At 38.1% G+C, this 243793-nt stretch overlaps 10 protein-coding genes, 3 long non-coding RNA genes and 1 other non-coding gene across 16 annotated transcripts; 10 read left to right on the top strand and 4 right to left on the bottom strand.

The window, feature by feature from the left end:
- The first annotated feature begins 9793 nt into the window (after window positions 1–9793).
- Window positions 9794–21208, top strand: ccnf (cyclin F). Its single transcript, XM_028043102.1, has 17 exons — window positions 9794–10043; window positions 11377–11531; window positions 11610–11716; window positions 11802–11869; window positions 12009–12205; window positions 12314–12367; window positions 12693–12797; window positions 13111–13188; window positions 13554–13708; window positions 14430–14594; window positions 14715–14838; window positions 14930–15110; window positions 15192–15279; window positions 16892–16991; window positions 17073–17209; window positions 18209–18387; window positions 19458–21208. Exons 1-17 carry the CDS (start codon window positions 10031–10033, stop codon window positions 19907–19909), a joined length of 2358 nt encoding a protein of 785 aa, XP_027898903.1. The 5' UTR covers window positions 9794–10030; the 3' UTR covers window positions 19910–21208.
- A 1200-nt stretch (window positions 21209–22408) lies between these two features.
- Window positions 22409–46833, top strand: abca3b (ATP-binding cassette, sub-family A (ABC1), member 3b). 2 transcript variants are annotated; one of them, XM_028041490.1, is made up of 31 exons: window positions 22409–22709; window positions 24078–24176; window positions 25656–25902; window positions 27776–27903; window positions 30129–30294; window positions 30450–30709; window positions 30807–30923; window positions 31832–31952; window positions 33243–33416; window positions 33504–33685; window positions 35358–35504; window positions 35613–35742; window positions 35838–35992; window positions 36278–36433; window positions 36523–36733; window positions 37438–37588; window positions 38045–38143; window positions 39458–39656; window positions 39739–40045; window positions 40459–40732; window positions 40836–41040; window positions 41164–41383; window positions 42011–42169; window positions 42255–42427; window positions 42789–42923; window positions 43014–43208; window positions 43296–43483; window positions 43560–43730; window positions 44041–44237; window positions 44324–44397; window positions 45166–45297. In XM_028041490.1, exons 2-31 carry the CDS (start codon window positions 24123–24125, stop codon window positions 45295–45297), a joined length of 5127 nt encoding a protein of 1708 aa, XP_027897291.1. In that variant the 5' UTR covers window positions 22409–22709; window positions 24078–24122. The 2 variants fall into 2 exon arrangements, with proteins under 2 accessions (XP_027897291.1, XP_027897292.1); XM_028041491.1 differs by lacking the exon at window positions 22409–22709 and having other exon boundaries at window positions 24123–24176; window positions 45166–46833.
- Window positions 46834–48095: 1262 nt separating this feature from the next.
- LOC114159529 (cytochrome P450 2K4-like) lies at window positions 48096–55332 on the top strand. The gene is made up of 9 exons (XM_028041493.1): window positions 48096–48552; window positions 48638–48800; window positions 49188–49334; window positions 49491–49651; window positions 54001–54180; window positions 54270–54411; window positions 54611–54795; window positions 54874–55015; window positions 55102–55332. The coding sequence occupies exons 1-9, from the start codon at window positions 48346–48348 to the stop codon at window positions 55287–55289; spliced, it is 1515 nt and encodes a 504-aa protein (XP_027897294.1). The 5' UTR covers window positions 48096–48345; the 3' UTR covers window positions 55290–55332.
- On the bottom strand, window positions 51426–52093 carry LOC114159534 (uncharacterized). The gene is made up of 2 exons (XR_003598606.1): window positions 51698–52093; window positions 51426–51486 (listed from the first exon to the last, which is right to left on the bottom strand). It is a non-coding gene; the product is annotated as an uncharacterized LOC114159534 (long non-coding RNA).
- A 4883-nt stretch (window positions 55333–60215) lies between the features above and the next one.
- LOC114159532 (uncharacterized) lies at window positions 60216–62765 on the bottom strand. The gene is made up of 3 exons (XR_003598604.1): window positions 62051–62765; window positions 60457–60526; window positions 60216–60342 (listed from the first exon to the last, which is right to left on the bottom strand). It is a non-coding gene; the product is annotated as an uncharacterized LOC114159532 (long non-coding RNA).
- A 1789-nt stretch (window positions 62766–64554) lies between these two features.
- LOC114159533 (uncharacterized) lies at window positions 64555–73623 on the top strand. The gene is made up of 2 exons (XR_003598605.1): window positions 64555–64700; window positions 73213–73623. It is a non-coding gene; the product is annotated as an uncharacterized LOC114159533 (long non-coding RNA).
- LOC114159528 (cytochrome P450 2K4-like) lies at window positions 68670–72988 on the top strand. The gene is made up of 9 exons (XM_028041492.1): window positions 68670–68910; window positions 68996–69158; window positions 69665–69814; window positions 69971–70131; window positions 70685–70864; window positions 70954–71095; window positions 71625–71809; window positions 71888–72029; window positions 72120–72988. Exons 1-9 carry the CDS (start codon window positions 68704–68706, stop codon window positions 72305–72307), a joined length of 1518 nt encoding a protein of 505 aa, XP_027897293.1. The 5' UTR covers window positions 68670–68703; the 3' UTR covers window positions 72308–72988.
- A 1489-nt stretch (window positions 73624–75112) lies between the features above and the next one.
- Window positions 75113–80602, top strand: LOC114159530 (cytochrome P450 2K1-like). Its single transcript, XM_028041494.1, has 9 exons — window positions 75113–75322; window positions 75411–75573; window positions 77400–77549; window positions 77668–77828; window positions 78591–78770; window positions 78894–79035; window positions 79813–79997; window positions 80081–80222; window positions 80324–80602. The coding sequence occupies exons 1-9, from the start codon at window positions 75113–75115 to the stop codon at window positions 80509–80511; spliced, it is 1521 nt and encodes a 506-aa protein (XP_027897295.1). The 3' UTR covers window positions 80512–80602.
- A 1554-nt stretch (window positions 80603–82156) lies between these two features.
- LOC114160198 (uncharacterized) lies at window positions 82157–87946 on the bottom strand. 2 transcript variants are annotated; one of them, XM_028042666.1, is made up of 4 exons: window positions 87741–87946; window positions 83879–84565; window positions 83666–83779; window positions 82157–83428 (listed from the first exon to the last, which is right to left on the bottom strand). In XM_028042666.1, exons 2-4 carry the CDS (start codon window positions 84521–84523, stop codon window positions 82499–82501), a joined length of 1689 nt encoding a protein of 562 aa, XP_027898467.1. In that variant the 5' UTR covers window positions 84524–84565; window positions 87741–87946; the 3' UTR covers window positions 82157–82498. The 2 variants fall into 2 exon arrangements, with proteins under 2 accessions (XP_027898467.1, XP_027898468.1); XM_028042667.1 differs by having other exon boundaries at window positions 87795–87946.
- A 23-nt stretch (window positions 87947–87969) lies between these two features.
- rnps1 (RNA binding protein S1, serine-rich domain) lies at window positions 87970–91525 on the top strand. Its single transcript, XM_028042668.1, has 7 exons — window positions 87970–88083; window positions 88925–89074; window positions 89179–89358; window positions 89444–89549; window positions 90611–90764; window positions 90860–91001; window positions 91093–91525. Coding segments are annotated over exons 1-7 (840 nt in total). The 5' UTR covers window positions 87970–88081; the 3' UTR covers window positions 91199–91525.
- An 897-nt stretch (window positions 91526–92422) lies between these two features.
- On the top strand, window positions 92423–109735 carry LOC114160138 (arf-GAP with dual PH domain-containing protein 1-like). Its single transcript, XM_028042585.1, has 11 exons — window positions 92423–92722; window positions 96087–96217; window positions 98849–98940; window positions 100357–100439; window positions 105334–105446; window positions 105647–105793; window positions 105946–106029; window positions 107664–107726; window positions 107838–107909; window positions 108151–108379; window positions 108470–109735. The coding sequence occupies exons 1-11, from the start codon at window positions 92632–92634 to the stop codon at window positions 108496–108498; spliced, it is 1134 nt and encodes a 377-aa protein (XP_027898386.1). The 5' UTR covers window positions 92423–92631; the 3' UTR covers window positions 108499–109735.
- On the top strand, window positions 103105–103176 carry trnad-guc (transfer RNA aspartic acid (anticodon GUC)). Its single transcript has one exon. It is a non-coding gene; the product is annotated as a tRNA-Asp (tRNA).
- Window positions 109736–110507: 772 nt separating the features above from the next.
- LOC114160139 (ras-related protein Rab-26-like) lies at window positions 110508–155819 on the bottom strand. Its single transcript, XM_028042586.1, has 9 exons — window positions 155251–155819; window positions 153662–153772; window positions 137715–137756; window positions 136373–136439; window positions 128866–128918; window positions 113206–113271; window positions 112246–112302; window positions 112023–112099; window positions 110508–111498 (listed from the first exon to the last, which is right to left on the bottom strand). The coding sequence occupies exons 1-9, from the start codon at window positions 155434–155436 to the stop codon at window positions 111399–111401; spliced, it is 759 nt and encodes a 252-aa protein (XP_027898387.1). The 5' UTR covers window positions 155437–155819; the 3' UTR covers window positions 110508–111398.
- A 53313-nt stretch (window positions 155820–209132) lies between these two features.
- On the top strand, window positions 209133–210929 carry LOC114160230 (transcription factor Sox-8). The gene is made up of 3 exons (XM_028042710.1): window positions 209133–209548; window positions 209846–210081; window positions 210184–210929. The coding sequence occupies exons 1-3, from the start codon at window positions 209133–209135 to the stop codon at window positions 210927–210929; spliced, it is 1398 nt and encodes a 465-aa protein (XP_027898511.1).
- Window positions 210930–243793: the final 32864 nt, after the last annotated feature.

Raw genomic sequence — 243793 nt, 5'->3', positions numbered from 1 at the left:
GACTTTATTGGCCTGCGTGGCAAAAAACTAATACCACACATAAGCCCCAACACTCCATAGCAAGAATGAAACATGATGGTGGCCGCATTATACTGTGGGATGCTGGTGCCTCCAGGAAGTTTTCAAAGGGGTGGCTAGTTGAGGGCCATCTTTGTATTAGAGTTGTCCACCAAAAGCCATTAAAGAATTTCATGAGTTTTATAGGATGGGTGTGTGTGATAAGTGGACATTGAAATGTTTTTGTAAAGGACAAAATAATATGTATTAATATATAAAATATTGATTAGTAGGTTGTCATCTCCTTTAGACTTGTAATAAATGATTGATTTTGCATATAAAAATGTCCTTTTGGCCACTAGGGGCTGCATCATGCTGTGGGGAGACTTTTCTTCAGAAAGATTGATGCAACACATGGCAGCCATGGAATAAGCCTATTAGAGGCTGCAAAAACCTTGAAGTCAGGCTGGAGGTTCACCGTCCAAAAGAAACCCTAAATACACAGGAATGATTGAGATCACAGCCTATTCATGTGTTATATTGGCTTAGTCAAAGTTTGGACCTTATTTTAATTGAGAAATGTGTTATGACTTGAAAATTGATGCTCACACATTCTCTCTGCCTAGTCTGACCTGAGTTTAAGCTTTTTTTTGCTACATAAATCTGGGAGAGAGATTTTCAAATGCCTTGCAGCTGTGGCTGCTGCAAAAAGTAATTTTATAAGGTATTGACTGCAGTGAATAAAAATACGTTACAATTTTCGGTTTGTAAAGCCACGTACAAATTTAATTCCACTTAGCTATTATATACTGCTTGGTATTCTATAATTAAATCCCAAAAAATACATTGAACATTTGTAGCATTACAAAAAAAAAGTTTGCCATGGAAAAATATTTTCTATGGCATGGTATGTTCTCATAGGCTCCTATGTTCTTTTTTGTATACATAAACTCTAAACCTTTACTTGTTTTCCTGGTCCATAATTATTTCCATAAATCACTGTGAGACATAAAAAAAATGCTTCGCCTCCATCTTCAAGCCCATAGTGCCTCCAGATAAAGACAGAAATCCAGATGTGTACTCCACATTTACTCTTTCCGTGCATTTCAGCCATGGAAAAGGAAGCTGTCTAGGCTGATGTTGTTTTCACAGAAAAGTGACCCGGGCATACTGAGAGATTAACTACAACCAGGTTGCCTTTCATTCAGAAAGAGCTGACTGAAAGAGCTGGCGTTTACTGTGTGTGTGGGTGGGAAATTACAGGGGGCTGCCTGTTTTTAATCACGACCATGACCATGCATTGAATTTTGCCTATTTTGATGCTGTTTATCTTTTTTTGTTGTTTAAATGCATGTAATGAAGTGTGGATGGTTGTTGAAGTTGGAATTTCTCAATTTTTCCACTTCCCCCCTTGGAGATTAAATGTGGTGCATATGTGCAGTACTAGTTCTTCTAAGTGAAAATGAGAATTTCCCTCTCTACTTCCAATCTTTTTCTGCAGGAGGCATTTTAATTCCCTATGGGAGGGTTGTATTCTCTGAAGAAAGAAAACCAGAAAAATACTGTTATAGAGGTGCAATGATGAGAAATTGAGTAAAGGAGGGAGATGTAAAGTCTTCTCCCCTCCCCCTTCCTATGCTTCCCCGTTGTCCTCCCTTCTTCAGGGTTTGATGTCACTCAAAATAAGCCAATCGTACCTCGTGGATTCCTATTCCAGTCTTTGCTCCTCCTATTTCCTCAGTCGTTTAAATATATTCTGTGGCACTACTATGTGCAGAGTGTACAATGTGCTGTCGAAGAACCAGCAGCCTGTGTAGAGCGTTACCGCCAGAGAGGAAAGAAGAGAGGAGGGAACGCGTGAGTGGATTTCATTGCTCAATAGAAGCCTTTATTTGACATGCTCCAGCGATTGCAGCTCAAGTAATTTCCTCCGTCTCGCACAGACCTTCTCTTTGCTGATTTTTTGTTTTTCTTTATGTCCTGTTTTTCCAGGCTTGTGCCTAGGATCAGCACTTCTGATTCAGTTGGAATTGCCCCCACAGTTAAGATGGGCTGCACAACAGGACAATTTGCTTGCCAACCACAACCCCAGATAAACTCTGGTCAGGAGAGTTTGTCTATGGAGGCTGGTGGCGCTAAAGTACCCGAAGTTCTCTCCTCCCTGGAGCGTCTATCTCAAGCTACTGGAGGCATGGAGAAGTCGTGGTACCGCTGCATCTTTCCCTTTGGCATCATCTCGTTGGTCATAGGGATTGCAGGAACAGGGGTGACCTACACTTACAATGACCTGCCACAAACTAAAGTTGTATCAGTGGTGCTACTTGTCATGGGTGTTGTGCTACTGCTGATGGCCAGTGCTTGCTGGACTCTCCACAAAAAGAAGAGAAGAAAAAAGAAAGAGGGAGAGTCTCTGACATCTGAGCAGTGTCCCCTATGAAGCAGATAACGGAAAGCAATTAGAAGAACCTAAAAACAAAGACTGGCCAAGAGTTTGTCTGTGCTCAAGGTATAGCTGAAAACCCCCTCACCTTACCTTCAACCAATGCCAAATCCCCTCTTTTATTTATCACAGAGTTAAGAGACAGCTCAGGTAAAGAAATTAGAGTCAAAGGACAGACGTTGTTGTCTATAGAAGGTTTTGGGATCACAATTTCTGAAACTCTCTTTGGTCATCAGGCATCAGGTACCTCTTGTCAAAACAACTATGGCGGAGACACACAAAAGCACACACTTTGTGTGTTTACAAGCACAGAGAGACCCTTTGAGCTTTAATGTGTTGACACCCAACACGCTCTGTAGGACTGCTGCTGGTGTCACTGCTGCCATCACGGGGAACGTCAGTCGCAGCATTCCTCTCATAGGGACAGGTGACTCTCCAAGAGGTTAGAAGTGGGCCAAAGACTGCAACCTGATACCGAGCTGAAAGAGCAGCATGCCCGTGTCACCCGCCAACGTCATTCGCTCGTCCTGTGACACTGCAGCAATGTGCGAGGGGCTTTTTATACGCAACAGAAGAGTGGAACTTGAGTCCGCCAGTATCTTTGCTGGCATATGTGCCGATGATGACCTGGGGAGGACAGAGGACTGGTGAACTGGTCTCAGATCAATATTTGGTTGAGAGATTTCTTTAGAAAGTCCTGAGGAAATGAAAATTTGCACACATGCCCATCTCCAAGTCCATGCTTTCAGCGGCCTTTAGTAGCTTTGGGTGGGGGCTGACATTGACTTTCTGACTGACTGATTGCCTTTCTGTCAAGTGCGGGTATTTATGCCCAGCTTTGTGTCTATGAGGGATATTTATTGAAGGACACTGCCTGGGGGAGGCATACTACTGCAGGGGCACTTTGACTCATCCTGCTCCTCCATCGCCCCTCCCGCTTGGTGCCTTGAGGATGCACTAATGGAAAAAATCTCTGTCACATTCCCCCATTTCTGTTTGAACTTCAAAAAAAAAAATCTATTTCTTCTTTCACCCAGCAAATATCTCTCCCATAGTTGAAGGGCAGTAACTTCGTCAGAGTAGAGTACAAAGCTGCTCACTATTGAGCAGAGTAATGTTCTGGTTCTGATAATCTCTGGGGTTTTCCTTTCCCACATGCTTTCCTTCAGAGACAGACTGCTTGTGAATAGGGGCATTCGGTGAATGCGTGTAATGCACAAGGCTATTTTATTGGTGTCTTAAACACTTCTTTTCGTGACTGATTGTTGTGTGGGCTAAAATAAAACATGAAATCAAAGAAGGAATGTGTAATGTACACATAGATTAAGTGAAAGGAATATGCTCTGCTTGTCTCCACGTGAGTGACTCAACTAGCCCTGCAGGAGCTCTAAGAACTTTTATTGATCAAAACCACATTGATCCTGGCTTGGAGTTCAGTGATGTTCGCCGGGGAGAGCGTGGCTATACATGCACGTTGAGCAGTTAGCTTACAAAGCCACAGACCATCTTAAGCTTCAGCTTGTAAACTGGCTTTTGCCTTCCTGTCTGCTTTCGAGAACCGCCTGTTCTAATGGTTTGGAGCTCATTTGTGCATTTACTGCTCATGTTCCTTTTTGTATTGATGTTAGCCACACTCTGGTCGTTTAAACAGCAGCAACTGAGGATTGAACAATAGTGGTAATGAGCAGCAGGATCTTGGAAGTCGCTGCTTTTGAGATTTATGTGAGAACAGAGAGGAATGCCTGCAGCTAGATTAGGATCAGTCATCCTGAAGAGAATGTAATTATTTAAGAGGAAATATGTTGCATCACTGGAGGTTACAGAGATGATTTCTGCTGTACTGCAGCGTAGCAGCTCACCTCTGAATCTACTCTCACTGCCGCGAGATGAGATTTAACAATTTCCAAAAATATTCTTACAGTAACCATTAATTTCTTTCACTTCATATGCCAGTTTGTTGTTTTTTTTTTACATTTGTGCTCAGAGCAGTGGTGTCCTTTAAACTCAGAGACAAAGCAGAAGCTCTGAAATGACATTACATTGGACAACATAACAAGCTGCCTGCCTCTGCATTTTGTGTGTGAACTACTTTTACATCTGCTCACTTTATGGAATCCCCTAAGAAAAACATAATTTTGTGATCCTTTGTTGTCTTTTATACATAACTACTCAGTGTTTAAATTAAAGTAAATACTAAACATATGATCTGGAAACCTCCTGCCTTATGCAATGTTGATTTTTTTTTTAAAGCTGTTGACTTAAAGGAGCCGAAAGAAAGACTGAAATCTTTGATGGGTAATTGTCTTGGGGGATGTAGTGCTTGCAAAAAATATAAATAAATGAGGTACACAGTCTTATATTTCTGCCTTGGCTTGTATATCATTGCAGTTTTTACATGTACAACACACACTGACTATATTTTGTTTGGATAGATATACCTAAATTTACATTTTTAAGCTGTATTGTGCCAGTATAAGTTGATGGGTGTTGACCAGATTTTCTTTTTGTCTGAAACATAAAGTGATTTCTTCTCTGCCTTCTGAATTTTTAAAGGGAAAGTCTACCTCTTTCTGCTGCAGGGACTAATGTCCCTCTCCTAGTAGACAGCTAAGCTGTCAGTCTGTTTGCTGTTTACTTCACTAGATATGTTGCTTACTGTGCCCTCCAATTTTTGGTGCTGTCTATAGATTGTTTTTTTTAATGTGTATTCTGTATTTCTATCTTTATGTTAATGTTCTCTTTCTGTTTCTATTGCATTAAATAAATGTTTATGCTTTGTGTCTTGAAGAAAACATGTTTTGTATTTTTTGAATGATAAAGTGGTTTCTTTGTGAACTAACTGGGTGGGGCTAAAAACAGTGAAGACTTGTTGGTTGTGGACATATTACAAATTACAGTTGTTTTCTAAAGTATAAAAACGTTTTTGCAGAACCCACCTCAACTTCACATATAGCTGTAATATCTGTGTTAAGCAGACCTTTTGTCATGTACTGCCTTTGTCTGACTGGAGTAATGGCAGAGATATGCAGTCACTTGGTAGGAAATCAGACTGGCCAGTGTCAGGCAGAATAAATAACTCCCCCTACTGGCAGGCCACCCTCAGATATATTGTAACTGCTGCTAATATAAATGAACAGCAATCATACACAGTCAGAAGTTAACATCACCATGGCTGTGAGTGTTATAGCATAGCATGGTGCATGTAAACCATACTATCTTCAGGATGAAACTGCAAGGATTTTTAAAACCGGTCTCTTTTTGCAAAGGTTTGGATTTTTTAGGAAATTTCAGGATCTGATTCATGGACACAAACTCAATACACGTACACCCACACTAATACTTAGTCAGAGGTCTCTTATTGAGTTGACCTTACACTTTTTGTAGCCTTTGACTACATTCTTCAATTCTGAATGGGTAGCGTTAATTTAATTTGTTTTGTGCCTTTTAAGGATGGCCAGCAAAATTTAATATTGCAGTTGTGGAAAGGACCCAATGTTTAGATCGCTCTACTGGGTGGAGCGGCCAAACAGGTCAAAGTGCAGACGCGGGTGGAAGTGGTCATTTGGATTTTGACTGTCAGCACAGATCACAGGAAACCAGTTGGGAGCAACTCATCCGCCTCCATATCTACAGGACTTGGCCTCCAACCAGAACATTCAACACTATTTGACCTCTCAAATTTTGAATTATACAAAACTGACATCACCTTATAGAGAGAGGCATAGAGATGCAACAGGGAGCTCAGTATGACATTATTAAATCTGGATTAGAGCCATCTGGAGCCTGATGGCTTTATTTATGCTTTATTCAAATTCCAAATCAACAGCATCTGTGGAAAAGACAAATCTGTATCTAATTAGTCACTGCCTGAAGCTGGCTCCAAACGATACCTTCGTAGAGGGGATAGAGTTACTTTTCAATTGTGACTTGGCTCAGATATGATGACAGCTGTTTTGGTGCCAGGTGTAGACAGAGATTATACACACAAGACCAGACAGTCAAACTGAATCAGAGGGAAATTATGTTAAAATGCCATCTCAACCTAGCTATTGTTAGCCAAATGTGATGAGACATATTAGATTTAATGAGACTGGGTAATAACAAGCACTGTCAGGCAAACTCAATTTGGATCTTTGATTATTTTTAATGTCCAAGAAGAAAATTTCACTCTTTAACAAATATATTTCTTCATCTATTTCAAATATAATGAATCAGAATGATGAAGGTCAGAGTATCATTCCTTTTTTTATAACACATCTTTGTGTGTGGTGCTTTACAAATTATGTGGTTTATTTCTTTAAAAATTTGATTTAAATGCCATTATTACCATTCAACCTACTATGATTTTTCTGAGGAAGTGCTTGAGATGGGTTGGTGTTTCTACAAAAACAGTGCATTCAGCTGATGATATCAGAGCCCTTAGCCTGACTGAGGTCACTCCTGCAATCTCGTCAGATAATTTGATCACTCACCTCCAGTGTGAAGTCAACGAAAAGTTAAGTTCCCCAGTGAGCTAAGGATAAATGGGAAATGTGCTGCCCCTATTTTCCATTGGCATACACTTGGATAATTGTTTCTAACTTTCCAAGAACTTGTTTTTACCATTCTGTTGAGTTAAACTCATAATCCTAAACCAGGGATCTCAAACTCCAGTCCTCGAGGGCCGCAGTCCTGCAACTTTTACATGTGCCTCTGCTGCACCACACCTGAACAGAATAATTAGTTCATTAAGGCTCTGGAAAACTGATTTACACAAGGAGGAGGTCATTAAGTCATTTCATTCCAGTGTTTTGTACCTGTGGCACATCTAAAAACTGCAGGACTGCGGCCCTCGAGGCCTGGAGTTTGAGACCCCTGTCCTAAACTCTTGGTCTTGTTTGTGATGATGATGATGATGATGGGATTAGTTGCGCAGGTGATATGCAGCTCAATATAGAGCCTGAGAGGGACAAATGATTATTATAGGGGCACTCTGCATCTCCATCACCCTTTTTAAAAGACCAGTAATCAGCAGGACACTACTCAGCTGAGAGAGTAGGGATGCAACACAAAGGTCTTAATTATGTCAGTCCCTCAATAACAGCTGCTTCAAAGGCCTAATCGGTCAAAAGATTACACACTCATCATGAACATGAATGTCATATTAATTTGGGGTTAAAGGAGATGCATTTGAACCATTCTTCTTTCAGGGCAGACTGATAAGACATCATGCAATCATAGAGATTTTTATCAACAAGAATTGGGTATATAAGTAATCCACCCGAAGAAATCGAAGTGAAATATTCCACAAATGTGGTATGAGTAAAAATGTTGAATTACACCAGTATTACGCATTGAACAAGTGTACATAAATGCATTAAATGCTTGCAGAACAGCCTTTTTTTTGGAAATGACAACTACTAGAAAGAAGGTACATGAATTGTTCAAATTTTAAATTGGATACAAGTCAGGTGATCTTTCTATCTAATAGAATAGAATAGAAGTACTTTATTCATCCCAGCAGGGAAATTACTTTGCAGTTACAGCATAGAGACAAGACACAATAACAACTACCACTGAGTAGTAGTAGTAGATAAAATAAAAAAAATAAAAAATAAAATATAAAATGCTATGGATTGTGAAAATATAAAATGCTGTTAATATAAAAAGCAACTTAGAGCAGTCTTTGCAAAGATTAAAAAAAAATGCAGATATGTATATTTAAATATATGTACAGCAAGTGTGCCACAGTGCAGTTGTGCAAAATTGGATTGATTAGTGCAGAACAATGATTTAGCTTTTATTGTACAGTGAGATGGCATGTGGCAGGAAGGATTTCCTGTATCTGTCCCTACGACAGCGGAGCTGGGGCAGCCTATGTGAGAAGGTGCTCCGCTGTCTGTCCACTATGTGGTGGAGACGGTGCTGTTTATTGTCCATAATAGACAGAACCTTCTTCAGTGTCCTCCTCTCCACCACAGTTTCCAGGGACTCCAGCCTTAGTCCCAGTACAGAGCCAGCTTTCCTGATGATTTTGTCCAGTCTATTAGAGTCGCTGGCACTGATGCTGCTTCCCCAACACACAGCAGCAAAGAAGATGGCACCGGCAACAACACTGTGATAGAAGGTCTCCAACATCTTGCTGCACACATTGAAGGATCTCAGCTTCCTTAAAAAATAGTCTGCTTATCCCCTTCTTGCACACAGCGTCAGTGTTAGATGCCCAGTCCAGTCTGTTGCTGATTACAACTCCCAGGTATTTGTAATCCTCCACCTCCTCCACCACTTCCCCTTTGATCTTCAGTGGCCGTGAAGATGTCTTCTTCCTTCTGAAGTCAATCACCATCTCTCTGGTCTTACTAATGTTGAGCCTCAGGTGATTCTGCTCAGACCACTCCACAAAGCCGTTCTAAACATTCCTCCTATTACTGTGTTTTTGTCTGATTGTAAAACTTTTTTTTTCAGATGTCATTTAGCTTGTCAGCTTGGGAAGCTGTAGATTGTAGCTTTGGCACATTATAAATTACAACACAAGATTAAGGTTTTGGAGTAAACTTGTTAAAGTCTGTGCTTAAATTTGATTGAGATGTGGTTATTGTAGCTACTCATAAGAAAAGCCCTCCAATGTGCCTGATTTAATTAAAACCCATTTGCAAAGAGGAGTGGGTCAAAATTCTGGAGTTCAAAAATAATTATTTGGTTTAAGTGGCAGTTACTTTTCACAATAAGCATATTGTTTTTGAGACTTTTCTGGTAATAAACAGAATCATTAACCCCACAAAAGACTTAATCTGTTAACGGGCAAATATGTTTTTACAGTTTTGTCTGTATTGTCCAATTTTAGCTGTACATAAAAAAGTTTTTAGTGACCAAAAAGCACAGGATACATAGCAATCCCAAGTCTTTTGTATTTACACTCTGATATTATTTGTCTTTTTCTTATGAAAGTCAATAAAAACTGTCAAATTAAACTACAAATGAGGTACAAGAACAGGTTCAATGAGATTTCCTCCGATACTGACGAAGAGTAAGATGTAGGTACGTGTCCCTTTAATTACGGTACCTTTAAACGCTGTTATTCAATTCAACTACATTTCCCAAAGTACTCCACAAGAACGTGGAAGTTTGTCATATTCAGGTCAACCAATCAGATGTTCACACACGTGAGCGCGTACTTCGAAATGGCGTTCTCTTGTCCAATGACTTTCTAGAATTTTACAATTTATATGATATAACCAATCAATGCTATCGTTCTTCAAAGTGACCAATCAGCATGTCGCGTCGTTGCGTAGAGGCGTCATCATTCTTCTCCAATCAAACAGACCGCAGCGTTTAAACCGTGTGCGCGGGCGGTCCTAGGGCGCTTTAGGGGCGGGTCCAAAGCAGGACGCGTGCTTAAATTTGAATTCAGGAAAGGTGCTAGTAACTTGTTTAAATATTAGTCAGCTACAGCAGCTCAACATTAGCTGCAACCTTTTATAAGTATTAATCTATGTAGAAATAATTGTATCCCTGGTTTACGTCTAAATAATATTAGCTTCTACAATCGTAACGTTTAAACATCTGCTTAGTCTTGTATCTACATCCTGCTAAGAAGAGACCAGTCCACTTGCAATGAAAGCGGGCGGTAAGTAACTATTCTTATTTTCAGTTGTCTTACTTAACAACAATAGATAATAACTCACAAAATAACTGTTTAAAGATAGTATTTAATCGTCTTAGCTTCCGAGAATTCACTGGTTGCATGCTCATATCTTACCTGAATTAGTGATCGATTCCTTCTGGACTTCAGGACAAAATAGAAATGTTTAAAAGAAGCAAACCCAAGCCCCTTTTAGAAATGTTGTTTTCTCACTGTAGCAGCTGCTGCAAACTAGATTCGAAGTTTAAACTTTGTGAAACTAAGTAATAATTGAACCCAACTTTACTGGACGATAGGAGGGAAATTTGGGCGCTTACTTGATTTGCCTCCTCCCTTACAGCAGCATTAGTTCGCCGTCGTTAGATTGGTCCTAAATGCAGCAAATAAATTTAAGAAAAACGTTTTGTTTCAGGTAATAATTAAGTCATTACTTGTACTTTTTATTTTAAAAAGTTTTAGTAGTTTTGCATGTGTTGTAGATTACCTTAAAGGTCCCCCTAGGGGTGTCTTATTCGGGAACAATTTAGTAGGGTGACTTTCACTGTAAAGTTACAGGAAAGTAATAATTTTATTATACTGCAAAAGTAGGATTAATTGCTATATTTAGAAAATGACCTTCAACCATATATTTTATTTATAATTTCAACTGAAGACACTTTGTTCCCCTTATGTTTGTCCTTATGTTTATGTTTTTCAGTATAATTTTACCCAATTTTGAATATCCTTATTAAATACAGCTGTCATGTCAAGTGAGAAGTGTGCTTTTTCTCTTAGATGTTCAAAACTTCATAGTAGGTATGAACTACTGTATAGTTCATACCTACTATGAACTATCTAGTTCATAGTAGGTGCTACTAATTGGTATTAGCACCAATTTGTATTTATTTTGTTCATTGAATAAGATGAGAGTTCAAGCTACAAAAGGAAAAGCAGTATAAATTGTAATATGTTGCCCATGTTTTTTTTTTATTTTTATTAATTCAGTTTACTTGTACATCACCAAATGACAAGAAATTTAATTTTGGACTACTCTACGGATAAATCCAGATTTATTTCAGACCAGTTGTCATTAGATTTGTAAGGAACGCTTGTTGCACTGTTCATTTTGAATGTCTGTTTACAGTTTGCTAGTAGGCTGCACAAAAGCTTTAAATCATGTGTAAATATTGGTTTGTCATTAGAGTGAGAATTGGTGTGCCAAATTTGCACTAAGATGTGAAGTGCTTGTTCACATTGTGAAGTAAATGGATCTGTTTGCCTGATATTGGATGGAAAAAACAGTTATTAAAAGTTTTTTGCATAACTTTCTTCCTTCTAGTCGTCCACTGCCGTTGTTCAAAATGCTACTCGGTTCCGGCTCGGAAGCGGGTTCGTAAGCGATCATCCACCCTAACTCTTCTGTTGCTACCGGAGGAAATTCTTCTCTATGTGCTCCAGTGTCTCTCTGCAGAGGACCTCCTGTCTGTCAGAGCGGTAAGTTAAACAACTCGTGACCCATATTTGACATCTCTTGTTGTTGATGGGTCTAAAATCCTTTGGTATCTGCTGTAGGTTCATTCACAGCTACGGGATATTGTTGACAGCCACAACAGTGTATGGGCCAGAGTCAGTTTCAGAGACACGTGGCCATCTCCTAACGTTTTATGGCTGTTTGAAAGGTACAGATTCTTCTTCTGGGTAAAAAAGAATAAATATAATTGCTCTCCAAAAAGATTTTTAGCTAAAATTATTCACTGATTTCAGGGCTGCTGAGAAAGGGAACTTTGAAGCTGCTGTGAAACTTGGGATTGCCTATTTGTACAATGAAGGACGTAAGTACAGCAGTTTTTCCTCCTACACTGTAAATGTCTGCTTAAAACATCATGTTAGTTGAATGGACGTCAACGATGGGCGCAAATCGTCTTGATGAAATGATTGCAGCTCTTCACTCTTGCCATCTCTCCCCTCCAGCTTTGTTGAGTGATGAAGGGCGAGCGGATGTGTGTGGTCGAAAAGCCTCCCACTTCTTCAGCTTGGCGGAGAGCCTGCTCTCTCCCAAAGCGGATCCCTTCACTTGGGTTTTCATCCGTCCTCCGTGGTCGCCCACTGGCAGCTGCTGCAAGGCCGTGGTGTTCGATCACCTAAAGGCTGAGTGTGAAAGCAACATGGTAAGTTCCGCTGCTGGCAGTTCAGAGGAAACGAGTGTGAAAGCTGGTGATTGGATGATGCAGTAAATGCACACAGATTGATATATTTTTTACCCCATTTCTCTGCAGGACAAGAGGGGCCCTTTGTTGCACTGTTTGGCCCGAGTTTTGCTCCTGTTTGAAGTGAGTAAGCGTCTCATATATTTCTGGGTGGGGTTCGTTTGGTTTTTGTTTTTGTTATCCTCTTAACAAAATGTAAATGCGTTTTCCCTTGTCACCAGAAACGCAGGCCAAGCGGCTGGCTTTCTTCTCTTTATGCAACTGTTACTCAAAGCCCCCCAGTGGGCTCCGTTGTTTGACAGCATGACACATCAGGAGACTTTGTGTTAGCCAGAAACAATATGTGTCAGGCGCTGTTATTCAGCCGCTCTCTCAGAAGTGTGAGAACAAAACGCTCCTCTCCAAATACGTGCCGTGAACATCTGGATTTGTGCTGCCTGTTTTTCAGGAGGAAGAGAAGCGATCGGATGCTGTAGCCATGCTGGAGGAGTCGTCGCAGGCTGGCTGTCTGCAGAGTTCATACTTGCTGTGGGAGCACAGCAGGAAAGCAGCTGTGAGTTTGGTTCCGTCTTCAGTAGAACCTGGAGCGACTGCTAGATTTACACTGCCTTGCAAAAGTATTCAGACCTCTGTAGCGTAGCTCTGGAGGGGCTGCAGAGGTCCACTGCTCATGAACTGAGCTGGAAGAAAAACCTATGAACTGTATGTTTCATAAACTCATACTAAGGTTTTTCACTAAATACCAGTGAAATATATTTAAATTTGAATATGACAAAATGTGCAAAAGTATAGTAATGCTTTCAAGGAAGCTTTTTAAACTACGTAAGGGGATAAATGAGGCTAAACTTGTTTTTTTTGCAATTCAGATGTCCGACCCTGGAAGGTATCTTCAGTGTGTGCGAACCCTCAGGGACTATGCCAGCAAAGGATGCTGGGAAGCACAGGTGATCAAAGGCCTTTAAATGCATGGTTTGTTATATCACTGTGTGTTTTGTTTTCTCTTTGCTCCTCAAAAGTTTCCTTTGATACCATTCAGTTTCTCTTTTTGTTTTGACTCCTCCATTTTGAAAATTCTTGTTGAAACATTTATCACACTGTGTCAAAGAGGGCCTGACAGATTCTGACAGGATTTAGTTTTTTTTCCCCCCTTCTCATCCCAATGAATCATAATAATATGACTAATCTAAATCACTCTTAGTAAACTCAAGCCAGATTGTCATTAGGGTGCAGCACCGTTCAACAAGCTGTCAAGATGTCTAAAGCTATTCTAAAGCACGTTTTAACATTTGGTCTCTTTTGTTCTTCTCAGTTGTCTCTGGCTAAAGTGTGCAGCAGTGGGAATCCACTGGGTTTGGAGTCCAAGGCCTGCTCGGAGATTGTGGCACAGATCTTCAATCCCTCCAACTCGGTGCATCAGCACAGCACTCAGGGTATCCTCAGACGAGGCATTAAGGACACAATGAGGTACGAGGAGACAAGAATTTCACTTGACCTAGTATATTAGAGGTTAAAATTCTTGTTTACATTTTTGTCAATAGCAGATTCTCAGTGGTACCTGTACAATTTGCCAGAAATGCACACAGCTACTAAAAGATTTGTCATGTTTTATTAGTCACGTCATAACTGGCAGCTTTAATGTGTTTGCTGGATTTTATGTGATGGAACCACACTAAGCAGTGCATAATTATGAAGTCTGGTCTGAAGGTTTGACACCAGAGATGAAGAGACTGATTTCTTGCCCATTTCCCTGGACATAATACCACAACCTCTCTCTGATTGGATGGAGGCCTTCAGTGAACATCAGTTTCAGTTTGGCCATGAATTCATGACTTTCTTTAGGTCAGGACTTCGACTAGGCCATGTTCGCACATGAATTTGGTTTGATCTTAACCATTCTATCACTGCAGTTCCTCCAGAGACATTATGTGCATCTTGTTGGTTATTTTAGGGGATGTTGTGGCACATAAAGGTGAAGGGGATGCACTAATTTGTGTTGATCTGTAGCACTAAATCATAGAAAAATAAAGTGAAATTTGTGATTGACAAAATGTGGTAATTGAAGGAACGCAAATGCTTTTGTGAGACTTTGTAGTGTTTGTGTTCTTTCTATACAGCTGAAATAAAAAAAATGAACAGATTTGTCATCATGAGAAATAATTACGTCCTTGTTTTCCTGCGGCTGCAGGTACATTCTGGTGGACTGGCTCGTGGAGGTGGCCACTATGAAGGACTTCTCCAGCCAGACGCTGCATGTGACTGTGGGTTGCGTTGACCGATACCTGGCCCTGCGTTCTGTCCCAAAGGCCCGCCTTCAGCTGTTAGGAATTGCCTGCATGGTGGTTTGTACACGGTGAGGGTCTTCACACTTTGAAGTGTTCTGTTTTTTTTTTCTCTCCAAAATTACAAGGGACATTGTAGTTTGGCTCATACTCATGCCAAACTGAAAATGTTTTTATTTATTTATTTTTAGATATATCAGCAAAGAAATCCTGACTATACGCGAGGCCGTTTGGCTGACAGACAACACCTACAAATATGAAGACCTGGTGCGAATGATGGGGGAGGTTGTGTCTGTGTTGGAGGGAAAGATAAGGGTGAGTGTAGCTGACTATCTAACTGCTGCTGTTCTTTAGTTTTGTATTCTATTGTAGCGGTAGTAATTAAATGTTCTTCTCTCCCCATCAGAGCCCCACGCTGCTGGACTACGGGGAGGTGCTGCTGTTCCTGCTCCCCCTGGAGAGGCGCTCCTCTCATCTCTTCAGCTATGTCTGTGAGCTGTCGCTGCTCTACTCTGCTCTCGCCACGCTGCCTCCTGCCAAGCTGGCCTGCGCTGCACTGCTCCTCACAAGGGCACTGCATCACTATGGTAATAACACCCTTCTTTAACACAAGCATATAATGCAAGAGTGACGTTTCTGCTTAACTTGACTTGCCTGCTGCTCTGCAGGTCCCGTCTGGCCCGCCCTGCTGAAGGACTACACAGGGTTTACCGAGGAGGACCTCGTTCCTCTCACTGTGCTGCTTTATGTTAAGTGGTGAGTGCATCAGTGTGTGGGCATGTGTGTTTTGATTGGATTAGCTAATCCAATCAAGTTTAGTCAAAAACCTGGCAAGCAAACTCAGGAGGATTAAAGAAAATTCTTGTTGCAAAGGTTGAGAAATGAATTACATTGAGATGATTACATTCAAAAATATATTGCATCTATGTCTTTATCACTATACCTCTTTATTTTAGCATTTGTCTATTAGTATTTTATTTTTTAACCAACCAACTCGCTCACTCACATTAAAAACAACAATGTAACTTTTTATTGTCTTGAGTACAGGTTGAATTTCAACTACCACAGCAGTTTTATAGTTAATATTTTTCTACTACATTGTTAAATGTCCAGAGTGTTACAAAAATAGTGAACAAAACCCCCCAAAAACTGTAGATTTAAGTCTGGAAACTTTAACAGTTGGAAACAAACACAAAAGAAACCTGGATATGTGCACTGCTGATGAGGTGGCTAAAAGAAAACTTTTAAAACGGACAAAATGTGATTGTTTTAAAATATTTCTGGTTGTGAAAAACAGACTGTCATGATTTGTGAAACTATTGCAGCACAATAGAAAAGTCCAGCTACTGTGAGCTACTTGTTGTTACACTGTGTTAACTTCTAGTGCTGTGTAATTTTATCAATTCTATTATATTTATCGATATTTTTTCCCTCAAAGTATCAGTTTTTCATCTGCGAGTATCATTACATACTACTTTGAGTTTTATGTCAAATTCACGCGAGTTAAATGACGGCTATCACACATGACATTTTTTTTTCTCAGTTGCACATGCACATTAAAAATGACATGTAATGAAACAACTAGTTACAATTAATTAAATAATGAAATATATAAATCACATTATCTAATATAAATAAGACAAAAAAGGTTCATTTTCTGCATAACCAAATACACAAAGCCTCACAATTAACATTTAAACAAGGCAAATGTATAACAAAAACATTTATTACACCATCACTTCAATTAATTCAATCCAAGTCTATGGAACAGTCACAAAATGTCAATAACTCTGTCCCTCTACAATCTTTCAGAAAATCTTAAAAACGTAATGAATCACATCAAATTGTAATTAAGCGTCTTTACTGATTGCAAAACAGTGTGAAAGAAACCCACATTCTGAAGTGGAAACGGCTCTTAAAAACACTGCAGCCCACTTTCTGTTTTATTGCTGTCCCATGACTCGCATGACCATCACCTATCTGTTCTCGTTCTCCATGAAGATAGTTAACAGGAATTGATTAGTCGTGAGTCTAGCTGTTCTCAACTTGCCCACATTGATTAGACAAATAAGATGTCAAACATATCTGTGTAGAAGGGAAATGGATGCCCATTTTGGCTTTAAATCAAACATGAAGCACAGAGCTACAGTGTCCTAAAGATGGTGGGAGGCATCGCTGGTTGAGAAACGTGCCTCGGTGTGAGTCACTTTGATAGGTGTGTGGCCTATCTATGGCCCAATCCTCAAATGGACAACTAATGAGATTTGTCCTGAAGAGTTGATTATACTGTGGAAGCAAGCAAAGTGCTCTCAGCTTAGTTATTTTTTTCTCTTTCTGTATTTTTTCCCTCGCTTCCATCTGCCCTCAGTTTCAGTCAAGATGTGCCCAAAGACTACAGGCACGTGTCTCTGACTGGAGTCAAGCAGCGCTTTGAAGATGAGGCCTATCAGCAGATCAGCAAGGAGAACGTACCCAATTATAATTTCTTTTCTCTATTAGTTTTCTAAACCTGAATGGCTATTGATTTCTGAATTATTCTCTTTCACAAGGTTATGGATTTTAAAGAGCTCTGCCAGATCTTGGAGATCCCTGACGTTGTGCCTCAGATGGAGCCACCTAGTCCAACTAGTGGTCAACCAGCTGACATCCACACCTTCCTGGCTTCTCCATCGAACACTAGCAAGAGGTAAGACAGAGTCCAAACCGGCAAATTTTGGCTTTGAGCTTGCCAATGAGGACAAAATGTGCTGTTCCTTCAGTCTTAAGATCTGCAAAGGTTGTTAATGTCTGGAAAATATTGGGAGATTGATTTATGTTAAAATGATGGTCTTTATTTTGCATTGGACACATCACAACTTACGTTTTTGCCTAACTCTTCAATCGTTTTGTTGTTTAGGTGATAGAAAAGCCTCAGATGAATTCACACTAATTGAAAAAAAGTTAATTGACAAAAAAAAAAGATTTTGGATTCCCAAACATTTTTTTCCCCACATTGTCACCTACCTAAAATTACAGTCCAAGTCAAATTTTGGCAATAAGGAGATGGTGATTTTTATTTATTTTAAATCATATTTAGCAAAAAATGACTGGGGCCATTATATTAGGAAGATGCCTTTATGTCGGGCTAAAGAATCCCAAGCAGCTGTTGTCACACTGTCATGAATTGCTTGGCGGGTTTATATGATGGGAGTTTATATTCAACAAAGGTTATTTCAGTACAGACATAAAAATATACATCTCTTCACCACTCTGGGTGAGCAGAAGAACTGTATTTTTTTTCTGGAACATACAGTTTATAAAACACTAGAAATCTTTTGAAGATGTGTAATTTTAAAACTCAATTTTATTTCCTTTCAAAGTTCAACTGGAAAACCATATGTAATGTTTAAAAAGCTACAGTATTCCAACAAAAAAAAAAAGCTACAGTATATGACCATTGAAGAATCTGTTATTTGTGCAGTGAGAAACCGCAGCAAGGCTTCTGTCATGAGCCTGAACTTATCAGTAGAAAAATGACCACTGTTCCTGTGCCACTTTTCTTGCTCATGTGGCAGTTCTCGTGGGCCCCGTGCCGTGACAAACAGCCTTGGTGAACCGTCCAGACGGTGTTTTTCTTTGTGCCATCTGCGAGAAGCTCCTGTGACTCACTGTAACCCCTCTACTCGTCCACTGTCTCTGTCCACAGGAGACGTGATGATGGCACAGAGGCCCACCGAAGCGGCCTGGTGGCCACGCCCACAGCAGAGCTGTCCAATCAGGAGGAGATGCTGCTGGGAGACATCCTGGACTGGAGTCTGGACTCTTCCTGCTCCGGTTATGAGGGGGATCGCGAGGAAGACAGCGAGGCGGAGAAAGATGGAGATTGTGAGTATAAAATAGAGATGATCTCACTGCAATGCCTCTGTGTAATGCATGTAAATGAAGTACTTTATATGCAAAGGAGCAGAATGATGCATCATCCCTTCTTTTAGTGGAACATTATTCCACTGGAAATGACTCTGCTTTGTTTTATCTTCATACACTTTTTTTGTTAATAAAAGCTAAATTGAGTAATGATTTACACATTGTTTTAAGAAGTTTGAAATTTGCTTCCATCATTCTCCAAATCTAGATTAGTCTGAAAAAAATAAAAAATACATTTTGCCATTATTTTTTTCAGCTGCCATCATTTAGAAAGTAATAAATAACCTTTTGTTTTTGGTTGTTGCAGAACAACTTATTGATCATTTTGATATTACAGTTCAGACTGGTAAACGCTGACTCCTTTGAAAATGCTTTTCTGTTTTGCCCTCAACATTGTTTTACTTATGAAGCTTATGATCAAACGTTCTGATCTGAATTCAGTTCATATGCCAAACAAGCCTCAAAGCCACAGCTGAAGCCAATGTAATGTCCTGATTTGTGGAGATTAGAATTGTATGTTATCTTTAATTATTACACAAGTAAAACATTTTAAGCCTCGTTCTATTTTTATTTTGATAATGTCTTATAGATAATGAAAACCCCAAATTCAAACAAATAAGCTTGAAATATTTCTGTCTTAATAAATCAATATGAGTTTAAAAAAAAAAAATTATATAACTATTTCATAATCCATTTTTTTTGTCACACGTATGTTTGGCTTTACCTGGCCTTTAGGTACAAACAGTTCCTCTACTGTGGCACATTTTTGATTCAACAATGTTTGGATTCATACAAAGGGAACATTTTATGCTCACTTTATTCACCAGTGATTGAGAATAATTTAATAACAGATAATTAAATACAAGTGGGCTGATGTTTTCAGCTCATATGTTCTCAATACAATAAAAATCTGGAGTCTGGAGAAGTATGTAATGAAGAATTTGTTGGAACCATGGCTTGCCACAGCTGTGCGGATTGTTTTGATCATATCTCTCTGGTTTGTTGAACCAATTTCTTACTACTTTCAACAGTTTCCATGATGTATATCAAACTGCACCCCCTGGTTGATGGGGACAATAAACTGGAGCACTGCCGAGCTCTCTCCAGCGACGACGACGACAGCTTCTGTGAAGCGGAGAGTGACGGGAGCAAGGACTGCCCAGGCCGAGAGCCATCTGCCTCATCCGCAGATCTCCACAGCTCAGGATACTCATCTGTCCAGAGTGTTAGCCCATCATCTACATGCTCCTCGTCCTCCCTCGTGACCCACACGTTCAGGACCTTTACCACATCACTTGGCACGCCATCTGCCAAGGCCCAGCCAGGTTTCCGCCTCTTGGTGCCCATGCAGAGGCCCTGGGGGACCTCCACCAGACAGGTGAAGAGGAAGAACGTAGCGGCGCATAGCGTAAGTGAGGTGGAAAGGGAAGATGAGGATTTGGAGGAGGATTTTTCAGCAGGCACAGGCTTCCTAAGCCTGTGAGTCTCCACGACCACATGCTGTTCAGACCACTTGCTCAGTTTCTAACCTGCAGAACTTTTAAATCGTTATCAACGTTCAACTATCCTGCGAGTCTGAGCTGGTCATTCAACTGCTAGAAGATCAAAGACGATAAGCATTTTAAGACTAGGCGAGAAAAAGGAACCGCTTGGCTTTCCTTTTCTATCACATTTCAGTTAGATGTTTACAGAAACAGAGAAGTAGAAATGCCTCCCAGGAAACCATAGTCGGCTCTAAAACCACTGGAATATCAGCTCGACTTTCCTCAGGAACCCAAAGTACTGGCTGCCATTTCTTTGTGCAACAACCTATCTCAGATACCATTTGAAAAGAAACAAAAACCTCAATGATTTATTATTTTCAGGGGTAAAAAGTGTTCTTTGTTATTAAAAAACAAGCATAATTGTCATGTTTGTGGTTGGTTTTGGTTGCCATCACCTCTGTTATGCACTGCCTGTACTGTATTTGAGTTATAACTGAAGGTGACTGCTGTTATTGAAAATATCTGCAACTGAAGTCTAAAAAATAGTTTTCTAATGATTTTTCTTCCTGAGTTTTGTTGTCCTGCAGCTTTTCCAAAGGTACTGTGTTGTAATTAGTTTTCAAAAATAACAGAGCTGTGAAATCAGTCACTTATAGCCTTAAATGGCTTCAGTTCAGTTTTGCGCAAGCTGTACTGTTGATGAATCATTTTGTTTACCTGTGGCACACTAATCCCATCAAGAGCCTCATACAGATGTTATCTTATTCACTAACATGAACTGATGCTTAAGCAAAAGAAAAAAAATCAAGATACTTGCTGGAATTTTACATTTTGAAAAGACCATTGAGGAAATGTAAAGTTAAGTTTCCTCCAAACTGAATCAAGTTTAGCACTTTTATCACGTGTGCATAGGAATGTACCATTTTTCCTAATTTTTCTGTTGACATTCAGTATTGAAGAATATTTTAATGAATGTGTTTCTTTATTTAACACAACACACTAGAAGAAGCCTTAGAGGGTTTTTGTGCCTCATTCAGGATGCAGAAGACATGTTGTCTAAATGACTGTGATTGACTAAATACATTTTAAACTGTTACTCCAGACTGGTTGTATTTTTTTAAGTGTACATATTGTTATGTATAAATGGGAGGAAGACAAAGACCATGTCACTACTACTTGAAATTATATTTGACTTATTCCCAAAAATATTTTCTTATTGTTTTTCTACAGTTCAGTGTATTCTTTGATGTCCACATGTAATTTTTGTACTGTTTGAATAAAAAAAAAAAAAAGAGTAATTAAGCTTTGTTTTTGGGCATCACTTTTATTACTTTGCTATTCACATAGGGATGTGTGATAGTTCCTCCACATCCCATAGTTTTTCACTTTTTTTACTGCTATAACCACATGGTTTCATCAATGTAGACCAACACAGATTTGTTTAGAACTGCTATGGGCAATGAAATATGGATTTTAAATTATTCCTTGTAGAAAGCAAAATGAAAAAATCACACATGAAAACATTCTTATAACTCTTAGCCAGGCAGAGTTATACATACCCCATATACGGTATGTGGTATGTAATACCACATACTGTATATTTGGCATGTTACTAAAAAAGCTTTAACAATTGGAAATCTGAAAAGTTGGACAAAATGGCATCCCCACAGCATGATGCTGCCACTGCTATGGTTCTGTGTCTGGTGGTGCGTGTTCAGAATGGCATAGTATGTGACAGTTTGGAATAGAATCAAATTTGATTGTATTTACATAAAAAAATTCCCAGAGAGGACTGAGAATTCTGTATTTTAAATCTGAAAATGTGTGAAAGTTTAGCATGAAAAATTAGTAGGATCCCTAAAACACAGAAAGACTTGCAGGATTTTTTTGTGGCTAATTTTAGGAAAAACGTAAATAGTACCAAAGAGATAATGTACTTTCATTGCATCATTTATTCTGTCCATGTGAGAGCACCAAAAAGCAATTATGCTCGTAACGGATATGGCATGCAGCCTGCATAATTGGAGGGCAACAATTAAGATGCATTATGGAAATCAACTGGATCTGGCCGTTTGATAATTGGAGCTAATGTTTTAAATGAATGCCTCTACCTCTGATGCAGTGTTCTATTTTTTTATCTTCTGTTTATATTTATATATATATGCAGGGGGAAAAATATTAAAAATCATTTTCATTAGTCTGAATCTTCCTGTTTGCTTGGGGGAATTATTTTTGTCACCAAGTGTTACAACAATTTTACTTGTGCAAAGACAAAAAGACAGGAGGTAAGGCTGAAAATAAAAGGGTCATTGTTAGTGATGATGGAAATGAGTATAACATATATTATTATCGTAGTGGCCTATATTGTAATTTTTTTTAATATACATTTTTGGTTTTTACAATGATTTAAAGAAGATTGAAATATTTAAAACACTAAAAAACCCCAGCTGCTGAAATCACGTGACACTCCAATTGTGGTCACGTGTTCCGTGTTTTGTTGACGTTTGTCGGTCGCTGGCTTTTTGTGGATGATTTTACAGACTTTATCCAGCCGCTGGTGCAATGTCATCGGCCTCTCTGGCAGGCAGCAAACTGGAAGGGAAACAGCCGGCCGAGCTTCGCTGCCAACGCGCTTAGCTCCTCCAGATGCAGCCGCACATCGACAGGGAGGCTCGCTGTGATGTTTTACGGACCCGAGTGAGAAAATAAGGAGGAAATTGTTTTCACCTCGACTGGAGGAGAGCGAGAGATAAAGAGCGAAAGACCACCGTTTATATTCCGAAACTGTTTAATTTTAAGGTAACTTTTCATATTTGCATAATAAGACTTTAAATGGTCAATTCCATCTACAAGCCTGCAGATAAATGTAAATATAAAACGTCAATATTTCCTTTTCCCTTTTTGTCCAACGTTTCTACCTAGCTCCATCGTTTGCATTCGTGAGATCCCTTAGGAATTGACAAGCAGCTGTATTGTCCAATCAGATGAGCGAGAATTCGGCCCCTAGCCAATCAGAGAAGAGAGAGACAGTTTCTATTTTTCAGGAAGGAGTCCATGTCTTTTACGGCATTATTGTTTACTAAAACAGATGTACAAAGAAATCGTTGTCTTGTCGATACATAGCACATGACCTTTTAAACTGAATTAGGCAACGAATACGTAACATAAACCCAGAAGTATCATAATAATAGAATCGTCCGAAAGTCAGACAAATGCTGCCATTGTTAGCGTTATTACGCGTTCAGACTTAATTACGTGATTATGCATAGGCAAAATAAGGCAAAAATGAGTTGTACGGTTGTCCATTTGTGAAAAATAATGTTATTTTAACCCGAGCACTTCTTTTTTCTTTTTTTTTTCTTTTTTTTACTATGCCTGACAAATGGATCTCCGTAGTTACATTTGCATAGGTCATTTTTTAAAAATCTTTATAAATGTATTGATATATGTTGTAAAAACTGACTTTAAAAATACGAAATTGTGGAAAATAATACTTTTTTAGCCATCGTTTTTTTTCACGTTACAATCACAACTTTATTTTCCACATTTCTTTCACAGCTTATGATAAATGTCTAAATAGTTATCAACACAATAAAGACAATTTAAAATCTAAAGCTTCCATCGGTGTAAATATTTTTTATTTTTAACTGTATGGCTGACCAGCATAAAGCAGCACATAACTATGAAGTAGAAAGAAAATGACCCTCCACGCCAATCTCAGGTGTTTTGCAGCCTCTAACATGTTTCGTTCCAGGATCTCCACAGTGTCATTCAACCATCACCATGTTTCACAATAGGGATATCCACAAATAGCATTTTGATATAGGGTCAAGAATAAATAATTGGTTTTACCTGACCAGAGAACATTTTTTCCATGCGTTTGCTGGCTTAACTACATGGCGGGGATTTTCTATCCTTTCTTTTAGCAGTTCAACAAAAAAACACTTTTGTAGCTATTTGAGATGACTAAGATAATTTGGTAATTATAACACTGTCGATTGCTCAATTTCACTTCTCTTTTTTTGTTTTGTTTTCTTCATTTATTTTGAAATGGAAACTGAGAGATCAGAGTCCTTTGCAGGCATTATTTCAAAATTTGCATAGTTTAGTGCCTTTAAAAAACAAGTAAAAACCCCTGTAAAATGTTAATGTCTTCTTTTTTTTCAGCCCCTACAGAAAGCTGCCTGGTTGGTGCCTTGTGTCTGTTCAGCTATGGCTATCGCTAGACAATTTGGACTGCTGGTGTGGAAAAATTATCTTCAGCAAGTGAGTAGGACATTCAACCCTTTTCTGTCCTTATTAGGTCCCATCATGGTTTACAACTGCATATTGTCTGGTTTTGAGTTTGGTTGAACTCAAAGAGCAGCTTGTATAACAGTTTTTAAGTGATGGGCTTTTGGACACGATAAATAAAATAAAGTGACTAACATTTTGCATTAACAATTTCAGATATGTTCCAGCCACCTTAAAATAAATATCTATATTATGCTGCATTATGTCACATGCTTTCTTCTTCCTTATATAGTTTTCATGAACTGTCTCGTCTTCCTTCATTTAAGTTTTTAGAGGTATTGTGAAAGAAATCATGAGACTAAACAAGTCAGATGTTTTCCCAGAACACCATATCATAAGATTCAAAGGCTGACGGTGTACAGATGATAGGAAGTAATTCTTCTATTCAACAATGTTTAATTTTTCCCACCCACAGAGAATACTGGCACAGCTCTGTTTGCCTATTACTGATAGTAGCTGCTTGCATGAAGCAGAACATTATTATCAGACAATGACAACAATAAGTTAGATTATTGGGCAATGGAATGGCCTGTTGGCTATGAATCATACGTGCTTCAAAATATTAAACCCTCTGGAAACGTCTGTGTGAGATTGTGGTTCCTGAAGAATTTCCATCAGAAAGCAAATTAGATAAAATTTAATCTAGAAAAGTTTTTTGGCCTATTTTTTTTTTTTATATTCAGCATTAAACAGAAGTGCTTAGAATCTGTTTTATGTTTTTACTCTCCTTTACGGAATGTGAGCCTCAATGCTTGGGAGTTTTTTTTGTCTATCTGAATTCCATGTCGTGTTTATATGCCGAGATAATGACTGAATATCAAAGCTGCAAAAATATTATAGATGTAATTTTTTGGCCTTAGAGAATTAATTGGTTCCAGAAGAGACTTTGTGTTGCTTAAATCCACCCTTCCCTTCTTTCAAAGTAAAGTCCAATTTTTTATTGATTCTGCGTAAACCTGATCTAATGCTGATGTCATATTCAGTTATGACACAGACTTGGATTTGATAATAAACATCCAATGTCCTGAAACTGTTCATCTCACTTTATGCTTTAACTACTGGTCAATGAAGTCAAGCATTTTTTTCCTGAATAGAAGTAATAATCTGATAAACAAATCTAACGCACTTTAAAATAATTTTGACTTTTTGAAAGTGCCATAAAACTACATTTGACTTTTTTGTATTTGTGTTTCTTGTTTTAACTTTTCCAAATGTCACAAAAACAGATTTTAATGTATTTTAAAGTTTGTTTTTATGCAACAAACCAAGGATTTGAAGAATTTTGCATTCTGCATTCTGAAACTTGCATTCTGGTTCTATGTTCCTGCTGAACCTGAAAGATATGCACACCTTAGCAAGACACTTTATGTATTTTCACGTATTTTTGTTTTAATCTATATTTCAACTTGACTGACTGCTATGGAAAACAAATCTCCGATTTCTCCTCTCCAGAAACGTCAGATTCTGGTGACACTGGTGGAGATCCTCTTGCCGCTGCTTTTCTCTGGCATCCTTATTGTGCTGCGTCAGAAGGTGCCTTTTCAGGATTACCCAAATGCCACAATCTATGAGAGCTTTCCTGTCAACATTTTACCCAGCCGTATTTCACGAGACCTGCAGCTGGGCTACGTGCCCAGTAACTCCAGCGTGGTGCGTCAGGTGGCGGAGGACGTCCGAGGCAGCCTGTCCCTGCACTCAGGTGGGTAATCATCAGATAGGGTAACGGGCATGGGGCCACCGTTGTAACTGGTAAGACAAATACCACAGGCTTCTCAATGTTTGTGGATCAGGACGGAGCTGGGAATACTGGTTCCTCTGGAAACAGCTCTCAGGAGAGAAAACATGCCATACCCTAGTCCTTTCCTTGTAGACAGGGAAAGAAAGGCAGCATGGACAATATAGCATGTCTGTCTGCTCCCTCAAGACACAGGCATAACGTCTCTTTGGTTTCTCCATACGCGTACATACCTTTTCTGCATGACTAGTCTTCCAAACAAACACTCAGGACACCTGACAGCTCTGCAAACATTATGACACATTTGGATTCATTTTGACAGACAGATAGACATACACACAGTGGCTGCTGTGTAAAGCAAAGATGGGTGAATGCACTAGCATTCACAAGTTTTCCTGTGGTCAGACAGGTCAGACATGTGAGATCCCACACTGGATCTCACATGTCATTAATTCTGTTTGAATTAATGAATAATTCAAACAGACGAAAAATACAGAGGGGAAGTTGGAGGGGAATGAACTGAATTACATTTTATTATTGTCGCATGCATGTGATCTCTGAAGTTAAAACTTGGACTGCATGCTTAAAATAGAATGTTTTTTTAACAGTAGGTTCATATTTAACTACTGCTGTAGGTGATCTGCACAATACTAAATAATCTAGTTTTTGTAAACGCTGATAGCAGGGAAAAGGATATATGGTTTTACATCAGTAAACCACTGAAATTTATAGGGCTTGGACAACGAGGACATTAATCAGAGAAGCAGCCAAAGTCCATGTTGATCTGCAGAGACTCACTGCATTACACAGGGCAATACTGGAAAAAAAACCTGTTGGAGGTTGCAAAAGGCTTTAGACTGAGTTGTGGGTTCACTTTCCCATGCGGTGATAACCCTACAAATACTGGCAGAGTTACAGTAAATTGGCTTTTCAAACCATATTCATGTACTAGAATGACCCAGTCAAAGTTCAAATCTAAATTCTACTAATAAACTGTGGCAAGACTTGATTCTAAATGCAGTTCAACTGAGTTCTGGCCACTTTGCAAAGAATTGTAAAATATTTCAATCTCTGCATACGCACAGCTGGTAGAGAATTGGTAATTGTTGCAAAAAGTACAAATTGAATGTATTAAGAAAGGGCAGCAGAACTCTCAGGTTTTTAGTGGAAAGAAATGCATGCTTTTCTTTCCACTTTACAAATGTGCTCTATTCACATAAAATACTCAAAGTGCATTGAAACTTGTGGTTTCAAAGAGAAAATTTGAAAAAACTCAAGGGGTAAAAATAGTATTGCAAGGTGCTGAAAATATGACTCTAATTTTCTTTTCTAATTATACAGTTACATTTGCTTCTTTTATGTTTGCCCACTAGCAAATAAGGCACAATAATCTCTCATTAAGCTGTACTGAAATTGCCAGCAACCTATGTGATTATTGTTTAAGCTTTTGGTTTGGCAGCTGCTTGCATTCCCTTCCATTCCCTCAGATTGTCTTTTACGCAATGTTTGTTTTATGAGGCTAACCCAGATTTAACCCTGGCACTGATACAATACTTACAGTTTATGCAGTACTCACAATATCTTTGTATTTGTTTGATAGAAGAATAGAAAATGACAAGTTCGGGAAAAAAAATGGATTTAATAAACACTGTGGGGGAAACTAAAAATAATTATCTATTGTTGATGTCTGTTTGGGGAAGTCACAGTATTCAGGATGGCAGCCAGATCTTGGCTATTTCCCTGCTCGTGAGAGTTAAACATAGAAACCAAGAGGCAGACATGGGCACAGTTGAACATGAGAGAGAAGTACCACTTTTTGTGTTTGTCTTGGTCGCAGTGCGTGGCTTTGAGACGGAGGAGCAGTTTGAGAAGCACGTTCGAACCGACCCTCAGTCGCACCAGATATTGGCCGCTGTCATCTTTGAGCACTCCTTCGCTCATGACGATGAGCCCCTACCCCTGCAGGTAAAAGGCATCGCATTCTCTGTCACACCCATGCTATGTGCATTTGAATACTCGGTCAACAATCCTGAAGCTGATCTCTATGTAAGGAGAAAAACCAGCATTGCTGGTTTAGCCCCTCTGGTCCACTTCCTTAAAATGTTGTTGATTTACTGGTTCAGAGTTGACAGCTTGGATAGAAGGAAGAATCCAGTCTAATTTCATTGAGTCTGGAGAGTTTAACAGTTGAGATAAAACATTTATTCTTGCGCAGCCAGAAAAACTAGAAGAGCAGAGCTCTGTGCTGTAAAGGAAACACTGATGCTTACCGCAGTGAAAGGAAATGAACCTCGACTAGAGTAAATCACCAACATCACCACTGTATACCCTGTCTCATTACATTTTACACCTTTACTGTTTTCACTTCAGTTCACCTGCAGTCACAGTCATAAAATCTGAGACAACAATTGCATAAAAGTCTAATGTCAAACAGTAAACTGTTCACATACAAGCATTCATTCCTTTCAAGCATTTTTTCTTTTGTTTACAAAGTAGTGCGTTCAGAGGCTCATTTATCAAAGCAACAAAGTAATACATTGAAGAAGAATTAGATAAAACTTGACAGTGGATAATATTTCAGTGTAGTTCCTAATATATGTGGTTACATTTCTCATAAGATATAAATAGTCAAATGCGACAAGCCTCAAGTTGCTGAACTGGCTAATCACCACAAAAAGTATCGCAGCTATACATAGGTATATTTAGATTTGTAGATTTATCTACAAATCTATTGTCGTATTACTGAAGCTTCACAGTTTTCTATTTTTATTGAAATTAGTCGCTCTTTATTTACAGTTGAAACCAGATTTTTAAATACACTGTGTAAAAAAGCAAACAACCATTTTTTTCTTACTGACATTGAATCAGACTAAACTTTTTTTTTTACATCAGTTAAAATTACCAGAATTATTTCTAATTATTATTTACTAAGTAGCAGGAAAAATATCCAAGATATTGTAGATATTTAAAAATAATTTCTTCAAATTCAGAATTTTACATTTGTTTTATTTGTTTTATTGTGTCTGTATGTATTTTATATTTCAGTCTTTTCTATTTTATAATCGCATTGTATTTTATGATTGTGTATAGCACTTTGGTCCTGTTGGTGTAGAAAGTGCTTCATAAATAAAGTTGGTATGGTACATTTATATCCATAGTATCTGTTAGAATGTTTTTTTTTTAACTTTATGACTTGAGTAAAAGGTTTTGGATTTCCTTCTGCAATCTTCTCACAAACATTTTCTGGTATTATGGCCCATTGTTCCTGACAGAAATAGTGTTAATGTGTCCGGTCTCCAGGCTTATACACCTTTTCAACTAAGCCTACTAATCTCATACAGCACTGAAATCTAGGCTTTGCGAATGCCACTCCAAAACATTGACTTTTTCATCCTTAAGCCACTTTGTTGCTAATTTGGCAGTATCTTCTGAGTCATTGACTCACTAGCACCCAAGCTTTAATATTCTACATAATCTCTTGAGATGTTTCTTTAAGATTTCCATCTCATCACCTTCCTAAAGTAATGACCTAAGTCACCTTTTGCCAAAAGTGTTGTTTTTTTTTTTAACCCAAATCTTCTTCTGGCAATAAATAACTTGGGCCATTATTTTAAGAAGGAAACAATATGATGTTCTTTCCTCATGATGTCATCTGTTTTAGGAAGTGCACCAATCCATTCTGCACCAAAACACCCCCACAGCATACACAGCTGGTGCTCTCAGGCTTGGAAAAATTTCCCCTTAGCCACAGATTAGTTTCATCATGTTACAAAACATGAAGTTACTGAGTGCATTTGCAAACTTTAATCTGGCGTTCTGTGGTTCATTTTAGACTATTTAGCTCGTTCCTCTATGATGTTGATGCAGGACTTTTATTTATGCGGATAAACCAGCATCTTTACAAGATCTTTTTCTTTTGTTCTGTGACTGAGATGCACATTTCTCATCAAAACCATTTCACCTCTGGGACATAAAACATGTCTTTGTCCTGAAGGCATATTGAAGGTTACACGTAACCATATTCTGGATTCTTTAATATAACTATTTGAACAGAAGATTGTGACACCTTCAGTTAACAAAACCTTTAAAGGAGCTTTAGACTCTGCCAGAGAGGCTAAGCATTAAGCTTTGCTCTAAAGTTGATTATGATTTTGGTGTTTTTATTTAATTTTCACTCTCTTGACTTACAGGTGAGCTACCACCTGCGCTTCACCTTCACCCCACGCAACGCCCCACCTAGGGAGAAGTCCGAACTGAGCCCAAACAGTGACCTGGACTGGCATACTCTCAGCCTCTTTCCCCTTTTCCAGCTGCCAGGGCCAAGGGAGCAGCATGACAAGGATGGTGGGACACCAGGTGACAACGAATTTTTGTGCATAAATATCTTAAAATCCTCATATGTTATTGCCAAATTCTGTAGATTTCAGTGAATAATTTCTTCAACCCAGATCAATGATGGCAGATTTACATTACTAACTGTGCGTTGTTAAAATGCATTTTTTCATACCAAGGTTATTACCGTGAGGGCTTTCTGGCAGTCCAGCACGCAGTGGACAAAGCCATCATGCGATCCCACAACAGTACTGGAGCAGACCGTCTGCTGAAACAGACCAGGGTGGTTCTGTCACGCTTTCCTTACCCTAGTTTTATCTATGATGTCTTCATCTTGGCCATTCAGAACCAGCTGCCTCTTCTCTTAGTGCTCAGCTTCACTTACACGTCCCTCAACATAGTGCGAGCTGTGGTGCAGGAGAAGGAACGGAAGCTCAAGGTATTGTTACGTGCCCCTGTAGGAAAGTAGCTTAAATGATTAATTCAGCCGTAAAACATATACATTACCTTTGCCTTGTTTATCTTGTCCATTTCAGGAGTACATGAGGATGATGGGCCTCAGTAACTGGCTGCACTGGAGTGCATGGTTCCTGATGTTCTTCCTTTTCCTCTCCATTTCAGTGTTTTTTGTTACTCTGCTCCTCTGTATCCGGGTGAGTTTGTGACCAAAACAATCCCCTTTATTCTGATGTAAAAATAACATGACTTTATGGTTACTGTTGTGTTTACTTACCGCATGTATGGATCCAATGAAACAATGTAAATCTAACTTAAAGCTCAGTGCTTTTAAGTGGTGGTTCAGCAAAAATGACTACAAAGGTTGTGCTCTCAGTGAATCATTTAGAAACATCTAATCGCTTGGAGAAACAGAAGGAATAAAGAAGACAGATTTACCAAAATGCAAAAAAAATATCAAATATCTTTTTACTTCTCCATCTTAATCAGATTATTCATAGATTAATTAAAGTCTACATTTGTTGATTTTAATATTTATTCTGTTGGAAACTTGTGTTGTTTAAGATAATATTACTTATACGTTGTTTTTTTTTCTCAAAAAGATTAAATATGTGTTATGGAAGCTGATAGATTTTTTTTGACCTTACTACATCTCCTGAGTGCTGTTATTGAAGGCTGGTTAAATTGCAAATGCTTGTTTGAAAGTGAATTTTAGCAGCAGAGGTATTTAAGTGAGCTGATAGAAAACAGACAGCTGTCAATCAGATAAAAGAACGATTAAGCAACACGTTCTGTTAGCCAGATAAATAAAACATTGCCTGCCAACATTTTCACAGTAGTGGCATTTTGAAAGCACCAAAAAAACCCATGCAATGGACACCTCCACACACTTCTGTGGGATGGTGCTACATCTGTAGTGTTATTGTGAAATTTTAAAGTTCATTGTGAGCAGAAAATTGCACTTGGTGACATTTTTTCTTGGGTTTTCTGTCCAGAAATTTTCTGTCTCTTTTTCGTAAGCATATTATTTGAAAATCCCTTTCATCACTGTTTAAATTATGCATTAGGCCGGATGCCTCCTTGACAGTCCATGTTATTGATTTAGGTGAGTCCTAACGGTGCAGTGCTGAACAACAGTGACCCCACCCTGGTCTTTGTCTTCCTGCTGGTCTTCACTGTGGCCACCATCAACTACAGCTTCATGATCAGTGCCTTCTTCTCACGAGGTGGGTGGCTTTGTCTGTTTGTAGTGGGTAATTAAGTCTCCTTTTCACTGGGTTTTTTTGTGCTGCACGTGTGGTCAAATGATTTTTTTTCCCCCCAAAAAGTACAAGTTGTACAACAGTTTGCAGTTTATCAGATTCTCCCCCTTAGTTCAAACAATGACTTAACAGAAATATGTACAATCTTTATATGCACAAATCATATGTACCTTTTAATGGTTAAAGGTAATTTAGTGATCAAATTACCTTTAATGTTTAAAGGTAATTTAATGTAACTTAAGTGGTTTTTTCTAGATCACAAATGTTCTGCTTACAGTAAATCTTAGAAAACATGCATAACAGGAGGCTTTAGTGGTCATTTTAAATCTCAGCATCTCATTGATAACCTCAAAGATAAAACAAGCTGCGTAAGCCTCTCCTTTTTCACTTCCCTTTTCTGCTTTCTTTGCTCTTTCACTCAAAGTCCATCCATCAAACCAGAATCCATTTCGTTTAACTTTTCTCCAACAATGCAGCTAAAATTGCGGCGGTTTCAGACCAATTTTTGCTCCATTTTGCTACAACAGTCACACACAAGTTGTTATTCATTACATGAAAAGTATCTTGAGTACATCACTTGGAAATGTTTACAGAAGGAAGGTCTTGGAAAGCTTGAGATCAATTATTTACTCTTTTAAGACTGACATCGGTGCATTGATATGTTGTTTCAAAATGTGACCTCACTGCACTTTTTCACCTGTGACTCATTTTTCTTATCTGTGTCAGAAAATTCACTTGGTAATCTTGACCTGCATTACCTCTATTACTCTTGTTTTCAGCTATCACTTCAGTCTACCATTCCTGACCTTTGCATTGTTGATAAGCTGACTCATTTAAATAATGGCAACTGTTGCTACTCTTATAAAACTTAATTTTAGGAGGAGATAATGGCATTTGACCAATGGATGTTCCAGTTGAGCTCAGAATGTCACATTGACTGCTACAAGTGGTCTTTGATGGGTTCATGTTGTGCTCATTGGAGTTGTAAGCAGAAGCAGCTCCTAGTCTGTCAGTTTTGCTTCCTTTCCCATTTTTCCTCCCTTAATGTTTTATCTGAACCTCCGGGAAGATTCACGTTGCCAAACAAGGAAATGGCTTTTTGAAGAGCTCACAAAATCCTTTGCCTGTCAGCTATTTGCTTTCATTTATGTTATTGAATTGTATCAGCCAGCAGAATATATCTGTAATGTTTCTTTTGCAAGATTGCTCCCATTTTTAAGATGAATTTTCAACATTTTCTCTAATGCTTTTTAGCCAACGTGGCGGCAGCAGCGGGCGGCTTCATCTACTTCCTCAGTTACCTGCCTTATTTGTTCTTGTGGCCTCGCTATGACTTACTGAGCCACGCTCAAAAAGTGTCGGCCTGCCTTATCTCCAACGTGGCCATGGCCATGGGAGCTCAACTTATAGGAATGTTTGAAGGCAAAGGTGAGGTTTGTGATCAAACTCAACCCCTGAAATGCTACAGTTTTCTTTGTTATTTCAAGTATTTATTATCAATTCTTTGCTCCTCAGGTACTGGAATCCAGTGGTCAAACCTGTTTGACTCTGTGACAGTGGACGATGACTTCTCCATGGCCCAGGTTCTGTGCTTGCTGCTCTTTGACTCGGTGCTTTACGGCCTGGTGGCCTGGTACATGGAGGCTGTGTTTCCCGGAGAGTACGGAGTGCCTCTTCCATCTTACTTCTTTCTACTGGTACGCCAGTCATCAAAACACCAAATGCAAAAGAAACTTCTGGGGCTTAGGGATAAGAGTGCAAATTGATATTTTAGTATTTTGTCAATTATGGTTTTAATTGGTGTTTCAAACTGAAAAAGAAGGCCTGAAAATGTGAACTTGATGGTTGATAAAAATCCCTAACGCTTCTTCAGCACAGCTTTTGTAAACTTGGACTCTATGCAATTTTCTTTTATTTAAATACCGTACACTAAACTGCATGTGCTTTATCCAATTTAGGAACCGGTATGTTTACTACTGTTACCTTTAAATGTAAATCAGAAATAATCAAAGGGTTTTTAGAATATAAAATAGACAGGCTAATGAGCAGAAATATTTTCTAATTGTAGTTTGCACCATTAAAGTATCACCTGGGCCAATTTTTAGACTCATCTCTCCAGGACTCAAGCTAACACTGTCAGTAACATCAACATTTTTTAAAATGTAGCAGAAATTTAAGATAATTAAAAAATGTGCATCCCTTCTTCACATTTACAGCAACTCCTCCAAAATCAAACTGTTGTAAATATCTACATTCCAAATGCACACTGTTGAGTCGAACATAACACAAAATATAAAGAAGCAAAAAAGACTGAGGTAGAGGTATGTGGATAATGTTTCAGTGGCTGATAGATATAGTTACTTCACCCACTAAAATAAACATGAAGTAGCAGCAGAGTTTACAGATTTCCCTTCTGACAATATTACGTTATTAATGCTAGTTGTAGCTTCAAGATAGAAAGGAACAGGCCCTGCACTGCAACAGTTTTCATGCAGGCATGTGCTTGGACAGACTATTATTTGGTGTGGCTTCAGTGCATGTCATTAATAGTTAACATAAAAAATTTTCGCAAGGCAACAACTGATATGACGCCAATGTTACTGTTAATAGGTGAGCATCCATGCACACATAGAAACACATAAGATAAGAATACATGGATCTGTTTGCAGCCTCGCTACGGGGAGGGTTTTTTTTTCTTCATTTTAGAGTCAGGCACTCCTTGACAGGTGTAGTTGATAAAGACTTTATACAGAACGGCGGTTGTCATTTTGGTCTGTTTAATGCATTTTTCTTCTTCCAAACACCAGTAAGTGGGGGTGTGTAAGAGCCCAAGAGAGACATCTGCTTTCAGTGAGACTGGTTTTGATACGGAGAGATTGGAAGAGACTTAAAATGGGAGGCTCAAGCATGTCAGCCAGAATGAGACCTTCAGGTTCAGCTGGTTAGAATAACAGGAAGTCCTTACCAGCCAACACAAACACTGTTTATCTTTACAACAACTTTGTGTGATCCCAAAGTGACGTTTCTTTACACAAACACATGTGTTTTTACACAAAAATAAATTCCTGGTAATTCGTTTCCCAGCTGGTCAGGAATTCAAGGGACTGCCAGTAGGGTGTGGTTTAGACGCTGACGCACGTCTGTCAGCATCCATTGTGTGTGTGAGGATGGTGGGCAAAAAATGAGCTTTTATTCTGACTCTTAGGAAGAAACATTCTCTTCTCGTGCACATAAACATCAATCCTGCAGCTCAGCTGTGCTCCTTTGTTTCCTCTGTCTAATCCCTATTATTTGTAAGTGAAAATGTAATGTTTTCAAAAGCATTGATAACAGTTCTTGCGTATTTTGTTTTAATCTTCTGAACCGCAGCCTTCATACTGGTGCAGCAGCCCTCGCATGGCTATGGTAAACGAGAAAGAGGAAGATGAGGATGCAGAAAAAGCTATGAAGGGAGAGTTTATAGAGGAGGAGCCAGCTGGAGTAGTATCTGGAATAAAGATTAAACACCTCACTAAGGTAAGAGGCTGAAGACCGACTATCTCTTGGGTATTAAAGGCTCTGGGTCCCAGGTGTGCACACGTTATGGTAATGGTTGCACTGGTTCTGGGTATCTCCCTCTGCCAGGAGTTCAAAGTAGGGAACAAGACACGGCAGGCGGTGCGAGAGCTGACGCTGAACATGTTCGAGGGGCAGATCACAGTGGTGCTGGGACACAACGGTGCTGGGAAGACCACCACACTGTCCATGCTTACAGGTCACCAGTCACAAACATGACCGGAAGCAAACACTGACCATGCACATCAAATGAGTCACCTAACTGGGATCTGTTCTGTTTCCTTCACATTGCAGGTCTGTTTCCTCCCAGCAGCGGTCGGGCCTACATAAATGGTTACGACATCTGTCAGGACATGGCTTTGATCCGACGCAGTCTGGGCCTCTGTCCTCAGCATGACGTTTTGTTTGACAACCTCACAGTGCGAGAGCATCTGCTCTTCTATGCACAGGTATTGAACGATATAGCAACATGCAAAGTTACTTATAACTGTAAACTGATCTTATGATTTTTCCTCACAGCAAAAGGTAAACATGAAACACTTTATCCAGTGGTGCCACTGTTTTCAAGAACTGCTTTCTAATTAGATGCAAGTTTAAGGTGTAAAGGAGCTTAAAATGACCTCTTAGACTGAAGGTCAAAACTTATTTGTTGCCCGTTGACTTAAATATAAAAATATGAAGCTAGTAAATAGAAATGGATTATTGTTTGTTATGTAAATGTTTATTTTATACAGCTAAAAGGCTTCTCCAAGGAGCAAATTTCAGACGAGGTGGATCGTATCATCTGCATTTTGAACCTGGAGGACAAGCGGCATTCTCGCTCCAAGACCCTCTCTGGCGGCATGAAGAGGAAGCTTTCCATCGGAATCGCCCTCATTGGGGACTCCAAGGTCAGGAACTTTACAAATGCCTTTTATGGTCATTCATTTACTTAATGTCCCCCTCCGTCAGTGAATACCTCCTCTGCTCCTACCTCCAGGTCGTCATGTTGGATGAGCCCACGTCGGGGATGGATCCATCAGCACGACGGGCCACCTGGGACCTTCTCCAGGGAGAGAAACGAGGTCGCACCATCCTGCTCACCACTCACTTCATGGATGAGGCCGACCTGCTTGGTGACCGGATTGCCATCATGGCAGGAGGCGAGCTGCAGTGCTGCGGATCGCCACTATTCCTGAAGAACAAATACGGTAAGAAAAAGGTGGAGGGCGCTGCAGCAGGCCTTTGCCTGAAGAGATTTTTACAGGGTGTACATTTTGTTCTTTTAATATTAAAAACAAGTTCAGTCTCTCTCTTCTGTTCACTTTATATATTGAGACTTAATTTCACCTTTCCTGACCTCTAGGGAAACTAAAATGCAATGATTAGGTAGCAGTTGTAAAGGCTTCAGCTGCTTTGCTTAACCCTCCTGTGGGCTTAAGAGATGGGGTCAATCGGACCCCACAAGCTTTTTACCCTATGCACGATCTGGTACAGTCACTCTGCCTCCGCATGAATTTTTTTTGTTTTGTGGGATTTTGGGAACTGACTGTCTGATGGGGCACCTGCCACCCCTGGCTTCTGCACTGTCTGACTGTGACATCTGCCGCTCTCCTCCTGAGCGTTTCGCTAAAACCACAAGAGAGTTAAATACGATTGTGGAAAAAAAAGAAAAAGACAAGAATCGTGAACAGAAAAAATGCAAATCAAAGCCAAATAAAAAAAGTTATTTAAACAACTTATACATATACTGCATTGACAAAAGTACATTGCACTTCTTACATGGATTTTAAGGATCTGGATCAATGACCTAGTGGCTTTGCCAATATAATATCTTAACATTTCCAATTTTGCATTGCTTAGTAAAGGAAAAATTATTATAAAAATAACATGTATGTTTGCGTTTGTTCGCCAGGTGCTGGCTACCACATGGTGATTGTCAAAGATTCACTTTGTAATGTATCAGAGATCACTCGCCTTGTCCATATGTACGTTCCCAATGCTACAATGGAGAGCAGCGCCGGAGCCGAGCTCTCTTACATCCTGCCTAAAGAAAGCACCAGCAGGTAAGTTATGCTGCCCCAGATCATTCATGCTAAAGCTCTTGTAATCACAGTGTGGGCGGCCTTCCAGGTATTAGATTCACAAAACCCCAAATCAGTGACTAAGTTGTAATTATTCTGAACTGATTTATGAGGAGTACATTTTGTGAGTCAGCAAATGACTCACAATTAAATCTGGAGTCACTTGGTGTGTTAGCAGTTAGCTCAGATTTGTTTCTCATTACATCTAAAATGAACATCATTACTTTTTTATTTTTGTCTCTTTTTACATACATTTTTGTACATTGGGTCAAACAGTAGAAGAGTATATTATTTAACAAGAACATTATTGTGGAAATTTAAGTGGTTTTAGGCTATCACTTTTTCGACCTTGCTATACCTTGACCCCTGTTCCCATTGACAGTTGAAAGTCAGAAGGTGATGTACAGTGTAGCACATCTCTTTTGTTTGTTTATGCAGGTTTGAGCTGCTGTTTGCTGAGCTGGAAATGAACAAAGAGGAACTGGGAATTGCAAGCTATGGAGCCTCAGTGACCACCATGGAAGAAGTTTTCCTCAGGTAGGACACAGGATCTTCCTTATTTTCTCAACCACACCTTTTTTTTGTAGGAGCAATGTTTGTCTTCAGATTCAAACTAAGCTGGAGCTGATGTTTACCTTCCTCCTTTGTTCATATAACTCCAGTTCCTGCTGCTCATTTATCACGTCTTTCTGCTTACTCATGGGTTTGATTCTGTATCTGTGGCAACTTGCGCGCAGTCGCTTCCTCTGCTGTGGACTTAGCTCTGCTTGCTGCTGATACTGGATGTTTAATGATAACTTCGCTGCTTCCAAAGCCTCATTATTTACAAGTCCTGCTGAGATTCTGTTCATACCGAAAACATCAGATATGTACCGAGACTAGCTTTTATTTGAAAACCTTAATAAAAGACTTCATATTTAGTTTTAAAAATGCATCCAAGTGCTTTTTTACCCTTTGTTGTCACTTTGCAGTGAGTAGAATGCTATAAACTAAACAAAAACAGTAAGTGATAATAATATTCCCCTACTTCTGGGTATCTGAACAAACAAGTGGGACAAAACAAGACCTGAAAGGGTTTATTGATTTCTAATTTCCTGAAAACCTGAAGTGTTCTGAGAAAAGATTAAAACTTTGCACAGTGGGAACAAAGATTTTGTTTTCATGCTTTTAAATCAAAATATATTGATTATCTGTCATTCCTTACTTTTTCTGTGAAACATTGATGTGAACGTCTCTAACTGACCTGACCATCGTGCTGGTGACAGTGATATTTATTCACTGCTAAGTGCTGTGGATATGTCTTGGCCACATCCGACATGGACAGTTTCTAGTTGCAAGTCTCCCGTGGGGCTGACTAATTGTTCTGCTCCTTGACCAGACTACCTACAAAAGCATTTCAAGCATATTTCTCTGGATTCCTTGCATTCAAACAGTATGGGGTCAGTAAAGGATGCTCTTTCATAGAGATTGTGCAGCACTCTGTTTCCTACCGGTTTATTGAGAGAAAAACCCTCAAAACTTTCACAATGCATTGTGAAAGCTGCATTGTGTTTTCTTCAAGAATGTGCTTGCAGCAAGCACATTCTTGCTTCAAGAGAGAGCAAGAATGTTTAACTTTTTAAAGTCAAAATCTCATTTTCACTGGGAATTCTGTTTGAAGTCCGAAAATTTTGTTTGCAGGAAGTCTGACCACTGCACTGGTCTTTAAAAAGTAGCAATTTATTTATCCATAGGTTAAAGAAAACAACTTTTCTACTGTGTTTTTTTATTTTTTCTTATGAAAGCTAAATTTAAATCCTGGCGGTAAAAAAAAAACAAAAGACAAAGTCTGTGGTCAATTTATGTCTGCAGAGTTGGAAAGCTGGTGGATTCTAGTTTGGACATTCAGGCGATCCAGCTGCCAGCCCTTCAGTACCAACATGAGAGACGCTCCCATGACTGGACCACCGACGACGCCAGCAGCATCAGTGGGCTGACAGATGTCACTGATTTCACAGACAGTGGAACACTCATCTCTGATGATGGGTCAAACATTAAACTGAACACAGGGGTAAGACTGCAGAAGTTACATGTTATATTCAGGGTATAACATCCACAGCTCTGTTTGAGTTCTGCCGGGTTTGCGTCAACAGGTCAGACTCCACCTGCAGCAGTTTTATGCCATGTTTCTGAAGAGGGCACTATACAGCTGGAGGAACTGGAAGGTGATGGTGGCTCAGTTCTTGGTCCCTTTGATCTTCACTGTTGTGGCCTTAGTGGTGGCGCGCACCCTCCCTAACCACCAGGACGCCCCCCTGCTGAGGCTGGCCCTCAGCCACTACGGTCCCACCAGGGTCCCTGTGGCCCTGCAGCCAGGCGCGGGTTCGCTTTCTTCTTCTTTAGCAGAAATGTATACATCCCAACTCCCGGCCCAACTGGGTGAGCTGAGAAACATCACAGGTGAGACACTGAAAGAAAGAAAATGACTAACTCTTGGTATCTAGCTAACATTGTTACAAAAAGTTCTTTTGAATGGGGGGGTAAGGGATTCTTTCTTAAAATTGGATCAACCCACCAAAAAGTGTCACACAAGAATCTCAAACACTCTATGTGACTCAAAGCAGCAACAGTCAGCACATAATCTGTAAGGTACATGAAGTACAGAGACTTGTGGATTCCAAAACTTTAGAAATTGCTGCAAATATGGTCAGGTAGGTGTAAAATGTCAGAACAAAGATCATCAACCAGACAAGTCAAGGTGTACTTAAAAATGACTTAATACTGTGTAAATGTATATAGGAATTAACAATTTAAAACCAAATTGCATGAAGATGTCAAATCACAATCTGCTTTCTTTCTTTTTGACTATTTAGATTTCACTAATTACGTCCTGACCAATGCAAAAGCAGAAGGCGGGATCTTTAACGAGCGCTGTGTGGTGGGCGCTGCCTTCCTTGGCAGGAGTAGCCACTATTCAGAAGCAACAGCCTACTTCAACAACCAGGGCTACCACACACCTGCCACGGCCCTCATGATGGTGGACAATGCTCTGTTCAAACTCCTAGCTGGGCCCAACGCGTCAATCCTGACAGGCAATTACCCCATGCCCAGAAACCTGTCTGAGACTGCGAGGAGCCAGCTCACAGAGTGAGTACAGGACAGGATGTCCCTGATTAAAAGAAGCAGAAGCATGAAAAATTAATGAGTAACATTTGTAACATTTGCTTTTTGTTATTTCTGTCCTCTGTAGTAGTAAGACCGGGTTTGCCATTGCCATCAACCTGATGTACGGCATGGCCTCACTGTCTAGCACTTTTGCCCTTCTGCTTGTAACTGAGTCTGCTATCAAGTCGAAGCACGTCCAGCAGGTCAGCGGCGTCTACCTGTCCAACTTCTGGTTCTCTGCCCTGCTGTGGGACCTGGTCAACTTCCTGCTGCCATGCCTGCTCATGCTGGTCAGTGGGAAATCCAACCTCTGTTCACAGAAGAAATACTCTGAGAATAAGTATCTGGCTGTGGTTTGGATTGTTTTGGCTACCATAAGAAGAGATTTTGTGTGTTTTCGTGTTTCGTTCCAGGTTGTATTCCAAGCGTTTGGAGTTGAGGCTTTTGTGGCGGATCACCACCTCATCGATGTTCTCCTGATACTCCTCCTGTACGGCTGGGCCATCGTGCCTCTGATGTATCTGCTCAGCTTCTTCTTCTCCACTGCTGCCACCGCCTACACACGCCTGACTATCTTCAATATGATCTCCGGCACGGCCACGTTTCTGACCGTTACCATCATGACCATCCCAGGTGAGAAATGGACACAAAAGTAAAAAAAGCAGGCTGTTTTTGACTGAACCCTGAATGATTGCATTTTTGTGTGAAAATAACTATCATTAAATATAAAGTGAACATAAACCAGCAATAACTGACAAAAAAGTTGTTGTTTTTTCAGAAATACACAAAATCTATTACTGAATTTTGTAAAGCATTTTCTTTCCACCTGTTTTGTGTTGATGCATCACTTAAACTCCCAATAAGATAAACTGAAATTAGTGGTTTTATTAAGACAAAATAAACAGTTTAAAAGGCATAAATACTTCAGGAAATAAGTACCCTTTAGTAAAACTGCACAAATTAATTTGCCTCTTCTTGTCTCTGTTGCCAAATACAATGATCTTTATTATTGTGTGGGAAGGCATTGAGGGCTAATGTTCACAGAGTTGGCGCTTGGTTAGTTAAAGTGGGATGTGTGAAGCTTCTTGTTCTGGAAAGGTAAGAAACTGCAGGTGTGATTTCAACTGTATGAGGGAAGGTGTTTGTGAAAAATCCTTGAGATTATCTTTGGGTAAATAGTTAAAATCAATGACAATCATGCAAAGGCCAATTAAGTGTCCATCATTACTGTTTATAGTCGTTCTTCCTTATTTCTTGCAGAGTTAAACCTGGTGCACCTGTCACACTTATTGGATAAGGTGTTCCTGATCTTCCCTAACTACTGCCTGGGCATGTCATTCAGCCAGTTCTACCAGAACTATGAATTCATAAAGTTTTGCACCTCCAGTGAAATCAGCGAAGTCATTTGCAAAGTCTTAAGTAAGTTCTACTTCAACAGAGCTGAAGTTAATAAAAAAGATTATGAAAATCATGAATTTGACTGAGTGTTGCTATGTTTTTGCAGATATCACATACCAGCCAAACTACTTCTCCATGTCAGAGCCTGGTGTAGGTCGCTTCCTGGTGTCCCTCATGGTGCAGGGCGTCGTCTTCAACGCTCTGCTGTTTGTCATCGAGCTGCAGTGTGTCCGCACCGTCTGCAGGCTCTTAGCCTCTCTGGGCAGAAAACGCAAACAGGTGGAGGCAACAAAAATACTTCAGCTTGACCGTCCTCTTTATTTAGAAACTGCACAAACTGCAGTGAATATTTTCTTCTTCCATTTGTGAATCACAAGGAAAAGAAAGGATGACGTGTCTGTATGTTTTAATCCATAGTGTGAGTTAAAAAAAGTAGCTTAAGCTGAAAAGTAATTCAACACCTTCAAGTTAAGATTATTAAACATGTTATGCATTTTTTAATGGAATTTTGTGGGTTTTTTTAAAATTATTTTTCTAACTATTATTGGTATTAAATGTAAGAAAATGTGATGTAAAATTTATATTTAAGTAGGATAAAATACTGTCATATTTTGATCTAACATATTTGCTTGGACCTCAGGTGACTCTCTTGGATGATGCGGCGTTCCTTCCAGAGGATCGGGATGTGGCTGAAGAGAGGAAGCGGGTCCTGGAGTGCCAGCCAGTGGTGGAGTCTATGGTCGGCAGCCCTCTCATACTGCATGAGCTCAGTAAGGTGAGTTGCACAGTTGCCTCAGTGTAAATATGCGTGCTGCGTCGAGATGTAAAAATGTGGCAGGTAATCACGTCGCTCTGTCCTGCTCAGGTTTACAGCAGCGGGGAGAACCTCTTGGCTGTGGACAGGCTGTCTCTCGCGGTGGGGAAGGGTGAGTGTTTCGGCCTCCTGGGTTTCAACGGAGCAGGAAAGACCACGACGTTTAAGATGCTGACTGGTGACGAGAGCGTCACATCCGGAGACGCCTACATAGACGGCTACAGCATCCTGAGGGACATTAAGAAGGTGAGTCAGAGAAAGGGACACTATTTCAGTGAAGGACGGATTAGATGGTGCTGAAATCTGACACAAATGTTTATTCTGCTGTCGCAGGTGCAGCAGCGCATTGGTTACTGTCCTCAGTTTGATGCCGTGCTGGATCACATGACAGGAAGAGAGACACTGAGCATGTACGCCAGACTCAGAGGAATCCCAGAGAAGTATGTAGCTGGATGTGTGGAGAATGTCCTGAGGTCGCTGCTGCTGGAGCCTCATGCTGATAAAGTGACCCGCAGCTACAGGTGAGTGGAGCTCTGTCCTGTACAGATGAAACAGTTAGTACATACAGTGTTAACTGAGATATCTGAACTCATGCAGCGGCGGTAATAAGAGGAAGCTGAGTGCAGGTATGGCTCTGATTGGTGGGCCTCCGGTCATCTTCCTGGATGAGCCTTCCACAGGGATGGACCCTGTCGCTCGGAGACTGCTGTGGGACGCCGTCACTCGCACCCGGGAGTCTGGGAAGGCCATAATAATCACCTCCCATAGGTGAACTCTTTATTAATTCTTTACTTGTTTGGTAAAAATGAGCAAAAGAGAATTATTAAAAGAGATAGAATTTATCATTTGAGAAGGTAAGAGACAAAAAAACCAAAACAACAAAGTCAGAACTAAACAAACGGATTGTTGTATCTCCGTTAATGGAACAAATCTTTGGAACAAACTGTGTAAAGAAACGAAAGAGAGTAGATTAATTTTTACGTTTACAAAGATAATAACACATACTAATATAAATAATAAAAATATGTATTGACCAATTACATTTTGGTCAATGTAAATGGATGTGTTCTCACATCAGCATGGAGGAGTGTGAGGCCCTCTGCACCAGGCTGGCAGTGATGGTGAACGGTCAGTTCAAGTGCCTCGGGAGTCCCCAACACCTGAAGAGCAAGTTTGGCAGTGGCTACACGCTGCTGGCTAAAGTCCACAAGGAGGATGATCTGGAGGACGGCGACCTGCAGCTTTTTAAAGACTTCATCGAAAGCACCTTCCCAGGTCAGAGGCGTCAGGATAAAAGTGGAGTTGAGACCAAAACTGTGCAAGCAAACCAAATGTCACTTTGGACTTTCTCTCACAAACAGGAAGTCAACTCAAAGATGAGCACCAGGGAATGGTTCACTACCATCTGACAGATAAAGCACTAACCTGGGCACAGGTACAGTCGCTATGTTCATATCGAACGGCTGCTAGTTCAGCTGTATGTCACAGAAAGTAACTGCCTCTCTAAATGGGCTGTGCTAGAGCTCCCTCTAGTGGAGAAGGAATAACTAACTAGTAACTTAGGTAGATATAAGGAGAACAAAGCGAGTTAAGTAATGATTCTAGAAACTAAATTAAGTTCTACAAAATGTTTGATGTGAAAACTTACTTTTTTTTCCTAATAAAGGAACAAACCAAACATTCACATAACAAAGAACCTTTACAGAACTGATTGATCAAAAACAATACATTTTAGAAAATAACATGACAGAAACGTGGCGAAAAAAGAAGAGAAAACATTGAAATAGAAAAGCAATCAATATAATTAAAACATTGGACTATTTTCTCTGAATATTTTGGACTTATATTTTCTTGTTAAAATTAAGTCTTTTGTGGCAAATACAAAATTTTGTAATATTTCTTTGTCAGTTTTGTTGCCAACCAGCACCAATGCTTATATGCTTCAGGATAGACACAAACTGTATGCTTTTACTCATTTAGATTTCATGCATGACATGACATGACATAATATGTCAACATAACAAATATAATAAATGTGCATAAGAAATTTTTAAAAAGTATATTTATATTATAAATACAATATAATAACATTTATATTTGAAATAAATACAGTTTTTAAGTGGTTAAAATGACATTACCTCATCACAAAGACATGCTTCATCTCTTTTGTCTCCCCTCGTCACCTTCTTTCTCCGCTGTTCAGGTGTTTGGCACGTTGGAGGCAGCCAAAGAGAAGTACCGCATTGAAGACTACTGTGTGAGCCAGATATCTCTGGAGCAAGTATTCCTCAGCTTTGCTCAGTTCCAACACTGCACACAAACAGACAGGAAGTAGGTGGAAGGAGCCAGGAATCCGTCCATAGTCAACCTAAAACCTGGTGGAAGCAAAAACATTGTTTGACTCCCATCTCCATTTCTGACTTGAACATCAACACTAACAAAGTCAACGGTCCAGTCTGAAACTTGAGCATCTCTTCTGCTTCATGAGACTTTAATTGCTCAGTCACACTGTTTGTTGTTGCCGTCTGAAGCTGGGAACACTGACTCTTATCGTAGCTTGTGGGGTGTTGATTATACCAAGTGACAAACTCCTAGATCTGCACCTTTTTTAATCGTGTCAAACGCAATGTCAACCCTCAACCACTACGAACTGTGTGTGAGAGGGTTAATGTGTGTATGTGTGTTTGTGTGCGTTTAATATTTGTACAAACTTTGTTTTTCTTATTTATGACTTTTATGACTTCTGTTCCCGTGATTTTGTGCTGATTGTCATCACAGGAGAGTGAACCACTGATGATTGTGAAGCTGCTGTGCACCTTCGAGCCTTATCCAACAAACTAATTCTTTTTATGTCGTCCTGAACAGAAGGACTCCAGACACCGAAGAGTCTCTTAATGTTGCCAGATGTACATAATGTGACACATCTATGGTACTCGTACTCAAATCAAGACTGTTTTCAGTGTAATGCATGCGGGAAATCTAAATGAGCAAAAGCATGAAGTTCAGCGGGAGGAGAGCAGCAGGTAATGAAGAATAATCCTTAAGTTAAATTTAATTATTTCTTATTATAGACTGTACTCCTCCTCTTTCAGTTAATGGGAATCACAGTTTCTGCAGCAACATGCAGCAGCAGCAATGTTAACCATTACAGTTTAGCTTACATGCTCTTACAGGTAATTAAATTGCACTTATGCAAGTGATGCAGTGAAAATCTTAATTTGAATAATAACAGGGCAAATAATAAATCTGCCCTGTTATTATTGTTATTCCTTAACTAACTTCTATCCTAAAAAAACAACAAACCTAATTTAAAATATGACAAAATTAGTTAGGAATTAGGAATACTTCTTCTAAGTAAACCAAAGCTTTTTCTCTGAGAGATAATAATCATCACTGTATTTTACTAACTTTTTCTTCTGCCATTCATGATATATTACACCCTAGATCAAAACTTGTCAACATTATTATATTCCCCATATATTATCTAGAAATACTCAGAGCTACATTTATTAAATAGTAACATTTCCGACTTAGGTAAACCAAGTCTCCTGGTTTCCTGTAATCTCTGTGATACAAACCGGGACAAATAAGATTATCTGCTCATCTCCTCATATTCGAGCGAATCACTTCAGCAGTGTGATGAATGTACGCTTCCCCCATGCCGTCTAACATAAGCAAGATAATACGTTATCTTTTAATTTTCACTTTTATGACTTTTTTTCTTTTGTATTTTTTTGCACAATTCTTTCCCATTAAGCGAATGACTTTGAAAGAGTTACAGCATGAACACTTGAAATGTACGCACGGCAAACTTTTAAAGATCGACTCCTGCTGAAATTACGGTGTCATATTTTAAAAAAGGGAATTTGCATGCGTGGGTTCTCTCCGGGTACTCCGGCTTCCTCCCACAGTCCAAAAAAACATGACTGTTAGGTTAATTGGTCTATCTAAATTCTCCCTAGGTGTGTGTTTGTGTGTGAATGGTTGTTTGTCCTGTATGTCTTTGTGTTGCCCTGCGACAGACTGGCGACCTGTCCAGGGTGTACCCCGCCTCCCGCCTGGAACGTAGCTGGAGATAGGCACCAGCAACCCTCCCGACCCCATTAGGGACAAGGGTGCACGGAAAATGGATGGATGGATGGATGGAATTTGCATCGTTGTAAGTGTGTATTGTACTGTACCATGGAACTGAACCTGTCAAATCTGTATGTATCACTGTCCTTTTTAAATAAAATAATGCTCTCCATGCAAATGGGAGCAAACCTTTAAGTGTGATTATGGGTTTTCTATCGAGAATACTGGAAACTGTTCTTGCATAATCTATTTTGTATTAGTTGCATGCAGATGTGAAACTGGTTACACTGGTAATGATTGTTTAAAAATAACAAATACAGCAGAATATAATTTAGAAATCTTTATTAATACAGTGTATGTCAAAATAAAAAAGAAATGTATACATCTATATTGGAACTGCACAATGTTGGGTAAACATTTTATAATGCTAGTGAATATTTGACGTTCAGAATGGTTGTTCCAAAGGTAAAAGGCCCTCAGTTGAAAAATACCCCACATAGTGTTTTAGTCTGAAATCCCGATAGAATTAAAAAACTGAAAAATAAAAGAAACTTGTTTGGTGTTTCAAATATGAGGCCTGTGTGGCACAAAGGTTGTGTATACATGAGGGAGGATGAGCTGGCAGGAGGTGAAAGGGAAGGTGGGGAAATGCAAACACTTTTACGTCAATACCTGCAAAGTCAACAATTGAGGACAAGGAACCTTTCAAGAATTTACAGAAGAGCATATGTGTAAAAGAAAAAACACATCCATCCATTTTCTGTACACCCTTGTCCCTTAGAGGAGTCAGTAGGGGTGCTGGTGCCTATCTCCAGCTAACGTTCCGGGTGAGAGGCAGGGTACAACCTGGGCAGGTCGCTAGTCTGTCGCAGGGCAACACAGAAACAGACAGCACACACAGAAAGACCCCAGGCCAGGAATCAAACCCAAGACATTCTTGCTGCAAGGCAACAACTCTACCAACTGCACCACTGTGCAACCCAAGAAATATACAAATAAACATAAAATCATTTGCCAGTACAACCATAGAGGAAACATGACAGACTCAGTTCTTTATTAATGGGAAAATGTTCCTGGCATTAAATATTTGTGGTAAAAGTATAAATCCATTTTCTATATATATATTTTTATTCATCAAAGCTTCAGGGATGGAGTGGAGTAAACCAACGCCAGAGTTGAGATCAGTGTCATGCTAATGGACAAAGGTTAAATAGGTGTGGCCAACGGAGAACAACAATCCTACAGGAACATAAAGTCCTCTCTGTCTTAGCTAAATGTTCACACCAGGAGATTGCAAGCAGCTGAGAACATGGAGACTTTGAAGGATTTTGGTTTCTTTCTTTTCTCCAGTCCTACCACTGTACTTGGAGTAGGTCTCCTTTTCATAATCCTTTATTTGGTGACTGTTGGTTCCTCCAGAGAAACGGGTAAAGAGCCTCCAGGACCAAAGCCTCTGCCTCTGCTTGGCAACCTGCTGCAGCTTGATCTCCAGAGACCCTACAAAACACTGTGTGAGGTGAGCTCTGACTTAAACTGTACAGCAACATTTAAATCTATTTAATCTCTGTTTAAATGTTGTTCTCCTGTTTTCATTCACTCAGCTTTCCAAGAAATATGGGTCTGTATTTACAGTTTATTTTGGACCAAAAAAAGTGGTTGTCCTAGCCGGGTACAGGACAGTCAGAGAGGCTCTGGTCAGCAATGCAGACGAGTTTGGAGAAAGAGAAATCACACCTATGTTTGCGGATTTAGCAAAACATCGTGGTATGTCCAGAAGTAAATTATTACAAATCTTTCCAAAAGTGCTAATGAACAACTGTTCTAATCCTCTTCCGTAGAAAAGAGTGACCTCTAATCAGTTTTTCTTTAGATATACTTCTCCCAGTATTGCAGAAGTAACATTTCTGCCCTTTTGTTTTAGGAAAATTGATCAATGTAAGTGAGAATGGATGGAGATTATCTCTATCCATTCTGAGGTATTCCAATGATTTTTAAAATAATTTACTTTTGGGTTTTGTGTTTATTTTAAAGCATCACTACTTATTGTTGGTCTATCACAGTAAACCTGCCAATGAAATGTTTGTTTTTGTAACTTGACAAAAGATTGAGACAAAGTTCAAAATTGATTATGAGTTCTGTTTACTGTATAAGGAATTCTGTTTTCAAATGGAGAAACGTGGAAAGAGATGCGTCGTTTTGCCCTCAGCACCCTGAAAGACTTTGGGATGGGGAAGAGAGTTGCAGAGGAGAAAATCTTGGAGTGTGGACACCTCATTCAAGTGTTTGAGAGTTATAAAGGTATAACATAATGCTGTGTTTCTCTAAGAAACAGACATGAAATTCTTCACTGAAATGGTTTAATCATTGTTGTAGTCTACTAATTCATATTCCTTTTGTAAGTTAAGTACATTTTAATAGTAGACAAGATAAAACAGTAACTCTCTTGCTCCACAGGCAAACCATTTAACACATCCTGTCCAACAAATAATGCAACATCCAACATCATCTCCTCCATTGTGTTTGGAAGCAGATTTGAATACGATGATCCTCAATTCAGAGGCTTGATTAGTCGTATCACTGAGAATATTAAGATAGCTGGCTCGGCAGAAATCCAGGTAAGCTTAATGTTTCACTTAATTAAATTATTTACCAAGTTGCATAAGTTAAACTTGGTATATGGTAGACCACGACAAAGTTAGCTGTATGAAAGGTAGAGACTGTTAAATTATTATCTAAAGTCCATGAAGTCCAAACCCATTAATTTACATGTGTGGCAACCTAGGGTGGATTTTCTTTATTATGAAACCCAAATGTAAGATGTTAAAGTTTAAGATAAGGGAAACCGACAACGCCACCTGGAATAACTCCAGGAAAATAGAATAATAATAATAATAAGGACACAGGTACGTTCTACTGGGAATGAGACAAGATTCAGACAGTTCTACAAAAAAAATTTATTAAACTTTAATAGGTTGTTTAAATTAACAATAACCTGAAATTGAATAGTTAAAACAGTGAATGCCTTTTTAATAAAGTTGATTATAAAATGTTTAAATTTCAAAGGAAACTGAGGCTTACCAGTGGGGGGAGTAGTGAGGAAAGGGGCAACATCCAGTGAAGAAAAGGGATCACCCAGGACACTACAAAGACACGGCAAACACACACACACACAAAAAAAGGGGGTGTTCCAACAAAACACACAAGACAAGACACCGCCACCAGGGGTCACCACCGCCACCACAGAAGCCTCAGTCCCTAAAAGAAAGACAAAAAATGAAACAATATGAGTAAAACAGTGATACAATAGCACTACAATATTGCTCCTCATCCCGGTCGTAGTGCCATCAATGCTCCCGGCAGCGGGGGAAAGTTCATACAAATCTTTTAAAACAATTCATCGTAGGCAAAACAGCAGCGAGTGTACATCCAAATAGAATAGTTGTCAGGGACTCGGCAGGAGACTAAAAAAATAAAGCAGATTATAAGAACTCTTGTGCGCTATTCGGTTCCCCTGCGAAAATCTGTTCCCCCTGTGTCGGGAGCGCGCATTACAGCCGGAGAGGCGGATCTGACCATTTTCACGGCGCTTCTGATCGATTTCTCGGTAAAAACAACTCAGTTAATCATGTCAAGCTTGTAACATTTAGTTTAATCGGCAGCTATTGTTTACAAAATTGTAAAAATAATTAAATAAACGAGGTCTTTTTACGCTGTTTTGTGTTATTTTAAACGCCAAGAGAATCGGTCTTTTTCTAACTTTTGTCACTTACGCCTGACAGAAATAAAAGTCAGTCAACACTTAGTGTGTATTTATAATTTTTCATTGCTGATATAAGACGATTGCTGAAAGCATGGCATAATTATTAAGACTTCCTGAAAAGACGAAAGCGTGGACTTTCTGGTAAATCCCGTTCTAATGTAAAATATGACAGATTACTGTAGTAAGGGCATTTCTAGTATACTGCAGGCTATCACACATAACAATTTTTGAGAATTTGGCAACAGTTGCCCTTTATTCCCAAACGTTATGGGGGGAGGAGAGTAGAGAATGAATATTTCAGCTGCCTGAAATAACCTGTTCCTGTCCATAACATGGGAACAAATTAATTCACCAACAAGGCCTTAACTCTGTTTATTCCTCTTATCATCAACAATAAATCCTGTGAATTTGGTAACATTTGCTCTTTATTTGACAAAGTTATGAGGGGCCTTGGGATTTAAACTTTTTTCCATAGCTGCCTTATATCAAAGTCTTGTAAGTATAAATATCAAACAGTTTTCAAAATGTAATTTATTAACCTTTAAACAACATACATAAACAAGCACACCACAGCAATCTCAGGAACAAAGGCAACTAAGGCAAACACGCAAAGCAGTGATATGTTTTTTCAGTTGGTGGGCTTCCCACACATGCATGATGGAACCACCTCAGACACACGTCACACTGGATCTAGGAAAGAAACCAAAAATATCAGGTTTTTTTTAGAAAAATATGTCTTTACAATTACAATATATAATCAATCATTTTAGATTCCTTTATATTCCAACTGTTGGAGGATCATATCATAGCTTGTTTACGCAAGATAAGATTAGATAAAACTTGTCCTCTTCATTTAGTTTACTAACACTAAGTCTTTGAATAATTCTAAAAACTTTCCTACCCAGTTCACATCCGTGTCACTTTCCATCTCTCCACAGAAGTGACACAAGTCTTTTAGGTCCTCTGTTAACAACAAAAGTATAAAAACACACACACACGATTATACATGTACAATCGTGACCGTATATATGTGTGTTTGTGTGTGTATAAAACTATTACACAGGATGTGCTAAGCACCAACACAGTCATTTATGAAAAAAATATAGAAGATGAAATGATTGTACTTATTAATTTGTAGACAATTTCCTTAAATAAATGTTTTCAGAGTCCATGTTAATGTATTAAGTTTTGCTAAGTACAGATGTTTTAGCCAAACATACAAATAATAGTAATCATGATAACAATTGTCATAAACACTCAAAATAAGAATATTAATGTTATCCTCACCACTGTTAAGGATTAGAAATATATGGTTCCCCCCTCATAACTTTGTCAAATAAAGAGCAAATGTTACCAAATTCACAGGATTTATTGTTGATGATAAGAGGAATAAACAGAGTTAAGGCCTTGTTGGTGAATTAATTTGTTCCCATGTTATGGACAGGAACAGGTTATTTCAGGCAGCTGAAATATTCATTCTCTACTCTCCTCCCCCCATAACGTTTGGGAATAAAGGGCAACTGTTGCCAAATTCTCAAAAATTGTTATGTGTGATAGCCTGCAGTATACTAGAAATGCCCTTACTACAGTAATCTGTCATATTTTACATTAGAACGGGATTTACCAGAAAGTCCACGCTTTCGTCTTTTCAGGAAGTCTTAATAATTATGCCATGCTTTCAGCAATCGTCTTATATCAGCAATGAAAAATTATAAATACACACTAAGTGTTGACTGACTTTTATTTCTGTCAGGCGTAAGTGACAAAAGTTAGAAAAAGACCGATTCTCTTGGCGTTTAAAATAACACAAAACAGCGTAAAAAGACCTCGTTTATTTAATTATTTTTACAATTTTGTAAACAATAGCTGCCGATTAAACTAAATGTTACAAGCTTGACATGATTAACTGAGTTGTTTTTACCGAGAAATCGATCAGAAGCGCCGTGAAAATGGTCAGATCCGCCTCTCCGGCTGTAATGCGCGCTCCCGACACAGGGGGAACAGATTTTCGCAGGGGAACCGAATAGCGCACAAGACCGGCAGCAAACAACCGAACAAATTGGTCCAGGAGTTGGAGGCACAGCAAGGGAGGCTAAACAGATCAGACCAGCTTGCATTAATTGCTATGATAAAAGCTGACAAACAAAGAAACCGCCACGCTTACCCAGCACAGCTCAGCAAACAAACTAAGCAGAATTAGTTGACGTCATGACGCAAGTAGTCTTGTGGCAGGTAGAGACCTGCTTATATGCAGCAGCTGAAATTGATCTTAAAGTGGCAGCGTACCATTTATGCTGCTACACATGTATAAAAATACTCAGAAGTTTAAAATGAAATTCTCATAAAAGACCTATTTAGATTTATGTAATTTTCATAATTTGCTTTTTACAACCACAACCTTTAATGTATTTTGCTTTGCTGATTTTATGTGATAGACCATCAGAATGTGTGCATAAAATGTGAGGTGCAAGGACGAGCACACATATAGCTTTAAAATGTTTTCACATAAATGTTACATCTTTTTCCATTACAACAAATAGGTGTTCTTCCAGGATTGTCCTTCATCTGTCCTTTAAATTATCTACCTGCTTTTGCTGCACATTACTGCTGCCACTAACATTTTGTTATTGTTATTGTTAGCGGTGGTTGTAATATGTGGTACCTGAAGAGCTGGATTTTGAAAGATAAGTTTGTAGGGCTGGAGGAAGTTTTTGTGCCCTAACCAAAGAAATATTCCAGGACATTAATAGGACGGCCTTCACATCAGCAGGATTAAAATGTCCCATGTGACATGGCTCCACCTTAACCCAAAAAGATGTACTATAAGTTAAGAAATTTTAAATATTTGAGTATTGTCTACATTAATAAAATTGTAGCAATATTAAAACAGCACACTTCATATGGATGTGTGAGTTTACAATGTAAAACCTGCAGTCATTACAAAAACATTCAAAATCTTTGCTGCCCCCCAAAATTTGAGCCCCTTTAAGCCATTTCTAAAGCTGGGCTCATGGTGCCAGTTTGTTGTTAATGTTCAACCCAACATCACATTTAGTATACTGCAGAGCTCTGAAAGCTCCTTCCCAACAAGGATTTACTCTGGCCAGTATCTCAAAACAAGCTCAACCTGACTTCTTTCATGCTAAATAAATGAACCACTATTGAATTTCTCTATTCCTAAAATATATTTTTCTTAATTTCAAGCTCTACAATACATTTCCTCGGCTGGTTGGATGGATAAAAAGCCGTCAGGTTATGTTAAAAAATGGTGAAACGACGATGAGAAAAATTAAGGATTTAACCCAGAAACTGAAAGAGACACTCAACCCTCAGATATGCAGAGGACTGATCGACTGTTTTCTGATTCAAAAGCAGAAAGATGAGGCAAGGCAACACAAATCTATTTTTAAAGAATAATGGCAACATTAAACATGTTTGCCACAGGTACAGTATTCACACAGTTTTCTTTTTAGGATTCTTGTGTCAAAGACACTCAGTTCACTGAGGAGAACCTGTTATATACAGTGGCAAACCTGTTTGCTGCTGGAACCGACACCACAGCGGCAACACTGAGGTGGGGTTTGCTGCTCATGGCAAAGTATCCACAAATTCAGGGTATGAAAGACAAGAAAACATTTGGGATATTTTTCCTATGCCCAGAAAACATGATTTTCAGCATGTCCTCTGACGATTAAATGTTAGTTAAAAATAATATATAATCCAAGCATACAGTACATATGTGTACATAAGTCTATGAGGTAACTGTGATCCCTCGAGGGAGAACTGTAGATCATTTCCTTCTTGTTTACTGCAGACCAGGTTCAGGAGGAGCTGACCAGGGTGGTTGGAAGCCGTGAGGTTCATGTGGAAGACCGTAAACATCTGCCGTACACTGATGCTGTCATCCATGAGATACAGCGGCTCTGTAACATTTCTCCTATGGCTGTCCCACACAAAACCAGTCGAGATGTCACCTTTCATGGATATTTTATCAAAAAGGTGAGCAGGATGAAAATATTTCTAAGCTTCCAACAGAGAACATCTTCCAGATGATCATGCTCGTATTATTGTCTTTAGGGAACTACTGTGATTCCCCTCCTTACATCTGTTCTGTATGATGAGAGTGAATGGGAGAGCCCTCACACCTTCAACCCTTCTCATTTCTTGGACAAGGAGGGAAGATTTATCAAGAGAGATGCTTTTCTACCATTTTCTGCAGGTAAAACAACTCTCGCAGTTTGTTAATCAGATAATCTTTACCATTCATGTTCGAATTTAAATGCATTACATGTTTTCTCGTTGCAGGTCGCAGGGTGTGTCTTGGTGAGAGTCTGGCAAGGATGGAGATTTTCCTCTTCTTAACCTCTCTCCTTCAACGATTTCGTTTCATGCCTCCGCCTGGAGTTTCTGAAGATGATCTGGATCTGACTCCAGCGGTGGGATTCACCATCCCTCCTTCTCCTCATGAGCTCTGTGCCATCAGTCGGCAGTGAAGAATGAATCACTAGATTGTAGTTGATCTCTCTACCAGAACCCTGAAGTCACTAATACATATTTTCACTTTAAATATCTGCGTGTCACTTTAATTTGCACACTTTATTTAAAGAGCTTGACAGTTATTTTTCAGCTATGCGCTTTATCTCTTACTTTTTTCTACTCTTCTATTGAGTTAATTTCACTGGCTTATATAGATGATTCAGTTTGTTTCCACATTATTTACTTATGACAAAGTAAATTTACAGAGCGTGTAATAATTTAAGATAGAGGGTAGAGTTATGAACATTGCTGAAACATCTGAGTAATATGTTATATTCATTATGACATATTACTGAAACGACTGGAGAGCTGTCCAGTCGTTTAAACCAACTCCATTGGTTTAAATCTTACATTAAGAACAGGGGTTTCTTTATTTCAATAGGAAGATTCTCATCGTACCCCAAGGTTCAATCCTAGGACCCCTCTTATTCAATACCTATATGCTTCCACTAGCTCATGAAATAACAGAAAATAAGATTAGCTACCATAACTATGCAGACAATATCACGAGGTGACTCCGAAACCATCCTAACACTAAACAGATGCTTAGAACAGATAAATGTGTGGATGTGCCACATCTTTCTCCACCTGAATAGAAACAAAACTTAATAGAAGTTATTATCTATGTACATAAAGAGGAACGATCTAGCAAAACAGCCAAAACACTGAGTTCCTTTAATTCAAAAGTTAAGACCTGCCTGTTTAGAGTTGCTTTTGAACTACAATAAATGAAACACTGACCAACATATTTGACGTGTATGATTTTGATGATGGCTCATCAAACTATCAAAATATCAAAATATTTGTTCAATTCTTGACTGTATGGTGTTTTCTTTATAAATGTATTGTAAAGAAGTGTTCTTATGTAAAGCACTTTGAACTGCCTTGCTGCTGAAATCTGTGATACAAATAAACTTGATTGATTAAAAGGAACAAATATATTTAATTTTGATGAGTTAAAAGGTAAAATGCTTACTGTTACCATGTATGGAAAGAGGTGTGGTGAGAGGACACAACCTAGCTCAGTGAGAGGTACTTTGTTGTTAGTTTTGTTGGAAGATGCCAAAGAGTTGTGCTGCCAAATTTGGTGTGAACATTGAAGAATGGTGTTAATGTACACAAGCCAGTCATTATCTGTCACACCTGATGCCCTAGCAGCACCCCTCCCACCTTGAACGTGACTATTAATATTCTACCATCTGTAATTGCAAAACAAGCAGCTGTCACTTTGAATTTTTTCCAACAACAGGACATCACCTGAAGTGTAAGCTCCTCTAGGAGATGATTTCTCGACCATCTAACGCAAAAACACTACCCAAAAGTTTCAGTTGTATGAAAAAGTGTTTGCTCTCTTCCAGATTCCTTATTTTTTGCATGTTTGTGACACTTCACTGTTAGACCTTTTATTGTAATTTTACAGTAACTTACTGGCAACACTGTTGCCAGCAAGTTACTGTAATTACCATTCTACAGTACCTTTACTGTTATGATATTTCACAGTTAATTTTTACTGTGAGTGTGCTTTACAGTTATAACTGCTTTACTGTAATTGTATTTTATAGGAAAGCTGGTCTACTGTAAACTTGTTTCACAACATAATGTCAGAGTTTTACTGTAAATTAAAGTTTACATTTTTTTAATATAAGAATATTTTACCATAAACCGAAAAATTTCATAAAAGAAATTTTAGTCCAAGTACTGTGAATAACGACAGGTATTTATTTTCAGCAGATTTGTAGAAATAAAATCCATTTACATATTCGCAATGTCATAAAGAACAATGTCACAATACAATATAATGTGCTATAAAACAACAAAACCATAGAACACATTTCCTACATCAGAAGAACTTTTATTCCATTCGTCAAACAAAATCAGTGGGATCCATCTTGTGGAAGCTGAACTGTAAAGAATAAGACAGACAATGTGGGAGGTCATGAGATGGTCAGGAAGTTATCTACATTTTCAAATCGACAGGAAGGTTGACAAATCAAGCTGAAGTGACAATGTTCAAATGCATAAAATCTTTGTCATAAAGCAGCATTAAGTTGATAATTTGTTTAAAAAAAAATCAATTGGACTGAAGTGATAATAGAAGCTGCATAAAGAATGAGCAGGACTGGCTTCACTTCAGGTTTTTGGATTGTTTATGGCAAAAGCAGTTAATCAGTCTTCAGTAATTCAAAAGATTGCGTACTACAAATGTCCCCAAGGGGACGATGAAGTACAACAATCTTTAAGTCATTTTGTTGGTGCTGACGGATTACTGCAAAGGTGTGCCTAATAAACTGAAAACTGCATAGTATAAAAATACACCACACTTAAACGACTACACACTTATACATTTCTGTGATTTATTAAGAGATGCAGCGACATCCACTTTTTACCACGGACACAGAAAAGATGCTGGCTACTCTAAAGGGCTATTGTGTAGGAATCACATGCCATTCATAAATAATCATTAAAATCATATTAAATAAGGCTAAAGTAAACTCAGAGCATGCAAGATAGGAGGAAAAGACAACAAAATAATAAACATTTACATTTGGTAAAATACCTAGTTGGAAGTGTCAGGATCTGTGTTTTTCTGTTTATTTAGAGTTTTCTGTGTCCTTAAGTTTCTTCGTTGTCCTGTCCTCCCCTCCCCTTGATTGTTCCCAGGTGTGTCTCGTCTCTGTGATTACCCTCCCGTCTATTTAACTCCACCTGTGTTCCTTGTTCCTCGTCGGGTCCTTGTCAATGTCTTGTCGTAGTCAATGTGATCTTGTCCATTCGTGTAGCCTGTTGCTACCAGTGCTGAGCCCTAGCCTTCTGTTCAACTGTGCTGCCAGGTTTTTGGATTTTTGACCTTATTTTCATCATTAAAACTTCCATTATTCATCTCATCTGGGTCTACAGCGTCTGCCTCACCACCTCACACCCGCACATCGTGACAGTAGGACCCGAACAAACCGAACGGTGAGGCACGCTATTTTTATTTTACATCATGGACCCAGAAGATATTAAGGAACTCACGGAAACGATCGGAGAATATAAGGAGGCGATGGCCAAACCGTACGCTGCCGGCAGACGGCTCGGTTTCGCCATCCACTTAGGGCTTTTGCTGGACTACTGGGTTCCTCGCTTTCCGCACCCGGGGTTGGTGGAGTTGCAGAGGGAGGCAGAGTGGGAGCGTAAGGCGGCCCTAGCCGTCATGGCTGGCAAACCTCTGCCTCCCAAGCCGCAAAGTTTCTCCGCCAGCCCAGATCCCGCTCCAGTTCCGGGACCAGCACCTCCTGCCAGCGTTCCAGCTGGCGCACCCGAGGCCTAATCAGCCGGCGTTCCAGCCGGCGCACCCGAGGCCGAATCAGCCGGCGTTCCAGCCAGCGCACCCCAGGCCGAATCAGCCGGTGCACCAGAGACCGAGACTTCCAGTGTTCCTACCGAGACTCCGACTCCCGAGACTCTCTGCGCTCCTTCCGAGACCCCGACTCTCTGCGTTCCTTCCGAGACCCCGACTCTCTGCGTTCCTTCCGAGACCCCGACTCTCTGCGTTCCTTCCGAGACCCCGACTCTCTGCGTTCCGACCGAGACCCCGACTCTCTGCGTTCCGACCGAGACTCCCAACGTTCCGACCGAGACTCAGACCCCCAGCGTTCCTCCCGAGATCCTGCCTCTGGGTTCTCGTCGTCGCCGACTGTGGGCGGCCCCCGGGACTCCTCATCGCCGCCTCCAGCGCTGCGGACGACCGCCGGACCGCCTCCGTGGTTCCCGCCTCCAGCGCCGCGGACGGCCGCCGGACCGCCTCAGTGGTTCCCGCCTCCAGCGCCACGGACGGCCGCCGGACCGCCTCAGTGGTTCCCGCCTCCAGCGCCGCGGACGGCCGCCGGACCGCCTCCGTGGTTCCCGCCTCGAGCGCCGCGGACGGCCGCCGGACCGCCTCCGTGGTTCCCGCCTCCAGCGCCGCGGACGACCGCAGGACCGCCTCCGTGGTTCCCGCCTCCTTTGCCTCCGCCCACCCTGTGGGTAGTTTTTTGTTGTTTTTGGACTCTTGGCCCTTCCTGTGTTTCCGCCCACAATGGTGGGTTGTTTTTTGTTTTTTCTGGACTCTGGCCCCCCGTCCAGCGCCCCTCCGCCCACCCTTGTTGTGTTTTTGTTTTGTGGGCGTCTGGTAGCCGCCCTTCAGGGGGGGGGTACTGTCAGGATCTGTGTTTTTCTGTGTTTATTTAGAGTTTTCTGTGTCCTTAAGTTTCTTCGTTGTCCTGTCCTCCCCTTGATTGTTCCCAGGTGTGTCTCGTCTCTGTGATTACCCTCCCGTGTATTTAACTCCACCTGTGTTCCTTGTTCCTCGTCGGGTCCTTGTCAATGTCTTGTCGTAGTCAATGTGATCTTGTCCATTCGTGTAGCCTGTTGCTACCAGTGCTGAGCCCTAGCCTTCTGCTCAACTGTGCTGCCAGGTTTTTGGATTTTTGACCTTATTTTCATCATTAAAACTTCCATTATTCATCTCATCTGGGTCTACAGCGTCTGCCTCACCACCTCACACCCGCACATCGTGACAGGAAGTCCTCCATTCAAATTCAGCAAGTCGTTGGAAGAAGGTGGTGATCTGGGAGTTGACATTGACTACTTTCCTCTTGACAAGACTTCCCGTCTTGCGGCTTGTACCGACTTTGGCTGTGCATTTGGTACCAACATCTGGATTGATCCTCACAAAGAATCTTTTAACAGAAATAAAATATATTAATTGTAATTTTTAATGAAGACATACAATACAGCAATCAGCTATGGTTCTTCATCATCAGTCAAACTGTCATTAAATTTAATTCATAAATGGCTTGGTGTAGAGTACTTGCCATTGTATCATCTCCAGCATGGTGGATGCTGACTCCTGATACTCCAGATTGAAGACATAATATGACCCAAAAACGACAGCAAGGACGCTGGCAAAATCATGTAGTTGCTCAGGCTCGAAAAATACCTTCTCCTCCATACTGACCATCCACCGGGTTGCAGACATCAAGCTATTTCCTAAAATAGACAAACCCTTGTCAGGCTAACGCTAGTGAGTAAAAGTACAGACTACCATAACAATTACATACATTGCTAAAAAAAAATTATAGTGATAGAAAATATTCCTCTTACCAAGCATGATTACCCTTGGTGTAGTGGGTAAGGTCATTTCCATTTCAACAGACATCTTGGTGGAAGATACCTTTAAAACATAAAAGGAAAACTCTCTTAAATATGAATTACTGGTAGTAATTTATATTTAAAGGGCCAGTTCACCCAGATTACAACAGGTTTTTGAGAACCTCATCCCGGAGACTAGACTAGACTTTACCCCTACATCCTGCTACCACTCTGAAACAGTGGATGTGAATGACAGTTTGTGGGGCTAAATGCATTTTTTAAAGCATTACATTCCACAAGTACAGTTCCACAAGTGTTCAGTCTGACTTCTGCAATGGCGGTGACTCCTGTGCATGTGGGACCTGAATGCAGAAAATGTTCTGAAGGAAGCAGGACATTGCTCTATTCCACATGCAAACCGATAATTAGCTGTGTGTTGATGTTTCTTCACATGACTACAAAATTCTGTAAATTCTGAAGTACAAATACTGCAGAATTTACACCTGTACATAGTTGCACCTGTTAGTACTGACTTAACTTTAAATTTACAGGAGCATGGTTTAAACATGTGAACAGTGTCATGTTGGAATCAACTCTTTTTGCCCACATGCAGAACACCACAGAGTAGACAAAAGATCAGTAATAATATTTATTGCAGATTCAGATAAGGGTTGTCTTGAAAGGACACGGCACTCTGGAGGCAGCTCTGGAAAAAGGCGGCTCACTACGGTGGCAGTAGAGAGAGAGATGATGAGTTCAAGGATGTGGGAAAATGGAAACATAGATTCGTAACAGAACTGGTCTTACTTGTGGAGTTGGCGGTTCAGATTGGGGAGGGAAATCTGCCGGGTTGGGTTCCGATCGGACGGGGTTCTTCTTTGACCGTAGCTCGGGTGAGCTGGCGCGGAAGAGGCTGTGGTGGAGGGCGGACAGGTAAGTTCAGGCGGTGGGAGACAGAGGAGCGGTTCGACTGCACGTCAGGATTCCTCAGGAAAATGGCTTGGTCCACTTGAGGAAAACAGGGAAGGAGCTCGGGCAACCAGTGGGTAACTTCCACGGCGTCACGAGAAGGTAGGTACAGGGAAAACCAGGGGAGAAAAAACCTCTCACGGAGGAAACTCAGCGTCTGGCTGAAAACACCATTGTTGGCAAACACTCAGGCGTCGGAGAACTGGCAGTCAGCTCCTCTTGAACTCCCGAGATGATGAGAAGATGTGGTTCAGGTGCGCCTGATACCGGCACGCCCCGCCAGGAGGAGCCACCTCTGGCGCCATCTGGTGGAAAGCTGTAGGAGCACCACCAGAAACCCCACCAGGAACCCATATCCCCAACAAACAGTCCTTATATGTAACCAGGGTTGGAAATTAACTTTTTTTGTCCACCTGCCACTGTGGCTGAACCAACTCAAAAAATAACAGAAACTACTTTAATGTTTATCACCTTTGTCCTCATTTACAGACTCTTATACACTATGTTGGAGATGTAATGGTACTTTAGCAGGCTAACTAGCTGTAGCAAGCTCAAAGTTATAGATTAGGTTAGCTGCTCCTCTACATTTCCAGACTATTTTGTGGCTTCAAATATGTTTGAAGAGCTGTCTTTTTACCTGTTGTCTTGTCTTTTGAAGAGATTAAGCTATGTTAGCAGTCAGCAGGACAGAACTGCACAGCCACTTGGAGGGAAAAAGCTTGGGAGTGAAAAAAAAAGCCATCTGAAGAAAAGAAAAAAAAAGAACAATGTTAGAAATTCATCCTTGCTGACCTACGTAGCTAATCTGCACTTTTAACGTTTGCAAGATCATGGTTTAAACAAATGAACAGTCATTAGATGTAAAAAAAAGAAAAGGGGGGGGGATCACTTATCAGTTAAGGTTATATTGTTCGACAAAGGATGTAACAACAATGCTAACAGACACTCAGCACTGAGCGCATCTCAACCCAAAGCCGCCCGAGGAAGATTAAGCGGCAAAAGTCAAGCTAAAACCTTCAACGGTAAAATTAGCACCTTAGCTAACGTTAATTCCGAACCAGCTCAAAAAATAACAACATCATATTTTCCTATCTTTCACCTCATTTACAGACACGTAACTTATAACGTTGCAATATGCCAGTTATATAATACATCAGAGTTAGTAACGTAAAGGTAACGTTATTTTACCAGGCTAACCAGCACAAACCAGCTCATGCTATAATGCTAAGTTATAGCATTATAGCATGATGCTATAAGCTACGTTAACTCCATCTAAAATGTACATTTCCAGACTAGGTTTTGGCTTCAAACAGTTTTCTAAGAAGTGTTTTTTTACCTGTCTTGAAGAGCTGAAGCATTGTGAGCCCACAGCACGGAGACAGAGCTGCACTTGCACTTGGAGAGAAAAAGCTGGTTGGAAGCGAAGCCACGCTTGATGACGTAGCTAGATAAACTGCATATTAATGTTAGTTAGGATGTGAAAAAAACAAAAGTACATGCTCTCTTTCTGCCTTAAAAATATGTTAACCACTAAAGGAGTAAAAATACAGAAACAGGGAACCACGATGAAGCAGCTATGATGACCATTGGAAATCAAATATAATTCTTACTGTATATTATAAGTACAGTACCACTACTGCAATGTGTAAACAGTAAATTACTGCAAATTCAAAACATACAGTAAGTTACTATAATACTATGTACTATACCCATAATGCAATGCAAATTACAGTAACTACTTGTAAAGATGTCCTATGGTAGTTTTACTGGGCATTTTGTGGTATTTAACTGTAACAAATACAGCAAAGGCTAACAGTGTTGTTTCAGAACATTAAAACAATTTAAATATTAGTCAATGACATCACAATTAAACATGAAATGCATATTTTAAATGAAAGTATTTGTAATTAAGGGAAATCCTGTGTGAACATTAATAATCCCCAGTTAAACCATAACTGTGGTTTATCACACCTTACTTCACTGTCTCTAGCCACACTCAAGCCTGATTAGTCCCACACCTGTTCTCAAATAAGATATCACTGAAATGAAATCTGCCTGTTAAAGTGAAATATACCAAAAATCCTAAAAAGCTAGAAATCATACAGATCCGAAGAAATGGAGGAACACATGAGAAAGACAGTCGGTCTGGAAAGGCTTTCAAGGCCATTTTGCTTTGTGACTCCAACGGACCACAGTGAGAGCCATTATCCACAAATATCAAATTCATGGAACAATGATGTTGTTGGATGAAATAATGTTTGAGGTCACCTAGGTGTTCACTGTCAACACCACCATGAAATGTACACATCAAAACAAAGCACAGCATATCACAAACTATTCACAGAAGAGCAAATATAAAAGACCAAAACACAAATAAACATAAAATCATTTACCAGCACAACTGTAGAGGAAACATGACAGATTTAGTTCCGTCAGATTCAGATGGAGTGACAGATTCACTCACATCTACAGCAGAAACTGAACATAAATTTCTCCAAAGTTACTGTAGTTCAGTCAGACTCTGTGCAGAGCATCAGTAAACAAGATATTTGAAGGTGTGCTAAAGATTCTCAAAGGAAGTCAGTTCTGGACAATGGAAAATTAGATTATAGCTTTCTTTTAACAATGGCTTTTTTTGTGTCCCTCTCGAATATCTTGGTAAACGGATTTTCTCAAATGAGTTGTTAATCTTCTCAGCTCCTCCTGTGTTTAAAGTACATTTATTTAAGGTGAACGGTCATATTTTGTAAGGTTTACAGTTGTTCAAAACATTTTTTACATTATTGGACAGTTTATCTGTGAGATAAGGATATTTTGTACAACCTTCATCACAAATTAATTTCTGCCCTTACATTAATGTTTTTGTGATGCTGTAAAAAGACCAGATACAAATGCAGATATAATTGTTCCCTGTCCTCTGTGCATTATGTGTTTTTTATCTCTACCTCATGCAAAGCCTAAAGCAGATAAATAGACTGAAATTTGTTTCTGTACCTTCCAATGTCTCTAAGAGGTATGAATACTTTTCCAGTGCACACTATTCAAAAATGTTTTACATAACAATCATACGGACATCATACTTGCAAATGCATCATTCACAATCACAAATTGATTTTGATTTCTCTGAACTGTATAAGGAATTCTGTTTTCAAATGGAGAAACGTGGAAAGAGATGTGTCGTTTTGCCCTCAGCACCCTGAAAGACTTTGGGATGGGGAAGAGAGTTGCAGAGGAGAAAATCTTAGAGGAGTGTGGACACCTCATTCAAGTGTTTGAGAGTTATAAAGGTAACATGATGCTAAACTCGTCATTTAAACGATTTAATCATTGTTGCAGTGGACTAATTTACATTCCTTTGTAACTTAAGTGTCCTCAAAAGATAAAACAATGACTCTTGCTCCACAGGGAAACCATTTAATACATCCCATCCAGTAAATTATGCAACATCCAACATCATCTCCTCAATAGTGTTTGGAAGCAGATTTGAATATGATGATCTTTGATTCAGAAACCTGGTTAGTCGGGTCAATGAGTCTATAAGTCTATTTGGCACTACAGGAATTCAGGTAAGCTTAATGTTTCACTTAAGCAACTTTGTAAATAATACACTGGGAGCCAAAGAGAGACTTTAGCAGAGTATGTATTGATGAATGTTATCTGTGTGAAAGGCAGAGACTTAAATGATTGTCTGAAGTCCAAACAATGAGCTTACAGATGCAACACATAGTATTTTACATGCATAAAAGTTTAAAACTAAATTCCCATAAAAGATACATTGTGAATTTTAATAATTTGTTATTTTACAACTATATCCTTGATTTTATTTTGTTTCACTGATTCTGTCATCCGTGAGATACAGCGGCCGGCTTGATAAATTTGTTCCTATGGCGATCCCACACAAAACCTGTCAAGATGCCACCTTCCAGGGCTTTTTTTATCAAAGAGGTGAGAAGGAGGGAAATATTTCTAGTCTTCCAATAAACAATATCTTCCAAATGACCATGCTTGCTTTGGCCTTTAGGGAACTACTGTGATTCTCCAGCAGTTTGTTAAATCAGATAATCTTTGCCATCCATGTTTGGATTAAAATGCATTACATGTTTTCCTGTTGCAGGTCACAGGTCTTATTTTGGCGAGTGTCTAGCAAGGATGTCATTCTTCCTCTTCTTCACCTCACTCCTTCAACATTTTCGTTTCATTCCTCCACCTGGAGTTTCTGAAGATGATCTGGATCTGACTCCAGCGGTGGGATTCACCATCCCTCCTTCTCCTCATGAGCTCTGTGCCATCAGTCAGCAGTGAAGAATGAAGCACTAGATTGTAGATGTTCTTACTATCATATGTTACTTCTGCATATCTTTACTCTTAATTTGCTCTAAATATGCTTCTTTAATTTGAACACTTTACTTAAAGAGTTGGATAGTTTTTACTGTTTTAGTTACTGGCCTTATCCCTGTATCTTTCTACTGAGTTAATTTCACTGACTTATATAGATGATAAAGAGATTCAATTTGTTTCCATTTTATTAGTGATGGTGAGATGAAGCCTCATGAGGCATTGAACCACTTGAGCCAACTGGTTCGAGAAAGGGTTCATTTCTTGATGCTTCATGTGCACACGAAACCACCTACTGGCCAGGTGTATAATCACAGCCAGCTGTATCTTAACACGTGTGATGCATTGAATTTTTGTCTATTATGGCTCTTGGGAATGACTTCACAAAAGGTGTAGGACGAAATCATTTGTCCACATAAATTATGTATACACATATGTGTATAATAAAATATTGTTTGAATGTATTCTCTGTGTGTAATTATTCCCAAAATAGTAGTGTCATGTGATATGGCATGTTGTGTAATAATGTTTTTCTGTGACTGTAGAAAAATGGCCTGGGCTTAATCAGGCAGAGGACAGTGAAAGTGCTTGTGGAACTAGGGAGGGGGTAGTGAATAGGCTAATGATTGTGTAACTTGGATGATTTCATGCATTTTTATTAAGAAACAACAATTTCTCCACAGTTTTTGGTTTCAAACAATTTCTCTTTTTTGACACTACATGGATGAGGTGTCATTATTGTACCCCAACTCCTTGGAGCACAATAAACACCTCACCTTTACAGAAAATAAGAAACAGTGAAAAATACAGTTCCTCATAAGCAAACATAATGCATCTGCAAATGTTCAGTTCACCTTACCTTGTTAGGGCTTATCAAATCAAAATGTTCCCACATAGGGGAAATCCTCCTCTTTCTCGCCGGCTCCATCCTACTCCTATCTATCTATCTATCTATCTATCTATCTCCTAAACTCTCCAAATACCAAACTAACTGTCTCAAACTAAATAACCACTATCCAAACTCTGCCATCCAAACTATCAAAACTCTATCCACTCTCTCAACTGACCGCAACTCACCTACAACAACCCACATTATGAATGGAGCCTGTGGGGTTTCTAAAGCTGTCAAACCCCGCGCCAACATCTGAGCCACTTCCCGAAGCAGTCACGTGGTACAGCCGCGGCTTCGGACGTCATCGTTTTCAGCTCCTCCCCTAAATGGAGCAAGCCTTTACGGAAACGCCCCGTCCATTACTCGACACACGCCTCGAAGCCTCGGCACATCACGTAACATCACTACATTTTATTTACTTAAGACAAAGCAAACTAAATTTACAGAGCATGTAATAAGAATTTAAGAGTGTCATGAAGTGCGGATGTAAGGTGGTGAGGCAGACGCAGATGGAACCAGGTAGATGAATGATGATGATGATTTAATGAACATAAAATCCAAAACAGTCCACAAACACCGGGCAGCACGGCCGAGCGGAAGCCAGGGCTCGACGCCGGTAGCAACCGGTTACACGAAGGGACTAGACGCCACAATGAGACAACAGCTAGACAGTATGAAGCGAACAAACAACAAGGACCCGACAAAGACACAGACACACAGGTGACACTAAATACACAGGAGGTAATTAGGGAACGAGAAACACCTGGGAGTAATCGAGGGGAGAACAGGACAACATGGAGACACAGAGACACAGAAAACTTGAAATAAACACAGAAAAACACGGAACATGACAAAGAGTGGTTACTCTGAACATTACCCCTTACAAGATCTCTTTTTCAGAAGTTGAAAAACATGAAATAGGAGCAAAATAAAATGAACAAATATGTATAATTTTTATGTGATAAAATGGTAAAATGCAACTGTTACTGTATATGGAAAGCAATTATGCAATTAAAAATAACAAATACTGCAGAATAAAATTTAGAAATCTTTAGGAAATTTGATCCATCTTTTAATGCTGTAACACAATCTCAAATCAACATAAAAAATAAATGTATACATGTGTATTAGAGCTACACAATGTTGGGTAAACATTGAATAATGTTAGTGAGTCTTTGTCATACAGAATGGCTGTTCCAAAGGTAAAAGGCTCTCAGAAGAAAAATCCAACACATACTCTTTTGGTCTGAAAGGCTGATAGAATGAAAGAAGAACTGAAAAAATAAAATAAACTAACAATGGACTTTGAAAACCATTGAAAGTATATTAAAACTAATTCTACAATGTAATAAAGTAGAGACTTTAACATGGATATACAGTAATGTGAACAAATAATTTTTTTCTCTTCATTAACTAAATCTCACATATTTAAAGAATTCCTCCACTGAGGATCAGGCAAATTTAGTAGTTTGTGACTTGCTATAATTAAATTGTTTCAAATACGAGGTCTGTGTGGCACAAGGTTGTGTGTGCATGAGGGAGGATGAGCTGGCAGGAGGTGAAAGGGAAGGGGGGGGGGAATGCAAACACTATTATGTCAATACTTGCAAAGTCAGAACAGTTGAGGACAAGGAACCTTTCAAAGATTTACAGAAGAGGATATATGCAAAAGAAAAAGCACAAATAAACATAAAATTGTTTATTGTTAATCGTTGTACTGGCATAGTACAATGTCTATTGTTGTACTGTGCCAGTACAACAATAGAGGAAACATGACAGACTCAGTTCTTTATTAATGATAAAATGTTCCTGGCATTAAATATTTGTGGTAAAAGTATAAATCCATTTTATATATATATATTTTTATTCATCAAAGTGGAGTAAACCAACTCCAGAGTTGAGATCAGCGTCATGTTAATGGACAAAGGTTAAATAGGCGTGGCCAACGGAGAACAACAATCCTACAGGAACATAAAGTCCTCTCTGTCTTAGCTAAACAGACAGAGAGGACTAAACGTTCTTAGCTAAACGTTCACACCAGAAGATTGTAAGCAGCTGAGAACATGGAGACTTTGAAAGATTTAGGTTTCTTTCTTTTCTCCAGTCCTACCACTGTACTTGGAGTAGGTCTCCTTTTCATAATCCTTTATTTGGTGACTGTTGGTTCCTCCAGAGAAACGGGTAAAGAGCCTCCAGGACCAAAGCCTCTGCCTCTGCTTGGCAACCTGCTGCAGCTTGATCTCCAGAGACCCTACAAAACACTGTGTGAGGTGAGCTCTGACTTAAACTGTACAGCAACATTTAAATCTATTTAATCTCTGTTTAAATGTTGTTCTCCTGTTTTCATTCACTCAGCTTTCCAAGAAATATGGGTCTGTATTTACAGTTTATTTTGGACCAAAAAAAGTGGTTGTCCTAGCCGGGTACAGGACAGTCAGAGAGGCTCTGGTCAGCAATGCAGACGAGTTTGGAGAAAGAGAAATCACACCTATGTTTGCGGATTTAGCAAAACATCGTGGTATGTCCAGAAGTAAATTATTACAAATCTTTCCAAAAGTGCTAATGAACCACTGTTAGACATTGTCACTTTTCTCTCATTACACCCACTGACTTCAATGTATTATATGGTTTCTCTGTGACAGATCAACGTAAAGTAGTGCATAAATTGAGAAGTGAAAGGAAAATTATACATATGACTTAAAAAAAAAAAAGAAAATCTGAAAAATGTGACATTTGCTCAGTTTTTTTAGTTATACTTGTACTGGTTTTGCAGAAGTAACATTTTTGCAATTTTGTTCTTGGAAAACAGACCAATCTCAGTCAGAATGGATGGAGCTTGTCTGTGAACATCCATTTACAATGTATTCCAGGGATTTTTTAAAAGAATTTACTTCTGGGCTTTGTGTTTACATAGAGCATAACTACTTATTGTTGGTCTATCACAGTAAAATTGCCAATTAAACAACTTGACAAAAGATTGAGACAAAGTTCAAAATTGATTATGAGTTCTGTTTACTGTATAAGGAATTCTGTTTTCAAATGGAGAAACATGGAAAGAGATGCGTCGTTTTGCCCTCAGCACCCTGAAAGACTTTGGGATGGGGAAGAGAGTTGCAGAGGAGAAAATCTTAGAGGAGTGTGGACACCTCATTCAAGTGTTTGAGAGTTATAAAGGTATAAAAAAATGCTGTGTTTCTCTAAGAAACAGACATAAAATTCTTCACTGAAATGGTTTAATCATTGTTGTAGTCTACTAATTCATATTCCTTTTGTAAGTTAAGTACATTTTAATAGCAGACAAGATAAAACAGTAACTCTCTTGCTCCACAGGCAAACCATTTAACACATCCTGTCCAACAAATAATGCAACATCCAACATCATCGCCTCCATCGTGTTTGGAAGCAGATTTGAATATGATGATCCTCAATTCAGAGGCTTGATTAGTCGAATCACTGAGAATATTAAGATATCTGGCTTGGCAGAAATCCAGGTAAGCTTAATGTCTCTCTTAAACAACTTGGTAAATAATTTACCAACTTGGTAAAAAATATACCACGTTGCTTAAGTTGAACTTGGTATATGGTAGACCACGACAAAGTTAGCTATATGAAAGGTAGAAACTGTTAAATTATTGTCTGAAGTCCAAACACTAAGCTGACTTATGCCACCCAATATTTTAAATGTATTAAAAGACCCCAAAGTTTAAAACTAAATTCCCATAAAAGACCTATTTAGATTTATGTAATGTTCGTAATTTGTGATTTTACAACCACATTCTTGATTGAATTTTGTTTCTTGGGGTTTTATGTGATAGACCATCAGAATGTGGTCCACAAAATGTGAGGTGAAAGGATAAGCACACATATAGTTTTAAAATGTGTTTTCATATAAATGTTACATCTATTTTTATTTATCACTGAATGGTATTCTACAAGTCCTTTAGCTCTCTTTAATGTTAAATACTTAAATAAACTGTAAATTTTAAATAATTGTAGTAGTAATACATTTTTATATTTCAAAAATATATTGTGCTTAATTTGAAGCTCTACAATACATTTCCTCGGCTGGTTGGATGGATAAAAAGCCGTCATGTTATTTTAAAAAATGCTGAAACGACGATGAGAAAAATTAAGGATTTAACCCAGAAACTGAAAGAGACACTCAACCCTCAGATATGCAGAGGACTGATCGACTGTTTTCTGATTCAAAAGCAGAAAGATGAGGCAAGGCAACACAAATCTATTTTTAAAGAATAATGGCAACATTAAACATGTTTGCCACAAGTACAGTATTCACACAGTTTTCTTTTTAGGACTCTTGTGTCAAAGACACTCAGTTCACTGAGGAGAACCTGTTATATACAGTGTCAAACCTGTTTGGTGCTGGAACCGACACCACAGCGGCAACACTGAGGTGGGGTTTGCTGCTCATGGCAAAGTATCCACAAATTCAGGGTATGAAAGACAAGAAAACATTTGGGTTATTTTCTCTATATCTAGAAGAAAATTTTTCAGACCTTTGTAGCTCTTTGAGATCAAAATGAATGTAGAGGATATTATTATCATTATAACCATTGTTATATACAGTATATATATTATTATTATTATTATGGTGCTATATTTGAATATTTGGTATGAGCTTTCTGTTCTTCTCTTAAAGTGTGAAATATAAACTTGGCTCTTTGGAAATAAAGTAATCTCTGTACAAAAGTTTGTATTCAACCTGTCGATGCAAAATTCCGTCATATCATTCCCAGTGAAGCATGTAGACTTTAATGGCTAATTTTATGCAGGATGCTTAAGTTTTTTAGTTATTGCAATATTCTTTCTCAATATGTAAAAGTTAGAAGGTTTCAACGTTTTCATCTGGAAATAGAAACTGTAGAATATTACATCTGCTAAACTTCAACAAAAATACAGTATTTGTGGTAACTGTGATCCCTCGAGGGAGAACTGTAGATCATTTCCTTCTTGTTTACTGCAGACCAGGTTCAGGAGGAGCTGACCAGGGTGGTTGGAAGCCGTGAGGTTCATGTGGAAGACCGTAAAAATCTGCCGTACACTGATGCTGTCATCCATGAGATACAGCGGCTCGGTAACATCGCTCCTATGGCGATCCCACACAAAACCAGTCGAGATGTCACCTTTCATGGATATTTTATCAAAAAGGTGAGCAGGATGAAAATATTTCTAGGCTTCCAACAGACAATATCTTCCAGATGATCATGCTCGTATTATTGTCTTCAGGGAACTACTGTGATTCCCCTCCTTACATCTGTTCTGTATGATGAGAGTGAATGGGAGAGCCCTCACACCTTCAACCCTTCTCATTTCTTGGACAAGGAGGGAAGATTTATCAAGAGAGATGCTTTTTTACCATTTTCTGCAGGTAGAACAACTCCAGCAGCTTTTTAATCAATCAGATAATCTTTGCCATTCATGTTTGGATTAAAATGCATTACATGTTTTCTCGTTGCAGGTCGCAGGGTGTGTCTAGGTGAGAGTCTGGCAAGGATGGAGATTTTCCTCTTCTTCACCTCTCTCCTTCAACATTTTCGTTTCATTCCTCCACCTGGAGTTTCTGAAGATGATCTGGATCTGACTCCAGCGGTGGGATTCACCAGCCCTCCTTCTCCTCATGAGCTCTGTGCCATCAGTCGGCAGTGAAGAATGAATCACTAGATTGTAGTTGGTCTCTCTACCAGAACACTGATGTTACTTTTGCATATCTTTACTCTAGATGTCTCTGTGTTACTATAATTTGTGCACTTTATTTTAGGAATTTGATTACTTTTATTTTTTTTAGTTATAGGCTTTATCCCTCCTATTTTCACTGCGTTAATTTCACTGACTTATGTAGATGATGACTCCATTAGTTTCCAAATACTTATGACATAGGAAATTTACAGAGCAAGTAATAATTTATGATAGTTTATTCTGAACCTTGCCCCTTAGAAGATCTTTTTCAGAAATTGAAAAACAAATGGTATAGTAACAAAACAAATGAACAAATATATATAATTTTGATGAGTTAAAATGGTAAATGTTACTGTTACCGTATATGGAAAGCAATTGAGAGGACACACCATGGCCAGTTTGCCACAGGAGCCTCTATTAGCTTCAACAGGGGAAGCACTGGATGTGAGAAAAAGTCTTTGAAGTACAAGTACTCTTTTACACTTACTTAAATCAGACATGAACAGTAAAGCTGCAATTTTCTACCCATTCATTGTGGTAACTTCCTTTGTGATGCTTTGTGGATAGAAAATGTCATATTTTGGGCATGCTGTGGTGGCATAAAGCATCATTACTTATTGTTGGTCTATCACAGTAAAATTGCCAATGAAATGTTTGTTTTTGTAACTTGACAAAACATTGAGACAAAGTTCAAAATTGATTATGAGTTCTGTCGACTGTATAAGGAATTCTGTTTTCAAATGGAGAAACATGGAAAGAGATGCGTCGTTTTGCCCTCAGCACCCTGAAAGACTTTGGGATGGGGAAGAGAGTTGCAGAGAAGAAAATCTTAGAGGAGTGTGGACACCTCATTCAAGTGTTTGAGAGTTATAAAGGTATAACATAATGGTGTGTTTCTCTAATAAACAGACATAAAATTCTTCACTGAAATGGTTTAATCATTGTTGTAGTCTACTAATTCATATTCCTTTTGTAAGTTAAGTACATTTTAATGTCATGATGGGTACCAGTTTTCTAACATGCAGAACACAAGACAGGAGAAGTTGCATATGAATAAGTGAGTTTATTGTGAACACAATAAATGATGAACATAGAGTGACGGGTCTGGTCCAGGGAAGGAATGGGCTCACGGAGCGATCGGCACACTATGTGAAGCAGAGCAGGATGAGATGAGTTCAAAAGCCGTCGGAAACGGGAGTACTAACAGGTAAATGGAACGAGCTTACTTGTGGAGATGAGGTTTGTTGTTTTGGGTGGATTCACAATAAATGAAACACTGACCAACATATTTGACGTGTATGATTTTGGTGATAGCTCATCAAACTCATCAAAATATTTGTTCACTTCTTGACTGTATGGTGTTTTCTTTATAAATGTAATGTAAAGTGTAATGTGTTCTTATGTAAAGCACTTTGAACTGTCTTGCTGCTGAAATCTGTGATACAAATAAACTTGATTGATTGATTAAAAGGAACAAATATATTTAATTTTGATGAGTTATAAGGTAAAATGCTTACTGTTACCATGTATGGAAAGAGGTGTGATGAGAGGACACAACCTAGCTCAGTGAGAGGTACTTTGTTGTTAGTTTTGTTGGAAGGTGCCAAAGAGTTGTGCTGCCAAATTTGGTGTGAACATTGAAGAATGGTGTTAATGTACACAAGCCAGTCATTATCTGTCACACCTGATGCCCTAGCAGCACCCCTCCCACCTTGAACGTGACTATTAATGTTCTACCATCTGTAATTGCAAAACAAGCAGCTGTCACTTTGAATTTTTTCCAACAACAGGACATCACCTGAAGTGTAAGCTCCGCTAGGAGATGATTTATCTACCATCTAACACAAAAACACTACCCAAAAGTTTCAGTTGTATGAAAAAGTGTTTGCTCCTTTAAGATTCTTTATTTTTTGCATGTTTGTGACACTTGTTTCAGAACATTAAAACAATTTAAATATTAGTCAATGACATCACAATTAAACATGAAATGCATATTTTAAATGAAAGTATTTATTAAGGGAACTCCTGTGTGAACATTAATAATCCCCAGTTAAACCATAACTGTGGTTTATCACACCTTACTTCACTGTCTCTAGCCACATTCAAGCCTGATTAGTCCCACACCTGTTCTCAAATAAGATATCACTGAAATGAAATCTGCCTGTTAAAGTGAAATATACCAAAAATCCTAAAAAGCTAGAAATCATGCCCAGATCCGAAGAAATGGAGGAACACATGAGAAAGACAGTCGGTCTGGAAAGGCTTTCAAGGCCATTTTGCTTTGTGACTCCAACGGACCACAGTGAGAGCCATTATCCACAAATAGCAAAACCATGGAACAATGATGTTGTTGGATGAAATAATGTTTGAGGTCACCTACGTGTTCACTGTCAACACCACCATGAAATGTACACATCAAAACAAAGCACAGCATATCACAAACTATTCACAGAAGAGCATATATAAGAGACCAAAACACAAATAAACGTAAAATCATTTGTCAGTACAACTGTAGAGGAAACATGACAGATTTAGTTCCGTCAAATTCAGGTGGAGTGACAGATTCACTCCCTCAAAGCTTCAGGGATGGAGTGGAGTAAAAGAACTCAGGAAGTTGAGGCCACTGCTTAAGCACAATGATGCACATACAGTAGGTAAATTGAGTGTGGCCAATGCAGAGCCAACCTATAGGTGAAGCAACACACCCACAGGTACATAAACTCCTCTCTGCCTGAGCTGTAGACTCAGACCAGGAAACTTTAAGCAGCTGAGACCATGGAGACTTTGAAGGGTTTTAGTTTCTTTCTTTTCTCCAGTCCTACCACTGTACTTGGAGTAGGTCTCCTATTGATTATCCTTTATTTTGTTTCTGTTGATTCTTCCTCCAGAGAAACGGGTAAAGAACCTCCAGGACCAAAGCCTCTGCCTCTGCTTGGCAACCTGCTGCAGCTTGATCTCCAGAGACCCTACAAAACACTGTGTGAGGTTGGCTCTGACTTAAGCTGCAGTGTAATATTTTCTGCAACATGTTTGATCTCTGTTTCATTTTTTTCTCCTGTTTTCATCCATTCAGCTTTCCAAGAAATATGGATCTGTGTTTACTATTTATCTTGGACCAAAAAAAGTGGTTGTTCTCGCCGGGTACAGGACAGTCAGAGAGGCTCTGATCAACTGTGCAGAGGAATTTGGAGAAAGAGAAATTGGACCTATATTTGATGAAATAAACAAAGGACATGGTAAGATAACAAATTAACATATAACAAAGTTTGTAACAGTATGGACAGTACTAAAACCTTTTCTCTCAGCACAACCTCCAACTTCTCGGAATTTCATTGTAATTGTATGAAAAAATAGTGCAGAATTTGGAAGCAGATGAAAAACTTTGTTTTTTCAACAAAGGAAAATCTGCTAAAGTTGTCATCCATTTTTAATCAGGGTTTTTCGGGACGCAGTTACCAGTGCTAAACGTCTACCATAGAAACTGAACTGAAATTTTTGCAAAATAGCTGAAGCTCAGTCAAACTGTGCAGAGTGTCAGTAAACATTGATTTTGAAGTTGTGCTAAAGATTCTCAAAGGAAGTCAATCATTTTCTTTTCACATCCATCCATCCATCCATCCATCTTCTTCCGCTTATCCGAGGTCGGGTCGCGGGGGTAGCAGCTTCAGAAGGGAGGCCCAGACTTCCCTCTCCCCGGCCACTTCTTCTAGCTCTTCCGGGGGAATCCCGAGGCGTTCCCAGGCCAGCCGAGAGACATAGTCTCTCCAGCGTGTCCTGGGTCTTCCTCGGGGCCTCCTCCCGGTGGGACGTGCCTGGAACACCTCACCAGGGAGGCGTCCAGGAGGCATCCTGACCAGATGCCCAAGCCACCTCAACTGGCTCCTCTCGATGTGAAGGAGCAGCGGCTCTACTCTGAGTCCCTCCCGGATGACTGAGCTTCTCACCCTATCTCTAAGGGAGAGCCCAGCCACCCTACGGAGAAAACCCATTTCGGCCGCTTGTATCCGCGATCTCGTTCTTTCGGTCATGACCCAAAGCTCATGACCATAGATGAGGGTGGGAACGTAGATCGACCGGTAAATCGAGAGCTTCGCTTTTTGGCTCAGCTCTCTCTTCACCATGACGGACCGGTACAGCGCCCGCTTGACAGCAGACGCTGCGCCAATCCGCCTGTCGATCTCCCGCTCCCTTCTTCCCCCATTCGTGAACAAGATCCCGAGATACTTAAACTCCTCCACTTGGGGCAGGACACCCCCCCTGACCCGGAGACGGCACTCTACCCTTTTCCGGCTCAAGACCATGGCCTCGGATTTGGAGGCACTGATCCCCATCTTGGCCGCTTCACAATGCTTTCTTTTCACAATGACGGGTTTTTTGTGCCCCTCCTGCATGTCTCTGTAAACTGATTTTCTGAAATGAGTTGTTAATCTTTGCAGCTCCTCCAGTGTTTAAAGTATATTTATTTAAGGTGAGTGGTCATATTTTGTAAGGTTTGCAGTTGTTCCAAACTCCATACATTTCTTAGACGTTTCAACATTTATCTGTGAGATATTAATAGCTTAGGATATTTTGTACAAACTTCATCACAACTTCATCTCTGTTGTCTACTGTGTTATTTTGTCTTAGTGGTGCTGTTTGTCCACAAATGTTCTTTAACCAGTCTCTGAGGAGCTGTAAACTGAGACAGAAATCTACACTATTCTACTAATCTTACTAATTACATAACTTCTGAAGGACATTGGTCTCAGTTGATTTCATTACAGTGTGCCACTGTAAAAACACAGCATACACACACAGATAAAATTGTTCCCATTCCTCTATATATTAAGCTCCACCTCATTTAAAGCCAAAGTAGACTAACAGACTGAAATTTGTTTCTGTGACTTTACAAGACATTGAAAAGGTCTGTAAGAGGTATGAGTATTGTACATTTCTGAGTCCTGCAAAGCACAGTACCCATATATTTTGTTTAATCATTTTCATAACAATCAAATGGACTTTGTACTTGCAAATGCATCATTCACAATCATAAATTGATTTTGATTTCTATGAACTGTATAAGGAATTCTGTTTTCAAATGGAGAAACGTGGAAAGAGATGCGTCGTTTTGCCCTCAGCACCCTGAAAGACTTTGGGATGGGGAAGAGAGTTGCAGAGGAGAAAATCTTAGAGGAGTGTGGACACCTCATTCAAGTGTTTGAGAGTTATAAAGGTAACATGATGCTAAACTAGTCATTTAATCGATTTAATCATTGTTGCAGTGGACTAATTTACATTCCTTTGTAACTTAAGTGTCCTCAAAAAATAAAACAATGACTCTTGCTCCACAGGGAAACCATTTAATACATCCCATCCAGTAAATTATGCAACATCCAACATCATCTCCTCAATAGTGTTTGGAAGCAGATTTGATTATGATAATCTTCGATTCAGAAACCTGGTTAGTCGGGTCAATGAGTCTATAAGTCTATTTGGCACTACAGGAATTCAGGTAAGCTTAATGTTTCACTTAAGCAACTTTGTAAATAATACACTGGGAGCCAAAGAGAGACTTTAGCAGAGTATATATTGATGAATGTTATCTGTGTGAAAGGCAGAGACTTAAATGATTGTCTGAAGTCCAAACAATGAGCTTACAGATGCAACACATAGTATTTTACATGCATAAAAATACCCAAAAGTTTAAAACTAAATTCCCATTAAAAACAAATTTTGGAATTTTATTTTGTGACCCTAAAGTTTTAAACTAAATTCCCATAAAAGACAAATTTTGGATTTGGGATTTTTATTTTGTGATTTTACAATCACATCCTTGATTTTATTTTGTTTCTTAGGGTTTTATGTGAAAAACCAACACAATGTGGTGCACAAACTGTGAGGTGTAAGAATGAGCAGACATATAGTTTTAAAATGTATTAACATGTACAAATTTGACATCTTTTTGTATTTATCTCTAACATGTCTTCCTCAAGGATTGTCCTTTATTTAGCTCCATCCTTCTGTTCTTTAAATCAACTACCTGCCCTTGCTGCGTATCTTTGCAGGGTCTTGCTGCCAATAAGAAGTTGATATTGTTGTTGGTGGTGGTTGCAATATGTGGTATATTTCTGATATTAATGTTCCACCACATTTAGCATATAGACCTCTTAAAGCTGCGTTCCAACAAGACTTTACTCTTTGCTCAAGTTCATTTTGACTCCTTTAAAATTTAATAAGTATGGATTTTTTAAAATGTATCTTTCTTAATTTAAAGCTCTACAGTACATTTCCCCGGCTGGTCAGATGGATAAAAAACCGTCAGGTGATTTTAAAAAACACTGAAAAGACGATCAGAGATGTGGAGGATATAACACAGAAATTGAAGGAGACACTCAACCCTCAGATTTGCAGAGGACTGGTGGATTGTTTTCTGATTCGAAAGCAGAAAGACGAGGCAAGGCAACACAAATCTATTTTTAAAGAATAATGGCATCATAAAACATGTTTGCCACAGGTACAGTATTCACACAGTCTTCTTTTTTCAAACACACCTGTCTCATGTATATTTTCCTTCCAGGACTCTTGTGTCAAAGACATTCAGTTCACTGAGGAGAATCTGATATTTACAGTGATGAACCTGTTTTCTGCTGGAACCGACACCACAGCTGCAACACTGAGGTGGTGTTTGCTGCTCATGGCAAAGTATCCACAAATTCAAGGTAATAAAGAGGAGAACATATCTGGGATATTTTATCTGCATCTAAAAAACATGATTTGCAGCATTGTTTCTACATTTAAATGTTACAGTGTAAGTTCCAGTAGTGCTATAGTGCCTTGCCAAAACATTCACAACCCTTATTTATTTATTTTTTTTTACACTTTATTAAATTTAGGGTAAAAAGATACAATTACATCTTTCATTTTTTTTCTTTCTATTTTCAGCAAATTTTAGCAAGTGTGGATATGTTACATTTTGAAGGCAGGATGGTTCTAGTAAAGCTACGTCCTGTTTCAGATATTGGCAGTGAATGTTTATAACGATTAATGTGATAAAACACCACAAAGTGATATAGTCCTTATTTTAAGATCTATTTTGATTATTTGGATGTTTTGAATCAACATAAGCAGAAATGATCTCTACATGAAAAAAACATTGTATCCTTTAAATCCTGGTCGGAGCAAATAATTTCCTTGCTTACCATTGTAGGGGCCAACGTTCAAATTTGGAAATTTTAACCTTGGCTTTCAGTAAAGTTCACATAGCTTTAATGGTTGATCTGCAAAAAGGAAAAGCAAAGCTTCACATAAACTTTAACATTAGGTTCTTTATTTGGTTTAACATTTTGACTTAAGGCTTAAAGACAAATACAAGGTTTAGAGATTTCCATCAACTCTGGTAAACTGTTAACCATTAGGTTTGCATTTTGCCTATTTTTTGTGGTAACTGTGATCCCTCGAGGGAGAACTGTTGATCATTTCCTTCTTGTTTACTGCAGACCAAGTTCAGGAGGAGCTGACCAGGGTGGTTGGAAGTCATGAGGTTCATGTGGAAGACCGTAAAAATCTGCCGTACACTGATGCTGTCATCCATGAGATACAGCGGCTTGGTAACATCGTTCCTATGGCGATCCCACACAAAACCAGTCAATATGTTACCTTTCAGAAATACTTCATTAAAGCGGTGAGGAAGTGGGAAATATTTCTGGGCTTTCAACAAAAAATATTTCCAAATTTATGATGATCCTGCTCATATTTTGTCTTCAGGGAACTACTGTGATTCCCCTCCTTACATCTGTTCTGTATGATGAAAGTGAATGGGAGAGCCCTCACACCTTCAACCCTTCTCACTTTTTGGACAAGGAGGGAAGATTTATTAAGAGAGATGCCTTTCTGCCATTTTCTGCAGGTAGAACAACTCTGTCTTTTTTTGTTTTACTCAGATACACACTATCAGCCATGACTGGATTAAAATATGTTAAATTTATGTTAAATGTTTTCTTCTTGCAGGTCGCAGGGCGTGTATAGGAGAGAGTCTGGCAAGGATGGAGGTTTTCCTCTTCTTCACCTCACTCCTTCAGCGTTTTCGTTTCATGCCTCCACCTGGAGTTTCTGAAAATGATCTGGATCTGACTCCAGCGGTGGGATTCACCATCCCTCCTTCTCCTCATGAGCTCTGTGCCATCAGTCGGCAGTGAAGAATGAAGGAAAATATTAAGGTTTTTCCAGTCATAATAAATAATTAAAAATAATTAAATATTAATTAATAATAATTTAAAATATCTTAGTTCCTCTGAGGCTTTTTCTTTTAGATTCAAGGTACCTTTTAAAAATAGTCTTTAAGCAGGTATTAACCATATTTTTGATTAAACCCACCTTTCTATTAAAAATGTTTTATGTTGATCTAATGTGGTATTCTAATTTTAAATTATGTGTTCTTATTTGTTCTAAGCAGAAAAATTCTAACAGAAATAAAGGCTTGAACATCTATCTGTGTGGTTAATCTATAATACTAATACAAAAGACAGCTACCAGTATTTATCCTCCTGAGACCCAGCAATACATTTTTGTCCTCTGTGGAGGACATAGGTTTTTTTGTTCATAACTCTGAAACCATACATGCCACTGTGTTAAATCCTGTTGGTCCTTAGAGAGGACATCCTGGGCCTCGAAATGTGTTCATATTTGCCACAAGAGAGTCCCGATGTCCTCTCCAAAGGACATACTGTAATAAATAAATAATAACATGTTTTGAAACTTTTTCAATTGTAGTGATGTTTTTTCACTCCAAAGAGTCATGTAGTGTAAAAAAAAAAAATTCAAAAACTTTTTTTTTTCTGGGTCTCAGTTATAGAAAGCCACAACAGCTGCTGTGTACTCCTGTGTGTCATCGACACAAACAGTCATTTATGTACATAAATCACAACTGACTTAATAGTTTTTTCATACTTATAATTGTTGTTTACTGCATTAAAATTTGAGCCATTTCTGTTGTGCTTTCATTGTATAAACCCTCAGGAGATGTGAACATGTTTATTTCTCGAAGTTTAAGATGGAGTAGTTTGTGTGTTTAATTTGGAAGTTTAGGCGGCACTGTTGCCCTAAGTAGTTGCTAGCAGAAGAAAAGCTAAAGTTTTTGCTAAACAGTCACAAGATAAGAGCAACATATGTTGAACTTCTTTATAGCTACGCACATCTCTCTAATAGTGTGAAGACACAGTTCTCTGACTAAATTTAATTGGACATTTGCTAATCTTTTGCTGAGGTCACTGTAATTGCGTAATTGTGACTGGAAGGATGTGTACGAGCTGCTTTATTGACAACTACTCTGTGCTCTCATGGCAGGGGCCTTTCGACATAATCGCTTTTTAAAAGTTTGTGTCGCAGCCTTTCTGTATTGAAAAGTCTCCGACAGACAATACTGATGAGTTGCATTAACTTTACTCATAAAAGAGAAGTGCGATCGGTGTACATATTTAGACAACAACTGAATTTTCAAACATTTCTTCAATATTATTAAGACCAGTAAAATGGGCAAATTTAGCTGGATTTTCATCTCGATATATAAATTCGCTATGCTTTTGCAACTTACTGTACATGTTCGCTTGGCTTTTGCGTACTCCTGGCTCAGTGGTTGCAGCTACTGGCCTATACGTAGGGGGGGAAAGTTATTTAATGGTTTTGATTCTCCTTCTTCATAATATTAAGTGTTAGAGTTATAAAACTGTAGTCTTGTTCTTGTTAAGTTGCTTTTGGTTTAATTGCTTCTTTGTCTCCCAAGATTTCAGCAGTCAACATTCCATCCCGTTACTGGAAATACCTTACATTATGAAATAATTACTCTTTCTGGATCAAAATCTGAGTTTTATTTGTTAAACAGGTCAAAGTTATGAAAATTAACTGTTTGTGTTGGGTTTCCTGTTGATACAAGAAAAAAAATCACAAAAATATACAGATTCATGATTTGTTTTAAATTGTGGCCAAGTTAAATCAGAGGATTTAAAACTTTCAAATCTGTCAAGCTATTGCTGTACGTATTGCATGATAATGAACCTCAGAAATAAATTGAATAAAAACAGCTACTTTTACATTAGTAGTCCTAAAAACGTACCTTACACAACAATGCTACAGCAAATTAAAAGAAACACAAGTTCAAGTTCTTTCAGAGGACTGAACCTGTGTTATCTAAGGTCCTTCCACCTTGATGCTACTGAGTGGCTGATTATGTGAAGAGGAGTTCATGACCTGCTGGGTAGACCCGCTGCAGTCTGTGAAAGTCCTCGCAGAAAAATCTGCTGTTTTACTCTCTGGCGTTCTGAATGACTGAGTGTGTGTGTGGTCGTACAAGGAGACGTATGACTGTGTGTAGGGTGCCAGGAGGGCTTGACTGTTTTGCTGTTGATACGCAGCTGGATACGTTTGTGACTGAGAGGAAGTGTGAGTAAGAGGAAGACTGTCTGCGTTGCTACATGGTGGAAATCCATTTATGCTTGGTGGGCTCATTCCTGGAACCTTAAAGGCCTCTGCGCTTTCTAATCTCTCTAAAGAGTTGTAGCCCGGCTGAGTCTGGCTGCACTGAGAGAACGTGCCTTGACTAAAAGTGTACGTTTCTTGGCCGAAAGAGGTAGTGGCAGAGGTTGCTGGCAAAGACGATGGCGAGGGAGTTTTGTTGAGCCGTTGCGGGGTTCTGCTACAGAGTCCTGCTTTAGAGGAGAGTGTTTGGAGAGTGCTGAGGATCTGCTTCTGAATCTGCGTCTGCTGTGACTGCTCCCTTTCCAGGCGGCACTGCTGCTCCACCATCATCTTCACTGCCAAGCCCAGGCTGTGAACCTCAGAGCCAAGGGTCTGGATCTGGTCCTGCAAGCTACCTCTTGCTCTGGTGTCCTGGACCGCCGATGGTGGATTTGAATTCGCCTCGCTACTGCCTTGAGTCCTTGGGGACGGCAGACGAAGAACGGTTCCCGGAGATGAGGATGTCAAAGGCGCTGGCGGGCGATTAGGAAGGTGAATCCCGACACGTGGAGGAGGATGAAGGGAGCGGACGCTCATTCCTGGTCTCTGTGCAGCAAAACGCCGAGGGGAACTATTATGCCCAGGCTGCCCCTCCATAACAGTCTGAAAGAATAAAAACACTATATTTAGGAGTGGCTATGGTGGGACCTTCAAAAAGGACTGTTCAGACTTGTATTTATAAATCTATTGCCACTTCTCTCTTGGATTGTGTTGAAGCTATTTGATAATAAACACAAGTTTTAGATAAATACTACACAAATGCTACTCCCAGTAAAACATAATATACAGGAGCAGGCGAAGCATTACTTTTAGACTTTTTAAAGTTTGTCGAGATCACACCTTTTCAGTGGTCAGGTCATAGGTTTCCGGCTGCTGTGGTAGAGCACTGCTTAAATCTGAACTTTGAACACCAGCCTGATCTCTCCTTAACAACGCCGCCATCTGGTGGAATGACTGGTAAATGTGAAAAGTATTTAAAAAAAACTACTTTAGCAATTTATACAGCTTTAAAGCAATTCACCAATTTTATAATTGAGAAAACTCTGTAGTTACCTTTGCCCTATGTGACAGTGCTCTGTCCAAAAGTCTTTTTCGAGCTGCCAAAATTGAACTGGTGGCTGGGGAAGGTGTAACTCTTCTTCTCAGGAATGCTCCAGAAGCCATTAACGTGGAAGACATGTTTGAACTTGTTTCTGGCCTCCTTACAGGTGGCTGGGTCACCCTTTGTTGGCCATGCTGTGCAAGTGAAGTGACACTAACAATCTGAATGTCGTTTTCTTCCTTATTTCCACCGGATTGCTGCTCCGGCCTGCTGCTTCCGCTAGCCTCCCCAGATCCAGAGGAATTTGAGGTGGTCTCTGAATTGGTGGATGCCTGTTTGGAGAAGTTAGATGGAGCTGGATACTCAGTGCGATGAGGCCCGTCCCTCATCAGGTTCTGAAGGTGAATGTTGCTCCACCTCTCCTGCAATGCCCCAGCTTGCGCTTGAGCTGTTTGCGCCAATGTGCCATCTCCAGCCTCCAGAGGTCTAACCCTCCCTGGTGGTCTACCCTGGAACTCCCTCAGGTACAGGTAGATGGCTTGAGCAGACACCTTGATGTTCTCCAACTCCAGCACAGCTTTGATTTTGCGGAAACTGAGACCAGCCTTCCGCAGCTCCACCACTTTGTGTTTGGCAGCATCATCTAGTCGGCCCATGCTTGTTCAGTCTAGATAAATCCCCAGTTCAGATGATAATTGCTATAAGGGTCAGAAAATAAAAGAAGTTAGAAACAGTTTATGTTTTTAAAGCACACTGTTATTTTGCATTGTATTTACTGTAAGTACATGTTAAAAGAACAAAAGTGCTTTTTGAAGAATATCAAGTCCCATCACGTTTTTGAAGAATGCCTGTTGCTTTGGATGTTTTGTACAGTCAGTGTATATTGGGAATAAAGCGTGTAGAATTCAGTGTGTTAAATGAGTCAGAACAGAGTACTTTTGCTCTAATGTCAACAACAACTCTATTTCTTTACTTAGTAATTTTGAGGTAAAGACGTAATGCACCTCACAGTCTATTTTGAGTCATCAAATAATTGCTGAAATGATCAGAAAATGATCAGAGTATGTCAGATGAATGCACTGTGAGCCCTCAGAATGTTGAGGTGAGCTTGACCTTCAATGGTGCTGATTGAGTGTCTGCATAGGGTATCACATATCTTATTAGAACGTAGTCACTGCTGCAACATTATAAGTGTTACATCCCCAAGGCAGTCTAGGGGTTTTGGAAGGGGGCTGTAACAATAGATAAACCACAGAAAAATGAAGAGACAAACCCAGGAGGGTAAAGTTAAAGGATTTATTCTTTAAGTGGGATCGGAAGAAGTCTCAAAATTGAACATGAGAACCTAAAAGAAAAGAAAGGGGAGAATAACAACAAAAACCGGGGTTTCTAGGAGACAAATCCTCCATCACCGCACCACAAAGCTGCAGCACACATGCTGCCCAATTGGCCAAGAGGCCCTGAAAGTCAGTTTCCCAGCTAGCCTTATACTCTGCTAATCAAGAGGCAGAGTGAAACCAGCTGGGCCTGCTTAACCCGCCGGAGCTCAGCAGCAACCTGAATTGGGGGAGAAATCCTACATGCAGCCACCACTGCATGTAACAGTAAGAATTGTGTTGATACTGCAGGACGTATATTCCTGATAATCTGATAATCTATCAGATTCAATTCAGGACTTTGGCTGGGCCACTCAAAGTTACTAATTTTACTTAAAGTTTAAAGACATTTTGGTAAAATTTAAAGTTTACTTGAAATCTAAACCAGTTAGGGGTCTGTTTACTTAACTGCATATACTGGCTGGCTATGGCTAATAATACATTTTTGTTAATGTTAACTACTACTAAAGTATTGTAGGATCTTTTGCAGTATGTGTGGATAATTGTTCTAATTTCATCTACTTCCTCTATTCTTATTTACATGTTTGAAATAAAATAGCTTTCCAGTACCAAAACGTTGTTGTTGGACTTATTTTAGAAGGAGTGTCTGTGGCTAAGTCATCAGTTACCACTAGTCAAAGGCTTAGTGTAACATCCTTAAAGGCCATCTTTTAAGGATGTTTAGTTGTTTCAATAATTTAAGGAAATCTCTGGCACTATTCGAATAGGAGTCAAATAAGATCATTGTTTTGCATCCAGCCCTTCACTGTGTTGTTTATGTGCGTGCTCTGTTTTGCATATTTGATAATTATATTATATTAAACAAAGTAACAGAAAAGTGAAACTGAACAAAAGGTCATGCATGACATTGTACTTCAACTTCTTCCTTTTTTCTAATTTGTAATCTTTACAGTAAATAGAACAGAAGTTCAACATTAATCAGCTTCCCTCAAAAAAAGCACCTTTGAAACTTGTCATGCTTTATGTCTTCAGTTGAGACATCTTAAGAAACTCTTTTCAGTGACACATGTTCAACAAGATTTATTGCTCACAGAGGCAAGAATCAAACAGTGTGGGTTGAGATTTTAGTTCGCTTATGAGGTATGTTCTAATCTCATGCTGGTTATAATTTTTCATGGATAAAGGGCCTTGTAAAGGCCCCTTTCACATTTTATTTAAAAAAAAAACTGTGATGTACTTTATAAAGCTTTCATATGTAAAGAGCAGCACAGACGAGTGCATAATTATAAAGTGGAAGGAAAGTTATAGGTGGGTTCCTATTTTTAGTAAATATAAATCTGAAAAGTATGGCCTCAAAATATACTTAACCCCTTTCAACTGAAGCCCCGCAATAACAAAAAAAATACAGTATAATGATTTGGCTTCAGAAGTAAATAGAAAATTAGAAAATAGAATGCACCTGCATATAGTTTAATCTTAGCATAAATACAGCTGTTCTGTCTTGGCTTCATAGATTTGCTGAGATAATGTTTGGGACTGACCAATGATAAAGCTGTGGAAAAATTTTAAGCAGGGTTAGGTTATTAAACAATACCCTAATCCCTAAGGGCACTGTTCAAAAAACATGTCTGTCCACCTAAAGTGACAAGCTGGGTCAAAGGAAAGCATTAATTAGAGATACGGCCAGGAGGCCTATCAAGAAGCTGCAGGAATCCACAGTTCAGGTGGAATAACCTGTTGAGGCAACTATTAGTCATGCACTGAAAATGTAGTCTTTATGGAATACAGGGAAGAAGGCAGGCATTTCCAGAAAGAGGCCATAAGAAGGTCTGTTTGCAATCTGTTATAGACACAGCAAATATTTGGAGGGAGGTGTCCTGGTCAGATGATATGCACAAAATCCTGTTTGGCTGAAAATGCCTTACCACTTTAACTAGTACTCCCAATTAACATTGCCAACTTATCTTAGTTGTACCAACTAATTTAAGAAAATCTGAATGCCTATATCATTTGTGGACACTAGTGAGGAAGGGAGATGTAAAAGACTAGGGTGGAGCAAAACGACTATAAATATACAGACAATGCTACAGTCAAATGGTTTAAAACAAGCCATTCTCATGTGTTTCTTCAGCTCAGTAAAAGTCTAGATCTAAATTCAATTAAGAAATTGTGGCAAGATTTTAAAACTCATGGTCACATGCTGCCCTGATTGAGTTCTGCAAAGAAAGGCTTGGTGTTGTTGGTCTTAGTAAAAGCCCAGTAAAATACATTTAAATGTGATCTTATAACATGACAATGTATGAAACAGTTCCAATGGTTTTAATAATCTAAATGAAAAAAAACTATTTGATCTTATCTTGTTTATATATCTGAACTCAGAATAAACAATCACATATTCAGAATAATAACTATGTTGCTGGCATTGTAATGACTTGTAATAAACTCCCAACTATACACCCGTTTTATCCAATCAGCTTTACAAGTAAATGCCCACACTGGGCTGCTTGAAAATAACCCGCATGTGCAGGAAACTCACCTGGATTAGCTGAGCTAGCTAACAACAACAGCCAAAATAAAGTGCAGCATTCACCTTGCGGAAGCCAGTCGAAAATAAGGAAGCTCTGCTACGTTTTTACATTTAAAAAAAATGATAAGAATGATTTCATGCACACAAGTGACACGGTTTGGATATATTTCTCTCTTGCGCTCTCTCTCATACGCAAACGCGTAAACCATTCCTCGTCAAATAATGTAAAAATAAACAAATGATCATAAGTGGCGCTCAAGCAACTACGCAACTTCCGCTATCATCATCAGCCAGCGACGTCTTTCCAGGCCGCGAGTGGTTCGACTGTAGCCTCCTGGTCCGAAAAAGAAATGTAGGTTCAAGCTTTTTTTATGGAATAAAAACTATAAATATATACGTGCGTGAGATATATCTACTAAACTTTTAAGTATTTAACGTTTCACATGGTCGTAGTTTCGCTATAAGAGGATCTGTGCGGAAGGTTAACGGAAGCAGCTTGTTTTCTGGAGGGGGTGAATGAAATACAATGGCGGCCTGTTTTGTCCGAGAGTCGAGCTTTTTCATGAATGCCCCAATTTAACTTTGTATTAGTGTTCTGACCGTGTTCCTAACATTATTATTCAAGTATATTTGTTCTGTATAATCAAAGTGTTTAAAATTAATCAACCATTTGTGTTTTTGATTTTGATAGACGGTATATATAGAAGCAAATATATCCGCAGTAATTTGAAGTCAAAAATAAAAACAGCCAAACAAACAAGCAAAAATGAATAAAATCTTTATGAGTATGGTGTTTGTCCAGCAGAATTATTTACTGTGACGTTGGGGTTCTTAATAAAGAATAAAATTGGGAATTTTTAAATTTTATATCATTTTTATCGGTCTGCAGCTTATCTTTTCTGCACAAGCTAATTTCTTTGTATCTTAAAGTTCATATGTTGTTATTATACAAGGCAGCCAAATGTACACGTTATCCTATTAAATGAGCTGTCTCACTTTCACCTTTCCACGACTTAAACTGAAAGATTTATCAACAATATTTACAGTTTTTAAGATTGGTAAAGGCAAAACACGTCAAGAACGTGATGTGATGTGATTAGATCTTGCATGCAGATTTCTTTCTGTTTGTATTTTCAAGAGCATGACACACAAGCATAACAGAACTAATATGATGTGTTTCTTTTTGAATTTAGGGCTCCATCACCCACAAAGCGGAAGGAGGATGAGAAAACTAAAGATAGAGGTAAAGAGAAGACTAGTACCAAGGATGGAGACAAGGAGAGGGGGAGGGAGAAAGTGAGGAAGCGCCGTAGTGCTTCGTCTGGTAGCAGCAGCAGCAGCAGGTTTGTACTCTGATGCATTTTTCTAGAGTATTTTGTTTGTTTTAGATGTCCTGCTCGAGCAAGATATTTTTAGTAATATAATTGTGTTTCTGCTTCTGCTCCAGATCGAGCTCATCGTCCAGCAGCAGCTCGGGTTCCAGCTCAGGTTCCTCAAGTGGCTCCAGCTCTTCTGGCTCCAGCCGCACCGGATCCTCAAGCTCTCGTTCATCCTCCTCCTCCAGCTCCTCAGGCTCCCCGAGCCCTAGTCGCAGGCGCCATGACAACCGTCGCCGCTCCCGCTCACCGTAAGGGTTTCCTTAAAATCTTTTCTACAAATTGATGTTTCATAATTAGGCTTTATTGAAGAGGTTTAACTTAACGTTTTTGTAGCTCTAAAACACAGAAGAGGGGAGATGATAAAGACAGAAGGAAGCGAAGCCCCACCCCAAAACCAACCAAGGTTCACTTAGGAAGGCTGACCAGGAATGTGACCAAGGTTAGTGAAAACAGTCCAAGGTGACCTGGAATGTTTTCCCTGGAATGCTACTTTGCTTTGTTGTATTTTTCACATAAATTATGTCTGAGATGGTCCTTCTATTGCAGGCATGTTGCTGTTTCAGCACCTTTGATTAGGAGATCTAGATCTCTTTTCACTGCAACAGTCCTAAATGTGACTGAAGATGATAATGTCTAACAGTACAGCGTTGATCTCTGATTTAAAGCAAAATCATCTCCTCCGATTTCAACATTCTAGATAGTGTGGGACAGAAGGAAAGCGTTCCATTTCTAAAATAAAAAGCAGTAAGTTTCTATGGCAAAATGTTTTGAGTGGTTTTGTCACTGCAAATATACGTCACTACTTACGGAAAGTCACTCTGAACTTTATGAAAGGTCTGACTGTAACAAACCTTTCTGTCCACAATGACAACAGAGAAGAAAGTTCTGCTTGCGATTACAGTCGAGTGCTCTACAGCCAGAACTTTGTAATTGTTTTCTGTAATTTACTAAGTCAGAGAAAACGTGTAACCTTTACAGATTTTAACATTTACATAACATGAACACTGAGATGTGTTGATGTTAAACTAAAGGAAAACAAATAAAATGCAAGGAACTATGCTGGAACTTTTTTTCGGTAACCAGGGTAGTTTTCTTATTTCGCTGTTTGAAACGCATTCTGTACTCCATTCAACCAGCAACACTCCTGCAGAAGGAATGACCCAGTCAGCCATCAGCGGATCTAATATTTGTACATTAATTGTACATTTTGAGCATCACTTTAGAAACAAACAGAACTGATGACCAGGATAAAATAAAACGTAAAGTTCTGGGGTAACAATACTCTAGGTTTGATGGTCAGATCATGCCTTTTGTTTGTAAAAGAAAGAATGACAGACTGGACCTGATTTTTGCAAAGAATTATATGTGGTACATCAGGACAACTGCATGCATAATCTGTTGGCCTAAAGTAGAGTTATACAAAAATTATAGACATGACATGTTATCCTTCTGCTTATGATCTTGTAAATCCATTGATGATGCTGCTTCTCTGGTTAACAGGACCACATCCAGGAAATCTTTTCTACTTATGGGAAAATAAAGATGATAGACATGCCTGCAGATAGGCTCCATCTACACCTGCCCAAAGGCTACGCTTATGTAGAGTTTGAGACTGCCGAGGAGGCTGCGAAGGCCCTCAAACACATGGACGGAGGTTGGTGTTTGTTTCAGTGCCTGTTAATTACCCTAAGCATACGGCTGTGTCTGTGTTCACTGAATAAATATCTTTGATTGGATTTAAATGTTTAGGTCAGATTGACGGACAGGAAATCAGTGCAGCTGCTGTGCTGACTCAGCGGGTTCGTCTTCCACCTCGCAGACTGTCTCCTCCTCGCCGAATGCCCCCACCACCACCAATGTGGCGTCGCAGCCCCCCACGCATGAGAAGAAGGTACTCATTAGTATTCCATATAATTTGATTCCTTTCTTTTTCACTAGCATCATATTTTCATGGCTGCCCCTGTTTACTTTTGTCCTCTCAGGTCTCGCTCCCCGAGAAGGCGGTCCCCTGTACGCCGCCGCTCTCGCTCCAGATCCCCCGGTCGCAGGCGCCACCGCTCTCGCTCCAGCTCCAACTCCTCCAGATAAATAGTTGTTTTACCTTCAGAGATCACATAGATTCATAGAGTCTGACACCAGATCAGCTGCAACTCTTAACCTTCTTGATGACTTCAACAGGATTTAAATCATCAGTTTTTTTTGTAGCCATCTGTATACATGGTAAGAGCGAAAGTGCTTTTGTCATATTTTGGGCTAAGATTACTCTGAAAAGTTGGCTCTCCTTTTTTTTTTTTTTTTAATGTTGTCTCCACAGACATCTACCAATGTTTTGTTTGAATTGTGACGTATTTTTACCTTGTATTGAATTTGTAGACATTGTGAAAAATAAAATTGCCGAACTGTCAACATCCTGAATGGCTTCTTTTCTTGAATTTTTTTGCTGCACACCCACTTAGTACTTGGGACAGGATTTCAGCTCAGTCTTAAAAACGTAAGGATTGGAAAAATCATGCTCCATTTTCTGCAAATTAACTAACAACTATCAAATGAACACTTCATTGGAAAAAAAAAATCACTTTTTTGCACAAAGCATCCATTTAGTATCTACAGCATCCAGGATTGAAATACAGAGAGCCCAACATGCTCACAAGCTCTTCAGCGGCATTATTCCATGTCAGAAGGACATTCAGAAAGCGTAAATATTTGCTACGTGGCAGCCACAAACTAATATATTAAAAATTATTTGATTGCATAATGGATATGCCTTGAGTTTTTAATTTTTTTTTTTACAGAAATTAGATTGAGTTTGTAATCAACAGAAAACATGTAGAGAAAGTTCATTTTCCAAAGGGAGTTATTTTTCCAAAGTACAGTTGGCTCAAATAGTTCAGATCACAACATATTCATGCATTAAAATTGCTCAATTTATTTTCTTTTTTGTTAAACTGAAAAGCATATCCTCCCTTCAAATGTTATGCTTCATCTTAGTCTATTGTATAAAATCCCAACAGAACACACTGTAGTGTAGTGTAGTGTTTTTGTTATGAAATAAAATATGAAAAACCTCAAAGTGTGTTCTTAATCAATTACTATCTATAATCAAGAATAATAAGAGTGGAAATCAGTGGGATTCTTGCTGTCAAGGAATTTGATCAGTTGGGTGTCAAATGTTGGGTTCTATTTCTGAACCTTGTGGACGCAAAATGAAGGTTTTAGAGAATAAATTCACTTTTTTTTTTATCTTCTCAAGACCCGTTTAGATTTTATTTTTAAAGGATGTTCATCTTAAAGCTGCCACTGGGTGTCTCACTTCATGGGGAGACAAAGTTGAGAGCTTGCCTCTGACAACATGCATTCACCAGAGCATGCCCTAGGTGTCTTCTTCCAGCTGAAATGACAGCCTTTTTTTAAGTTGCTTAGACATCTTCCTGTTCCCGAGAGCTCAACGAGCCTACTTTGGATGACATTTGAGGGGGTTTCAAGCCTCTCAGCAGGAACCGGTCAAGCAGCGAGCGTTTGTGATGTCTTCGGAGCAGGAAAAGATCAGGGAGCGCATTAAAGCGCTCCTGAAGAAACCTGGGAATGGAAACTGTGCCGACTGCGAAGTTGCAGGTGATTTTTTTTGAGGCGATCCGAGTCAAGCTGGTTAACAGTTTTTTAGTTATTGTCAGTATTGTATATTGCACATGGGGATTTCTCAACCGTGCTAGCGGGCTTCTTCTTGAGATGCTCTGGCTCACAACGTAAGAGAAAAGCATAGTGTCACAATTACTATTGAGTTGTTTTTCTTAAGCAGCAACAATGTAGACTCGTTTCTGTCCTCAGTGACACTGCGGTCAGGACATGATGAAACTAAGCGTTGACTCAGTCAACATCCTTTCAGCAGCAACACGCTATTGCGTTTTATTTATTCAGGCGTGTATCTTTCTTCAAAGTTTTCCTATATTTAGGAAGATCCCAAATACATGCAACTACATACAAACATCCTTTTTATCTCATGTGCAACATTATGTCGTTTTAGCCAACTTTGAAGAGGGATTGCTATAATGACAATTCTACAAACATTTTGTTAATAATACAAATGTTACTTGTGAGACATGTGTTTGCATTTTAACGTTAACTGTTCTGATTACAAACAGGTCACATTGTGTTTGACCCCACAGATGCCTGTTTCATTACCCACTTTCCTGTCTGACCTTTCTCAAATAAAAGCCACTAGAGCCAATAAAACCTTTAAAAAAGGGAAGAAAAACAAAGATATTAAATTAAGTTAAGTACATCCACCTATTGTAGCAGCAGAGTCTGCATGGATGACACTCAACATCTATCCTGCCAAATATTGTGTCTATACAGTCATTTGCGTTTGGGATATTGTATGCAATGACACTTCAATAACGAGAGTAGTTCAAGGAATTATGCTGCTCTATGTAATGACATATTTGATATTGTCATTAGCTAGATAATTGTTACATTTTGTTATTTAACAATTATGTTTTTTTTTATTATAAAGGATGGTATGTCTCACAAAACAATTTAGCATTTAAATTCTAAAAGAAAATGCTGTAATTCATACATAAACTTGTAACTTTATTGTTTCAATGAGATGTACCGTAGTTTTCTTTTTCACTGAGCTAGCTGTGAGTTCTGGTTTCCTCTAGCATGTGGTTACACATCCTGATGATCACAACTACACTGTTATGCTTGGTGTATCAAACTTTACCTCATGTGAGACATGAGCAACCAAGCCTAGTTTATAAATTGTAGTTTCTTCATTTGCTGAAAATGATTCCCAAAGATCTAGAATTTAGAGTTTTGTCATAAAATTATTATTTTTTTTATGGAAGAATGCTCTTAAAATTTAGCAGATTTGTTTGCTAAATGGAGACTGATCAATTTACCAGTTATTATTAGCATTTTTAGTAGATCCAGTTAATTGCATCCTCTTTTGTTTTTTTAAATGCATATTTAATGGTCTGCAGGAAGTAAGGCTCGTGTTATTTGCTATCTTTATTCTTTTTCAGTCCATTTCAGTCCATTGCATGGCTTAGCCATGTGTCTGCATCACAGTCTTTATTTGTGATGGTGTAATGGTGCACACCGATTTTTTTCTAGAAGCCTGCCTTTCAATTCAGTTCAAGTTTATTTCACCAAGAACAACCCATTAAACAATGCTACATGTTTGATTTCTACATAGGTTTTCTAGCCAAGGGCTAATTTGCAAACCCAGTCTTTGGTTGAACCTATAAAAAAATACCCTCCTGACAAATTTAATTTCACCTTCAACTAATTATTAGACTCGGTCTGTGAGTGAAGTCACACCTTTGCTGCAAGAATTTCTTGTTCAGTGTGAATGTGGTGATCACAGTTGAGTTGGTTGCTTCTATTTAGCGATCTGCTTCCTGTCTACTTCACATGTGTGGAGTGCAACAAGGCAGTTATTTAGGCATGATGCAGAAGAGTAAAAAAACAACCACAGAAGTAAGTGGATAGATAAACAGTTCTATTTTTAGACATACCTACCCTACACTGCTACACCTTGTATGTAATTTTTGGCTGAAGAATCTCCTCAAAGTGTATATACTAAACTTTTGATTTTCATATTTGTTATGAACATACAGTGCCTTATGAATACTGTGTCTTCATAACTCTAACTTTTTCTTTTACGACTACAAACTATCACTGTCTTTGTGTTAGTTTATCACAAAAAAATCCAGCTAAAAGTTTGTGTTTGCAGCATGAGAAAATGTGAAAATGTTCTTCCTGTCAATCTGTTTTCCCCAAAGTCAATTTTCAGCTTTAAATCTATCACTCATTTAACGTAAACAGTTTCACACAGCATCATGCCCTTTTTAACTGGTAATCATGGATATTAATACACTGAATAACTGATTGAAATAACTTTAATCATCTAGATTTGAACATTTTAATTTCTGAAGACCAGGGTCTTAGGTCTTTGTGCCATAATTACACATAAGGTCACAAAAGACAAAAATGATGCAAATGCAATACTTTAGTTTTGAGAAATTTCAATATCAACATGAAAACTTGACCTATATATAATAAGAATGATTCTTTATTTCATTCTTGATATAAAGAATTTATATTAAGAATACCTTTTTAGCAGGAGTGCCTTGCTAAGAAATAAGCAGTAAAGTGAAGCTATACTTTATTAAAAAGTATATTTAACACTTTTGTTCTAGAAGGACTACCGAATAGAAACATACTTTATATCATCACTACATAAATCACCTTGGCCTTTTATCTTTGCTTTCTTTTGTGTGAAGTGTTTGCGTCAATAGTTTTGGTAAACTTTAGCAATAACCTCACTCCTTCTTGATGCAAATATGAGATAATTACACAATTCTTTAACTTGGGAAGAGGGTTTTGTGAAATCTTCTTTGTTGTAACTCGAAGGCTTCCGCTGAACCCATTACCTCTTAGAGACAGTGAAATAAACATAACTCTTCATTGTTACATTTGTTTGCTGAAATGTTCTGGAAAGGGCTTCAACTTGTGGTTGTTAGTGGGGTTTTCAGTCTGTGTTTGGTGAAAGAAAACATTGTGGTTTGGTTTAAGAAAACCAAATGCTTGGCCAACTTTAAATTCAACCGAAAAGTCACAACAGCAACTCTGTTCTGCTCTAATCTGACTGATGAATCCGCAGCAGTTTTACATAAAACTCTTTGTCATTCTCTACTCAACTATTAGACTCCTATCTCTGCTTACTAATAAGATTATCACATCAGTTGAGATTTCACAACTAATTATCTTTTTATGTTTTAATTAAGACTTAGGAAATCTATAAATGGTAAAATTAGGATTGTTTTTACTTTTTGCAGCTAGTTCAGACACAATCTGGAGAGACAATAGAGACTCCTACTGAGGAAATCAGACAATGCATATGATTTATCCCACATGTAATATTCCTCTGCTCACTTCAACTAATTTCTGATATATGTTTTATATTAAATTGCAGACCCAGAATGGGCATCCTACACGTTGGGGGTGTTTGTGTGTCACAGTTGCTCAGGTCTCCATAGAAACATTGCTCAGATAAGCAAGGTAAAGTCTCTAGTGCTGGATCCCTGGAGCTACTCTGAGTTAGAGGTGAGATTTAGTTATTTTTACTGTTTTACCTTCTGGACAAATCAAAAGACCCAGTATTTCATCTTTGAGCATAAATTATTATTGACTATTCTAATTATTTTTATTGATTCTTTTTTGATTTTCTACTTGCTTAAAAATAGTGTGAACTTGCAATATTTTAATTAAGTAGACTGATGACATCATAGTGCCAAGGCAAAAGATTTTTTAAAAAATGTTTTGAGTTGTTTCCTGTTTTCTTAATCTTGTAAAAAACCACTTTCAATATATTCTCAGCAGCAACAAGAAAAGGACATGTGTCACTCTTCCTTTAAGCAAAAACATTCTTTATTTTGCCAAGTTTTGACGAGTTCAGCTAGTGGACGAGTTCCACTAGCTGGATGTTTTATTTACTTTGCTTTTATTAAAAAGCAAACATACTTTTTGTTGTGCCTTTTTTATTTTTTAAGAAGATTTTATTTAATCAGTTAGAAACATCATCATAAAAGATAAAAAAGCAGCCTTCAATCTGCATCAGCTACTGTATTATTCTTGAATTGACACAAAGTCCCTCTACGGGCCGCAAACCGCCCACAGGGCACTCTTTTGACACCTCTGATTTAAAAGAAAGCTTAGAGTAACAGCTGCTTCCAGAGCCTTTATTCCCTCTCAAACTACTGACACTGTCGCTTTCTGCCTCCTACGTTATCACTGTTGCTAGTCAACAGTATCAATTGAGCTTGGTCTAAAAGGCGTGAGCCAACAGCTGGCCGACACAGCCAGCATCTTTGTTCGAGTTTTCAGGGGCGCTTGTGTGTTTCTAAGATCTTGGAAATGTGCAGACATTTATGTTACAGAAAATGTGCATAAAACAAAATGACTTCTCTGTCTTCATAAAAATGTGAAGCAAAAGGCTGTTCAAAGCAGGAAATTAAATTAACATTTGTGCAATAGTGGTCCTCCTGTTCTTTTATCTGTGTGGACTCTTTCCGTTTGATTTGTTGTTTTGAAAATGTGCAAAATATGTATACGTATTTGAGCTTAAAAAACAACAAAGCAAAGATGGCTATAAAATCTTACAGCTGCTGGGAGAAAGGCCCTACGCTAACACTCCTTTGTGCATTTAGGATGCAGCAGTCTGTCACTGAAGAAACCTGCAAAGTCTGCAACAGCTTCATGTCCATCAGTGATGTTATTTCAGCCAGAGTTCATTTATCTCCCACCACATACACTGGGTTGAGGGTAGGACAGAGCTGTTTTTCCTGATGAGCTTGGCTAATTGCTTCCTCTCAGCTGTAGATAAGCTGCTGCTCCAACTTATAGCACCATAGAAAATGGCGGATTTTACTGCAGAGTCAAAAAAATTGTCCAGGAGGGTCCTCTGCACTCCCAAAAAACTCACCCTCTTCAGCAGGCAGTTTGCTCTGTCCCTTCCTCTTTCTGTTAAAATGCATCAGTGTTGTGAGTCCAGTCCACTTTATTGTCCAGGTGAACACCCAGGTACTTTTAAGAGTCCATGATCTCAATTCCACTCTTAAAAACACAGACTTTTAAGGTAGCAGTGCATTCTGCAAGATATTGGTAACATTATTTATGCCTCATATTGTTCCATACAACCAGTTGTGCAAGTGTGTTGGAAAATTTATAAACTGACTTGCCAAAGAATTCATTATGTCCCTTGAACTTTGTCATATTTTGATACCAAAAAATAAAATCAAATGCAAAGAAATCACCCAATTAGTAGATGGAGTGTGTAATTCACTTCTGGTATAAATACAACTGTTCTGCAAAGGCCTCTTAGGTCTGTTTGAGAATATTGGTGAATGAATCTTGACAAAGAACACAGAAAATGTGGTTTAAATGGAGCACTGTTTATGCCCTCATCCAAAAAAATGTAAATAGAATGGCACAACTGTAAATTTACAAATGGCCATTCTCCTAAAGTAACAGGTTGGGCAAGGAGAGCATTAGTCACACAAATAGCCAAGAGGTCCGTGGTCTCTTTGGAGGAGCTGCAGAGATTAAACAGCTCTAGTGGGAAAGTCTGTCAGCAGGACAACTATTTATCATGTTCGTCATACTTCCATTTTTTTAGGTAATATGACAAAATGTAAAAAAGTTCAAGAGAAATTAATGGTTTTGAAAATCACTGTCATATAAAAGTAACAAATAAGATGAAGGATGTCATAAAGCAGCAATATTGCTCTTTCAGAGGTAAAACTTTCTGTTTCCCCCCTTATTCATAAGGTGAAATATTCTGCTTTTGTTGTTATTTTCTTCTGTATTACTCAATGCAAAGTCTTGCCATTTTGCTCTAAAATTATAGCAGCACTTCACTGAAAACAAACCTTTTATTTCAACAGTATAGCATGTTGAAATACTGCTCAATTTGGAAAAACAAACAAGCAGGGCTCTTGAAGATATAATCCCAATAATGAAGGACAAACGTTTCTCCTCATCCAACCTCAAAATCCAATATGACTTTGTTGTGGTAATATTTATCATACTCTACCATTAAGGGGTTTAATGACAGTGGCCCATTTCAGTATCGCAGCACATATAAACTCATTGTAAGTTAACAAGATCAGCTAGCTAAGTTAATGTTGCTCAGTGTTTGCTATGTGGAAAACAAACTCTCATCTTTCTTCTTTATAGTTTATAGATTCTGTGGGGAATAATGCTGCAAAGGCCAAATATGAACAGATAGTACCTGCCTTCTATTATCGGCCCACGTCTAAAGATTGCATGTAAGTAGTCCTCTTTCTATGACCCTCTTTAATCTTAGGATTTTCTGTCCTGTTTGATATTTGAGTTCAAACTTGTACAAGTAAGACAATTTTTTTTCACTACACTTTAGCATAAAATTGTTGAAAGTTTCATTTTTCTTGGATTAATCCCTGGTCTGAATAGCTTTTTTTTGTAACGCAGCATCACAATGACACACAAAGTAGTGAAATCTGACCATTTTCATTTCAGGTTGCATTACAGTGGTTACAGCTTTTTATTCTAAGCCATTTTTAATCAATAAGCAATTTATTTAAGAGCATAAAGATTTTTAAAATGGTAAACTAGATTTTTTTAAAAGCAGGCTCAATTGAAGTTCTTTTTTTATCTCAATGGCCACAACCATGTTTGACCAAACTAGGACAAGTGGGGTGTATAATGCTGTAGATGTTGTTCTAAATTGTTATGTGATTTTCTGTATGAGTCATTAATGCATTAGTTAAATAGTTTTGGTAGACCGTCACTCTAGAGAAAGTTACCCACTGTTCTGTTTTCTCTACTTGTAGACAATTGCTCTAAATTTGGTTCTCTGGAGTCCAAAGTCCTTAGAAATGACTTAGGAACCTTTCCAAACTGGAAAATGTCAATTACCGGTACTTACTTTTTGTTTGTTTCTTTTTCTATCAGATTGGAACATGTCTTGCATTTTGTGTTTATTATAAATTGTCAGACAGTTTATATTTAAGTTTTACTTGAGTTTGTCATTAATGTAAAGGCCTGGTTGCGGTGAGTGGATCTGAACAAAAGTATTTGGTTTATCACAATTAAGCGGGGCAATTTTTGACACATGGCTTAATTAGTTTAAAGAGCTTTTTGCCATTAAGAATTTTAATTTTAATTTGAAAATTGCTGTGTGGATTTATTCAGTTTGTTAATTGATGATCTGAAACACTGAAGTAGGACAAAAAGGTGACTAGTTTATTTTCACAGCACTCTATTTTAAAGCTTTCTGAATAATAAATGTACTGCTGCAGACAAGTTTGCATTACATTTTGTAGACAAACATCATCTTCTGTATTGGTCAGTGCTTAGGCATAATTGGTGACTTCATATTTAGAGTTCTGCTGAACAAAAAGATGCCATCTGTGGTTTTGGTTTACCAAGAAGACGCATACAAACTTAACAGTTATAAAGTTTGTACTTGTAAAACCATGTGTATTTAGAGCTAATGTGTATTTGAACTTTGCAACCTAAGTGAAGAAAAGGCTTTAATAAGAGGTAGCTGAGTTTAAAAACACATGCAAGACTTTTCATTTAGATTTCTTCTTCTTCAGAAACTAAATTGGAGGAGTGACATCAACCACAAAAGATCACCTCTTCCTCTTCAGACAAATGAGATAAACAACCATTAATCATTTACCATTCACTGTGTTCTGCAGGCTCCTTCGGGACCAGTGGATCCGAGCAAAGTACGAGAGGAAGGAGTTTATGTGCGTAGAGAGGCAGGAGCCCTACTCTGCAGGTCAGACTGAAATGTATCTGTACAATTAAGCATGAGATGCTTGTTGAGTGCGTTGGAACCAAATTGTTTGCATCTTGCACAGCAAAACAGATTCAGTGGTGAATGAAGTCCCAGCATCATCGGCAAATGATTAACAGTGTTCTTGGTTGCAATGGCTGAAACAAAATGAGAAGCTACAGGGAAACCCTCGCATGCCAGTGCTGCATTTACTAAATTAATTTTTAAAATTTACGTTGGAGTTTAATGACTGTGTCTGTCTGTCTATGCTAGATAGCCAGCTAGCTGTTTCAAAATTGCTAAAACCTTTCATACCCATTAGTGTAATGGAGGTAACACTATTCTAAAGGTACAGCCTGTTAAGCAGTTAATTAAACAGGTAATATTAAACTCATTGTGGTACACAACAAACGCAGAATGCCAGTGATGTTACACAGTTTTTAAAATTTATTTAGCTTGTATATTTTTTAAATAAAATAAATCTGTGTTATGGTAAAGTTTTTGTGTTTTTACTGAAAGGTTTTAATCTGTTAGCATCTCGTGGCTTCTATGTATAATAAATATGACAAATGATTATTATTATTAATAATTATTATTTAATTAATTAATTATTATTTTTTTCTTTTTCAAACAGTCAGGTAAAGTATTAAAAGTCATTAACACAGTTTAAGGAGGAAAGAATATGCACATGCACTTTTCTGCCTATTCTGAGCTGTGGTTACTAAGGGTGGTTTTTATCAGCTTTAATTGACCATTTCCCTTGGTTTCATATGTGCAGGAAACAGGAAGCTTGCAAAATAAAGACAGTTGAACCATCCTTAAAACAAGCCTGCCTTCTGGCCATTTTTATCTAACTTTGCAGTAACAATACATAGTTTGTATCTCTGTTTTTCATGTAACAAATGAACACTTAGCACTTCCCAGCTTAAATTACTGGTACTGGAAGTATCAGTAATCAGTGTAGAATGCATTTATTCTTCACACTATAGTCTAAAGCATCTTGGATTAGTATCATGCATAAACGTAAATGTATGCATGTAAGAACTAAATGTCTGATTTCAGTTTCAGGTAGAGGATTAGAAGCTGCTATCAGAGTGTCATGACTGCTAAACACTGTGTCTTGCTGTCTGTGGCTTCTTGTTTTACACTGTGCAGAGGTTTGGGAGCATGTGGCTACGTGCCTTTGCCATTGAGGAAGAATGCCCTCTTTGTCTGCAAGCATTCTGGGTAACTTTGTTCGCAGAATTTAAGCCCAATACAGTAATGGAACCTGCAGGCACAAACTGGCATAAGATTATTATCAATGCATGTGTAAAATGTGTGAAAATACCACTTTTACAATATTAATATTAAATAATTATATAATATTAATATTATAGTATTAATATTAAAATATTAATATTGTAATCTTACTGTGGTGCATGCTGTGGTGGCGCAGGGGGTTAGCACGCCCCACATTTGGAGGCCTTAGACCCGCAGACGTCGCGGGTTTGACTCCCGGTCCCGACGACCCTTGCCCCATGTCCTCCTTCAAAAATGACGCCGGCTCAGCTGGCTGCCTGCAGACGCAGCTCCCGTCGTGTGTGTGTTAATCTGTGTATAAAAAATTCTTGCTGTAACTACGAAATAATTTCCCTGCTGGGATGAATAAAGTAATTCTTCTTCTTCTTCTTAAAAAATATATAACACAATTGAGGAAAAGCAGCAATTATTCCTACTGCTGATAAAATAACATTTGAAATTTGAGAGAGTAACCTAGGCTTTTATTACATCCCGCTTGGATTATTGTAATTCTATTCTGTTTTTCTAATCTAATCTAACATCACACCTAAGCTTACCTTTCCAGTATGGCTTCCTATTTGATCCAGTTCAAAGTTTATTGCTTCTTTTTATTGCTTCTTTTTAAAAGTCATAGTGATTTAGCTCCAGCATGTTTGTTTAATCTTTTGCACTCTCACGCTACACCCAAAGCATTAAGATCCGCAAATCAATTGTTGAATGACATCCGTGGAACCAGACTCAGAGGTAGAGCAGATGGAGCTGTAGAACAACCTTCCTCTGTACCTTAAAACTGCACAGACTGTTAGTGATTTTAAGAACAGCTTAACAACAAATTTCTACTCCATTGCTTTTAGTTCTAGTTGAGTAGAATACATTAGGTTTTATTATGTTATTTTATTTTATTCACTTAAAAAGTTTCAATATCTTATGTTTGGCTGACCGATTTATCGGTGCCGATTTCCTTAATTTTGGGAGATTGGTGATCAGCTGATTTTCACATATGAGCCCGATCTTATCCACCAATCTTATCTAGCTTGGCAAATGTGTAAGAATCAACCACTGTCCTTTTGCTCTCCAATGAGAAAGATTTGACTGACAGATCAGCCCTCCAAGTTATGTCTGCACGTTTATAATTAACAATAGTGACCCCACTGTTTCCTACTCAACAACTTTCTTGCTATGTTGAGCAATATGTCAGACAAAAAAAATTGGTATTGGCCAAAAATCAGAATCGGCAGATTACGGTTTTTAGAAAATCGGTAATAGGCGATCGGCCAGAAAACTGCAATGGGTGCACCCCTACTCATGTTTTAATGTAGTTTTCATTTATTAGTCAAGTTGCTGGTGAGTTTATGCAGCACTTTGGTCAACTATTGTATTAAATATCTCCTCGTTAGTATAGTGGTGAGTATCCCCGCCTGTCACGCGGGAGACCGGGGTTCGATTCCCCGACGGGGAGTGAAGTTTGTTTCAGGTCCCTCTTGAAAATGAGATCTAGATCTCAACGGGGTTTACCTGATTAAATAAAGGAATATAAATATGCTATCAAAGTAAGTCTTTATGTTTAACTTTTTGGCTAATAAATTGATAAATTGTTCGAAACAATTTTTATCTCTAGAAATTTCTTTGGTATTTCTTTGGCATTTTATTTCAAGGACTTCACCCCATTGGAACCATTTGATCTTCGTGGTTTTGAAATTGTAACTTTGTAAAACCTTGATCTAACTTTGCACTAGTACAAAAACCAGTTGGTTTAGTCGTAAATTCACTATTTTATTTTCAACTTCTGCCAGTCTTGAACTTTGTCACTTTTCTGTGTTGATGTAATTATGACTAGAGGGACCACGCCTCTCTCTCTGGAACAATAATAGCAGTCTGTCCCATGAATCATTGATAAAGTCATTGCTCAACAAGGCGTTTACTGCAGCATGTGGATAAAACATGGTTACTTTTTAACTGAACAATGAAATAAGAAACTAATGAGAGAGATCTCGGACAAACTTGCAAAGCAAACATCGATATCTTCCTTCCTGGTGCATTTACCAGAATAGGCTGTTCTTATTATTTATTGCATTCTTCTTTATTCTATCCAAATGCAGCATGGTGATCTCAACTTTATAGGGAAATGCTTCTCTAGTATAGTTTCTAGGTGAGGAAGTGGTTTAGTTCAGTTGTTTCTCATGTTGTCTACTTTCAGAAAATTCCTGTGAAGTATAAAATATAGCTATAGAACTGTAGGTTGGTGTAGCCACAAGTTAACTTTTATAGCGTTAAGCTACTTTTGAATATGTAAATTAAACAAAGTACATTCTAAAATATACAATTAGAATCATAGTAAACCCAAAAAGTAAATATGTAGTATTTATTAGGGAAAAATTGTGCTTGCAATCAGTGCTGCATCCTGCATCGATCAGCACTTTGCCCAGAGAATACGAGATGTACTAATATTATTATAATTTGAATCTGCATGTCTGTATTCTGATGTCACGCATGTAAAAATGCATGCATAACAATGCAATGTGTTCTCTCCGATAATGGCTAAATATGGGCATTGTGGTGATGTGGTGAGTATGAGGAAGAGGCCCAGGACTAGATAGACAGATGAGTCCGATTGTGTGTGTGTCGGCGTTTCTGTGTGTGTGTGAATTTCAAAAAAGGTGATGAATGTTCATTGTCTCTTCAAAAATTTAAAGGCTCAACTCCTTCAGTTTTTCTGAAAATTAAAAGCTTTGCTGAAAACCTACTCTGCTGTGTTTTTTTTTTTTTTTTCTTTTAAATGCCCTAGTGTGTGTGTTTATGTGTGTGTGCTTGCTTTAGTGATGTTCTGGCTGGTTCTGGAAGCAATCAGTTGAAGCTGAATTATTTATATCTTTTAATAGCAGACGCTCTTCCTCCCATTGCTGATTAAGACTGACCACATACGCTAAAAGGGTGAATGTATGACATGCGCAGACACACATACGCCAAAAGCTATTGTTTTTCCGGTTTTTGTTTAAACTTTGAGGGCTTTTTTTAACTCGATGTGCTTTTCACACAATAGTAGCAGACTGAAAACATTTCAGTACCATCATGTACTGCATCTCATTGAAGAAACACTCTCACAGCTGTAAATACAAGCAAGAGCAGCGCAAAAAGCAGAAATTGCTGCTTTCTTTTTTACTTGTTGAGAAGAGAAGATAATGTTCCCATGTGAATATATAGTGTCATAAAATATGTTTATGATCTTATCCACAATACAGACAAGAAAAGGAGCCCAATACAAGGAACATGTTCAGTTGTCACATTTCAATGACAAGAGCATTGGCAACCGACCCACATTTTCCTCAGTGTTTTTTAATCATCACTCCTGACCTCTTTTAATGGACTTTTGTTCTCACCAAAATGCATATAAATTGTTCATAACAATATCAATAAATGCTTAAAAGAACATCACGTTGTAATACTGCATGCTCTGATATTGCACTGCCATTGTGAATAGATATATTGACCTACAGGTTTGTTGAATGAATCATGGATCAGCTAAACAAAAAGAGAGGTTCGGTATGTGTATTGCTCCATTTTTGTGTGTTTTGAATCCTTAATTACAGAGAGATCTTTGTGACTCTGTTTTTGGCAGGCTACAGGGAAGGATGCTTATGGAAAAGAGGAAGAGACAACGGCCAGTACCTCAGTCGAAAATTTATCCTGACGGAACGTGAAGGTGTCCTGAAATACTTCAACAAGCACGATGTGAGTTGGTTTTTTATGTGTTTCTTTGCACAATGCCACATAGGAAATTTTATGAACTAAATGAGCAAATTCAAGTCCTCATAATGTTCAGGATGGGTTCAGCTATTGCATTTTTTTTTTTTAAATTGTTTTACATGAAATTGATAACTTAGGACTTAAAAGCATGATGCCTTACCATACTCCTGTTTTTCTCCCACCAGGCCAGGGAGCCCAAAGCGATCATGAAGATCAGCACAGTGAATGCTACTTTTCAGCCAGCTAAAACTGGCATTGCCCATGGGCTACAGATTACCTATTTGAAGGATAACAGCACCAGGAATATCTTTGTCTATCATGAGGACGGCAAGGTCAGCATGTTTCAGTCAGAATTCCTTCAACTCAAACATTTTAAGCCATAATAAATATCATGTACTGTGTTGGAGTCATCTGTGTCAAATGTGACAGAGGGAGAGCTGGAAGTGACTTGGTTTCTGATGCTTCCTGATGTTTTGTCCTAAAGGAAATGGTTGACTGGTTCAATGCAATCAGAGGTTCAAGATATCACTACCTGCAGGTGGCATTTCCCGGTGCTCCAAACTCTGAGGTGAGTATATGTTTAGTATATGTCTGCAGAATTCATATGACTACATAGGTATTTCTAAAATGATATGTTTTCCTAATAACTTTTACATTTCGAGAGTAACTTTGGTAGCAGTATTTGGACTGGAATATCTGAAAACCTCTGCTTCAAGAGTAAATGTAAAATAATGTCAACTTGACAGATGAGGGAACAAAGACTGAACCTTAAACATATTGTATCCTGTAGAGGTTGCTAAATATTCTATTTTAATTGGACTTTTTCTCAGAGACAGTCTAACAGATTTAAAAACATGATGTTGCCCGGAAAGAAAAGAAAATCAAAAATTGCATGCATTGAACATCACTGCATCAGTTGTCAAATCCACACTTGTTTTGTTTAAACTGTCAGAAGTCTAAAATTTCACGTTAAACATGTTTAATTCAATGCTGTATTTTGAATTGCACCAAAAAGACATATTTATGACATTGTTGCAAAATCTTGAGAAGAGAATATCATGGAAATGGAATTGCATTTTAAATAGTTTCATTAAAAAGACAGCGTGCCTTGAATTCAACAGTAAAATTTTGGTCATGATCATAGTCTCTATAATATATTCTTCAAAGTCTTGTCAGTTTAATCCCTAGAGGACTAAAAATGAATTAAAATGTGACTAAGTGTAGCTTGTGACATTCAGAACTATGAGTATGAATAATGATAGCTTTTGCAAGTAAAATAAAAATGAAGTAGATCATCTCCAATGCCAGAGCCTTAAACTTGGACTGTGAGCAGAAAAAAAAAGGTTTTTATACGATGATTCATTCTTATGTTGCAGTTTATAACTCAGTATATACAGTATATGCCACAGTATTAACAAGGTTGCAGCTGAAACTATTAAAACGAACTATAAAAAGTTTGAGAAGCAGGTGTGAAACCGGGTTGTTACTATGAGAACTGGCGCTCACACTTTCTCTCCTATTGGTTATTAGACAGTGTGAATCCTTGACACTGTGATAATGTTATAGGCTGACAAATCCACTGCTGTGAAGGCCATTTTGAAGTTCTTCTAGAGTTCTGTTGCTGCAGGCAAAAATGTAGAAAGGCCTTTGGGCCTCCTAAGGATTCTTGTAATTCTGACTGCTTTTCACCAAAAGTATCTTTTTTTCTTTTTAAGAGTTTATTTCTTTGCTTTGTTATGTCCCTGGTTAATACCTTTAAACATATACCGTAGTAGATGACAGACATATATGTGGACTTTTTCACATGTTTGTCTCTTTATGACAACAAACTGCACTTTCCTGGAATGGTGTACTATAGAGAACACAAAGTCGTGCACAATTGTGAAATGGAAAGGAAATTATGCATTATTCTCACACTGAAATCTGGAAAATGTGGTGTATTTGTATTGTATTGTATTACAAATAAGGTGACTCCTAAAAAGAATTGGTTAATCAGAATTTTGTATGGGCTTTCATATTATGGAGGACTGAATACAAATGCACTCCACAACTTTCAAAAATCTTTTTTTGTAAAAATGTTGAAAATCCTGTACCAATTTCTTCTTTTTTTTGTACAAATAAGTGCTACTCATTGTTGCTGCTATAACAAAATTTCAGCGAAATACTTTCAAGTTTGCAGTCATGATGTTTTTTTTTTCCTAGTTGTTGCCAAAGCTGACCAGGAACTACATAAACGAGGGTTACATGGAGAAGACTGGGCCAAAGGTGATATGCTTATTCCCAGTCATTAACCCCAATGTAAACTTATAATTGACAATAGTGATGTAAAATTGAATGTATCGATGGTTATGTTGAACCTTTCCTTTTGTCTTATAGCATACTGAAGGTTTCAAGAAGAGGTGGTTTACGATGGATGACAGGAGGCTCATGTACTTCAAGGATCCGCTGGTACATACTCAAAAATTTCAAGAGCAATGCTGTAGTTTACCTCAGTCCCCAGGAGATGCTGCTGTACCTCTTGTTTAGAGTAGAAATGAGTTTTACGTGAAAGTAGCCAAAATAACTAAAAAGACAAATTTACTTGGTTTGTGGTGCCTAACTTATCAGGACAGCCATGTAGCTTTTTACATGTTTGCATGTTACCATGTTTTGCATGGTAATATCTGTGCGACTCTTTCTGTGTTCATAGGATGCCTACGCTCGAGGTGAGGTTTTCATCGGCAGTAAAGAAAACAGCTACACTGTCCATCCTGGCCTTCCTGCCAACGTTCAGGGGACCCACTGGCCATTTGGAATCACTATAGTGACTCCAGACAGGAAGTTTCTTTTCGCCTGTGTGACCGCAGAGGATCAGAAAAGCTGGATGGCAGCATTTCAGATTGTCATAAATCGACCGATGCTGCCACAGGAGTATGCAGGTAAGCTGATTACCGGTAATTAAGTGATATTGGTCACTTTTGACTCACAGAATTATTCTGATGCATTACTTCTGTGATTTCTTTCTGCAGTGGAAGCTTATTTTAAACACAAACCATGATTGTGTTTCTGCTTGAAGTGCATCTCACAGTGGAGGCTTGCACAAAGCCTGGTGTTTGATCCAAAGATGAACATTTGACAGCTACACTTCCACTACACTTCTTGACCCCAGCAACAACAGGAGCCAGACTAATCTTCTCTGAAAAAGTCCATCACTCCACAACTCCCAGATGCCACAACATATATGCTCCTAATATAACAGGCGCAGTTGTTGTGTTACATTAACGTACAAACTTAAAACGGGACAAAACTGCTGGTGCTTGCATGTGAGGAAACATCAGTGTCTAATTTTCTCAGTTACTTTGTAGAATAATCAATACTGCAATTACTGATCTTTGCTGCAAATAAATTATATTTGGACCACTTAACAGGAATATAAAGACTGAAAGTATAATATCGTACAAGACTAATGATATATAGTCTCACATTTGGATGCTATTTAGAATTACTGTACATGTATGAGTGCAATTGTATTTAATAATTTATTTTTAATTGTGGGCTATATGTATTCAATTCTTCAAAGATTGCATTACAAGCACTGATTTGCCATTTTATTTTCAGTTTCTGCATTAAGCAGATTCATGTTAAATCCAAATTTAACATGTAAGTGGGTGACATGTTATTGCATTTACGTCCAGCAGAGGGGGACAAAATAACATTTTTTTTAAAAACAAAACTCAAGTCTTCCCTAAAATCTCCAGTGACTCATTCATTTTGCCTAACTGGTGCCTTCAGGGCTCCATCCGAAATAATTAGCATGAACCCTGAATAATAAGGCAAGATAATGTTTTATGATAATCTATGGTTTCTATTAAGATGTATTAACACACTTTTAATATCAGTAATAATATTATTATGGTGCCAAAAACTATCCGTATGAACATGTAGCACAGAAAGATGTTCAGTATAAGACTTCTGTGATGAGAAGAATACAAACAGAAATGTTTTTTTTTTTTTTAAGAAATACACCTTTTTGTGTTTTCCAAAGAATAGATTTTATTTTAACAGCTACAAACAAGTTCAAATGTTCTTAAGAAAACCATGGCATTGTATATCATACTTCTATTTATTCATATTGTAGCACTGAAAAATAAAATATGAAGCAGTCTACTCAGTTTGCATAAACGACAAATATCACAACAGCGTAAATTTTCTTTTCATTTTTCTTTATAGTAACAGCTGTTTTGGTTCATCTTGACACTTTGTAGGACATTATCAGCATGTACCCTCAACACATTAAAAAAAAAAACCTTCCAACAACATGTGATCTAAGATGTGATTGAATGTATTTCTATTTCTTGTTAAAGACAACTTGTCCTATCTGATGATCTTGTACTGAAGTTGTTTCTAATCTAAAGTCAGCTCGGTTTTGATTTGACTTGTTGATAATTTGGCTTAAATGATATTTCACTTTGAACTCCAAAACTTGTAGAAAATGCTATATGCACTTGGTGCTTTGCTTTTAAAGTCATCAAATTTAATAAGAAGTGTTTCAGCTGATTTCTTTACAAGTCTCTCTTCCTTACACTCAGAGCTGTTTGGGAGTTTCCAAGCATGTCTGACAAAACCACAAGCAGTAGACCAACAACAGGTATTGGAAGTTTAGTTCCTTCAGGGACTTGGATCAGCAGCACATCCCTATTTCTAATACAACATGTAACATAACACCACAGTAAGTGCCTTTAAGGTACTATTAAGCTTTATTATAATTATTTAAATATGGAAAAAATAGGTATGTACAACCAACATTCTTGACATATTTTAACACCTAATACATAATAGTATTTAAACATTAATTGTTTTATCCATTCATTTTCTATCTCTGCTCTACTTCATTGTCACGGCACAGCAGGTGCCTTTCTCAAATGGTCAGCAGGTGACTGATGGGTTACACACTGGACAAGATGTCATCAAATCACAGAGCCAATGCTTATGAAAAGTCAGACAAACAATCGTTCACACACACACTCACTTTCTGGGTGATTTAAGTCAACCTGGCATGCATGATTCTGGACTGTGAGAGGAATACCGTAGTACCTGGAGAGGACCAACGCATGCACAGGGAGAACATGCAAACTCCACACAGAAAGATGTCAGCTAAAATTTGAGTCCAAGATGCTCTTGCTGTGAGGCAACAGGTCTAACCTCTATCCACGGTGCTACCCCAATTAGGCTTAAGATAAAAAAAAAAGTACATTAGATAATGACAAAGAGAAGTTAACAATGCAAGATAAACATTTTTACACATAGGAATTTTCAAACTCTTCTCATCAGTAACTTTGTACCAAAAATAGCAACAACAGTTTGCTTTTACTGTGTGATGAAAGGATGCAAGTCCCCAAATGTTCACCCATGAATCATCAAAATATTCTGAATTAGTGCTGGTAAGTCAATCTGACCCCCTGGAGCCTGCTAAAAGACGTCTATGGTCACTGAAACATGTACAGAAGAAACATCAAAACACAACTAGATTTAATAATCCACAACATTCTAACAAAAGCTGCCAATATAGATAAAAATAATGAGGACATGTGGGAAATAAGCTGCCTTGCAACTAAGCATCTTCGCAAAAGAAAAAAAGAATCATGTTGTGAATAAATTAATTTGAACAAAAATAGTCAAAGACAGTACAGCTGCCTTGAGAAGTAAAAATGTTCATTTTTAACATGGATCTAACTAAGCTGTTCTGTCTTATATGTTCAATCTTAACCTTGGTCTCCATTCATAGCTAAAGAAACAATTAGGTGAGTAGAAGAATATTAAAGGATTTAAACAAGAGAAACTTAATGTCAGGAAGATTTTACAACTGTGGAGACAACTCATCGTCCTTCATAAGTCCAGAAATGATTTCCAACATTAAAATGACGGTTAATCGGCACATGGACACACATTTTCAGCCATTTAGGTCCTGCAGCAGCCAGCGCCCTTCATCTCCTTGTTCACGTACTCATGCAGCTTAAACTTTTCACTGGGATCCTTCATGGACCTATGCTTCAGCTCCCTAAAGTGAAACAAAAACAAAAATGAAAACAGAAAGTAAAACTACTGTTTTACTTTCTGTTATAGAAAGTAAAGCTACTGTTTTACTTTCAATGTAGTAGCTCTTCTATTCAATTTGTCTTATTCCAAACTATTGGAAATATTATGGCAGACGTCTCTACTAGCTTAACACTTTTATAGAAATTTGCCCATTCTTCTTCATAAAATACCCAAAACTCATTTAGATTGGATGAAGAGTATGTCAGAATATCAGTTTCATCTAGTCTTGAAAATGTTTCCCACAATTTATAATCCAGTGAACTGTAGTGAATCAGCATATTCAACTGTGAGGAAACTAAGTATACGGCAAATATCCACAATCTCTTCTGAAAGCAGGTTTGTTAAAGCAACATGTCTGTTGTCTTTCTCTTGTTTTAACAATTGCTAACAAATCTATATGAGTTTGGAAAATTATACAAAAACCGCTGTCTCCTGTCCTCTCAGAGATCATATCTCCAACACCCACGGAAAAAAAAGGATACTCACTTGGCCACAGCAGTGAACGCCAGCTCTACATTCAGTCCTGACCTGGCGCTGGTCTCCATAAAGGGAACCCCAAACTCCTGCAGAGTCAAAGCATTGAATGTTTATCAGTGTTTATCTTTATTTTTCTCAGTGTTGATGTGACAGAGCTTGTCCTAGAGCTTATAATGTCTGCAGCTTTACAACCTAATCTAAACAAAATCCTACACATTTCGCAGGTCTTTACCTTAGCAAGCTTCTCACCATCTTCTCTCTTTACCACCCGGTTATGAGTGGCATCAGCCTAGGGTGACAAAAAGTTTTATATTTACAAATTACCCCTAAAACATGAACCATAATTTTGATATATGATCCTATTTACCCCAAAGGTCATGTACACTATTGTCAACCAAAATGATGGTTGATAAAGATTGTGAAGATTGTAAGGGCGATATTTTTCTCTATGACTTGCTGAATGGATGAAATAATTTTTGGTTCTATAGTAAAGTTGTCTTGAAATATATTTTTCAGTTTTTTCAAACATTCCTTTAAACTTTTCTTTCTGAGGGGCATTTATTTTTATAGTTTAATTCCAGGACCTTTAACATTTTAAGTAATAGTCATTTCTGTATGTTAAGCTAGCTTTCTTGACATCGACAGCTAGCTTTCTTGACATCGACCAAGCCCAAAAGAAACCATCTTTGTGTAAGTAAAGAACAACTTTACATTGAAGCATTTTAATAAGTTCATGTGCTCTAAATATCTGTCAGTCAAATTTAGCACACTATAGATATTTTAGGACAATTTAGATTTTTTCCCCCAGCAAGACTGCTTTACAGACATTTTCTCTGTGCTCAAAGTATCATTGTAAAGCCTAAAAGACCTTCAGTATCATAAACCTGGGTCAGTTTTCATTGCACGTCATGCTCTGTAAGTCTGTAATTTTAAAAAAAGTATTTTTCAACAAACGCTTTGCTCTGCCTTTGGGTCCTTTCCAACAACAAACATGACATTCAAAAAATTGGATGAATCAATCCATTCAAAAGACCAGAAATAATCATGACCGTTGTAAATAAGAAACAAATTCGGAAAACTTGAATTGACTCCCAAATGTGTGGATATATGGACATTAAAATACTTTCATAATTAAACAGGGCATAAAAAATAACTTATTTTTCTTTTTTTTGTAGTTTGTTTGACCACTTGCCTTGTTTCCAAGCAGCATGAGCACCACGTCTTGTTGGGCATATTCATGGATCTCAGTCAGCCATGCCTGGCAAACACAATAGAAACAAGAAACCAGAACACATAATAAATACCTGTTACAAAAAATGCCCCACCTTAAACAAAACATCAAAAAAACAAACAACAACAAAAAAAAACACAATACATGTAAACTTGATCTCATACTCGACAAAAACAGCCTATTAAATTTAATAAAATTGATACAGAAAAAAAAATAATAGAGAGAGACTACTGCTTCTTTGGCAGGATAATGGATCAACAAGTAAAGAAGGTGATACATTGTAGAAAAAAAGAGCAAAAGAAAGTTTTTGAAGAGAGAAACATTCAGTGTTACTGTGACAAACCAAGTTAATCAACACAGTCTGCTACATCCTGTCTGATACACAGGGGAAAGATACAACCTGAAAGAAGAACAAACAGACCAAACAGAACAAACAGACCTGTGACTGTTTGCTCCGAGTGCAACAGAACCATTTTCTGCTATCTGGGTTCCTAAACAACATCATTTTCAGGCCCACATTTCTCTAAGTAATTGTTGAAAGACAACAAAAACAAAAATGTAATTGAAAAAAAAAACAACAAAAAAACAATTTCAGATTTTAAAGCACAAGGCTCTTCACTTTCAAAACCTATACTCTGTTATACTATAGACTTTTTAAATATAGCACCTTTAACGTACCAGAGTCGTTTTAAGTACCATGGGTTTAGATGAAAATCTGGATCTATATGAATTTGATTATTTTACTCATTTAGAATTCTGGTGATGATTCTGTGTTGGTCAAAAAGAAAGTTCCCCCCTCCGCACCTCGGGATCTGCCGTTTCCTCCTCATAATCTCACCCATCCAATAGGAAATCCAGGAAATCTTTATGACTGTCAGTCTGATTTCCCAAACGGCAGATACATTTTAAGGCTGATTACTTAAGCTCCTTCATCTAAGTGTTCAATCTGCTTTCTCAATTTTGGTGTTAATGCTTGAAAGATATGATTCAGGGGCCTCCATTACACTGTGTCAAGAACAATCATGTCTGTTTTATGCTTTCAGTGCTGTGCAAACGAGGTGTAGGGTTTGTATGCTTTGGAATATTTCAGGGGCAAAGGTAATAATTCAAAGGCATTAATGCCTTCACTATAGTTAGAACAGAGATCCATAAAGTATTTAGTGACACACAGTAAATGTAGACAGAGTCAATATTTTAGGCTTTTGATTTGGTTAAGATTTGAATAACTAGTGACTTCTGTTATATTACAAGAGAACAAGAACATATATTCCAGAGACATGTTTTTGTTGTGACTTTTACTCTGGCATCTTAAATATGTGTACAATATCTGTTTTTTAAAATTGTGGGTTAGGGTTAGGGTTAGGGGTTAGGGTAACCCTCATGCAAATATGAGTGTGCAGGTGCCTGTCTCTGATTGGTTCCCAAAAGACGACGGAGACGTACAATTGGTGGCCTTCATGTTATCATCTGGCCACCCCTAGTCGGGTCGTAACAGAAGGTATTTATTATTGTTCAGTAACTTAATGAGATAAAACAAGATGATTTAATGGGGACACAACATTATTGAACGTGCATTACACTTTGACATTTTTATATATGTATACATACAGTACTTCTAAGTTACAACAACATTCTATAAGCAGCATGTTTATTGTAAGCTTTGAAAAATATTTTAAGTCATTGAAAGGATATAGGTACTAATTGACTTTATTGATCAAGAGAGACACAAAGAGATTAAAATTGATTTTGAATTGATGTTTTATATTTGGTCCACTCTGAAGTTGAGTCAAAGGTAAAATGGGGTTTAGATCTAGTCAACAACCTTTGAAACAAATGCTCTTTTGAGAAAACTTATAGTGAATAATATAATAATAGTGAATAATTATTTTTAAAATGAAATTCTCTGATTCAAAATGGGCAACCTGCTTGCAGCTACTTGTTTTGTTTAATTTTTTTTTAGTAAGCTTTTACAAAAATCCTATAATTGCTCTTCACATGTACAGCATTAGCTCTTCGATCGATTCTCTAATTCGCTGTGTTTCCTTTAAATCAATGAAGCATTATAATGGATTTGATGGCTGTTGAAGTAATGTAGTCTTGATGGAGAGTGTGTGGTTTGCATGCAGTGAGCTGCTCCTTTGTGGGCTAAGTGGGAGTGAGTCCAAAGATCACTTGACGGGGCGTAGACCTGAATATAATTCAAATTAACGTAATTAATGCTTCTTCAAAATTCTGTTGGATTTTTTGGAAATATCAAAAAGAAACATTTCACATTTGATTTGGTTTGAAGTGAATCATGGATGATGACATCTGTCACCAAACCCTGCAGTATAATTTTTCCACAACAAGAGCACTTGACCTGTATGAGTAAGGCTGGGCAGCTTGCCTCGGTTATTCTCTTCATATGCTTGGATGCTCTTGATAAATAATAGCTGGTAATTATATCATTTGGCTATTTATAGCATGCTGCCTCATGGGTCATTTCACAGACACAATCAGTGATTCCAGATGATCCCACTTGTCACTTCCATTCAAGAGAATTAACTCTTCTCGCTGCGCTCATTTCACGGAAAAGAGATGCAATCAGATGAGTACATCTGTAAACATTAGTTTCGGTAAATCCTAATGAAAGTCATTTTGTGAAGCTATGCATTACCTGCTTGCTACAAATGTTCTGTCAGAGTTGGTAAAGAGTTAAGTGTTATGGCCTGTCAACAAGTGATTTTCTCCCATCTTTACAGCAAATCAGAAGCTATAAGATGCCAAATGCCTTTTCAAGTAAATATTCTGAGCTACAATGTATGCTATGCACAGTTATTCCTTGGTGGAAGAGTCTTTAATAAATTACAAGCACCTCCTCTTTATAACCACCTGTAACAGCAACACTGGAGGGAAACCTGTTAGGTGTTATAAATCCCTGAGCCCAGTCTAGCTGGAGCTCCACTGGAAGAGTTTAGATTAAAGCAGGTTAAGGTTTTCAATTTGCTCAGTCAAAGTGCAGAAATAAATCTAACTGAACATCTCTGAAACAAGAATTTTAGACTCCAGATTTGTGAAGCTGTAAAATACACCCCCAAAAGACTTATAGCTGCAGGTATAGTGAAAGGCGGTTCAGCAAAACAGCAACAAGGGAGACAGAATACAAAAGCACTTTGTACAATTTCAAAAGACATGAACAAAATGTGTAAATTCTATTTTATAGTTATACCCTACTTTGAGTTGGTCCACCATGTATATAAAAAACAGCAAAATACCTTCATCTATGTGGTTATGACATGACAAAAGGTGAGTGGTTAAGTATGGAAGTAAATATGTGCATCAGGCTTTGAATTAAAAATGTCTCTGAGGGCGTGCCGTGGTGGCGTAGGGGATAGCACGACCCGTATTTGGAGGCCTTGAGTCCTCGATGCGGCCGTCGCGGGTTCGACTCCCGGACCCAACGACATTTGCCGCATGTCTTCCCCCCTCTCCTTCCCTGTTTCCTGTCAGCCTACTATCACATAAGGGACACTAGAGCCCACAGAAAGACCCCCTGGAGGGGTGGGAAAAAAAAAAAAAGTCTCTGAAATTGTATGTTTGTACTTACTTTTTCTGTGTTAAAATGTACTTACAGAAAAAGTAAGAACAAATATACAACATTCAAATTTTAGAGGCATTCTTAATTAAAATCCTGATGGCACACTTCCATATTAAGGGTTACAACAACTTTCCTTGCAAACCATTATGTCTCAAATGCATTTAATTTCTTCCACATAACACATTAAAAGTATTTTTTTAAATAAATAGAGCCATATTGCAATTCAAGATTAATTAACTACGAGCTTTGCAGCAAATGGGCATTCCAGTTTATCAGAACCAGTGTAGTGGCCATTAATGTGGCTAATATCTCTCTTTGGGTTATGCTACATATGAATCATTGTTGATTAGTTCAACCAAATTTATGAACAGGTACAGCAGTGGAAGGTCACTGTCTGTGAGACAGCTGCACAAGCAAGAAGCCGTCACATCCAGGATTCATCAGAGGGAAATTAGATTACACACCAGTGTTGTTCAGGGAGCGATTGCCGGAGACAGTCCAGAATTAAGATGTTTGGTCCTAATCACCTAATCTGTTTTTTTTTTTTTAACACATTAAAATACTCAATACTCAAATATATCGAGACAAATGGATCCCTAAGCTAATGACAATAGGGTGCAGAAATAGAATGAGAAAAGGATTATACCTTTCATCAACCTGTTATTACAGCAAAGTTGAGTTAATGTTGTGAAAATGACTTTGGTTTTGCATTTAAATCACAATGAGCAACAAGAGAACAATCCTAATGGGTACAAATTACACATATTATTCCTTAGAGGGCCTCATAGCCATTAATTACTTGAAGAGTAGGTTTTTGAGGTTGTGTAATGTTAAATTTGTTTACCAAGGTCATAATGGGACTGTATTTTATGCTGCTGGCTGGGTAATCATAAGTAACACTAGATTGGCCTGCTTATTGTTAGTGTATATGTCTACATGCCTAGGCTATTCAGTCTCCCTTTCAAACCATTATGCTAAAACTATTCAACACCTTATATAACTAATCATTATATAGGAAAAAATGGATGTGTCTAATATCCTCTGTGGCCACTGCAAGAAGAAAAGGGCTGTTTGTCCAGTTTCAAGACTAATGCCAAGATCTTTGGCCAAATGCTCAGGGAACCAAATGACTATAAACTGCACAGAGTCAGGAGGTGATAAATTGCTTCCCCTCCTTATTTGACTTGCATTAAGGTTTCAAAAGAGTATTACCATTCAAATTCAGCTCACTATGATTGTAAAAACCAATAAAAATGATCTAACACTCTGAGCTCTGTGAGTCAGGATAACAAGTCAACACAATTTAAAACTTCTCTGAATTTGGTGTTGAGTCTAAAAGAGAGTCAAATAAACTAGGAGATCAAGTTCAAAAGAATACAGACAGAAAGAATACAGACAACAGATGTCAAAACTGTAGCTATAGTTACTTTAAGGTAAAAATAACCCTAAATTTTAATTTGTTAATGAATAGAAATGTTGAAAGAATTCTTTATAATTACCACATTGCAATGTTTTCTAAGAGCCAATACATACTGCTATTGACAATTAGTTCTGCTGTTTGTCTCATTCTATAAATTCTTCTCAACAAAGAAAACTGATGGAGGCCCACTGTTTTTTTTCCAGATATTTTTGCTGAATTCTTTAGATGTTTTCATAATGTCACATAAGGAAGCAGAATGTTTGAGATGTTTCCTTATAAGACTTCCACTCTACACAGGAAAAGTTAAGTCTCTCTACAACCCTGAGGATGAACTGTTACCTGTTTTTATACAGGCTCACCTGTTAACCATATACTTGAGGGATGTGAGAAATAGGCTACACATGACCCAATTAGTCAAGCTTGCACTTCAGCTGAAGTCCAAATCAATTTCTGCTTTCATAAAGTTACAATGCCAAAACAGTGAAACCTGACGAAGAGACTATGACAAAGTCAGGAAGCTTGATGCTACGTGTCAAAAAGGATGTTAAAAAGTAACAAGATGGAGACACCAAGTGAAGACAGAAGAAAAGACCGAAACATTTTAGAGGCGGCTGGCAGCTCTGACATTAACAAGACAAGCTGTCACTTTGTACAGGTTGCAGAGGCTGCTCTGATGTTGATGTTTTGGTTTTTCTTTTGTTGTCACTGAGAAGACAAATGAGTTATTTTCTTCTCTTTCAGCTCACTTGATTTAAAAAGACTTAACTCTTTCAAATTATATACAAGCTCAGATGCAGTTTGAGATGAAAATAATCTAATAATAAAAGAGTTTTTTGTTTCTCCTGTTAAAAAAAAAAATACACACAAACAAGATAAATAAAATTTTCTTAAACTGGGATAGTTTTAACTACAAGACCCGGTTTAACAGTGCTGCTGTCACATTTAAACCATGAGAAGTGAGCGTCTTCAAATGCCTTGAATGCCTTGGCCTTGAATTCCCTGATGTCTTCTGAGCTATAAAAACTAAGAAGCCTAATGCAAGCACACATGATCATTCTCTATGCTGAAAATCTCAGCTCTTGCTTTGACTACATTAACAAACCCTAAATCTTTTCAAGTAGGCTTGGAGTTTTCCCTCACTTTGCAACTTTCCCTCTGTTGCTCTCTTGTCTAAGCAGATTTGCTACGGGTTGACAATGCTATTCTTGCCCAGCTTTGATCAGAGGGTTACACAGAGAGACAGAAGGCAGAAGTCTGCTCCCGACAACAGGCTGAGTCAGCCTGAGCGACCCAGAGGAGCGGAGGATGAAAGTAGGACTTCTCCCCTGAGAGGAGCTTTAAGCAGCTGAGCAAAACACAATGACACCGTGTCACTAACACACAGAGAAACACTGGCACACCGACGGAGAAACAGGCAAACCTGCAGTTATTTAAAAAATACTGAAACTGTTTTAATCAACATCTTTAGGAAGTAACAGAAATAAAGTAAGGGATGCTTCTGTAGTAAAACCTTTGTATAATAATAATAATAATAATAACTGTAAAGAAAGCACTTTATTTCTTTGCGAGAGAGCAGATTTGTTTCAAATGACTATAAAATATTCTTATAGACTGATGAGCTGTGATAAGCTGCAGTCACACTCAATATAAAGAGAACATTGATGAAGACATATCCAGTTGTCAATCATAAAACACCCAAATCAGTGGATAACATGTATATAAATTCAGAATAAAGATAAAAACAATAAACATCAAAATAAATCAATAATAATCAATATAGCTACACAGATGTTTATTAACAAATTGGTGCACAGCCATTTATTTTATACTGACTAAAAACAGCACCTAAAAACCTTTCACAGGTTAGGACATTGAAATGTCATTTTTCAAATCTAAAGTTTTGAATTGTTCATATTAATGTCAAAATAAATTCAAGCATATTGACAAGGCTCACGCTGAACTTACAGAAAGTTTTTGTGTGACATAAACAAGTGAGTGTGGTGCTACTTTATCACATACAAACCAGTAGCTATGTGATAAAATCAGATTCAGCTACCATTTTCCATCTTTTTGTATGTTCCCAGGGCAATATTTTTTTTTCCAAAAACTAGATTCACAAATCCTTAACTTTCATTAAAAAATATAAAGAAAAAACAACAAATTTCAGCTTTTTGTCATGTCACACTATCATTTTCTGTTAATTCAAAATGTTAACTGTAAAACAACTTTTTGCATAGAAAGAAGTCCAGGTAAACAACCTGTTAGCCATTAAGGCAAATAACAAAACAACAGAATTAAGGGAGACTACTGGGCTTCTCAGCTCATTAAGCAAATTAAGGACATTAAGTAAAAGTGCCTTCAAGTTGATCTCAGCACATCTAAAAACACTTAGTGTTTGGATAGAGGGAAATGAGACAGGACTGGGCGACATAAGTCTCTGCTTTATGAAGCACCACATCGATATATGCTCATCATCATTTTGGTCTTTTTGGATCCAGGAGTACTGCTATTTTGACAAGGAGGAAGAATGTAAAACAATGCAGATGCATAATTTAATAATCTATCATTTACCATCACATTTTTAAAAATGACAAAGCCTAAATAACACTATAATCACATGCTTAAAAAGCTTAATGAAAGTCTATTGAAGATATTGTGGAGCCACACGTTTTTGCACAGCAGGACACTAAGATTTAATTTGACAGCTAAGGCCTGCAGTCTGTCGTCCAGCATCGCCCACTGCTACAGTCAGAGACATAAAGATTGCCCACTATTAACACTGGACTTCTAACCATATAAGGCCATCTCTCAAAATTATGAATACATGAAACGAAGCTGAATAATTGAAGGTTTTCAATATAACATGAAGCCTATGATGAAGTGGGTGCTAAGAGTCAAGTGCCAGTAAAGTGGAGACTGGTCACAAAAGGATTGTAAAGTTTCTTCACTGCAATGAAAAAATGACTCAAGTCATTAGGAAAAACCTTAGCATGAATACAGTGTAAAAACAACTTAAAATGTGCAATTACATACAAAATATGCTTATTCAGAAACAATATAATTGTCATATATAAATCTCTGTTGTCGTTTCTTCCGCCGCTTTTTAAAAGGAGTTTTGCCTTGAGTCTATTTTCTGTCAGTCATAATATTGTATTTGAGGTGCTCTGTTGCACTTTTTGTGAACAGAAAATCTCTGTTCACAAGACATCCATTCAGGTGAGGTAGGCAAGATTCTTTTTAAGTTAAATTTGGATCTTTTAAGTTAAGATCCAAATTATATAAATTGATTTTCTTGAGTTATATATATATATACTGTATAAGCTGACAAAGACAGACAACAAAAGGCATTTTTACATGCTACAACTACAAAATTGAATAGATTTCCTAGTTTATAGTTTGAACTTTGAATAGTCCATTTAGCAAATAAATATAGCTTAATCTAAGGTATTGAATTGTAGCTCTGGCTGTATGATTCAGGCAGTATAACAAAAGCAACTTTATGAGGACGTCGTGATGCTATCTTTCCAAGATAAAGAGATTTTTCTAAGCACTTTAGTCTTTTTAAATGGGACACCTTTAACCGATTCATACAATAGAGGAACTGCTGTTATCCTATTTCTGCTGGAATTGACTCCACCGCAACAAACAGCAAGCAGCTGTAAAATCCATCTTGCATTGTTTGTGTGCACATACAGTAATCGCCCCATCTGTTTTGTCACAGTGCTCCCTACATTCAAAATAAATTGGAAAATCCACAGAGAATGGCGGCCTGAGCACTGCAGGTCTCTTTTACCTGCAAGACGTAGGCACAGCAACACTGCACTGGCTGCTGCCTACATGTCTACTCAGACTGGAGCTGTAGCGCCAGTCCATGTTTCATGCAGTGCAGCAACACAGTACTGGAATCATTGCAAAGACTAATGTATATCATGGCTTAATCCACTTTTACTGAACCTGATAGTGTGGAAAAATTCTTAAGTTGCTTTAAAGCACACTTGCAAACCTAGAATGAGTCACTCTTCAAATGCCGGCACATATTCTTATTATAAATAATTGCTATTTGACTTTATATCACTGCATTATTTACAGACAGTTTCTCTCATCACCATCTGGTGTGCTGGTGCCATGACATTTAACTAGCAGCGATGTGGTAGGCAGGCGGCCATTTCATTTGAAGCCAGAACATGCCCTGGGGACAGACAGAGAGATGAATGAAAACAAGCAGCCGAATGTTTCATCTCCCTCAAGGCTTTCATTGTATTTCCACAACACAGACACGTACCCATGAAGCATTGGAACATCGGCACGTGCAATCTCACACCAAGATTTGCAAGCAAGAACAGATCATTTAACAGTCAGTGTAAAGGCTTTAGTGTTCGATATGGAACATTATGATATATTTACAGGCCTACAAAGTGGGCTTTCTAATTTGCGTTGGAGCAAGTCAATATGCAATCAGTGAGGTTTTGTTTTTGGTAGTCTATTTATTTGAACAGATCTGACTGATTTTGAACATAAACAGATAAAAGGTCTACATCTTTTGGTTCAGAATCAGATAGTACAGAAAACAAGCCATTTATAGGCTGGACTTTTTTATTAGATAGGTATGAAAAAAATATGCTGGCACTCATAATGCTTGTTTATATTCTGGTTTCTACAGCTGCATCGATCAGTATTTCTTTATTGTGTGTATTGGTCGGTGCATCAATTATGTGAACGTTATGGACAATATACATGAAATGCACAGAAAACTGCACAGAAAGGCCAATCAGAGTTGTATTTTGTTCTTCTAATTTCTATAAAGTTCTGCTTGCAATAATGGTTGATGCTCTTGACCTGAGAAATGCTGCAGTATCTATGCATTTATTTAGCAAAGAAACCCTTTCCAACACTATTACTGATACTAACAATACATTTTATTTAAAACAATCCTTTCAGGACACACAAGGTCACCTAAATATAATAAAAGCAACATATTTAAAACACAAAACATTAAATAAAACTTAGAGAGTAAAATAATGGGACGTGTTGAACAATCAAAGTGAAAATGCTTGTTTGAACAGTTGGGGTTTTCAGTCAGGATAAAAAAAATTGCCAGAGAGTCCCCGGAATGATTGGGGAAATCAAGTCGTTGTTGAAGCCTATGAAGAAATCATGTGTCAAACCAGGCGAACTTCATTTGATTAAATGCATCACAGATTGCACATTTACTGAATGGAAAAGGTTTATATTCACAAAGCCACATTCACTTAGAGTGATCTTGTAGCTCTGATTATGTTTTAATGTTCTTTTACCCTAAAAGAAAAGGAACTACAACTGATTAATACTTTTTTAGCCACATAGGGAAATAATCATGTATCTATTGAAAAGCATCAAGATGTTGTATGACGTAAGACATCCAATCCAAACTTCACTTCAGAACAGTGGCCACAATAAAATTGTTCTAGGCTAACAAATAAAGTTCCTGGAGCTACATAAAGGATTATAAAAAGTTGTGTCTTGCATTTCATTAAAATCACTCAACTAATGCCATAGTACAGAAATCATTAAATCATTAATTTATGTTTTTTGCTTTGCTCCAGGCAAAAAAATGCCTGTAACATTTAAGCTTTCTTCTGTCAGAAAGCTTATCTGACAGAAGCTTTCAATGGCTTATTTTCTAACTTCCTGTGCCTGCAAGCTGTGCCGTGATGCTAAAACTAATGGTTAATAGTAATCTTCAACAAATGTTTTGTCTTTTATGGTATTTCATAAGGTTTAAAAGTTTTTTCTCAGTTAACTGTGTTTATCTTTTGGCAACCACAATAGCAGCAGCAGAAGCAGCTATAGGCCTCCTCTTAACATGTTAATGAGAACAAAATTACCAAACTTCTAAATCACACCACAAGAGCCAGGCTGATTTTTAGAAGACTAAGAGACAGATTACTTGCAATGGCAGCCTGCATAGACTTTTATGAAGTAAAATAAAATTGCCCCTATATTTTGTTTGAAGGACTGAGCTGCAACCTATAGCTAAAATAAAACAATCTGCAAATTTTATTTTCAAACTTCCTAAAACAGGGCAATGTTATTTAAGGAAAGTGACTGAATATATAGTTAAATTGTTTTGACTGAGCCTTTCATGCCTTATATTTTAAGCCTCTCTCTCCAAAAATGATTAACAGCTTCAGTAATGGTAATGCTATGGTTTTCTAACTCTGTCTCACTAAGAAGACAGTGACAGAGTACAAAAACAAATAGATCTGAGGGTAGAAAATATATTTTTTAATTTCCATCTGATTTATATCTTTCCCTCAGAGCGACATTTATCACCATTAGTGTTCAATAACCTGAGTTAATGCTCGTTAGACAGGAGCATGCCAGCAGGCATCTGGGGCTTGTAGCCAGAATTTCTTATTTCACTAATAGATGCTGAATAAATGTGCAGCAGATGATTGTAGAAGAGGGGAGGAAAGATGTCATTCTGTGCTTCCTAAGAATACTCAGATTCAATGAGAGACTAAAAAACCCTTTAAAATAATGATGTGCAACAATCTCAGTAGGTTCACACATCAGGTTTTGAAGTTTGGGCTTTTAAACCAAACACTTTGGAGACATTCTTAAAGTTGTGAACTAGTGGTATTTTCTCTTCCACTAACAATTCTGCATCAATAATACCACTAGAGGATTTTCAAATAGATGAACTTTTAAAACAATAAAATAATTTATAAAAAATAATAATAAAATCTTGCGACGTTTTCTTTTTGTGTATTTGGGTCAATATTGCCAATCAAGTCAGCAACAATCAACACAAGATTGTTGATTCTGGCTATTTCCAAAATTTGAGGAGATAATTGGCATTAGAAAGCAGATTCTTTTTTTATTTTTTTAAAAGCAATTTCATCTCTTGCGCCAGACTTTTCCTTTAGGGAATACTACTCAGTTTTAGAAGAAAATAATGAGAATCAGACAAAGCTGAGCAAGGACTTCAACTTAACTTCTTTGAGGTAGAGTTTGACAATTTAGAACACATGATGAATACTGCTTGTGGTGACGAGGACAATGGTTGAATCTAAAATTATAATTACTACAGACTGAATGTTTCCACTTGATTAATTTCTATTCTATCTTAAGTGGGGGCTAACGTATAGGACTGGCCTCATCAGCAATTAGCCATCAGTCCTGCCAGGATGCATCGTTGGAACATCATTTTCAGTTCCAGCTTCTTATTTAAATGCACTGAAAAAACCATATAACAAAGTTGTTGCAGGTTGCTTTCAGTTAAATTGGATGTTTTTTTCCAGAACATAGAATGGGCATAATAAGCATAACTCTGACCAAATAACATCTGTTCTATTTGATGTAAATGGAGGCAGGAGCTTACATTCATTTTTAAAATGTTAAATTAATAGAATAAATGATTGTGGCCTGTTGCTGCGTAATGTCTAAATAAATTTTAAATATGTTTTACAGAAAAGTAAGGATAATGCTTACAATTTAGAAAACTTTTAATACAGACAATATTATTAATGGACTCAACCAAATAGGTTGGAGAAAAACTGACTTTTTCTTTACAATGAGGTAAAAAGAGACATAATTACCTGGAGCTACTGTAACTGATACTTACTGTATATCACAATTATATATCAGCACAGTCAGTAGAGGTGTCCCATTGAGAGGAAGGCTTGCAGGAAACATAATAAATTTCACATTTCATAGCTGTGTTGTGAACATCTCTATGTCTCCTCCCCCAAAGGATGAATTGAAAGAAGTAACTATCTGGAAAACCAGGCAATTTGACAATTTGCTTACATGTTTTGTGATGTGACCAGGTTCCAGATATGCAGCAGAAAATGGATCGATAGTAAAATCAACTCTGAATGTTTTACACAACAGAATCTTTAGGATATACGGTTATGATCAGCCAATTGTGCTCACAGGCTTCTCACCTTTTAGGAGGTAATGTGCTGTACCTCAGATGAACAACACAGTTCTGAAGGTTTAAATGAACAACACTAATTGACTAGGGTTAAAGGAGATGAGCTAAGATGGACATTTTGCTGTCATGATAGACATGTTTGAGTACACATTCACAGTTGCCCTACAGTAGAAAATCTGAGGTTTTGTGGATAGATGGGATCCTAGTGGAAAACAAAGCCTGGATTCCTGTGTGTTGTATCCATAAAAAAGTGCATAAGACTTTCTGTAGCTCCACCGCCTCACCATAAAAAGGGTAGGAGACAGTGTGTCAGATTGCTGACAGTTACTCATCCTCCCCTGTGTAACTGCCAAACAAATTCTTTCTTCCCGGCAGTCTGTGCTCAGACTTTTGTTTTGCTCTTTGCTCACATCTGAACTTGAAAAGCATCTTGCCTGCTTCAGGGATCACTCAAAGCATAAAGGAACATCACATTTCTCTACAGTCTAGTACCAAAAAACCTCTTCTTCCATTAGAGCCCGTTGGTCCCCTGAAAGAGCAATTTTTGTGTACAATGTCAAATACAGCAGTTGAAAATTGCCTCTCTTCAAGCTGTAAGATACACTTACTTCACAAACAGAAACTGCAGATATATAGGCTGGAACAACTTGAACCTTTTTGACAGCAGACAGTGCATGGAACAAACATAACATGGGGAATGGTGGCTTAGAAAGGCAACAATTTTAAAAGCTCCAACTGATACTTAATGTTTACAAGTGTTGAACATGCTTTGTTTTCAAAAGATGGTGAAGTGTTTCTGTTCAGCCTGTGTTCCAATGTAATAGCTGTTTTTATTCTCATTATTTTGCTGTAGGGAGGTTGCAATTACTACTTTTTATTGAATATGGTTGGCATTTTTCGCTTTAAACCTTCAGAGGGCATTCAGTCTGACTGCACATGCATCTCCTTAAATCCCCCCAGCATGCAGCTGACATTTCTTGTTTCCTGCCTGGTCCAATCATTTTGTCAATACAAACAGAAAAATCCAAAGCTTAGACTGTGTGGACACAAATGATCAACCAGCTGTGTTACAGTTTTCCAATGGGATGTTAGTCTTTCCAAATATTATCGTGCAACCTCGTTCAGAGCTTTTGTGGTCAGGGCTCAGCCAAAGCGTAAAAGGTAAAGCTGCATTTTATGGATTCACGTATTTTTCAGTTACCTTCAATCAGAGAGGTGTATGTTTTGGGTTAGAACTGCTGTAAATTCATTTATTATTCGAATGCTCCATTTGTCTCTCAATCTAGGTTTTTGTTTTTCAACATTTCAGTTTCAGATCTTATACTTACTTGCTATTTTAGGTTGTTGAACTTTTGGAAACATTTAATACTACTGTGATTACCAGTGTGTTTATGCATTCAGCTTACAAGTTATATTTGTCCTTATTCTTTTGTGTGGATATTGGAGTGAGGAAGACTGCAAGTTGACTATTTGTTATATCTTTAAGTTTTGTTATGTTAACATTGGAAGTACCACCGATATAAATAGATCACTCAGACCACTATTTGCTATTTTCTGAAGAGGTGCAGTGGCTTCCCAAAGTATTCACACCCCTTGATTTTTCTTTTGCATTTTTAGTTATCTATAAGCTTTGTTTGGGCCCACTAAACCAAGAACGAGGAGGCGACCTCCCCTTCCTGCTTCTCCTTAAGATTGCTCTCACTTATGGCTAGTTCACATGGCAAGAATTTTATGCCAAGTTTTGTCAATCTTATTCCTGCCATGTGTGGTGTGTTAAGAATGGTGTGGTCCAATCCAAAGGACGTCTGCACCTCACTGTCCTGAAATTAGGGATATTCAACATGTGGGATTGTGTTGGCCCTATATTGCAGCATGTGTAGTGTTGCCCTATTTTCCCCCCCCTATTAAGTATAGTGTGCAAACAATAATGTTAATGATATGATAAAATAATTCTATGTTGTTAGGAAACTATTATTGTGTTTCAGTCCCACCTGGACTCAGCTGGCAGCTTTATGTGAAGAATTGTCATGCTTGCTCCTGCAACACTAAAACTCAGTATTTGGAGTGGTAGAGCATTTTAGGAGTAGTCATATTTAATACATAAGTGAGAATTTAATATTGCCTTGGAAGTGGGTCAGCTCACTGAACAATAATTCTTAGGTTTAATCAAATTCAGAAGATACATCTCCAGGCAGGGACTCATAGAGTAGAGGTTAACCAAATTGCTTGAAAGGCACACAACTGCAGGAAATATATTAAGAGGTACAGCATAATGTAAAGTCTGGAGGAAAGAGAGGTCAGATTAAAAGTATTAGCTTTCTACAGATTCTTCTTACCTGAAGAGTGATACATGTAGTTGCCTGGGACTGCTGAATGTTCACATTCAGCTTACAAGTTATATTTCTCCTTCAGCAGGCAATGCAGTCCAGCAAGAAAATGTTCAGATGCATGGAGAGACTAAAATCTGAACCAATCTTGCTGGGTCACATTCAGTCTCCATACTCTAAATCTTTCTATCTAATTGTGTCTCTTTCCCCAGAAAACACAACCGGAATTCTGCTTACAGTATTAGATGTGATATCTGGAGTACAATTTGATTGAAAACATGACAGCAAGTGTTCAAGTAATGAGAGAAAAGGGTTTGAGTCAACCAAAAAATATTCGGAGTCAAATAAGAACATTTAAAAAGAAAAGCAAATTACAAACCTGTATATTGTCAAAAGATGATCTGTTGGTGACATCGTACAGCAAGAGCAGAGCTGAAAAACACAAAAACGGATTAGGTTGAAAACACTTTGATAGACAAACTTCTTACCGAATGTTTTCTTTTTTTGCATTACCAATAAGTTCTGGTTAAGCTCACTTTATTATTTAGCAGCTCAGGAGACAGGAAAATTAAATGGATCATAAACCATATAATAATACTCATTTGGGAGAGCTGCTATTTGTTGTCATTCCATAGTTTGGAACCAGATCAGGGAAAATGAAAGGTTGTTTGTTGCATGACTGTGGTAAGTCCTGTGCATCTCTGCTGTCTTAAAATCTTGCCATGCTAGAATGTTTAAATGATAAATAATTTGAGGAAAACAAAAAAAACATTTTGCATTTGTTTTGCAATTTGAGGAGCGAGGCTACATTAATTTAAAACAACAAATATAATATAATATACAAAATGCTGAGAACAAACCAAGGTAAGTAAAATGCTTTATGTCTGTTTTTGAACATATGTCTCCTGTTTGCAGCAAAAATAATCTAATACAATTGGAATATTTACATTAATGATAAATTAAGTTCTTTTCTGCCAAACGTTTGGTGGGAGAGAAAATTAATTTGAATAATAAAATTCAACCATGATAAAAAGTCATCCAGCTGCTTTGGTTTATCATTTGCACAGTATGCTGGAGTTTAGTAATAATTTGAAAATGACTTCTTACAGGCTTATCACAGATATCTGAGAACCACCACTAAGAATTTGCAAAATTATAAAGATAAAACCTGTAAGATGTGTCCAAATATCCAGTCACAGACAAACACTGAGCAGCATGTGATAACTGATTACAGAACATCAAAGAGTCCCTGAATCCTGAATGTGCCGTCCTTCCCTTTTTGAACAGAGTTATAAAACCTCAGTACTTGATAAACACTGCAGAGTGGAAGTAAATACTCACATCTAAACCAACATGTCTTAGAAAAATAACTGGCATAAATTTTTGTTTTGATGGCAAGGGAGCAACCTTTGAAAATTCAATCAAAACACTCACCTACTTTCATGCCCATATAAACCTCTATAAATGTGTAATAATTTAATCATGTTTTGTTTAGAGTGTCACAACACAAATCTTAACTTTAGCAATTAGTCAGAAGTCCAATTTAAATCTAGTTAAACAGAGTCAATGCATACCAATTATATATGGCCTTGATTGAAGGTAAATAAATTTAGTATTTTGAAAATGACAGATTGTAGAAACTAATAGTGTTGTGGTTCGGGGTTCCTTTGGTTCTTTTGTGGGTTTTTCTGTGCATACACTCACCTTTCACGACAGATGGCGCCATACTCACCCGACTGGAGTGTGTGTGTAGACCGCCATCAAGCACACCTGAACCTGATCAACTCATCAGCGGCGTGTACTAAAGGAGGCTCCTGCCAGTCCTTCAGCGCCCGAGTGTTAGCCAGAAACAGTACCTCTGAGCCTCCTAGAACTAGCCTCTGATCTTTCCTCGTTGATCTGAATCCTCGTTGATCTTAATTCCCCAGTGACTTTTTTCCTGTTGTTTTCTGCCTTCAGGTTTTTCCCTCCGGAGAAGCTGTTACGGATCCTGTTTGCTTCTCTGATCGAGATTCCCCTCGTGACGCCGTGGGTCCTACCCACTGGTTGCCCGAGCCCCCAGACTCACCTCCTCTGTCTGATTACAAGTTCCCCCCCCCCCCCGGATTCCACGACTGGCAGTTGCACCGCTCCTTTGTCCCCGCCAAGCCCGAGCCTACCTGTCCGCCCTCCGACGCACTCCCCCGTTTTCTTCCTGCACACCAGCCGTCAGGCACCGGACCACCTGGACCACCTAAAGACAAAGACCCCGAACCTCCCAGTAAACCCTCCTGGATCTCACATCATCGAACCACAAAGAGCCGGTCGCTCCGTGAAACCGTTTCCTCCCTGGACCAGACCAGAGCCTCCACATCCTTTACCTACCGTTTCACAATAAACCAATTACCATACATACCTCTCCTGTATTGTGTTCTGCATGTGGGTCTGAAAATAGTAATCCATCATGACAGAACACTCGGGCCAAACACTCAGTCCAGCAGACGCAATACGGAGAACATTGTCCGACCAACAGTCACTTCTACAAACACACGAAACCGTATTAAGAGAACTAAGCAGACAGCAAGCAGAGACTAATCAACGATTAACCGAATTAGCACATTTTCTCCAGGGTTCCACTCCTCGGGCTCCGACCCCAGCTCCCGCACCCGATCCAGCTCCGGTCCCCGCAATCCAGCCTACGTTTTCCGACATCCGTCCTCCAACTCCGGAGAGATTCTCAGGTGATATAAGTAAATGTAATGGATTTCTGCTTCAATGCTCAATCATCTTTAACCATGCCCCACAAAGTTTCTCCCAAGACGGCGCAAAGATTGCGTACGTTCTGTCTTTGTTGTCTGGACGAGCGTTATTATGGGCAGAGGCCCGTTTTCCGGATCCAGCTCAGTACGGGTGCTCGTTTGAAGATTTTTTAAAGGAGTTCAGACAAGTTTTCAGCCACGATTCTGACAAATCCTTTAATTCCTGTGAATTATGGAACATTAAGCAGGGGCACCGAACCGTCGCTGACTTTGCGGTGGATTTCCGCATTAAAGCTGCAGCGACTGGCTGGAATGCAGCGGCATTAAAGAGTGCATACTTTAATGCCCTGAACGAATCATTAAAAGACGAACTAGCTACACTAGACGAACCAAAAACGTTAGACGAGTTGATAGATTTAACTATTCGTCTTGACATTAGAATCCGGTCTCGCGCTAGAGAAAGGAGCCGGAGAAATCTGCCAGTGAAACAGTTGGGGGGTTTGACTCTCACTCCGGGGGTCTCTCCTCCCCGAGCTCCCCAGGAGCCCGAACCCATGCAGGTGGGGCGGACTCGGCTAACTCCTGAGGAGCGGCAACGACGCATATCAGCCCGCCTATGCATTTATCGTGGTTCCCCTGGTCATTTTCTCGCTCAGTGCCCTGTCCGTTTAAACCCCCAGGTCCGCTTTTAGAAACGAGGAGGTTGGCGGACCATTTGTTAAGCAAAGACTCTCCTCGATTATTATTACCTGCCACAATAATTTATCACAATCATTCCGTCCCGTTGTCTGCCCTTGTTGACTCTGGCTGCGAACAGAACCTCATAGACGAGTCCTTGGTTAAACAAATGGCCATAGAAACCGAACCTTTGTCTGTTCCATTGCGAGTTACTGCCCTAGATGGGAAGACTCTTCCACAGATCTCCCACCAAACCAAACCACTTCACCTCATAATCTCCGGTAATCACAGTGAGTTCATTTCCTTTTTCGTGTTTCCCACATCCAACTCGCCTATAATCCTTGGGTTTCGATGGTTGCAACAACACAACCCACAAATTCACTGGTCAGACAGGCGTGTAGAATCTTGGTCCACGTCATGTCACTCATCATGTCTCCGCTCAGCTGTTCCCCCAGGTCCTCCGCCGGCTGAGCCGCAAGAGGCTGATCCAGTCGACCTGTCCATCATTCCTCCAGAATACCATGATCTCGCTCCCGTTTTCAGTAAGTCTAAGGCTCTCTCTCTACCTCCTTCTCGTCCGTACGATTGCTCCATAGATCTCTTACCCGGTGCCCCATTACCTTCCAGCCGATTGTATAACATCTCCCGTCCTGAAAGAGAAACCATGGAAAAATACATTAAAGAGTCGTTAGCCGCTGGCATAATCCGCCCATCTTCGTCACCCCTGGGAGCAGGGTTTTTCTTTGTGGGGAAAAAAGATGGCTCATTGAGACCATGCATTGACTACAGGGGACTAAATAATATTACAGTTAAAAACAAATATCCCCTTCCGCTGCTGTCATCAGCTTTCGAACCAGTCCATGGAGCAACAGTTTTCTCCAAGCTGGACTTAAGAAATGCTTATCACCTTCTGCGCATTCGTAAGTGAGACGAATGAAAGACGGCATTTAAAACACCCATTGGGCAGTTTGAGTACCTTGTTATGCCGTTTGGATTGTCGAATGCTCCTGCCTTTTTCCAAGCTCTGATAAACGATGTTTTAAGAGACTTCCTAAACATTTTTGTATTCGTTTATCTCGATGACATTCTGATTTACTCTAAATCCTTAGATGAACACAAGCATCACGTCCATCTGGTTTTGCAGAGACTTTTAGAAAACAAGCTATATGTCAAGGCAGAAAAGTGTGAAATCCACAAGTCGTCTGTGTCATTTCTGGGTTTCATTCTTGGGGGCGGACAGGTAAGGCCGACGGAGGAAAAGATTCGGGCGGTCCTGGAGTGGCCAAGACCAGAGACCCGCAAACAGCTACAACGTTTCCTCGGATTTGCCAATTTTTACCGTCGTTTCATCCGCAATTACAGTCAGACAGCCTTACCTCTTACCGCTCTAACCTCTACCAAGATTCCTTTCAGTTGGACCCCGGAGACTGAGGCTGCCTTCTCTCGTCTCAAGAACCTCTTTGCCACCGCACCCATCCTCATTCAACCGGACCCCTCTAGGCAGTTCATCGTAGAAGTGGATGCGTCTGATTCCGGAGTTGGAGCAGTATTGTCTCAGATTTCACCCCAAGACAATAAAACTCACCCCTGTGCCTTTTTTTCACGCAGATTAACACCACCTGAAAGGAACTATGATGTGGGGGACCGGGAACTACTAGCCATAAAATTGGCCCTGGAGGAGTGGAGACACTGGCTGGAGGGGGCAGAGCTTCCAGTCTTGGTTTGGACCGACCACAAGAATTTGTCCTACCTACGTTCCGCGAGACGGCTAAATCCACGACAATCACGCTGGTCGTTATTCTTCTCCCGATTCAACCTCTCTATTTCATATCGCCCAGGATCTCGCAACATAAAACCTGATGCCCTTTCCCGTCTCTACTCACCTGACAACTTTGAGAAGGTTCCAGCCACCATCCTCCCTCCCAGTTGCACAGTTGCAGCAATAACCTGGGAAATAGAAGACATTATAAAACAAGCACAACTGTCCGACCCAGCTCCTGATGCCTGTCCACCCAATAAGACCTTCGTTCCTTCCTCCGCCCGGGCCCGTTTTCTTCAGTGGATCCACGCATCAAAGTTTTCTGGTCATCCTGGCATCAGTCGCACCATCGCCCTAGTCAACCGAAGGTTCTGGTGGCCGTCCGTTCACAAAGATGTCCGGGATTATGTTCGAGCCTGCACCGTCTGTTCCCGTAATAAGACATCCCATCAACCCCCGGCTGGTCTCCTTCAGCCACTTCCTATTCCAAAGCGCCCATGGTCCCACATATCGATAGACTTCGTCACCGGGTTGCCACCCTCCAAAGGCATGACCACCATCCTCTCCATTGTTGACCGCTTCTCCAAAGCTTGCCATTTCGTTCCCCTCCGTAAATTACCCACGGCCTTCCAAACGGCACAACTTCTGGTCAAACACGTTTTCCGGCTTCATGGCATCCCGCAGGACATCCTATCGGATCGAGGACCACAATTCATCTCCCAGGTTTGGAAGAATTTTTGTTCTGCATTACACGCCAATGTTTCACTCACATCTGGTTTTCATCCGCAGTCCAATGGCCAAACAGAACGTCTCAATCAGGATCTTGAAACCACCCTTCGTTGTTTCTCATCCTCCAACCCCTCTGACTGGTCTCAATATCTCCCTTGGGTGGAGTATGCCCATAACAGCCATGTTTCCGCTGCTACAGGTCTGTCCCCATTCGAAGCATCCCTCGGCTATCAACCACCTCTACTCTCAGCTGAGGAAGAGAATATTTCTGTCAGCTCCGTCCGTCACCACATCCGTCGCTGTCAGAGGGTTTGGAAGGCTGCTATAGCCAATCTCAACCGCACTGTCGAACAGATTAAACGCCAGGCTGACCGCAGGAGGATTCCTGCTCCCACCTACACACCCGGTCAACAGGTTTGGTTGTCCTCCCGAGACATTCCCCTCAAATCTATGTCTAGAAAATTAGCTCCCCGTTATATTGGTCCATTTACTATAGAAGCCGTAATCAATCCATCCGCTGTCCGTCTCCGTTTGCCTACTTCCCTCCGCGTCCATCCCACCTTCCATGTGTCCCACATTAAACCCGTCCGGACCAGCCCGCTCTGCCCTCCAGCCGACGCCCCTCCTCCCCCCCGTGACGTTGATGGCCACCCTGCATATTCCGTCCACCGGATCGTGGACTCCCGTCGGCGAGGTCGCGGCTGGCAGTACCTCGTCGACTGGGAGGGCTACGGTCCGGAGGAGCGTTCTTGGGTCCCGGGTTCTTTTATTTTGGATCCATCCCTCATCACCGACTACCGTTCCTCACTGACGTCCGGTTCTTCGAGGCCGCCAGGTGGCGGCCATTGAGGGGGGGGTACTGTTGTGGTTCGGGGTTCCTTTGGTTCTTTTGTGGGTTTTTCTGTGCATACACTCACCTTTCACGACAGATGGCGCCATACTCACCCGACTGGAGTGTGTGTGTAGACCGCCATCAAGCACACCTGAACCTGATCAACTCATCAGCGGCGTGTACTAAAGGAGGCTCCTGCCAGTCCTTCAGCGCCCGAGTGTTAGCCAGAAACGGTACCTCTGAGCCTCCTAGAACTAGCCTCTGATCTTTCCTCGTTGATCTGAATCCTCGTTGATCTTAATTCCCCAGTGACTTTTTTCCTGTTGTTTTCTGCCTTCAGGTTTTTCCCTCCGGAGAAGCTGTTACGGATCCTGTTTGCTTCTCTGATCGAGATTCCCCTCGTGACGCCGTGGGTCCTACCCACTGGTTGCCCGAGCCCCCAGACTCACCTCCTCTGTCTGATTACAAGTTCCCCCCCCCCCGGATTCCACGACTGGCAGTTGCACCGCTCCTTTGTCCCCGCCAAGCCCGAGCCTACCTGTCCGCCCTCCGACGCACTCCCCCGTTTTCTTCCTGCACACCAGCCGTCAGGCACCGGACCACCTGGACCACCTAAAGACAAAGACCCCGAACCTCCCAGTAAACCCTCCTGGATCTCACACCATCGAACCACAAAGAGCCGGTCGCTCCGTGAAACCGTTTCCTCCCTGGACCAGACCAGAGCCTCCACATCCTTTACCTACCGTTTCACAATAAACCAATTACCATACATACCTCTCCTGTATTGTGTTCTGCATGTGGGTCTGAAAATAGTAATCCATCATGACAAATAGGCTGCCTTGGATATTAGTTTTCAGTCTGAGCACATATTAATTGACAAGGAAGAAAGTTATCTTCGTGATTTGTATTTAAAAAAAAAAATCAAGAAGAACCAAACACCCGAAAGTCAGCTCAAACTTGTGAAACTCAAATTATTGTACTTTGTATCAGAATCAATATACCACAACTTGAGAGATATTTATCAAATGGTAAATGCACAAAAACCTTACTGCAGCATAAAAGTTAACCATGGTTTCACACACTATTAATAATCACAAGATGTATTTTTTCCCAGAAACTGTAAATCAGCAAAGGGGTATGAATTTCTCACCATGAGCATCCCGATAGTAGGCATGTGTGACACTGCGGAAGCGCTCCTGTCCAGCTGTATCCCAGATCTGGAGACAAGATAAGAAATAGAAATTAAAGTAAAAAAGATCTTAGTTTTTGCTATGAGTTGATGTTAAAACAATGGCATGATTTACTTTGATGATCCTGTGTGAGGATGAAATTCCTACCTTACTGTTTTTACTAAAAAGTTAACATGATTTTCAACAAGTCATATCAAAACAGAAAGTGCTAGAGTCACCCTACAACTTCAGCAATTGCTCGTAGTAAAATCAGTTGTATTAATCACTTTATTTTATTAAGACTGTAGATATACAGTATGTATGTCTTCAGATGATAAAATCAAGTTAAAAAGCTATATATGCTGTAGGTAATAAGTTGTCACATTATAGACGTTTGTCTGAGTTCACTCAAGCTGAAGAAATTACGCCAAAACATATTTTGCTGTAAAGAAAAATGAATAGGGATGATTGGCTTGATAGTTGCAAATATTGATATATATGGCACAAAAAGTGCAAAATAATTGGGACATCTCTAATAAATTATGATCAGTGTGTCAACAGTAAAGCTACTTTAAATTCAAGTTTTAGTCACAGTTTTGTTTACACTAAAATTATGTTCGGTCTTCAAAGCTTTGTTTTGATCTGTGCCTCCTGAGAAAAATACCAGTCACAGTAATTGCTTATTTATTATATATTTATATTAGTTTTTATTAAAAGGCCACTGTTTGATAATTTTCTGAGTTGCAGCAAGGCCGTCTCTCTGGTTTGAGTCAAATTTATGTTTTGATTTTTTTTTTATACTTTTGCCACAAGTTAAACTCATTAATGGAGAACCTTTAAATCAAAATGTTTGCCAATATTTTCCCATCCATAAAATATTTTGACAAAACCACAAAAATAAAATAACCAAATTAAATATGCTTCCAAAACAGTTCAAGCCACTAAAGATTTCTGCACACTCAAAGAACACTGCTATACCTTTTTATTTTATAATTTACCTCCTTTATATTAAATCAATAGAAATTAATTTAATATGTGGCCAGCTACAATAATAAATGTAGGCCACATAGAACCTAGTAAAGTCTGATATCTCTCAAACATTTTTAACTGGCTGTGTTGTACACCGGTATGGATCATAACATTAAACAGCTACATATCTGTTTGATGCAAACCTGGCGAGCCAGACTCTGCTCACAATTTGGGTCCAATTATGTTTTAACCTTTTTTATATTGCAAGAGCTATGCTGTTTTGATCTTTGGATGCTTTTATCTACATATCTTTTCATTTTCTCTAAACTTACATTTTGATGGTGAATCACTTACCTGCAGCTTCACCTTGACTCCATCAATGGTCAACACTTTGTTCTGAGAATGAAAGCAAAAAAAAAGGAAAACTGTTTCAGAACAAGCAAGATGTCAATGTTTATTTTTGTTTGTGGCTAAAAGTTTTGTCCCGTCATGCTCTCATGCGCCTACGTATAGTGTTTGGAAATTTCCATCAATTCTGCATTTCTCCACCTCACTTGGACTCCTTCAGAAGAAGTCTGCCCTATTATAATTCTGCTGGTGGATTAAGCCCCTCTGCTCTCCTCACCAGTCTCTTTCTAGTCTCTGAAGTTTACTGAAATCTCAGTGACTTGCAAAAGTATGCAAACCACTTCAACTGTTTCACTTTGCAACAACTATTTCCAGTGTAATTTGTCAGAATTAATAAGATAAAAAAAAGACAAAGAAGTGCATAAAACTGTCATCAGCTGCAAAAGGGGGAGGAGTTAGGTAGAAGTGTTGGTAATGGAATGCCAACACATGCCAATGTATGGTATGTATGGACTTTATAACAGAGAGTTATAAACTAACCAAAATGAAACATAAGTGGTGAATAGAGGAATCCCAAGAAGTGAACCCTGAGGGAACCATAATTAACTCTGTCAGAGGTACAGCAGATGTCTAAATTACAATTTGAGATCAATAATTAATTTTCTTTACGATATATTAAATATTCACTTCACTATGCTTTATTCATTTTCTACATACTCATATTTCTCAAAGAATAAGATGTCAATTATTCTTCCATCCAGCATACTAACAAAGTCACAAAGTCGGCCTTCTATCACCTGAAGAACATTTCCAGGATTAAAGGACTAATGTCTCAGCCAGATCTAGAGAAACTCATCCATGCGTTCATCTTCAGTCGTATTGATTATTGCAACAGCGTCTTCACAGGTCTGTCCATCAAATCAATCAAACAGCTGCAGCTGATCCAGAATGCTGCTGCTCGCGTTCTCACTAAAACCAGGAAGATAGAGCACATAACACCAGTTTTAAAGTCCCTCCACTGGCTCCCTGTAGCTCAAAGAATAGACTTTAAAATACTGTTGTTAGTTTATAAATCACTGAACGGCTTAGCACCACAATACATTAAAGATATGCTCTTATTGTATCAACCTTCAAGACCTCTCAGGTCTTCCGGTTCTGGTTTGCTCTGCATCCCCAGAACCAGAACCAAACGAGGAGAAGCAGCTTTCAGCATCTATGCACCACAAATTTGGAACAAACTTCCAGAAAACTGTAAAACAGCTGAAACACTGACTTCTTTTAAATCTCAACTGAAAACCCACCTGTTTAGAATTGTATTTGAAATGTAATCAATTACAAATTTATTGATGTAACTTGACTTAATGATTGATTCTATATTGCATTGTGATTCTGTGTTTCTAATGATGTAAAGCACTTTGAAATGCCTTGCTGCTGAAATGTGCTATACAAATAAAATTTGATTGATTGATTGATAACCCAAATCATATTGGTTGATACCAAGTAAGAACTGAGAAGTTTTCCACTACAATCATCCTACTTCCTATACAATATTCCTAAGTGGTTCTGGCAGTCACCCCCTAATACTCAAAGGTATTTACTGCTGATGAAACTTAGACCTGGATAGTCTTTGTTGACGTGTGGAGCTCATACTTCTTCGAGAGACCCAAAGGTGAACCCATACATATTCATGGAAGAATTTGAGCTGCAAGCTAGACTATAAGTGGAGTCTGAAAGGAATCTCACAAGACAAGTTCCTTGTTGTTGTTGCTAAAAACAACCCAAAATGTGCTCAGAGGCTTCATGAATATTTAGTGACCCAGAAAGGAATGTGGTGATCACAGCACAGTGAGAACTTTAGGGGTTTAGCTCAGCTTGATTGCTTTAGTAATAATGCTGAATTTGTTAAGAGAAAAATGTTCAGGTTAAACCTACCGGGGCCAGAAATGCAGGACTGAAGATGATGAAATGGTGCTTCTTATTATCTAATATAAGCCAGATTACTGTGATATGAGGCACTGTTCAGAAAGACAGCAAATCCCACTTTAACAAGAACTACTTCCACTTTGCCTACACATCTCTCTCAGCAAAGTGTTCACAGAAAGCTTAACTTTAAGGTAAGTTTCACTCCCCAAACTGCTGCAAACACCCTCTAAGACAAGAACATCTTCAAATACAAAATCCTCCACTTAGGAGCAACACACTTGGTGTTAGCCACTTAATGCTTCTTGTCTTCCCCCCCAATGTACACGACTGAGAATATACCCTCAGAATAGATTCACTCAAACAGCACTTCATGCGGATCATAAATTACAGATGTTAGAGAAGCTTTCAGAGGAGCCTGTCAAAAGTGTGAGCCTATGAAACATTAATGGCTGCAGCATGATGCAACTAACAGGAACATGATGTCCACAGAAAGCCTCGATATGTGACAAATTACTAGTGCTGATGAGAATCGTACAGAAAAGTCCATCCAAGGCTGTTCCATGATGTCTTTGCTAGTGACTGACGCTACCTGCACTCTACACACAAGTCATAAATCAACTCACCAGGGCAATAAACTGGAGAACAGATGTGGGATGGAAGTAGTGTGAGACAGGGTGGTAAACCCAGTCCCCAGCTGCCATATCTAACGCACACTGACATACTGTGCAAACACACTGCACCGAAGTAGTCAGTCACATAACAGTCCTGTCTGTGTCAGAGAAACACATTTTACCAGCTGGGGCTTAGAAATTGTGGTTCAACTTTAAATAATACAGTTTAACATCCATAAAAATAAATATTTTAATAAGATCATATTTTGACTGAGCCAGATTGTGTTTTATGGTGCCATGCAAGAAATCTTCTGCTTGTCAAAGATTTTGAGAAGCAAATATATATTTTTTCCCTACTTCCCAACTGATGGATATGAGCACATTTGCAAAAATATGCAGTGAAAATTTTGTAAAATTTTATTGACAAAATGATTAGCTAATTCCTTCAAAATTAGGAACAAAAACACAGGCAGTGTGTTTCTTGACTTTATAACAGCAAAATACATCTACAACTATCATTGCGTCTATTAAACATTTGGGTTTTACACTCAGTGACCTATTGAATATAATTACCAATAAATATTCAAATCACCCTAAAATGACACATTCTTTTGTATAAAACCAAGCAAGTGCTAAGTTAAGATGTTAGTCACACATTTTGTAGGAAAATTAATCACTTAGTTATGGTATGAGAATAACTAATACATTTTCTTTTATCACTTTCCAGTACATTCAGAGCAAAGCTGACTTAGTCTCTTCAAACTACAAGATTAAATACTTTACAAATATTTGAGTTGTAAAGTACCAGACATGTTTAAAGATCATAATAAATCACACTACATCACATTTACGTATAATATAACCTACATTTCTCAAGGAATTCATCTTTTGATGCTGAACTTGAGTGGAGAAAAAAAACAAAATAATTCCAGGAAAAATGATTTGACCAAAATCCTGGAAATTCATTGGAGAGCAGAGCTTAATGTAGCCAAAAAGAACAAATAAGGTTTCATCTGAGAACTTGAACATCCTCTGCAGAGCTCTGAGGTAAAGTTTTTCTTCATTTTTGACTGAAGCCCTGCTTTTCCAAACCACAGCAATACCTGCAGTCAGTGTAATAGAGGCAGCTTTCACTTTTATCGATTTTCTCACTTGGTCTGGCTTCAGCCAGGTGAGGCTGAAACCAGACTAATTGAAAGAGTGAAGAGCCTTTGGGTCATTTTAGAATTGAAACTGCAGCGCTGCAAAAAAATAACCTCTCCTCATTCAATTGCAGAGGATGGCAGCAAGATAATAATAATAATAATAATAATAATAATAATAATAATAATAAAAACATAATGACATTTGAAACAGAGGTTTTTTGCATTAATGCATGGCTGTGTAATATGTTAGGTTTTCATCCCTTACCCCTGTCCAAAAAGAAAAGAGATGATTTGAATTTAACTCAAATATTATATTTCAATATTTTACAAGGTGAGCTAAATTGGCTGGATGACTACTTTCTTACCATCCCTGCATTTTCATATTTCAGGAAAGCCTCTGGTTTGGGTTTGATCTTCCACCTGTAACCTGCAGCAAAATGCTCACACCAACGCAGAGACTCACTGTGATCAAGGCAATCCCTGAGGCAGGTCAGACTCAAGCAGTTTTGGGGAATCTATCATGCAGTCATTACTCATCTGAATGCAGTGAGAGCCAGCCTGGACTCTTTCAATGTTTGTCTTTATGACATTTCACAAGGAGTGCTGATAAAAATGGAAATGGCATTATGGCTCTAAGTATGTGTTTGTGCTGCGGCCAAGTGTGATGGTGAATAATCGTATGAGGCGGAGGGACCATGCTGTGAAATATAGCTGGTTGTTGAAACTCCAACTCTCAAATGCGCTTGCTATTCTGGATAATGAGTGTAAAGAAAACACAAACTAGGGATTGTTACAGGCGTCAAGATTTATCTATTTGTCTCAGTCAACGTACCCTGCTTCCACAAATTAAGGCTCATGAATAGCTAAACTCAAACCATGTTGACAAGCTCCTAAAAACTAAACCTCTTGCACATCTGCATAGTAGAGTAACAGAACTAAAAGCATCATGATATCTTTAAGTAATCACAATTCTTGCATTGTTATTGAAAACCTTTTTCCAATATCACTTTATTTCCCCCCAATATTCAACAATAAAGTATTTAATTCCATCATTAAATATTCACAGCGCTCCTCGGCGCTCACCTCTCTAGATTCCAGTGACATTAGAGCAGCAGGTGGTAAAGCTGCTCATCATTAATAACAGACACCTCTATTGGTAATGCAAACACCCATCTGGTGCCTTCAATTTAGTGAAGGCGGAGACTCATAAAAGCATTGCAAGATAGTTCTTCATAAAGGAACCACTTCTCTTTTGCAGTGGGAAATGGCAGTATATTTTAGCTTAATTCATTGTTCAATAAATTAAGCAACATTTTAAGAGGCAGTGCAACTTAGAATGATTATGCTAATTTTTTTATTCGCACCCACTCAGGAAAGCAGGCAGCAGAGTGGGTAACAGAGAGACCAGTCACCCATCTCTTCATTAAGCACAACAGAAAAAAGTGCAAGATCAGTGAGGCTATGACTGGATGGGCAGTGACATTAACAATGACATAAGATTTCAAAGAAAAATGTTCAAAAGTCAAAATGAAAAGTGAGTTTCATCCTCTTGCTGCATCTCAGTTTGTTTGTCTGTATTCACTCTCCTCATGATACTCTAAAATGGTTATGAAATACAAGTTAACAGTCACTGAACACATGGATAGTGCCAAGTAAATATATTACAAACTCCTTGAACTTTTTCACATTTTTTCCTATAGAGTCCACCTGCATGTAAGGTAATGTCAGTGTAAATACAACAGCGTTGTCAAGGACTCAGAGGTTTAAGAGAGAATATTAGTGAAAAAAACCAGCCTCAAGTCCAATGAGCAAAACAGAGATGTTGGAATGTTGTAGTTACATATTGGGTACTCATGGTGTTACGGTCTAATCAGATATTAATTCAAAACACCTACAAAACTTTCCTGAGCCTCTAAATGGTCTGGGTCAGTAGGTTGCACAGTCTTAGAAGACTGTTGACTTGACAAATGTCCAGACAGGAGGGTAAACCTGAAAAGGTTAATGAAGGAAATTATAGGCCATTTTATGCTTCCTTATACTGAAAAACGTTATGGAGAGGCTGATTTCATTTGCCAGCGGGACTTAGAATTTGTCCATACTGCCAAAGGTACCAAAAGCTGGTTCCATGACCACAATGCTACTAGTACTGGCAGGCAAACTAGCCTGACTTGAACCCCATCAAGAATATATGTTGGACTGTCAAAAGGAGAATGAGAGACACCAGAGACCCAACAATAACATGACATGGAGGCTGATACACTCCATTTCATGCTGCATTGATGCAGTAATACATGCAAAAAGAGACCCAACAAAGTACCAACTGCATAGAAATGAACAAACTTTTTGGAACACTACACTTTATATTTAAATTATATAATATTCACATTTTCTAAGACCTTCACTTTAGAGTTTCCATTATCAGTAAGCCCTAGCCATCACAATTAAAAGAAATAAAGGCTTAACATATTTCACTGTATGTGTAATGAATCAGTCTAATACACAAATTTAATTTTCATGAAAAAAATATATATATTGGACATTTTCATGATATCAATATTTTTAGACAAAGTATTTTACTCAGTCCACAGATTATAAAGTTCTGATAAAGAAAACACTTGTGTATCTTATATTCCCCTTGCAATACAAGGTCCTACATCAGTCTCTGATAAAAGAAGCAAAAATTGGACATTTTTGTTGTAAATATAATTAAGGTCCTCATCACAGCAGAACCTTGCTCTTGTGTTTTTGAACACAAAGGAAACCAAGGACAAGATTCAACAACCCTGAAGCAGAATTACCATTAAAAACACTCGTAAACAAAGAAAATCTAATTTCTACGAGAGTGGCAGCAACCAAGCAATGACTAATATCCACTTGTTGCATGAGTCAGCCTCTCAAAGTCATCTGAAGATGGTGACCTCATATTTCACATAATAAAGCCAATTTGACTAGTCACAGACACTTCAGCATGTAATAATGCACTCAGTGCACCCATTTCAGATGATGTTGATGAACAAAGCAGCCTACAGTCAGTGTTTGAGGGGTGTGTAAGTATGCACACAAACAAAAACTCAAACTGACGAACACAATCTGAGTGCTACAGACCTTGATTGTCTTTATTTATTCCATTTTAGAGTGCCATCACTGAGGATGAACAGTCTTATGAGTCAGCAGCACAAAGAACGAAGGCTCAGTCCTTCAGCTTGAGTATGTTTCCATGTTTTGAATATCTGAATCAGTACCACATATGCTGCAATTAATGATTAGCCCCATCTCTGAATAATACTGTCTTGATTAGCAGACAGATTTAATAAGTCAGAGTAGTAAAATGCAAAAAGAAGTTAGCACCATCATGCACAAATATGATCACACGCAAGGGCAATTTAGTGAGATAATCTTACTTAACATGCATGCTTTTGTGTAATAGCTAATGTATGCAAACTTTGGCATTTGATACATTAATTTGAAACCTTTTTTTCAATTTTCTCATTCTATGTATAGCATAATTGTTCTGATTAAGGTGTGTTCCTTCCCACACTATAAGCATGAACTGGGTAAAAATTAGTCAAGTAATATCAATTTTGGCAGGAAAAAATAAAATGCCAAGCAATTGATCGGAAACCTTTACAATGCAACAGCAGAGCAAAAGTGAGACAATTTGGTGGTAGAATGAGTTAAGGAGATGCTTTGCTGCTTCTCCCTGTAGGTATCAATCAAACAAGAAACAATAGGAAGTCAAATAAAGAAATATAGCATGCCTGATTCTAAACAACAGGTCTATTTGTCTGTGGGTCACTTTTTGTTTAGTTCTTCTGGAAAATCTGAGGTCAAGTTAATAGTTGAATCTCAAAAAACATTACATGGATGGAGCTTCAGGGGAAAGCTAAACAAAAATATAAGTTTGTAATAACTCACTGAAAACAGATCACAAGGGTACTTATGATCCTTGGGGTCTTTGTACGGGACCCTTTGGGTCAGAAAAACAGGAAACAGTCGGCTCCTGCACCATTTCACAAGATCGGAGCATATAGAATAAGGGATCTTTCATTTAAGTCATTGATTATCATAAACTTTAGGACTTTGTTTCATTTCATTCCTTAGAATTAAGATTCCTTGCAGTTTGCTCTAGTATATGATATGTTTTTTTCATGCTACTCTGAGTTGCAGTCATTAGTTACACTTGCTTGGTCATTGTTCCTGATTTATTGCTTCTTTGTTAGCTCTTTGTTCATAGTATTTGGGTTTGTGTGTACCCAGTTTTGTATCTACTGTTGTTTACTTTTATTAGTGTCTGTTTTCCCAGATGAGCTCACAGAACTAGAGTGAGCTTGTTGATAAGGCCATAGATGACCTCATGTACATCACAACAGATCAAAGAAGTTCTGAGGCTTTGAATGTGTGAATCTCCGAACACTCAAGCATTTTGGATCCAGACAGTTAATTGAGATTCTGCTTTGTGCTTCTTATGGATGTTTAATGTTTCCAAGGCACTAGTCCACTTCCTTATCCCGCTTGGCTGGGGGATTGGATATGCAGTGACTACAGGGATGAAGAAGGTGTTTGATCACTACTTTCCTGGAAAGGATTTGACAATACTGATCTAACATACGAAGATATTCCTTGTTTTGGCTTCCATTTATGTTATACACACGCACCCTTTAATCGATCCCAAACATCACTGAACCACTTGTATGAAAATGACATTCAGCTGCACTGCTTCTTCAAATACATTTTTTCCCCCATTCTAAATGAAGGGGTTGTTGAAAATTGTTTTTTAAATGCCAGATACCCAGACAAAATATTTTCTAATAAATATTTTCAACAATAAAATAAAGGTATTTTGTGGTGGTTTATGTTTTTATTTCGCATCTCTTTATAATTTTCATTGATGTGCTCACATTCAATGTCATGAATGTGAGCACACTGCTTCCATCCATTAAACAAAATAACAGCTGTCATGGTGACATTGTCAGTTTTCATAGAGCATATGAGCCAACAGTGATGTAAGAGAGGCTGTGAACAATGCCTGGCTGCAATCAGGGATTGGTATCACTAAAGCTGCCATCCTGAACCTCCCTTGGTTCATTAACAGCTTCCACATCTGCTTAGCTTTGTTGTTAATCTCTGTTTTTGTTTTCTCTGTGTGAATGTGATCATTGCCAGCTGCTAAATGTGCTGAATAATGTGTGACTGATTAACACGAATGGGAAGCACACCGATTGTTCTCTATGAGCTAAAAAAACATGCAAAAAATTTCAGATTTTGTTTAAATGATCAATGTTTGGGAATAGCCTTTAAATACAAAATATTTTTATCAAAACCAGACCTAATCTTGGCAGTGTGTTACCAGGTTGTTATTTACTTATTTATTCTTAACCCTAAACCCAGGTCTTCTGTAAATAACTCTAATTATGAATAAGATAATGCCATTGAACTTTTGGCTGAGGATTATGGGGTCAGAGGCGAGGCACGAAATCAGTATACACAAATCCTGTTTCAACTGAAAGGATAAAAAAAATACAAGTCTTGCACAGTTTTGTCACCTCCTTTTTCAGATACAATCACATGACGAATTTAAAGTATGTATAAAGTATGATTATTAAACAAACAAATAAAAATCACCCCCAGTAACAACAATGACAGATCTCATGCAAATGGATTTGGCTTGGAGTTAAGTGAGTAAGGGTACATTTTGTCTTCTATTTTCCCTTTAATCTAATATATATAAAAAAAATTCAGTTCATCATTCAAATTACAGTTACTTGGAAAAACAGGGTAATCTAACCAGATGCTGTTTTTCCAGACAAATGTTGATTTATAAACAAAAGTGAAAATGCTTCCTATGTATTGCACAGACTGTTTTCAGGCAGGGAGATGGTGCTTGCTATATTGAAATGCAAAAGAGGGAAATTAATTGCACCCTCATTTGAAAATTTTTGAAAACACTGAGGGAAGTTGCCTGATTCATACCCTCCACCCCCGCACACATACTAAGCGAAGGCAGAAATAACATCAGAGAATATATGATTCAAAGGAGATGTGAGTTACATGTCAAACTCTTCTGTTGTGATTGAAACAGAAATATGGCTTCAAACACATCAGCCTTGAAGATAAAGCCAAAGAAGTGGCACGCAGAGTCAGTGTATAATAAACAGGTTTAATGGGAAAAAGGGACTTGATCTTGTATGGAAATTAAAAGTTATTTTATTTTCACCTTTAATGAGCTGATTGTAGATATTTCATGAACCGTGACAGTTTAGCACAACAGCTGCTGACCATGGTTTCCGTTTGCTATCCCTGCTCATTACTCTGTCTGCTGTAAAGGAAAACCATCCAATGAAAGGTTGTTTTGGTACCAGCGGCTACAAACATGATGGCATTAGTTAGTATGCCTGATGGTATCCATCTCTCCTAAACCTGTCAGGGACTTTTATAGGCTACTTCAATGCACAGTGCTCCCAGTAAATCACTAAACATCTGAGGATGAATTGTTATACCACATAAGCATCTTGGTTTCAGGGTGTTCTTTGTGGTAAAAACAGAAACTTTTCTTTGAGTTGGAAATTATTACAACATTTCTACTTTGTCATTTTTGCCCTATTTGGACACTGAGTAAGTCTTAATTTAGTGAATTCACATTTTTTACACACATTTAATCTTCTAAGGTCGTTTCACCTGAATTAGAAACGACTGATCTAGAAACATGGGAATTGGTTGGATCTGGAGGCTTTGAAAAACACAGAATGCAAAACAATTGTGCTATTAAAGTAAATCATGTATTCTGTTTTAAAAGGGTAAGTGGTTCAGAAGAGGCAGAAAAAGATAGTAATTTTAAGTTTGTTATTCTGACATTAAGAGCCAAAGGAACATATATTTAATATATGAATCTTAACAAATAAAATATGACTTGTACCAACTCTGCATCACATTCTGGTCAGCAATGACTTTTTCTACTTCACGTTATGACAAGAAATATTTTTATTTTGATAACAGTGAGAAACGTCTTTTCCAAGTGATACACATTTGCACTGTGGCTTGTATTTCCCTGGCAAGTCAGTCCAGCTCTTGTAACTCTGTCCATCAGGGACACTTTGAAAAGTCAGGATGTTCTTCAAGATTGATTTTCAAGTCCCAGTTTACACGGACAAAAAAAGAAAGGCGGTGAGGATGCAAACAGAAAGAGACTTAAAGTAAAAGGAAACCAAAGGGAGAGAAGAAAGAATGTCAATTTGGAAAGGCTGTTTTCTCAATTACTAGTTTTTACCTTGACATTACACTACATTTGTCAGTTCTGGTCATTAAACATCAAATGTTTATGTAAATCAGTGCTTTTGAGACTCATGTAAACTCATAGATTATTTTAGTGACTTTCACCCTCCATCTCAAGGTTGGAAACCCTTGCAGTTACTTAATGAAGCAGGTCTTTAGTATTTTGATGCAAAATGTAAGACAACATGTGACTACATTGCTACGTATTGCTATATATCATCATCCAGGACAAATGATCACTGAGATGAAAATGTGACATCTGAACCAGACAGTACTTTTTGAAAATTCACATATACTAAATCTTAATGTGTAAATCTTTCTGAAAAAGTTGCATATGAAACATATTATGAAGTAAGGAAAGAAATTACAAATATTATTTTAAACAGTATATCAATGTGGTCAAGCAGTGACATGAAAAAGCTCACAAAATCCAACTGAGACAAAATGTTCTTCATTTTTGACAAGATAATAACTACATATAAATTTTCATTATCAAAACTCTTTATGGCAATAACTGTTCATCAGATTTATCAAAGAAAAATGTCAGAAATTGTCACTAGTGTGGCATATGAGGAGCCACTGATTGTAATGATGGGCAGTTTTAATCTAATGGTTAAAAACAGCACAGTTCAAAATCATAAAAATGAAATAGCTTATGACTGAAACAATACTCTGTTACTATACCACACCAGGTAAGTACAAGCTACTGTGCAAAAAGTATATATCTCAGAAAAATGCATTATTCACTCCACATACAACAATATTAATTAATCTCTCTTACTTTTTTCATCTGTCCTGAAAATGACAACTATGACATTTTCATTTTAAGCAATATTTCTTATTTTTGGTAATTGCCTGGGCTATGCATGTCTTTCAAAGTGATTTGGAAAGTCTGGAACTGGATACGGAAACGGATCCAGGCTCAACTTCAGGTAAAACTTGGCCTGGCTAATGTCCCCATGATTTTCGTCACTCAAAAAAGTAAATGAGGACAGACTCATATATTTGGGCAAGTCTATGACATGGACTCCTCTTTAAATCGTGATATATGGTATAATTTATCATTTTTGGATTTGATCTATAACGTTCTGTATCTGTAATCCTTGTATCAACAAGGATTTCTGTGTTTTCTGAGCACAAAGGTTAGCAGTAAAATAACAAAAAAAGAGAAAAAACCAAACCTTGCTGGTGCTTGCTGTTTATGTAACATGAGTCAGTAGAGGCCCAACTGACCACTGTGTGGGAGAGTCCAAAGCATAGTGCAGCCACATCATTATAACACTGGCCAATAATTGATATTTTATATTTTAAAACCAAATTTTTACAGAAACTTTTTTGGAAGGTTTATCCTAATATGAAACTAAGACAATATAGCAGTAAAAAAAACATAAAAATAAAAGCAACCTAAAGGGAACCTGAACTTTCTTTTTAACGTCTTCTGAATGTAGGCTATTTGCAAATTAAGACTCTTGGATTTTAGGATTATGACAGGAGTTTGTAATAGGAGCAGAGCCATTTTAAGGGTGAGAAAAAAAATTAAGTCTTCTTTCAGATGCAAAAACACTTGTACTGAAATACTAATAAATTCTAATAGCAGAATGACAACTTAAAATAAAAATTATTTTCAAAAATGATATTCTAATTTCTATCATTTAAAAAAAAACCTACTGGTCATTATTATATTACTTCCTTTACAAGGTCATGTTGTGTTGTGGTTTGAAACATAACAGAATGATTAAAAAAATCACTATGAAAACTAAACCTTTATTTATCTACTGGCTCAAATACATGCTCCACATGCAGCAGAGTTGTGCAGAGTTGAAGATACACAAAGGTAATACAATAATCCTCAGCAAGCCAAATATATTATCCAGAATATTAATTTGTGTCATTGTTTGATTTATTAGGCTACTATAGAGGAGAATTTGCATCTAATTAATTTCATACATACCATAAAATTTACATAAATGTGCAAGGCGCTGCATGAAAGAACCTAGTTACCTATCAATAATACATTGCAATAACACGATGCCTCTGCTATAATTAGATTCCAAAGCACATTTTTATCAATACAAATAAAACGTGAAATTGCATCCTGCACTGAAATTTGCTTCAGTTTAAGCCAAACAATGCACTGAAGCATTTCCATAATCCTGATAACATGTTGAGATTTAAACAACATGAAAGTAAAATTCAAAAGGACAGAAACATGGAATGTTGCTGCAGCTTTGAAGTGGGAACTGATTCAAAATCCCAGTGCAAAGCAAATTGTGTTTTGTTCCAAACAACAAAGACAATCAAAACTGTCGTCCCTAAAAATAACAATCACACCCTGTCACACAATCTCTGCAGTCTCTCCATTAGAAGAAACAAAACCCAAATTCTGCTTCTTAAAAAAGTCCTGGTTTCTGAACTCATCAGGCTAACTCACTACTTTTTACATTTTACATATATGCAATTATAATGCATCTGTGTATTTGAACCAATTAAGTTCTATGTGAATGTCGTAAACTAGAACAGCTATATATATATAACATTTCATGAGTTTAATGATTTCTGTTTGACCTGCATGCTGGAGCCTTGAGTGAAGCAGCTCTGTACCACACTGCAATTAAATAATGAGCCAAAAATACAAAAGAACAGAGTAAGCAGTAAGAAACAGCTTTGAAATTTGTCATCCATTAGCAGGAAATGTTACAGAGAGAGAGAAAGAGAGAGAGAGAGAGAACTGATGAAGATCTTTAGTGTCCTTAGATGGACTTAAATGTGCTACTGTTATGCCATGTGTTACATAAGTAAATAAACCAACTGCTCATCCACCCACATACACATCCAGCCCACAAACAGGGCCACACAAGGATCAGATACTTTAGTTCAACAGGAACAGGTGGCAAATGTGCCTTAAGAGAGTAGAAGGACCGTGGATTATAGAAGTTTCTAGATATTAAAACCTAAGTCACTTTCAAAAAGTGGAAAAGTTTTCATGTTGGCAGCTTAGAAAGTCCAATAATTTCGAATAACTTCCAACAAGCCAGTTAGGGTAAGTAGCTTTTTGTAGTCAATATTTTACCTATGAAGATCAATTTGAATGGCATATTTGTCATGCTTCTATTTTGAAGTTTAGCAAGGATAAATGACCTCCTGTGAACACAGTTTCTACATAGTTATCCTTAACATTAAACAATATGATGGTCCAAACTGGTATGTGATGACATTACTCTTTGTTATGTCACAGAAAACATATTTTTTCTTAAAAAGTGGAATGGAAGTTGAGAAACAACTTGGTGCTTTTCTGCCACCTTGTGTCTGTTTTGTTGCTATGTGTCAAAAGCAGCGGGTAAAAAAAATTCATATTTCTGATCCTGAAGATTGTAATACGTAGTTAATAAAAGAATATGTAGCTTAAGAACGATCTTAATACTTACTATTTTTCTGTTTAAAATTATACGCATAAAATGTTCATATGAAACGTTGATAGAGAAACTATTCAAATTTATTTAACAGTAAAATTAAGTGTTGAAACTTATTTTTTGTTTAGAAACAGTAGATCTTGGGTTTGGTTTTATTAGACTTTAAAGAACTTGAGATTTTAATTCCTAATCAGTTTTACAGATGTAAACAAATAAATGACACAACTTCAGGGAAAGAAAAATGATATTAAATCTTTCACACAATGTAATTTGCATTTCTATGGCTTCAACAGGTCTTTTAACCATTCAGGCAGTTTTTACGCTATGATCACATTTGCTCATTCACAGACGGACTCACAGACTGGTGGGCAACAAGGGGCTCGTATCTTGCCCAAAGACATTTCGACATGTGGAGGCGGGGAGCTGGAACTGAATTCTAAATCAACCAATTGCCAAATGACTGCTTATCTCCACTGAGTATGAGATGGGACAAAATGCAACAACAAGATGCAGGCGTTTCTTAAAACTTTAAGCCTGTCATGATGCAAGTTTCTTCATACAAAAAGTTGTTTGGTTGCCATTTGTAAACTGCAATAGTATATTGTAGCATGTGCAGACATAAATTGATACAATTTTAAAACCAGCAGTAATGTGCTAACAAAACCTTCACTTCGACAGGTGCCAAATCATGTTGGAAAATAAAAACTGAATCTTCATGTGGCTTTTCAGCAGAAGCATGAAGTGCTCTGAAATTTACTGGCTGTGCAGACTTTGGACTTGTTAAAAAAAAACTCAGAGGACAAACACTAGCAGGTGACATGGTTCCTCAAATCATCACTGAGTATAAAAACGTCCCACTGAACCTGAAGCAGCTTTAATTCTGCAGCTTTCTCCTCTTCCTCCAGACTTTGGGACCTTTGTTTTCAAATGAATTGCAAAACATATTTTCCACTGAAAAGAAGACCTCGGACTATTGCAGTCCAATTCTTCTTCTCCTTATTCAAGGTGAGACTCTTCTGACACATGTCATAGATTTGTCTGTATGGATCACTGAGTTCAGCTGAAGTCAAAATCCTTTCAATATATCAAAGTATCTAATTAATGTTTCACTTTTTGAACAGAATAACATTTGATAGCTTAACTTTTCAATGACATACTAATTTATTGATGTCTATATGTGAATAAATCTGCCTTTTTTTCTGGCATTTATGTCAAACAAATAAAATAAAAAAAGACTTCCGGGTTAAATTTATGATGTACTGATTTCTTTACGAGTCTCATTTAAAAAGTGGACCCATTGTCTCCCTGCTGCCCATTAGTGTCCACAAAACTGGTACATGATAGACACCATAATCACCAAGATAGGCTGAAAAAGTAAAACATGTCAAACTAATTTAAGAAATCAATATCTATCTTCTGACGCAAGAAATGCTCAAAGCTCTAGGGCCTTAAAGACACAGAATGGCTCTAAAAAGAATTCTATTAGAGACTGGCCCTGTTTCACTAACAGCGCTAAACACAAAAAATATGAAAGAACATGTTCTGCTTGTGGGGGGATTTGTGATTGCTTTCTCAGGCCATTGATTCGAACTCACCCTAAAGTCAATTCCCACTGTGGAGATGAAGCTGCCGGCAAGGAAAGCCCCGTCTTTGAAACGGACCAGTAGACAGGTTTTTCCAACACCGGAGTCACCAACAAGCATAACCTGCATAAAACACATGAGCTGAAAAGTCGATTTGGAAGGATGGGATGAGAAGTGCTAAACATTGAACCCATGAATATTAATAAATTAGAACATCCAGACAAAAAAGAGAATAAAAATCCTATGCAGGGGTGTGAAAAGACTGAACTTCCTGTGTATTTCTGTGTTTGGTCAGTGAAGAGTGCACCCATGACTGAGTTTGTGGACAGTGGATGTCCCTGCATCCTTCCTGTAAGTGTGTCCTTGCATGCAGAACAAACATACATCGCTGTGCTTCTTTGTCACAGACACATGGTTTTCATTCAGAGCTGTGATTGGATTAAAGGTTTTATGTGATTACAGTTATCAAGTTAGCTGAGGGACTCTGGGACCCAGATATGGAAATCAAAAGTGGCTCCTGGGTCCAGAGAGGAAGCAGACAGATGAAAGACAGAGGAAGCAGAGCGAAAGGTGCAGAGAAACAGGGTCACCGAGCAGATGCACAGTTACAGTAGAAGATCTCACTCTCCTTTTTTCTATTATTTATTATGATTATTTTCATTCAACAAGATTCATTAGTGACTAAAAGCTACAATGTTAACAGAGAAAACTATAATGCCTTGGAACAAGTCTTCAAAATCTGTTGATAGTTACAGATTTGAGCCTTTATTGAAGAATAACATGAAGAAAGTGGTTGCTGAAATGAAGCCAAAAACTCACATTGGTATTTGCTATAAGCAGTAAATATGCAGAAGAATGTGCTCCAGTGAGAGATGAGAGCATAGTTAAACGTTCTGGTCAACATGCAAAATGACAGAGCATTGCACATCAGCCTGAACACACCATCCATAACATAATGGTGATGACTGCATCATGTGCAACTACGTTTCAACTGCAGATCACATTTTATTGAAAGAAGGTTCTCTAAGATAATTATGTAATGGGAATGAACCCAACCTTTTCAGAATTTACTTGGATTAAAAATAGAAGCGTCACAACTTTATATTGGTCTACCACATAACCCCTCTCCCTCCCTCATATCCCTACAGATACACTGAAGTCTGTAGTTTGTGGCAGAGTGTGGAAAAGTTTAATTTATACAAATAACTGTGGATTCATTTGTACAATGTCGCAATGTAGTGCGAAAAGAGCAACAAACTTGCTTCAAACAGTTGCTTCAAAAACATGAAGTAGGTGGCAGACGTGAAGCGTTTTTGACGCGCACAATGAAAACCCGTGGGTGTGAATCTGTTTGTGTTTCTGTGAAGTGGCAGCTCTCCACTCACATGCGTGCTCTCTGAGGATGAAACCATGCAACAATTGCTTCGTGTGTATGCAACGTCGTATCATCTGTAGCACGAAAAAAAAGTGTACATTTGTTGTATAAAGTGGGCAACCCAGGATATGATCAAATCGCCCCTCACCTTTTTTCTTTATAACATTGTTTTCATCAAACTGACTGACATAAAGTAAATCTCACCTGCGCTGCTGTTTTACCTCACCTTGAAAGCGATGTCATAAAACTCGCTGCTGCTGCTGATGGAGGGTCTGCTGGGATGCACCACGCCGTTCATCTGAACAATGCTCGGGCTGCTCCTCGCAGCTTTTCCGACGCCTTTCCCGCCTGGGCTGCCAGCTGACGGGCTGCTGTTAGGGGCTTTGCCTTTGGCTGCCTTTTTGCGAGACATCGCTTCCCCCCAAAAAAGATTTCAACAACTGCGGTGTCTCTCTCGGTTATTTCAAACTACAACCTAAAAGAAAACATCAACCAAATCCACGAGAAATTGGGTTGAAAGAAAGTTGCAGTGGTGCAGAAGTTCGCTGTTCTTTCACCTGTGCGTTGAACGCATCTTTGTTGGCAATTCGCTGCTTTTCAAAGTAAGAGGGAAAATGTCGCAAAACGCTGGCTGCGTCTTTCTGCAGCTTCCTGTTCCTGGTGTCCTTCTGGTTTCAGGACAACAGCCTCGGCGCTGAGCGCGGCAGCAGCATCAAGTGCATGTGATGCAGTAGAAAACTCCACCTTCACGGGAGATCAAAACTTACAACAACTGATTTAAAGCAAGCGGCAGAAACTCGCAAAACACGCTTAGACTTAAGAGGGGTGCCGATTAGGACAGAAAAGCTGGGATTGGCATACAAGAAACACACATATTGAAAGATTGATGATAAAAACAATGCGTCACTGTCCTTGGTGCTGAAAGCCTGTCTTTACTTATATTCGGTTTTTATGAAGAGTAATATCAACAAAAACAAAATCAATCAATTTTGCAAACCATTATTTTGTAAATGTCATAAAATCCCACATTTAAAAGCATAAATTTATAAATGTATATTTTAAAATCTGTATTTGCTTGCAGTCATATTTCTAGGCAAATATATATTAAAAAAAATCTGCTTTAAACAACCTGATGTTAAAATTGCATTTGGCAGTTCATTGTTTTATTTTGGTTGGAGCAAGTGAGAAGAATGACAGTCGTTTTTAAAAAATGTGTTCTGGAAAAACAACTGAAACACATTTGCCACCTGTGGAGCGTGCTTTACGTGCGATTTCGGGACAACGCCACACGAGGGCGCTACACTAACATAAAATAGAAAAATCAAATTTACACACCTGCAATGGACTGGCGACCTATTTAGGATGAATCATACCTCTTGCCCAATTAGAGCTTGAGATAGACACCAACCTAATAAAAACAAAAACAAACAAAAAAACAACAACTATGTTTTGTAAAAGTATTCACACCCCTCATAGTGTTTTACCTTCTATTACAAACAAAAATGCTATAAAGACAAAACCAAGTCAACCGAAAAGTTTTATTTTGATCTCACCTGACCAGAAAACAGTGTTTGCAGTGTTTGTGTTTGCCTCATGGCAAAGGTTAAGCATGACAAGGAGTCGTTTTGTAAACAGATCGCACCACCTGAACTCTCATCTCTGCTCGGTCTGATCTCGGTCTTCCACAACCGGTTATTGCTTAGTTTAAGCAAAAGTCCATGTCGTAGGCATACTTTTATGAATTTCTACTGAAATTTTTGAAAGCTGGCCAGCCAGGTCAGGTATAAAATTGTGGAGGAGTTTCACCCTCTAAACTTCTCCACAACTTTCTCACTGATCTGTGTGCTGTGTACCTTGGTCTGCACAATGTTATTTGTTCACTAAGTTAAACAAATCTCCCAGGAGGTCAGGAAATAACTATAATCATAATCAGATTATATTACCACTGACAGATGTCTTTACTAATTAGGTCATTTCTTGAGACAACTAGTTGTACTTCCCAGTAATATATATATAAATTTGTGATTGCAACATTTTAAAGTGTGAGAAAATTCAAAGAGCTTTCATTATTTGTGCACAGCACTGTGAATTTGAGGGTCATTAAGACGTGGAAAATCACAGGTCAAAAAATTACATGAAGGTTTAATGGTATGAAACAAAAACCACAGTGTTCTTTGCTCCTGTTGAGCTTAATTTGCTCTCAGTTGGAGTATTTCAGCTGATTCCTCTTGTAAATTAGGACACTCTAAAACTTAAACGCTGTGGCTATTCCTCTGCTTATTATGAGTTTAATGACCAACAAGATGAAGTTGATCTTTTTCCTAAATATCTGTTCTAGCACACAGTTCAGACGTACCGAGTGACTTGGTTGCAAACATACAGAGCATTCTGTCTCCAAATCTCCTGGCTGTCAGCATTTTACCACCCAATGCCATGCAGAGCCGAAGAGCGAAGTGTCATTGGTTTTAAGAAAATCCAAACCTCAGGCTCCACCAACCCCCATGCACAGCTCCTCATCGACAGCTGAGATTTGTTCTGCCCCCAAAGCAGCTGTCCACTGAAGCAACAGCTGTGCATTTTGGAGGGAATATAGGAAAAGGTCACTGGAATCCATTCCTGGTTTCAGGGAAATTAAAAGCCTTGCAGAAATGAGTTAACCATACGTAGTGGCTGTGCTGTACGTTGGAAGGTTGTGACATATATTCAGTGTGCCATCTGCTTTTATGTACTTTTAAAGGTCTCTATTGAAATACGTGGCGACATAAAACTATAAACAGGTGTGTGAATGTAAACAGCAGAGCCAGTTCAGAGAAATTATGTAAGGTTGGTGTGGTCGCTCTGTTAAAACTAATAAAACAGCAAATATAATAAAGAAGTCTCTGAAGTGCTATAAACTGTGAAACAAAAGTCAAGCAGGCATCCAAACACTTCCACATAATAGCTGTAACACAAGCATCCTTAGAGGCATTTTAGATCACATTATGCCAACTCAAACAATCACAAAAGAGTAGCTTAAGTGTAAAAGTAAGTCAGTATTATGACTTTTAAAAGAAGGTAGACAGAGCTGGGCTGTAATGTGGCTGCATATGCAGACCCAATGCAGAAAGGTCATCAGGGCCTTAGGGTCATAACACTCTGCAGGCACACCCAAAGCAAAGGCATTTGTCAGTTTACCCAGGGTCAGGTGCCCCAAGTGTGCACTGGCTGGTGTGCAGCAGCCTGGCCAGTCGCTCAACCAAAGTCAGAGCAACTGTTGATCTCTTGGCATCCCCCTTTTTCAGCTGCCTTTGGACCGACTGTAGCGTGTGGGGAGGCGGGGGCACCAAGGGGCATCCTGCCAGGCTTCACCCCTGTTTGTCAAGCCTTGGCGAGAGGAACCAACAGCAGACTGGCACTGCCAGGCACACATTCACTCACTGAGGCGTCTCCAAGAGAAAAGCACAGAGCATCTTTGAGAGAGAGAGAAAAGAGTTGTTTACAGTCTTTTAAACAGACTTTTAGATAAACAGACCTTAGGGTAAAATAACCTTATTGTGTCAGATTAATAAATGTTAGCTTTACAAATAAGAGTTAAATAAGTCTAAATATTTGAAATTAGAGAGCTGTTACCATTTCAGTTACAACTTCAAGGGACAATTCATGTAGGTAATGGAAATTAAAATTACACACATGCAAGCATGGGAATTGTTTTTCCATCATTCTGCCGTCAGTTTGACAAAATAATGACAGAATGAATAGATCAGCATTTGGGTTTGCTGGGCCACAATAAACATTTTTGTTTACAGCAGCATAATGGGATGCTGAACCTCATGTGTTTCTAAAACATAGCTATTTTAGAACCACTAAATATAGATATAGAATACTAAATATAGAATACTATATTACTATACTATATATAGTAATATAGTATTGTATCCAGTTATGCATCCCTACATTTGGAATTTTAAAAATTACTTCATATCATCATACATAATTACATATATTGTTTTTAAAATTACATTGAATTATATCATATTACAAGTATATTAAGACTAAGTTGTACCATGTTATATTGTGGTACAACTTTATTGTAATCCCACCTCATTGTGAATAGTCTTATTATATTTACGTCTAATATATTCCATATCATACTTAACGTGTCATTTTATATCACATAGTAAGTCTTGATATCACATTATATTGTGTATCACACATTATGTTCTACGGTCCTATTCAATAAATCAGAATATGCAATTCAACTGTCAGATTAGAAGTACCTTTTGAAAATAAGCATTGAACATATCGTGAAGCCCATTTTTCTGTATTGGAAATGTTTTTTTCTTTATTGGTCTAATGTAATATTCGAATCTTAAATATTATTGTTTCATTAGCTAAAGAGGAAAATCATCAAAATGAACAGAAATACAGAGTTAAAGACATACTTCAATCTGTATGTAAATAATCCATACAACATGTTATATTTGGTGAATTGAGTTACTGAAATCTATTAACTTTTTATTTCTTTAGTGGATCTGTATATAGTAATATAGTATTGTATCTGGTTATATTATATCACTTAATATTATCACTTAATAAAAAATAAACCCTTTACGTTACAGATTTAGATTTGATGTGAAACATTGTTGAATCTCTATAGGTTATGACATTTTTCCATAAAAATAATATAAAGCCAAAGAAACATAATCCCTCTGTGTCCTAGTTAACAACTCTTGCAAAGTATTGGCTTATGCTTTTATAGTTGCTTGGAATTGGCTTGGCAAGATTATTATACTTGGTTTCTTGTTGAACCAGTGTGTAAAAGTAACAATGTCAAGCCAGGGCTTCAAATCTGTCATCATTTAAAATTTTATTCTTTTTCTCTGCATCATTAAAAAAAGGTGACAATATTTAATATTGCCTTCAAAAGATATTATTGCAGCATCCAAGTGTCACACCTGCAATTTCCACTTGAAAATTTTTGATAATTTATTTATTAATTTCTTATTTTTCATTTTAGCCATAATTATTCAAGAGGGATCCATATTAGTTATGCATCAGGGAGTAATAGCAAATTTATTTCAATGTGTTGAAAATAATGTAGACATGCCTCAATGGGCCTTTTAAAGGATCCAAGCATAAAAGTGGGAGCCAGGTTACCAGAGTGGAAAATGTCCACATGGGTAATAATTACAACCAGGAGCTCAATTTCAACCCTATATCTGCTCCACGTTTCAGACTCCTCGTTTTCTTGGACATTGACGTTGTAAAAATTAAATATATTCCAAGACTCATCTGTGTTTCTACTTGCACTTTCATTTCCACTTGCAAAGTTGACAGTCTGTCATCTTAAGAGAGCGGATAATGGGTGCATTCACAAGTGATGGTTGTGTTATCTACGGCCTGACCATAAATCCTTGCTAATCCCGGTTGCTTCCTGCAAGCAACAGTGTCGCTGGATTCTGTTGCGCTGGTGATCAGATTTATGACCTTGCATATGGTGTTGCTGTCAAAAAAGGAAGCATTTGGTGTTTCACTGACTCCCTCGTACACACCCCGACATGTAGAGTCAGCAGCAGAGTAATTTCACACACGAATGGTGAGATGAGAAGTGGCCAAACATCTGATTAAGCTCCAAAATGTATCTGATCAGACTCTTGGGGCTGAGAGAATAATTGAGTCAGAAGCACATAAAAAGTGGAAACTCAAAAAAGTGGGGATAAATGACCTAGAAGTCATTTCTCTTTCTACTGTCATAAATAAAACTAGTTGAAATTAGGAGTGAAATAAAATAAAACTCATCTCTTTTCCCTGTTGCCTTGCAAAAGCAGAGGTGGGTGAAACCATGTCTGTACTCAGCTGGAACTGCCGCTACAAAAAGCCTGCATGTTCACATATGAACGCACACACAGTTTACATGCAACCAAGAGTGGGCACATGAGCACCAACTGGAGAGAGTCGTGGCGAGCGGGAAAAGGTGTGAGCAGGAAAAGTGGTGTGTGTGGGTGAGTGTGAATATGCAAGAGTGTGCGTGTGTATTAGTAGAGTTTTTGCAGTTGTGACAGCTGGGATGAGGGAGTGGAGGCGGCGTGTGTGATTGGAGGAGGTGCCAACAGAGCAAGTGTCTCTTTATTTTCACGACACGCAAATGTGTATGTGTGGATATATGGTCATGAACAGCGCGCACATGTGTGTTTATGTTCAGCAGAAGTTTGTGCTATTCTGATTTGTTTCCCTATTGTTGCAGTGTATTTAAAGTAGAATCACATGCTAGTTCCAAACCAGCATATGCAGACATGCAGTCATATTAGCAGGCAAACACAGAAAATAGAAAGTGTACAATCATTTATTTGCAATCCCTGCAGGCACTTCACAACTGCTACTACAGTCTTGGCCCATTATGACAAATCAACAAAAAGTAGTTTCAGAGTGTGAAGTTAAAGGAAAATAATGTATGTTTTCATGTTCTACAAATTAAAATGGGATGCAATTATTATCCAGCCACATGCACCTTTACACACTTTAAATAAAACCCAGTGCAACAAATGGCTTTAGGCTGTACAAGGAGGGCGTTAATCAGAACAGCAGGCAAGATGCTTACAGTAACTCTGGAGGAGCTGCAGAGTTCCGGAGTTCAGGAGCGAGAATCTGTTGACGGGGCAACAGCCTTTACCCTTTAGGCACATAAAACTGAAGCCCTTTGCATGGTAAGATACTACTAGTTTTGCATGTTTTGGGCATTGCACTGCAATATCTGCCTGCTTTGCATGAGACTGTGCATGTGCTGTGTAGGTGAGGTCACTCGCAGCTACAGGAGCCTGGCAATGATGAGCTCACCCTGCAAGAAGGATTAAGGCTGTAACAACTGGTCCTACAGCCAGCGCCAGGCGAGGCAGTTGTGCGGTGGGTATAGAGCTGTGGTCCCAGCTCCACACCAGTGTTTACCCCAGTGTTGTTTTTTCATTATCCCGAAGCTGGCTGACGGTGTTGTGCAGCTTGCCAGGCCCACAGTGGGAACCCACAGTTGTTGCGTGGCTTTAGGGGTCTTTTTTCCTCTCTGCCCATATCTGTGGTCACACACTATGACAACAGTCCTCACACAGAGTAAAGCATCAGGTTACACACCAAACACACTCGTTAACTCAATTATACAAGCCTTTCCCGCTTTGATGTGTAGCAAAAATGCCAGGATTACTGAGTGGACAGATGCCACCCGACCACAGCAGAGCTCTGCTGCTGCATGCCTCAGCTCTGGCCGATGAGAGATGGACAGAACGGACTGCTGAGGGAAGACGGGTGAAGGACCACTTATAACCTGGGAGAGTTGAAAGATAGAGACAAACACGGGTGCTGGTAGGGGCTGGTAATAAAATGGCTTTTACACTTAATAAAGAAAAACTAAACAGGACTTAAAATTCATGCTGTCTACAAACCTGCACTATGTCTAGATCTATATTAGGTGATTTTATCATATCTGTGCACTCTACATCCCTCCTCTGTAGCTGAATAAAACACAACAAGCCCTTTGTAAGTTTCCACATTATATTTTCAGTGAAGCTTGGACACATACCTTAAACCATTAGCAACACCACAGGGACCAGTTAGTTAAACCAAGCCAATGTTCTCTTAGTTTTACAGCATTTTCAGTCTTTTTTTTTTAACCCTTTGTTAATTTTTTCCCTAATTTTCTCTTTCACTAACCTTGGCAAACAAGGGGATATTTTAAAATGGCTCAGAATATTTATCTTCTTGATGCTTCATAATGGTGCTTGATCCAGAATATCCCACAGAAACTCTAGATGAGAATTCAAGGCTTCAGACTTGCTTCTAGGGTTTGCTGAAGGGACGGATGACGGAGGCCAGCTGAGAAAAGTCCCTACTGTTCATTCCAATTACAAGATGAAACACAATAACTGTTTAAAAGCATGCCACTTCTTTCCGCGGAATGCACATTAATTTAATCACAACAGTCAAGGTCAGTTTGTGTGATTTCCACTAGGTGGCAATGCAGCTGTAGACTGACAGAGCAGGACATAGAAACACACCTGTAGGACATAGAAACACACTCACTTCATGCCACTAGAAATTACACTTTATTAAATTAAGCTGTTTGATTTCTGAAAGAGGAAATTAAAAAAGACAGGAGGTTGCCATTTTCAGAAAAATTCCAGCTGAATTCACTTTATGACAAGCCAACTTCAAGCCAACTGCTTATATACATATCTACAGATAGTCATACATATAAATAATAATCCAGGAAATTGGTTTTCAGCTGTTTGAATCCAAAGTGGATTGAATCTACATTCCAGCTGTTTCACGTTATCAGTTGATAAGTCAAATTTTCAGAATCGTGTAGCACAAAATAACAAAAAATATATAAATCTTAGTAGTGTGAATATTTACATACAAAAAATTGGATGCAAGTAATAAATTAAATTACAAATTGACTCATTTCTTAAATTATTTTTGATTTATTTCGAAGGTAGTCTAAAGTAACAGACATGAACAAGAAATGCAAAAGACATATTTCTGTACCGCAATCATCTTAACATGCTCGAAAAGGAGTAGGAAGAAGTACAAAACTTATGAACTCCTGCCCCATACACTCATACCATGTTTTCATATGGACCCTTATTATTAAATCAAAAAAGGAAAATTTTGCCATAGGCTAATTAATTTTTTGTTGTTGTTTATTGAAGAATAAATAACTATTTATTGTATCTTTTTGGCACACATATTGAAGTGATGAAGTGCCACCCTGAATACACATGATGCTTTATTAAGTCATACAAATATGAGCAAACCCCACAAAATTACAGTTTGAAAAAACTCACATCACTGGCATGAAGTGTTTAATACAGTACACATACGTAAACTCACACTCGCACGTCTCACCAAGTGCTGGTACGTTTAATCTAATATGATTGAAATATAACAGTGATTGAAATATAAAGGTTTTATTTTAGCTTTCTACGTAGCTCTTTTTCCTGTTTTCTTTTAAATAACCCATCTTTAACATAAATGTCCTTTAAAAATGATCATAAACAGCGCTCCAAGCTACAGTGTGTAGAACGTTTTGACGAGGAACAATAAGCCCCTGACTATTGTACACTATTATGTCTAACAGTTGTGAAAAAGTTGATGTTATTTGATCCTGTCAAGAAACTAGAAAAAGAGGTGAAACTCTTCAAGAATGAAGTTTTTCTCTTCCATGACATTGTTTTTCAACAACTACAGTTTATGACTGACGGTTGAGGTTGGAGTAAAGAGTTTTCCTGACCTTTTCACCTTTTTCTGGTTTCAGTTCCTGTTTTTAATCTTTAGCCAAGAGTAACCAAAACAGTGTCTGATGTTGTTAGTGAGGTTTTTGTTGTCTATCTCACAGCCTGGAAATCCCCTTCTCTTTCTAAATGGTTATCCTGTTTTTCAAGCTGGTCCTGCGCATCATTTGAGAACAGACAAAAACCCAGAAGCCTAACCTTGGGACTTTTCCACCACATGAAATAAATGTCGTACATAATGTAAATGTATGAGCCATAAAACAAGAACAACACAATTAAACATATGTGAGGCAGAAAAATCAAAGCGCAGATAGTAAATCACTTGTTAGTCTCTTGAGTTTAATTGGGTGGGAATAGGGGGATTGCTGTGCTTTGTCAGTGTTCACAGTGTTCTATCTTTTCAAAGGGGCTCATGAAAAAAATGACAGAAGAAGAAAGGGGATGAAAGTGGGATCAAGCTGATGCTCAGACAAGAGAGAGGATGAAAAATGGAAGAGACAAAAATAAGCGAGCATGAGGAGAGACGAGCCTGGAATCAATAATCTGGTTTTTCCAGTCAGGCCGAGGAGGGGAGAGTGATTGAGCGGCGCCTGAGGACAGCAGACCGCATCCTTCCTTCCTGCGAGGCAACATGGGGACAGGAAGGGCCACCAGGGGAGGTCACTCAGCCAGAGAATCACTTCCTCTCAGGGTCGACAGACGTGGGGAGGGATAAGTACACCCGGGTCAGAGGAGGGGTCTCTGTGATTATCTCCCTCTGATTCACATGTTAACCCCAACTGCACCCAGGTGGGGATTTCAATGAAAAGGTGCCACTGTTGTTGTCTTTGTGTCTTGAGGTTGGCAAACCGCTCACAAATTTCCTTTGAAAAAGAGAATAAAGTACATTAAAATAAAGGAAAGTTGAAATGTTTACAACAATGTCAAATTTAAAGCTGAAAGACCTAAAATTCTGTGAGTAGTGCTTTCCCCATTTTTATTGACAAACACATATTTTGTTTTCATGTTTTCAATATATATATATGGTGAGTTGTTAGAGTAGCTTGTTAAAAACCTTTCAGCACAATTACAGCACAAACCCTTTAGGGGTGCATATATGATATGTAAAACAGTTCAAGCTCAGTCAGATTAGAAACAACTATTTTTAAATCTTGTCACCTAATCTCAATTAGATTTAGGTCTGGACTTTTACTAGGCCATTCCAACATAAAACCATTACACCGCAGCTCTGGCTTTATTTTTAAAACTTGCTGTTTCCATCAATTCTGACCAGCTTCAAAGTGTCTACAAAAGAAGAGTGTCCCATCCAACACATGTTTAACTCAAAACCATGGGGCAAAATCTTACCTCCCATAATGACTCATGGACCCACCTAGTATACAGGGCCAGATAAATAGAACTTTCAAGATAAAAGTTATGTGCTTAAATATTAGTTTATCGATGAAATCAAGCCAATTTTTGTCTGTAAAAATGTTCAATATTATTTCATTTTAACAGTTTGTCAGTGGGGAATTTTATCAATACATTCTTCTACAAATGACAACCGGCCCTTTAAGGACATTTGATGTGGCCTAAAATTAATATGAGTCTGACGTCCCTGTCATGCAACATTATGCTGCCACCACCAGAGCGATTCACAGTGGAGATGGTTTATGCAGTGTTAGGTTTCTGCCTCACGTTGCAGTTTGGATGTAGGGAACCTCTGAAAGCAAATATTTACATTAGATTTTATTGAGCTGTATCACAATAAAAGGCGCTGAATTTTAATTATAGGCAAGACATTGAATTTCATGGTTAGAAAATGTTGAAATCTAGGAAACGTTCAAAGGTTATGAATCCTTTTGGAGGTTGCTGTATACTTGTTCACCAACTTAAGGTCTCTCAAAGTGACACAGTAGGGAGTAAGTTGGTTCAGGATGTCAAAACCAAATATGATATGCAGTTACCTAATCTGCACTGGATGAATAAAAACAACAGGAGCAAAGAAACTGTACAGCTTGCCACTGTTCAGTCACCTCTCGCCACAAAGCAACAGGCGGTGACTTAAACCAGCTGAGTGGTGTTTGCATGTCCGCCTGTATGTCTGCCTGTGCTTTTGAGAGCATGCCAAGCTGACCAGAAAGCTCTAGCAGTTTCCTTTAGATGCAGAGTTCTCCCAGGGGAAGGCCAAATAAACCTCAGATGTGAAGTTCCCCCACTTTGTTTACCCCCCTACTAAGACTGCACATGGGAGGGAAGAAGAACAGAGGGATATGAGGACAGAGAAGACATGAGGGAGGTAAAAAGATAGGGGGCATTCTGAGGTTTTAGACTATTTCTTTGTTTCTTTTTTTGGAACTTTCATTGTTGACTCATGGGAAAATTGTACATGTTGAGCACAGGAACAAGACATTTGGAATCATACATTTTATTACCGTGCGCACAGTTCACAAGCTCATGTCCTTAAAATGCACAAACAATGCATATTTTCTGTATTTACAAAAATTATAGGCCATAACATTTAACTGGATGAACACGATGAACTATAGTCTTGGAAAGGTATTCATAACCCTTCAACTTGTTCACTTTTGTTGTGCTTAAACCTCAAACTTCTAACTTCAACTTTGACAGGACCATTCTAACATACGCTTGCACCACTGTGCAGCTGTGGTTGTTTGGGGAGTCTGGTCCTGTGGAAAGCTAAATCTCTACCTGTTTTTTATTGCCAGTGGTCTTCCAGGATTTCCCTGTATTCACCTCCATTCCTATTCCCATCTGCTCTGACCAAATTTCTAATTCCTGCATATAAACACCAATCTAGCAGGTTCCTACCTTCAAGATGTGGCAATCACATAAAGTACTCAAATCATTTCATTAAATTTTGTGGTCATAATGTCACACAATACAAAATAATAAAAAATAATGAGGGATATAAATAATTTTGTAAAGCACTGGTATTTTGGTAGGAGAAGATTTGTAAACAAAAACAGTTGCCTGGAAGCTTGTGTAAAGATAGCAAACTATTTTAGGGATACAGTCCCTTCTGAAAAACCCTTGTAAAACATTTTCTTAAAAATATACTTTCACGTGATCAAAGATTTGCTTCTATTGGGCCTCTGATTTGACTGCCTGGAATAAGTTATGTAAATAATCTCTGTGAAACACACATTAAATGTTACTTAGAAACTCTGCTGGTCTGAGAATGCAAACCATTACTTATAGGTTGTCTCTGCTACACCCAGTCCTGACCACAAATTCTCTTTATGGACTGAGGACCAACTATGCAAATACAGGCATGCGTGAGTCTCTGACCCCACACCCTTAATTTCTAGCAGTGTGCAGATTTCAGCACACATTAGTGGGTTTACAACTACGCAAGACACCAGGGTATTTATGCCTTCCTAGGAACACGATTTGAATCCCTTGCTTTAAAATAGAACACCTTTACTCAAGGTTTGCATCCAGATCAGTAATAAAAAGTAAAAAATGATAGCCCCAATAAATCTATTTTGAAAATAAAAATTGTGAAACACTACAAAACAAGGTGAAACAATTCAAGAAACAGCAAAATGTGAAAATGCTAACTTTGCCCAGAGAAAACAATTCCCCATAGTGAATGGGGAAATAACTGAAGGTTACTGTTCAAATGCTTTACTCTACAAAAGTAAAAAGGCTTAAGAAGCCACATATGGTAAAGCTAAATACTATCAGAGTTTTTGTTGCGCAGAGTTGTTCAGTGAGAAAACTAGAATTGTGTGGACTGAAAAGTTTTTGGCATACCCTTAAAATCTGTTTTTTTAAGCAACTGTAGCAACGTTGTAATAATTAGATCTAACTTGCTCACAACCATTGTTTGGGGAAAAAAAAAGGTGCTGGAAGTTTCAGGCTTTCTGAACAAACTAATAAGTTGTCCCACAAACGAACATTTATGTGGTTTTTGTTCGAGTTCACGATACCATAATTGGATTTCCGCAATTTAGCATTTTTGTGGTTTTGTGTCAGTTTGTTGAAATATTGTTTTTAAATTTTGTGTCCTTGTTCTCTTTTGTTAGTCTGCTCCATTTTTGGTTTGAGTTGGTTTTGCTTTCTGCTCTCTTCTGATGAGGTAGAAGGCAAAGTGTTTTGGCATCCTAAGCATACCTTCTTTTTCTTTTTGCGTAATTTAAAGTCTTTTATTGTTGTTACATTGTTGTTGCTTTTCCCCCCTTTTAATTGCCATGCCAAACTTTGAGTTGGTTGTTTGTACCTATTTTCTGTTGACTTGTCTCACAGATCCTTTAATAATATTGAAAGCATTTGTTGACCCATATGACTACCTAGTTTTTCTGAATCTTTTAATTTGGGTGCTCATCCAATGAAAACAAGATGCCAATCACAATGGAAATTAAAATAGCTTTTCAAAAGTACATTTGGTACAAGAGAATCCACAAAGGACTTGAGTATACTTAGAGTAGTAAGTAATGTGCATCACTCTCTTCAACCCACAAAATCACCTAAATATGAAAAGAAATGATCACAAAAAAATATGCACAGTTCCTATGATTGGTACTCATTTGTTTGCTTCATAGCCCTTAACTTTATGTGATAGTATTGACAGTTTTGTTGGGTCAGTAATATATGCTTATAATGTATTTTTGGTCCTGTTTTCTCTTTTCCTTGACTTATCCTTTTACAGAGTACAATAATTTGTGAATGTATTAGAAAAAAGTATATATGCTGTACCTCAGAACCTTTTACTCAAAAAAAAGAAAGAGCCAAAGACAGTATAGTGACAATAGTTCCAAACTCTTTTGGACTCAGATTCACAGATTTCTTTGTTGTATTCTATCTATTTTTTTTTTAAATGTATTAAAAAAAAAAAAAATTTTTTATGTATTAATATACATAAAACCTTTAATCAGTGCAGACATTTCTACAATGGAAATGCTTTCACCTGCAACTTGCTAAGAATAGAAGGATAGATGGATGGAACCTAATTTTTCCTTATCCAGACCTAGAAAATACTTAAAACAAATGATATGCTTTTCCTTGATTATAGAATTTGGCTAAACGTAATTGATTATTTATTTAGTTCTATGATAATTTGACCAAATGCAAAAATGTCTACATGTTATAATAGTTAGACTGAACTGTCTTGTGGAACCGTTATTGGAACCTTACTGATGAGGTATTTTTCTGTTTCTCAAATTTTTCGTATGAACCTGCTTTATTTAGACTGGACCAGAGTTGTCTACTTTATACTTGGCAAAATGTAGTACAAAATGTTAACAAAAACCACCCCTGCATTTGTATCAAATAGGTCTTGGCCCTTTGTGAAAAAATTTATGTAATCCCGTGATGTCTAGAAGGTTTTGATGAAAAGTTGGACAATATTCTAAAACAGAGGATGCATAGAAACAGCAGATCAGAAACAGTTCCTTACACCTTGTTAAGAAATGCACAGGGATATTCAGAGTAATTTCCACTCAAATGCAACCTTCAAAACAGCCCCACAACTATGCATTGCCTAAAATTACTTGGACTGGATTTTCAGATTAAAAAAAAATCATTGCTGTAACAAAATGGTCTGGGATCAGGGAATGTTCCAGCTGAAGTAAGTGTTTGTCATCTTTTCAGAGGGAGTAATTTGTAATCCTACAAAATGCTGTAAATCAGTTGTTTTAGGACATCAGTGGGGGATCTTCTTGTTTTCCAAGCTTCTATCCTGCCAACCTTTTCTGGCAACTTGATCATCCTTCTGTATTCCCAGCTCTTGGACAAAATCGGCTGAGATGTACCATGCAAATATCCGCTGTGTCGATTATTTGCAATGTAGTTTCAGTGTGATTATAACAAATCACTTCTCCCAAAACAATCAATTTGTAATGGGTTTCATTTTAGCCTAAAGGAAACTACATAAACTGGCTTCCTGTCATTCCTAAAACCAACTTACAAAGCCACAGCAGAGCCTGAAACGTATGGGTGCCACCTTTATTTTCCTTCTACACGTTTTCTGTTTAAGCAATCATCATTTAACAAGTCTGTGAACTGCTGCAGCAGCGAGGGCTGTGGCTGGATGTGAGCTTGGATTGGATGTGGTGTTGCAGTACTCGTGCCATACCCTGACGACTAAGCTCACAGTGGGGAAGTATCCGTTTACCCCCAGGTCTGCCCCGCTCTTTCAGACTCTGGAAGGATGCCTGTGAAGCTGGATAGAGGGCGGAGGGAGACGTCTGTGTATTTCCATTATTGCACCCTTGAAACGTTAGAAGGCTCATTTTGAGGATCTAATTTTATTAAATCAACTGTGTGACAACATCGGGCTGTTTCCACAACACGAGCAGTAACGGTGGGAGTTGGGCACGCAGACAAAGTGGTCTTTGAGTGCTGTGGTCAGGCGTTCTGCCAGACACCTTTCCACACCTAGCACTTGGGGAGCCTTATTGAGCACATAAGCTGAGCCTGTCATTACCTTTAACATTATTGCACTCAACACATGGCTGTGATACTCTGATAGCTGCAACACCGTAGCTACCAGGGACTCATTCTTGGTTTGTGCTTGTGCTTATAGGTCGGCTGAATATTTCTGCTTCTGTTGGTGCCGGTGAGTGAGAATGGTGACCCATGCTGCTGCTGGATAAACGCTTTGGCGATTATTTTGCACCGCTTTAGCCTGGCGGCAATTACAACATGGCAGGTGTGTGACAAATTAATCATAGTCTGTCACTGGAATGGCTGCGAATCATAATGAGACTTTAAATTATTAAATATGTGAGGGATTATTTATTGAATTTGGAAAATATGGAGTTATAATTCATGCTTCATTGGAGTTGGCGCCGGTCATGCTGTGGTTTCCAACATGGTGAGAACCTCCTCCCAGTGAGGCTTTGCTTCGCTCTGACTCAATTTCAACAAAACATACATCTGCTTGCGTCCTGTAAAACCAGCAAATAATGTACATCAATACATGACAGCTTCAGAAGACCTCATTCACTTTCCTGAGGGATTTAAAAAGTTGTAGGGTTGGTTTTTTTGGACACCGTACATGGCATCAGAGAAGAAAGAATAGATCTGATCACTCAGTTATGCCTATTCTGTTACTGTCTTTCTGCAACAAGGGGCCTGGGAGAACTAATCTCTATTATTGCTTAGATTCAAATCCAATCCCTCTTTCATCGAGTGTCAGAAAGCCAGCTGAATAGTGAATGGGAATATTTTGGCAGGCCGAGCCTTTCCATTTACATACTTTTCGAAGATTGATTTTACCCGAGGCCTAAATCTCCTAAAACAAGGTGTGCTCACTCAGTGGATGGGGCCTTAACGCTCTGGATTCAATTTAAAGCAGAATAAAACTGGAATGGATTTTGGCAAAATTTATGAAAGCAAGCTGGCCGGAAACATTATTCATGTCAGAGCGACAAATGGTGATACTAATCCTCATTGATTTGACCGCAAGTACATAAATTCAGATTAGGACAACTCGTCTCTAGTGAAACCACCGACCAATCTATTCATGAAGTTACAAATATCCCAAAGGCTATGCAGAGCACTCAAGACATAACAACAGGGCCTTGCAAAATTATTCATGTCCCATTAACTTTTTAACATGTAATCATGTTGAAATTGACTGAAAGCACATCATTGTTGTAATGAGTAAAGGAAATGATTGTTTTTCAAACCTTTCACAAGCAAAAATCCTCTCTACTCAGAACACCCACATAAAATCATACTGACCACACAATTTCTATTCAAAACACAGCGGTGGCAGCATCCTACTGCGGGGATACTTTCATTTAGTGTAGCAGAGAAGATGGTTACGGTTGATGGAAAAGTACATGGAGCTAAATACAGGACAATTGTTGCAGGAAACATGTTAAGTAGTTAGAAAATTAGGAGGAAGCTTACCTTCTAGAAGGTGAACAAGCCTAAACAAGTCAGAATTGCAGTGCAATTGTGAATCAACAGCAAAACTTTAGACATACTCCAAGACCTGCCACTGTGAAGAAGGCTAAAGTGGGTTCCACAAAGCATACAGATGTACATCACACTTTTCACATTTTATTTAAAGTTAATTGAAGACCACATATCATCTGTCTTCCACTTTACTATCCCATAAGATCTTAGCAAAATTAACTCAACGTGGCAGAATGTACAAATGTTTAAGTGCTCTGAGTATTTTTACACACTTTAGTTTTTTGATCCAAACATGACGATTTTTGATGGCTACTGAAGAACTTTGCAAATAAGAGCCTTATCATGCTCATGTGGCGGCGTTGGCTGGCGTCGCAGCACATCTGAACACCCAGAGCAGTTGCCTTGGTAATATCTCTGGGAAGACGAATCATAACACAAACATGCACTCACCGACAAAAACACAAGCACACGTATTCATGAAAAAATAGATTTACACAAACACCCAAGAAAAAACAATTGGCTGCAGGCATTGGCCAAATGGTGATACTTCCCTGGCCTGTGGGGTTTCACAATAGGATCCATTCTGTGTTGTTCCCTTTGCGCTCTCCCTTTCCTCCCCCTCTCTCTGTTTATGACTAATGACCTCAGGCCAGGGGTAAGTTGGGGGTCAAGGTGGGGGGATAAAGAGAGGGGCTGAGGCTGTTGCTGAGGATGCCAAGAAAACAACAGCTTTGCAAGATTAAAACTCTGCCTGGTCTGAATCCTCGTCAATGTAATTTTAAGAAGATCTGACAGAGTCTTGAAAATGAAGAATGTGAGTCAAAGTGCTTGTGCTTAAACTGCTCTGCATATTGTGTCAGTGGGTTTGTGTAAACAATGCTTCAAAGAAGCAGACGTCAATCATGTCCCTCAACTGATCTCTGTCTGTTTGGAAGCTATGGAGGAAAGTCACGTTTTGGACAGATGAGGAATAACGGGTTGGACAGTATTTCCCGCTTCAGTGCGCTGGCCAGAAAAGCCTCCAACATGTGTCTCCGTGCAAAAGACGACAACGCCATTAGGCAGTTGCCACATCTCCCTCTAAATCGAAAAAATGTTTCAGATAAACCCCACCATATCGCATTACCACCGGGGATACTTTAAATAGGCTACAGCACAGTATCGTCGTCTGAGGTTAGAGCATGTATCACTCAGCTGGAGAACTGAGGGAGCGTGGCTCTGGGCCAAACCCAGTTGAGGGGAGCGTGTGCGGGTGTGGGGGCCGGAGCCAATAACTTGAGCCGGAGCACACAGATGTGAGGGCTCTGACGGATGTTTCAGCGACAGATGCTAACTTCTCTCAAGCATGTGCAGCTGCGTGGATGTGCACACGCGTGCCTTTGCACTTTTGTGAACAGTATTTGTTTGTAGAAACTCATCTGCGAGGGATATTTGTCAGACTTTGCAATAATAGTCTTTGGGTTGCGGTTTTGTCTCAAGTCTGCAAGTTTCTCTACTCTAAACTGGTCCCAATTAGATCTCTGGCTCCTCTCTAAAAGTCGGAATGACGACGACGCTCTCAGAGAGATTTGATTTGCTACTTCATCAAAATTAAACAGTAACAGATAAGAAACTAGCAAAAAAAATGGAAGAAACTGTAAAATATCAGGCGAAAACAGTCAAAGATGCAACCCATTTGACATCTCACTGCCAGCAATCACTTTTACACAGCACAGAAGGACAACCGAGTAAACAATTGTGAGCAATTTCTGCTCCCTGTTGAGTCATTATGTGCACATGTGCGATGGTTGTAAGTGTAATCACAGTTTCTGTCACTGATTGTGCTCATCTAATTGTGTCTGTTCACATATGTGTCAGTGAAGTGCCTGCATGCATGTCTGTTTGAAGATGACATAATCCTTTCTGCCCCTTTCATCTTTAAACTTAAGTACTCTAAAGTAAAAGTATGCCTACCTACCTAATAAAACTTTTCACATTTTCTCAAGATACAACAACAAATTTCATTTTATTGGACACAAAGTAGTAGATAATTGAAATATGAAGAGATACAGTGTGTGGTTCAATGAGTTTGCACGGACTGCATAGTGGAGCAGTTGCATTGCTGCAAGAATGTCCTGGGTTTCTTCTCCACGGAGCATGCAGGTTCTCCCTGTGGATGTGTGGACTCTCCAGGTACTCCGGCTTCCTCCCACAGCCCATAAATGCAGCCAAGAGGCTCTGGATGAGCTACTGAAATCTTCAACTCAGGTGAAATAATGTGTTGACATGAAAACTAGTGGTCATGCATAAGCCAAAGAGACTTCAAGATTTAACAAAGTTAAGCCCAGTGTTTAATTGTAATTAATCACAACACTAGATTGTAATAAATTGGATTACATTTTTCTAAGTTTTTTCTCTTTTTCTTCAATTGTGCCCTGAGATGACATATGCTGTAAACAGGAACTATATAGATTAAGTGAATTCAATTGAATAATTGGGATTCATATTGGTGACAACATCAGCTGTGTTATGGTGTACATTTAAACCTATATATTTTTTCTGCTTTTTACCCTGCTACTGTTTGATACTTTAATATAATGAGATCTCTTTTAATCCTTTGTAACCTCTCCACATACAGGCTTTAGCTAAAGAAGTTGAACAAGGTAATGTAAGGAAAATCCCTGTAAGAGCAACTAAGGTCTGTTTCAAGTTAATCATGCTCTTCATTATTGTTGGTAACTGGCCTATGTTGTGCTTCAACAAGTCTTGGTTTAATTTTGTGATGCAATCATAGTGGTGGAGCTTTTTTATTCTTTTTGCTAATAAATTATTTTTTTAAGGTTGAACTGTAAAATCCTGTAAGACTGTAAATGAAGCAGAAAAAAAATATTTGAAATGATTTAGCAGAGAGTGTTTTGTGTCCATCAAAAAAAAGTATTTTCAAAGGGCTGTGTTTGTTTTTAAAATCGAATGTACACTGACATTTTTGGTTGTAAAGTCACAAAATGAGGAAACGTTCAAGGCGCTTGAACACAGCAAGACATTGTAATAGGTTTACCTCTTTTAGCAGTGTGATTACAAACAGTCCCAGTAAGTGTCTGAAAGGAACTTTCTCTTCTTTTCTCTACTTTTCTTCCCCTTTCAGTCACTCCACTACCATAAAAAAGAGCTTTGAGTTTCACGTCATGCAAGTAGCTCATTGCGGTGCTAATGATTACGTTTTGTCCAGCTGTCTGATTAATAAAGTGACCATTAGAGCTCTGCACCACACTTAAAATCCCCCCACCCCCTACCGCCTTGGCACACAGAGTTTTATGGGCACAGGTGATAGAGTGTCACTGCAGTATAGCTCTGCTCCACCATAGACCTAATGATCATTAATAGCATATGCACTCATTTTTACAACTGTGCAGCTTACAGAAAACCAACAATTATATGAAATATCCTTCAAAAGCTGCAGTTAAATGACATACACATTGGAGGGAGGAGCTAAGATTGTGGCATTAGGCACCCAGACAGGAAGCACAACAGATTTTTACAGGGCAGGGGCACCTGAAGGTAATTACTTTTAACATCAGCTGAAGCCTGTAATAAACAATTACTTGGATTACACTAACGCCATGCCTCATAAACACTGTGGTTCCAAACTACACCTGAGTTTCCAGTCTGTCTGCTGCTTGGACCAAAAACACTACCTCATAAGGGAACGATGTGTGACAGCTTGGCAGTACCCCAACCAAGGATGAACAGGTTTTCCCCAACGGTTGCTTCATACTGTATTTATTAAAAATGTTTAAGGGGGAAGAAGGAACTAAGAAACTGTATGAATGTTTTAAATATTGGTAACAGACACCAAGGACAACACAGACAAATGCACCAGTAAACTGGTGTGACAGCAAAAGATAAATCTGAGGCTCAAATTGCTTTATTTGAGACTATCATCCATACATAAACAACCGGCCATGTGGTTTTATGTATCCAGTGTTCTGTTCCTCTTCCCTCCAAAGGCCAATAAAACAAACACCACAGACTCTGCAGCCCCCCTTCTCTATCCCCTCTAAATACACACACGCCATAAGGGAGTACAATGAACATGTAAATGCTCTCAATCCCAGTTTTACTTTACCCTTTTTACTCCCGGACTCCTTTATGATCTGCACTGAATCATTCTTATTGCTAATGTGCTAAAATGGGCTCTGACCCCTTTAGCATGTCAATATAGTTTGATCTAAACCATTTCATTGTAACTTTGGCTGTTTGGAGTCCGGTTGGAAGGTAAACCTTCACCTAGTCTTAAGTCTTGGCATCTCCAACATGGCTTCCACAAAGTTTTCCTTGAATTTAGCTCCATCCATCTTCCCATCGACTCCCGACATATTCCAGGTCAGAGTTGGCTTCTCGTAATGGGATACTAAAAGCTTGGAATATTCTTTGACCACCTAATCCTACTTTAAGCTTGTCTAAAACATCATCCTAGATATTTGTGCTGTGCTCCAAACAGCGTCTTCAAAATCTAAAAATCAGATGAGGCCTTCACAGAACAGCTACATTTGTACTGAGATTTAATTACACACTGGGGCTCCCTTTACTTATTAGGTGAACTTGTTAGGCAAATGGATGCGCTGTTTTCATTTCAGTGGTAACAAAGTAGAGAGGGATAACTCTCTAGAAAAAAATGAAAACTTTTCATTTTTTTATGTGGTTTCTGTGGTATTTGTGGTTACATAACAAAATATTGAAAATTTTAGAAGTGCACATTATTACAAGGCACTCCAAGTTTCTTGATCTCCTTTCCGTCTTCTTCATCTCTGTTTTTCTTCATGTTGCAGTAGCTGTAACGCTTTCTTTCTCTCCTAGTTGTCCCTTTGCTTGAGTCCAGCAATACAGCTCAGCTGGGCGGGCCCAAAACAGAGCCAGGTGGAGAGAGATTAACACAAGCCAGGAGTCATTATGCTGTTCATGAGCCGTGTCCAAAGCAACAACTTTTATAGCACCTGTAACACACCAGCTAATCTGTCTGACACCTCTGACCGAATCAACACACCAAAGATACACACACACAACAGAGCAGTGCTGCCTTAATACATCTGCATAGTCTAGACATAGAAGAAATAAAATCTATGTTTTTTTTTTTGAGAGGTGCACACATCAAACCTGTTAATTAAGAGGCAACGTCACACAATGTCAGCAAAAGAGCAGGTCAGTTTGCTCAAAACAAGGTTTTTCTAATATTCTGAAAGAAACTCCATTATCATAGCTAACATTTAAAAAACAATTCAGCATCCTTTACTAGTGATTAAAACCGTTTTCTTGGCTAGCATTTACTAGCATTTGATGAGCGTGCACTCTACAATGTAAACATCAACTTTCAAATAGAATATGAATATTTCCAAATCCAGGATTTTCCAAGAGAAGTAGAGGTTGAGAGTGAAAAATGTTACACAGAAGATTTGCTGCTCTCCATTCAGCATGTCTTTTGCTAACCACCTTGCTCTTTCTTGTGATCAACACACGTCTTGAAATACTGTTGAAAATAATGTTTTCTTTTAAGGAGTTTCCAATATCTTGTTTCTTCCTTAAACTTAAAAAACCAAACACCTCAATTTAATTGAAAATAGTTAACTATCAGTCTTCATCACTTAATAACAGAATGGATACAAAAATGTGTTGATGTCAGTGTGATCTAGTAACACTCAGTGTTCAGTGGTTAGGAAAATGATTTGATCTTTTCATTTTTGACCTCTCACCAGTCAGATGCAATCAAGCTGAAAGTAATCTAAATCTGGTCATTAGCTGGAATCTTGGCGCATCCCTACGTCTTCGGTTTTGTCTGCCAGGACATTTTTTTTTTTTTTTAGCTCTGACAATAAATTCTCATAAACAAAATGCAATAATTTGATGTGTGCGTGCTTACAGATCTCACCAGACCACTCTCTGTCTCTGCTTTGCACATCAACCAATGACAGGACTAATCAGTAAAACATTTAATCCAATAAACCAGAATGCAGACCCCTATATTTAATTACAGGAATCGAGAAGCTGAAGGAGAGCATGCTCTGCCAATGGAGAAACAAACCACTTTATTGACAAGCACACTGCACTAATTGCAGCCTCTGTGATTATGCAATTTAACAGTATTTAACCACATTAATAGGAATAGTGAGTACAGCCGGGAAGGACATAGTAATCCACGGAAAGCGGAGATGTATGTAATTAAATTATTTTCAACTCGCTGGCTGATATGCAGACAAGAGAAGGAAGTCGACTTCTTGTTGGTTGCAATGTTGTGCCATAGTCTTCTCATTAGGTACGGTCAAAGAAAGCCTTGTGGTGGGTTAATCCCGACTTTGTAGCAAAACTGCTGAGAATGAGAGGGGAGGAATCATCCTGTTCTCAGGAGAATCAGGGGTCGGAAGGTCATCTGAACATTGTGTTTGATTATGTCAGGTCCCAACATGAAAAAAAGAAAAAAAAACATGGAATAGTAATACACATCAAAACATTTGAAACCCAGAGATAAGCCTATGTTGTCTATGGTAATTTAACAAAATTACATTATGCATTTGATCTGTTAATTCATTGATCTTTTGTGAGGTATTTGAAGCCTTTATGAGTGACACACAGCGTTTTTTCTCAATACAATATTCATCAGATTAATCATGAGTTCATTTTAAGAAAATAGTTAAAATAAGGTCAAGCGAAAGCAATTTTGTAAAATAAGTAGTCCAGTATTCACACCCACTTCACTGCTCTAAACACTATCAGAATAGCTAAAATATATCTGAATTTAAATTATATTTAATTACTTCGAATAGCGTATACTCTTTCCTCAATAAAGTTTTTCTCTGCAACTTTCCTTACACATCTGTGTGGATTGTTAGTGTTTTGTCCAATCAGATGTTAGTATCTATGTTCCCCTGTCCTTCTGAATCAGTAGAGCAGGCCTACATTAATTAAACAATATAGCAGTGAAGCTGCTTTTTTAACCCATAGGTTTTCAAATTTGCCCCACTGGGATACCTAGAAGACTCATAATTATGTCAGAGGTTTTTCAATCCCTGATTTGATGGTCAGAGTTAATGTATTTAGCTTGGCTTTTGCAGCAAAACATATCCTCAACAATCTGCTCTGCTCACATTAATACTTGTGAATTATTTCTTTTTTTATGCCCACAATGACTGATGGAGAAGGAGAAATTGGTTTAATCCCAGGAGTAATTAAAAATCTGTTTTCAAGGAAGACTTTGTCCCAAAGAACTGGATATCGTAAAGGCTGGCTACTTTCTGACGAGTGCATATGAGCAGTACCTCTGGCTCTGAGGAGCATTGCAAATTATATTGCTGGGAATGCCTGCTACTGCAAGTGATCAACTTGGTGTTTGGAGTAACAGGGTTTGCCAACTTGAGTTGTAAGACTAAGGCAGTAGGGCATTTACAGACTCTGGTGCTTTTGAGAATATTTGGAGAAAAGTTTATTTCTACCTCTGGTTATGACTACTCCCATATCTGTCCCAACTACCACGCTGACATTCTCTATCATCAAGTGAATAAAACAAATACCAGTAATACAACAAGATAGAAGCGATTTGCAGCTCTGACCAAGGAAAAGGACTTCTTGATGGAACTGAGAGATCAGATCTATGACAGTCGTAGGCGTTTGGTATCTTTTAACTTGCAAATAAAATCTTTCTCCGTTTTCTTTTATACCAGAAATACTCTAAAAAACTTTTTGATCTACCAATTTTAACTCATTAAAGCACTTTGAAGAAGTTGTTCAACACTAGCAACAGAGTCTTCTGGCTTCTCATCCTCCTGCTATCTCATCCTGAATATACAGAGAATAGGTTTTGTCTAGAAATAAATCATCAACAATGAGTGAGTATAATGTACTTAATATTCACATACATGGCACAGTGGTGGCTATAATGTAGAGGTTTGGAGTTGTCTTAACTGGATTTCTTGTTTTAATGACAATAGTATTCACTTACAATGTGCAAAATGCTCCTCACAATTACAAGAAGTCTAACAGGACATCTCTAAATTACTTAACACAGTGTCTATAAATCTCTGTCAAAATAAGTAAGCCAGTTCTGAGGACAAAAGCAGATTCAGTCCCAGTAGTAGCATGGTGGGTGGACAATTTTAGCTTTAAGGGTTGCAGCTTTTATCCCTATCATCCCTATTTTTTATTTTTACTTTTTCTAAACTCAAATGTTTGAAATAACAGAGAGATTAACTAATTATGAAGCTATTATGATGTGAGATTTCTCAAACCAAGAAAATGAGCAAATAGCTAATGCAGGCGGAAATGTGGATGATCTACCAAAAGACTGGGACATGTGGTCAGGGTCGAGGGTCATCTCACCCCCATATTCACTTCCCCCGCACTGCAGCGCACAGGAAGCCCAAATCACCGGACCAAGTCTCATCAGCAATTGTGCATGCACACATGCAGATATGAACAACAAGTGAATAACATTTCTTGGTATCTCCTCCGGGGCTGACCTACAGTCCCCTTGCAGAAATCCTGTTCTCAGCACCGTGATGAGCTGCTCCTGGAACTCATAAAACTAAGGCCACCCAGGGCGAGAGCAAAGTTGAGGTGGGGGCTGAGGGGTCTGCTCTAGCCTTAAGGCGGCTCTAAACCGGCCAACTGTCATGTCCTGTGACCTGACCTACCAGACCTGGAACTGCACACACATGCACACACACCCCAATAAGACAGCAGGAGGAGGATGATCCAGCAGTGTTAAGCCAGCAAATTCTGTTACAAGTGTTGAACAACTTCTGTAAAGTGCTTTTAAGGTACTAAAATTGGTAGATTGAAAAGTTAATACTTACAGTGTTTCTTAGAGTATTTCTGGTTAAAAAAAGGGGAGAAAGATTTTATTTCCAAGTTATTAGGTTATTGAGGAAGAGATCAAACTTCTAACATGCTGTAAGTTTTACTGGCTGATCGGTGTCACAGGTGGCACAGAGGATCGTTCCTCCTCAGACTCTCATTCAAATTGCCAGTTAGCCAAAGGAGGAAGTGCACCTGTTACCTTGGTAAACTCTGGTATTTATTTGCACACTGGTTTTTTTAACTTTATTTCTGTGCTCACATTTAGTTTTCTTTACCTGTAAGACTAACTTTTATAATTTAGTCAAACAGTTTAGAAGATGTTTAGGTCGGATTTTATATAAGCAGACAATTTAAAGTCAGTTTCGGTTTATTTGCAAGCTGAGGGAATGAGGGGTAAGTGAGCAGTTCTTGAGAGAAGATCATTTAGAAGTTATTAAATGAATAACAAATATTCTATTAGGTCACAAAAACATCACTAAATGGTTCCTTTCAACCAAATATTTTTTTTCCTTCACAGAGTTAGCAAACAGAGATTGTTGCTGGACAGAGTTGTGATTATGCAGCATGTGTTTGGTACTGAAAGATGGTGGGGGGGTGTTCAGGGAAATAACAGTGTGGGGACTGTTTCAAATCCCATCCCAAGCACAAAGTTTCATTAATAAGAGAGGGTCTGGTCATGAACTTGTGGACCAGTCAAATAATGACAACATTTGTGGCCCTGACACGGAAAAAAAGTCGCTTAATTTCGACTACTCCTCAAAGTAGCTACTGATTTCGTTAATGCACTCTTTTCAGGGCTGTGTTGATGTACGTTATCTGGAGCTTGGTAGATCTGTGAGGCTGTGTGGAACACCAGATGTGCTGGGCACCTGTAGTGTGCTGTCAACACAGAAGAGAGGACCCGGCCTCACGCAGGACAGTGGACCTTGTCCGAGCAGACACAGATGCACAGGGTCACACAGGGTGGCCATTGTGTAGACACCATTTATGCACAGACACACACCCATACACAAGCACACACACACCTGGGAACAGAGGCAGCAGCAAAGTGCCACAGTGTTGAACTGAATCAGAGAGCCAGCTGCTGTCTTGCTGTTGCAGGGATCCACCAGTATACCAGTTTATACTGGCTGTAAATCTGCAGCGGTCAGCCAGAGGCTGACTGATTAACATTGAATGCCCCTGACATATAGAGTGACCATGGATAGGGTATCATCTTCTTACTGTTCATTACAAAATAATTGGCATTTTAACTTCTTTCCACTCTATATTTTCAGACTTTTTTTTCTTTTTTGTTCTTGTGAGCTATGAATCATTCAGGCACAAAAAGGCTCCAGAAAAAGGACAATTTAGCGATAAATAATGGTAAAGGACAAAAAGCTCAAATCACAACACAGAAAACTCAAATGTAAAGTAATAAATAAAGCAATGGACATGAACAATATAACCCAACTTATGTGATTTAACTACTAGTAACACAGAAGATTTAGGGGGAAAATATATATTTATTTATTTTTAATTTACTACTACATTACTTTCCGCTGCGACAGACTGGCGACCTGTCCAGGGTGACCCCGCCTCTCGCCCGAAACATTTGCTGGAGATAGGCAGAAGCAACCCTCCCAACCCCACTAGGGACAAGGTGTACAGAAAATGAATGGATGGATTACTTTCCGCTTCTTTATCTTTTATGAGGTCAACTCTTCCCTAAAACAATTCAAATCATTTTTATGTATGTTCTCAGATATAATTGCAACTATACTTAAATTGTAGTGTCCCTTCTTTACAGAAACCATGCTTTGAATTGAGATATCCCTTTTACATAAAGCTTGACGATGTCATGCTAGAAGTACAAAATAGTTGCATAGACCCTTAAAATTCACATTGTACAATAATCTGGCTGCTATTTTTGGAATATTAGAACACATGTAATGTAATTTTGTTACTGTCACAGACACTTGTAGAGAGCTTAAAAAAGGTACAAATGAGCTTACAAAAATTATTCCTGATACGACATGTTTAGGTTAATGGGATTTCCAGCCTGCTGGCATGAACTTGCTCTACATGTTTCAGACTTTGTCCTGATATATCACACCTGAATCAAATGACTGGGGTAACAAGCAGCCATCAGTGGAGATAAGAAACATGCTGGGGAACTAATTCAGTTTAAATTAGCTGTGTAGGAGCAAGAGCACACATTAAACTTGCAAAGCACTGGCCATTTAAAACTGGACCTGGACAATTCTGCTATACAACTTCCAGCCATGATATTGCTACACTTGCCACAGACCTCTAGTTCTTAGTTTCTCTGTGTTAGAAAAAAGGTCAAATAAAGTCCGCTGACTGTATTAAAATTAAATGGAAGCAGAGAGAGTTTATTTGGGTTTGAATTCAATGCAAGATGAAAAGAGAAACTAATGCACAAAAATATGATTTGTACAAAAGCAAGACAAACTACACATCTTCTCTCGAAATTTGCAAAATTAGCACCACATGACATATGGGTGTAGCTGTAGCTTAAAAACAAAACAAATAAATAAAAATCCTTTGATCTTCCATCAGCAAGTCATTTTTTTCAGTTTAAACTGTGTGGTGATGATTACATTAGCAGCTTTTCAAATTTACAAAGAGAGACGGCATGCTATTTATGACTGAAGACGTAAAACCAATAAAACATCAGTGAAAGTATTTAAGTATTAAAACATCCAATCAATGCAACATAAATAACATCACAGTGTAAGCTATTCAAACAATTGATAATTGGGCGTTTTAGCTAACGTAACCAGATAAGACCAAAGGGAGGACAAAAGCAATGTCATAAACACAAATCTGTTAAGTAACAACTGTAGAGGGGAGCGGAGGTGTAAATGTGATTAAAGGTAAAAACACATAAAATTATGCAAAATTTGTCAGCACTGTGACATTTGCAAGATGAAGATAACATTCTTACAGAGCTAAATGGCCAGTTTAAAAATGCAGATGTCAGATAGCCCCCCTTCCCCATTTCTCGCCATTCCCTCTTCTCCTCCACTCTTGATCTCTCCACTTTGATTTATTCATTTTCTATGTTGGCGAGCCAGACGGGACAATGGTGTCTTTCATAACTGAGGCAGTGTTCCCACTACCAGCACCCTGCTGCCCCCCCCAGAGTCCCTCATCCGCCAGGCCGATCTGACGTGACCTGGTCATGAGGGACTGGTCCTACATCAGAAGGAAACACAGAGAAATATAGACAATATATTTCCAATGGATACTGGATGACAGTATTTTGAGTAATCCATTACTGAAAATACTGAGTAATGGATTACTCAGTATTTTAGCAAATTGACATCAGAACTGATCTAAATACGTGCTGTAAAGGTGCACTTTCCGTTGTGGTGAAACAGGCATGAAAAACAGAACTAAGTACAGTAATTCTTGAAAGTTTACATTGAAAATCATAATTTTTTTTTTTTTTTTTACAAAACCGATGGTTTCTATTGCTTTAAAGTCTTATTATATGAGAGTTTGGTAAAACATCTGATTAAACAGTCACTGTGGGAGGAAAACATGGAATATGAAAAGAGGACAAGCGTTGGAGGAACTGAATGAGATGAGGGGAGTGAAGGCGCATGAGACGGGTGGTGGTGGTGGGGAGAGTGGGGACCAGGGGTCATTTTTGCCTCCCCCTGTTTTTGCTCTCCGAGGTGCATGCATGGTGGTTGACTGCAGAGTTAAGATTCATGGTTAGAAAGAGAGCCTTTCTGTTCTCCAGACTCCCCCCTCTGCTAATGCAATTCAAAAAATTAGTATAATTATGCTCCATATTGCAGATTGAGGAGGCAATGTGGCCCATGGGACGTAGACAGGGAGGGTGAGCCAGTGTGGGTATTTGCTGACGGGAATAAGTAATTTATTGGGTACTTTTGCCATTTATGCAAGTGCATTCTTGCATTTATGACATTAAGTCTAATCGAATAAAAGGGTCCTGGAATGCTGCATCGCTCTCGAAATGAGATTCTGCTAATGTGAAAATGACTCCTCCTTCCTCCGTCGCTGTGGTCTTCATACTAACTGCATGTGTTTGTTTGCAACCACAGAACAACTTGTCTGAGCCACTGAGATGATGCATCTTCTGCATTATCTCTCAGTGGTCCATCCCCAATGTCTTCTTGACATTTGCTACAACAGATGTGAAGACTTTCACATGGACAGGCAGGTTAAATGAAAGATTCTCCAATCTCATACAGAATGGAAGAAAAATTATACAAAAGGGCAACATTTTAGTGTTAATGCAGGATAGTCTGATTTTGTAACTTCTAAAATCTGTTATTAGTTGCTGGGTAAAGGTCTAAAATAATGATCATTCTAATATAAAACTATAAGTTTGCTCTGGATACACATGAGCTGATAGCTTAAACGCTAAACACAAGGCAAATCATGAAAAAATACTTAAAATTAAACATTAATTAAATTAATAGTAAGTAAAATAACATATTGCAAAACTATTGTGAAATACTGTATATTATTATATAAGTATTACACAACATAAAGCTATTTATTCAAGTCACAACCAAATCATATGTTTTCAATGTGCTTTACCACACTGCTAACTCCATGGTTTTGGGGTTTTATTCTACTATTATGCATGCAACAAGAGGCCAGAAGGAAAATGGATCTTATTTCTGCACCTAAAGGTCAGTATTTCAAACTTATATGTGATATAATAATGTCCAGACTCACATTAAATGATGATGTTGATGATGATGATAATTTTGTGAATGTAACAATATGACCCTGAAGCAAACTTCAGGAAGATCTCTTCTTCCTCAAGCCGTCCCATCAGGCCCCACCCTGCAGAAACGGAGGAACCAGTGGGAAGGCGGAAGAACATCATTTGATCCCTGCTCTAGAGAGCGCGGGCCTACACATCATGTATATCCTGTTTGGAAGAGCAACCGTTTGAAACACATCTCACAGGTCCCAACGGCATCATCAAAGACGGATATGAGACAAGAGCAGAGAAGAGGAAGAATCCGGAAACCGGCGACTGCTTTTCATGATCAGAGATGCGGAATTCATAATCAAGACACTCAAGAACAAAGTTTTTGAAGAAGATGAAAAGCTTCATTATAAATAAATATCATCACTTAAAAAAGCTGAAAGTAAATAAATAAAGGGAAGTTCTCAGGAGCCACAAAGATCAGATCCTCCCACTTTGGTCATATATTTTCAGCTGTATTTTTGGGGAAAGCTGGGTCAAATAACAGTTGATGCATAGATTCAGCCTATTTTTTTATTATTTGCATTTTCTGTGACAAAACTTATTACAAAGAACTAAAATAAACTGACAGTCTAAGAGACAATTAGACTAACAGACCGAGCAAGTGCCTTAAAAATGGGAGACTAATTGAATTCAGATAGCATGATAAAAGGCCACCGAAAAAAGATTGCATAGAAAAATTTGATTACTGCCTGAAAGATCCAAGTCTGAAAAGGTTTGGCAACAAACAGAGAGATAAATAAAATAAAATAAAGACTAACAGATAAATTGAAGTTTCATTAAAATCTGCCATTTTTTTTTCTTTTCTTGTTTTTGTTACAAAAGGGTAAAAATGTTTAATGTGTAAAAGCAGAAAAAAATCCATGTGAATTACATTCAAAATAATTTCAAAAATATCATGAAAGGTATTTTTTTACAATAATCATTAAGTCCTGCTAATAGTTGCACCAAAATACATTTGAGTATAGTTTAACTGCTTGGCCCTGAAAAAATGGTCTGAAGGAACATTTTCACTTGAGATTTGTGGCAGTGTAGGGTCATAAAAATTTTTGTGACCGAAATAAAAAAAAAAAAAGACTGTCAAAGTTGCCGAGACACATAATGTTGACTGTAAATCAGTCACGGAGAGGAGGGATGTGGCTCCCTGAGGAAGCAATTAGCTGTGTTGGACCAGTTGCTAATAAAACACATGGGTTACAAGCTACCCAAAGCCCATGCAGGCCGGGGGCACCTACCATGCACTTTGTGACTTTATGTGTGGGGGCGTGTGTGTGTGTGTGTGTGTGGGTGTGTGTGTGTGTGTGTATAAACTGGAGTCTAAGAGGTAGACAGTTAGAGCCACTGGCAGCAATTGGTCAAGACTGAGATGCTTTAACAGCAACCAAGGATTGCTTTTAAAGGCATCAAATGTTTAGCCCTTTTTAAACCCTCATAAACAGAAAAGTGTCTTGTGTGGCTTATAATTATTTTCTGTTCATCCAAACGTCAACACAAACATAAGTGAATATAATCAGTCACAGAGGCTTTGGCATAACCTTATTGTGAAGATTCTATAAATGGGTCATAATTATTAGCAACAAATTAAAATCTTCTCACAATGTAAAATGTTAGCTATGACATAGTAATCTTCAATTAACCAATCTTCTCATATTTCATTTTACAATATAGGACTACATGAATCCAGTTAATTTTTCTCAAAGGCAGACTTTGGTTATCCAAAGCTACTTTAAATTCATTGATTAAACGTCACTCATTTAAACCAGTGGTGTCAAAAAAAGAAAAGAAGCAAACCTTTTCCTTATTGTAATCAAGTCAAAACCCTTTACATGATAATAATATAACAAAATAACCAATTATCAAACATGAAACAAACATCATATTTTGCCATCAAGAATAATCATCAGACAAAATACATATAATATATTAATGAAAGTTATAGTTGTTTTTGCTTAATCAAAGGCTAATCTAAACAAGTGGGGTTTTAGCCTTGAGTTAAAAGAACTCAGTGTGGATACGTACAGATGGCAAACTTTTTGTCACACAAGCCTGGCAGTTAAACAAAAGGTTGACCAGACTAAGGGGTATAAATTAGGCCTTTCTATCCTGCTAACTTTACCATGTAACAATGTATCATCAAGCATTCCAGGTGTTTCATTCATTGATCTGATAATAGATATGGGCTAATTAAGGCCTGTGCTTGATTTCTTCTGACCAGTTCCTGACTCGTGAAGATCAATACACATCTGAGCTACTTGAATAGTATTTTACCTTGTCTTCTATATTTCTAACAATTTAGAGAAATGTGTCTAACTTGTCTAAGTGTGTCATATTTATAAAATTTAATAGAAACTGATAGGAATGCAACAAAATGTAAAGACGATGAATAATAAAGGTTGGATTTTCTACTTGACAACATTATGACAACATTTTATAACAATAAATCATTAATTTGTCTTAAGGGTTTGTAAACATATTTACCAGTTTTTCTAATTACCGTGGATAGCTGCTGTGACCGGCAAGAGCCAGGTTGATCTGTATTACTTTCACTCACAAACCTACATTTGGCAAAAATGACAAATCAGAAAGCATGTGTAATAACTGTGATGTATAATAAATGCTTTGGAGGCTCTAATAGACTGTAAGCCAATTATTTTTGCCTCAAGTTGTGTTTATAATTTTACAAGCCCTAACAATAATCTAATTAATGATTGAAGAAACTAAATTCACTTTCTGACAAGTGTGTTTGGGAATGTTCATTGCTGTTTACACCTGTATTACATATTCTTGAAAGGTTAAAACTTCAATAATATATGGATATTGTTTGTTCTGTTTCTTTTTCATGTTATCTGATGTCATAAATCTGTATTGTTTTGTATGTGCCACCATCACAGAACACATTATAGTTAAAAATCAACAGTTTAATGTTCATTATGGGGAAATGAGCTGGCCTTCACAAAGAATGCGAGTCAATGTACTAAAATGTATTTCCAGAGCATTCAGAGAAAATCAGAAAACCAACTTCTTCTGTAGTTTGGAAGCTTTTGACATCAGTATGGAGGAGTCAGGAAAATGACAACTTGCACACACCAAAAAAAAAAAAACTCTTGTGTGACAAAGCACAACATTGGATATGAGTTAGAATCAATGCCCTGATAGAACACAGGCAGAAGACATAACATATCCCCAAAAATGTCAACAAACCACATGACATGCCTTCTCATACTCTCTCCCTATAAAAGATATGAATTCAAAAGAGAATAAAAGTATGAAAAATAGTCAAAGTGGAAAGCAGAAGGAGATGGACATCGATAAACTGTATTAAGGAGACACTTCTCTGCATGTTCAATGCCCAGTGGAGCTTTCCTTGTTAATAGCAGTAGATGAAGACCCACCCACGGCCTCCAAGACCACCATGATGAACAAAGTTGGATCAATGCAACTCTGGAAAATTTCCTTCAAGAGTGAAAGCAGTTTGAATACTACTTCTGACCAAAATGCTGTTTTCCCAGAAACCATGCCATACCGCTTCCACTGCAGCTACTGTACTTCATCAACATACTATATTTATTAGAATTTTTCCTATACATATTGTTGTTTAAAGGAACCTACAGCTGATAAGGGGTTTTGCCTCATTTTGTGGCAACAACTGCCTTTAAGCATTTGCATAGCTGGTAATAAGTTTTTTACATGGCTTAACAGGAATCTTACATCTTTCTTTGCAGAATTGTTTTATATCACCCTTATTTCAGTCTCAAAAATAGAACAGCCTTATATCACAGTATTTCAATCAAACATAAGTCTATATGTTGACCATGCCACACCGACATTCTGATGATTTGTCTTGGCCCTGCCGCAGTATCCAATTTCACTTGAGTTTAAGGCTCAAGGCTACAAACTGATTTCCAGACAGCCTCAGGACTTTCTGTAAGCATGAATTCATCAGTTACTACGGCATTGAGGTTTTAAAGCAGCAAAGTAGCCACAGACCATCCATCCATTCTCTGAAAACAAAGCTGCAAGGGGGTCTGGTGACTATCTTCAGTGGTCATTGGGCGAGAAGTGAGGTATACCCTGGACAGGTCCCTAGTCTTTCATAGACAGACAGGACAAACAACTATGCATGCACACACTCACACCTAACAACAATTTAGAGAAACCAATTAACCTGACAGTCATGTTTATGGACTGTGGGAAGAAGCCGGAGTACCCAGAGATAATCATGCATACACATGGAGAACATGCAAATTAGGTGCAGAAAGTCCCTTGGCTGTAAGGCAACAGTGCTACCAACTGTCCCATTGTGCAGCAATCACGCTGCGACCACTAATGGTTGGCTGAGTTTTACACATAACTGAGCAAACACTTGCCATTTTTCTTTCAAAAGAGTGTGTTCCCAACAGTTTTAGGGATTATTGGGGTGTTTGTCAGCAACTATGAGAGAGGCCCTTCTGTTCTTTTTTGTCAGAAGTGCTTTCTTATTGTTGAATCATAAACCCTGGGCTTAACTGAAGCCATAGAGGTTTGCAGTGCTTTAGATGTTGTTCTGGGATAAAGTAGTTTTAAGACGCCCCAGATGAGTTCTTGATCCTCTCAAAGTAATTTTGGCTGGCCAGCCATTCCTGGTAAGGTTTGCCAAGGTTCTATGTTGTCTGTGTCAGTGGCTTTCTAACACTTCCTAGACTGTCACCTATTGTTAAATTTATTTTTTTAAAAACTAAAAAGAGGAAGAAAAAGTTTACTTTGGATCATATGATGTGTTGTATTTGAGATATTTTAGCCTACTTCATGTTGTTGGTCAGGTTCACCTCAACCCTCTTGTGATCTTAAGAGACAGGACCATTTAGACCCATATTTCATATTTTTATATGAAATTTTTTTTTTAGCTAAATATTTGTTTGCAAATTTAAGCAAACATTTCACTCTATCATCACATTTTCTTAGAGATATGAAAGGGCCTTACACAGTATTTTGACATATTTATTTGTTTATGTTTCCATAACACTTGCAAAAATCTTTTCTAGGTTCTCTTCTTTCATCTTAAACAATCAAGATCTACTTTTAAAGGCTGCAGTCTATTTCTGACTGCACTGATCTGGCAATCAGAAACCACTGGTGTATAAGGTGTGTGAATAAATAGAGCCATTAGTAAAATTAAATTAGGTGTTTGACATCTCATGGAAAGTCTCAGTGGTAAATTCAAGTGATTACTGACAAACATGAAGTGGTTGGACGCATGGACTAAATGCAATTAGCTTCACAGAGCTCACAAAGGGAATTACAAAATCAAATCTGATTCTAACCAGACCAAACTCAGCGCAATGTAACTTTGGAACCTTCCAGGAATAGTTTATAAATAAAAAAACAAGTAGAAATCAAACGAACTGGTACCCATGAGGACAAGGAAAACGGAGAAGAATTTTTGGTTTCCACATCTGATGTTGATTTAAAATGTTTTTTTTTTTCTGTTTGGCAGTCTCATTGAGTGACATGCTGGTGCTGATGAACTGCAGGCAATTATATTATTTGTTTGCAGTTGTTTAGACAGCACAACTCTATCTTCAGCGGCTACTCGCTTCCAGTGCTGTGTATAATACGACTAATAGTTCCATCCTGTAACAATCAAACAAAGTGGGGATGTGTTTGCATCTCTCAGCTGAAGTGTGAAACCATTTGTAGTGAGAAAACATGTATGCGTGTATGTGTGTTTAATTGTGTGCAGAAACCGAGGTGTGTCTGTGGAGCAGATTTTCACACACTGTGTGGTCTTGCCTCAAGAGGTGAGGAGAAGAACCTCACCCTTTGTAAACAGAAACGGAGAAAGGACTGGAAACTGTGGAAGTACAACTTTTTCCAGGGGAATGACTCAATGTAAAGTAGAAAAGAGCAAGATATCACAGAATCTTTCTCAGTTTTAAGAAACCTGTGGGAGCCAATGACAGGACAGAGACTCCCAAAGAAGGTGGGCTTATGGGGCTAGATGAGTCAGCAAACATGAGCAAGCTGGAAACTCCTTCGCTTACAGTCAGATGATTTCAAAAGAAAAACAAGGAAACAATGTGAGATGTGAAGGTAGGAGTGTCACAGAAAGGGAAAGACCCAAAGACCCCCGAGAGCATGTGGGAATGGATGTACATGAATGTGGGGAAAGTATATAGGGAATTCATCTACATCTTTGTATTTTTTTTAATGAGCAGATTAGATCAGATCCACCACACCAATCATTTCCCCAAACCCATATATGTACATACTTTAATTTTTTTTCAAGCAAACAGCTATTACTCAAATCAATGTTTTTAATTTGTAGTAGCATGATCCAACCCCAAAATATCTTTAATGTGTCATGGTTAATGTATGCTCATATTAAAGCATATTTATTACACATACTTATTTATTTCACCTCCCAAGAAAGCTCTATGTAAGAAAACAATATTATCTCTTTAGATAATATTGCTGCACAGAACAGGAGAGCATTGAAACTCATGCATCTTAGCTAAGCTGCCTGTTTGAAACACTTAACTCACTTTAGTTGGTAAAGGAGTCTGCCAGAGAAAAATTACCTGATTATGTCGTAGAACAGCTGATCTTCATTCTGTACATTGTGGTTCTGCATGAGACACCGATGAAAGTCTATTTACAGAGTTAAAATTCTTGTTTTGGGGTAAAACAGGTACCTTTTAGGTTTACATATTACAACTAGATTATTGATTCACAAAAATAAAACAAAGAACATCCAATTCGCATAATACGTTTAGATTTATATTTTGTAAATCTAAATTGATTTCTGCTTTTACCTTTTTATATATCGTTAGTTGAGTCCTTATAATTAGCTTCAGCCCCTATAAATCTGCTCTACCTTTTTTTCTTTTTTTTTTTTACAGTTGTTAAAACTAAAGAAAAATTATATTCTTGGCAGCGGCTGCACATGCTCTGGTCCATGCACGTCTGATTGAAAAAACACCTCCAACAGCAGGAGTCAAATTGTTTGGCAGGCAGACGGGCAGCCGGTGCAGAGAAACTGTAATATTCATTAAACACAAGAAAAGGCATAAAAAGCAGACAGGCAAAATGTCTGCTTTGGTGTTTACCATTTGAGAAGCATTGTTAGGGGTTATATAATACATAGTTACTTGCTAAAGAGGGTTAGAGTGTAAAACATATTAAAGCTGAAGAGAAAAAAAGTTAGATTGCTTTTGCAAGAAATGATGCATACAACAAGTCAGTTTGCCAAATTTTAAGTGATATCCTTGGTGAGCCTCAGCGTTTCAGAGCTGAAGCTGTACTGTAATGCAAATGTGGAGCTTTGCATCCTATTTTGCATTCAAAACTTTCCAGTTTGCTGTGACAGCTGGACGACATATGTATGGTACGGGCAAGAAAAAGAGTGATGGCTTTGAATAAGCAAATAAGTTCAGTTTACCTCTTTACATTTTCCATATTACCTGGGCCTTTTTTTCAATGCAAAGTGGCCCAATTGGAGTGATGCTTATCACTTTACTGTAGCCGCTGTAAAAATAGGGAAATGAACGGTATGAACGTGACAGTTAACTGGCACCAGTGAGGATGGTTTACTTCCTCATTCTCCTGGAGTTCAGTTTAGTTGTTTGCATGCTTTCCTTTCTCACACGAAACTTCAAAGTGAAAGGTGTTAAAAAGAATTTGGGAAACCTTCACAGCAATTATACAGTTTTGTACTACATTAAAACAATCACTTTATTCTACCACCCTCAAAAACAAACTAAATATTATTTGTGCTGTTTTTTAAACAAAATCTTTACAGAGCCCATCCATCCGTTCCTAAACTAACCTCCCCTCGCCTTAGCTGTATCCCAGGGAGGTGAAATCCAAACCGGAGTGCAGAGAGCCCTCTCAACTCCTCAACCTCTCAACACATCCTCAGCACTACCCTTTGAAAATAAACCACACCGGCAAGCCCCCCTTCCCCACCTCGTTTCATGCTCTCGCCTCATATGTGAGCACACATGCCGCACACTCCACTGGGAGCTCTTTGGAGACTTCCCCGCTGCAGTTCCAGGAAGCAGATGTGAGAATGGCGGCAATCAGGCGTGATGCTTCTCAAGGCAATATGCAGACCATAACTCTCACTGCGTAGACATGGAAGTGAGATGAGAAATGTTGCATCTTGAGGCCGTTGCCCAGAATCGGTTAACATGATACAGCTCCGAGCAAAGGGCAGCAGCATCTGGTTTCATTTTGTCAGACTTCAGAAATATGGGCTGGACATATTTACAGGGCTTCAACAAATTCCTATTGACAAATGAATTAATGTAGATGATGGTAAATGACAATGATGGGCTGGTAATTGGTCACAAGAAAAAAAAAGAGCCTTAAACAATAACTTCCACACACCCACGAGTAAGCAGAGGGTTGATGAAACATTTAGGGATTTGATATAAACCAGTGACAAGCTTTTGCAGCTTCCCACACTCTAAAACACAAGGAGACATAGCTCCAGATGGCCGAAAGTCTGCGTTTTTTTTAAACATCCACCTTCTAATGATGATTGCTCTCCCACAGAAACTATTATCCGAGCAGCTAAGACACCCAGAATGATCCAGAATGTGTTGTTTATTCAATATCACATGAACCAGAGTGACAGAAAAGACAGTGAATAATAACCAGGAGCACTGCATGAAGAAATGGAGCATTACTTTTCCCTTGTGGTGTGGGAGGGAGCATTACGCCTGCAGGGTGTGTGAGATGGCGCCATGATGGATCTGATATCATGTCACTAAACTCAAAACTATACATCTATGCAGTGACTGTTTTTGATTTTGGTCATATGAACAGATGCCGAAGGCAGCGTTAGAAAGGCGTCCATAGATAAAACTTGTTTGTTTCACCCTGAACAACTTTGTATTGCTTTTATATATGTGCAGAACAAAAAGAGAAGGGAACTCCTGTATGTTGAGCTCATCAAGTTGTTTGCTGGTAATATTTTGTTAAATATTTATATTAAATATACAATGTTCTGATTTATATTTCATTCAAAAAATAATTTTCTTGTAAATATAATGAATAGGATATGTTTTTCAGGGTCTCAAGGCAGGTTTTCCAAAGAACAACACAAGGCTTCACACTAGAGCAGCACATGATCCTCAAGCGAAAAACAAAGCAGACTAAAGAAAAACTACACATTTAATTTAAATGTGAAGAAAAACAAACATAAATGCTCTCAAATGATATTTATCACATTGCTGTAAGCATTCTCTCTCTCTCTCTCTCTCTCTTTTTCTCTCTCTCTGGCAAAGCAAATTTATTTGCTCTGAAAGAGATGTGTGTATTTGCATGTTTCCCTGACAACAAGAACATGTTTGCAGGAAATTGGAGCAAATTGAAACTACATTATTGATTCTATATGGATGTAGAGCAGGTAGCATTTGCATTTTGTATTTGATACCATTAAAGCTTAAAATAAAATACATGGGCAATAATTAATAGGTAAAAGTTGTGTGATGCTAAAAAAATAGAGTTTCAACTAGGCCATTGGAACAGCTAATTACAGCTAATTGGTTTAACTCCTAAAAATTATGACACATTAAAACATATCCCAAAGAATCTTTAAAAATAGAAAAGGGAAGGGTCTTGCATCCATCATAAATTTTAGAGCTTGTTGTCTTTTGTTCCTAGAAAGGGTGATGTGTTAAGTTTTGTAGCTCAAAAGGTAAAGACAAAAAGATGGCAATTTGTCCAGAGAGAAACAAATTTTTTTAATAGGAGTAAGCATTGGCTTTTTCACAAGATCAAATGTTAACCACCAGCGTTTTTATAAAACACAAGAACAATGAATGTAGAGGGAAGTCTCACTTTTCCACATGCAGTCAGTTCACTCACGAGGGGACTGCAGTAATGTAGCCGTATAAATAGATAACTTGTTGCACAATTTAAGCTTTATAATGCAGTCAACAGTTAGTTTTCGCAAAATGTCATTTGGGCCCAAATATTTACTTCAATATGCTAGATCAGTAGCTGAAGGAAAGTGACAAAACTGATAAACTGTATAATCTATCATTCATTTGGCTTCAAGCACTTCTTCCGCTGCCATTACTGAAAATACAGGCCGACTTCGATTCTAAAACAGCGCAGAAAATGAGCGTTATCGTTCAAATCTCCTTCTGTTTGCTGATTTGCCGGGTAGAAAATCTACTGGACGAATTGAAGTAAATCAATTAATCAATCAATGAAGTTTATTTGTTTAGCACATTTCAGCAAGGCAGTTCAAAGTTTGTTTGTCATAAAAACATAAAAATACAAAGTGAAAAAAGAATTGACACCACACAGTAAACCAGTGAACATTGCATTTTGTCAAATGGTATCCTGCTGCAATTGGTTATATCCTTATTTCATCCAAAAACAGTATGATATTTAGAGACAATTTTAGAGTGGTCCCATCCAGCAAGACTCATATTTTGTGTTACATAAAACATGCTTTAACATTACTTGTGTTTTATTAAAAATAGAATGCAGATGACGATTTAATGATTTTTCATACTTTGAATATATATATACGGTATATATATATATATATATATATATATATATATATATTATTTTCTGGTTTTAAAACAGATTATTTCTCTTTATAAATAACAGTTTTAACAAATGAAAATTGCAGTTTTGCACCATCTCTACCTAACATTGTAATTTCGGTATGTGACAGCATGGTAAAAAGATGTTGATCTAATTTTGCTTCTTCTCATGATTTCCTCAGTATATTTAGAATTACTCATTACAAGATGAAGATTTAGTTGGACAAATCTACTGTGTCTACTGATTTGCAGAAAGGATAGCTAAACAAATAAATACGTTCATGTGGATGTTATAAAACTTTGGTCCAAACATAGTAGATTCCCTGCAAGGATGATGGTTAGACATGAAATCCAATTCAGCAAACAGAAACACTGGCCAGAACAACTTCCTCTCCTTTCTTTCATTCCTTTCTCGATTCCCAACCACCTCACACTACAAAGCCGGATGAAGGTCATCTTACAAATGTCCCCCATTGTGATGCAGAAATCCAGCATTTTGGCAGCATCCTGATCTGTTAAGGTCTTCATTTCACAAAGCTGACAGGACCTTCCTCTGCTTTCTGCAGTCGTTCCTCATCCTTACTGCTTCTAATGAATTTAGAGAATAAAGCAAAAAAGGCGTGCCTTAGAAATATAGGTAGAACCAATTTTAGTGTTGGAAGGGTTTATTTTTGTGTTGCTAATTATCTGCCAACATTCTCCCACTGTTTGAATGATTCTTGTTAAACACGCTTGTATGAGTGGGCAGTATTTCCACTGAGGCAGCCCTTTTGACACGTGCATATTGCTGTATTCCCGCGATGTGGGTGTAAACAGTATTTGTGTTTCGACACGGCGCAGAGTTTGTGTGCATATGCTGGTCGAGGAACGGGATCGCTGAGGATGTGTGTGCATGTGTCAGAGCGTATCTGTGCTGGGGGATAAAAAAGGGAGGCACAGCTCTGCAGCCTGATATTCTGGGAACAGCAGGGTGGCGTTGTTGACCCACCTGCTCCCTTCTCTCTTCAGCTGGATCTAGTTGAATTTCAGCAGCTGCATCCCCTCACAAAGCACCTCTTTGTAATCTTCCCAAGGCGTACAAATACAACTGCAACCAGGAGAGAAGCGGGGAAGGAGGAGGGAAAATGGGCCGTTGAGACAGAGAGGAAAAAAGGGCGGTAACTGTTATGCATGGTGTGTACCAGTGTCATCATAAATAAAGTGCTAATTAATGTACAGTAGCAGGTATTGGTATAAAGGAAGCAAAACTTTGATGCAGAATGACTAAGTATCTAATAAACTGAGCTGCAGAGATATTTTAACTCTCACACTATGTGTTGCTAAGTCTGAACATGCAGATGAATTCAAAAACTAGTAAAAGAGGAACAGGAGAGAACCTGCTCTACAAAAAATGAGTTGCAGAGCAGAGAAAGTAGTCTAGTTGTTTCCCATTAACAACATTTTCCTCTGGCACGCTCATAATGGACCTCACGCCTCTGGAATATGCAGTGTCACATGAATGCCATTTTGCACTTTAGGCAACACACAAGCTGGAGTCTCCAGGGTTATTCTGCTCTCCTTACCCCAAACGCACCTCAGGCAACTCTTACTCAGAATTTGCATCGACAAACAATATAATGTTTCCTTTCCTTTTGACAATAACTGCAGGAGTCGTGACTGGGATGCCAGTTTTAAAGGACTCGTTTTGTATTTATAGATGTGTGATAAATGATTTGCACCCTCAAAGATTTCTTCTGTTGTTGTTTTGGTTAGGGACACTAAAAAGATTTAGACCATTAAATTAGATGATCTTATATAAAGCTTTTCTGATCATTTTGACCACTCAAAGCACATTCACACACACATTTATATACTGACATGCAGACTGGTAGGCAACTTGGGGTTAAGTGTATTGCCCAGGGGCACATCGACATGTGAGAGGAAGAAGCTGAAATCGAACTGACAACCTCCTGATTACAAGACGACTATGCAATCCACAGAGCCACAGTAGCCCCCTTAATTGTAAAATCTGACAAACTTAACCAGAAAAACTACAAAAGGCAGATGTCTAAGACAATGATTTCAAAAGGCAACATATTATGTGGCAATTAAAAAGAATTGTAGGAATAGATGAAAAACACTCTCTGCTATCTATCACCTGGGAAAGGGGCACAAAACCATTTCTGAGGTGTTGGGACTCCAGTGAACCCCACTGAATGCCTTTATTCATCCAGTGAATAAAGGGACTTTCCATTGCTTGGAATGTTGGTGATCCAGGAATGGTGACTCCTGACCAAAAGTAACACAAAGACCCATATGAGATTTGACAAAAGAACATCTTGGTTATATTCAAAATTCTTGGGAAATATTCTGGAGACTGATGGGGCAGAAGTGGGACTTTTTGGAAGGCTTGAATCCCATTACATTTGAAATAAAACTACCAATGTTTAAGAAAAACAACATCCTAACAACAGTCAAACATGATGATGGTAGAGTGGTAGTCTGGGGTTTCTATGCTGCTTTAGACTTGTGGTAATTGACGGAACCATAAATTATGCTCTTGCATAAAATTCTCAAATATCCAGACATCAGTTTATGACCTGAAGATTACTTGGTTCATGCAGCCATAAAATTATCCAAAGCACACCACCAATTCTCCCTTTAAAATACTTAAAAATCTAAGTGAAGGTGTTGGAGTGGCCTAGTCAAAGTCCATATTAAAATCTGGCTGTTTTAAGAGATTTCAGTATCATACAGCAGAGGTGTCTGGTCCTCAGTTCCTGTTGCCCTCCATGTTTTAGGTGTTACCCTGCAGCTGCATACCTGGCTAAAATGAATGAGGAATTAACTGACATCTGCAGCAATTGGAGGCATTTTAAGGAGGTAATCTAATCAATTGAATCAGTTGTGCTGGAAAGGGGAAACATCAAAAACCTTGAGGACAGTGGACCAGGGTTCTGAACCACTGCTTTAGCCAGCTATAGTCCATCTGAAATGTCGCCAAAAGCTGACTCTGAATCAGCTCTGAGGCATAAGAGGCAATTAAAAGGAAGTGGAAAGTCTGCCATTCCTTTATTTTTGAGTGAATAAGGAAAACAGTTTGTCACATAACTGAAAATGTTAAGTAAGGTTTTCCTCTGAAGTTGTATGGATAAAGAAAACTGCACAGAAGGAGCTATACAGAAAACTAAAGGAAGGTAATTCAAGGTGAATGTGGTGAGTGGACTCAAATGCTGGTGATTTCCAGCTGCTATGTAATTTTATCAGCACACTGACAGTCATCGCAGATGACAAAAGGCTCTCATTAGTTCTCCAAAGGTGACAAATAACCCACAGTAACTCAACCCGGGGCAACTGTAGTGTTAATTATTTGGCAAGCATTTGTATTCTGTTTTTTTTAACTCTTATAAAACTAAATATAATCCAGAAGAACTGATTTCTTTTGGAAATGATCTTATTCCCTAAAGCGAAAGGGCTGAGATGGAAAGCATTAATAAGAACTGCAGCCTAGAAACCCATGGTAACTCTGGAGGAGTTGCAGAGATCCACATTTTAGAATAGAGAATCTGTCGACACAATAACTATTAATTGGGCCTCTGTAGAATTGTGGCAAATAAAAAGCCTTTGTAGATCAAAAGACATAAGAAGTCTGACTTTCAGCTTACTACAAGTCATGTAGAGGTCACAAAAAACACATGGAAGAAAGTACTTTGCTGAGATGAAGCCAAATTAAACATTTCCATCTTCATGCAATCCTTATGTATGACTCAAAACTAAGAATGTGGGGAAGCTGGTTAGCGTTAGTCAGAACATGGATGGAGCTAACTGCAGAATAAAAACAGTTGAGGTGGTGACTTGAGACTGGGACAGAGTCACCTTTAAGCAGGACAACATTCCTAAACCTGCAACGAGAGCCACAATGGAAATGATCAGGTCAAAACATATATGAATATGTATTAGATTATGGTCCTACGTACTCATTAAGTGGAACTTGATTGTAGTTTGTGCAAACTTTGGAAGGCATGTACAATTTTTTCCCACTTTATAATTACGTACACATTGGTTTATCACATAACCATCCAGTAAAATACTCTTAAAGTACAATTTTTACAGGGAATTGTACTAAACAATCATTATAACAAACAAAACAAGCTTCAGGAAATTCAGTCTGTAGGCTAGTAAAAAGGTTAGATGAACCAGAATGAAGCAGACGTGGTGTTAAAGAGATGGGACATGTGATTTGGGAAATACAGCAACACATTAGTCATGAACGAAAGTCCTGCTCCATCCAAATACAGATATTACTACCTTAAACATTAACTCCATCTGTAGCATGGCTAAACCAAGATTCACTACAGAATATCACAGTAAATGTTGCTCTCCACTCTTTTCTAGTCTTAAAATCAGCCTAACAGTTAGAAATAGTGAAGTGAGTGCAAACACAGTACCCTGCACCTTTAACCAGTGTAAACGGTTTGCAGTTGCTTCCTTTTTTCCCTGCCTAAGGCAAAATATGTCAGTGTGACAGTTGGTAGGGAAGCTATATAGAATGCCACATGAATGGCATCCCTCACCAGAATGTGGTGAATATGACTGTGAGTAAAAACAAGTAGACATAAAAGCAGCCTTCACAATAAACAAAGGTCAGGGAAAGGAAAAATGAAAAATTTTCTGCATTCATGATTTAAATATTAAGAAGCTATGTAACTAAGTAACTACTTTTGACCAATCTTAGAGGCAACCATAGAATCTGTTTTCACTTCGGTGACATCACCAAGTCTTTTGGGGTATGTCTCATTTACACATACAGAGACCAAATGTTTGCCTGTTCTCTTTGGCATGCTCAGTAAAGTTTTGTTGTTGTTGTGTCTTTTATTGCAAATAAATTTCTAAATCTTACCATAAATTCTCAAATGGATTTAGGTTTCATCTTTGATTGGGACAATTCAACACATCGATTATTTGAAACCTTCCCAGCAGCTCTCATGTATGTCTGAGGTGGTTGTCTTGTTGGGAGGTGAAGCTTCACCCAAATCTCCTGTCTTTTGTAGTTTCCAATGGTTTCTTTCCCTCCAGAATTTTTCTATACTTCTAACTCTCATTCTCCGTACTGTAATAATTTGTAAGCGTAAGGCTTTTCTGTGGATATCATTACAACGCCTTTTACAGTTTGCAGTGCAGATCCTGGTGGGTGTTTAAAGGAGTAAGTTCAGGAGTTGAAAGAATGTGCGCAAAATTGTGTCTAATATGAGGATTTAAGAGCTTCTCATTGAATAACAACTATTCATTCCATCATATACAAAATACGCATTCCATGGGAAGAACTGTGTTGCTGAAGTGTTTCATAATTAAAGACAAAGCTAATAAAACTGACGATCACAGACTGATTGTTCAACCAGTTAGCAGCAGGTGTGGTAATGTGTTTGACTGCAGTCATTCCTTCAAAGGTTGCAGACTGGCTGGAGACAGACAGACTAAGTGGTGCTTATAAATATTGGCCCGGTACACTGGAAGCCTAATTGGAGAATTTGATCCACCAAACCAAAAATCACTTTAATAGCATATAAATTATCCTGTAATATGTGAATAGCACCCAGGAGATTTGGGGTTTCATATTGCACTGTTCTGCCTGCGTTACGTCTCCTTCTGCATACAGTCCTGTTTGTGCAAACTTCTACATGTACATTTTTTGTTTTGCTTTCACAAAGCAAAAGATTTTTGTTTTATGAAACAAAAAGAATCACAAGTGTTTTTTGATTCTTTTTTTTGTTTTGTTTTCTGGAAGCAATAAGGTAGACAAAATCTCTACTTTACGAGGTAAAGTTTCTAAAGCCAGATGAAGCCAATAGTCTTGGTATTGTAGCGCGGCCTCCCATTTCCCGTAAAGTCAAAGGGTGGGCTCACTGTTTTTCTGCCTCTCCTCAGCCTTGTTCTAACTATTTGCATGGTTCAAGCCATGTAGTTCATGGGAAAATTAAGGAGATGATTTAAGAAAATCAAAGATCAAAAAAGTAGACAATGTGGGAAACTCCATAGACCACAAATTCTTTTCAAAACATGATGACAAGAGAAAAAAGGGCACAGTAAATCATATTTATATCATGTCGGGGGAAGAAAGAACCAGGCATTTCCACTCTTTGTAAATGATTAAAGACAAATATGTTTTATGATAATTGTCCGAAACTGTTCTGTTTACAACAATTATGAAACACACAAATCAATTTGTAATACAAATTCATGCCCATTCTTAACACACAAAAGTTTTTACACCTAGTGAATTAATATCAGTAAAAACAGTATTATTATACAACTGTCACTAAGTAAAACTTGCAATCAGCTTTTACATTCTCCCTCCCATTAATTCTAACTTTATCTGCACAGTAAACTATAATTGCATCATAAAGTTGCTTGTACTGTCGCAAGAAAGCAGAAAAACAAACTTTCAAAAAAAAAAAACCTCTTAAGCTAAATTCAAATAGACAAAGTCGACTCAGACTGTTTCAGACCACTCAGCTGGATGTTTATGTTCTTCTTTAATAAAATTGAATGGGAGAGACATCTTTGTGAAGAGCGGATTCTCTGCTTTGAAACTATAAAGGACTTGGGGTGAGGAAGTTGTGTGCATGCACGGGCGTGTGCGTGTGTGTGTGGGTTGATCCAAGTGGTGCAATCAGAAGCAGAAAAATTGACTGTTTCATGTTTTGGTCACATGCTCAATAAAAATGATTGAATTGGGTATAGCTTGGGTGGAACTGTTTGTTTAAAGCCTTTAGCTGAGTTTCTCTCCATCATTTTGATTTTAATAAGATGCACTGGTTGGCAAGTTTCATTTGGATTTCAGGCAGAACAGGTAGAGCAGAGGAGAAGAAGAGTTTGATTGCTGTAATGCCAATATAGATTGTTCCACTGAGTAGCGATGAGGTAATCATATCCAACTTACAATTTTTGTCTATAAATATAACTAAAAACAGTTTAAAAAAATGTTAGTCATTTTAATTTTCTTTTAAATGTAGATGCCTTTCTCATTTCCTGAAACAAAACAATCTAAAATAAATATAACTTAATCTGTGAAGGCTATGAAGAATTATGGGCCTAACTGTACAAAGAGTACACAGATGTGCAACCACAGTGCAGCAGATGTTTTTTTGTTTTTTTTTGTTATAACATGATACATGTGAATATAATAGTAATATTATATCTTGTTCACATATGAAGAGTACAATGCAGCAGCATGATATTATATTGATCAAACATAAGTTCTCAGGACAATAACTTTTTAACGTTATAACAGCTTTATTAAGTTCTGTGCATAAAGGAAATATTAACATTATCTGTAAATGTGCTTATTTGAACACATTCCAACAAGAAGCAGTCTATATTGACTATTTCAACGACAAATGTTTTTTTTTTTTTAAAAAAAACACTTGATTTATCCTGTCATTGTAATAAAAACATCCTTATATATCTTTGCTAATTCAACTGAACACAACATGCAATCATCTGCAAAACCGCTGCCTCACAAAACCGTCATGTCGAAAAGAAAATGCACCAAATAATCTGGAAACACTTTGGCTCTTTTCATGCTCCTGACATTAAAATGGAAGAGTGACTGAGAGCCAAACACACCCAGAGATATTTTGAATAACAGTTACCATAAGGTTTTAAACACTCACCCATCCCTGCACCTTTCTTTCTTTACTAATAAGTTTGAATAAAACCTGTTGTTGATTCGCCGAAACCGTCATTATGGCATTTTAATGAATTTAGGATATTGTGAGGTCAAATGTCGGCAGGAGGTACTAACACAGAGCAGCTGTCATGTGGGTCCGACTGTGATTAGAAGCAGTGCAGTCAAACATATCCAGATCTTTGGCCTCAGCAGTCAGATAACCTGGTAAATGTATCTGTCTGTAAACCAAAACAGAAAAAATCTGCTGTCTGGAGTTTAGAGGAGGAGAAGCTGAGAGGAAAATCATGTGGACCAGTCACCGATACCATATGTGCAAACAGTCCTCTAAATATCTTCATCTAAAAGTGTAACCTGACCCTATCCTATATCTTGTCCTCTTCTAGGTAGCAAGATATGACCGAAAAGTTCATTCTTCTCCTGTCTGGTACCCCAGCCTCCCACTTATATTTACTGTAACTGTAAATTCTGCACTAATTACATTCTTCCTTAGTGTGTGAAACCAAAGATAGAAGTGGTCTGGTTGATGTGGCGTTGGGGGTGAAGCATGGTTTGTCAGCAACCCAGGAGTTCTGTCCACATGTGGTTGTGCAGTGGTTGGGATCGTCTGGGTGAGAAGGAGGGCATGCCACTCTCCACAGTTCGCCCAGTTTATGTCGACTCATCCGGGGAGATTATTTAAGCAAATGAAGGCCTGCTGTTTGGGTTAAAGTTTAGCTAGGGAGACTCTGTGGCTGTGCAGACAGCTGTTCTCCATGTGGGAAATTGTATAGAATTTGTGACAGAAATTTTGTGGCGCAGATTCCACAAACTGCACAGGAAAATGTGAATTTCTATAACACGTTTAGTCAACACGTGACCAGATTTAATTTTTTTCTTCTTGCAAAACAATTCTGCTCTTTACATTCATACTCTTGCCAAAGTAAGGTAAGGTCATTTTTTTTTACATAGCACATTTTCAGCAACAAGGCCTTTCAAAGTGCTTCAAAGTATTCATATATGGTTATAATTTGTGACATTATAACCATAAATCTAATTGTATATTATTAGGATTTGATGTGATACACTAAGTTGAGCTTGAGTTGAAGAAAAGAATGACACAATTTTGTTTTAACAAAAACAAAAATAGCATCTGAAAAGTGTGAAATGTGTCTGTGTTTAGCCCCCTTCTATTTAGATACCCTTTAATAAAATCGAATGCAACACATTTCCTTTAGAATTCACTTTTAAATGTCTCAAAGGCTGGTTGGAGAACATTAGAGAACACACAACATTAATCAGAGCAGAAGTCAAGAAGTCCATGGTAAGTTTAGAGGAGCTGCAGAGACCACCTGCCCAGAAAAGCCTCTTAACAGGAGCTATGCGCTTCACATATCTGGTATTTACAGAAGAGTAGCGAGAAGAAAGCATTGTGTTGCTGAAATGCATCAAATGTTATTTTGCATTTGCCAACTCAAGCCAGGTTTGGGAACATGGAAAACAAGTGGAAGATGGTTCTCTGAAAGGTTTGGTAAACTGTATGTAGAATTTGTTTTTCTTTCACTTCACAATTTCACACTATTTGGTAATAATCTATCTCAAATGCTTTTAAAATACACTGAGGTTTGTGCACGACAAATTGACTAATTAAAAATATTCAACTACTATGAACACATAGCGAGCTGCTGTTCAAATTTGAATCTAAACAGTGTAATATCAAGGCAGTGCAGCTGCTCCACATACTCAGTTTAATAACTTGCCAAGAGTTAAGAAATGTGCCTAACTGTATTAAAACACAGCAGCAGAGACCAAAGGGAGAAGGATTCCTGTGGGTGACTGCGTAATTTAATTTAGTATGCACATTAGAAGCCAGGGAGTATAATTTACATGTGGGATAGAGGCGACTTGGGCCCATGGAGCAAAAGCGGGCAAGCTAGTTCTAAAAATCTGAAAATCTTTACCACGATTTTGAGATCCACATCGGAAGAAACAGGAAAATGAGAACCTTCCCTAACTCCGAGGGACACATTAGGTTCATGCTCGGTTACCTCGTCTTCTTTTCCTCCTTCCTGTTCTAATTTGGAGCCCACATATCCTGGTTAGAGTTTCTCCCCACATTATAGGGAAGAAGGCCAGATCTGGTGAAAACTGTCTTCTATCCTCTGTCCCTTCCAGTCAGTTTCCAAAAAAAACTCTGCCCCCCAAAAAGCAAAACAAAAAAGCCCCCCAAGTAACTGATTTAGTTGAGATGCAGTTGATTTTACTGTCCATCACAATGCTTTTTCTTTTGGCAACCCATTTGGCAAGATGAGTGGTAAACTAAAGCAATAAAGCTGCTGAGGATTTTCCTTTCAACTTCATTTAGCTGTACTTTTTATCATAAATTTCTTGTATAACATTACACCCAAAAGCACAGTTTGTATTTTGTTTGTGGAAATGACAAGAATCCAGTGTGATGCTTATTATTCTACATGCTCCTGTCATGTATGTTGATATTTGCATGTTTACACCATGTATGCTCCTCATAGGACACATGCACTATGAGTAAGCACTTTTCCATGGATTAAATTGAAGCCAGACCCAGTTAAGCTGTTAGCTGCTGTCTGGACTTTTTGCGTGCACACCCCCACACACGCCCACCCCCCCGCACACACCCACACACACACACACACGCAGACATGCACCCACATTAAACTTGACCCTAGTGCTATGGAAGCAGCTGCTAAAAAGGAAGCCAGCCTCATTTGACATGCAAGTCATTTACAAGTCTTTGTTATTCATCAGACTTTAAAGCTTTAGGTGCAACACTTTTTCAGCTTATGATCAGTTTTAGTAAAAGTCAATATTGTAATAACTTACCTTGGTGCACGAGCCACCAGAACTCTGCATGCATAAGTGTCAGTTTCTATTATTTCCACATTAGAGATCCTGTTCCCTCAGCCACCTGCAGTGTCCATGGAGCGAGGTAAACTGCCGTCCAGCACACACATACCCTGTCTTTTCACAGGGAGGTCAGTGATAAAAATCATCCCACAATACATGAACAAAGACAGCTGCAACAAAGACAGTGATTCAGTCCTGCTGCTTATCTCCCCTTCTCCCGATAATGTACCTTCAGGGTCATAAAATGGATGTTTCACTGGATGTGAAAGGCTTTATTGTGGAAACATCCTCACTTTGGAAAGGTTGAAACTTTTTGTTAACGTTGTAAAAGGGCTCATAATGGCCCATGATGACTGAACTTTTCAAGATGAAGTTGGTTCTCAAGCAAGGCTCACATTTTACATTTGCTTAAATTTAAATGCGGTTCTTGGCTAATATTGAATTACTAAGGAAATATTAAAATGAAGACATAAATGGAACACTTGACATCACAATCTACAGTAGCTTGTCTGTAACTGTTTAATGAGAAATTTATTCTATCAGGAAAAATAGTGACAAGAGTTGTAAAATAATATCACATAATTGGCAAATCTGCTGAAAAATAGTTAGTTATAAAGTTTCATGTTTTTTTTTTTTTTTACTTATTTTACTTCATGAATACCATTCCATATGCCGGAAAATTTGTCATTATTGTTTTCCTTTTTTTTTTTACCCCTCCAGGGGGTCTTTTGTGGGCTCTAGTGTCCCTTATGTGAAAGTAGGCTGACAGGAAAGGGGGAAGGACAGGGGGGAAGACAGCCAGATCTGGAAATTATCAATTTTAGCACAGTAAATGTATGCATACTTTACTTTGTTAAGTTTGGTACGTTACTTTGTTAAATCAGTAAGATTGTTGCCATACTGGTAAAAGCTTGCTATAAACATTTAAACTTCTTCTAATAAGGTGAAACAAAAACTTTTTCTCTGAAAACCGTAGCTAAATTTTAGCGTTCTGAAGCAACATTTATCTCATAGTTAAAAAACATTGTTTTCCAACTAGTTTGGCTTTAGCAATAGCACCCCTCCTAGACTAACTAGTATTGGGTACAAACATATATTCCCACTCAGACATAAAGATCTTATACACCTTATGGAAATTTTTAACTTTTATTAAGTGAGTAAATTTATTTATAATACAAATGTTTATCAGTCTCTGCAGTACAAGCAAATAGGAACAACTAATTTTGATAAAACTAACATCTTTAGTAAATTTTTTCTCAAAATATTTGGTAGGATTTACTCTCAAAATAAGTTAGCTGTGGCAGAGTTAAAAAATATATCAATATGCTTGGTTTACATACTAATATGCTTAGTTAAGATGCTTAGTATGTTATTTAATTAACTAAAATTTTGCATCCTCCAAAGTAAATTTTTACAGTGTAGAATCCAATATACATGTCCAGAATATATTACAACATTCATAGTTGTTAATTTTGTCATTGATACTTTTATTATCAATAACAAAAACTGTTTAGAAAACCAATTTCTGAGTGAAGATATATATATATATATATCCAAAAATCCAAAAATGTGCAGTCCTTGGCACAGCCAAGATACTGCGCAGAACCCTCAAGCTCCCAGGCCTCTGGTAGAGGACCCGAGCTCAGAGAATAAGAACCACCCGCGGTGGGTGAGAAGGGAATTTTGTATATATATATATATATATATATATATATATATATATGTATATATATATATATATATATATATATATATATATATATATATATATATATATATATATATATATATGTATATATATATATATATATACATATATATATATATATATATATATATATATATATATATATATATATATATACTGTATATACTGTATATACAGTAATATCAATGCAGCAGAGAATATCACAGTTCATGCAGTTTCAGCAGAGCCATAAAACACCATGAAAAAACTAAAACATTATAATAATGAAGCCCACACAATTCCCACAACCAATGAGGAGATGGTGCTGATTTGCTCCAGCCAATCCCAGGCGGAAGGAGGGCTGAATGATTTAAAAGTCCGAGTCAAGTTGCAGTAACATGTAGCTCCTCGTTTCATATTGTGAACAGCAACTTTGACGACCGCACCCCCAATGGCAGCTTAAGACAAACAAGACAAACAAATCGGAGCTCCAGGTGACTGAAACAGTTAAAGGAATTTAACCAGGGCACACCGTGCGTAAAAGGCGCAGCGGAACTTTTGCTGCGGGGTCCCTTCTTTTTTTCATTTCTAACACAGTTTTGGATTTTCACCTGTGCTGGACTGATTGCATTATGTTAAAAATGACAGAGGAGCATGAAAAGTCTCTCAACGACCAGCCGTGCAGTCCATCAGGGACAAACAGCTCCATGTCTCAGGACGAGTCCGACTCCGACGCGCCGTCCTCGCCAACGGGCTCCGACGGTCACGGATCCCTCCTCAGCGGTTTGGGAAAGAAGCTGGACTCCGAGGACGATGAGCGCTTCCCAGCCTGCATACGGGACGCGGTCTCGCAGGTCCTTAAGGGATACGATTGGTCCCTGGTCCCGATGCCAGTGCGAGGGAACGGATCTCTGAAGAACAAACCGCACGTCAAGAGACCCATGAATGCGTTCATGGTGTGGGCACAGGCGGCCCGCAGGAAGCTGGCGGATCAGTACCCACATCTGCACAATGCTGAGCTAAGCAAGACACTGGGAAAACTCTGGCGGTAAGAAATATTTAATTACTAGGATTAATGTCTGCAGTAAAATAAAATATAACCCAGCTTTGAATAAGATAATCACCAAAGCAGTAACTGATAATATAGCTGCAAATATGAACTCACAATGAAAATGTAAGAGTCTGGGGAGATAAAATTTGGAAAATTATTTAAAGAAAACTATAGTTATGGCAGCAAATACGCTCAGAACAAACTTTTAAATTCAAATATAGCTTTCTCAATCTTTTTTTGTGGTTTGCTCATGAAATTTAAAAACTATTTTTTCTTCTATACTTTTCATATCAGCCTGCTTTCTGAAAGTGAGAAGAGGCCCTTCGTAGATGAAGCAGAGCGACTGAGGGTTCAGCACAAAAAAGATCATCCAGACTATAAGTACCAGCCACGGCGACGGAAGAATGTGAAACCAGGGCAGAGCGACTCAGATTCAGGGGCAGAGTTGGCACATCACATGTACAAAGCTGAGCCAGGGATGGGGGGGCTGGCAGGAATGCCTGATGGACACCACCACCCTGAACATGCAGGTATGTAACCAAGACTGCAAACAGGGCTATTACTTTTTAGGGATCATAGTTAGTTTTGTGTTTTAAGTGATCTTAACATTTTATTCTGACATTTCTTTTCAGGGCAGCCTCATGGACCACCTACACCACCCACCACCCCAAAAACAGAGCTCCACCATGGAGCTAAACAGGACCTGAAGCATGAAGGCCGCCGCCTTGCCGACAGCAGCAGGCAGAATATTGACTTCAGCAATGTGGACATCAACGAGCTGAGCACTGATGTCATCAGCAACATGGAGACCTTTGATGTTCATGAGTTTGACCAGTACCTCCCGCTGAATGGCCCAGCGTCGGGCTCCGCTGCCTTATCCTCAGATCACAGTCATGGGCCGGTTCCAGTCTCCGGCAGCTCCTACGCTTCCTCGTACGGCAGTGGTGTTTCATCCTGGAGCCGAAAGTGCGGCATGTCCTCCACTTCTCCCCCCGCCGGCGAGGTCGGCCAGCACCGCCTCCACATAAAAACAGAGCAGCTGAGCCCCAGCCACTACAGTGAGCACTCCCATGGGTCACCGTCGCACTCTGATTACAGCTCCTACAGCAGCCAAGCCTGCGTCACCTCGGCCACTTCGGCCACCTCGGGTGCTGCGTCTTTCTCTAGCTCCCAGTGTGACTATACCGATCTGCAGAGCTCTAACTATTACAGTCCTTACTCTGGCTACCCCTCCAGCCTCTATCAGTACCCCTACTTCCACTCATCTAGGCGGCCCTACAGCAGCCCGATCCTGAATAGTCTATCCATGGCTCCGGCCCACAGTCCCACTGCCCCCAGTTGGGACCAGCCCGTCTACACTACTCTGTCTCGACCTTAAAGGGGACCAGAAACAGTCTGTTTGCACCAGAGACTCATTCAGTTTGATGCACTACTAATGAAGGACATAAGGCAAAGGTGAAGAGCTGTATGAAGGGGCCTGTAGGGCCACCTGCGACCGTGTGAACGTGAAACAAACAAAAGAAAAAGTGCCTGCTGATTTTATATAAAGTTCTATTGTTGAGATGAAAAAAAAAACAAAACAAAAAAAACAAACAAACACACGTGTACAGAGTTTTTACACAAAGAGAACTTGTGTGTGTCATCAGAGAGCCAAACTCCTCCATGAGGACACTTTACTTAAGCTGACATCTTGTACATCCCTGTCCTTTTTCAGTTTCAAGTTGCAAAAGTGCACCTTTAAGGTGAAGGTGCAGACTGGCAGCAGAATTCTGCAGGAATTAAAAAGTTTGGCTAACAGTGCACACAGGACCAGATATGTTGAAGCTGCAGTAAAATTTACATAAGTGGCTGAAGCTACATATCGCAGCACACTATTTGCATCAGTGATTCAGGCTGAAAGGAAAAAAAAAAGGCTTATTGGAATTTTGTGTCATTTTTGCATAAAAAGTCTTATATGTATTTATGTTGATGCATTATTGGATTTTTGTTTTTGAATAGGTAAACACATGCTACATGTGGGTTCTTTTTTTGTTATTTAGAGTACAGTTTTACTGACTTAATGAAAAGGAGGTAAATGAAGTAAAGCACCGTGCATTTGATATTCCGTTGAATTTCCAGAAGGATCTCCATTCCGAGTTTGGGAGCAAACAGACAGGACCAACAGACTCTGGCGCAAGACTCAGAACAGGTGTCTGAAATCTACGCTTGGCAAATCGCGATTAGTCATGTTGTGGGCTTAAAGGAAATGGGGTAAAACAACACCACACGCTGAGTGACACGTCAGCTGGACCTCCTGTACATGTCCATGGGCAACGCGAGAACACGTGAGCAAACATGCATCCGTGTGTTGGGAGAGATAATGTGCAGATGAATGTGTGAGTCCATTTTCTTATAGGACTGAATACATATCCCATGACATAATCATCATACACACCAAATGATACAGAAAACATCTTTTCTTTTCTTTTTTACTTTACTGAAAGTGATGTTAAGCGTGACTGTTTTTAAAATATTTATTTCATAAACAATTGAAAGCCGACTCACTGCTGCATAAAAATGTGTTTGTGCCTTCTAATGCTAATTGTCAGTATTTTGGAATTAAATAGAATTTTTAACTAACAAACCATCCACTCAAGAGACTCGCTTTTAATTTCTGTCCTTAATTTGATATAATTCCCTAAAGCATCAGTTTGCAGAATTAAAATAGAGCAGAACTGCATTTTTTTGTATATCATTTTGGTGTATGATTTTGAAAAAAAAAAAGGCTGTGAAAATGATTGTTCTATTAACTAGTTTCACACACACATGCACATCTAACCCTTCCGCTGGCCGTTTTTTCAAAAAAAAATAAATAATACTTTTTCTCGATGTTTGTTTTCGATCCTCTTCTTTCCATCTACAACTCATCTTATTCCATTTTGTACTTTTTTGTGCTCAAATACATTTGGAAGCGATTGTGAAAAACTATAATAAAATAAGAAATAATTTAATTGCGGGTTTCCCTTTGTGCTGGTTGGTTCATATTCATCTCCATGTATAACTTTGAAATTAGTGAGATTTCACACAAAACGGATTTATTAAAAAGATTTGCTGGTATTTATTCCTCAGGAAATTTAGACAAAAACAAGAATCCTATGAACAACTTTCATCATGTTTTGTTCTTTTCTCTTAATCTTTACATATCTTATTGTTTGGATTCTGCAAAAGCATAGCAACATATCTATCAAAGTTGTCAACTTTAGATTTATTCATTAAACAACCAGCATAAAAGGAATGAGAAGAGATCCTGTCTCCTTTGGTCCAGAGTTGGCTCTGGCCTGGCATGCCAAGCCACCGTCCCTAACCAGTCCAAGGGCGATGCCAAGTGCCAGGGCCGCCCTGCTGAATTTTAATGATCCATTATGCTGTGGATGGGGCCCTATTGTGTCCCTTTATCCGGAGAGCTAGAAAGGAATTAATTGGACAGAAAATGGAAGGGCAAGGGGAACTGACAAGCCGTTAAGAGGGTCCTGAATGGATGATTAGATGCACTAAGAGGAGAATCTCCCCCACCGCCCCCCTCATATTGCAGCACTCCACAAACAAACAAAAAAACAACAACAATAAGAACAACCGCAATGACCACCAGACTAAATAGCTGAAATAATATCAGCGCACATAATCTGAAGATAATAAAAGAAGATAATACCACAGCAGATGGGATGTGGGTGGCTCAAGAACGACTTGTTGTTTTTCTTCACTCAAACTCTTTTTTTTTCACAAGTGTTTGCCAAATACTTTCAGGAGGAACTCTTGAGAAAGAAGAGGAGTGAATAAAAGTGAGGCAAAAAGGCTCTTCAGGGTGCTTGGGTCCTGTTTCCTTGGAACAGATCCACAGTTTCTGATTGAGACTCTTGAAATAGGTAGGAATGAACTGCATTGGAGAGCTTTACTGCAAGATAAACTACCTCAGACAATTGAACAAATGGCTGCACATTCTATGAATTAAACAAATCTTTTTGTCTCAGCTCTATTTCAAGCTTGTGGTGTAAAATCACTCACACAAAACATTGCAGAAAAATTGCAACGGCATAGAATATGAATTTTATTTTATTTTTTTTACATTTGGTGTAGTTGAGACTCTGCAACATTCCAGCTGTCAAATAAAGATGATGGGAAAGAAGGGGCGTCACTGGAAGTCGAGTTGTGGTCTTTTGCCCACTTAAACATGATGGAGCGGCAGGGTGGACCCAGTTAAGCTGCTGCTTTCACCAATTCGACCACGTAAGCATTGTCAGGATGGGGACAGCAAACCTGGTAATAGTCTCATCCCTCCCTAATGAGCCTGACTGACTCAGGGCATGTTTTGGTGAAAAGGGAGGGATCTGGGAACTGTGAAAACCCCAAGAATGTGAGGCTGATTTGCAAGGGAAATGAAGTGGACATAAAGCACAGTTATGGCCCGCTGCTGAAGCTGCATGGCCTTATTCCTCTCGGCAAAAACAAAAAAGGAGTTTCCTGAATGTTCGCCTAGTCTGCTCTTGGCCAGTTTCTCGTTGTCTCGTTTGTGTGACAATAAAAGAAAAACAAAGCTGTTTCGCGGGTACGAATGTATCTTAATAGTGCTTGCAAAGTACAGCTCCCTGCAAAAGTATTCATACCCACAGAAATTTTTCAGATTTGGTGATATTACAGAATTTGACATATTTTAATGAGGTTTAATGTGACAGACATTAAACCACATTCACACAAAGGTGAGCATAATTAGAAAAATGTTGGAAAATGATACGGAGCTTCTGACGCTAAAAAGTCAATGCATTGCAAAAACACCTTTTATTGCAATTACAGTTATTTGTCTTTTGTGGTAGAAGTATACAAGCTATGCAAATATAGAAACAGAACACTTTACTCAATTTTTCTGTAAAAATTTTTAAAAAAGTACAAACTTGTTCATATATGATAGATTTTGACTAAGCCAATCTAATACAATAGTATTCCAAACTGTTCCATTGTAATTTTACTTGTACAATTAAAGCTGTTGTTCTGCTGGGATCTGGACTTCCAGAGCAGTCACAGGTAGGTTTTCCTCCAGAATTACCAGCACAAAATGATCCAGCCATTATTTTTTCAGGGCAACGAGCGATGTTAGTTGTCTGCCACACGTTCATGTTTGCATGACATTTTTTTCATATCTTTCCATAACTATGGACTACTTTCTGTTGGTTTATCACATAAGATTACAATGAAATACATTGAAGTTCAAGGTTGTAACCTGACTACATGTGAAGGTTTGAGTACTCTGCAAAACATTGTGTTTGTCCACTATAATTTTTGGCGGAAATCAGATGTTGGTATATATTTTATTCCAGGTGATTTTACTTTTAAATTTGCAACTGTTGCTTATTTGCAGCAGAAATCCCCCTGACCCTTCTGTTTGCAACAACATCTCGCTTCACATGCAAAGTAAACACATAGGACAAAATTTTAGCAGCTCCACCCAAGCAAACAACTTCCTCAAAGTTATTTCTCTTGTCTCTCTCTTCCACCCATAAAATGTAGGATTTCTGAAATGATGTCTCCAAATTAATACAGTTATGACCAGGTCAAGCAAAACATTTCAACAAATCTGAATTGATACTGGTTTATTATTCGAAATGAATGTTGTAAAAGAAAAAAAAATAAATTCTTCTTATTTTAGCACATCTATTGCAACTAATGCCAAAATTATTTTGCTTCATATTTCTAAAATGTTGGCATTTGTTGGCGCTTTAAGGATTTATGCATTTATTTGCAAATCAGGAATGATTAAGAATGGCAACATTTTAAAACTTTCAGCATCACACTTCAAAATCCTAATCTTTAACCAGGTTTAAAAGAAAATCAACCATCCTAGAAGTGCTATCTATGTTGTTTAATGAATAAGAAATAAAAGCTTCATCAGTTAGCATTTACAAACATTTCTCAATCTGTTTGCACCTATTGCATGCCAGATGGGAGGAACTGCAGAAAATAAGAAAATGTTAAGATACTTCTTTGTTTTAACTTTTTAGTGATGGAAAAAACTTAATCATATTATAGATTTCATAGACTCTCTAAGCGAGAGGGTAAAGGCCTTATGCACAATTTCAGTTAGGAACTTACTTCCAGATAAGCTCATCACAATTATCATAGACGTTTTAGAAATTCAGGAATGATAGGTTTATTTTTCCAAGCATCTGATCTATTTACTTGTAGTTATGGTATAAAAGACATACAGACAAAATGAACCCAGCATGCATAAGTGACTTAAAATAAGTTTAAAATTCTGAAAGTTTCAGATTGACAGTTAAATCTGTTGTAGCTGCTGATGCATTGGTGAGACCATCTTGAGTAAAACCAAATGCTCTTTTTTTGCCAGTTGCCTGAGGTCAGCTCTTCACACACTGACATTAACCGCCATGCCTTAGGCGACTGTCACACATTTTAATTGATGTAAAACAACCATGAAACATTACTCAAATAAATAAATACTACAATTGGTCTTTAAGTGGCTTAAAATTATTACAAGAGATTTTGCTCAGCACAGGTGCAGTGTTCTTAAAATTATTAGGAGAAAGTTGATAAAAAACAACACTTTGACATCTGGTCATTTTCAGCTCCCTGAACAGTTGTCCACAGTCTTTCACTTTGTTTTTTTATTCGTTCTCTCCTTTTCACTTTTCTTGGCACGTCTTGATCGTGAATGGGGTGGCAGCATAGCTGCTCATCTTATTTCCACAGCTTTAAGACTTGTTGATTAGTAACTGAGACTGTGTTTTCATTGTCACAGCTTTTTTGCTTTTGTTGAACTGTGACAGCATTCCATGATCGTGTACTTTGTGTATCTTTATTTAAAGCAAGTTAATCTAATCCATTTTCAACTCGTTTCTCTCCCAATTTAAAGCATTTTAGGACACTTTAGTTTATTGGAAGATAACTTTGCTTGTTTTGAAATTCTATTTTGTAACAGGATAACACCAAGCATTCTGTAAGGCTGTTCTGTTGCAGCAATCCAACGTAGGCCTGTGGAGTTAATAAAAGGTCCATTTGAATTTCTGTTATAGCGCCAGCTAATCTCTAAAAAGGAGTGTGTTTTTAATTTAATGTTAAACAGCTAAGAAATTATTTATTCTTACTCTTTATTGCAATCAAAAAAACATTGATTTTAAGCACTTCAATTCACAAATTTGTGGTTACACTTTTCCCTTTCTCTTATTTTTAGTTCTTTTTTTACATTTATTAAACTTCTGATATTTGGCTGTTGAATTGTTTGTATTATTTGACACTTGATTTGCTGAAAAAAAGGGGTTTTCTCCCTGCTACCTGGTGGAACTCACAGAGTACACTGAAATATTATTGGAAGATGGTGAGTTGATCCTTATTAAATATGTATATTTATAAAAGGAGAGGGAGGAAGGGAAAGAGACATGTTTCAATTAAAAGACCAGATTTAATCTTCCACAGACTACTTTATTTCCTCACGTTCAAGTTTAAGTTTTACATATTTCCCATGCAGGATAAGAAATGTGAAAAATATTGATGGATAAAACTGGAAAAAATATATTTCAAAGGGCTCGGCTTCCATTTTTCAGCAGCTTGTTTCCAGACTCGCTTAATAATTGTGATGAAAAAGTTGCAATTTTGATTTTCAATATAAAACAATACAAGTGAACACTTGATGCCGACCAACACACAGTGAGCGATTCAAAGCAGTTATGTCAAGTATGGAATCTCTCTGCTCTCTCTATGCAATTAAGGGCAATGAATTAGCATATTATTATTTCCCCCTACACACACTCACATTGTTGTCCTGCGGCATGAGTGTGAGAGTGTGTGAGCCCTAACACTCACACACTCACATGTTACCAGTGATAAAGGGACAGAGAGAGAGGCAGCAGCCTGTGGAGTCCTGCAAAATCCTGGAATTTCAAGTGTGGGAGGCACATTTGCTTCAAAATTTTCATGCGCAAAGATTTCAGAGACAAAGCCAGGAAAAGGCAACGGGTGACGCAAAAAGACATCCACAATTGTAAAGAGGAAAAAGAAAAAAAGACATAAAACCGAAACTAATAGAAGATTGGAAAGAAGTGAAGAAAATGCTATGTTTTTTTTTTTTCCTTTTGCTTTCTTTCCTTGTTTTTTTTTTTTTTGCAGAGCTGTTTGGCAGAAAGTGCAGCAGGGACAGCAGGCCCAGAGTTTTAAAATGTTGCTCAGTGCTGGCAGAGCCATGTGTGAGTGCACTTTGTGGGAGCACCAAATCTTGTTGCCCAGCACAACATGGTGATTCAGACACAACAGCAGAGACCATCAAAACCCATTTACCCTCCTAGAGCACAAAAACCCCCACGAGATGGTCGGCCTTCCATGAGGAATGCATTTTAAATAAGAGTCTGGGATGCTCCGTTTTTTTTTTTTGCCTTAACAGTCATTCTAAAACTAGAAAGTACACCGCAACATATTAGGTGACCATTGCAATATTTATCTAATATGCACTTGATCAGCAACACATGGCCATCCTCTCACACTTGATAGCGTTTGTGGTATGACAAAGAGCAGAGGAAGAGGAAAAAATAAGGAAGAGTTTGTTCTCCCATGCGGTTTTGGCCCGTTCTGAGGGGGCTTGGAGCCCGGCCAGTCTCTCCTGGGGTTAGTCTTTGATATGGATGGGATTCATTATGTAACTGAATCTATTGTCAGGGAGAAAAAACAATATGGGGCCAGAAGGTAGGTGTGTTGTGAGAGGACCTGAAAAAGCAAGTGAGTGAAAGGGCTTTTACACCACCTTCTTTACAGCTTATCGCAGTCTCGACTGGGGGAACAACGGTTCACGTTTTGGCTTTAGAGCAGCATTATCTACTCCCTAACAGGATTCTCTCTTTGGAGATACAGTGAAAACTCTCTCCTGAATTCATTCACTTATTTTTCATACATCTGCAAAGAATAAGTGCAAAACCTGATGTGAATTATGGAGACTATGATCATCTTCTGAGTGCTACAAATGGATAGCATCAAAGATCCAAAAAGCAGCTCCACTGCTGCTTTCTTCATATTCAGATTCAATGAAGCTGAGGATCTGGGAGTTAGTGTCAGCTTTGAGAAAATAACTTTGAGCATTTTCTGAATATAAGTGTAAAGTGCCTTGCAAAAGTAATCATTTGCTGATTGAACATTTTCACATTTTTTAACTTTACACTTGCAAACTTAATTGTACTTTTATTAGAATTTTATGATCAACAAAAAGTACCACAAAATTATGAAAATAATACATTTTCTTATTTGAAAAAATAAAATATGAAATGTTAGTACCTTTTACCGCAACTTCAGCTAAAATTATTTTAGAACATGTTTTAACAAGATAGGGAATGACATTGTTTTGCTTATTATTCTTTGCAATATCATAAATTTCTGAAGTTTTCAAGACTTGTCATAAATTGCTGATTAGATTTAGATCTATGTTTAGGACTTTGGCCTAGGTTCATTTTGACATGTGAATATACTTTTATCAAAATTATTCCATTGCAGTTCCAGCCGCATGTTTAGGTTCATCCTGTGTCAATGTGAAACATCACTTCAGTGTCTTGCAGTCTCTGAAAGGTTTTCCTGAAGAGGACTTTTAGCGATTTAGCTTCATCCATCATCCCATCAACTCTGACCACTTACATTTCTGAAGAAAAGCTCCCCACAGGTACATAGGGGTAGACCATATAAGATTTTTTTTCTTCAGACTACTCCTTGTCATTCAGAACTTTTATGTTAACATGTGACATGTTCATTTGAATCTGTAAACTTAATTAATTAAATTCTACCACCACCATGTTTTACATTGAGAAATGTGTGTGATCAGAGTGACGTGGAGTGTTAGTTTACGTGAACAGATGGCATTTTGCACATAGTTTTCTATGTTTCCTACATCATTTGCACCAAACTACAACATACAGTTCTTGTGACTTTCAACAATCACTTTCTTCCTGCCATACTTATGTAAACACAAGATTTGTGGAGTACATAACTGATAGCTGTCAGAGCAACAGATTTTTCCACCTGAGCTGTGGGTAGTTGTGGCTCCTGCAAAGTTACAATGTACCTCTTGACAGCTTATTTAATCAAATTAAATCATTTCTGACTAGGCCTTCCAACCTAGACAGACCTCCATGTCTTATCAGGCCCAGATTTATTAAATATCCTTTTATTTTGGATGAAAGGGTATGGCATTTGCAGTGATCATAAAATTCAAGGTTGGAATATTTGTTTAACAACCCATCCCTGACCAGTCTGGTGTGTTTGATCTTGCTGTTTGTTCACTAATGTTTAACAACCTTTGAGGCCTTCAGAAAAATATTGTGTTTATTATGAAACTGAATTATACACCGAGGGACTCAAATTAGGTGAATATTTTACTTGAATTTATCTATCTAAACAAAAGGCATTTGAATAGAAAGGCACAGGAGAATTTTCAAATACTTTTATCAAAACAAATTTTGAAATCCATGTTTTCTTTACTTTTCCTTTTATAACTGTGTGGTGCTTTGTGTTAGCTTGTAACATAAAATTCCAATAGATTCGACTGCAGTTTGTTGTTGTAATGAGACAGAATATAAAAGACTGCCAGGTGTCAGTTTGCCAACCTAAATCTGCTGCTTCCTGCCTGATGGTCACGTCTGCTCTCATGCTAAAGAAGAAGAAAAGGTACCTGATGAGAGTCAGATAAAGCTGGAGACTAGTTTGATTTGACTGAAGCCAAGAAAATGGTGCTCTATGCAAATAGGGACAGTAAGCTATATTCGGGCGACCGGAGGCTGAGGGTGATTTGAATGAATGAAAATGAGAACAGCATGTTTGCTGTTTGAGGGCAAGATATTAAGAGACTCACCGATAAAGGCATGCTTAAATTTTACAGACACTAGCATCTTTCTAGAATGATATTCCTAGCTTGGTGTGTTGCAAAGTCTGTAGGGAAAGAAGGAATCTGTTCTGTATATGCAACAGAAAAAGGTGGATTTTGGGTCTCAAAATGACAGTTTTGACCACAAAAATCTTGTAAGGCAATACAGGGACAAAACAACAGCCATCATTTGTTTTAACTCCTTGATTTCTGAAGGTAATTTTTGAGGAGGTTCCTTTTCACTGCTTTATCCCAAAATGGAAGTGAAAATTATTACAATCAGTAGTCGAGTCTATACACTTAGCCTGGTTTGTCTAAATGTATAGACAATAATCAACAACAATTCCAACAGAAAGTCTTGCATATCTGAGCATTCATTAAATGGTTCACTAGTTTTGTATTGATGAGAAACATGCCAGAAAAAGGATTCAGTTAAGCGGTCCAGATCTCACTTCTAAAGTATTCTGTGTTGGACGCTAGAACTCCCTCATGACCACAGATAAAAGCCTCCTTCACAAGTTTCTCCTCAGTTCTTGAGCCAAGAGTCAAGAAGAAACACCCCGTTGTCATCGTATGTGCCACTTCCAGTCACATGTCACAAGCAGACAAGCCGCATCACTCTTTATTAACACAAAGTAAAAAATAAAATAAAACAAAAAATATGATGATGGCAGTCTTGTCCAATTTAAATGTCCTGAGACAAACACACAAGAGTTTGTTGGAGATATTGGGGTTGACAGGCTGTGCGGTGGATGTGATGAAATCCCTCTATAGTCACAAAACAACTTATTCCTTTATGAGTTTGAATCAAGACTCACTGAACGAAGGGTTTTTGGAGCTATTTTTAACACCAAAAGTTTTAATGGACTTGTGAAAGGAAAGCACACTGTTGGGAATTTGTTAACTTTTTTCTGTGGTAATGGAAAATCTTGACTTTCTACAGTATTAATAGGGAATTACTGAGTTTTGTTGAGTTATCACCTATTTTATATCTCATTCCTTTATTCCTATGATTTGACTTATTTTTGTGTTTTTGTCATGTTGCTTTAGCACGATGACATACTTATTAGTAACATCCATACTTATTAGTAACAACGATAAAGATGTGTGAAAAGGATTAAATCAATTGAGCCATCATTATTCTGGGCACAAGAAAGGTCTATAGTAACAAAAAGTGATCAAACAAAAAGATAAATAAGATAAAAGGTTCTACATAAACAAAATAAATTTGAGCTTTTATTCATTGAATTGAATAAAAGAAATAGTTAAATCTGCCCTATAGATGAACTGCTTTTATTTAGTGGGAAAATAATTAAATATGAAAGTATAATTATTTTTTGACAATTTACATAATCCCTTTACATTAAATGTAACAGTAGCACTATTCTTATTTGTGCTCTATTTTTTCTGTTAAACAGAATTAATTCATGACTCACTATTCCATATGATATCAATCTTCCTAGACACAGAGATCCGTGATGGTGTGTGTTTCAATTTCAAAGACTCTGGGAACCTTGTTAGAGTACATAAATTCTTTGAAATACTGCAAGGTTTTATATAAAAATATGGTGACCTTTGGCAAGAAAACTAAAATTATTTGTCAGTGGGTCTTTTAGCAGGAAAATAATCCAATGTTATGTGTTGCTCTCATAACAAAGAAAACTTTCTTCAATGACCAAAAATTCCCTGACCTACAGATAAGAAAATCCAGGAAACAGAATGATACCAAGATTTTGCAAAGATAAATGGTTAATGACCCTTTTACCAGGAATACCAACAATTGAGTCACCAGTGGCCTTGTAAATGCATTGAAATGAAGTTTGATCATTCAAAAACATCAGTGTAATATAAGAAAACCGCAATGAATGTGAGAACATGACAGACACCATAAGCAAACCCCATAACTTGTGCAGTCAGATTTTCTTTTTGTAACTTATTGATCATTTAAGTTTAAGTACTTCAGTCTGAATTTGGTCTTTTTTAAGCTCTTTTTAACAAATCACATATGCCGAACAGATTCTGATTGCATAAGAATTATAGAAACTCACTTGCACAGCTAGCCAGGTAGCAGCGTCACAAGATCTGATTGTGTTTTTCGGGATAGAACGCCTTGTGTTTTGGGAGAATTTTTAAATAAAACAGATCATTTACTGGCATGTGCAATGATATCCCTGAGAAAAGGTGCTCTCATTGTTGCAAGAGGAGGTTACTGCAGGTAAGACATTAACACATATAACTTGGGAAATAAAAAAAAAAACATTATTTTTGGAAAATTATGCATTACAATGATAATACAATTAGCTTTTCAAATATTTTTTCAAAAGTTTTTCAAATAGCCCTGGAGCTGGCAAACATATACAGTGTGAGCGTGTTCATGCATTTTTGAATGTCTGCACATTTGTGATTGTGGCCAGTCTCCCAGGAAGGGGCTAATCCCAGGGCAGCAGCAGTGGAGGAGAAAGTCTGCACATGTGCAGATCTTTCAACTGTGGTTTGCGATGTTTAGTCTCGTTTCGTCAGTCTTTCTTGAAACAGGTCCAGAAAAGCTTTCAATAGATCATGATTCCAAAATCCCTCTGAATCCCAAAGTCGAATCGCCCTCCTTGCATCAAGGGAATATAAGGGGAGAAAAAAATCATCAAACTGTGATCTTGACGGACAGCTTGGTGGAGTGGTGGTTAAACGCTGTCACCACGATGCGAGACGGTTTCCATTTAAGTCTCAGCTGGAGTCATTCTGAGCTGAGTTGTCGATGTGTGGGTTTTGTCCATCTATTGTGGTTTCTTCCTATAGTCCAGGAACATGCATGTTAGGTAAATGGCTATTGCAAAATTGCAAAATATTCAGTTCGTCCTTGATTTGGATGGATCCCCTCTGTCTTCAGATCTGAACAGTGAAAATTTTGAGTTCCTTCAGGTAAAGGTGCTTGTCTAAGATTGACTTCTCATTCTATATTCAGTTCTCACTTTCTTCTCTCCTGTGTCCCCGATTCTCCTCTGAAAGTTCTCCAGGGCACCTGATTTGGCTTCAACACAAACCACTTTCTGACAGGACAGTTTTGGGGATTTCCTGCAAATTTGTGGGCTGCAGTCCATCTCTGTCAAATACAGCCCACAGTCATATAATTTTATCAAACTGTATCCAAGATGGGTAAATGCTTATCACATGTTCTTTTTTTAATTAAATACAGTTAAAACATTTAACTATTACTAATCTAATTTTTAAAAAAAAGAATCCAAATGTTCTTTTGTTGCTCTCTACATTTACCGTGCAGCACAGTTGTGTTTAAAACAATAACCACCAGAGCACAGATTTTGGTGGAAATTCTACATTAATTAAGCATGAAGGTAGAAAATGTTGTGCATATTGGTTATAGGAAATCTCTGTCTGAAAATCGGATTATAATTTGTTGTTTCAGATAATAAATACACTGGAAAGGGGGAATAGATACACTATGCTCACAATTGTTTAAGTGTTTTGAAAATATTGTCACTTTTTAGGCATATTTCCTAATTCTCAGCTGAATAAGCTTGAATGCTTAAAAAGACAATTATTTTATGGAGGACAATGCTCCATCACATGCATCCAAGTACACCCGCTAGTAACGGTGTTAAAGATGAAAACCGTGTTCAGTTCTCTTAAATTCAATTTTATGTATATAGTGCGAGTTCACAAGAAATGTCGTCTCAAAGCACTTCACAAAAAGTTCCTGTTGCGGGAGGTATCCCTAAAAGGAGTGTTACAAAAACCCTATATACACCAGTATCCAAGCTACATTTGGTTCATTTGCATTCTGATGTTGTAGAATGCAGAAGAAACATGTAATGTTGTCCAGTTGTTCTGGACTGAATACCTGTTCAGAGGTAGGTGAAGGACGACGACATGGAGTAACAGATATAAATAAATTCTCAGAAACAGTCCCTTTACAGCCATAGATTGCTTTAAAAATTCACAGAAAAGCTCCCTATTCAAGCGTCTCCCAGTTTGTACAGTAAACATTTTAGTTTGTAACAAAAAGTTCAGACATTGTTACTCAAAAAACTCCATGTGTCCCCTTTACTTTCTTCTGTAGAAATATAAAACACTTGATGTATTATTTTTTTTACATTTTTTGATTTGGAGGAAAATATGTCAGGGTTCTAATACATTTATATGTATTTAAATAAAAGCTGTTCTAAAGATTTTAAGTTTTCCCCACTTTTTCAAAAGCACTGCTATCATTTTATACGTAGGACTAAAAAGCAAAAAGCAAAACAAAAGAAAAAACTAGTAACCTCCTCCTCTGCCCCCAAGAAACAAACATTTTCCTTTGCCCTTAGTCATGTGCAGTGTGCGCACCTTCACTCATAATAATACTCAGTGACCCTACACACGACAACTGCTCACCACAGCAATAACTTTTGCTTTCTTGGCCCTTTGCAGCTGTCCACTCGACCAGGTCCTTTGGTTCATAACAACAGCTGAGGCTCAGCCGCTTTACATGCAGCAACCTCCCTGTCACGAGTGCCAACATGACCTCAGACCCAATCCCTAAATATCTGCTTCCTTTTTACTGCCGCTCCACCCGAAGTTGTCACAGTTATTCCTTGATATTAAAAAAATAAATAAATCAGTTTTTATATTGATAGCACCAAATAAACCAATTTTGACTCATCCCAGTCAAACTTTCTTATGATTGCAACCCACTCCAAACAGAATCTCTCATGACAAATACACAACACCCACTTTATCACTCACTTTGTGACTCAAGTGATTCATACTGTTTTCCCCCCTGGCAGTTGTGAAACCATGTCAAAGCTAATAAGACATTCAATTTACACTGTATATGTATATGCCTATACATGTGTATAGTCAGAAAGGTCTGCCTGGATTCAGTAACTCTGTGAAGAGGATTTTATCTGAAAGTCCCACCTGTACACAAACCAGTCACTGCTGTGTGATAGAGGCTTTAAATTTAGAGCAAAATTGCAAATAAATGTGGTTTAGGCTGATTTTTTTTCGCTGACGAAAATATGTGTTAAACAAAGTTATTTGCATAAAAAGAAAGTTCATTTAAAAGTCCTGGGAGCCACAGAAATGTCCTTTCATGTTTTGACCACAAGATGGCTCTACAGCTCTTTGAATGATCATAAAACGAACACGGGGCCAATAGCCCCATCAAGTGTTTAGCAGAGAACATAAGAAAAAGTCTATGATCTGTTTTTTTAAAACCATTGCAGACTGTAACTCTGGCTGTCCGATTTCTGTGTGCACATCATAAAATAAAGTGTAAAATACAAAGATAAAAACAAATCAATCAGTTTATAAGCCACATTTAAAATGGCAACCAAGTGGTGCTACACTGAAACTTTTACAGCAATAATCAAACAAGCAAATAAAGTCAAGACAATTTTTAAACTATGCATTGAAAAGATAAAGGGGAAAAACACTCTTTGCAGGGTTTCATAAATTATAATAAAAAATGTCAGTGGAGACTTAAATAAAAGTGGAAGGGAAGGTTTTTCATTTAAAATGATACCAAAATATAAGTTTTATCTATAACATGACACTATAAAGCTGTTCAGTTAAAGCTGTTCTAAAAAAAAAGGTTTAATAAACTTTCATATTCAATAATTATCTTGGTAAATCATGAAGCCATTTATGGTCTCAATTATCATTTAAATACATTACAATTAATTTCCTGGCCCTCTACATGATATCAGCTGAGATACATGCAGCCTCATTAACTTTTATCTTACCAAACTGCTTTCGCTATGAGACTTGGTAAAACCATACACCCAGTCATGTTTGCACATTACTGCTTCCCTTAGCAACGTATGCATGGTTTTATTCCAGATGACCATAAAACAGCAATGACTTTAGCGGCATAGCTGCAGAGAGGAGAGACGTCTGTCTGGGAAAATGAAAATAGTAAAGATAATGCTTTCATGGTTCACTGTGACACTGAAGACAAATCCAGGCATAACTGTTGTTTCTAAAAGGCCAGTTTGAATTTTTGTTAGACAAAAAAACAATTTACTTTGAGACCTCTAGGGGGACACAGTCTTTACTGACAACAGTCGAAGCAGATATTTAAAACTCTGTCAAATCAATGTATGCCTTCATCAACCAATCAAACTGCAATTTATGTACAATATGTAATTCCCCAGACAGATTTGATATTAAAGAAAAAAGAGAATTATGAAAAATTCCATTTGTTAAAAATTATTCAAACTGCAAATGTCACAATTTTATAATGAAACACTAAAGCATCAAAAGATAAAAAAGGAAGGAGCAGGAAAAAATGTTGAGGCAAAGTCATAAGGTTTTGCTTCAAAACGTAGTTACAACAAGCCTAACTGATGTAAGCATGTGTCAGCACAAAAGACAGATAAAATTATTTTTGACTGAGCTTCTGTTTGGGTATATCACCTCCAACAAAAGCAAAAAGGAAGCTGATCTGAAAGAGTCTCCATACTCTGAGATTAATCTCAGACTCTGTGTGTTGCCAGATTGTACAGGATGTGTTCTTCTGAATTTCACTGTTTAGAAAATGACAAGCTCAGAGGGGGAGCAGAGGAGAGTAAAGCACAGGAAGACAAAGATGAACATGAGAACATAGACAGCTTCATCAGTTTTGTTGACTTCTGGAAACAGAAATCAGATAACAGCTTCATTCTATAGATTTTCATTGCCAGTTCTAATCAATGTATATAATGTTTTAGAAATATCATGACTTTGTCATGAAAGAGAAATGTTGACAACATGCATTTCTGTCCATTTTATGCATTCAGACACATTGCAAAATGCAATTTCACCCAGCTTTATCCATCAGTATCACCTGAGTGAGCTACATTTGAGGCCATAAGTTATAATACTTATAACTTATAAGTATAACTTATAAGTATGTTATAACTTATAAGTTATAAGATGTGGTACTTACATCTTGCAAGTACCACATTGGACCCCAATTTTACATATAAAAGTTTCTTAATTCTCCATAGATACAATACAGTGTTTGAAACATATGAGAATTTGAACCATATTGACATGATACCATGATATAGCTGGTACACATTTGTCAGCTGCATGTCTGTAATGCAAATCTTTCATTTCATCCTATTCCGAAGGTGGTCTCTTGATTGAGATCTAGTGATAGTGGAGGCCATTATTCTCTTGGTTGCACTGTGGTCACAAAGGTGGGGACATGATCAGAAACAATGCTGAGGTGGGCTGTGATTTTAAAAATATCATTTTTTTTTTATAAACGAACCAAAGTATACAGCAAGAAAATATCACCCACAACAATGAATCACCACCAACAAACTGATACTACAAGGTAGTATTTATGCCATCTAAGTTTTGAACTGCTACGTACCTGGTCATCACAAAGCAGAGACATATCTGGCCAGTAAGTATTCTTCCATTGTGGTATTATTCAATTTTGGTGAGCCTGTGCAAATTACAGCCTCAGTTTCTTGTTCTTAGCAGACATGAGTGAAACCCAGGTTGGTCTTTTACTGCTGAAGCCCATCTGCTTCAACGATGGGCGTATTGTACATTACTGGCTGGTATCCTACTTTCCCCAGCTATACCCAGACGTTATTTGAGCTTCTGTTGCAAACTGTTATCCGTTAGGAACTACAAATAACCAAAATAAATCAAACATGATCACAGAATTTCTGAGGTCGAGTGAGGCTGAAAATAGAACTAAACCTAATTTAGTTTTTGGGAAGATTCTGTTAGTTGGGATGGAATCACATATCAAACTGATCATATTTTCAACATTACACAAAGCTGGAAGACATAAGATGAGCAGAAGGAAACACTCATTACATAACAACATGGTTATATTGAAAGAAAAACAACAGTCTACTTTTCCTGGAGGTACCTGCGTAACAGAATTATTCTTTCGAGAAAGAGCTTAACATGAAAATGATTACATGTCTGCTGTTGCTGCCTTTTGAACACTCAAATGATCACTTTTTCTGATTTTGTCTATGTAATATGGCTGACACGAGTGGCCTGCACACATGTCAAGAGAAAAGCCAAGGGGCTTGAAAATTGTTAAGTGACATGCCTGATGCAACTTGTGGTGTGGCACATGCAGAAACTCTCACACATGAAAAAACTCAAAGTGTACTCACGTTTTAGTAGAGAAACTCAAGCTGAGCTCATTTGCTTAGAAAGACTAAATCAGAGGCTTTGCAGTCCTAAAATCCTGCAAAGAGACAAAAAAAGCCCAAAATCTGTTATTCGCTGTTCCTGTACAGAAGGCATTTATTCTTGCCCATACAGTAATTCTTTTATTGATTTTCCTTACATTTTTTTTGTCTCAAATTGTCAGTGTATGAGTGAGTGGTGTGGCCTTAAAAGTTGCACCATCAAAGGAAAAACACAGAGAAATATGAAGCAACCATAAATGAGAACTCTTCACTAACTCTGGTCAATTTAAATTCACCAATGAATACATGCTTTTCAAGACTCCACTTATGAATGTTACAGTACGTTCTAAAGTTGTGTACCTGAAAGGAAACCCATTGAAATTGTAACTGTAATAACAATAAAAAAGGGAAGAAAAGATGGTTGCTGTTTAGTGTTTTGCTACATTGTCTGGGGTTCGTACAGGTGTCCAAAATCAAGCCACTTCATTTTTATCACTTTGTTTTTTTTTTTATCAATTCTAAAATTAATTCTGAATATTTTTTTCCTCATCTATTTACATGTTTCCCATTATGGCAAGGCAGGTTCTTAGAAAGATATGTAAATTATTCTATTGATAAAAGATTGGTAATCCAGTGAGTTGTGAATATTCACACCCATGTCTTAATAATTTCTTGAGACACTTCTTGCCCTAATCACATCCTAAGCTTTTCTTGGGTATGTCTCTAAAGTACAAGCCTGACACTTTTGTTTTGTGGTATTTTCTAACTTTCCTCTCTTGGTAGACAATTCCTCCTAGGTCTTTCCAGAGGTACTGATTTGAACTCAACTCTAGATTCTGACTGAGCTACTCAAAAACATCACAGACTCCCTGAAACATTTCCTTAGTTATATTGGGTATGTTCTTTGGGTCATTATCGTGTTGCAAGACAGCTTAGTCTTAGTTCTAAAGCATTCTACGGGAAGTTTCCTTTAGTTTTCTCTCCATATTTGGCAACTGTCTCCTTATCCTCTGTAGTGTCTAGTTATCCAGGTCCTGCTGCAGAAAACATCCGAACAGCATCAGGCTACAACCACTGTGCTTCACAGTAGGGGTGGTGTTACTGCTATCCAGACCTGTGTTGCACAACAATAGTTTCAATTTAGCTATAATTATCTGTAAATACTGAAGGCAATTATGAACAAAATTAGTATTTTCAATGCAATTGACAAACTAAAATTGATGTGTGCTTGTGTGATGGACCGAGTTAAAAACAGGAGGAGTCATAGGATATATTAGAAAAATAGTTATTTTTTTTTTATTTTAACCCAAAGATTATAAATGACAAAGATAAACTGAGCTCATAAAAGAGGTCAAAGAAACAAAACTGAACTCAGGCAAAAATGTAAACAAACTGGCTGCACAAACAAACATAACTGACCTAACAAAGAAATGACACATAGGGGTTTATATACTGGCTGATCAGACCAATTAAGACACAATAGGGTAACTAAACAGAATACAATTACAAATAACACAAAAACAAACAGTACAGCTAAGTTTGGCTAAACTAAAGACCCAAACTGAAAATTAAAAATATTAAACTTTAAATACTATTATTTACTTAAATACAAAACCTATCTAAACAAAGAAACTACAATTTCCCCCTGCCAGCAGGAACTAGTGGTGCAGTCCAATCAGCATTTAAGCCTGCTGAGCCCTGGCCCCATCCTTTGTTTGGCAACTCCAAGGCAGGTAAGTACCGGTGGGAAAACAAACAGAATTAATCTTAAGCAAACAAAATTAACTTTAAGTTGATATAAATACATACGCTAACTAAATGTGCGCGCTAATAAATAGAACAAATGCACTCAAATCAACTAATAAATGTTTTTATTGAAACTAAAGTGTTGTTGTGTTTATATGAAAAAAATAAACTGTGCATAAAAAGAGTTACCGACATCAGAGTGTGGCCATGGATTTGGCCATCACAGCTTGCCATAACACACAGTGAACAATGTATTACCTGTTTGTAAAGACAGAATACTCTGTGCATCTTAGCTTGAATTTGTGTTTACTGCCCTTTTCTGGGCTAAAATTCTCAGAGGACCCTTATTAGTGGTGAATTAATTGACTTAGTCCTCCTTCAGATGGTTTAGCTGCTGTTACTTAGCTTTGGAAATGGTGAGTCACAGTGAGAAATGTCTGACACCCAGAAGAGGTAAAAAGTAACTGGAATCACTTCAGATAATTAGATCTTGTAAATGGCTACATGGGGTGTAGCTGAGGTGTTGACAATAACACACCGGTTTATTAGATCTCTGATTGACTTATAAGCTTATATGGTAACTCCACTGAGGTTGTTGAAAAGATGACAGATGCCAATCTGGTTGTTTCTAAGAACACATACATATTGTACTCTAACGGTTAAACTTTATAAGAACCATTAAGCATATTCTGGTCATCCCAAAGTAGGTTGGTCTAGATCTAAATGTTTTGTTGACATTATGAGCTAATTTTAGATGTAAAATAAACATTAAAAAATGGCTGAGAATTTACCAAATCTGAAAGGAATAAAAAATGTTTTTCCTGATACAATTTGAAATATATGATCTTTGTCAGATAAAAATAGATCACAGCCATCTTCTTTAATTTCTTTTAAGAACATGCATCTCTTTAGCTATGCAAAGTTACTTAAGTATTTTTTATCCTTTGTATTTAGATGTTTTATTAAGGATGTTTCATAGGCATCTAAGTTTCAACATAGCCACTCAAAAGCAATTCTTGCATTCTCCCAAACTACTACCAAAAAAAAAAAAAAGCAGAGAATTCTCTATATTGTGGGGTGGAATAAAATGCAATGCTGTCCTATACAAATAGAGAAAACATAAAGAGATATTGCCAGTTGCTGCAAACCCCTGATGAAAGTTGCTGTTCCCAAAAGTACTATTATGGTTAGGGGACAGTATTTCAGATAGTTCCAGGTTTGTTTTTAGTACTCAATTAATCCTTTTGTTTTCTTAAAATTGAATTTTATATTTGGGTTGTCTTTGCTTTATTTAAAATATGTTTGATGTTTTTAATTACATTCTTTGGAGACTGTAATTTTGCAGCATTTCATAAGGTTTTTTTTACCTCTGCAGTCTGTAATTTATCACACTATAGTATATTCAACACATACACAGAAAATGGAAAATGGAAAGACAGCAGCATATATTGTTAAAGACATTAGATTAGAAAAACTCTGACATAGTATCAAAAAAATGTAATCTTGCTGTTGTAAGGTCCAATAGGATTTCCCTGCATTCTGTCCAGATATTTTAGTGGTTTTTGGTTATGTGTGTGACCTTTGTTTTTTACTGGAAGAGCTCACATGGAAATTTTGTTTTTGCAACATAGACAATTGGTTATATGAGAAGTATTAGCTTTTTCTTTTTCATGACATGGGGAATCCAGGAACATAAAACATTCCCAATGACTTGTTGAATAAAAACATTATGTGAAGTTTGAGTTTTAGACTCTTAAAAATATGTTTCAAATATTCTTTCAGGTTTTGCAAATCTTCAGTCACTAAAAGAGAAATATATACTTTAACTGATCTTGAAATTAAACTATGGTGAATGCAGCATGGTTTCTAGCATTGCATCCTAATAAAATGGTGCTACAAAGAAAAAGGTCTCCCTTTACTTGTGGCAGGTCCTTAAAGATCCCTGTTTTATGAGATGAGAAGTAATCAATTTTCTTTGCCTTTTCCACATGGTAGCATGTTTCCATGTCTCCTGCATGTCTTGTTGGGGGTACATTCTGTATATTCTGCCCGTTGTCATGGAACTTATTATTTTGAAACATAGACCTCAAAATAGTAAGCTCCATGACAACAGGCGGTACTGATTGCTTTCCGTCCAGGTCTACTTACTCTACTCTTCAAGATGTTTTAATTAGGTTCTCCCAAGAGGTCAGCTTCCAACTGAGAAAGTTACATAATCAACAGCAGGGGTGATTTTTTATTTTTTATTTTTGTTGGTACGCAGGGCAGTGAGATAGATACATGTATCACACAGAAACATGAAGCATGTGTGTGTCATGATGTGTGCATGTCATGCTGCTTAGAATGTCTCCTGCTTGGAGTTCAGTTTCTTCATTTATTTCTTTTCCAGTTCTTTTTTGGGGGGGTTTTCTTCTTTGTTCATGAATTATGGTTGCGTTCTTTTGTTTCCTCATCATAGCACACACTGTATATGTTTTGTCTTTTTCTAAATTAGTCACTGCACTGAGTCTGTTTATTCTTCTTGAGTCATGCTCACAACAAAACAAAATATGATAAATATTTTTTTTAATATTTTATTTTTCAAAGAACAATGAATTTGTCATGTGAGATGTTCAAACACAGAAATACATTCTTAATATTCTTAAGGCAGCAGAATAATTTTTTTGTAGAGGCTTTATTGGGCAGAAAATTTAAAAAAAACCCTTTTACTTCACTTTAGTGACTCACAATTCTTACCGAAGAATCCCGCTAATGAGAGCCAGTGATGAGTTCATTTCCAGTCATCAGATGTCCCATGATATTATCAAAGTCTGCAAAGGAAGCATTATTAGTGATAATCATGTCTTATTTTCCAAAGACGTTAAGCTCTAGTGTTTTTCTCTTTCCATGAGGGCATTAGACAATAATAAATCTTAAACAAATGAGCCACCACAGCTGTGACTGTTTACTTTGACTCAGACAAAAGGTTATGGTGCTTATACTCATAAATAATATTTTTTGCTAAATATAGCTGCTTAGTAAGCTAAAAGAATGATATATTAACTCAGCATTCATTCACCCGTGTAGCTTGTGAGACACAGATTATCCTCTACTATAACAGTTCGGTGACTGTACTGTCAAATGCTAGTTTTTAGAACATTGTAACTGAGTATGTTATTTACAAAAGGTAAATCTTTTGTAAATAACATCTAACATGAAGTCTCAGTCATGTTCCCAGATGATCAAAGTTCACACAGAGACATCACCTATTTCTTGGTTACTATCTATAAATAATAAAATTGTTTCTGTTGACATATGATCAAAAGTATTAGAAAATCAAAATACTGATTGCTAGACATCAACTCTAACGTTCTAAATAGCGAAGTGTGTGTTTGTGCAACTTTTCTTAGGTATTGACTATTGACCTTTAACATGCAAGTCTTGGGATCTTTTCTCTGGACTTATCTGTTTTGCTTTCAAGTTATCTAGATCAAGAAAATTGTGACTAAAACAACTTCTGGTGCTGAGTGTGTTGGGGCAGCCTTTGTCTTGCCCATATCAGATGCATTATTTTATTTGAATACCAGTCTTCCAACAGCTAGATATATTTCCTAAGTGGTATTAAGACATTTTTATAGGTCAGATATTTCTTGTAAATCCAAGAATTATATCAGATTCACTTGCTCTGAATGCTTCACACTGTAATCATGTTAAATTGGTAAATCCTTGATTTAAAAACCATATCTCTTGTGTGATCAGACAGTTGTTTGTTTAAAGGAAAAGGCAAAGCTTCTTTATTTGCTCATCTTTATTTCTGTTCACTTCCTTAAGAATTTGAACAGGATTTGAACAGAATTGTGCTAATAACTATAGCTGTGGAGTAGCTATAGACTGATATTATTTAAGATGGTTTTCTACTTACAGGAAAGGAGAACGTGCCAGATTACAATAAGTGCACCATCATACACTACAAGTGTATGATGTACCTGTGTGTCATTGTGTCACAGTGCATTTTAAAGTGGCTGTTTCATTGTGGGCCAGGCACGTGTTGCTGTGTGTGAGCTGGAGAACAAATTTGACGTCAGCAGCTCAGTAGGCAGGAAAAAGAAGTGCTTTCCATGTTCTTCATTGCTCAAAGGTCTATCTTATAAATGCATTTCTCTACAGTAAAACTATGACTGTGATATTTATCTTAACCCTTTCATGCATGAATTATAATCCTGTGTGTCAGGATTGTTTACCAATTTTTTATTTTTTTATTTTCTTAAGGCATAAAAAGGGTAGGAAAAAAGATTTTGTAAAAAAATAAATACTTTTTTTAATTAAATTTTTTTAGGTGATCGGTTGTAGTTTTCTCCAAATGCATAGTTGTTATTTGAAAAATACATCAGTAGTATGGGGTTATCTGATGTCACAATATTTTTTTTTACCTGGAAGACTCATCTACAGCAGAAGGAGGGACAGGGTTGGTTGGCATGCTTTTTTGTCTGTCGGCCATATTGGATTTAACAAAAATAATTTCTTGCATCTGCAGCTGACGGCCAGGAGTTGGTAGTGTATGTTATGATGCATTAGTGTCCACTTCAGCGGTCTGTGTGCATTTGTAACATAAAAATCTACAAGAAGCACAAGAAAATGGTTTTTAGATAGCTGTCCACTGTAGTGACCACTATGCATGAAAGGGTTAAAGCAAGCCATGGATTAAATGTAAGCACAAAGAGAACTTCAAATTCTTAAGAAACCATGTTTAAACTCAACTGTATCATTTTAAGTCACCATTAAATTGACTTATGTCCATTTTATGTTGGATTTAAGTTGTAAACTACTAAAGAGAAACATGTCCTGGGGGTTGACAGAGTAACGCTAGCAGACCATTGTGCCTTCAAACTGCTTGTTGGAGTGCAAGTCATCTGGGCATCCTGAGAATTAAGTGTGGAAATAGAATAAGGGCCAGGGATATTTCATCATTAAAATAAAATTTTTTTTACAGTACTATTATAGCAAAAGGACCTTTCAAATCTTTTGCAGTACAAATCTACCAAGTTTTATCAAGTTGAGGTGCAGTACCTCTGAGGTTTTCACAGAATGTTTTTTATTTTTAGCTTAAGCCACACAGGCAGACTCTATTGACTACGTTAGTGACTCCTTAAGGCAATCGGTCAAAAAGGATAATATGAAAGAGTATCAGAGTGATGGTGGCTGAATACAGACACACATCACACTTATAAAAATTTAGCATATATTTGGAAAACCATATTACTTTAAATTGTCATTGATTTGCTACTTTTAAGTTAGTGAATCGCATTAAATCCTCCAAAGTAAATGATGATTTATGGCCGTAACAGGGGAAACTTGTACCAGTCACTGTACATCTGGTCTTTATTGATTAATCAAAATGTAGCTATTTTCCCAGCGAAGGTATTTTAGTGCAAAATCTTTATTGCAGTAGCTGTGGTTATATCTTATCTTTTCACTGGTTTTCTGTAGATGTGTAGGGATATATTCTTTTAAACAAATATTTAAAAACTTTTGTGAAGCCTTGAAGTTGCTTGTTATGTGGCGATCTGCCATATTGGAGAACTTGTTTACGTTGGAAAGCTGCTCACAGAGTCTTTTCAGTCTCTGGAGCCCTGAGGTTAACTCCAGAAAAATAAACCTGAATATGTTAAATAGATTTAGATTTGGAGCAAAACAAGAGGCAAGCAGAGGGAAGGTTCTTCTTTTAATCATCATGGGAAACGTGAGAATCCTCGTAAACAAGATTAATGAGACTGAAGCAGTGGCAGGGACTCAGTGCAGCTTTTCATTAGGAAAAGCTGCACTGAGGTCACAATAAAACAAGGCTTAAATAAATCATTTTGAAGTAACCATTTGCCAAATTGTTAAATTCAGTTTTCTAATATTAAATTAAGTTGTACTACTTAATTTATGTTCCTCTTTGCTAAATGTTGATTTTTTTTCCCCCCCACGAAACATGTACAGTTTATTAAAATAATATAACTTGTTTGCGCAACAATGAATGGTAATTCAATTTAGTTCAATTGACCCAAGCCTCTCAAACAAATGCTTTGATGTCCGCAGCAGTTCCAGATGCCACATGTTTTTATTTAAACCTGCAGTAGATAACTTTTATGAAAATACATGTTTTTCTTTTACATATTTATTAAAACTATTACAATGTCCTGACAATATAATATGAGACAGATAATCTGTGAAAAAATCAAGCTCCTTTGCCTCCTCCCACTGCTCCTACTGCCATCTGCAGAAATGCACTGCTCTCTGACAGAAACCACTCAGATCCAGAATTATAAACATAGACTTAATGGACTGATTTTCAGTCAAAATTTCACACTAAAACTATTGGAATAATTCAATGGGGGCAGCTGCTTTGGGAATCTGTCCACATTAAAATGACAGTTTATGTGAGAAAAGATCTTTTAAAAGAATTAAACAGATGTAAATAAGCTTAGAAAGGCAAGGTTACAAATAATGTGCAATTACATACTCAATATGTTAGTTGGTGAAAAAGATCATTTTTCAGACATAAATTGATGAATAAACAGCAGCTGTTTTAAAAAGAGGGAATAAATGGATTATATGTTCTGCCATAATATGCAAAGTCCAGCTTGCTGCAAAGCTTTGCTGCAAAATACACCTGGTTTTGCTTTAATGATGAGGTCAATCAGGTTGTTATGTAAAGTTTCCCCTCAGTTTGTGACAAGTTAAAGGAACTGTTGTTCTCTTCTTTTGATTACATTTCTCGGATTGGTCAGGCGTATTTGAAAAGCGTGGTGAACTCGCTTTTCAGATAGTACTATCTATGCAGTCTTAGAATGTGTTTGGGACAAACAGAATGTTCTTGGAATTTTTTCTTATCTTGTCTCTGCATGGAGAAAGAACACAGTTAAAGGATCACACTGTCTTTTGTTTGTAGTCATTGCTACCGGTAATTGATTTTCTATGACTATGTGCCGACTGTCTCCACTCCAGCAAACTTAGAAAACAAGCTAACTATAGAATTTAATACGTTTTCTACTCCAAACTGTGTTGGCTCTTTTCTCAGAAATCTGGAACACTTTAAAATTTTAAAAGCAATATTTGTTTATCAGGCAAAGTTTTTATGTCCCTCTTTTTGACAACAATTTGAAAACTAGAATAAAATGTAAAACTGAAGAAACGAAATGGTAATGGAGATTTGTGTGTGTGTGAATGTAAGAATTGTGCATTGCTACAACTCTAACATGAGAACTTGATAATAACATTGAATAAATGAGGATTAAATTATTATAAATTGCAATAGTACCAATCAATAATAATCCTGCTTTTACGTTTTATTAAGTTAACATAGTGAAATAAATAAAACAGAATAAAATGACTGAAGTTCAGGTAAAAACTGGGTTTTTGGAGAAAATCTTTTAGTCCTAACTATTTTCTGAGCTGAGAACAAAGTCTGTCTCCTCACACCAACAATTTACACCACAACATACTTAGTTTCAGCTTTGATAGAATTACTGCTCTGCTTACAAAGTTGTTTTTTGCTTTTCTTTAAAAAAGTTGTTATATATATGCTATATATATATATATGCTATATATATAAAGGTTTAACCTTTATATATATATATGCCAGATCACACTGCCCTCCAATCTCATCCCACAACTCATGTACACTTCACCAGGATTAGTCAGTGCCTGAAGAAGAGGATCAGGATCAGCATGCTCTTTTATACATACAGCATGGAATATACAGTTTTATTATCTGACCCATTCTTTCTTCTTCCTCTACGTAATAAACAATATTGTTCAAAATGTTCCCTGATGCTGCATATTACTGATCGGAATTAAAACACACCTGATTGTGCAGTCTGGTGTAGTGGGCGTTCTTGGTAGCAAAGATGCGGGGTGGGGGATAAAGGGGTGGAGAGGAAAGGGGTTGGAGGGCTGAGAGCTCACAGTTTTCCTTTTGTCTAAAGAATGGAAAGATGGATACTGCCTGTGCTAAACACAAACAAGAACTGGATGTGTTTTAGTTGCTATGATAGCAGGAAGACACATCAAAATGAAGGGAGGGGGAACATGAACAGAGATGTGTGATGTGTGATGTGCGATTCATAGGCGTGTATACACACATATAAATCGGACTACATCCAGTTCGCTGAGTCAGAAGGAAGAACAGCCTGTCCAGTGTGTCTTTATATCGGTGTGTGTGCAAGGAGAGCAGATCTAAGCGTCCTCTCCTTTTTAACCTTTTCCACTACACGGTTTTCTTTGGTCCAGGCCATGCTAAGCACTGGGGATAATGTTCTGCTCTTTTAATCAAGCTTTGACTGCGATGGCCTTAGCATGAAGGTCTTGTGATACTGGCACCCAGCTTATGAAAGCCAGCACTTTGCTCTTCTGTTTCATTCAAAAAAGAACAGAATGTGATGGTTAAGACTAAATCTAAAATAAAACCTTTCTCAACTGAAATGGTGAAATTCATTGCTTAAATTCTTCCAACTGACCTCTAAAGTAACAAGGTGTAAAAGGATGAACACTTAGAATAATTATAATTTAGGTGACAAGGATAAAAAATGTGAAAAAAAATATTTTTATTTTGTTTTTGGTATTTTTATACTGATATAAAGCAAAGCACTCCATTGCAAGCTCTTTGTAAGCATGATTGTCATAATTTTGAGCTTTAAATAATTTATTTGACAGGTTTTTTGGGGGGTATGGTATGATTATACATAAAATTTAAAAAAATACAATAATTGGTTGGGGGAGTTTGAGTTTAGGTTTCATCAATAATAAAAAAAAAACATGCTACTGTCACATTGTTATTTTGTAGCCTAATCTTGGCTCTTCAAAGTATATTTATTGTTATTATGTCCAAATAGATTAATCTTTCCCTTGTCTGGTGATTAAAAGGTTTTTCAAGAAGATTTTTTTGGTCTTCTTGATCAGATCAACAACTCTCTGCTCACAACACCTTCCAATTTAAGAGCTGCAGTCAAACAATGGTAAATAAAAACCACACACATCAAAACTCATTTTAGAACAAATAAAGCAGGGTTATATTTAAAACAGGCAAACTACAAAAGCCAGGTCCTTGTTGGCAAATCAATCAGTTAAATTAAACTCTTACATTTCTGAATAACATTGCAGTCAAGCATGCAGCTAGAAATATGGCAGGAACTTGATGATAGTATTTTTGTCAACAATGAGGGTATGTACACTTTTGACTGACCCTGACACTTAACTATACAGTGACAAACAACCAAAAATTGGTCTTAACTTTTTTGTTTGTTTTTTCCCCTCAGGTTGCAGAAAGGGTTTAACCTTTAAAAGTAAATTTCACTTTATCCTGAATTCAGTTTTTAAGTCCAGCCTGAGAGATTATGTGTTTTTAACACAGAAAATTATGTCAGTTGGGAAATTATGTTTATAAATCTAATCAGCTTTGGGATGGTAAAGTGAAATTTGTGGCACCACTACATAGTATCTCTGTGGGTTTTTTTTTTTTTTACATTTTCACTACAACTACTAGCTATTGCTGGATTTAAAAGATCTTTTCACATCATAGCTGCTGTGGGTCACTAGGACTAGAACAAATAAATACTGCAGTGGAGGTCTCTGTTCTGACAGGTGTGTCCTTGTCTCTGTAACGACGGAGGAGATCTGTCAGATAACGACCTCCCAGCTGCCTCTGCTCTATTGGAAACTCAGATTAAAACGTGCTTCTACAGTGTGTTTACATTAAATCCTGCTATATTTTTGCAAAAGTGCAACTTGATACTTTCATTGTTCTGATTGACTTAATGTTTTTATTATATTAAATTAAAAGGTTAAGGATGAAGCATCTCAAAACAGAATGTTTGGAAAAAAGAAGTCTACAGAAAAATATTTTCAAAAAGGACAAAAAGCTCTTTCGGATATCTTTGATGTCCTTTTTTATCATCCTAATCATATTTTGTTATGCATAATGCAAAGAGTCACATTTCTGTCAGTCCTGTTCCACTGCTGTAATTAAACCAGGTACTAAAATGCTCACATGCACTGCAGAAGAGCTAAAAACAGTTTGTGGCAGGGCAGTGGTAGTGCATGTCATTACAGTGATTAACAGACGTTCTTAGCAGCATGTGCTGTGCATGATTATGACTCGTTATGAACTGAGCTGGTTAATTGTTATGGTACATCCTGTGCATACAGAACAATGACACCCTCTGGCAGAGGATGTAGCCAGAATGCCTGCTGTGGGTGCATGCTGGAGTGAAACTCTTGCATAAGCATCTTGTGAATGCCTTTAAACTCTTGTGTTGCTTTCATCATGGAGATATACAGTATGTAACCTGTTATAACATTAAAATGCACACTGGGTTTAAGTCAAACGGCTCAAGTCCAAGTGATTTATTTATGTAAGTTGAATCCAAAAATGTAAAGATTGAGATTTGAGTTCACTTGACTTGTATACGTGCTGCAAATCTACTATGTCTACATATATCTATCTATATATACTATTTACAGCTGTATAGTAAACATTCTGCAATATCCAAGAAATGAACTATAGCAGGAAAAACAATTTTGTTGCTGTTGAGGAATCAACTAATGCTCTGCTGTTGGTTATCCCCACTGACCTTCGTCTCCAAGCACACCACATTCTGTGTCCTTTCATGGTCAGCTCAGTAAGGTGTCTTTCTCCTCACCAGTTGACCATGCAATTCCTCATATGTTGAAAGCCATCTGTTATCTTTCATTGCCAGTTTGCATCTGCTTTTCAAACATGCTAAATGCAAATGCAAAATCAGCACCCACAGTCTGGTTCAGGTTTAATAAATCTCATTGCAGGTTGTAAGTCAATACATCTGGATAGCCTCGTCCCAGAATTTTACACTTTCTGATGATCAGTACATGTTTTGCATATTCATGAAGGCAGACATGCGAAATGGACAATGGCTGCTATGCTGGTCATTTTACGGATCCTGTCCTATTTGTATGTTGCTTGCAGATCAGGTTTGCACGGGCTATCAAGTTTGCACTGGTTTTTGTACTTGCAAATCTTTATCATAAGGCCCTAAGATGGAAGGAGTGCATGTCTTTATACATATATTTTGTAGACACCTCAACACTGTCCATATGCTGTCCATGTGACAGGCCTGCTAGCTTTAGATTAAACACATGACTAAACATGCATAATGCATATGAAGAGGGTCAGTCAGTGCAGGTCTCAATACAATAAGCAACAGGAGGTCATCTGACCTCCACCATCTGCCTGACATCAGGTGACCTGTCTTTGGGAAATGTATATTTTTCATTCCCATTTAAAAGCATTAAGAAACAAACTAAAGGACTGAAGATTCAATGCAGTTTTCTTTAAGGGATGCTTATGTATTATGGTATCGTTCAATGGATGGGTCCAGAGTAAATTAGCAGTGCTAAGCTATCTGCACCATAAAATAAACTGTATTATTTCAAATTGCACAGTGGCATTCAAAAGCAATCATATCCCTTGAACTTTTTCACATTTTGCCACTTTACAACAACCATTATCAACATCAGGCGCACACAGAGTGAAAACTTCAATATATGTTCTGGGGATTTTATGTAAAGTAGAATAAAAAAGATATCTTACATTCAAAAACAAATTTGGAAAATAATCCTCAGAAGAGGTTGACCCCTTTACCTTTATGTGAATTGTTTGATTTATTCCAAGAAGGTCCTTCATTATTTTTTGTGTTTTAGTTTTAAATATTTGAGAATCTCTCTTTTTAATCACTACAAAAATTTTATTAACTTATTGTTTTATGCCGCATTCATTTATGTTTATAATGTTGCAGTGTTACAAATTGTTTTTGTTATTTTATAAGTCAGCTGTTGCCATGTCTCAGCCTCTCTTTTTCCATCGGCTGTCGGTAACCCAATTTCCAGAAGGGTCTGTGATCAGTATACACAACCCAACTGTGTCCAGAAGAACCCTAAAAAATGTAAACATTTATGTTTGACTGTGACTGCAGTGGGGAGGGTCTACTCCCCTCACACAGACAGACTCCAGTCTTCACCCTGTTTCACACGAACAGATTTTTGTGCTGACCCACCATGCCGAGTGACAACAACTCATGCAGACTGACACAGACTTTTTCCCTCACAAGGAATTGCTGGTGAAATTGGGCAAAAATTCCTGTAGTGTGGTTTCAGCTTTAATTTTTGCAAAGAAGAAAATGTGACACCTTCAGTCTATGCATATGCAGAATTTGTTAAAAGAATCCCGAAAAGAAATGCAGACATAAATGTGGGAACAAGTGTTTCTTATATATATATATATAATATATATACATTACAGACCAAAAGTTTGGACACACCTTCTAATTCAATGGGTTTTCTTTATTTTCATGACTATTTATAAGGCAAGAAATCCCACTTATTAACCTGACAGGGCAGGTTGACCTATGAAGTGAAAACCATTTCAGGTGACGACCTCTTGAAGCTCAATAAAATGCAGAGTGTGTGCAAAGCAGTAATCACAGCAAAAGGTTGCTACTTTGAAGAAACTAGAGTATAAGGAGTATTTTCAGTTGTTTTACACTTTTTTGTTTAGTGCATATTTCCACATGTGTTATTCATAGTTTTGATGCCTTCAGTGTCCATGAATCTACAATGTCAATAGTCATGAAAATAAAGGAAACTCATTGAATTAAAAGGTGTGTCCAAACTTTTGGTCTGTACTGTGTATATATATATATATATATATATATATATATATATATATATATATATATATATATATATATAGTATATACCACACAAAGTATATGCAAGATTGTGGTAGTGCTATGAAGTTAGGGAACTAATAACTCAACTTTTTCTGCCCATGTATAATTTTAAAAGCTAAACAAAATACTTCTGCTGCATTAGAACATCGCTTATAACATGTTATTAACTCATATTGGAGGAAAAGTGATTAAATCTTCTTTGGACACGAACAAATAAATACACAATGTGGGCAGAAACCCTCCAGTACTGTTTGTGCTTGGCAGGGCTTAAGTAGTCAGGTTCCCTGAGGTCACAGTCAGAGCTACGGTGGATGCACAGAGTTGCTCTACAGGGATGATGATCACTATCGCACTCCATCAACATGGCTGGGTAAATTAAGATATGAAAGGTGGACTAAACCCAGCAGCTGCATGACGCAGAGTGAAAACAAGGTCTTAGGTTCCTGGGTTCAGGTGGGAGCTCGGGTAAAAGAGTGCAATAAGGGTCAGGTGTTGTGTGTATGAGTTCATATACAGATATGTTTTGTAAATCATCTCTATATGGGCATAGGCTCTCACCTCTTTGTCAAGTCTCACATTACAGAACATTTGTCTGTACATCACTAACCACCCTGGAGCCATATTGCCACTCGGGCACTCAAAGCAGTCCTGACCAGTTAGCTGTAATTAGCTCAGTACAGTGGGCAGGCTAATGGGCAGCTGGTATTGACAAAGTCTGTCTTTACCTGTGCACTCTGTGTGCGCCTGT

The sequence above is a fragment of the Xiphophorus couchianus genome, chromosome 16, assembly GCF_001444195.1.
Source record: "Xiphophorus couchianus chromosome 16, X_couchianus-1.0, whole genome shotgun sequence".
Classification (NCBI taxonomy): domain Eukaryota; kingdom Metazoa; phylum Chordata; class Actinopteri; order Cyprinodontiformes; family Poeciliidae; genus Xiphophorus; species Xiphophorus couchianus.
Note: the sequence above shows the minus strand (reverse complement) of the source record. Positions and strands in the feature narration are given on the sequence as shown.

Coding starts and splice junctions, on each gene's coding strand:
- ccnf (XM_028043102.1), top strand. Junction 11,870..12,008: donor CTATTTGTACAATGAAGGAC/GTAAGTACAGCA, acceptor TCTCCCCTCCAG/CTTTGTTGAGTGATGAAGGG. Junction 15,111..15,191: donor AAGGGCACTGCATCACTATG/GTAATAACACCC, acceptor GCTGCTCTGCAG/GTCCCGTCTGGCCCGCCCTG.
- abca3b (XM_028041491.1), top strand. CDS start 24,123: ATGGCTATCGCTAGACAATTTGGACTGCTGGTGTGGAAAAATTATCTT. Junction 38,144..39,457: donor ATGGAAGAAGTTTTCCTCAG/GTAGGACACAGG, acceptor TTATGTCTGCAG/AGTTGGAAAGCTGGTGGATT. Junction 44,238..44,323: donor CATCGAAAGCACCTTCCCAG/GTCAGAGGCGTC, acceptor TCTCACAAACAG/GAAGTCAACTCAAAGATGAG.
- LOC114159529 (XM_028041493.1), top strand. CDS start 48,346: ATGGAGACTTTGAAGGATTTTGGTTTCTTTCTTTTCTCCAGTCCTACC. Junction 48,801..49,187: donor GGATTTAGCAAAACATCGTG/GTATGTCCAGAA, acceptor TTACTGTATAAG/GAATTCTGTTTTCAAATGGA. Junction 49,335..49,490: donor AGTGTTTGAGAGTTATAAAG/GTATAACATAAT, acceptor CTTGCTCCACAG/GCAAACCATTTAACACATCC.
- LOC114159528 (XM_028041492.1), top strand. CDS start 68,704: ATGGAGACTTTGAAAGATTTAGGTTTCTTTCTTTTCTCCAGTCCTACC. Junction 69,159..69,664: donor GGATTTAGCAAAACATCGTG/GTATGTCCAGAA, acceptor TTACTGTATAAG/GAATTCTGTTTTCAAATGGA. Junction 71,810..71,887: donor ATGGATATTTTATCAAAAAG/GTGAGCAGGATG, acceptor TATTGTCTTCAG/GGAACTACTGTGATTCCCCT.
- LOC114159530 (XM_028041494.1), top strand. CDS start 75,113: ATGGAGACTTTGAAGGGTTTTAGTTTCTTTCTTTTCTCCAGTCCTACC. Junction 78,771..78,893: donor TTCGAAAGCAGAAAGACGAG/GCAAGGCAACAC, acceptor TTTTCCTTCCAG/GACTCTTGTGTCAAAGACAT. Junction 79,036..79,812: donor AAAGTATCCACAAATTCAAG/GTAATAAAGAGG, acceptor TGTTTACTGCAG/ACCAAGTTCAGGAGGAGCTG.
- LOC114160198 (XM_028042666.1), bottom strand. CDS start 84,523: ATGGGCCGACTAGATGATGCTGCCAAACACAAAGTGGTGGAGCTGCGG. Junction 83,780..83,878: donor CACTGTCACATAGGGCAAAG/GTAACTACAGAG, acceptor CACATTTACCAG/TCATTCCACCAGATGGCGGC. Junction 83,429..83,665: donor ATGACCTGACCACTGAAAAG/GTGTGATCTCGA, acceptor TTATTCTTTCAG/ACTGTTATGGAGGGGCAGCC.
- rnps1 (XM_028042668.1), top strand. Junction 89,075..89,178: donor GGTAGCAGCAGCAGCAGCAG/GTTTGTACTCTG, acceptor CTTCTGCTCCAG/ATCGAGCTCATCGTCCAGCA. Junction 89,359..89,443: donor CGTCGCCGCTCCCGCTCACC/GTAAGGGTTTCC, acceptor ACGTTTTTGTAG/CTCTAAAACACAGAAGAGGG.
- LOC114160138 (XM_028042585.1), top strand. CDS start 92,632: ATGTCTTCGGAGCAGGAAAAGATCAGGGAGCGCATTAAAGCGCTCCTG. Junction 92,723..96,086: donor TGCCGACTGCGAAGTTGCAG/GTGATTTTTTTT, acceptor ATTAAATTGCAG/ACCCAGAATGGGCATCCTAC. Junction 98,941..100,356: donor CCCACGTCTAAAGATTGCAT/GTAAGTAGTCCT, acceptor TGTGTTCTGCAG/GCTCCTTCGGGACCAGTGGA.
- LOC114160139 (XM_028042586.1), bottom strand. CDS start 155,436: ATGTCTCGCAAAAAGGCAGCCAAAGGCAAAGCCCCTAACAGCAGCCCG. Junction 137,757..153,661: donor CAGTGGGAATTGACTTTAGG/GTGAGTTCGAAT, acceptor TTTCATTCTCAG/AACAAAGTGTTGACCATTGA. Junction 111,499..112,022: donor GCGTTCACTGCTGTGGCCAA/GTGAGTATCCTT, acceptor GTTTCACTTTAG/GGAGCTGAAGCATAGGTCCA.
- LOC114160230 (XM_028042710.1), top strand. CDS start 209,133: ATGTTAAAAATGACAGAGGAGCATGAAAAGTCTCTCAACGACCAGCCG. Junction 209,549..209,845: donor ACACTGGGAAAACTCTGGCG/GTAAGAAATATT, acceptor TTTTCATATCAG/CCTGCTTTCTGAAAGTGAGA. Junction 210,082..210,183: donor CCACCACCCTGAACATGCAG/GTATGTAACCAA, acceptor ATTTCTTTTCAG/GGCAGCCTCATGGACCACCT.